Here is a 288,358-nt window from a genome sequence, read left to right on the forward strand (position 1 = left end):
TGTGTGTATATATATATATATATATATATATATAGAGAGAGAGAGAGAGAGAGAGAGAGAGAGTATTGAACCACACACACATATATATATATATATATATATATATATATATATATATATATATATATATATATACTATGACAACTAATGAAGGATGACCAACACAAACTGTACAGCAACAGATGAGCTACTGTCTCTGACTTTACATTTACAAGATGGACCAACAAGGTAGGAGTGTCTAATAGAGTGGACGGTGAGCGGACACAGTGTTTAAAAACTCCAGCAGCACTGCACACTACCACCACACTACCACCACATCAATGTCACTGCAGTGCTCAGAATGATCTACCACCCAAATGGTACCTGCTCTGTGGGGGTCCTGACCGCTGAACAACAGGGAAAGAGAGCTAACAGAGTATGCAGAAACAGATGGACTACAGTCTGTAATTGAAGAACTACAGAGCGCACCCATATGGATTTCTTTAAATGCTGAAGTCTTGTGGGTAAACGTGCAGACAGGCCTCAAAAGACATGCTGCCAGTTTATAAAATTTTGCTCCAACTTTGTGCGCAAGTCAAGGCTGAATCACTGTCGTGGGACTTGAATGAAACTGGTACTTGGACCCAAAACATCCTTATAAATTACAGCAACAATTATCTGTATGAAACGTGTGATGATACTGATAAAACGTTTTCTGGGGTTAGTAGTGAAGTGTCTGTGAGCAGAAACGTCCATGCAAAAGCGTTGAACCATAGTAGGGCTTCAAATTGTCTTGATTGACAAGACGACTGGCCAATGAGAATAGAGGCTAAATGAGGCCCCTCCTTTTTCAGCCAGTAGGAGGAGGGGCTCCGGTCTGTGCGGTTCGGTTGAGAGGAAGTTTTTACCGTTACCAAGCAGCGGAGAAACGCCATGGCGGCTAAACATCAGTGTTTCAGTCAGTAAGTGTGGAGAAAAGTCAAGAAAAACAGCTTTCTGAGGCGACAAGGCGTTGAGTCTGAGTCTGGCCTGAGCGCATCATTGCCAAATACCGTTAAACTCCGCCGAGGTCGTGTTTTTTCTCACTTATCTTAACGTTAAGGGTTAAGTTGACGTTAGCTAGTTAGCTAACCTAATTTGTGGTGCCTCGCTACTCGTTCAAACCTTCAAATCCCTTCTGTCCTAAATAAAAGCTACTTTTATGCCCATATTTTTCCCCGTATGACGGGCATTAAACGATACCGCTATTTATTTGTTCGCCGCTGAGGCTCGGAGACGCCGAAAAATGGGTGAAGTGTTTGACGAGGCTTCCTACTCGAATCGCCCGTTCCACCTTAAACGCTGCAGCATTTACATTCTGGTGCCGTTCTACCCCATCATTTAAGGTGGAGCGGGGCGTTCGAACAAGAAGCTAGTTTACCTTCAGCTTCATGAATATGTGTGTGTCGTTGCAGTTGACCGTTGGTGAGCTAGGTTGCCAGGCTGAAGAAGAAAGAGTGACCACTCTTCCCTCACCGCTCCTCTGAAATGATGTAGCCGAGAAGCTCGTGTTCTTCCCTGAAGAGGACAAACGGAAACCTCCTCTATCATGGCCACGTCTAGGTGACCGTTTTAAATGAATTACACGTTAGGCATGAAATGTCAGTAAAAATAGTTGTAACAGTGCTGAGAATCGGATTTGGTCTTAGCAGGCTGTACAGAGCCTCATCGCTCTCATCCATCAGTAAATCTCTGCCCTCCCAACGATTTGATGGTGATGCAGTGCATAATCAGTATGTATACACAAGAGAGAGTTCCTTAAAGGTAAAAGCAGTGGTTCTGTTTGGACGTTTTATATAGAACCATTTCGTGCTTTGGATCTTCTCAGGGTGAAATGGTTCTTTAGATTCACAGAGAATGTGTTCTATATAGCACTAAACGGGTTCTTCTTTTGTTACAACTTTCACACCTTAACAAAAGCAGAACCCTTGTTTTGGTGCCATATAGAACCATTTTCAAAAAGATTCTCTGTAGAACCACATTCTCCATCAAAGCTGGAGAACCGTTCGACCATACAAAGAACCATTTAAGCTTGAAATGGTTTTATATAGAAAACATGGTGCCGAAGAATCGTTGAAGAGCCATCTATTTCAAGAGTTTAGAAGATAAAAACAATGTGCCTTTTAGGGATTTAAATGCTTAAGAATAGCCACATAGTTGTGCTTTGGTCAAAAGTCAGTACTGATGTATTAAGTATTATTTCAGTGAATTATAATCAGTTCTAACATTACAAAGAACGCGTTTTACACCATTATCATCCGTGCCACCTCTTTTGCAATAGGCTGTGAATTTGTGTATGCATGTTTAACATTATCTGCTCTGTTCAAGTGATCTGCGGGAGAAGCTGCGGAACAAACGGAGGGCCCTGCAAGAGTCTTTAGGAAAAGTGAAGGATGACACTCAGGTATGTAGTACGGCAGTTGGTTGGAGTCACATGGCGATGTTCTCACTGTTTGTAAACGAGTTATTGTTTGTTTGAACGTGTCTTCTATTTTCAGTATTTATCAGCAAGCCAGCACGTGGGTGATTCTGCAGTTGGGATGTAATTTGCCCTTTTAACCTTGTAACATTTTTTAACAGTGAAGCTAATAAAGCATATCCAACCATTCAAGCCATTCATTAACTGTATATTTGTTTTTGTTTTTTGGGGGGGTTTATTTTTTGCTGACAGTTGCTTTGGAGTTAAGGTTTTTAGATCAGAATTAGCAAATCCACAAAACCTGGTCTTCTAGCTACTGCTGGTGGCATGGATATGAAGGACATTCTGATGATTTACTTGAAATGTCTTCTATTTTAATTAATAATTGGCTGTAACAGGTTAACTTTCAAAGGAAATGCATCAGTCAATATCACAATTAGAAACCAGAGAAGTTATTTTTCCTGATGCAAATTTCTGTTGAACTTGGAATATTCCAGATATTTACAGGGGTGAAAGTGTTTGGGTAACCAAGTTCAGTGAATGTTGAGGGACACTAACATGTACACCTTTCATAATCCATAGGAAATGACTCACAGTCTCAGAAAAAAGGGTACAAAACTGTCACTGGGGTGGTACCCTTTAGGGAACATAACTGGACTATAATTCATTGAAATGATATTTTCTAAGTTGTATTGACTCCACACACCTCGTCTCGTCTCCAGGGTATTTTTATGTTCTGTTTTAAAATATTAGGATCTGAAAATGTACAAATACGTGCTTTTCATCTGAGGCAAAGAGCTTCCCGTATTTAAGGTATACAATTGGACCTTAAAATCACTGTTGATTCTTTGACATTTTACATTTACATTGTTTGTACCTTAATGAACAAAGAAAGGTACGGGCACAGTACCGTTATTTCTAACATTGCATGAAAAAAAAAAATGTTTCAAGCATGTAATGTTAATTGGACTCATATTAATGCCAAAAATAATGAGATGTTTGTATTTTAATGGTAATATATTTCAAGGTAAATTGAAGCCATGGCCAAAAATACTGTTTTCTAAGCACTGTAGATAGGTTTTACGTATTTGTTATTGTTATTTATCTGAAACATAAACACAGGATGTTGTGAAGGGCACTTTATTTATGTTTAAAATGGCATTTACTTTTATGTTCCACATAAAAGTTTGTGAAAAGTTTGTGAAACATCACAGGGATGCGAATGGCATCTCAGTCGTGGAATCACCCATATTGTCGATGTAAATCAGTATAGTAAACTACGTGGAATCACCATAATGCAGCGCATACAGCTAACTTAAAGACATTAACAGTCGTTCTGACACGCTCCTCTTCACCTGAATCCACACAATGCACATGTATTACTCTTTAAACATACCAACCTCAATCCACGACAGTTTGGTTTGAATGTGAAATCTGAATAAAAATCATACAGCAGTGATTTGTAAATCCACTTTGAAGGGTAGTAAATTGAAGCTTTTAGGAAAGACGCAGTAATTTTTGCCATTCTTCTTGTGATTTGGACTGGAGGGATGGGCATTGTGTAGTGGTTTTTGGCCTTGCCCTTTATGCACAGATTTCTTTGTCTTCTCTGAATCTTGTATTATGCATTGGAGAGGGTGAAATAGCTAAAAAACCTCACAATTTCTCATTAAGAGACGTTGTCTTTCAATTATTGGAAACCCTACCAACACCTATATGGCATTTTTTGAGCCTCAACTCATCCTTGCTTATAAAAGACTAGCCTTTCCCAGATACAGCTTTAATGCCCATGCATGATTGCATTGCCTGTTTTAGATGTTTTTGAGCATTTATTAACGTTCCTACTCTTAGAGTTAATGATGTGAAAGGCAGTGAAGCTCATAAGCTAAAACATAAAGGTCTTGACTTTGTACTGTATTTGCTTACATAGAGTTCAAAGTGGATCACAAGTCACTGCTTTCCACTTTTCACATACAACTTTTTTAGAATTGAGGTTTGTAATTATCTGTGGTGAACAACTACAGCAGTTAGAGAGCATGACTCAACATGTTCATTGAGGTGCTGGGAAGCATGAACACACTAACCCACACATACATAAGCTGATGAGACGCTGTGTCTGTGTGCTGTGTACTCTGCCTGTTAGGCTTTGGTTCCCTACGACTCCGATGCGACTAAGGAGAGTGATCACACTGCGGTGGAGGTTGGTTCTGCTCTCCTCAGCTTGGGTTCTAACATTGTGGAATGTTAGAATGTCGCTGTGTTCTACAGTGTAGATTCTTTACTCGTTCTTCTGCTGCTTCTACAAACCAGATTCTTTCCTTGTCGCTCGGCTTTAGTCTAGAACGTAGAGACTTCCTTACGGCTCTGTTGTGTTCTTGGACAAATCCCTTCTTCTTGCTTCTCTGCACTGTTCCAGCGCCTACATTACTTTCTTTATATCTTCACTAAAATAGTTTAAGCTTTGTTTGGAGTCATCAAGACCCTCTGCTTCCTCTTTTACATGTACAGCTTCTCCTGTTCCTCTCCCTCATCTGAAATGCCACTGTTAAGATACACATCTCTTTTAAAGCTCGGCATAGCTATTGAGTAAATGACTTTTGAATGAAGTAGCTGTAAACATTGTGCCTACCCATAATCCTTTTTAGTTAGTCATAACATTTCACATTGTTCTGTGAAACTTCACTGTTTATGTACTACTTGATAACTGTTGTCGGAAGAAAACCTCGTATCTCAATTTTTGATGTGTTTCAGTTTTTTGTATAATTTAAAAATGCCTGTTGCCCTTTACGTTGTGTGTAAATTCCATGATGAATAAACAGAAAGAAATTACCAAAAATGAATTGGAAAAAATTCTGGTTCCATTGATTTACATTGAAAGTAAAGTAGGTTTTTTTCCTTCTCCTGTAAAGTTACCATTTTGGAGATACAAGGTTTTCTTCTGACAACAACAATATAGAATATCTGTATTAAAGGACATTAACTGGAACTATTCTTAGTGTGACTGACATAAATACTTGTGTAACAGTAATAATCAGTACTTACAGGCTGGTTATAGCTCATATTAAGAAATTATGTCCTCTGTCTGCAGTACCTTACTAGGGGAATATATGTTAAATCTCTATGTTTTCTCAGTAATGGATGTTTTAGAGAAAGCAAAAAAAGAAAAAAAATTGCAAGGATTGTAATGTTTGGATAGTTCTGTGAATGTCAGTGGTTGGTTTTAAGTTAAGAGGGACCGAAGAGTAAAGTGACAGTGGAGTGGACAAATTAAATACTGATAAATTTGATAGTATATGTTGTGTGGAAGGCTTTTGTGTAATATATATATAATTATTGACTTGTATTAAATGGCTGCCTTGGCTGGAAATTCTGTGACACTGAGCTGTATACAGTACTGTCCTGTATTGTGTGTGTGTGTGTGTGTATGTATGTATGTATATGTGAAAATGTGTATGTTATTCTCACTGCATATTAATATACTGCATCAGGAACTGACTAGCAGAGGAGATGACCCAGGCGAAGCCCTACGACGCTCACTGAAAGCACAGAGAATGAAGAAGAAAAAGAAGGTAAAATCATCCCATTCATTGTTTATTGTAAGATCACATAGCTATTCATTTGCAGTTGTTGTGTATGGCATGTATCAAAACTAACCTCTCCAAAATTAAAGTGCTGAACATCTAAATAGATGCAGTAATTCAGTAGCTATTTGATAGAACATGTTCTTCGGTTTTATTGGTAGTTTTTGGCTGACCACTGACCATTGGCAAATGCAAGAAAAGTGTTGTGAGGTGCCTGAGAGGCTTCTCTTTAACCTAATCCTAACTGTAGTGATGGTAAGCAGCCTTACCTTTTTCAAGTAACCTGAACTTTGCCCCTTGTTTTATAGCTGGTAGAAGAAATGTCCATGGAGATTCCTCCAGAAGAGGAGGTGGTGAAGGCGGAGGTCACAACTGTGCAGGAGCTGCAGTTTGAGCAGGAAGAGCTTTCAGAAGACACCTCTGCAGAGGGAGCCCGCTCAGCCAGATTACAGAGAGGTGAATGAATAGACTAATTTAGCCTAATTGATAGGTACGTGTAGCACAATATTTATTATTGCAGTAGTGGTTCATGAGATAGAAAAAACATTAGAAGTGACAAGAATCCAATGTACCAATACTGGTGGTGTTACAACACACATATTTTGAGGTATCATTGGATTTTTGATTCTTAGGTCAAGATTGAATTCTGAAGAGTGCAACTGAGCTATAAACAATACAAAAACACAAACTGCCTCAACAGCATGTCTCCAGTTTTAGTCCTCCAAGATTAAATATCAGCATTGAAGGGTACATGACCATTTCCCAGTTTCTCTTTATCCCTCAGAAATGAACAGGTTGCTTTTGTTACTGTGCTATTAAAACCGTTATAGATGTAAATGAGTTCTATTCTGATTGGCTGCCCTGTATTTCGCCTCCGTCAAAAAGTAGTCTGAGCTGAAACACTTCTAAGGACTTAAATGTGAATGGGTGGGGCTATACTTGGGGATATGCAAGTGTATTGGGTTTTAATAAATTCATAACAGGTTGTTTTTCAGTTTAGGTTCATATATGGTCAGCGTAGACTGGGGTATGTTTGACTACACGAAACACTTTAATTTTGAAAAAAGCAAGAAACATGTTTTTTCATGATGTGGGTCCTGGACACAAATGGACATCACAAAAGTCCATGTAAATATATGTGCAAAATCTACACTGGGCCTGTCTCTAAGCATTAACTGAGCCCTTGCCAGGGGTCACTAAAACATGAATAAAGCATAAGTTGGCTTATTAATGTAAAAGGTTGTACAAGATGTAATAGAAACAAAATACTGATAATACAAAAGAGGTGGAAAGATTAATAAATGTTTTTTGTTGGAAGGGCTCCACTATAAATATTGAGAAACTGAGAGACTCAGAAGGACATATTGTTGACATTGTTTAAATTTCCATACACTGTTTTGAACATTTAATTGATTATCCACTACTGAATTGAAACGGTTATATCCTTGACTAGTTGTGCATTTACAGTTATGCATTTGGCAGACTTAATCATGTTCCAGAGATCATAGATACAGAGAACTATATGAAACTATAAGAACTATAAAAACGTGCATGTATCTTATTACAACTAAACTAACCTTATGCCTGTCTCCCTCCATCTCTTAGATCTTCCTCCTCTTCCTGTTTTGAGGGCTAATTCCAGTCTGTCAGAGAGCTCAATGAGGCAGCGTGTGACAGAGAAGCTAATAGTGGCCAAGGTAAGCCAATCCCTCAGAATCACACACAGCACAGGATCACCACATGAAACCACACAACATTAAGGTTTTTTTAGTTATTTATTGAGTTATTTACTTTAAAAAAAGTTACATTTCAACTATTTTGTTCAGACAAATGGCTGGAATGGACAAAAAATGTGAAGACGATTGCAAAGCATTTACTTGAGGGCTGTGGTCTTTTTCAAGGGCTTGTTTTGTAACTTGGCAGTAATGCACTGCATTAACCAAAGCGTAAGCCAGCAGCAACAGCAAGTTCAAGTGATGTCAGAATTTAGCAGTACCTGTTTAAAAACTGAGTCAACATGGCTTGCAACAAGTCACTTAGGAACAGCCCAAACTCACAAGTTCATTACAAGCATGAGAGAAAGAAAGACTGTTTGCTTCAGACGCCATGCCTATTGATTATTACTGTTACATGTATGTAATACATAATGTATTTATGTCAGTCACAGTAAGAATACTTCCAGTTAATTACCTTGAATAGCAATCTTCTATATTATGTAGTACATACCCAGTGTGATTTCACAAAACAATGTGAAATGTTATGCCTAACTGAAAAGGATTATGGGTAGGTACAGCAATTACAACTACTTCATTCAAAAGTTGTTAGTTACTCAGTAGCTATGTGTGTATCTTACAAGTGGTATTGGAGATAAGGAAAAAGAACAGGAAAAGCTGTACGCAGAAAAGAGGAAACAGAGAGTCTTGATTATTCCACACAAAGCTTAGCAAACTCTATTCCACTTTTTTACCAAGTGAAATAGTTGCAAAGGAACACCTGATTCCAGATGCAAAACATGCATGAAGTTGAAATAATTTGACCACCGGTACTAAAAAGAATATGCATACATACACACAAACACATATGACAGTGTTTGCACTCTGTCCTGTCAGTCCATAGCTTCAAGAAAGATGAAGCAAGAGGCTTCACAGGAACCACCCAGTCGGCTGCAGAGTCTCAGAGACAGAGAGCTGCTCACCAGATTCGACAGAGAGGTAAGCCCACTCTCTGTTTGTTTTTATAAAAGGAAATAGGCGAGTTGAACTCCTTGGGACCACCGGTTGTTCCAAAATGCACTTCATCATATTCTTTATAACGTTCATATTTCATAAGCTACATTCAAAAGGTGGGTGTCATATGAGAACTGTAACTGTAAAATAAGAGGTACCTTAACCTTTAGAAGTCTAGAGCTGTTATTGTTATTTTTCTGTACAATAGAATAATACATAATTAATTACAGAGTAATAATACAGCATATAATGCTGTATTGTATCGTTGTGCTGTGACCAGCATGTGACTAGAACCTGTTAGCTAGTGATTAGAGCTTTAGATGTTTACACTATAAAGCACAGTTTCAAATATTACATATACTTTTTATTGGTAAATGCTCTCGTAAACTGAAAATAGAAACAAGACCCATGTCATAGAAAACTGAATTTCTCACTTTTCTTAAATTAAAGAGATTTCGTTTGTAAATATAAATTCTTGAATATGCTATTCACTTGTGAGTTCGAACAGTCAGTATATGTGGGGCACAATACAGGACAGCTAATGAGAACAGAGCTCAACTACATATATAACTCTTAAAGAGACAGTGTCAAAACTTTTCATTTCAAAATCTTTTATTTCTCAAGGATAAAGAGGTTGGAATTGGTCGTGTAAACATGAGTACTGACTGTTTTTGGCACATAAAACCACACAAAAGTATAAATAAACCTCTGAGAAAGCAGTAAAATACAAGAATAATGCAGGATATGGGCCCTTTAACATATTAAAACAAGTCATATTTTCAGCCACTCCTTATTTTTGTTTTATTTAAAGGCACCACTGTATTAAATTGGAATTATTATTATAAAATGACATACTTTTGTTGTTACAAAGTAAATGCATCCCCTCTTTGTTAACAGACATTGCATTATCTATACATTTAAGCTGCTTTGCATCTGCTATTTTAAATTATTAATAAGATGCTAAGAGATGCTGTGATTTTGGTTTTGCAGGCTGACCCTGACCTCCATGAGGCAGAACCCTCCTTTGCTGCCAGAGTGAAATTTCAGGATGCAGCCAGACGGGCCATCAGGGATAAGAGGGTCAGTGAGAACTGTGCTTTTGTAATAAAACAACACTCAAAGGTTCTTCAAACGTGATAGCAGACCCAGAAAAATGATGACCCAGAGTTGAGAGATTCATTCCACAGTGTAGTGGCCATTATCATTACAACGTCACATTATAAATGTAGGTGAATGTCAAGCATGAAAAGTGGTTTGGTTTTCAAATGATATTTTCTAGAATCTGTTTTAGATGAGAAATGTTGATACAATAACTGTAGTAAAATATCTTAATAAAATATCACAAAATGCTTAACTTTTTTTATTTTTCTAAGTTTTGTTTTTTTTTTCCCCACAAAAAAACAGGGAGAAACTGGGTTGCCCACTGCGGAGGAAGCTTACAACTTTTTTACCTTTAACTTTGACCCTGAACCCCAAGAAAGGCGAAGCAAGGGTCAAACAAAAACAAGATCTAGAAGGAGAGAGGGGGAGGACCAGGAAGATGAGCTAGACCAGGAGGAAGAGGAGGAAGAAGAAGAAACTGAGATGGAGAGAGAACAGGAAGGAGAGGAGGAGTCCAGAGACAGGGTAAACCTTTAATTTCCTTGTCACTTACTTTTATATACATTGGTTGTATGTTATTGTAAATTATTTATAGAAATGTATTGTGATTTAATTAAATAATATGAGCACTAGAAAATATTGCTTTTTATGGCTGTAACTCAGGATGAAGATGCCCCTCTGGTCAGAGATGAAGAGGAGGATCTATTCATCATTGATCAGTCGGCACAGGACTTCCTGGAAGTGAAGAAGTCGGAGTATATAGGGTATAACAGACGTGTGCTGAGAGAGAGAGAGATTCTCTTCACCCCCAGCATGAGAGCAGGTACAGTATAAAGAGTATATTATTGTTATTTCGATGCAAGTTTCCCTGACAAACACATTGTTATGGGCTGTGATGACAGAACATGTCAAGTTACAAAGTGACGGCATTAGATTGGCAAGAAAGTTAGACCCGAGAAGTGCTACCCTGCATTCGAGTTAATCCTACTGCCCTGTGAGTAACTTGGCCATTCAACTAAACCAGTTACAAAACACGTGCACTACTAAAAAAATCATTTTCAACCACTGACCTGTCAAAATGTTTAAAACCTGATTATTCTCACTCTCAGTGATATGTGTAAAATGCAGAGGCTGTATAAAGCAGGAATGGCTACTGTCACAACTAATTTGCATCGTCTTAAGGAGCTTTTTAAGAGAATATTAATATTTAGTATATCTATAGGCCTATATTGAAAATAATAATATACTTTCTTCAGGAAAATATGAAACTGAATACCCTCATGGAAGTCACTTGCATTTTGCAGGCAACAAGTTCTCCACAAGGGAGCGCCATTAACAGTCAAACAGCTTTTGATGATTCGTTCATAAGAGCAGTGCTTCGCATCAGTGACACTGTGTCTTTGTTTAGCCTTACAGTGCACAAAAATATGTTTGCAGTCCTGATATGAGTAGCTATTTTGGTTTCATTACTTTTATTTTGCATGAGTGTGAATGGTGCTTTTATAATTAAGTTTTTTTTACAGGCTTAAAAGGGTTTAGTTTCTGTTTACACAACAAAAAAAGTCTGAACTTGTGGCACATCCAGTCAGAGGCACACTGTTTTAACAATAATTTATTGTAATCATGATACCCAACACCTTAAATGAACGGTGAGATTTGTGGAATTGTGGAGAGAGCAGCCTGCATGCTGTCGGATTGCTCCATGAGCTTATACACTAATATGATGAAGCGTAGACCACTAATAGCTCTAGATGTAGTGTAATTATTAAGCCTGCTGTTGACTTCTGCCTAAGAAGCGCACAACCTTAAAACCCCTGTGTTTGTTTGCACTTCAGTGCCTGCTTCCAGTAAGCTACCAGAGAATGTGCAGCCCCGTTACCCTGAGGAAGAGGGCCTTTATGTGGGGGAGAGACCACCTGTCACGCTGTCCAATCAAAATATTCTGGAAAACCGCATACTGAAGCAAGATCAGGTAACTGATGCCATTAGATAGTTAATTGTGTTTTCTCGGTAGTTGCATGGCATATGGTCTGAAACTACTTTGTTACAAGAAATAGGAACTCCTGCATCAGAGTAGCACTTTCTTATGGATGTGGAACCACCTACACAACTGCACCATCTTGAACTGTGTTTCAGTGAAAGACGATTCTATTTTAAAGGCAAGATATTAATGCCAGATGTCAACGGTTTTGAGTGGCTGTTATTATTTCAGCATTCAGGTTAATGAAGGTTATCTTGCTTGCTGATGTTCAGTTTTTTCACTGAGTGCAAACTTTGCTTTCCAAATCGTGTCCACTTGAGAGCTTTTCTCTATCAGCAGAGAGTCACTCTGAGGTCAGACTTTCAACGTAAATGAAAAAACAGTGAAACACAAGCTTGTGTTTGATTTGGAGCAGTTAAGCTAGTTTCAATTATTGTGTCTCAGATGGGACTTGGAATAGTTGGCTTGTCAAGTCTTATTTTAATGTGTTTTCTGAAGTGCTTTCCAAGTGTTTCATGTGTTTATAAACATCTTTCATGTGCATACTGAAATGAGATGGCCTTTTCCTCTTTGGTCAGGGCAAGAAGTGGTTTGGGGATGACGGGAGGATCATGGCTTTGCCTGACCCAATCAAAGAATCTTCCTCAAGGCCACCCCTCTACCATTTGGAGGAAGAACTCGACCCAGCATTGCAGACTGTCTACAGAAAGGTATATCAAGCTGCTGCACAGTGCCCATGTGTTGTCATCTTTTCCAGTAACACACTCAGTTCAACTCAGGAGAGATTTTTTAAAGTGGCACTCTGGCAAAAGCAGTTTTGTCCCCTAACCTCACATGTACTCAGATCAGCCAAGACATGCTTGGTGTCCTAAGCTTGTTTGTTGAATGAAGACAAATCAGACTTTATTTTGTCTAGTAGTGCTGTATTAAATGTACAATGATTTTTTTGTTCATTTTAGTAGAAACAGTTTGTAATGCCAAGTCTTGACTTGGTCTGGTCTGATTGGTCAGAAACCAAGTCTATTTGAGATTGCATAAGAACTTGGTTTAAGGTTTAGACACGCAGTTTGCATGATGCTAATTGGTGCACTTTTAACTTCCATTCCTTGTTTCCATGTTTGTGACATGTTTAGTGTCCATTTTTTTCTTTAGTGCTTGCACTGGAGCTACCATGCTAATATACACTATATTGCTGAAAGTATTCGCCTGTCTTTCTTCACACGCATATGAAATTGAGTGAGATCCCATTCTTAATCCATAGGGTTTAATATGATGTCAGCCAACTCTTTGCAGCTATAACAGCTTCAACTCTTCTAGGAAGGCTTTCCACAAGGTTTAGGAGTGTGTTTATGGGAATTTTTGACCGTTCTTCCAGAAGCACATTTATGAGGTCAGACACTGATGTTGGACGAGAAGGCCTGGCTCGCACTTTCCGCTCTAATTCATCCCAAAGGTGTTCTATCGGGTTAAGGTCAGGACTCTGTGCAGGCCAGTCAAGTTGTTCCACACCAAACTCGCTCATCCGTGTCTTTATGGACCTGCCTTGTGCACTGGTGCGTAGTCATGTTGGAACAGGAAGGGACCGTCCGCAAACTGTTCCCACAAAGTTGGGAGTATGAAATTGTCCAAAATCTTTTGGTGCTGAAGCATTAAGAGTTCCTTTCACTGGAACTAAGGGGCAGAGCCCAACTCCTGAAAAACAACCCCACACCATAATCCCCCCTCCACCAAACTTTCCACTTGGCACAATGCAGTCGGACAAGTATCTTTCTCCTGGCAACCGCCAGACCCAGCGTCGTCCATCTGTTTTCCAGATGGAGAAACGTGATTAGTCACTCCAGAGAACACGTGTCCACTAGTCTCACCAGTGGCGCCACTTTACACCACTACATTCAACGCTTTGCGTTGTGCTTGGTGATGTAAGGCTTGGACATGGTCAATATAGTGTAGCTCACATGTAGTGGAGGCCTTTACCTATCAGCATAAATCAACATGCACTTGCCTCAAATTGCCTTGTTCAGTTGTTAATGTCAAACAATTTTGCTTATGTGGTGCCTATCAATATAACATTCTGATATCTTTAAACATGGACAAGGATACTTTGCAAAGGTAAAAAGAGTCCAAATTATAGTTGCTATTATATAGAAGAGGTGGGCGATATAGTGAAATTGCAATATCGTGATCATTTACAAAGTTTTCATGATGCACAATATGTCATGATACTTTTTTTTTATTTATGATAAGTTAGAACAGACAAAGTTGTGCCACATTAAAAAAATACTATCAAAAGTTATGAATCTAATAAGTTATATTAAGAATTTCACAAACTGTGCTGCATTAAATCCTTAAAAGTGTATGGGTAAACCTACTGGGTAGGTTTAACCCAGGATTGGCATTGAGAAACACTCTAATATGTCATAAACTTTGTATTGACATTCACAATTGTTTTTTAATATCAGACAAGCCATCATTTTTTCAATGACCTCAGGTTGATATGCACATTTTGTTCATATAAATGGCATATCTCATTCTTCTCAGGCTTGCTCGATTTTGTGCATGCATGCACACTGTTGCTATGAAGCAAGGACAGCCAATAATATTTGTGGAGATAAGTAGTGCGAGGGCTAAGAGTGGCTCCAGATGTGTGATGTCGTCAGTGGGACAGAGGTTTTGTTAGTTGAGTTCAGAGTAGAAAGTTTGTGCATTTAGACCAAATAATGAAGAAAAAGGTGGTGCATTTTGCAGCAGACGGACAGGTGAAATTATGTGCATTTCAGTGCATGTGTGTTACTGAATACACATCACACTTGGAATTAGAATGACTTCATCACATCCGTGAAATCATGTAGGTCACATGTGGCATTGATAATAAACATAAGTTGTTTTGGTTGAAGAAAAGTTCTTGTGTCTGTATCTCAAAGAAAAGATCTGTCTCCATGTTCAAAGCATCATGGCTCTCAGATCTTCATGAGATATTAGGGGGTTCTGTTTGAAAGCTCTCTAACGATTTATGTACTCTTCAGAGAAAAACCCTCCCAAAAAATCCCTTATCAGGGATTACTTAAATAATTACTCTGTTGGGCTGTAGTATGTGGCATAAATTCAACGTCCTAGACAACAGAGTACAGCTGGTAATTCATGTCAGTAAATTCCATTATTATTTTTTTATTTATAGAACTTGGGGGTGTCATTTGTATGTTTAATATTGATAGACAGCATTGTTGTTTTAGCAGAGGCTTCCCTTATTGCTTATTTTGTTGCATATTGAGCAAAATGTTGGGGTTTTTTTTTTAATGCTTTGATGTAGGCTTGTTGAATTTTGTTTTTTCAGTCAAAATCTTTGGGTTTTTTTAAATTTTAGTGCTTTTATATTTTACATTTTACACTCAAACAGGTTTAGTGTTGTAATAACTGATATGATTGTCAGTTTTCAACTGTCACACTTCCTAAACAAAGTCTTAGACAGTTTAAATATTTTCCCAATAGGTGTGGGGCTGCCCAGAATTCCTTGCAGTTTTGGCTTCTGTTATCTCTTATTTTTCTTCTTTTTAAAATTGTTCAGATTCACCATTTCAATCTACAGTATTACTGTGATATATTTTGACATGGGAGGTGCCTCAGTGTCACAACCGTGCAAGGTTTCATGGTTGTCATTGGGAGGTTTCACAGATACAGATAAAACAATGGGTAGTCAGTGTTACCTTAACATTCATTGCTATAGTTAACAAAAGCACCACATATGTGACTCTGCGGAATCTTATTGTTTTATTTTATTGACCTAGTGATCCATCACCCTGTAATATGCGTGTTTTTTGATTAATCATGCTGAATCACACATCTTGTTCTTTCCCCCTCTGTTTTTGCAGGCGCTGAAGTCGAAGTATGTGAACCGCTATATCGCAGGTGTTGGGGACACTCAGGGAGACTACCAGCTGGATGTGGATGTGTCAGGACTTATATTCTCCCATCATCCCCTGTTCAGCAGAGAGCATGTGTTGGGGGCCCGTTTGGCCCAGCTGTATGACCAGTACCTTAGCAGACAGCACAAAAACCTCACTTGCCTTCTCACTGATAAGGTAATGTAGCCATGATTAGACCCACAAATCACAAGCTGTGGTTGTTCTCCACCAAGCTTACCTGTTTATTTAAATAAGAATCCAATGATCAAATATAAACATCTTACTTTTAACATTTTACTTTCTTTGTGTGTGTGTGTGTGTGTGTGTGTGTGTGTGTGTGTGTGTGTGTGTGTGTGTGTTAATGCAGTTAAACGGTTTGAGAAACACTATTCGTAACATGCTGGAACTGCATAGTGGAGAAGGTATTAGTCATGTGACCCAACACAGAATAGCTGAGTACAAACAGGAAGTGAGGTAAGAGTCTGAGCCACTGACAATTTTGTATATTTTTAGTGATGTGTATTGTGCATGTGACTCTTCACAGGTCGATGCAATACTAATGAAGATTATTGAGCCATAAAACCAAAGTTGATTTAGACTCAGGGATATGATAACCTGCTGTTTATTGACAATTTAGTTGAAAATTCTTGACTAGGTTCAGTCTGTCATGTTCTTGTTTTGACAGACATACACGTCAGCTTCGAGACTCTGAGCAGGAGAAGGACAGAACTCTACTGAAAAGCATCATCAAAGTTTGGAAAGAGCTCAAAGCACTGAGGGAGTTCCAGGGGTTCACAAACACACCCTATAAACTCTACATCAGAAAGTGCGTACTGCTGAAGATAATTCAACTTTCCAACAACTAACCCAGAATTCACCATCAAATATCAATAATCCAACCCAACACTCCAATAAGCATCAATAAATTAACCCAACACACAGAATCAGTGAGCAAACCTAACACCCTCCAACAAAAATAATGAGCCAGTATAGCTGTCGCCAACAAACATCAATGAGCCAACCCAGTATTCTCCAGTAAACATCAGTAAGCCAACGCAGCACTCTCCAACAGTGATACATCAGCCCAAAATTCTCCAACAAATACCAATAAACCAAGCTTATCTTCCAAGAAACATCAATAAATAAACCCAACACCGAAAATCATTGAGCCAACCCGACACCCTCCAGCAAACATTGAGTCAACGCAGCCCTCTCCAAAAACAACTTTAGCCAACTTTAGAACTTTCTAACAAACATTAATAAACCAACCCAGCACAAACAAAAAAATGTTAATCAGTTCCATCCAGTGAGCATCAGTGAATCATCCTAACACTCTCCAACAAACACCAAAACATAAATCCATCACTTCTACAAAAACTGCAACCTTTAATTTGTATAAAAGCAGCCTGTTAACAGATTTTCCAGAATTTTTCCCCTTCTGTATCTGATGTCTCATTTTTCTCAGGGAGGAGGTGCAGCGAGCATTGGATGAGCGGGAGCAGGAGGCAGAGATCCTGGCAGAAGTGGCAGAGCTGAAGGCAGAGAGTGAAGAAGACTATGAGAGGAAGATGAGTGAGTACAGGAGACAGCTGGAAGAGTGGAAATCTTGGAGGAGGAAGCAGGTACCGTGGCTGTTAGATTTTATCACGGCAAAGATTAATCTCTATCAACTAAGACATATGGCTAATACGACTGACTAACAGTAATATCAGTGTGGTATAGTTTGAGTTAAGGTTGTAGTTGAATGAACCCATAAAAGTCTAGTGTTCATGGTGTTTTGCTATACATGAAATTCACCAACATATTTTATATGGAATTAAATAACTACATAAATTATATATAAAATGCTAAAAATAATAATGCATAAAATAATGTTAATAATGAATTTACATTTGATTTACAATCAGTGTTGACATGTTTGAGTCTACTTTTCTAGCTTTTGTTAGTTTTGATTCCAGAAAATGACCAAAACAAGGCAATAATGTTTATTTCTTTTTGAAAAACATGATACTATGCAATAATAATTTTTATGAATGTCAAATCATAAGTAAATAAAAGTTTAAAATCATTAAAAAGCTATTAAAATGTTGGCTGTTTGTGCTATGTTCAGAAAGCTTTAAAGAAAAAGCAAAAGAAGAGAAGACAACAGTCTCAGGATGTAAATGAGGAGGAAGATGAGGGCGAGCAAAGTGAGGAAGAGCTAGGTGAGGAGCCAGTTAAGCCAGAAGCTCCAGAGAAACCTGACATAGCAGGACTGGAGCAGCAGGTACGCGAGAAAGCCTGTAGGATCCGTAGGAAACCTGGAGAACCGGTTCTGGTTCCAGAGCTTACTGCCTCCAGTCCAGTCACGCCTAATGAGCAGTGTCCACGGTGAGTACACACCATTAACGTTCATGACATCCAAACACATCTTAGATACTGTATGACAACAGTCTTCTTCGTGTCTTCCTGTTTTTTAAGAGGTGAATTTGCCCGGAGAGAAGACGCAGCAAAGTGTTCTCTCTTCATTAAAGTTTTGTACAACGACAAAGAAGTTTCCAGAACAGACAGCCGCTCTCTCAATGCGGACTTCAGGGTTCACTTTGGACAGATTTTCAACCTGAAAATAGTGAACTGGCCAGAGAGCATCAAACTGCAGGTAGTGTCCGTCAAAATTTGGTTGTGTTTTGTTTATGTCTGTGAGCGTATATGTTTGATTTTCCGAATGTTTTGCCCTCAGATATACGAGAGCGTGAGCTCCTTCTCTTCTCTGTTAGCCGAGGTGTGTGTGCCAATTCCAGAATCTTCCGTCCTAACAGGCAGCGCTCCTTCTGAAGAGCTGGAGTTCAGCAGTAACCAAAGAGTCACCTTCAACCACGAGGGAGTTGGCAGCGGTAAACCCAGACACTTGCAGATACACTTGCACAAGCACATGTTTACGCTCTAGAAAAACATTTGGTGCCCACCAGAAAGAAAGTGTTCTTGCAAGCCAGACTGGCTATCATCAGAAGCCCTTTTCACAAATGCACTTTTATGCTGGAATTTAGTGTTAATTAAAGGGGTTAGGTGTGTAAATCACCATCAGAATCTCAAAAAAGCTGATGCAATTTACTTAAAGACCTAGTAAAATTCCCATAAAATTACCAGGAGGGTTTGTGTGTGAATTGTAGCTGATACATAACCGGGAAATATAGTGTAATTTATAGTCTAAATTACAGCGACTTTTCTGTGATGCTTTTGTAACTTTTTAGTTGCATTTTAGTTTTTAACACCACAGGAGTTGTGATTCTAGAGAGCGCAAGTAAAAATTTACCCTGCTTGTATGTGTGTACCACTGTGCAAAAGCAATGCAGCATGGCCCACAAAATATGCCGGGGGCGAAATAACAGGGTCATTAGCATCATTAGTCCTGTTTGACTAGATTTAGTCATTATGCAAAATGCTGAATACAAATAATTTTATTCATAATTTTTGATGGCCATTCATGCTGAAGACACACAGTCTTGTTTAACAGGACTCTCCTGGGAATTATGAATGCATGCATCCCAATTAAATACCATTTAAGGGTTGTAAGTGTGAATGACTTAAAGCCCAAATATTACTGGTAAAAGCATTGTGATAGCATCCTGGACTTTGGGTGTAAAAAGGGCTAGAAAGTCTAAAGAGTCTGTGTCAAAAAAGTCTGTGTGAGACAACCCTAGAAATAACCCTGGTGTTACCTCACCTCTTCATGTAAAACTAATTCTGTCTGAAAAGTACTAGATTATAGTAATAGTGTGACAAGCATGACTGTGTATGACAGTGTGTAAAAATGACAGTGCAGATTGCGAATCAGAGTTTAATTGATGAGATTTTGAAGCTGTGGTGACCAATCTTAGTATCTTAGCCCACAGTATACCCCTCGTTATCTCAGCCTAGGCTGAGACTACGGAGTAACTTTTTAATAAATCATTGTTTTGAAACAGTCTGTTGTACCACACATAAGCAAGCAAGTCCGTCAAAGACCCAATTACTCAGGTATTAATTGGTTATCAGCCCCTCTAGTGACAAACAAATAAGCTGTATTGCATTGCTTTCGTCCGTTGCGTTTTAGATGTTCCATTCTCATTTGCGGCTGATGGCAGTAACAGGCAGACCCTGCTGACCTCGGGCAAGCTGTCCTGTTGTGTGTCCTGGGCTGTTGGGGATGATGACGTACCTCTTGCACCTCCCTCCAGCCAGTCTGGTGCTGACATGCACAGGTGAGACTAACAGCATGATCCCACTCTCACTCAGAGGATTTCAGATGATTGCATCTGTTGTTCTGTGGAGTACACCGTTTCTTTTGGCCTTTCATGATTGCCCTTTCACAGAAATTTTCACTTCAACATTGAAACATTCTACATTGAACAGTGAAATAACCATACTTTAACTTGAGTAGCGGTTAAGAGGCTATTCTATCTGCATCCGTGAAGATTACAAATTGCATTTCCAAATGACAGAAATGCAAATGAAACCTACAAACAAAATTTTGTGAGAGAAGAAAAAAGAACCTTTTAAGAACACTTGCCACAAATCTCAATGATGTCTGAATCTTTGCTGTCAGAACATTCCTGTGATGTTCTTCTAATTGCATTATATTCACGAATGCTGTGCTGTGCACCAAAGACATTATGTGGTTTTAAATTATATTTGGGTTTGTTTTGTGTTTTGGCAGTTTCCTTCAGTAAATCATGTATTTATAACGTGCGTGGTGTTGTGCTTTATGGCTAGTGTACTGTACAGGGGCTCTTTGCTCTTTGTGTAATAATAGCTATTGAGCCTGCTTCAGGGTGAGCTGCTTTGAGGGACTCTTGTTTATATTGCCTTTTTTTTCCTTTTCTCTCTGTTTATAGTGGTTTGAGGCAGATGGACGCTATAGCATGTATTGGCGCATCAGGTCTAAACGACATGAAGAGGCTTGGGAAATGGGCAGCTGAGTCTCGTCTTGACCCCAACGACCCCAACAATGCCTCCATAATGCAGCTACTCTCCGTAAGTGAACTCCTACAAATAGAAACTTCACTTTAGCCAAGTCCTTCATAGGCTGTAACGATCAAAGAAAAGTCCAAACATTTTTTTCAGTTCCTTAGATTCTTATGTTTGACATGGTACAGAAAACAAACATCTGGTCCAAACTACAAAAGATCCCATTCCATGTGTTTACACTTCACTATGTAAGATCAGGCACAACACCATATGAAACCAATCAAATTTGACTCCCTCTTTGAAGCTGGAGAGTAACTCGTCTTTCGCTGTTCCTCTCTCGCTCTCTCCTTCTCTCCCTCTGTAGGTGGCAAGTGGAGGGGAGGTGGCCATCCCTGATTATTTCAGACTGGAGCAGCTGCAGGAGGAGTTCAACTTCTTGTCCGATGAGGAGCTGCAGCGTTCTCGTCGTTTCCGCCTGCTCAGGCTGAGGAGCCAGGAGGTTGCAGAATTTCGCCATTTTAAAACCATTCCCGCCACCGAGCGGGAGATATCGGAGAAAGTGTTTGAGGTTAGAATTTCTGTTTGTAGATCACCTTAAATGACTAAAACTCTTTCCAATAACCTGATCATATCAATGTGCATACAATATTGGGTGTTTTAAAATCATCACATCCTTTGTGGCAATTTCTAGGTAATATATATATACATATATATATATATATATATATATATATATATATATATATATATATATAGCTATAAGCGTGCTGCTCTGGAGTCAAGATTGAAGTAATGGCCTTTTTTTTAAACTTTATTTTTAGAATTCTACGTGGATTACAAGAAGGAAATAAAAACGTGTTGTGAAGGCAAAACAGAAAATGTATTATGTTTAGCCTTCTATTATAGAGACATCAAGACATACAGTGTTTACATTATCTCTAGTAATACGCTTTACAGTCCATCCTGCATGTTTGTATTTACATTCCTAGTATGGTACCGTGAATTCCATTTTTCCCTATATTTTGTAAAACGTTCTATTTTTGAAGTACTTTTCAAACAGAATTAGAGGGGGTCAGTCAATTTATATGGACTGTGTTCTCCTGGGTCATGTCTGTAAAAATTGCTGATAGATGTAAAAGTGGATTTTGTCTCTGTATTCCATCAGGATTATGAGCGCAGGCTAAAGGAAGGAGAGCTGGTCGACACAAAAGAACACATAGATGCTCACAGAGCCCTGGTGGCCAAGTATTTGCAGAAGGCGAGTGAATATTTATCTGTCTATTCCCAAACATTTTTTAATATGGTATTTCACTCTACAAAGGAGGTAACTGTTGTTATTTAATTATATTGTTAATTCTTAAAAAAAGTCATGACTGTGCTTAAGACCACTTCAGTTTTTTTATGTCACAAAAAGGGAACAGCAAATACACAACACTGTAGACCACTCACTCCAAACTCTGGTTAATCCATTCAGAGCAGCACTGATAGTTGAGAGCTTGAAATATTGTATGCTGCCCATCAGAAGAGCACTGCTAGTTTTCCCAAATATTTTTAATGCAAATGAGCATGTTTTCAAATCTGTTTGCAGTAACATATTAAAGACTAAGCCAGTTTACTTTGAGTATACAATATAACACACAAACATTTCAAAATATTTATCCTATTGTTGTGATGTGAGTACATCTTAGCACAATTTCAGGTGTTTAAACCAACTTTGGAATGAAAAAAATTAATATGTAACAACTACTAAAGAAGACACTTTGATGAACATTAAGCAGTGTTGCAATATTTGTCCAAAGTATTAGTAAGTAGCTTTTAGTAAGTATTTTTCTTACTAAACTGAAAGGTAAAATTATTGTTAAAGGTTCAAAGGGAAAGGTAATGTGCACAAACATTTAATAGACAGCAAATTATTATTTTCAGATTCATTCAATTGTTTTGAATATTGATATATTGTCAGACTGCTTGCACACTTCTATGGGGTGAAGTTTGACATTACAGAGTTTGAAGTGGATTACAACAGGGAAATAAAAAGGCATTGGTGGGGACAGCAAACCGAGAATAATTTATGTTCAGCGTTCAGTTTTGGTATGATAAAATAAATCTTTTTTTAATCTAATATTTTATAAAACGTATATTCCTAAATCCTATTCGGATGGGATTAGTTTTAAACGAGAAGTAATTTTTACTGCTGTTTCTCAGTGATTTTAGTCCCAGCAGAAATTTTTACTCCGGCACCTTTTACTTTTTCATAACACAAGCAGTTGAAGTAAGCCCAGGTTATATTAATAATCAATTTGACATATCTGTATTATATTATGCGGAAAGAGAGTATCGAGGCACCTGAGTAAGCATTTTGCACCTGTCCAAAAAAAAGCAAGTGTCGCCATTTTTTTCCAGTTTTTTATTTTTCTACATCATTATAGCTCAGCAGCAATTTGCTTGGAATGAAATCTCTTTACATTAATTTACATTCAAAGTAAATAACATTTTTGTCTTGTTCTGTAAAGTTATTATTTTGGAGATGCTTGTTTTTCTTTGGACAGTGACGATTTACTCTGCTAAAATCCAAGCCCCTTATGTCCTGTCTTGCCTTACATGCAGAATATTAAAACATAAAAATAACAGAAAAAAAAGAATTTAATGTGGAGAAGATGACTGTTGGCTCTAGATTTGACAGGTTGAAATAGTAAATCACATTCAACCAAGGCTAAGAGTGTTTCAGCATTACTTTTTACAGTCTTGGAATAGCCCAGGCAATGAATTAACAGAAAAGAAAATATTTGTAGCATGTATTTGATGCAACTGGACTGAGTTAACATTGTTTGACACTCTCTTTCTATTTCAGGTGCGGGAGTCAGTAATTAATCGCTTCCTCATAGCAAAACATCATTATATACTGTCTGATTTGGTTGTAGAAGAGGAGGTCCCAAGCATCGGGTAATTACCAGTACTCTTCCACTCTGCGTCATTATTTAAGTTCTGAAGAGCTTTAAATGAAACTGTTGTAAAATGTAGCTGTCGTCTAAATTTAACACCTTGCCAATTTAAATGACTCATTTTTTCAGTTCATATTTATTTGGTAATTCTCCTCTGTTTTATCCTCCGTTTCCTCTTTGCGTTGTTGTGTATGTAGAGGTCCAGGCCGAGGGTACGTGTGCAGGATTTTTCTGTTCTTTTTGTGCTTTGTTTTGTTAATTTCCGCTTATTTACTTTAATACTAGTTCCACTTATTATGCCTCTTTAGTTCTTCTTTCTGTAAGTATATGTTCCCATCCTCTGTAGTACTGTACAGTGTGTAGTTCTAGAAGTGTCCAGTTTGTCAGTGCAGCTCTGAAATGTGTGTATCTGACCTCTTATAGCATTTCAGCCTTGAACTCCAGCCTTGAAAAAAGAAATGTGATATCAGGCTTATTCGTACTCAATCACTAAGATAGCTATTTCATACATATTAAGAGCCAGTTAAAAATTATGAGCGTCAAGTTGCTTAATATTAATTAGGTTTATTCAAGAAAGCTAAGCAAAATTCAGAGCTATAGTTTCATTGCTTTATAAAACTAACAGTATAATGGCATAAGCATAAAATTGCGAGGTTGCTTTAGGTTAGGGAACTCCAGAAGATCCCACTGAATGCGCTGAAGCATCGTAAATGTAGAAGCCCTAGTAGAACAGAACATGCCGTATGTTTCTAATGTTGCTGAATACGTAGAAAAACTACAGAGTAAAATGTAGCAAATAGCATTATGCTTAGACCATGCTAATTGGTCCCTACTGATGTTGGCCATATAGCGTTTTTGTGTGAAGAAACTTTGAATTTGGATTTGAATAAATAGCTGGACAGATTTGTAGCCGGATGGGTTACTAATAATATCTGTCCCCACATCATGCAGTGACTGTGAGCTCTGGTTTTTACACCCTTAGGGTTTTGGGCCTGAACTTGTTTAAGCTGGCTGAGCCCAAACGGCCTCTGAAGCCTCGGAGGAAAGAGAGGAAGAAGGTCACCGCTCAGAACCTTTCAGATGGAGACATCAAACTCCTACTCAATATCATCAGAGGCTATGACATCCCCATCCGCAAACCTCACACCAGGTACCACAGCTCACGGCTTGCCTGAAGTTTTAATGAATGTTACAAGGCTGTTGTTATCCTTTATATTAGTACATTTCTAAATCGGAGAAAGTGAAGTGAACTTAACGGAACAATAACCGATTACATTCTTTAGAGAAAGAAATAAACCAGGTAGCCTTTTAAAAGATTTAAAAAAAATAATAAAATCACAATGTGGCAGAAATACATGGGTGGGTGTGTCTTACTGGCTCCATTTCTTACTGTCACAGAGCAGCAGGATACAGACAAATGCAAAAGTTTGAAGACTTCCAGTGAAGTTACATTTTGTTGATTTTCTAATTGAAAATAGTTCAGTACAGGGAACAAAATTAAAAGACATTTTCCTGCAAATTGTAAGGCACAATTTGTGCATTGTGCAAGCATTAACCCATTTTCATATATATATATATATATATATATACATCATATATGTCACGTATGTAACTGATCCATGATGTCTCTCCTTCTGCCTCAGCAAATAAGCTTTTTATTTACGAGTACCATTGTTTTCAGCAAACCTGCAGCAGCTGCGAAAAGTGCTCGCTCCTACACTGAGACGTTCACAGCAACTGCATCTTCTCAGACAGCACTGCAGGGCAACGACTGGCCCCTTGGCCAGGTAACTCAACTTTTATTTACCAGCACAGCCCCCTTTTTTCATTGTTAATGAAACAAAAGGGCCAAACTGTTTCAGGGAATGCACACACTAGCAGCTTTCAGATCTCTATTTATGGTCATATAGTCATGGTAGCGGCTTTGTTATACTACTGTACTGTACTGAACTGCTCCTCAGAAAGAGAACTAAATAAAAAACCGCATCAATGAGCACATTCAATACAGAAGACACAAATGGTAAATAAGAGTTAAACCCTAAAAGTCTAATTATTAGTGTCCTTTTTCTATACATTTGATTTATGTTTAGTGGGTTCTGGTGGTGGTTCCGACTGGTTTCCATTAGTTTTTTCATGTTAAACATAACAAAAATTAGAGATGCACTGATATCACTTTTTTCCTTATGATACTGATACTGATAACGGATCCTTTACTATCGGCCAATACCGTGTGCCGATGTCAATAGTAACTCACACCATTGACGTATTGTTAAGTTCTGTCTACTGCTGTGCATGTGCGCATCAGAAATTGCTTTGTGGTGTCAGTCATGGCTGTTGATATCTCCATCACCGATACTGATACTGCGTTGAAGTGCCAGTATCGGTGCCGCTACCAATACCGTATCGGTGTCAGTGCAACACTAACAAAAAGACAGCACTGTAATGTAATGTAAAAATGTAATGTAAGTTACCATAAAACTAGACTGCGCACGCAACAATAACATAATCAAATTAAAATCATATACAGTTGCACTATAGGTACACTTGCAGAGACAAATGTGACATGAACTGAAAATGATCACTTTTGACAGCATTTATTGAAACTTGTATGTCAGCTACAAGTGAAAAAATTGATAGAAAATTATGCTTTGGTTACCACTACTAACTTCTAAATATCTCTGTGTGTTTGTTTTGTGCATGTATTCATGCTTTCAGCCTGTGATCCGGCCCTTTGTGGAGGTGACTTTTCAGCGTACAGTTCTGCAGACTTCCACAGCTGAGGGGCCAAACCCCTGCTGGAATGAAGAGTTGGTGCTGCCGTTCAGGTTTCAGCTCACTAATGAACATTCACACATTTTGGATAACATTTGAGAGGTTCAAGCTCTCTATACCAGTTGACTGCTTTTCACAAGCCATAAAAAACAATCTATTTTGGATCAGTTGCAGTCTGCATTTTGTTTTAATAACATTGAGGAAATATACATTTATATGAAATTGTATTGTTTTAATACCCCATGCACCCCAAGCAGGTGGCTTGGGTTTGACCACTAATTGGTCATTAGCAGCTCATAATCTCATCTTTTTACACACAGAGAGCCAAGGGTGTCCTAGTTAATCTTATAACATTGTTACAGAGAAAAAAAAAACATTTATTAATCAAATTTATACAAGATTTCCATTTCTGTTCCATTAATGGCCATTATAGGGCCAATATAAAGAGGTAGATAGGGGTGTAATTTTTTTTATTATATACTGGGTCAAGCATCAACATCAAGCATTAACCATAAAAGGTAGAGACCAGACCACAGTTTCACCCCAGCAACCAAAATAATTTGACTTGCGAAATGAAGTACTTTATTTCCATTTTCAGCCGAAAACTAAGACGAGGGGAAATTTGCAGTTTTCAGTTTAAAACAAATCGACAGATGACTACATTTCTGTGGAAGTGTACTGTCTATCGTTGAAGTATGTTGTCATGACAATTCCAGTTATGTTTTGGGTTCTGTGATTAGCTTTCATATAAAATATTTACTGAATATTTAAAATCGTTACACATTTATTATTTAATGAATGAACATGAAGCCCCTGTTTTCCGTGGCCCACAGCGCTCCGAACGGAGACTATAGCACCTCCAACCTGCAGGCAGTACGGGATGAAGTCTTTATCAACATCTTTGATGAAGTCCTCCATGAGGTGGTGGAGGTGGGTTATGCACAAACAAATCTTTATTCAGAACCAGATTACATTCTTCAGTTTTTGAAAGATTGAACCATTCTGTCTGTGATATACTTCAATGGCTGTTTACTGTAAGACTAAAGCAGGTCCATTCAGACCTAACTGCTACTGACATGAAGAAATCACACATGAAGTTTATGTAGTAAACCTGTGTATGTTAATACAACATGTGTAAGATATATGTTGGTTAGCCATATGGATTCCATTCTGTGCAGTTTCGTTCACTGCATGTATGCTCTGTGTTTCTCTTTCAGGATGAGAGAGAAAGAGGAAGCACTGTTCATACTCGTATTGAGAGACATTGGCTGGGCTCCATCAAGATTCCATTCAGCACTATATATCTTCAGTCACGGGTATGTTGTAGTAAACCACGTAGTCTGACAGGAAATATTGTAGATTATGAAATATAGAAACTTGTGGAAAATTGTGATTTAGCTTTATTGCTGACCAGTGCTTTCTCAAATAGGGTTCAGACGTCACAGCGACCAAAACAAACTTTCCCAATGTTGCTGCCAATTCAAACCAAATACACAGAAATATTATTATATTATTAGTCAGCTGTGTAGTGAGTTAGGTAATGAGTTACATGTACATTCGATTTACAAAGGCATTGACATTGCATTTTTCAAAAAGTGACTGAATATGGTAAAAATATAAAGATTGTTTATCACAAACAATAACTTTTCAGCAAATGACAAACATAATAAAATCTCTTTTGTTAACAAACACAAAATTATGTTCTTGATTTAAAGTGTAGAATCTCCACTTTTGTCCAAATGTTTCCACCTTTTTTAATAAACTACAAGAGATAAAAAAGCATTTTACGTTTTTTTTTTTCCTTTGATTTTTTTTCTTTGACTTCTGAGGGTTAAATGCAAAATAATTAGAGATTTAAATTTGATTGGGAGATTTAATGAATTGCTCTCTTTTGGTAGATTGATGGGACATTTAAGGTGGCCACACCACCAGTGTTGCTAGGCTACAGTAAGGAGCAGAGTCTTGGAAGTGAAGGTGGGTATGACGCCATCCGGAGCCTGAGCGAGGGCACCTTCCTCACCCTCTTCATCACCATTGAGCCCCAGCTTGTGCCTGGAGACACAATCAGAGAAAAGGTAAAACTCACACGTTCTGTTCATCTTATTTTCCTCTGTTTTTCAGCTTTCCTGCTTTTCTTTCCTCTTTCATGTTATATTCTTTGAGTTTGTGTTTCCAAGTCATTTTGTTAATATAGGCAGGTTTATGGAAGTTCATTTTCTCAGTTCTGTAAGACCTTATTTCACCTTTTCCCCTTCCTCTTTTTTGTGCTTTCTCCTTTTGATAGATGAAGGATGTGAAGGTAACTGATATGAAACCTTTTGTCCTGAGTAGAGCACAAGTATTTTTTGGGGTCCATCTTTATCTTTCTTGCTAAACTCTTAATTTTAAGCCAACAGGTACAAGACTAGCCCTAAATATTTACCTTCTGAGTTATGCACATGAGAAAGTTTTAGTTATTAACATTTCCACTTGAAATCTGTAATTGAATCTAATGTATTGTAATCTTAAATCTGTAATCTTAATATGGAGGAGCATATCTAGTACAACAAACTGTGGTAATGGTAATAATAAAACACATTTTATGTTCTATTAATTATGTCTAATTTGAATCTTTAATAAGAGTAATAAAAATGACCAATGTCCTCTTACTGACGTCTGTGCTTTGATGAAGTTTGACACTCAGGAGGTGGAGCGTCTGCTGCTGGCATGCGAGATTTTTGAGAAGGATGCAAGCCAGCGCTTTCCTGATCGACCCTGTCTTACCACAGTTGTGGATATCAATGGCAAGTCTGTCTTCATCACACGCTTCATAAGACCCCTGGCCCCTCCAAAGGAGCTGCTGGATGCCTTCCCCAACAACCTGCAGGAGGCAACGGTCAGTCCCAGCTAGAATGCCAGTTAGTCTTTCAAATCACTGGTGTGGTATCAAAGACATAGAGGCCTGAAATATTTACTAAAAATTAAACATTAGGTTTGGCTCATAGGCTTCTATGCTGAAGATCAGAACTGAGCACCCCCTGCTCTGAAACACGCTACCAATGGTCTGAATACACACTCAGTGAGCAGGAAATATGAAACCCTTGTTCTGGATAGGAGAGATGAGCAGTTACACTGTGAGTTCTAAAGGCGTTTTTTGTACTGCACAGTTGTATTGTAAATAAGAAAGACATCTCCCACATTCATCCACCAAGGGTCCTATTAAGAAAATGTTTTGACCTGTGTCTTGTCTCCTGGTGCTTTCATTTCTTACCAGTTTTACCAGTTTGCCAGTTTTGAACATCCCAGCAACTCTGGCCTTGATGTACTAAGCTTGATTGACACAACACCCTAAACACACAGTTTAGGCGGTATGCATAGTAAAATGCTAAATGTGGTTCTCTTTCCTCAAGCTAATACATTTGGATCATGTAAAATGTGGGTGGAGATATCAGAGGTGTGGCTGAAAACATTCCATTCAGCTTTCTGCAGTTTGAGCAACTTGTGGTGGCCGGTTTTGTGTAGATTTTCCTTTGTGTCCTTTGACTTTCTTTAACAATGGCAGTGGCTGAAATGAGGCACAAGAATAGAACATATGCAGAAGGAATATTTTCCATCAGAATAATGGTATTTCAACTCCCAGGACCAGGTGTACATATGAGAGAAGACATGACTTAAAATATGCAATGATGCGGCTGCAGTATGTGCATGCAGAGTGTCTTATCTTTACACAGACACTACTTTGCTAGCTGAAGTAAATAGACTGTGGAATGTTTTTGTGGGAAACCATTTATCAACACTGCCATCTCTTCATCACTTAATTTTTCATTTTCTGTTTTGTTTCCGGTTTGCAGGCAGGTTGCACATGTTGCATAGTTAACTGCAGTCTTAGTAAATCGAAGATTAAGGCATACTGTGGGGGCACGCTGTGGGTGCTCGTTGTGGTCGCATCAGTGCACATTCTACACTGTGTCTGTGCTTATATGTACGTCTGCCACTCTGTGAGACCACACTCAAAGCCCCTTCTCAGTAATTTATGTGCATAGCAAGTGTGGAACTGAAGTTCCTGTCTTTAAGCAGGTTTCTTTTGTTGCATGTATGCACTTTTTAAAAAGTATCCAACGCCAACAAAGACTGCAACTGACTGAGCCTGCATCTTTGCTCCTTTTATACAGCAATAGACATTCTGTCTATTCTGTCTATTAAAAGGCCTCTTTTGTTTTGCTTCACTTGTGCTAAGTGTCCCTGCTGAACACTGAGTGTCATATTTGCCTATTCTACTCTGTCTTCATGTAACTCTGGTCTCTTTCCAGGAGCTGGTCGCTCGATACGTATCTCTCATTCCATTTCTGCCAGACAGCGTGTCTTTTGCCGGCATCTGTGACTTGTGGAGCACTTGTGATGTGAGTGCTTTTCAGCAGTTCCAGATGATACCTTCTTTATTTGTTCATTGTTCTCATGCTGGATGAACCTTGCCAAATCTCCAACTGAATAATTTTGTTTCATTTCATTTCCTAGCAATTCCTGACATTGTTAGCTGGAGATGAGGAAGAACATGCGGTGCTGCTCTGCAACTACTTCTTGTCCATGGGCAAAAAGGCATGGCTTATCATAGGAACTGCCATCCCTGAAGTGAGTGACCCTTTGTAATCTAATATGGTTATCCTAGCCAAAAGGTTTGCAGCGTTATGAAGTGTGTTTTGTATTTTCCGTCACTGTATGACAGTGTTGCATAACCATATCCGTTTATTTATTATTTACTTTTTAAATTTTCACTTTTCTAGATAAATCGACCCACAACCCAAAAGGATAAGCGGTTTAGAAAATGTGTATGTATAAAAATCAAAAAGCTGAAGATGTCTTGATGAATGGACACATACAAAATTATTTGCCATAAAAGCTCTTTGCATTATCCTACATTAAACAGTGCCTTCTCCTGTAAAGTTACCATTTTTGGACATGCTTGGTTTTTTTTTTTCTTCAAATAGCAAACGTGTCTTGTTGATCAACTACATTTGGCGTAATTTGGGAAAAATGTATAAATTTTTGATCAACATCATCTTGGGTCCTTATTTAAAAGAGAATAGTATATAAACATTGTTAAAGTTTCAAAATAAACCATTTCAAACATCCGTAGTCCCTATAGTCCATATATGAAAACTAAACTGCAAAAACAACCTGTTTTGATTTTGTTTCTCTGATGTTACAAAAACCAACACATTTGCATATATCTGGGTGTCACATTTTAGGGTGCCACAGCATATGTTCTGACCCAAGAACAGAACCGGTACTTGATTTGGAACCCCAGCACAGGACAGTACTATGGACAGTATGACACATTCTGCCCCTTGCAGACTATTGGATGCCTGGTCAATGCAGACAACGTGAGTAGAGACAACATTCAAGAAATGACACCAGCATCACTTAGAAAATAATGTGACTTTTAGATTAAAACTTCACAAGTCTTCTGGATCTCCAGTGATGATGATGTAACAGCTAATAAACTGCGCTCAATATAGATTTCAAATGGGTGGCTGGTTTATTCCTTTAATAGTTTATCCCCTTAAATTCCTATGTACTGTTATGCAAACCAGCAAAAGTGTCTAGTCAAACTGCAGACATTTAAGGACTTGATTGGTGGAGTTTTTGGGTGCATTCTCTTGCAGGTGTGGTTTAATATCCAGGTTTATGCTGCTCCTATGAGGATGAGTTTTGATGTTACCAAACCAAAGTTCTGGAAGCCATTCTTCTCCAGGTCATTCCCTGATCCTGGCCTCTCCAGTGTGCAGGTGAGTGTGTGGAGCATAGCCAACAGCTCCACCAACCACAGGCCTCTTTCTCAAAGTTACTGATGGAAATTGGTGAAGTTTATGTTTGTGCTCTGTGTGTTTTGAAGCCAGAGGAGCTGGTTTACAGACGAATAGACAAAGCAGCTGCTGCCGAATTACAGGACAGGTGTGTCAACATAGACTTTCCTTTCATGATACCATCTTTCTCTCTCTCACTTGAATTTATGTGCTTTTCCTTTCATTTTGTCTTTAGTCTGTTTCTTTTGTGTTATATTCATTTATTTGTTATCTGCAATTATGTAAATGACAGGATAGAGAAGGTGCTGAGGGAGAAAATCATGGAGTGGCGCCCACGACACCCAACCCGCTGGAACCGCTACTGCACGGCCACATTACGACAGTTTCTGCCAAAACTAGAACTGAGCGGGGGTCGTGAGATGGCTGAGGAACATCGCCTTGAACTGCAAAGCCTGCTGGGAGACTACAGGGTGAGTGTGATAATCACAGCAAGAACTACATAATGGAATTGGCAAAAAAGCCCACACCTACCTTGTTCCTACCCTTATTGACTGTATAGGTCAGGGGTTGGCATTACATAGTTCCAGAGCCCCGTTGCGGCTCCATAGCAGACTTAGATTTTTAGGTAAAGATAAAATAATCTAACTTTACAGTAAAATAAAGCTCTGCTGATCATTATTTTAACAATAAACAGTTTTACACGCTTAAGTTAATGTATTGCTAATTCACGCTTTGACCCTGAAGGTTGCCATGCAGACTGCTGGTCACCATAGCCTAGCTAGCAATAGTCTCGCCTAGCTAGTTGCTGACAAAAGATTTAAGATGAACATTTACAATTAGGAGACAAATGGACTTATTTGCATTTATAAGCACTCACCTGGTTTCCTGATACGTTTAATCTGTTGAACACTAAAAAGTCATGAAGCTGAAGTCTGCTTCTCGTTCGCCAGCTTTTACATTGAATTTTCCCGTTCCGTCTTAAAAGGTGCAGCAGTTACATTCTTTCTCCTCAGGCACCATTTAAGGTGGAACGGGAGATTCAATCAAAAAGCTGGTGAATGAGAAGCTGACTTAAGCCTCATAAAAAAAAACAAATGTTAAGAGACGTTTTCAGGAATACTTTTGAGGAGTATTCATTTGTTCTTGTTTGTTCATTTATGTTAGATTTCTGGGTTTCCTCTGCACCTTCCTTTCTCCGAGATCCGACCAATCATTGAAGCCGTGTATAGCACTGGAGTTCATAATGTGGAGACCCCCAACGTGGAGTTCGCATTGGCTGTGTATGTGTACCCGTACCCCAGTAACGTGCTTTCTGTCTGGGTCTATATTGCCTCGCTGGTCCGCACACGCTAGCTTTCGGTAAGAATTTATGAATGTAGCAATTTTTCTGCAGTGTGTTTATAAATTGATGTTTACCTTACTAGATTCACTTTTAATGTTAATGTATGTATTTATGATGTAGTTTTTTAAACCGTTTATCATGTAATTTTGTACAGAATGTCAAACAAAATTTTTGTCATTTACATTACAATTTTGAGAAGCATCCATGATTACCTTTGCCTTGAAATTGCACATCAAAGCAACATGAGCAGAACAAGTTAAAGATGTTATCTTTTAAATCATTAAATTAAGTAAAACTCTAAATGGTGTTTTGAGCATTTCAGTTGGTGGTTCTTTGGTGAGCTTGAAAACAAATCTTTCCAAAATCAGTAAAAACAAAAAAGTAAAACAGTAACATGGAATATTTTTAATGAGAGGGAAAAGTTACAAACATGCCATCGTTGCATGTTTATTTAGATCATTTGTGTCTTTTATGAAGTGTGTACTTCCTGCCAATATGCTTTACGTGGCAGATTTCAAAGTTCAGCGTTTTCACATGAAATGTGTAAAGCCACAAAACTGTGGCAGTAACACTATTTACCATGTCTATATGGGGTGTGAAGTTTCTGGAGTTTGAAGAAAACAAAAATTGTGCCTTGCCTTTTGTTCCAAATCAAAGCAATTACAAAATAGCCTGGATAACATTTATCAGTTTGACCAAAAAAGATCATTCTTCTAAAAGCTCTAATTCAATACAGAACCATTTCAGACACTGTTGCCAGAACATTGAGAAACAAAGAAACACCCACAGATGAAGTTCTCTGAAAGAAATCATGTTTGCAGAGTATGGAGCTACTAAAAACGAAAATGAGATTTTTTTGTAAAAATGTTTCGTGACCACAATAAAAAAGCCTGCCTGTAATGTGACGAATAGAGAACCCTAAAGACAATGAGACAAAACCATGACACAGAGAACACATTTAAAAAGAAATGAGGTGAAGCGCTGCACAATAATTAGGCATGAGAAAAAGATCCGAAACACAAACAAGGCCAGGTCAGGCCAACCGTGTGTTGCTGTAGAAAAAGTTCATGCTCTGGAGTGGCCCTTCATTAAACCGCTCTGGGAAGCAAACATGTAGAACAGGCCATCCAGAAGTGAAACTGGACCCAAATGAACTCATAAGACATAATTCAACTCTCATTATTGTGCCATGTTGTTGAAGGCAGCCCCTTCTCAGTGCAGTGACCTTACTGAACCATACTCAACAGATGGACCAAGAATTACTGTGGCCAATGAGGAAGAGCGGCAAGGGGTGATCAGCCAGTGCTGAACTGTTACTCTGTATGCAGAAGCACAGAAACCCAGTCATTCATTTTTCATTTTCCCTGTGCACATCTGAGCCGTCCCCGCGACCCTGACGGAGAAGCGGCTTAGAAAATGGATGGATGGATGGATGGACATCTGAGCCGTGTAGCAGACTTGGCTGTTGCCATTTAAATTGTGTTAACTCTTTGCCAGATAGAGGAGATATAGGAATAGCAGAATGCCAAAATATAGTTTCTCAAAATTATGACTTTTTGACTGACTGTTCAGTTACTATCTTGAAATAATGACTTATTTTCTCAAAATAGGCATGTTGACTTTTTAAATAGTAACTTGCTGTGTCAAAATAATGACTTATTAACTTGTAGAAATGATATTTTGATATAGTATCTTGGAACTTTGAGATAGTAGTCATTTCTAGATTTCAGGTGAACATGAACTATATTTCAAGATACTAGCAAAATTTCGAGGAAATAATTCTTTCAAGATATTAAGGCAAATAACAGCATGGTTAGAACGCCTCTCAGCCAGTCAGCTTGCACTGCCGGAACTAACTGTTGAATAACCATGTTTAGACAAGGTAAACAGCATCACCTTATGAATGTGCTAGGACATCAGCCGTCACTGCTGCACTATTCTGTTTAGCAGGAGTGATGAAGCTACTTTTCCTCAGCAATACTTTATACTGTCATATAAATATATATAAAACATTTCTTTGAAACAGATGAATAAAAATGCTTAAATGAAAAATTAAAATGGGTTAAAAAATTCATTGGCAGGTGTCTATATACCATGGTGCACATACAAAGTATAATCTTTGTATGGGGAAGCGCTACAAAAAACCCACAAAAATAGCATAAAGTGGCTTCAGAACACGTCTCTGTTTGGTTTAATTAAAATTAAGTGTGTAGCCTGTTACTGAAATGTTTGCTCTTGCTAATCTTAAGCTATTTAATAAGTAGAAATGGTTACACTACTTGTTTTCCTTTGGAGGGACTCTTACTGTGAAGGGCAGGGTTAGGAAGTGCCAGGCTGTGTACCGTAGCAGATTAGGGAGCGCTAGAGTGGGAAAGCTCATGATTTACGCTGGGGGCTAAACTGAGGGCATTTTCCCTCTTGTATTCTGTTTGCTGTGTCGATTGGTGTTGAAGTTTAGTAGTAGACTTACGTAGTGCAACATCTTCTCAATGCACAGGAGCCACAAAATTCATATTTTGACCCCTTAACAACCGTGTAATTCAGGGGATCCAGCAATATTTATGGAAAATGTGTGAATGTACAATGTACGAATGGCAAAATGTACTGGGATTGGAACCTATTAGTTTAACCCAGGGCTCTATAGCAGCGATTTCTGAAAATCTCTTTTATTTCTGTCATAGAGAAATCCACCTTAGACCTGAAGTTCCCAATATGGTTATGACCTTGACTCGAGAAAGACACCCAGCATTAGTTAAGTCATTTCTTGTTTTCACTGCTCTTTAAAATATCATGACACCTGTAGCCTCAAATGAGCCATAGGTAAAGAAACCACAGTGCCCACAGTAATCTAAAACATGTCGAGTTCGACATCTAAATGTCATTTTTCAGTCTGTCACCAGTCAAACATGTTCCTTCCCTTAATAAGTAGTTCACTCTCACATCTTACATCCTCTTATTGTTTTTGGAGTCACGCTACAAAACACACAATACTAGGAACAAATATTTCATTAAACAAAGAAATAACTTAAGCACTATCAACTTACAAGGGATGATGGAATGTAGAACCGTTCTCTTACCTGTATTAGAACCTTTATGGTGGGCTACCTAAACTAAATAGAGCATGCATTTTTGACCCGTGTCAAACTCAACCACTAAAAGGGACTTATTTTAAAAATGTCAGCAAGTCTATGGACCAGAGACAAATGTGTTTTATTTCATTTTTAATGAACATTTTGCTGTAAACTGAACTGACCATTGTTTATTCACCGTACGCAAAAACTTCAACAGTAAAATACACACACTTGTAGATGACCTTGAAATATTACATGAATACTTGAAATATTCAAAATCCCCAGGATTTTGGTCTTTTGCTTAAACTATTTGCTTAAACGAGACACCTGGCATTCTTTCTTTGCTGCAAGTTCATTAATATACCATTTCCGAGCTGTTGAGCTGATGTTAAGTGTTTATTTTGGCTGAATTGCAGTTAGTTGTTTGGTGATATGACTGCTGTAGAATTCTGCAGAATTGCATAGAACATAGGTGTAACTGCTGTCCTGTAGATTGTTGTTGGGGTAGGAGAGTCAGAGCACATTGTGTTACAGTGCATGCTGGGGACTGTAGTGCAGTGCATTGTGAAACAAGTTAATCTGATAGAAAATTTAGATACTTTTGTAGGCCAGATAGGGTTGTGTCACGGTCCTGATCTGGCCCACGGGCGTGTTTGATACATGAGTGTTAAGTGACCTGATCTCCTGTGGTCTGAAAAGATGCCTACACTTAATGACAATACTCGTATTTACACAGAGTCTGACAGTTGCATAATTACCTCCGTTGTTGTTTCCGTATCAGTACATGGAGCCCTGAGAACACGGAACTGGCGCATTTCGTGGCTGATGGAGGTCCGTGTTGCTTTGCTCACGAAAAAGTTTTTGTACAATCATCTTCAAATGATTTCGGAATTTTACACCAACAAAAACGTAAAATACTGGATTGAGACAGCAGTGGGAAAAAGCGAGCAGTCTGCAGGCATAATCGGCATATTCTAAACTATCAGTGACATAACATTCCCTGAAAGGGTCAATCTGATGGTAAGTGAGTGTCTGTAGAAATATCACAATGTTATAAGGAGCCCAGCCGATAAAAAAGACCGCCACGATGCAGAAGATGAGTCTTATGGTCCTGTGTCTTTTCCTTGCTCTGGAGTTAAGGACAGTCTGAAGAATTCTTATGTAGCAAAAACCTATTACTAAAAAAGCACTTAGAAAAAAAATATTCTGCTCATATGTAACAGCGACGGTGGCTTTCATGCTGTTATACTCACAGAAAAGTTTGTTAGGGTCTTCTGGGTCAGCCATGACTTTACTGAGCAGTACAGCTGGTACTGCTGCAGAAATGCTCACCACCCAAGCAAGCATTGGAGAAACTGCACACTGCTGTCCTCCCTCCCATTCGGAGAGAGGATGGACCACTGCAACATAGCGCTGAATGGTCATCAGCATCAGGAACACGATGCTACTGTAATATCCAGCTGAGAAGACAAAATTGACCCCTTTGCACACAGCATCACCAAAGGTCCAGCCCCAGATGTAGTAAGAGGACCAAAATGGAAGCCCCAGAGTGAACATCAGGTCAGAGACAGCCAAGTTTAGGATGAAGATGTTGGTCAAAGATCTGAAGTTCTCGTAGAGGCCAAGAATGACGAGAACCAGTATGTTACCAGCGAGACTGAGGAAGACCACAATGGAAAAGAATAAAGGGATTGCAATGGATCCAACTTTGACCACAGTTTCTTTGTAACATACTTCATCATATTCCTCACTGTATTCATACAGAGGACCACCTTCTGCATCTGAACTGTTTTCTGGAAAGGAAAGAGAGTAAAGAACAGATCAGTACTCAGCCTCAATCCATGCTGCATCTGTTTCTGCAATGCATTATTTGATAACACATGTTGTTCTGAAAGAAAAAAAAATCATAAATACATTACTAAATTTACAGTGCAATGCTTTGAATGATGACTAGCTAAAAGTCCAGTAAATGAAACGGTAGATACCATTTGAAAAATGGTTTGAAAAATGCCTTTACATACCCATTTTAGATCAGAATGTAAATGAGCCACGGAAAGACTGAGGTGAGCAGCTCTGTTCTGTCACTGTTCTCGTAAATCCCCTCCCCGTTACCTTTATTTCTCATGCTTCTTTTATCTCTCATGTACGGGAACTGAAAGCTGTGAGAGAATTGCACCTTCTTTTGAAATTCTGGCGTACAGGTGGCAGAGCAGACCTATTTTATCTGGGTTGATGTTTTAGTGCTCGTTTGGAGCATTTCATTTTCTCCTGACATAATTCTGTGTACTTCTACCAAGAGGTTTAACTTTGTCTCATCAATCCAGAGAACTGTGTACTGTTTGTGATGTGGGACATGGTTTAGTTCAGATGGAAAGTAGGACTGTCACAATTATTACATAACTGCCTAATCACAATTATTCAGGACAATCCAAATTTTGTAATCATTTTCCACAGTCGTTTCAGTCATGTTATGTTATTCTGAAGTGAGCAAATTGGGAATTGAGTATGGTGGGTAGAATAAAATAAATGTGCAGTGTAAATATTGTGTTTTTGCTTAGGTTTTCACTCTGCTGCCTTGGCGTATTTATGTACAGATGCACTATATTTCCAAAAGTATTCACTCAACTATCCAAATAATTGAATTCAGGTGTTTCAATCAATGGAGGGGGGATTATGGTGTGGTGTTTTTTTTCAGGAGTTGGGCTCGGCCCCTTAGTTCCAGTGAAAGGAACTCTTAAAGCTTCAGCACCAAGAGATTTTGAACAATTTCATGCTCCCAACTTTGTGGGAACAGTTTGGGGACAGCCCCTTCCTGTTCCAACATGACTGCGCACCAGTGCACAGAGCAAGGTCTATAAAGACATGGATGAGCGAGTTTCGTGCAGAAGAACTTGACTGGCCTGCACAGAGTCAAGCCAGGCATTCTCATCCAACATCAATGTCTGACCACACAAATACACTTCTGGAAGAATGGTCAAAAACACACTTCTAAACCTTGAGGAAAGCCTTCTCAGATGTGTTGAAGTTGTTATAGCTGCAAAGGGTGGGCCAACATCATATTAAACCCTATGGATTAAGAATGAGATGTCACTCAATTTCATATGCATGTGAAGGCAGACAGGCGAATACTTTTTACAATGTAATATATTTATGTGAATCAGTTTTAGCTACTAAATAAACATAGGTGACAAGTACGGTGGTTAATAAGCCAGTTAAGCTGCTTGAGACTAGTATTGTAGTTGTTAAATAAATAATTAAATAATTGTTTGCAATTATTAACATGATTAACATCAGCGTGATTGTGATAGCCCTAGGAGTAGGCTTGCAAGGTTACGTGCATTATACTGTATGCCCTGTAGCTACTGCTGTTTTGGGGGGCAGAAGGGCTTGACATTGTGACAATAAGTATTGGTATTGTGATAAATTATGTTACTGTGTGCATGGATGTCATCAGTACTTAAACATTTCTCACTGCATGTTTGATTACAAAGAGAGCATCAGCCACATTTAATTGGATTTTATGCAGCACAGTATGAGATGGTTGAAGAAAACTCGTTGTATTCATTGTTTTATGTAGCACTTTTAAATTTGCCACTATGTCAGAAAAAAATAAATATCATGAAATGTCGTGCATCATGAAAACTTCTCAAAAGTATTGTGATATTACCCTTTCACCATATTGCTCTAGCTGGCAGAGTGTTGAGGGCAGGGGCAAACTGCTTTCCTGCATCGTCCTACTTTCCTGAGTCCTGAGTGCTCAGTGTGAGCTTGTTTTCAGACCACTAATGTGCAGCCACTTTCTCCAGAAACCGTTTATACCCTACAGTTGAAGTAAACTGGAGAAATAAGTATGCTTGAATTCTGCTCTGAAACTTGTGTGTGGAAGGCTGCAGCATGACCTTTTCTGTTCAGCAAACAGCCTAGCGCTGCTATAGAGAATTCTGAAGCCACACAATCTATTTAGACTGATATGAATGTGGAGTACACATTTAAAGAAAATAAAGGTACATCACTACAATTTCAGCACTGTAAGTATCACATTGAAAAACATTATTATTTATTATTGTACAAAAAAAAACGTGGCTTTAGGCTCTGTGGAGCTCTTAAACCTTCGTCACACATTACTATTGTGGTGGCTTCCAATAGCACCCGTTTCAGGAAGGGAGCTCAGTAAGCAGAACTGCACCTGTGCCCTGCCCCCTTTGCCAAAGAGATGTTAAATTATTAGGCTTATTTAATGTTGTTAGTTGTTCTAATGTCACTGTTCATTAGCTAAAGGTGTGTTTATGTTATGTTATTTTGTGTTGGGCATTGGGGTTAGTTAGAGTGGGTTTGCATCTACTATACAGGGAAGAGCTTAGGCTAGTAGTGACCTTTCCTGTTATCCTCAGCCGTGTAATGTGCCTTTTCGGCTCGTGTTAATCAAGAGCTCTTTCACATCTTCTTCTTTGCCAATATGCTACATTCAGGTGTCGGAAGTAAAAGTGCTTGTCGAGTGGCTAGAAGTTGAATGGCACTTCAGTGAACTTACAGGTGAGCGGTGGAGAAGAAAACACCAGTTGATTGAAGAAAGCAGCACAATGGTGGCCGGCAAAGACTATCAAAGATAAAGCACGGCAGCAGCCTGGGGCAGAGAGGACAGGGATGGAAGCATCCAGCTGGGGCATGACTGGGCATGACCAATGCATATTCGACTACCAAGCTATGGTGAAGGTGTCTGGGAACCCTATTTCATGCAAGTGCGAATGGCCGCTTAACACTACGGCTGAACAGGGCTTTAGATGGAGAGCTGCAACAATCACAAATGGCTCACTGTGCTCAGAAACAAAAGCCTGACATTCTCATCCCGGCCGCTTCACACACGGCTGCAAACCGATCCAGCGAAAGCTGAAGTTCACGGCCTGATGTCCCCAATAGGACCACATCATCTGCAAACAGCAGTGATGTGACCTTAAGGTCACCAAACCGGACACCCTCCGTCCCCTGACTGCGCCTAGAAATTCTATCCATAAAATTTATGAATAGAGTCGGTGACAAAGGGCAGCCCTGACGGAGTCCAACTCTCACTCGGAACGAGTCTGACTTACAGACGGCCATGCGAACCAAGCTCCTGCTTTGTTTGCACAGGGCCCGAAAGGCTCGTAGCAAAGAGCCATGTACCCCATACTCCTGAAGCACCTCCCACAGAATACCCCGGGGAACACAGTCGAATGCCTTCTCCAGATCCACAAACCAAATGTGGACTGGTTGGGCAAACTCCCATGAGCCCTCTAGGATCCTGGAGAGGGTGAAGAGTTGGTCCAGTGTTCCACGACCAGGGCGGAACCCGCACTGCTCCTCCTGAATCCGAGGTTCGACTCCAGTACCCCTGCATAGACCTTACCAGGGAGGCTGAGGAGTGTGATTCCCCTGTAGTTGGAACACACCCTCCGGTCCCCCTTTTTTAAAAAGAGGCACCACCACACCACCCCAGTCTACCAATCCAGTGGCACCGCCCCCGATGTCCACGCAATGTTGAAAAGGCATGTCAGCCAAGACAGCCCCACAACATCCAGAGCCTTAAGGAACTCGGGACGGATCTCATCCACCCCTGGAGCCTTGCCACCAAGGAGCTTTTTAACTATCTTAATGACTTCGGCCTCAGCAATGGACAAGCCTATTCCCATGTCCCCAGACTCTGCCTCCTCACTGGAGAACATGTCGGTGGGATTGAGAAGGTTCTCAAAGTATTCCTTCCACCGCCCAATGACGTCTTCAGTCGAGGTCAGCAGCACACCATCTCCACTATATACAGTGCTAGTGGTACACTGCTTTCCCCTTCTGAGTCGCCTGACGGTTTGCCAGAATCTTTTCGGAGCCGACTTAAAATCACTTTCCAAGGTCTCACCGAACTCTTCCCACACCCGGGTTTTTGCCTTGGCGATGACTGAAGCCTCAGATCGCTTGGCCTGTCGATACCTGTCAGCTGCCTCTGGTGTCCCACAGGCCAACCATGCCTGATAGGACTCCTTCTTCTCTGAAACTGGCTTTGGGAGACATAGGTGAGGGTGGGAACGTAGATTGACCGGTAAATCGAGAGCTTTGCCTTGTGGCTCAGCTCTTTCTTTACCACAACAGACCGGTAAAGAGCCCGCATCACTGCTGACCCAGCACCAATCCGCCTGTCAAGGTTTTTCTGCTTGTGTGGTATCTCATTCCCAGTTGTGAAAGGAAAATGAAGGCCTAAGGTTAAAGTTGAGGCATTTTTGTGGCCTTAATTATATAAGAATGTGGTAGCTTTTTGCCTTAATACTTTTTCACTGGCGCAGTAGTAAATATGAGGAATATTTAGCTAGGACTATCATAGATGCATTGATTACCTTTTCTCAGACTTTGGGCTGCTGAAAGAGGTAGTCAGATTGGGGCTCTAATTTTGTAGCTGGGTTGTTTCAGGAAGCAACGTGTAAGCTGGGGATTTACTAGATTAGCCACATATTATGGGTGTGGGAATAATTTGATTCTTAGATGCATCACGATGCAGTTGAATGATTCAGAATCGATTCACAAATGTCAAAAAAGGATTTTCTAAATTTTAATTTATAACCTAATGTTAACAAACACACAGCTGGATGAGCGAGAAATCCGACCAACTCCCTCTGCATTAAAGCCAAGTTAGATCAGGAGTCACAACCCAAATGTTAAGAAGAGCCATTTTGTCCTTTCAACAAAAATCAAACCACCTTGGGAGCCACAACATTTAATGCCCAGTATATCTCAGTGTGTCCTAGTATAGGCTAAAAGATGGTGAACGAAAACACAGACTTACTTTGCTCTACTTTAGCTCAGCAATAGCCGCTTTCCTCTTGTCTCCACCAGAAAACTTTTCCTCAGAAGTAGAGCAGTTTATTGTAAAATGTCTCTCATCGTTCAACTGATTTACAAGGCTGAAGTCGCTTCTTATTCTCCAGCTTTGTATTTGAATTTTTCCGTTCCACCTTAAATTCTGACTGAGTCACCGAACTTGATTTGAAAGAGAAGCGACTTCATCTTCGCAACTTTTTAGTGTTTGATAGTCTCTCGTTGCAGATTTAACATTCCGGGAAACAAACTAAGGTGTTATAAATGTGAATAAGTCTCCAAATGTTCGTCTGAGCTAAATCTCTCTCTGCCTTTTCGTAGCTACCAGCCCGGAGAGACTGTGTTGCTAAGTGACCTGCAGTCTCGTTGAGAAACAGGGCTTTCGCGCTGTGTTGCTCACATCCTGTCTCGCAGATATTTTACTGACACAGTGACCCCTGACTCTCTACAACACGACCAAATCCAGAGTTTTAAAATCACTAAAGAAAACGGACAGGATGGCTGCAACATGTGCTGCATGGACCTCCATTGATTTATTTCTTGCCAGTAACTCTGTCATACCACATATATCACAATCAACAGTTCACCTAATAGTAATCTCTCATCGTGCCCCTATTACTTTTAGGTTTAATGACATGTAGACATGTTAACATCAACATTCTGTTGGAGAAATAAGAAACCTAGGATAAAACTACAAAAAAACAAAAATAAGGGTGGACTAGGTGCACTGAATTTTCAGCTTTATTACTTGGCAACTCAGCTTCACTATTTAGTAAAATGGAGACAAACGGACGATGAGTGTAACCCCTGGCTTGATGTAGAACAGTTATACTGCAAGGAAATATCCATCACAGATTTACCTTTTCTTAGCAAATCCATAAAATATCATGAATGTTTTAAAAGCGTAACAATCTCAACAACATTAAAAGCCTGGTAGAAAATTAATAAATTAGCACATTTTGAGCCACCTAACATATAAACACCCATATGGCACAATCCAGACTTTACCCTTAACAAACGACCCCTTATATACAAGAAGTGGAGAAAGTCTTAAGAAGTCTTAAGAGTCTTAAGTCATAAGAAAGTCTTATGAAAGTCGTACGCTCTCATAGGTACTTTAAATTCAACCATATCAATACCAACTAATAAATGGGAAAAGGATTCAGATATTAGCACTGATATACAAATCTATAAAAATATCTTCATTATGAGTAAAAACACAAACATCCAATTAATTCAATATAGAAATATTCATAGGATCCACATTACACAGCACAAATTGTTTAAAATGGAATCAGCAATTCAAGCATATGTACACAATGTATAACTAATAAAACAGATGACTATTTTCATGCATTTTGCATTTGCTCACCAGTCCAATGTTTTTGGGAAAATATAATTTCAAAATGATCCCTATATTTGAGGAGCAGCATTCCAATACCACCCTCCCTATGCCTCCTAGGAGGTCTTTCAGAAGTAGAATCATCAGTCAAAGATATAGTTTCATTACTTCTAGCGTTAACTATAGCATAAAAACAATACTGCTAAATTGGAAAGACAAAGAAATCTTTCTGTAACACAGTGGACTAATCTATTAACCTACGCTGTGAACAAGCATCAGCTGCAATCCACAAGAAAGATGCGTTTAATCTAAGCTTTTCAAACTTACTAAAACTTTGTAACATGACATGAGTAGTAGTACCCCGATATTGGAAATGCTTCTTTAAAATTTATTATTTGTTTTTATTTTATTTTTGATTTTTTTCTTTCCATTTCTTTCCTTCCTTTAGATTTTTGAGTGTGTCAATATATATATATATATATATATATATATATTAGCAGGTTCGGGTTGGGGGCAGGGGATAGATGAAGAGTACGGAGGGGACAGAATACGGTTGGTGGGGGTCCTTTGGCTCTTCCGCTCTTCTGCACAGCAAAGCAATATTGCCTACTTTTTATTGATGTAACAGACTATTATATATATATGTTATATACAACGTTTTGTATGTGTGTGTTTGTATGTATATGTGTATACATATCTTACCACTGTATTTACTTAGCATACTGCCTGTCTGTCTATTATTATTTTTATTTTTTTTTTTGCTTGTCTCACTTTATTTGTTTGCCTTATGTATTGTCTGTTATTATTATTATTTTTCCTTTGTGGCTTGTCTTGTCGTAACATACCGGTCTGTTTCTTGTACTATAAATCTGTTGCTAAAAAAAAAAAATACTTTTTTATGCTTTAAAAATACCAAGTCATCACACAGTGAGGGAAAATAGAGACCCTGTATAGAAAAAAGCTGCATTGAGATGCATCGATAATCATTTTATAATCATATCACAGCCCTCTGAATTGTAATCAAATCAAATCGTGAGGTGCCAAGAGAATCCCACCCCTACCACATATCCGTAATCATGAGGGGCAATTGAGAGATGCCATCAGACCCTGAAAGCTGTGATAAAAACCTTTTCTGCCCAGTACCCTGAAAAAGGCTCAGGAGAATGGGCTTTACAATTGCCGAGTTCTTCCCTTTGGCATGAAAAATTTCCCTGCTGCTTTCCAGTGTGCTGTGAATATGGTTACTGCTGAACCTACCTAGGTCATCAGGTGGGCCAAGGAATTCTGCAGTTTGCAGTTCATACTGGGCCCCTAGCTTATTTTTTTTAAAAAGTAGTTAGCTTTAACTGGACTAGTTATTTCCAGGCAGCTTTTGATCAGTTGAAACTTTTATTTATTTGAATAAGCCAAACATGTAGAATAGAATATCCAGAAGTGAAACTGGGCCCAAATGAACTCTGGAAAAAAAAAAGAAGACATAATTCAACTCTCATGATTGTGCTGTGCTGTTGTAGGCAGCCCCTTCTCAGTGCAGTGACCTTACTGAAAAACACTCTAACCGAAATTGACCCAGAATTACTGTAGCCAATGTGCAGGAGACAAAGCTTTCATTTCTGACAGTAGTGGAGCATTGTGGTTCTAATAGACGATTAGCCAAAGGAAAGTGTTTCTCTGTACGAAGAAGCACAGAAACCCAGTCATTCGTTATTTTTCACTGTGTATATCTGAGTGTGGCACAAAAAGGTGTGTTAACTACCTACCAGGGAGAGGAGGAACAGCGGTATGCCAAAATATTATCGTTCCAAATTATTACTTTTTTATATTTACTTATTCTTTTTAAAATAATGACTTACTAGCTTATAATATTCAACTTCAGACCACATTGCTTCTTTAAAACAAAGTAATAAAAATGCTAAAATGAAATGGGTTATATGTGTGAGCAAGTGTCCAGACACCATGGTGCACGACCATATTGGTGCAAATATAATCTGTGTATGGCAAACTCTGCAAACCTGGAGTTGGGGGGTGGGGGGCTTGGTAAAATACATGAAAATGAATGTGACCCTTTAAGTATATAAAAAAAGTGTTTGTAGACCAGGAATGAAATGACTAGGTAACAGATGAGAGATCAGTGCAGCTCCTTACAAATAAACAAATACAGTGTCATTTGCGTCATGATTGAGAACTCAAAATCGTTTATTATTTGGCTTTATAGACCAGTGACGTTGTTTCGTCATTCTGTTGTCAGCCTCATGCCCGTATTAGAAACTCTGGGTCTAAGCTGAATTTCTCTATGACAAAAATGAATATGATTTTCCAAATTTACAGCTATTATGTACTTAACAAAAGGCTCCAAACACAATGTGTTTTATCACACAAACATTTTTTCACTGAATGTCACTAGATCTCAATTATGTGGTTGTTAAGGAGTTGAAGTATGAATTCTACTATATATACATAACACTGCTGCGCACTGAATTAACATCATAAAACTGGAAACCTCACCGAAATACCCCACAGAAACCAGCGATCTCTGGCGAGTGTGCAGGTCAAGTTGCTTAGGCAGTTGTAGAGTACATTAGGAGTAGCCGGTGTTGAAGTTTAACCCTTGTGTGGTGTCTGTGAGACCCATTTTTAATGTTTACCAAAAGAAAAAAATGTGATTTATTATTATTTCAACCTCAGATTCCTTTGGCCTTTGCTCATTTTCTTCACGCTGTTCACCCCCTACACATTTATATTGCACATGGTGTTGGGCTGGACCCGCGGGGAATGAAAGTGTAGAGGTGCTGTGTCCCTTCAGTCTGTTCTCCTGCTACATGACCTGCTGTTAGTGGGTATGTGTTTGTTTGCATATGTGTGCGTGAGTGTGTGTGGGTGAACAACCTGGACAGGCTGCTGACTGGCTACAGCTGCTAAAGGAGAACCCTACGCTGACCACTTTTGATCTTTTAAACATCTGGTGTTTTTTACATAAATTGTTATGGCTGTATTGATTTAAAAAAAACAATAATGTGGTGGGTCCTACAGACCTACTGAGTAGCAAACACATCAACACCACACAAGGGTTAATAGTAGACCTATTTTCATGCAAAGTCTTTTCAGTGTGCAGGAGTGTTAGATCACTGTGACTGTGGACGTGGCAGTGTTCATGTTTATTGTCTTAAGAACCCCGAAATTCCGAGGATCCAGTCATATTAATGCAAAAATGTACATAGGGCTAAAATTTGTATCAAAATGTAGATTTTCAACAATCTCTTTCATTTCTGTCATAAAGAAATCCAGCTTTGAACTAAAGTTCGGCATGCTGCCTTCTAGAGAGTGACACACAAATTCAGAACTCTGTTCTAGGCTGCATTCAAAACCACATACCACTGTACTATACATACTATTCAAATGAATGGACTTTTGGTGGAAGACTAATTATTATGGTAGTATGTGGTTTCGGACACAGCGCTTGTGTGCTAGGACCAAATATTTCATTAAACAAACAAAATCATATCAGTTAAGTAAGTTGAGCACCATCATCCTTTGCTCCCATTGGTAGGCCATAGCAGCAGCGTTCAGTTCCAGCTCATCACTTCACTCACATCGCCAGCTCTTATTGCTTATTGACTTATTTATTCATATTCTATCATTGCTATTGAGTACAAGGTGTGATGGCATATAGAACCATGTTCCCCATGGGGTGGGGTACCTAAGCTAAATAAAGTATGCATTCTTGACTCATGTCAGATGATGGCTGTTGTCATGCACTGTGGTTTGATACTTCTCTAATGTTCTAAGTGGTCTGATCTCCTGTGGTCTTAAGTGTCAGAGTCTTAAGAAGATGCCCACAAGAAAAATGAAATGTATGCAGTACGTAAAGCTACAGAATGAAGTTCTCATAAGTCGTTTTGTTATGTAGCATGTTTTAGAGATTATTATAGGATTTATCATTCTATTTTCCCAAGTCAAATATTTATGCACACAGTTATTTATGTACAAAAAGCAACAAAAAGCTGACATTTATCACTCTTTTCAAAGGTTTTCAAACCTTCCAGTTTGATTTGTAGCTGTCCACTTCCCTTAAAATCATCAATACTGCTATAACATGAGCTTGTTGACTTATTGCACTAAAAGTAAAAATATATTTCAGATCATTTCTTTTTTTTATATAAATATATACTTTATTTATAAGGAATCACAGAAAAACACAACCCATGCTAATAGTGACAATACGCAATCAGAAATAGTAACTAGCACCAAAGCATCAAGAACAAAAAAAGGGAAAGAATTTAAAAAATAAAATAAAATAAAAAATAAAATACAGGCTGTCGAGTTCAAGCATTACAAAGACTAAATGACAATAGATCAAACTGGAATATATCCAATTTCAGACTGGCACTGGTATCAGACTAGGACCCTTCCAGACTATTCAAAACCAGTCCCCAAACACTCTGGAAGCGTTTATATGATTTACCGTCATTGCAATGTAACCGATCCATTTGTATAATGAATAACATCTCATTTAACCACCTCTTAAAGCATGGTGCCACTGGGATTTCTAAGATAAAAGTATTTTTTAGCTGCAACCATACCCGTCAAAAGAGCTTGCTTTTGTGCAAATGAAAAAGAAACAGAACTGTCAAAATAACCAAAGGTAGCAAGTTTGTAATCTGGGACAATGTCCACCTTGAATGCTTCAGAGAACCAATGAAAGATATGAACCCAATAGTCATGCAACACAGGGCAGGACCAGATTAAGTGAGACAAGGAACCTTCAGAGATTTGACAACAATCACACAAAGGAGAGACAGAGGAGTAGATTTTGTTCAATCTGGTTTTAGAAAAGTAAAACCTGTGTAATACTTTAAACTGTATGAGTCTATACCTGGAGTTCACTGAGCAACGATGAATACTGGACAAACTTTCCTCCCACATATCGTCAGAAATTGCAGCACCCAACTCATAGGCCCACCCTACCTTTAGGGGGGTAGTATTGTCTGAATGCAATAATGCAACAATATATTTGGACACCAAGTGTCTAGTGAAATGAAATGAACACGAGCGATAATCGTGCGGGGTTTTGCTCCTTCTGGGGGTTTGGGCTGGAGCACACGATGGGCCCGCGAAGTGCGTAGCTCCAAGCAACTTGGGGAGTAGACCGGCGACAAAGTCCGTTGGCTTTCCCTTTTCCTCTCCTTATGGAAACTCAGACTATTTTGATGTTATTACGGCGTGACCGGCCCTCCAAGTCGCTGAGTTTTAACCTGAGGTGTTCGTTCTTCCTCTGGGTCTCCGTCAATGCCGTTTCAAGTAAGCTAATGTGAACCTCGTGTTCTTGAATTTGCTCCTCAGCGGCGTTCATCTTCTCCGTGACTGTCTGTAGCGTGGTTTGCAAAGTTTGTAAGGACAGTTCAAACTTATCAAACCTCTCATTTATTGTCTTCAAGATCTTGTTAGACACTTTTTCCCAGACCAGAGGCAGAGCCTAGTCGCTAATTGCTTGGCTAGCTTCGCGGCTAATGGAGTCCTCCATGCCTGTAGCCAACTGCAGAGATTCTTTCGGTTGTTTCGAAGCTTTTGGTGGCATTTTAGTTCCGAGAAGCAAAAACGTGAGTTTTCAACGTGAGCTAAACAAATACTGATAATTTATTGACAGATGGCACAAAAAAAAGAATTTTAAAGGTTTGGCGCAGAGGTGCTGTGTCCCTAATTATTATGGTAGTATGTGGTTTCGGACACAGCGCTTGTGTGCTAGGACCAAATAATTCATTAAACAAACAAAATCATATCAGTTAAGTAAGTTGAGCACCATCATCCTTTGCTCCCATTGGTAGGCCATAGCAGCAGCGTTCAGTTCCAGCTCATCACTTCACTCACATCGCCAGCTCTTATTGCTTATTGACTGCTTTTTCATATTCTATCATTGCTATTGAGTACAAGGTGTGATGGCATATAGAACCATGTTCCCCATGGGGTGGGGTACCTAAGCTAAATAAAGTATGCATTCTTGACTCATGTCAGATGAAGGCTATTGTCATGCACTGTGGTTTGATACTTCTCTAATGTTCTAAGTGGTCTGATCTCCTGTGGTCTTAAGTGTCAGAGTCCACAAGAAAAATGAAATGTATGCAGTACGTAAAGCTACAGAATGAAGTTCTCATAAGTCGTTTTGTTATGTAGCATGTTTTAGAGATTATTATAGGATTTATCATTCTATTTTCCCAAGTCAAATATTTATGCACACAGTTATTTATGTACAAAAAGCAACAAAAAGCTGACATTTATCACTCTTTTCAAAGGTTTTCAAACCTTCCAGTTTGATTTGTAGCTGTCCATCTCTGTTACTGCTGTATCATGAGCTTGTTGATTTATTGCACTAAAAGTAAAAATATATTTCAGATTATTTCTAACATTTACTCAGACACTCATATATACACAGAGTCTGACAGTGGTTGTCTCCGTATCAGTACATGGAGCCCTGAGAACACGGAACTGGCGCATTTCGTGGCTGATGGAGGTCCGTGTTGCTTTGCCCATGGAAAAGTTTTTGTACAATCATCTTCAAATAATTTTGGAATTTTACACTAACAAAAACGTAAAATACTGGATTGAGACAGCAGTGGGAAAAAGCGAGCAGTCTGCAGGCATAATCGGCATATTCTAAACTATCAGTGACATAACATTCCCTGAAAGGGTCAATCTGATGGTAAGTGAGTGTCTGTAGAAATATCACAATGTTATAAGGAGCCCAGCCGATAAAAAAGACCGCCACGATGCAGAAGATGAGTCTTATGGTCCTGTGTCTTTTCCTTGCTCTGGAGTTAAGGACAGTCTGAAGAATTCTTATGTAGCAAAAACCTATTACTAAAAAAGCACTTAGAAAAAAAATATTCTGCTCATATGTAACAGCGACGGTGGCTTTCATGCTGTTATACTCGCAGTAAAGTTTGTTAGGGTCTTCTGGGTCAGCCATGACTTTACTGAGCAGTACAGCTGGTACTGCTGCAGAAATGCTCACCACCCAAGCAAGGATGGGAACAGCTGCAAACTGCTTTCCTCCCTCCCATTTAGACATAGGATGGACCACTGCTGCATAGCGCTGAATGGTCATCAGCATCAGGAACACGATGCTACTGTAATATCCAGCTGAGAAGACAAAATTGACCCCTTTGCACACAGCATCACCAAAGGTCCAGCCCCAGATGAAGTAAGAGGACCAAAATGGAAGCCCCAGAGTGAACATCAGGTCAGAGACAGCCAAGTTGATGATGAAGATGTTGGTCAAAGATCTGAAGTTCTCGTAGAGGCCAAGAATGACGAGAACCAGTATGTTACCAGCGAGACTGAGGAGGACCACAATGGAAAAGAATAAAGGGACTGCAATGGATCCAACTTTGGCCACAGTTTCTTTGTAACATACTTCATCATATTCCTCACTGTATTCATACAGAGGACCACCTTCTGCATCTGAACTGTTTTCTGGAAAGGAAAGAGAGTGAAGAACAGATCAGGATTCAGCCGTGTCCCAAATCACATCTGTTTCCGCAGTGTATTATTTGATAACACATTAAGAAAGGAATTTATTGCCCTGAAGAAAAGTTCATTAAGTCAATACATTTATACAATACAGTGCTTTGATTGATGATTAGCTGTAAATCCAAAAAAAACAGCAGTGCCCAAGCTGGATGTAAAATTTGAAAAATGCCTTTACGTACCCATTTTCTTGTCCTCAGTTATTGTTAGACTTTATCTCAGACCTCCAAAAGCCTATGTGACTTCCTCTAAATTGAATAATTGAAAAATAAATATGTATTCTTATATATTTAAAAGATAAATGAGATGTAAATAGATACGCAGCTGTTTCTGTCAACAGGACTGAAGTGAACAATTCGGGATAATCCTGTTCTTTCACTTGCTAAGAAACCCCCCGCCCCCCAAAGTCTTTTACAACACTTCTTGACTTACAGGAACTTAAATCAGCGAGATCATCAGTCTTCTTTTTTTCTTTTTTTTTTTTACTTTTGGTCGGGTCATAAAAAGGACAAAAAGGACGGTCTTTTTGTACCCAAGACACATTTTCAAAATCTATTTATTTGTGTAGTATGTATAGTTGCGTAGTTTATTTGCTGAGAAGTGTTCATATTTGCATAAACAAAATGTATAGAATATTAATTAATAATGATATATAATAATTATGTATATATAATTGTGTGTGTGTGTGTGTATATGTATATATATGTATATAATATATATATATAATAGTGATTTTCTGGATGTTAGTGTGTTTCACCATTTCCAGGCCGCTCCTCGAGGAAGCCCAGTATTACAGTATTATATGTAGTTTAAAAGCAGCTCCTGGTTTGACCAATCAGTGCTTCAGTTAATTGAGCTCATGATGTCATTGATGATATTAACGACTCTCTGTGGCGGCTGTGAAGGTGTCAAGGAGAAATATGGACCCAAGAAATTCTTGTTACTTTTTATTGTTTTTATGTTTATTTGAATTATGAGTATATGACTTTATTCTACTGTATATTGTGATTGTAACATTCGGGAGCAATGAGGAGGCGGACGCATATGCGGAGATAAGCAAGACTTGTTTGGGGCAAATCTAGATTTGGGGTCAGAACAGTCCAGGGTCAAGGAGCTAACACGGAGAGATCGGATTACAGACATAATAAACAGAAACACAAAACTACACATCAAACGAAGACCAGCCAGGGACTAGGGAAAACACAGGGCTCAAATACAACAGGGATAACAATGGTCAACAAGACACAGATGGAAAACAAGTGGTTACAATCAGGAGTGGAGTCAAGAAACAAGGGGGCAGGACAGGGAAGAATCAAAGCAAAGAAAGCACATGGAAGACTTAAACCTAAACAAAAGCACGTGGGTGCCTGGGAGGGGCAAATCGTGGCAGTGATTAAACTCACTGCTGAGGTTAATTGTTTAAAAATTTGCTTAGATGCCTAAAACTTTCACACAGTACTGTATATAATGTTTATTTAAAAATAGAAGCATCTTGTTATATGTTTGAGAAAAATTAAACGCAAACGTTGTACTACCAAAACATTTCTTTTGCTGTTTTGCTGGTGGTGCACATGACGATCAAGGTCAAATGCTGCTCTCACTGTAGATTCTTCATGTGTTGGAGCCTAAAACAAATTTTCTAACAGTAGTTTTTGTATTGGGGCCTCTGGTGATTAAAGACAGCCACGTTCACACGTTGCCATTAAAAAAAACCTTTTACTCACCTCATAGCAGTATGAGACAGATGGTGGCATGACACCACGCAAACTTTGGCTTGGTGACAGCTTCATTTTCAAAAATGAATGGATATTAAAGGATTTTTTAGCAGTTTATATTGTTTGTTTAAGGTGGAAAAGTCAGGAACATGCTTTATACTCTTTTGATGTTTATTGTATAGTAGGCCTACTTGGTGAGCCCAATTAAATCCATTTATTTTATGACAGCTGGCAACATTCAAGGTTTTGCTAATTGTTTTACTGACCACTGCGGTGCTCCTTTGTAAAATATGGATTATCTAATGTGCCACGGACCACTCATCACAAACACAAGCCCAAATGGCGTGACTGACTTTAAGCGCAGGTGCAGTTGTGAGCCCAATTTACAATGCTGTTCTTTGCACTACTTGTATCCCTCCAGTAGAACAAAGAAATTTCACCAAATAACTAATACAAATAACTTAATTATTTTATTTGTAACAAATGAGGACAAACAATTCAGGCTACCAATTGCAATACACACAGCTGATGCATTATTACGCACAGAGCATGTCAAGATCAACAGAAAGTCTAACCAAATACATTTTCTAAAGAGGCAGTTCTGGTTTAAAAATCTAATTCGAAGAGCCAATAAAATACTCCATATCACCGCTGTCAGAACAAAACCTTGTATCTCAATGTTTGGAAGAACATGTTGGCTTTTACATTGTGTGTACATTTTGTGATATATGGACCAAAAGAAATGGCTCAAAATGACATGGAAAAATGTCTAGTTCCATTGAAACTTACATTAAAAGTAAAGTAGGTTACCATTTTGGAGATACAAGGTTTGGTCTGACAGCAATGATATACACATATATGACCACACAGGTCAACTGAATTCTGTATTAATGCCACTGTGCTGCATTAAAACTGTTGTGCTATACATAGAATCATCTTTGACTGTGACATTGCTTGAAAACTACAGCCCACTTTTAACCCTACTAAGACAAAGAATTACACCACATGGACAAAAGTATTGGGACACCCATCTTAATAATTGAGTTCAGGTGTTTCAGCCACTCTCATTGCTAACAGGTAGATAAAATTAAGCACATAGTTTTGCAGTCTCAATAGACACTGGAAGTAGTATAGGTCGCACTGTGGAGATCAGACATTAAGAACTTGCAACATTTATGGGCTTAGTGTGAGCTGTCAGCCCTGAGTGTGATATGCTGTGGGTTGGGTTTGAACCCGGGAACCACTCAGCTTTCACATCAATATGCCACATTGAATGGATTAACACATTAAGCACATTTTTAAAGTCATTAAGCCAATAACAAAATCAACGTAGCCCAGGTTGTGGCCTAGACTTGTATATGTATTTTGGGTCATTTTACTTTTCACAGGTGTCTTTAAAGCTTAATCTTGGCAGTCGTTCATGGTACAGCAAGTTCCACTTTATCTGTTAGGCCACCGTTCACAGAAACCTGAGCCGTTTCTTGGCTGCACATCCCAATACTATGACCACAGCAGTTCAAACTGTGGTGGTTTCAACTAACATGGTTCAAACCACTGTGGTCCATCTGAGTTGCGATGGTTTTTAATAGGTCAATAATAGGATGATTGTCGTTGTCATTCTGGAAATGCGCCCCAGATCCAGTCCTCCAGTAGCATGTATAGCACAGAAATTTACACATTTTATATAAATCTACACTTTATATGTAGTCTATTATCTGTTTTATATTAATTTTCCTCACAATTTTCTATAAGCCCATTATGTATATACACATTTATTTATGTACAAAGCATCACAGGTGAGTGCCTGTTGTTAAAGGTGAGTAACTCAGTTAAAATTGTTTTTAACTGAGCTTTTCTTGTAGGTCTTCCTGATCGATTTGAACCAGAAACATAACATCCATCCATCCATTTTCCAAGCCGCTTCTCCGTCAGGGTCGCGGGGGGGTGCTGGAGCCTATCCCAGCAGTCATCGGGCGCAAGGCAGGATACACCCTGGACAGGTCGCCAGTCCATCGCAGGGCAGACAGACAGACACAGACAGTCACTCACACACTCACACACTCACACCTAGGGGCAATTTAGCATATCCAATTGGCCTGACTGCATGTTTTTGGACTGTGGGAGGAAACCGGAGAACCCGGAGGAAACCCCACGCAGACACGGGGAGAACATGCAAACTCCACACAGAGAGGACCCCGGTCACCCGGCCGGGGAATCAAACCCAGGCCCCCCTCGCTGTGAGGTGATAGCGCTACCCACCACGCCACCGTCACCGCCACCCCAGAAACATAACAGACATCTTTTAATAACTATTGAAACATTGCAAAATTAATAAAAAATAGTATGAAATCTTTTGTTCAATGACAGCCCCCCATATATTTACACGGATTCTGAGAGTTGTTCAAGTCCTGTCTCTTTATCAGTACATGGAGCCCTGAGACTGAATTGTTGTAACTCGTGGTCGATGGGGTTCTGTGTTGCTTGGCCTCTGAAAAATTGTCCGTAGAATCATCTTCAAGTGATTCCGGAATTTTACACCAACAAAAACATAAAACACTGGATTGAGACAGCAGTGGGAAAAAGCCAGCAGTTCGCAAACGTAAAGTGCATAGTCAAGATAAGTGGAGACATTACAATCTGTTACAATCTGATGCTCAGTTAAGGTTTGCAGAAATATCACAATGTTATAAGGAGCCCAGCCGACAAAAAACACTGCCACAAGGCAGAAGATGAGCCTTATAGTCCTATGTCTCTTGTTTTTTCTGCATTTTAAGACGGTTTGAAGAATTCTTATGTAGCAAAAATCCATGACCACAAAGGCAACGATGAAGAAAATGTTCTGTAGGTATGTAGCGTTAAATTTGGTTTTAGTGCTGTTAAACACACAATACAACATGCCAGGGTCGCCTGGGTCAGCCATGACTTCAGGGTACAGTACGGCTGGTACTGCTGCTGCAAAGCTCACCAACCAAGCAAGGATGGGAACAACTTCAAACCGCTGTCCTCTCTCCCAGTCAGACAGAGGGTGGACCACTGCTATATAGCGCTGAATGGTCATCAGGACCAGGAACACGATGCTACTGTAATATCCAGCTGAGAAGACAAAATTGACCCCTTTGCATCCAGCATGACCAAAGGTCCAGCCCCAGATGAACTGACAGGCCCAAAATGGAAGTCCAAGAGTGAACATCAGGTCAGAGACAGCCAAGTTGAGGATGAAGATGTTGGTCAAAGATCTGAGGGTCTCGTAGAGGCCAAGAATGACAAGAACCAGTATGTTACCAGCGAGACTGAGGAGGACCACAATGGAAAAGAATAAAGGGACTGCAATGGATCCAACTTTGGCCACAGTTTCTTTGGCACAAAAGCCAGGATCTGTTATATTATCTGGATCATACATATAATCATGTGCCACTGGCTCTTCACTGTCTTCTGGAAAGCAACGATAGAATTGTTAAACATGCCACAAACAGATCACTTCCATTTAGTATTAGGCCACATGTGTTATACGTAAATAAAAAGATCATGATTACGTAATGGGTACATTTACATAGTGCTTTAAATGATAACTGGAGTGAAAATAGGTGGTATATATCAAACTTGACTCAATGTTTAAAAAATAGCTTTACATACCCATGTTTGTCCCCAAAACTGGCTGCTCTTTATTCCAGACCACCAAGTATTTTTTTTCTTTTGAATTGAAAAGAAATGTTTATTCTGAAGGTTTATTACTAGATCAACACATTGGAACAGTATAATAAATGTCAAATGAAGGTTTCAGCAGATTGAGGTGAATTTCACTGAAGTGGGTGAATTTGTATGCTGAAGCTAAAGGTGTCCCCTCCCCTAATCTCCACCCCTTTGATTGTTTTCCCTGTATACACTGCAGGAACCAACCTACAGCATGCTTCATTTCACACAATGCAGATATTGTATAAAACATGATCCAGCGGTCTTTGTACTAACCAAAGACAACAATAGCCTGAATGTTCACAGGTGACCACCTCTTCTGTTGAAAGATGATCAATATAAGGTCACCTTTGTGGCCCCAGTATGACCGCTAAAGTTTCATCAAAACAATGCAAAGCAATTTGTGCTGTTTAAAGGTTTATGAATACATCAGCACATTGGCATTTGCTTTAAGATTTTCTTTGACTGGATGCAGCCTGATCATCTTCAGTGATCAGCATAATAAATGATTAAGTCTTAAACATGTTCCATGATTTCAACTCTGATTTCTGGCTTTTGACATTGGTTTCTGATGTTCATCTATGAATTATCTTTCCAGTAAATATCTTTACAATGAGATTTCAAGATTAAATGAACTAAACATTTGATTGAAGATGGGACGATTCCCCTCTCTGAAAGTGTCAGTTCTATCACCACAGTGCAGTGGAATATGCAGGGTGCGCATATCTTGTGTTTGATTCATTGTCTGATTGTACTTACAACATTAAAAAATCCCTTTTATTGAGTAAAATAAACAAGTCTTGCGTATAATTGATATAAAGCACTTTATTTATTGGTTTGGAAATGATGAGGCCCCAGGACACCCTATACGGACAGTGACCCTCGTACAGCATTGAGCTTTGTGTTGAACTGTACTGACCTACAAAGTCTGGCTTTGTAACGTTCCCAGAACCCTGAAAGATCCCTGCTTACGTAATGAGTAGGAGACTAACGATGCTTATGGGTTTTTCTAGCTCGGCACCATAAAGAACAGTCTCAATTGTACAAACTGTAATCCGCAGCTACAGGTGAGCATGATTCAAGGTTCGAGAGATTGACTGTCATATGCACAGAAGAAACAGGCAGTTACACTGTACAATGAAACTCTTACTTTGCTGTTCCTCCATTCACCAGGTATAATCTCAGTATAATCGTAGAAAATATTAGAATAACACTACTTCTAATTCTCTTCTACTTTGTCAACATCAGACACAGAACAACACGTCATGAGCCAGTGTGCTGTGTGACTGCCCTGCTTCACATGAAAGCTTCATGTGGTTAGAGTGCCTTGGTTCAGTGGAAGCCTACATCCTCATTATGGTCCCTGGGGTCTGAGCGATGAGGCAGTTTGTGGCCTGTACGGTTTGACATGTTGATATTCAGGTGTAAAGGCACAGTCAGCAGACACAGCGGCCTGCTCGCAGCTCGGCCTCCCAGTCAGCTTATCCCTGTGACCGACATGCACCTTAGGCTTCAGCTGTCATATGATGTGGCTTCCCTGCAGCTAAACCCGATGGCGCTGCCTATTGGTTTAGAGCGTTTAGTGGGCGGGGCAAAGGAATAAAAACATTCGGCGCTGACTGTTTTTATCCCTTTGCCCCGCCCACTAAGCGCTCTAAACGCTGAACGCTCTTTGGTTTCTGGTGTTCCCTGAGGGCTGCGTATTTCTTTATTAATGAAAACTGGTTTAAATCCAGGAGAGTAGAAAAAGTGACTGACACACTATAAGAATATAGGCGCTCATAACTAACAACTCGACGTTTTTGCCTGTCAAAATCTCGCCTGGCCGCCTCGCTGTAGACCTTGATTTTGATTGGCTGGCGCCGACGTCACTCAAAGCGCTCAGTCAGACTAGCAAGTTTGTTCACCGATGTAAACTTTAAGGGGGGCCGCTCAGGATCCTTAAAGAAGTATGTTGGACTCTCTTTGTTGTCCTCACTACCGTTTGACACTTTGGACAGGCTGAAGGGCAAAGCGCCGTGATAAAAGATGATATACACTGCAGTTATTTAGGGAATTGCTGAGTTGGCCGTTTACGGCTGGCTCTCCAGCTGCTGACAGACGCTGAGGGCGCAGTCCGGTGTTTCTGAACATGGCTGGACGCTGAACAGAACAAAACAGCTGGTTTCTCGTGTGAAAAACTGAGCAGACAGCTGCTTTTCAGACCAAACAAATGTGAACGATAGCAACTAAGTAGACCGACAAGTCGTATTTATTCCAGAAGAGCAGTAGTGAGAGTTTATATACGGGATAAAAGTGCTTAAAGTCGCGTCCTCGGCCATGAAAAACGCCAAACTCAGGCTGAAAACCTGTGACCTCAGCGCGGTTTTCAGTTCCCATGTCGTGTCCTCGCTGTCTTGTCCGTCCTCGCTGTCTTCTCCGTCCTCACACACCTGAGGATGTGTTTTTGTTTCGTGGTCTAGGGGGAATGGCCGCGAGAGCTCGGCGTTATCCGGTTTCTGGGGTGTTGCGACGGTTCACAGTAATGTCTGCTGTAGTTGACCACCGTCTGCAGTTCATGCCCCAGTTTTGTGTACACGGTTAAATCAGCAGTGCTGAAGTGGAGTTCCTTGGGTTTCTCTCAGTCTCTGCGTAGTTCAGACACGGAGATGTAAACGAATGGTTTACTGTAGAGAAACCAGGCGACTAATATCTGCAGTGTAGGGCATTTTAATTACTGCCCCGAACCACCAATGTACCTGCGTGTTTTCTGAGTTTGTATATGTGGTGTTGATGATAGTAAAACAGTGGTAAATCTAAAAAATTCACTTTTCTTTGGGGACTATTTTGCCTCACAACAGCCTGCATGTACCCCTCCACCATGAATGGGTTTTAAAACGTTTATTTTATATGTCTGAGTCGTTTGATTATGCAGAAATTTTGAAAAAATGGATGGATTTCCCCTTTAACATGCCGTGAGAGTGAATTCAAGCTATGGGGGGAATATTGCCATGCAGCCTGCAGTTAGGCTACAGGAGTCTGTTTCAGATGAGAGATGTGGGGACTGGAACCTAAAGCCACACTAAAGTAAAAGTAGTTACCACAAACAAACTTAAGTAAGAGTAAAGTTCACAAATAGGCTACCAAGTTCTCCAGTCAACTGCAGGGGGACTTTCAGCATCTGTTAGTTGTAAGAATTAAAGTGCTGTTATTCTCTCTTGAGGATCTGGTCAAATAATTCTAAAGCTTGAAAGTGAGAGGTGTGAGTGTGTGTGAATTTTGCACCAGTAACAAATTTAAACCCACAAAAGAAAAGCATGAAAATGTGAAGAATTAAAATTGAATAAAAAAATAAAGACCTCCACAAACCATAAATACAGGCATGAACATAAACCTAGGTTAAATGTGACCTAAGACGACCTCTCTGTGTACCAAATGTTTACTGTGACATGAGAGGGGCTTTCAGAGGGGATTCCTGCCATTACATATAATATTGTACAGCTTTTTTGTGTGAATGATAGTTTAGGGAAAACAACACAGCCGACTTCTCTCCAGCCTTGTTGATCAGAATGGACCGTGCACACCAGACAGATTTTATTACCTTAAGTAGTTCGGTGAAGTGAGTCTAGTGCTGCACAGTAAAGGCTCTCACTGCTCTAACCATCCAGTTCTTGCTTTCACAGACAGTAGGTAGTTGGCTCAGGTGGCTGCTCCAGAGCAGAAAACTGCTGGTCTAGTTTAGTGCCACTTACCTGCACTTACCTCCTGCTCTTGACTAGAGAGACCACCTTTTGTTGTCTGGTACCAATATTTCAGCACTGAAACCTTGAGTATCCGCTAATTCCAATGGCAATCTGAATTCATTACTTCAGAAAATAACACAAGTTGTAAATGAGTCTTTCAACCCATTATGTCTATATCTGAGTTTTAGAAGATAGTGGCCTGCGTGTGGTCTGAGCTGAAGAGATTTTTCAAACTGATCATTTCATGTCAGATAATAGAATTTTTATCACTTATATTGTGTTCAGTATATTGATCATATGTGACTACTGTTAATGTAATAAAACAATAGAAAATCCTCATTTTATTTTAGAGATAACAAATTATGAAAATTCTGGTTCATCCAAGGTTTGCAAAATTTTGTCACTTTAGACCAGTAAGAACCAGCTTTGTGACATAAATGGGTTAACTGGAGCGCTACAAGTAGCACACTCAAACATCATATCTACTCTGTTGTACTAAAGCACTTGAGTTCCCTGTATGATGATCTAATTCTGATGTAATGCTATAATACAATACTTGTCATTCTAACTTTAGGCTGCATGTGGCTACTGTTTTTATTGTTTGACCTACTTATGTGGCACTACAAGCAATTCTGGGATACTCCAGGCTACAGTTGTTATTAAAAGACATAAAAATTGTGCATCTGATATCTGATCAAGCGTTTTCTGCTTTGACTACAAAAGCTTTTGTTAGATTTTGTAGCTGAACTGTATACTGTGCGGAGATGCAGTCCTATTGGTTTTAACACCTTAAAAACACCAAGGAAAGACGACAGACTTCTATTCTTTACTCATATAACTGTGTGACTTACATATTAGTGTCATAGTTACTGAATAATATTTAGCGTAGTAGAAACCTTACGATGAAATGCTGAATGGACATTGAGTATAATGGGTTGGCAAACTCTTAGTATTCAGTTGGCAGCATATGTGTGTGATGAGCTGTTATGCTGTTACGGTGTAAACTCTTGAGTACAGAAGCTCAAAGCTGAAATTCTAAATGATCTCAGTCAATCTAGGTTAAGTGGGAATTCCACCTATTTTTCAAATGTTCTGCGTCATATGTCTCATTAAGATGTAAACAAAGTCATCTGGAGTAATTAGATGTGAAATGATCTGTTCTGATGAAAGTTGCATACCCAGATTTCTTCACAGTGGTGTTAATAGGAACCACAGGTTACAATATCTAGAGCACAAATCACAATCAGTGACTCTCCCATTGTCAATATTACATAAAACTCTGACATGGGTTTTTATATGTAATATTGATAATGGTAGAATAGTGGTAATCATTTCTTTGGGATTTCTTTTGCCTCCAAGTACCCCATTATAAAATGTATTTTAGGTCAAAGAAGGTCTCTGAATGATTGGAAAACAACGTCTTAGGCATCAGGCAGCGTACTTGTGAGCATTTCATGTATGGCAGCTTGTAGAGACGTTGACCTCTTCAGACGTCTGGTTCCTATCACCACCACTGTGAACAATTCTGACTGCGTAAGTATCTCTAGAACAGAGCACCTCACATCAATCCACTCTCAGTGACTTTTTTACATGTTAACTGTTTAATTGTGCAGAAATAAAAAAACTGGTGGATTTTTTCCCCCTCTAATGTACTGGAATGTGTGTGTGCGGTCGTGTGTCTTTTGTCCCTGCTGTCTCTGAATGTGTGTGATTCTCTGACTCAGCAGACTACACATGACCCCCTGACCTGGTTGCCAGGGAGTGAGTGGGACTATGGCGACTGGTGCAGCGGCTGGCGAGGGACAGCTCCAGAGGATTATCAGAGATCTGCATGGTACTGTGTGTGTGTGTGTGTGTATGTGTGTGTGTGTGTGTGAGAGAGAGAGAGAGAGAGACTGCATGTGTGGCTCACGCTCTTGTACACATGGACTTGTGTGCCTGTGCGTGTGATTGTGTATGAATGCATGTAGCACAGAGAGAGAGGGGGGCCTATTGTGTGGACACAGTGGGAGAGTAAAGAGGCTGAGAGAGAGAGATACAGGGAGGGAGAATGTCAGGCAGATTCACCTCCAGCAGCAGCTAGTTTGCTTTGCTTTCATGTTTAGTGGCTTACGCTCAGAGGGGCCCTTGTCCTGGCCGGCTGGGTGAAGAGACACTGTCCTCGTCCTGGGACGGTCAGCAAAGAGGAGTTGGGACATGCAGCCTGAGACAGAGTCACGATTCACAGTTCGGCCTTTGGTGGCTTCTTTCCAGTTCCTGAGATGGATAAGAGGCACGTGTGAGGATCCTTCTGGAGGGAAATCACCGGCGCTAGGGCAGAGGGTCAGGACTACAGCGACTAGCTGAAGTCAAAGAGTGTTTGAGTGCTGTACCTTAGCGTTGTGACAAAGTGGAAAAAATCATGAGCCAGGTGCAGATTAAAACTCCTCACTTGCTATGGAGATTATGTATGGAGGACTGCTTTCTGAAGAGATACTGGTAGATGGTTGGACGTGAAGAAAAACAGTCGTCTTTTGACCATTTTTAACAAGAAAGCTATTTGCTGGAGAGCATGAAAAATGGAATGGTGGATAGGACGAGGAAGAAATGGAAGAAATTGCATTATGTGACAGACGGTGTATATTGCTGTTTTCAATCAGTTTATTATAGAAGGAATCAATAGTTGCAGTCCTACAGAGGGTGAGACGTTAGGCTACGTTTACACAGCAGGTAAAATTGGCCCAAATCCGATTTTTTTCGTCATATGTGACACAGATGTGACATCTGTGTGGCTGTGTGAACAGCAAAAATGAATTGAATCTGACATTTTCAGTTCCGATTTGAGATTTTCATATGTGGTACTGAAATCCGATCCGTATCCGATCTGCAGCGGTGCGTCTCAGTCTGAACAGGCAGATCGTAACTCATGCAACTTTAACGCCAGTCCTACTCCACATTCGTCATAATTTCACACTGCTGAGACTCAGAAACATTTAGTCTGATGTTTCTGTAGCCAAAAATTAGAAGAGACTCATCGCAGCCGCTCCGAGTTTGAAGAGGTTTCAAATGAAGCAGCCGAGTGCGGCTGGAGGAGCCCGAGGCTGCAGCACCAGAGAACAGTTTAAACAATCGGACACGAGGACACGAACCAAAGAAGTGACCGAATAATGTGCCATTTTTATGGTGAACTCAAACACACTGTGGGTGATGAGCCCAGCTGTCAACCACTGGAACTTCATAACCGCTCTTATGATGCTGGCGAAGTCGAAACCGTGAGCGACTAGTGTTCTCTAGTCGTCTTGACTGTCCTGGACGAGCCACGTGAATTATTGCTCTTTTGGGCATGAAGGTCGGTGTAGGAGCTGATCTGTTGAGATTGATGTCACATACAGATCACGTTTAAAAGATAATGTGAATAGCTAAACAAAAAATCTGATTTGGTGAGAAAATCTGATTTGGGCCACTTTTACCTGCTGTGTAAACGTAGCCTTACTGACAGAGACTGGAGGCTGGAACACAGCCATGGAGAAACAACTGGATGCAGAGAGCTGGTGGACTGGCCGTCTGGAAGCAGAAAGGATGAATGTGTCAGATGAATCAAGGGTTAAAGATTTCTCCTCCTGAAGCTCTACAATTGCAATACCTAAAGCATGATATAATTTGTGATGTCATTTCTCACTCAAATATTCCATATTTTAGCATTTTTCATTGTCATTTTGTAATGATTGAGGGGAGAACTATGATAGTGTTATTAAACAACCAGAAAGTTTTAAGAGAGAATGAGGCCTTTGGGAGAAAAGCATAGTAAAAAAAAGCATAGGCTCATATAAGTCTAATTGCAATGTCTGTTTACTGCTGTTTGCTTTAAGCTACAGGTATTCTTGTTCATATTTGTGGGACTACTTTTTTCATATCTCCTTTTTTCTTTCTATACCTGTGCCTTCCATCGGGCCTAACAGATGCTGTCGCAGAGATAACCAAAGAGTACAAAGAGAATGGAGAGCCAATCACAGATGACAGCTCTAACCTACATAAGTTCTCCTACAAACTGGAGTACCTGCTACAGGTTAGGATTCTCTCACTAATACACATGTCAGCTGATAAATAAATCTATCATCTACGATATAGACATAATATCCACTTACAAGTGGTGGAATGTGGTTGGCTGCAGCAGCACTGAGCAGTTTAGTGTGATTTAACCGTCTCAGAGTTTACATGGTGAGCCTTTCACTAGTTGCAGTTGAAAGTTATAAAACATCACTTCTGTGCAGCTTAAGAAAGCAAAAAAAAAATCCACACAGCATGTAACATAAAAAATGTAGCATAAAAAAAGTTTTTTTCAACATTTTTCAACTTTAGTTGTTTGGAACTTACATGAAATAAATTGCTCACCAGTTGCATAATATAAAATAACCTGCAACTCACTCGAAACCTAGCTGCAACAGTTGAAAACATCTCAGTATTAGCTAGCCAGCTTGTGATGTTTAAATGGCTGGCTATGCCACCATTATTTTTCTTTAGCCTGCTCTTAATGTGAGTTACCTAGCTAGATTCACTTCCCCTAACCTTGTGCACTCTGATTTTATAAAGAGCTTATCCAGAGGGCCAAAATTAATTAGGGAAGAAGAAGCTGAGAAGCATTCTTGATGAACTTGGATGGAACTCCTAGGATGGGATAATCGAGGCATCAAGTAGACCATATATACAGATACAGAAAAACATGGAGAGATGCTGTAAATACTAAATTTACACCTTGTGAATGATTTTATCATGAGAACAGTATGATGCATTAAAAAATGAGCTGCTAATTTGGTGTAAATCTAGTAGAGTAAATGGATGTGTTGCTTGTTTTCAAATTCCTTTGTGTAACTTTCAAGTTGCAGGGCAATTATGTTGCAGGCAATTAGTTGCCTGAAAATTTCAATGTAAAACCAGCCTTAGGTTCATGTAGGTATGTTAGGGCCCAGAAAACACTAAACTGTACAGTGCTGACACCCCCTATGACTTTAAGGTTAACTCTGACCTGTTGGCGTGTAAGCCACTTGACTTTTTGAGCTTTTCAGTTGGACAGACAAATTCTTCACACTGCATTCAGTTGATTAAATGAAAGGGGGTAAATTAGAGTTTTGATTAGATTTTTTAACACTTTCAAATGTGATTGAATTAAAGTGCCAAACTGACCATAACCCTAGTAGAAGTTGCTGACATTGATTTTTCATTCAGTTTTTTTTTCCTGTGGGTTTTTGTCATGTTGATAGAGGAACTTGAAGCAATTTACAGTTTATGACTATATAACGCTTGTATTTCATGTTTTTATGTAGTGGTACTAATGCAGTGTTATTTTGCACAGTTTGATCAGAAGGAAAAGTCCACATTTCTGGGGACAAGGAAAGATTACTGGGACTACTTTAATGACTGCCTGGCCAGAATCAAGGGAGCCAATGATGGCATCCGCTTTGTCAAGTCTATTCCTGAGGTAGGACATATTCACTCATTCACACAGCTGAACAGTCCTGTGCTGCTAGATTTTGCCTGGAATTTGTTCCAGGATCTTTCATTTAGGGTTTTCTTCGCAGCATACATTCATTATGACAGCATCGGGTTAGGCCTCTTTAGCAAAGCACCTTAATTGAGATTAGGTACGTAAATATCTGTGTGTTATAGTTTCATGTTTTTTTTTGTTCTCTTTGAAAGGATCCACTGAAATAATCTATTCTTCTTCATATGCTCACAAAGAAAAGGATTTTTGTGAAATATCATGCTGTCGTGTGAATGGCTCTGTTAGGGAAGATGGCATTTAAAATACTAACTGCCGTCTGTGCTGCTCACTGCACTTCTTAGCAAAGGCAGAGCTTTCTCCCTGTTGCTGAAAACTTCTACAGAAATTGTTACGGAACACTAGCTGAGTTCTAGACCAGTGTTCTAGAGTTTTTGTTTCAAGTGAGAACAAAAACATGAGCTCTGCTTTATTTAGTTTATTTCATTTAGGTGCTTCTCAACACATGACATGTTCTGATTTCGTCATCAGTGGTTTTCTGGGACTTATTATAGAGTGGTGTCTGATAATATTCTTCACGTTGCTCCTTTGTATTGTGCTGTGTTGTAGTCACTGTCTGTGTGTGATTGTTTTGTTTGTTTCTTACTTCTACTTCCTCAGTTTATTTATTTATTGGGGATTTTTACCCAGTATTTCTGCACAATTTAGTCATTTCCAACTTCTTTTAATAAACTTCAGATCCTGAGATTTGCATTTTTCCAAACTCTAAATGTTAGAATTTACACTGAATACCAATAGTAGATCTATTTGTGCGAGAAAAGTTCAGTTGGCTAAAATAGCAGATGTTTTATCCTGAGAAGTTCAGTCTAACTTTTTGAAAGGACACTAATGTTTTCTTTCTCCCTTTTGCATTCTCAGCTGAAGACGTCGCTGGGGAAAGGTCGAGCATTTATCCGCTACTCTCTGGTACACCAGCGGCTAGCGGACACTCTTCAGCAATGCCTCATGAACTCGAGGACCACCAGGTAACCATGCTCTCTCACCCTCTCAGAAATCTCTGTGTTCACCTTTGTGTCAACGCTCTGTACCTGGGGAGAGTTCCTCTAAAGAAGGCTCCCTCTGATCGTAGGCTGTCTGTTTTGCTTCAGAAGGTACTGTAAAACTGTGCAAAATGAGCCTCCTTTGTAACATTATATACATTACATTGCAATGCAGTTTCAGACATCACCTTAATTTGGATATAGATGTACTGGCAGTGTTTCAGCTATATTTGTTTTGTAGCAACATCTCAAAATTATAGCCACCACTGTTTCAGAATTTTATGAAATGTCACAAAATCACAATTACAAAACTCTGCAGAGGTCTTTTTCATTTGCAACACAGTTATGAATTTAGGGTTCTACAACATCTGGCCCATAGTAAATATTATGGTGACACCTAAAAGATCAATCCTGCGTAACAGTTCTGGAGCAATTAAATTGAGCTTACATACATGCAGGAAAAATGACTCATGTAGTGGCGTTAACAGTTTTGTGCGTCATCAGCTGCGTGTATTGAGTTGTGTGTGTCTCTGACAGCCCAGGAAGTTCACTTGCTTGTTGTTCATTCCATTGTTCCATGTTCCTGTAAATGAACTGCTCTCTCAAGCCATCACTTTCATTAGTCGAACATGACGCTTTCTCTTCCTTTATTGAGTTGTACTTCTTGAAACTGGGTTCCGTGTTTTGTCAGAGCGGGTACTAGGAGTGGAAGCTGCCCTTTCCTTTGTGTTTGCTGAAGAATAGATGGGTGTGTGTGTGTAAACAAACAAGCATGTGTTTGTGGTACATGTTCTGTAAGACCTGTTCAGTGTGCCTTTCATGTATTTGGTCTTGCGCATTACATTTATTACATTGCGATGTCCAAATTTGGCCCAGGTGCTTTATTTAGGAGCAACACTGTACCCTAGTCTTGATGGACGGTTGATAACTATTTGGTAAACAGCTCCTAGGCAGTCTGCCTTAAAGAATATTGTTTACCTCTTAGAGGTTTCATGTCATTATTCTCAAAATTACAATGACAATATTTAGTTGTATTGTTAATGCTACGCTGTGTAAGTCTTGGGGATTTGGAGACCTCTCTGGTGGAAATTTGTAATTGCAAGCATCATGTGGGAGAATATTTGTAACACTGGTTGTCTTCGGACCCCTTCCCTCAGCAGATGAATCTGAATTGCGAGCACCTTGAAAGAGTTTTCAGAGAGTCAAAACTTGGTCGTCTGTAATTTAATTTAATGTACCCATCATTTCTCTGTTGTTTATCTGCAGTGACTGGTACTATGCTCGGAGTCCCTTCCTAAAGCCTCATCTAAGTGTGGACATTATTAATTATCTCTACGAGCTCAATGAAGTCCAGTTTGATCTGGCATCCCGAGGTCATGACCTTGATTCAGCGTGGCCCACGTTTGCAAGGTAACAATCTAAATTACCTTTTCCAGAAGGAATGTTGGCATGACTTCTCACCCCTTTTCATGTTCCTCATAATGCTCTGTGAACTGTGCCACAGGAGGTCTCTAGGATTGACTAACTCTCCCAGTCACATGTGGAAACCACCCAGCCGCAGCTCCAGCGTTAACAGCCTGGCTAGCTCATATTCACAGGTGATTAGCCTTCCTCCGTCAAACAGGATTCACAGTGCAAACAGATAATCAAATAATCACACTGGAAATATAACAAGAGTAAAGAGGAATAAAAGGTCTAACAAAAGTAAGAGGCAAACATATATTATTAGCTGTTTGTAAATGTATTCCTTCCTATTTTCAAAATGGTTATTTTCATCATGTCATATGCCTTCTTGGATCATGCAAATCCAGCAGATGGCAGTAGTCACCAAAAGCTGATTCCATCAAAGGCTGTCTCATGACTTGTAATGGCTTGTAGATTTCTATGCTCTTTTTTCAGCTTAATCAAGTACTGATGAAAATAGCTTATAACTCTGGTAGAGAGGCCCACACTCAAGTAAAACTGTGTTTACTTCAGTTCAACCATGATTGAAATATAAGTTTATAAAAAATAACTTGAGTAGAAGTGGAAAAGTTCCAGGTTAAAAAAAACTGCCGTACTGCAGTGGAACAAATATCAAGCATAGGAGCTGATGTTTTTTGGGAATGTTTATTTTTTTCATGCACTCTTGATATAATCTAAAATAATAAATCTCCAATATGTGAAATATGACCAATTACAATGCAATACAGATGCTCTTACTAACGTAGCACAGTGAAATTCTATCCAGGATCCCAAGGGAAGTTACCCTGCCAGCTTGGTAGCATCATGTCATGAGGGGAAACACCTAGTTAGTGTGTAGAATTTGTCATAGTTATAAATGGGAGAAAATTGGGATATAAAAAAAGAAACTTGGCACACAAAAAGAAACTTATCTAAATGTTAACAGCTAACTTGTAAAACGTAGATTGTTTCATTTTAAATTGCCGTAAATCTGCTAACATATTACTTGAGTATATGTAACTGAGCAAATTGAAGTAGCTGCTGCCCACCTCTGACATAGATAAAATAAAGTGTTGGTTCTAGCCTTTTGTTTGCATGTGACTCTATCTTATTCTAACCTCACCCTCTCTCCCATCTCTGCTGTTTCTCTGATAGCAAGCTCCCGAGTTACCCTGTAGTCCAGACTTGGGGTCCAGTCTGTTGGCTGACCTTACCGAGCCATTGTCCGACTCTACCAGCAGCGCCGTAGATGAGTTGCGTCTAGAGCTGGATCAGTCAGAACTGAAGCAGCGAGAGCTTGTTGAGCATATCCAGCAGCTTGGTGGAGAGGCAACGGAGCTCCGTGAAGTGGTGACTGAACTCCAGAGGCAGCTGGATATCTCATTAGCGGCACAGGCTAACCACCAGGAGCTTCAGCTGAAACTGCAGGGCCTGAGTGAGAGGGAGCAGAGCCTGGCGCAAGAGCTGGATGTCCTGAGGGGACGTGAGGCCATCAGAGAGGCAGCACATCAGGAACTTCAAGGTAAACTGGTTGTTGCAGAGAGGAAGAATGAGGAGTTGATAGCTAAATTGGATGGGGTGCTTGAGGAAAAAGGGCAAAGGGCAGCCAGCCACTTTGACTCAGCCCAGAAGATCCACGAGCTTCTGGATGGACTGAAGGAAGCAGAGAAAGGGAGAATAGATGCACTAGCTGATGGAGAAGAGAAGAGGAGGCAGGCTGAACGCCTGGCCGAGGAGCTGAGAATGAAAGATCAAGCCCTGAAGGATGGAAAGACGAAAATATTGGCTTTAACAGAGAAGGGTGAAAAACTGAAGAAACAGGCAGAAGACCAACGTAATGATGTGGATAAACTTCAGGGAGCGCTGGCAGTGAGAGAAAAGGAAGCCAGCAACCTCCAGAAACAGCTGCAAGACCTTCAGCGCTCACTAGAGACAATGGAGGAGCAGACCACAGAGGAAAAGAAGAGGTCACTTGAGGAAAGAGAAGAGCTGCAGAAGAAGTTGAGCTTTCTAAAAGAAACTCTGGAAGGGAAGCTCCAAAGCTTAACAGCACAGATCAGGACAAAAGAGACTGAACTTCTCTCCAGTGCCAAGAGGATCAAACACCTGGAGGCTGAAACTGAGCGGCTGAGAGGGGAGAGGCAGAGCCTGAGTGGGAATGTAATAGAACTTGAGTCTAGTGCCAAAGATCAGGCCAAAAAGATTGATGAATACAAGGAGCAGTGCACCCAGCTCATGGAGGTGAACAGCAAGCTTCTACAAACAGTAAAGAGGAATGAGGAGACCAGGAAGGAGCTGGCAGAAAGTAAGGCTGCATTAGAAATTGAGCTGACTGGGCTGAGAGCATCTGACAAGCAGCTCAGAGGACAGCTCAGTGATGCTAAAGTGACGGTAGATGAGCGGGAACAGCGGATGCGAGAGGAGAACCGTGAGCTGGACGAGATGCTTCAAAAAACAAAGTTACAGGCAGAGGAGTCAAAGGGCATAGTCCGCAAGTTAGAGCAGGAGAACAGGGACCTCAGAGAGGAGCATGGCACTGTCAAAGCTGCTCTCACAGCCATGCAGGATGAGCTACGCAACATCAACGGCCAGATTTCCGATCTTGAGAAAAGCCTTGGGGCGTCAAGACGCAACGAAGCAAATCTCTCCTTGCAGCTGAAGGACAGAGACTCTCAACTGGAAGATCGAGAGAGGCTGTGTGAGCAACTCCAGGCAAGAGTGGAAGAGCTCGAAGTCAGGGAGAAAGAACTAGAGGCTGGAAAGGCTGAGGCAGAGCGAGCCTTTGTGAGACAGAAGGAGATGATGGAGAGCCTGGAGGTGCAGAGAAGAGCAGTGGAGAAGGCTCAGAAAGAGACAAGTGCCTGTCAAGCAAAGGAAGCCCAAGAGATGGCCTTAAAAGTTGCTGTATTACAGGAACAGTTGGGGCTGAATGTGGAAGAGGTGTCTAGGCTCCAGGAGGAGTTGGTAGACTTGAAGGCCAAATTGCAAAGTGCCATAGAAGAGAAGTTACAAGTTCAGGCCATACTGGAAGTCAAAGAGGCGTCTTGTGAAGAGCTACAGACCCTGACGGAAGGACTCAAGAAACAAGTTGAGGAGCAGAATCGAGCCCATGTGAGTGAGCTAATGCAGTCGAAGGAACATGTAGTGGAGATATCATCTCAGCTGAACACAGAAAGATCTACGCGGACTAAATTAGAGGCTGACTTAGCCAGAGTCCATAAGGAGGTATCTGAGCTCAAGACACAGAATGAGAAACTGATGCTGGAGAGTGCAGAGTCCAGAGAAGGACTCCACAGAGCCAATACAGAGATGGCGGAGCTGGGAATGACTATCTGCCGGCTGACTGCAGAGCGAGAGGAGGCTCGGGAGCGCTGGTCGGCTGAGGCCATTCGAATCCAGGAGCTGGAGGAGCAGGGCGAACGAGAGACAGACCGGGTGAATGCCAGCATGGCAGCACTGCGACAGGAGAATGCCAGCCTCCAAGAGGAGCTCCAGCAGATGGAGAAGCTTCCAGAGACTGTGTTGGAGCTGAAGGAACTGCTAGACAAAGCTGAGAGTGAGAGGGAGGCAGCACGGGAAGAGACAACAGCCATGAAATTTCAGATGAGCACAGAAAACATGGCACACCAGAGCCAAGTGAAGGTAAGGAGAGCTTTTCTTTCACCATTTGTTTGCTCATTGTGAAATCCCTCATGTTAAAGACATTCCGTCAAGGACATCTTTTGACAAATTGTCAGAGTTAGAAAAGCACATAAAGTACATCACCTCAAAAACTTTTTTGTTTTGTGTTCCTCTGCCCAGAGTTTGAGTGAAGAGCTTGAGAGCTTAAAAGCACAGCTGATGACGGAAAAAGTGAAGACGTCCAGTCTGGAGGCCAAAGTCTCAGAATTAGAGGTCTGTAGATGTTTCACCTACCTTCACCGTGTTTATGTAACAAGAAGACTATGCTGTATCTAAATTCTGTTTGGAGTATTACCAGCATCTTCAGTGTTATAAGGGTTTAAAGACATACTTGCTCTACTAGCAAGGTCTGATCTTAGGACTGTGGTGCTTGCAGGAAAATGGGCTTAGTTTAAAAAGTCTGCTTTTAACAAGTTTGAAATTAATCTAGAGAAATCACTTGGATATTACATCTTTAATGTTTTTTTTTCCTGCTTTAACTCAGATGCTGCCCAAATTCTAATATGTGTCACTAGTCATCTGGCTAGATCATGAGTTGTCCCATATAATATATCGTGAGCTACAAAGCATGTGGATTTGGCCCCAAACCCCATATTTGCATTTGCCATGACAAAGTAATAACTTTTTAAATTACAAACTACCATCTTTAACTTAATTCTTTAAAAACCTACACCCAATCTACCATTTATTATCAAAGTTGATTTGTCATATTGATGTAAATACTTGCATAGTGTAGCAATATTATATGAAATTAAGCTAATATGTATAAAAAGCTAAAAAAGACAAAGTTACAACCTCACAGCTATTTTTCATCTTATGATCCATCACTGGATTGCCAGTTGTAAACTGATTGACTTGGCTGATAAGAAATACAAGAAGCATTTCAAGGTCCATGGCAGGGGGTATGATGAGAAATTAAGGATAATTACGGGATGGCAGGGAATCCTCGAGCCCTCATTAGCAGATGTACCTGATGTAATTTTCTTACTGAATAGTCATGACTTTAATCATTCCTCATTATAATGGTTTCTATGTTTTGAGAGCTTTGTAAAATAAGAAAGAGCACAGTCATTGTACTCAGGGTCAGAGTAGGACACAACTGTTTTAGACAAAGAATGTAAGTTACTCAGACGGAGGTTATACATAATGTTACCTGACCAGAAAACTGTGAGAAATAGTTTGAGGCTAAGCAAGGTGATGTAAGGTCTAGAATAAACAACCGGGTCTAATTTACCTGTGTTTATTAAACGTTTGTTCAAACTTTTAAAATGCAGCATCACACAGTGTTTTTTATAAAAATGTGCATGTTTTCACACTACATTATGTATTAATGGTGGTGGTTGGTTAGTGTAGTGGGTAACACCTCTGCCTTCTACGCTGTAGACTGGGGTTCAATCCCCCACCAGGGCAAACACCCTACACCATACCAATAAGGGTCCTTGGGCAAGACTCCTAACACCGCCTTGGCCTACCTGTGTAAAATGATCAAATTGTAAGTCGCTCTGGATAAGAGCATCAGCAAAATGCCATAAATGTAATGGCCAACCAAATTTGTTTAAAGGAAAACAATATATTTAAATATTAGTGACAGTATTGTCTCAGGAATAATGCCTTGTGATGTCAGCACTCATGAGCACTCAAACCTTTACACCACCTTAAACCACCTTTGGAGTGTCAATATTTGTTTTTAACAGTAGTTTGGAAATGAAAATTGTCAAATCTTTATTTAGGCCTAACCTGCTCTTCATGCCAGAGAAGTCACTTGGTTGAATGTTAAAGCTTAGGTATTAGAAAGCAGTGGCTTATTGTTAACTGAAGCTTTGGAAGTATTTTCTCTTCTGTAAGGTATCTTCAGATTTTGGCTTTTTATACTGTAAGCATGTTCAACATGTTTAGTGAAGTGTAGTCAAAGCGAGGACGTGGAGGAAATGCTGAATGCAGGCTGACCTTGAATTTGAGCTGTTTTTCCAGGGAATGAATTCAGACTTCTCTCATCTGATGGAGGAGAAAGATTCTCACATCACTGAGGTTGAGAGTCTGATACGGCAGGGGGAGAATGAAATACAGGAGCTGCGAGACAGTGTGACAAGGTAATACACACACACACACAGATACACAGTCCTCTACACACACAAATGCATTCACTCTCCCTCTCTTTCCCAAACTCTCCTCAAACATGATCAACTAGAAAGAGACAGAGGGGAAAAACAGAAGCTAGTGTGGTGGGTGGCACTTTTTGCTTACTAACTATGTCAGTGTTAGCTTGGCCCAGCAGGCTTTAGCTTAGAACACCATGGAATAGGTTTAATTTCAGCTGTCTGTGACTCCACACCACAATGTTTACATTTGTATGAGCAAAGCACCAGTTAGTTGAAATGGAACTTGCACGGCACTGTTTGGTAGTGATCCACTTAATTCTGGGGCTACAATTAATATCAACCAAGACAGTGCCAGAGCTGATGATAAAGGTATATAGCAGAGATGAAACCATCCCTTCATTGCTTTGTTCCTTGTACTTTTTCTAATCCTTGTTTATTGCAACCCTTATGAAGAAAACGTGAGTTGCAGTGAGGTGCAGAACGGCACACGACACGCACATATTTATATGAGCAGAGGTTGTGATTACAGCTGATGGTGCGCAGCACTGGCATTGTTTAAAGCCTGATAATTAAATAAACTCACACTACTCAAACTCAGACTCTTCCCTGCTTTACACACACCTCCAGCAGGATGTTCTGATTTGATTATTTTTCGCTATTGAAAATACACAGGGTGAAGTGGCACAATACAGATGTAAATATAGAACCCGTGAGCAAATAACTGTCATGAAGTCATCCCACAGAACGGTTCTGCGGACATATACATTTGATTTTTGTGAATCATTCCTTTAAAGTCAGCTTTGCTTCAGCCAGCTCTTGACTGCAGACTGAGATGGGGTCTAATTAAAGCATTTTCACTCGCAGCAGGACACTGATAATGGATTTCCAAATAAGATATAATAAGAAGTGTTGCAGGCTAATACAGTCCATCTCTTTTCAGCAGTATGAGTCTCCGCTGGGGTCCCTCTGCCTCACGTGTATGTCTGTGTCCCACTAATGCAGTGTCTGCGTACTGATGTATGAAGGTTTTATGAAACGTGATATTTGTCATTCTTCTGTGAGCTGTCTTACATTTTCTGTGGATTATCTGAGTTTCATTCTTTATGCAGTTTTGTTCTTTCTAATTTTCTCTTTCTCTGCATTTACCCCTTTTCTCTCTCTCTCTCTCTCTCTCTCTCTCTCTCTCTCTCTCTCTCACACTCTCTCTCACTCTCTGCCACTCACTGTTGTGATGTTTCTCCCACATTCTCTTTTTATCTTTTTCTTGTTCAATCTCTCTATTTCTGTTTCGCTACAGGGCTGAGGAAGCTCTAGGAGTAGTGCAGAGGGAGCGGGAGGAGCTGAGGGAGAAGATGGACAAGGTTCAGTCTGAGGCTCAGGCCCAGCAGCTCAAAATGACTGCAGAGATCGACGACCTCAGCCTCACCAAGTCCACTCTGGAGGAGCGGCTTATTGAGCTCATCAAGTGCGTTCACACGCCTTCAACTAATGCACTGACAGCCCCACTAGTCATCCCAGACAGCTTCTCAGTTCTGTTTATTTTGCTTCTGTACCTCTTTCTCATCAGTATTCCCTTCAGTCATTCTTCCACATCGAGAATTAACAAACTCCAGTCCTGCATGCAAGTTACTTACCCAGCTTTAACATGTCCATCTCAATTCATGAAAAGCTTAGTAATGAGCTAAGAAGGGCTGTCCAGCACTGAAGCCTGTAAAAAATGTACATGAAGACAGACAAAAGGTTTTCATAAACTCTGATTTTTATGTCTACAGAGGCTACAGGGCTGCTGCAAGCATTTTAGAAGGAGCTGCTGGATAGAGAGTTCTGTTTGATACACAGTGTCACTAATATGAAGCACCCTTGCTTTGCACTTCTCTGGTCAGCTCTACGACCTAGACGTAGACAGTTGGTGTGGTACCTGAACCGCAGCAGTATCAGCTATTCTCTAATCTTATGTTGGACATGTTTAGTACAGTTTTAAATCTTTTAATTCATATCCACATAATTTTGGATCCACAGCCAAATAAGCGTTAATGAGATTCTGCTTGTGTGAGTTCATATCAGTTTTCCTTCTTTTGATGGCATGCGCAAAAGCTTGAGTGGTGATAGCGCTCCCTGATAGAGAGTCTTCAATCTGTCAACAAAAGTTAGTGAGTTAGTTAGTTTTATGCGCAAGTTTATAGTTTGTTTGTTAGTTTTACTTTCGAAAAAAGAGGATATTTGGAAAGAGCAATATTGCTTACACTGAACAATGTTCAGTGATCGCAGCAGAGTGGAATATGGGTGGAATAGGCTGGAGTAGGTGGGATCTATGCAGGCTGGAGGTGCAGGTAGAGGTGAGGGAGAAGGTCGTTGCAATGCTGTAGGAATACTCTGTTAAGAGGCTTCGTGAGAGGCTCCACAGTGGGATCATTATTTGGCTTGATGTTATTCATTGGTGAGTGCCATAAAAAATGTTTTAGTCTGAGACAAAGTTCTGAACGAGTCCCATCATGGGAGGAACAATGAGGGAGATTTTTACACTCTCAGGAAACCACCCTGCAGTGGACCCAGTATGAGCTTTTGATGCTTTATTCAATCACTCAATGGGAAATAAAGAGGACAGTAATATAACCAGAGTGAGAAATTGTTGGATAATGGGGAACAGTACAGAAAATATAAAGAAAAGACAGACTTAAAATTATATGTAATTTTTGTATATGTAATCTTCCTTCTGCTCTTCATTGTCTTTCTCTTACTCCTGCTTTTTGCTAGTCTATCCTGTGCTAGGATGATCACCACGTTATGTCCAGACTTTCAGAGTTTCATTTGTAAATACCTTAGAGAAGTGCAGTGTTCACTTTTGATATGTGTAAACAAACCAAACCTGTCAGAAAGGGATGTGGAACATTTCGCTTTGACAGAAACCCTGAAACTTTATTCACTTGGTGTTGGTATTTATATGGGATGCAGCTTAAACAATACAACACACATACTTAACTTTACATGTTGGTAATAAACACTTCTGAGCACTTGTTTTATATCCGTTAAAGGAATCTGGCTGTGAACTCATTGACAGACCAGCTGGAACAAAACCACTTTCAGGTTAATCTGCCAAATACTGTAAAGTTGAACCTGGTATTGACTCAGTATTATAGCTCTGTTAAGACTACTATTTTTGGCAGATTTACTTGCCAATGTTTAAGCACATTTGATATAATTTGGGGGCTTCTTTGATCTATTGATCTTGCCTTCAGCTCTAAGCACTTACGCTTGTTCTGTTTTTAAATAAGGTTGTAGACAGTTTGCAGACAGTTGTAGACACTATGGCCAAAAGTATGTGGACACCTATGCATGAGGTCCATATGAGCTTGTTGGACATCCAATTCCAAAACCATGGGGATTAATATGGAACTTGAAGGATAGAACAGCTTCCATCATTTTGGGAAGGCTGTCCGCAATATTTTGGAGTGTGGGGATTTGTGCCCGTTGAGACTAAAGAGCTTTCTGAGGTCAGGCTTTGATGTCTTCATGTCTTCGCATGCAGCAATGAATGCTCCATGTGTCCTACTTGTGCTTATTGGGGTTGAGGTCAGGGCTCTGTGCAGGCCACAGTTCCTCCACATCAAAATCATCAAACCATGTCTTTAGTGTGTTCTGTTTCCGAGCCCAAACCCTGAAAAACACATGGCATTGCGCTTTTAGATCTTAGGTTTGTGTTTAGCTGCTCATTTCATGAAGCTCCCAACACACAGCTTTTGCTGATGTTCTCGAGGCAGTTTGGAACTCTGTAGCAAGTGTAGCAACAGAGGATAGGCTTTGTTTGCATAGACCACCGCTTCGTGACTGCACTGTCATTGCTCCAAGAAACTTTCATTGTACAGTAATAGCATTTACATTTACCTGGAGCAGATCTGGCAGGACAGACGTTTCACAAACTGACTTGTGGAAAAGGTGGTGTCCTATGACAGTGCCACATTTAAAGTCACTGAGCTCTTCAGTATCACCCGTTCTACTGCCAGTGTGTTTCTATCAAGATGCACGGCTGTTTGCTTAATTTTATCCACCTGTTAGCAACAGGTGTGATTGAAATACCTGAGCTTAATAATTAGGATGGTTGTGCATATACTTTTGGCCATAAACTGTGTATATATACACACTCTCACCGAGCATTTGTCCATTTTTTTCAGCTCCACTTTCCATACAGGAGCACTTTATTCATTTATCTTCACTTCGATAATCAACAAAACATGTCATTTGACCAGGATCACCCCAACCTTTGCATATGACTGTGTATATTAAGAGAAAATGAATTGTGTTCATTTAGATTTTGTCCTTTTTATTCCTTTTTATTTACTGTCTTCATTTCTATCCATCTTCAAATCTCCTGCAGGGATAAAGATGCTCTGTGGCAGAAGTCGGACGCTCTGGAGTTTGAGCAGAAGCTGAGGGCCGAGGAGCAGTGGTGGCTGCTCGACAAAGAGGCCACACACTGTCTTGGTTGCCAGAGCCAGTTCACTTGGTGGCTCCGCAAGCATCACTGCAGGTGGCCACTCAGAATAAATTCACTGGGCACTGACACCCACACTGTCTGGCTCAGTTCTGTTACTATCGTAACGTTTGAGTCTGTATGTAGCCTTTATTGAAACGATGTACTGCTTCCTGGTCTTTATGAGTCATTCAGAAATCTTAATAAACCCACGAGCAGCCCTTTAAGACTACTTTTTAAATACTTGCCTGTTTGGTGAAGACTTGTCCGACTTTAAGTTACAATTTTTTAGTCTTTTGTACACTGTTTAAAGGTGAAATATTTAGAATAATTGGTTGATAAAACCAGCTGTCTAATATATATTTGTGTGTCAGGTTGTGTGGGCGGATTTTCTGCTACTACTGCAGTAATAATTTTGTAATGACGAAGTACGGGGGGAAGAAAGAGCGCTGCTGCAGGGAGTGTTACACACAGCACAGCGCTGTAGTGGAGAGATTCACCCGTGCTGAACTCAACAGCCCACAAGAACCTCCAGCACCACCAGGGCACTCGCACACGGCCAGCCCACCGCCACCCTATAAACCCACACCCAGAGTAACAGGTACAGTTGCTCCCATTGTAAGCACTGTGCACTTCATTCTCTTCACATTTTTGTCAGTTATCTAACCCATCTTTTTTTAACACAGGAGTTAATTATTAAGTCATTTGTAAGCTTTGTTAGGATGGTAGCGGTAAGGAAGTGTTCAGAAGACATTGGCTGATTTAAACTCGTTATTTTATTGGTCGTGAAAATTTCACTAATGAAAAAAAAATGTGATTGTCTTATTTTTCTGTGGTTTTAGATCTTTGCTAGGGCTTATATGGAATATAAGCACTAAGCGTTCATATTGCCTTGTCTTGTTTTCAGTTTGTTTTAGACTCAACAGTCCATAAAACCTAACACTCCAATGGCCAGTCTTATACTTTATTTTTTGTCATTCTTTTTCTCAGTAATGTATTCTTAAAAGCTACACACCCTTTCAGACTCATAGTATTGACTTCTAACAGTGGAAGGGTGGACGGAAACAGCTGTGGATGGTTTCAGATCTGAAGCAAGAGTGGAGCTTGATTTTCTCCTCTTTTTCTGTTTATAGGATGGTAACAGTTCTTGTGGTCCAGCAGGTCTTGCACAGTTGCAGGTCTTGCAGAGTCCAGTGTTCTTTATATCTGTCATTCCACTCCAGCTTTGTTGTTTTCTATTTTCTTTGCCCTTGTTTTTGCAAGTGGATTATCTTATATCTAATCTCAGATGTACATTGGAAAATTGGGTACATTGTGTTTGGGTACTTGCTTGTGTGAATGGTAGTTTGTCTTTGAAGGGGTGCATAATGTCAGTAACTCCTTTGGGAACAGCTTTTGTTGGGAGAACACAGCTTCATCACAAAAGTTCCATCCTGCAGCAGGAGTGCTGTTTTCATTCTGATAACTCCTCTGGGTAAGAGGCGAGATTGGAAAACAAGTGGTGCATTTCGCGTCCACAATAACAGGTTTCCTTAGGAAATGTCATCACAGCTTCATTTAAAATTCATTTCTCCCATCGTTCTCTGAAGATTTGGAGAGACACTCAGGTTCAGTGTCATTCTGCTCAATGCCTGTCTTTGTCTGCCTTTGAAGAAGGCTTTGCCAGTAAACCCAAGTAAACAGACACAGGTGGATTCATATATGTGCATTTAGCCTTGTTTCCCTTTATAGTACTTTTATTGGCCAATACTCACTGACTTTGAACTATGCTTCAAGACATCAGGGCATTCTGAGATAATGCTGTAGCTTAAATCTGCTTCAACAAGAAACCTATTTCTGTTTTTCATCTGTTAGGTGACATAATTAGATGGTGTGAGAAATTGACTTGAGCTCTTCTGGCAGCTAAATGTCATGCTTACAAATAAATACAAACTCTAAAGTTGATGTAAAATGGCTTGGTGATATTATAAATAAGTTTGCCCTACCAACTATTCATTCATTCATAAAGCCGATATACTTTAGCCAATAACGGGTTACTGATTATAAGCCTGGTTGACTGTCAGCTTCTGGGTTTATTTTTCCCTTTTCCTCTACTTTCCTCCTTTCTCCATCCTTCTTCTTCTTTCCTCTCCTCTCTCTCTCTCTCTATCTCTCCTTTTATTTGTGACACAGTGACTGAAGAGAATGCAAAGCAGGAAGATGGAGCTTTCGACATTATCACTGAGGAGGAGGTGAATGGACTGTATGACAGTGACTCTCTCTCTCAGACCACCGCGGAATCACAGGAGGGGGAGGCTGAGGGCAGACCCACCAGGGACCTGTGAGTTAATGCACCCAGTATACATCACATGACAACAGTGCCAAATTGAATTACTCTATCAGTGGACCCACTGTCTTAAGTATATTTAACTATAACCCAGCTTGCTTTAACAGTGACAACAGTTCACAGTAGGTTTAAATGGATAAATTAATATTGTTGATTTGGCAAATTCAGTCCTGTGTTTTCTCATAGGAGCACCCTCGGTGACATGACTGCTGAGGAGCAGGAGGATCTGCCCCCGACAGTTCAAGACGCTGAAATTAACCTCCTCAAATCCGGAGAAATCACGTGAGAATATGCACAATTCATGCACAGTTCATTAGCCAGGGGACTCGATTTACAAGCCTGTGCTTGAATTCCATTTGCACTTATCAGCCAACGGTCAGTTCAAATCTATGCACTTAGCAGTCTTTATGTCAGATCAGGTCTGAGATGAGAATCTGAAGTTAGTGTAACCTATGAGTGAAAATTAATTAAAATGAAGTGGAGCCTCCTTCTGCACTTTGGGCCAAACTAAAATGTGTATTGAATGTTTGTTGTCAGTTCATCTGTTGATTACTACTACTTCTTATGAGATTTTACATACAACAAGCTTGGCTACAAAATAATAATGCAGAGTTGCGCAGTTTTCTTTTTTTTGTATTACATTACCATGAACAGCTCATACATTCCCATACATACACCTTGTGGGCTGACATTATCTGTAGTTCTACATCACACACTCAAAGTCATACAATCCAAATGGGTAAACAAATACTAAGACAGTTCTGAGATCCATATTTTCGAATAACAACAATCTCTAGCGTAAAATGGTAAAGGTCATTGGTGTTCCAATATCTTTTTGTAGCTCCAGTGTGCTACTGCACATCGACGAGATCTCCAAGTTTGGTGACAGTTCGCGGGAGCTTTTCGTGAAGTCCAGTTGCTACAGTGTCATCTCCATCACCGTTGGCGACCACGGCCCCACTGTCGGCTGGGTCTTCTCCTCCGAGCCAAAGAGCATCGCCTTTAGTGTTGTCTATAGAGAATCAATCAACACGCCTGTGGAGCAGGCCAAGGTGACTCACACTCACACACACACAGACAGCCGACTCCTGTTAGTCATCTCCCAGAAGGGTTCATTCACTAAAAAACATTCACTGTTTGTCTCTATTCTGTTATTAGTGTGTATTTTAAAGAATAAAATCATTGCAAAATGCTAAATTGTCTAATAATTGTCAGTAACTATTAATAGGAATAGTGAATCTACTTTTCAAAAAAAATGCCCCAGCAGTGTGTAATATTAAGCTGCATCTAACAGTGAGGTTGCAGATTGAAACCAACTGTATACCCCTCCCTCACTCCTCATTTTCCAAGTGCGTAGTAGAACGTATGGTGGCTGTCAGGTTTTCTGCTGTTGCCTGTCCTGATTTTGTTTTGCTTCTTCACGTTTTCATTTCTTTGATAACGAGGATTTTCACTCCCTTCACCCTTTTTTATGCTAAATAATAGTATAATCCTTCATATGCCAAAATTTGCCCCAATACAAAAAGGTTAGCTATCCCCAGGAGCAATCTCTTGATTCTTCTGTTCATCTTCATTCTGGTGCTGCAGTGCCACAAAATTCAACACAAAAACACAAAAAGCTTTCTAGAGTCGATGTTTGGTTGTCTGTTCTGCTATTGTAGAAACATGGCGGCGCAAAATGTTAGAAAAGGACCTGCTCTCTAAGGGCTCATTCTAAGCTAGTGAAAACACAAGTTACAAGTTTAAGTATTGAGTGTAAAATATTGCACTGCACTTATATATTGTATTGTAGTGTATTGCACTGTTCTGTGTTCAACTCTTTCTTTTCTCTGGGTATCTACAGTGGCTTTTGCTTCTAGCAGTACCTGAGCTCAGGGCTGTCTTTCTCTCTAAGCTATTGGTAACTAGCAAAGACACTTTCAATAGATAGACAAAGCACTTCATGTAAGTCACTCTGGATAAGAGCATCTGCTAAATGCTGTAAATGTAAATGTAAGCGATTATACCTTAATGGAAACATATTACTATAAATGAATAATTGTACACATTCCATTGTTGTTAATAGATAAGATCCCCTGAATCTTAGATGCTGCACTTTTTAAAGAAGCTTTAAAAAGCATTTCTACTTAGATGCTTTTTGTGAGAATCCAACAGTGTCATTATAAAAATACTGTATTCATTGCTATCATATTGAAACCTGATTTCAGTTTCAGTCCAGCTCATAAATATATACCTTTAGAGAGCCTCGCTGGAGCTTTTATCATTACAGAAGGCAGTGAACGCTGAGTGTTTGTTTTGTGCTTTAGGTTCTGATCCCCCTGACTCGCTGTAACGCACACAAAGAAACCATTCAGGGTCAGCTGAAAGCCAGGAACCCTGGGGTCTACTCACTCATCTTTGACAATTCCTTCTCCAGGTACACTCCCCAAGGACACAAGCATTTTTGGGAAAGCACAAAGGCTATGACTAGTAGATAGACAGAAAGGCAGTCATATGGACTTATGTAGACTGGATCAAATGAAGCACAAAGTTTCCAGTAAATATTAATTTAGTGGTGACTCCTGTTGATGTGCTCCACACATATTACAGCATTTTTGTGATTGTAATCATAATTATTAAACAGATGGTTTTAGATGGTTGTATGTCGGTGTCCCTTTTGTCTTCATTCACTCATTGTAATTGTATCTCTAGGTTTATCTCCAAGAAAGTCAACTTCCACTTGACCACGGAGAAGCCAGTCATCTATGATGGAAGTGACTGCCCATAGACACTGCAGATTTTTTGAACGGGTTTTATGTTGTCATTTATTTTAATCTTTTTTATCCTAAACTGTCCCTATGTGCCAAGTATTTTATGCTTCGGTGGGTTTTATATAGTATCTGTATTTTAGGGCTTCAGATGCATTTTAGCGTTTCAGATGCTTTAAGAACGGGCATATATGTTCTTAGTAATGGCTTTCTGGCTATTACTGAACTACAGGAAAGGCATATTATACAGGCCTATTCTATGCAAGCACATTTTTATATTATCTCAGAAGTAGTTTTATATGCAAAGACACACTACAGAATTCTGAATATGTGTCGCATCAGCACTTTGGCACTGCTGCTAATGCAAGCGCACATTTGTAGCTCTTTTCAAAAGAACCTCTATAAAGTACACTACAACCAAACATTTGAATACATTTTGTCAATCTTTTATACTGCAGCTTCAAATGTAACTATATGCTAAACGAGACGCGATCGTTTCTTCTTTTGACGAGACTCAAAAGCCTGAGTCAAGCAGACATGGCCCCCATTTTTTACCAAAGGTATGAACACTATCACAGTCAGGGATACAGCACAAAGTATAAGTGGGTATAATAGCTAATATCAAGTAGTCAAGTTTCAGCACAACAGAGACCTACCAAGTACCTCATTCATACCTGTTGTGAATTTGATGAGGCATAACTGATGAAAACGCACCAGCGTCAAGTGGCCTTCCAGAACGATATGATTTCACTAAAAATGAGCAGAATGTTCCAAGCCTACACTCAACAGTGCTAATTTACTGAAAACAAGAGAAATGTCTTTCCTCCTACTAATTGTCCTTTAGATAGAGGAGGAAGTAAAAGATACACATGTTGCACTCAAATTCGATGTTTTGTTGACTATAAAACACTGATGTTGTATAATTATCTCTCTCTTTGGGAAATTGTTGACTAATACTGGAATTTTGGCATGGTCCTATTTATGGTTTCATTATTATTCTATATTGATTATAGTTGTATTTAACACTGTTTTCTAGATATTTTGTGTTTGTTGTACTGACTTGCATCAGGTTTGCAGTACTCAGCTCTGTAGCTTTTAGTTTAGGCTGTAACTGTTTTTTCCTTTCCAGTTGTCCATTATAAAAACTACCTGGACACTAACACTCATGCCATTTACTCTGCCTATTCAGGCCTGAATGATCGCTCTTTACGCAGTGATAACGCAAAATGGCTAAATTGAATGCTGCTGATTTTAGACATGTATGTTCATGCAATCAGCAGAACATGCCTCCGTTTTGTTTTTGAATCATGGGCGGACATGATTATGTGCAATTTTTCGCTCAAGCGTTGCACTTTGTTCAGTAAAAAATGAGTTTGAGAAATATTTTTAGACAGAATGCAATAAGACTTTTCTAAGAGACTTGTTTAGGTCGTTTTCTGTGAATTGTTGAGTAAGTCAGAAGTTGCTGATATTGGAGTCTATGCAATCCCACGTGTAGTGACACGTGTTCTTTTGTAAACATGTACATTTTGAATAATGTAATAAAATCTCATATTCTGCCTCTGTTATCTGTCTTTGTGCAAATACAGTCATAAAGTTTGATGTGGGATTGGGAGCATGCATATGTGTGCCTGTATGTGTGCCAAGTATCTAAACATTAAAGGAAAAATCTAGAATACAAGACAGTGTTAGCTGAAGCGTCTGACATCCAGTCATGTCTTCAAGCTATTCTGAACAATACCCACCATAGTTTGTGTATCTGATGTTGAAAAGCATGCATTAGATGGGATTTCTTGTTCAAGTTCAAGTGGACCCTTGCATCCAATCTACAGTATGTTTCCAGACCTACCTACCTCCACATTTTACACAAGAGCTCGGCATTGTGACGAGTCTGCTGGTATGAGTTTCATTCAAAAATGCAGCACAAGGGTCTTCTGTTTGCTGGACCACCCAGCAGCACAGACGATGAGACATGCTGTCTTTTACTGAGTCACTGACCGACCGACTGACTGACTGACACCCATTGTTGAAATGTGATATGCAATCACTGCCCAAGACAAGCAGCATGTGGAGCTTTACGCCAGTAAATGTCACCTTGATACTCTAGCAACACTATTAATTTAGCGCCAACAAATGGATTGTTTTATTCCAGACATTTTAGAGTCATGATTCCACACAATAATCTTGATTCTGAAAACCAAGACATCTAGAAGGAGACCAAAGAAAACTAATTATATTTGATCTTTGTAGGACAATATGAGAGCTAACACAAGCCTAGCTGCATTATCTAATCTAACTAATGGGAGCTGGTTAGGTTATACCTGATTCTCCTCTGTCAACTCCTTCAGGTTTCTATTTGCACTGTTGTTTGACTTTATGCCAATTTGTCATACGTTTTTGTTTCGGAGAAATATTGCACTGTCAAATCATTAGTGGATCAGTTTTTAAACACCTCAGTTTCACTGCCCGACCCTGAATTGTCCACCAATTGACCGCTGATGAAGGACTGGAGGATGACTGCCTCAAACCCTGCAGAAGCAAATTAGCTACTCTCTCTGACTTTACATCTATAAGGTCCAAGGTGCCTAATACACACAGTGAGTGGACACAGTGATTCACTTGTACCAGCATAGCACACACTAACACACCACTGCAGTGTCACTGGATAAAGTTTAATTCCACAGGATGCACTTCATTCCATGTTACAGCTGACCTGCTGTCTGTAATTGAAGGCTCAGTGCAGGGTCTATGCACACCTGCCAATCCATACATAAAACGGCACCACTAGCGTAGCTACCACACTGGAATTTAAATGCACATTTTGCCAGAAGCACAGCAATAGAAATGTTCAAAAGGCGCTGAAATTTCCCTTTAAGGACAGTCAGTGAGGTTTAAACAGCGCCTGATCCAGCTCATCAGGAATTCCTGCACTGCAGAAACGCGCGCGCAGTCACACTCAATTCAAATTTAAAAGCCAACGGAAAACCTGAAGGTCGTTTAACGTTCAAACCGACGGCGCAGGGAGTTCAGCGGGCCTTCAACGCTACAGGTGAGCCATTTCTTACTTTAGTTCTTTCAGACTTAGCCCACGACACATGTTAATAGACTGCATACGTCCTATTTGAGTCATTTTATAATCAGCTCCGGCTCGGTAAATGGGTTAGCAGCACTAACGTCAGCCGAAATCTTGTGACTTTTACTTAGCTAACAGGTTAGCTAGTGAACTTAGCTAACTCTAGCTACCAAGGTCAGCGTGTATAACACTAGCCGGCCATCCTTTTAGTTTTATATATAACGTTATACACTAACTATAACAGTTATTTCATGTTTTAGTTGGGTGGACCAGTATTCGGGGAAGGTTAGGGTATTTGATAATTCTCTAACACATCGTAACAGCTCATTGACTAGCCCATTTGTGAGCTTTATGAGAACGAGAGTTTAATTTGCTTTGGGAGCTCCTATGCAAGTTTTTTAGTTTTTCCTTTTTGTGAGAGGCTGCAATACCAATTCATTTGCAGAAAGAAAAAAGTACTCTTGGAAGTGCAAAGTTTGAAAAAGTGCACAGTTTTGTGTCTTACCTGCTGTGACACACCTGATTGACCTAATGATTTATGTAAATGACTGGACAGATTATACAGTGCATGTAATCTAGCACCCAAAATAATTTTTGGGTTTTTTTTTTGTTACTTTTTGATCTGTTTATCTTCCCACTGCTATCAACGTTACAAAGCAAAGTGATGCCCATCTCAGACCACATAAAGTTGTTAATTAGTCCCTTGCTTATGTGGTTTCTGATGCTTTATGGCTTACTGTTATCTATGAAAGTGAACAGAAGTTCAGAGAATTTAACTTAAAGATGGCTGATACAGCTGTTTTCAGCTGTGTGATTTTGTCCATTTTTGTAGATACCATCCTTACACAATGTCAGAAGAAACCACTGCGCCTTCACCAAGCTAAAGTATATTATTGTATGTATTTTAATATTGATGCTACATCATTTGCTTGCCAAATTACAGTCACCCACTTTCCTTCCCTTTATAAGCAGTTCATTATCACTGATGTTTGAAGAGGCAAACTGTGGAGATGAAAAAATACTGCAACAATCAGTTTCTCCCTATCCGGATTAGGAGCAAATATTTACTTACACAGATCATGTGTATTAAGTGACTTTTTAATTTTGTTTAGTAACTTAATGCACACCAGTTGAATGTGGGGACCAGCACATCTGTGCATCATTTCCATCCCGTATGCTGTGGTTTGGTGTTTCTCTAAAGTGTTGGGTGATCCGAATTGAATTGGTCTGAAAGTGAAGATGCCCACCAGAGCACGGAATGTGATGTATACAGTCTATGCTGCTACACCCTAAAAATAGCTCCTAAATTTAGAAAAAAACATAGCTAATAAATTATATAATGGCTTCTATAAGCCATCTGAGTAAGAGTTGCTAGTCTAGTATCGTTTTCATGTTGCTGTAACTCACTGTGTAAACTGTGCCACAGGAGGACACTCGGAGTGACTAACTCTACCAGTCACAGGAGGAAACAGTCCAGCCACAGATCCAGTATTTACAGCCTTACATTCAGGTAAATTCAGGTGATAAGCCTGCTCTCCTCCTTCAAACAGGCTTCATGGTGTAAAGAGGTAATGAAATGATCACAGTGGAATTGGAAGTCTAAAGAAGAAATAAAAGATCTAACAAAAGTAGAAATAAAGTCATATATATTATTTGCTCTTAATTCAATCATTAATTTCTGTTTTCACATTGGTTATTTTCATCATATCAAATGCTTATTCGGATCATGTGCCAAATCCAGCAGATGGCAGTAGTTACCAAAAGCTGGTTCCAGCGTAAAGGCTGTCTCACTTCATACACTTATGATGATCTTATGATCTTATAATAATCACTTTTTAATGCCTTGAAAGTCCCTAGTGCTAAAAATGAGCAATTTGGCAAATAACAGTGCGGGAAATAAATGAGTTACAGCTACCCAAAGATCTGTGGATGTGCTAAATAGAGATTTTTCATCCGACACAAACAAATATTGGGCCTCATTCACCAATATCTTCACATGTTTTTCCTTAAATTTGTTCTTTACAAAGGCCAAAAGAGAAAAAGGCTATGTCAGATTCATGACGTGCTCTTAAATGTCAGAATTATTTGCACCTTTGTGCTCTTGAGTGTGTAGATTCTGTTCTTACCCACAAATAAGAAAACACTGGTGAAAGTCAGAATCTTGGTGAAAGTGGAGTGGGTTTTAAGAAGAAATTTCTTTCTAAGAACAGTTAGTGAATAAGACCCAATATCTGCCTTTCAGTGGTCATGAGGATGAACATTTTTCTTGTAACTCTCATTTTTAGATTTTCATTTTCATTTCAACTACCTATAACCCAAAAAATAAACATGTAATTCCTAATTACAAGTAAATTGTAAATCAGCTGTGATTGCTTGCACACGCAAAATGCATGAGTGTAACCCCAAACAATTGAGTAAATAGAGCCTATAGTGAACAACAAAGGTTCTGGCCCCAAACTCCAGAGGTGCACACAGTGATTACTGTATTTAGGGTTCATGCTGTCCTCTGTAACTTGCATGCATTTTGATTGTATGCGACTTTGCAATGAATATCAATTACCGCTTGCTAATTGCAAAACTGATTCAGTTGGCTAATAAGTCATATATTAGAATGGAGAGCATCTCCTGGTCCACAGGCTCAGTGCTTGTGTGAAAGGCCAGGCGACAGAGTGCATGACAAGGAATTAGAGGTTAATTATGGGATGGCGGGGAATGATTGAGCCCTCATTAGCAGATGTACCTGATGTAATTTTCTTACTGAATAATTATGACTCTAATTATTCCCCATTATAAATCTTTCTACATTTTGGCAGCTCTGTAAAACAAGAAAGAACACAGTCGTTGTTGTTCTCTTCACAAATAGCAAATAATCTACTGCCTTCTAAATACTGGGTTAGAGTGGGACAAGAGTGCTGTAGACAAGTTAATGAGAAAGTTCAAATATAATGTTTTGTAATAAATATTTTTTGCATTTTGAAGCTAAGCAAAGCCATGTGATGTATAGAGTAATACATTAGGGGTTGATTTCTGTAGTATCTTAGAATGTCAATAACCATTTTAAAAATATAAAAATATACACTGTGCAAAAGTTTGGGGACATGTTTTCAATACAAATGAGCATCTTTTCCCTGTTCATTTGCTTCATTTTTTGTGTTAAAGCTACGCAGGTGTATTCTCGTGTTTCATGGGACACACTGTGTAGTCGGCAGCATTTTGAGGGTGTATCAGGGACTGACTGCTCTAACATGATGCCTTATCAGTGTTTTCGCACCGTTGCACGGATATGCCAATATTAGGTTATGTTTGCTGTATCCCACCAAATGGACCAAGACATTAATGTCATCAAACACCGGTACATGTGTTGGGCCCAAGGTTAGAGCAAAAATATCAACGTTTCTGAGAAGCATTAATGAATGGCTTGAGAAACACAAAGCTAGCAATCAATGCATGGTTAATGTCAAATCATGTTGTGTTAAAACAAATGCTGTTTTTAGTGTGTATTTTAAAGAATAAAATCATTGCAAAATGCTAAATTGTCTAATAATTGTCAGTAACTATTAATAGGAATAGTGAATCTACTTTTCAAAAAAAATGCCCCAGCAGTGTGTAATATTAAGCTGCATCTAACAGTGAGGTTGCAGATTGAAACCAACTGTATACCCCTCCCTCACTCCTCATTTTCCAAGTGCGTAGTAGAACGTATGGTGGCTGTCAGGTTTTCTGCTGTTGCCTGTCCTGATTTTGTTTTGCTTCTTCACGTTTTCATTTCTTTGATAACGAGGATTTTCACTCCCTTCACCCTTTTTTATGCTAAATAATAGTATAATCCTTCATATGCCAAAATTTGCCCCAATACAAAAAGGTTAGCTATCCCCAGGAGCAATCTCTTGATTCTTCTGTTCATCTTCATTCTGGTGCTGCAGTGCCACAAAATTCAACACAAAAACACAAAAAGCTTTCTAGAGTCGATGTTTGGTTGTCTGTTCTGCTATTGTAGAAACATGGCGGCGCAAAATGTTAGAAAAGGACCTGCTCTCTAAGGGCTCATTCTAAGCTAGTGAAAACACAAGTTACAAGTTTAAGTATTGAGTGTAAAATATTGCACTGCACTTATATATTGTATTGTAGTGTATTGCACTGTTCTGTGTTCAACTCTTTCTTTTCTCTGGGTATCTACAGTGGCTTTTGCTTCTAGCAGTACCTGAGCTCAGGGCTGTCTTTCTCTCTAAGCTATTGGTAACTAGCAAAGACACTTTCAATAGATAGACAAAGCACTTCATGTAAGTCACTCTGGATAAGAGCATCTGCTAAATGCTGTAAATGTAAGCGATTATACCTTAATGGAAACATATTACTATAAATGAATAATTGTACACATTCCATTGTTGTTAATAGATAAGATCCTCTGAATCTTAGATGCTTTAAAAAGCATTTCTACTTAGATGCTTTTTGTGAGAATCCAACAGTGTCATTATAAAAATACTGTATTCATAGCTATCATATTGAAACCTGGGCTGCCTCCTTTATGAAGATTCCTAATTTCTGTAATAAAACTTCTTCCCTTATTTGCAAACATTTTTAATAATATATTGCAGGTAATGCATGATTGTCTCGCCTAATGATGTGGCCCAGTAGCGAACAGATTCAGATTAGTTTACCAATGTGTTTTAATAACAACAATTACCAAAAATTGTACTTCTATCCTTGACTGCTTTGCAATTTTCACTGAAAAACTTTGAACTTGAGTGCAAGATCACAGATGTATTCACAGTACAAACAGCATAATACTGTTAAATACTTAATATTAGTAACCCCCAGGGAGTAATATCCTTTGTATCAAGGGGCTGGCAAAGGCAAAGAAGCAATAAACACTTAACATAGAATTGTTGCTCCTTGGAAAAGCTGTCACCTGTTGATGTATTACTAGCATATTGAGCATGGAAGGGACTGTTCAGTGCTCATCTGAAATACTAGCATTCACCAAAGGAAAACAGCAGCTGCACCCTTTAAAGCTTGAGGAAGCAAGGGGGTTAGCATCAATTAAAATCTATGTTGAATGAGTCATTGTCTTGGCAAGGAATAAATACACCATTCTGCAAAGCACCATACCCACTGTAATTTGCCAGGCTATAGCTCTGGGACAGATGACATCACTTGACAAGATGGTAAAAAATTGCTGTGCAATGTGTAACATTTGCACATCTGTTTTCCCCTTAGAATAGCATGTGTGTGGCGAACTGTTATAATACCTGCATTAGATTTATTTGAATCAAATATACTCATTGCATCAACTTTTTCAGTATAAGATGACAGATGGCAAACTATTACAATACTGTATTGCACTCCATGCATTTTCATGCCTCGGTCACTCTCTTTTACCCAAGGCATGATTTGTGAAAGTGTTTTCCCTACACCATCTAGCAGAATACTACATCCTCTGAATTCCCAGGCTTGTCACAACCTCTACAGGCTGTCTTGCAGCAGTGTTGGTGTGAGACATGGCACTGAATACCATTCCCCTATAAACTCTGGTAGTATGCTTGTATATTTAATAAATTGGACCACTTTAGGATGGTTAGAAATTTGTGCTTGAATTTGGAATGTGTATTAATGGCTGTGATGAAAGACTACAAAGACCACTAGTTCAGTGTTTTTAAACTCCAGTCTTGGAACACCCCCTGCACTGAGCGACTCTGCTGCACACACTTTGTTTGGTTCAAGAAGAGATTAATTAGCTTTGATCAGAGCCGGCTCTACCGGTTAAGTGACATGCATGGCTGCTTGGGACCCTGCAGCAACCAGGATGCCCCCTAACAACTTTTTGGTAATTACTGTTTGCCATTATTGTAACTTACATTTATGGCATTTGGCTGACGCTCTTATCCAGAGCGACTTACAATTTGATCATTTTACATAGGTAGGCCAAGGCGGTGTTAGGAGTCTTGCCCAAGGACTCTTATTGGTATAGTGTAGGGTGTTTGCCCAGGTGGGGATTGAACCCCAGTCTACAGTGTAGAAGGCAGAGGTGTTAACCACTACACTATCCCAACCACTTGCCATTATTTTGTTCAGTAACATGCTAGAAAAACAACTGGTTAATCATATGGAAGTGCAGAGAGGCCATGAGCTGTTGCTATAATTTTCATTTATAATTGTGTAATTTACAATTTTGTTTTGTTGAGATCACAAGACAGTTAAGTTGTGATCTCAAGATAACAATCCAGAGAATTATAACTCTAATGGGTCTCTGGACTGGAGAAGATAAGAAAAAGAAGCTAAAAGATAAATATATGTTTTGGTTTCATTTTGTGTTGCAAACATTTTGTTTGGATTTTGGTCAGAAAACTTTTTTTTGCAAAGAATTACAATGTTGTGATTCAAATATACAAAATCCTCATTTTTTTTCTTGTAACATAATTTCACTACTTTTGGTAGTCACTGTTATTAGTTAGCCTCTAATTTTACGGTACGTCAGCTAGCAGGGTAACTGGCTCACTAATGTTCTATAAACAAGGTTAGGTGTTTATTTGAGACTATATAAGTGGTATATGTATAAATGTTGGATTACATTAAGACTGGTCCTTGTTCACACATTAATTCATCAAAGCTTTTTCATATTAAAGATGAATGAAATTAGACTGAAAGTGAACATGCATGCAAGCAAACAATAGCATGAGACCTCACAGGAAAAATAATTCTCGGTGCCCCTTTTTTAACCATTGGTCTGGGGCAGTGCCTAGGCACATTGGGGCTCCCAAAAAATACTTAGGGCCACCAAAACACTAGAGGTGCACTGACAGTGATGGCAAAGAGTTTTTTATTCTTTTTATGAAACACCATGGGATTTTTTTACCCATTTGGACATTAAATATGTATGTCAGGAAAAAACATGTTTGGTCATTTTTCTGCAAGTAGAAAATCATGGACTAGCAAATTCCAGTCAATTGGAAGAAGACACTTTGATGAATGTGATTTATTAAAATAGCTGTTGTATGTAAACACAAGCTTTAAGAGTATTTGGCTTCGATCCAGTTTGATCCCCAGAGATGACAGTACGCAACTGAAGTGCCCTTGAGCAAGGCACCTAACCTCCCATCTGCACTGTGGAAAGGGCTGCCTACCACTCCAGGCAAGTGTGCTCACAGCCCACTAGTGTATATGAGGTGTTTCACCACGCAGATGGGTCAAAATGCAGAGGTAAAATTTCCCTGTTGTGCGACTAAAAAGGGCCACTTAATTTTGGCTTATGTTACTGAAAGCAGGGGCTCTTTAGATTTGTGGCAGGAAGTAAATGTATTGACCATCAACATATGCAGTTAAGTATAGACAACGTGAGGACTGTAGAAAATGTCAGCTGAATTTAAGCTGTTTTTCTGCAGCGAGTGAATTCAGACTTCTCTTATCTGATGGAGGAGAGAAATCTCCCATCATCAAAAAAATTATTGGTCAAAGCATGTTTACTGTCCGGAGTTTGCTGCTTTAGTTTTGCACTGGAGCAACAAGGCTACTGTGGCTAACAAGTAATGGAAGTTATGGAAATCTTTGAATCTTGGATGACAGACTCCTAGCTGTAGTACAAAACTTGACTGATGGACTACTTTCAGGAAATTGTGTAAATTTTATTTAGGGAACATTTCCTGTAAAACTAGCTTTGCTGTAGCCAGCTCTTGACTGCAGACTCAGATGGGGTCTAATTAAAGCAGGATTTTCGCTCGCAGCAGGACACTGATAATGGATTTCCAAATAAGATATAATAAGTGCTGCAAGCTGCATCAATCCGTCTCAGTTCAGCAGTATGATTAAAGGGATTGGATGTTTTATGACAGAAGAAATACACACAAAGTGTCTCCACTGGGGTCCCTCTGCCTCCTTGTGTATGTTTGTGTCCCACTAATGTAGTGTCTGCATTCTGATGTATGAAGGTTTTAAGAAAAACATTTTGTCATTCATATTATGTGAGATGTTTTGCATTTTAATGCACATACACTTACTTCACTATTATACTAGGTTTCCTTCTTGTCCCTTGTCATTAGGTTGTGATAACTTTCTAACACCTCTCCACCTCTCATTTCTTTTTTTCTTCTCCTCCTGTCTCCCTACAGTGCTGACAGTGTTCTAGGAGTAGTGCAGAGGGAGTGGGAGGAGCTGATGGAGAAACTGGACAAGGTTCAGTCTGTACTTCAGGCCCAGCAGCTCAAAATGGCCACAGAGATCGATGACCTCAGCCACACCAAGAGCGCTCTGGAGAAGCAGCTCATCAAGCTCATCAAGTGAGTTCACACACCTTCTGCTAATACACCAACAGCCCCACTAGTCATCCCAGAGAGCTTCTCAGTGTCAAGGACTGTCTTGTCTGTTTATCTTGCTTCTGGAATCAGTATTCCTTTCACTCATTCCTCTACTTTGGGGAGTATCAAACTCCAGTCCTGGGCATAATTTATTTACCCAGTTTTAACACATCCAGTTCATCTCAAAAGTGAAAACAGTAAGCAGTGCAGTGTAGTGGCTTTCCAGGATTGGAGTCTGAAAACTATGTTTACCACCACCATATATTCACCTCTTAAATATAGCCCTCTAACCAACAGCTGCTCTATGGGGAGTTGTCAGTGGGTGCTTTTTTGCCTGTGGTAATCTCAGCAACCGTAACTGAAGTATCATCGAATTAACTTTTGCGGTGTTTAGTGAACAGTTGGTGTCTTACTGTAACAGCATCTGTATCAGTATCAAATGTGGTACAATAAGCTTTTTTCATCATACCTATAAATATGCTGCATGCTGTAATCTGTTTTACAGTGGGTGAATTTTTATTTTATTTTTTTTCCAGAATGATTGTCTACATTCAGCACTAGAGATAATTACGTTGGCTAAATTGACTAAGAACTATTAGGCTTGTTGTCACTTGCATTACTAGATTACTACAACTCTGTGACCTTGTCTCCCAGCTTGTACTATAGACAGCTAAACATGCTTGCATTTTAGCAACATAGCAGCCACAGAGTTTGCTTCACGTATTGCAAATGAAGCATTAATCCACAGTTTACTCAGCTGTGCTCTCAGGCACCTGTGCTTTCAGGACATTCAGTGAATTTCTAAACTAAAGCCCCACCCTGTTTGTTTTTGCCAGAAGAAATGCAGTTATGGCAGTGATGTATACAACAGTGGAGTCGGGATGCTAACGTTGCAGCGCGCTTCCATAAAGGCAAGCACAGGCTATGTACACTGCTCAAAAAAAATAAAGGGAACACTTAAACAACACAATATACCTCCAAGTAAATCAAACTTCTGTGAAATCAAACTGTCCACTTAGGAAGCAACACTGATTGACAATCAATTTCACAGCTGTTGTGCAAATGGAATAGACAACAGGTGGAAATTATTGGCAATTAGCAAGACACACTCAATAAAGTAGTGGTTCTGCAGGTGGGGACCACAGATCACTTCTCAGTACCTTTCTGCTTTCTGGCTTATGTTTTGGTCAATTTTGAATGTTGGTGGTGCTTTCACACTTGTGGTAGCATGAGACGGACTCTACAACCCACACAAGTGGCTCAGGTAGTGCAGCTTATCCAGGATGGCACATCAATGCGAGCTGTGGCAAGAAGGTTTGCTGTGTCTGTCAGCGTAGTGTCCAAAGGCTGGAGGCGCTACCAGGAGACAGGCCAGTACACCAGGAGACGAGAAGGAGGCCGTAGGAGGGCAACAGCCCAGTAGCAGGACCGCTACCTCCACCTTTGTGCAAGGAGGAACAGGAGGAGCGCTGCCAGAGCCCTGCAAAATGACCCCCACCAGGCCACAAATGTGCACAAACGGTTAGAAACCGACTCCATGAGGATGGTATGAGGGCCCAACGTCCACAGATGGGGGGGTTGTGCTCATAGCCCAACACTGTGCAGGACGCTTGGCATTCGCCAGAGAACACCAGGATTGGCAAATTCGCCACTGGCGCCCTGTGGTCTTCACAGATGAAAGCAGGTTCACACTGAGCACATGTGACAGACGTGACAGAGTCTGGAGACGCTGTGGAGAGCGATCTGCTGCCTGCAACATCCTTCAGCATGACCGGCAGTGAGTCAGTAATGGTGTGGGGTGGCATTTCTTTGGAGGGCCGCACAGCCCTCCATGTGCTTGCCAGAGGTAGCCTGACTGCCATTAGGTACCGAGATGACATCCTCAGACCCCTTGTGAGACCATATGCTGGTGCGGTTGGCCCTGGGTTCCTTCTAATGCAGTACAATGCTAGACCTCATGTGGCTGGAGTGTGTCAGCAGTTCCTGCAAGATGAAGGCATTGAAGCCCTTTACTACTTAGTGAAAAACTTTACACTGTGTAAAAAATAAGGAAGTGGTCCATGTTTAAACAGCTGACTAGAAATAATGAACTGCTACATGCTGGCTGAGCATAGTGGATAGTGGACACCCCCGGGCACCCCCTAGTGGTATGCCTTAATAGTGTTTCTGCTGGTATGGGTTCATATCAGCTTTCTCACTTTTCTCCCTCCCACACAAAGCTACTTGAGTGCTAACACCCCCCCCACCCCCCTATGTGCACAGTTCTCAGCCTCATTTGAATATGAGTTAGTGAGCCAGCGTCAGTTAGTTAATTAGCCAACTAGCAAGCTAGTTCCTCAGTTTGCTAGTTAGTTAATTAGCTATTCAGAGTTAGTTTGATAGTAAGAGTAGGAATCTCTGCACTCCCCACAATCCAGTATTGCCCTGGTACTTGAGCCACAATAATGTTCTTTTGTTATATCTAAAGATCTATGATATTTTAAGTATTGCAATGTTGTATTGTGATATATTGCAATATATTAATTTTGACTGCAAATTAATCCTCAAAAAGAAAACTTTGCTTTATCTAATGAAGTTTACACATTCATCTCACTTCAGTCTGTTTATTGAAGAAATACAGAAAAATTATATTATTTGGTAAAAATGAATGTCAGAAACACTGATGTTATTATCCATGTGTTTAATGAGTGCTTACATTTGAACACTGCTCAGTGATAGCTGCACAGTGGTGTAGGTTACAGATACCATCAGCCCGTTAACGTTATAAGCATGTAACTATGATACATAGAATATGCTGGAATAAGTGGGATCCTTGTTGGCTGGAGGTGCACGGAGACTTTTCCAGTGCTGCAGGACAGCTCAGATAAGAGGCTTCATGAGAGACTTCACAGTGTGCTTATTATTCAGCTTAGTGCTTGTGTGCGTTGCTAGCATGCAGTTTGTTAGTAAGTGCTGTGAAAGGTGTTTAGTTTGAGACAAAGCTCAGAATAATCAGTCACATTAGGGGAAGAGGGATCGAGGGAGGTTTTACAGATCAAGCCTCTTGGCTTCGTTCCCAGGGAAATGGCAGCGGAAAACAGTGCAGTTAGAGAAAGTCATGTCCTGTGGTGCTCTGTAATCAGCGTGCGCTGTGTGTGTGGCTGTGTGTATGTGAGTTTTTAGACTCAAGGGATTTTTATGCTCTCGTGAAACCACCCTGCAGTGGACCCAGCATGGGCTTTTGTTGCTTTTTTCCTTCACTCACTCTCAGAAATTGAGAGAAAAAGAGAGGGGAGATAAGAAGGACAGTAAGAAAGAAAATGCTACTGGGACAAATTAGACGCTAAAACATGTAGAATGGGACTGTAAATATAAAGCAAAATGTATTGAGAATAATTAATATGCTTTCCAAATTCTCCCCCTCATATTCTTTAACTTTTTCTCTTTTCTATCTCCGATATATTTTTTGGGAGTAAGCTCTCAAACATGTTTTTGTTTAGTAGTCTGTGCTGTGCAGTACACTCAGGTTTTGGAGTTTGTAACGGTGGGGAGCAAGGAGGCAGACGCATACGCTGAGATAAGCAAATTTTATTGAGGGCAAATCCAGGATCGTGGTCATGACAGTCCAGGTTCAGGTAGCCAATACGAAGAGCAGGAGGGAGAGACATGACAAAGCACACAGAAATCCAAACTATACAAACAGCACATCAGAACAGGCTTACAAACTATTCAAACATCAAACAAAGACCAGCAAAGACAAGGGGCAAACTCAGGGCTTAAATACAACAGGGATGATGAGGGACAGGTGGAAACAATCAGGGGTGGAGTCACGAAACAAGGGGCCGGAATAGATGGAGAAACAAATGCACATGGACGATCAAAAAGTAAACAAAAAAAGCACATGGAGTAGTGGGAGGAGCCAACCGTGACAGAGTTGAGTTTTTATAAGTGCCTTGGAGAACGTAAAGTGGGACATTCGCTGTTGACATGTCTAATTAAAACTTTCAGAAAGAGATGTGGATCTTTTCCTTTTGACAGTGGCAACATTTCAGTATGTGTAAACTACAACTGAAACACAAAACCTTAATGCTCAAACAAATAGAGACTAAAAAAAGGAAATCATATGATCAATTCAAACTCAGCATTATTGCCAGTGTTAAAGTTTTGATTGTTAAGTGTTATTCCGCTGAGCTGTCCCTGCAACCAGTGTTTGTATCTTAACATGCTGCAGCAGGAAGACTATAACATAATTAATAGTACCTTTTATGATGCTTAGTAATGTGGGTAGTAAACTCACAGCTCTAATTAGCTTCTCCTGAAGTACCAAATGCCAGATATAAACTGCATCTAAGCACTTGTTTGAGAACAGTATCTGTTCACACTTGTGTGTCTCTACTGACCAGATAATTTACAGGCAACATATTCATTATAGTCGAACCTCAGATCCAGGAGGAGCAGTGTGGGTTCCGCCCTGGTCGTGGAACACTGGACCAACTCTTCACCCTCTCCAGGATTCTGGAGGGTTCATGGGAGTTTGCCCAACCAGTCCACATGTGCTTTGTGGATCTGGAGAAGGCATTCGACTGTGTTCCCTGGGGTATTCTGTGGGAGGTGCTTCGGGAGTACGGGGTACATGGCCCTTTGCTATGAGCCATTCAAGCCCTGTACAAACAAAGCTGGAGTTTGGTTCGCATAGCCGGCAGTAAGTCAGACTCGTTCCCACTGAGTGTTGGACTCCGTCCGGGCTGCCCTTTGTCACCGATTCTATTCATAGTTTTTATGGATAGAATTTCTAGGCGCAGTCAGGGGATGGAGGGTGTCCGGTTTGGTGACCTCAGGGTCACATCGCTGCTGTTTGCAGATGATGTGGTCCTATTGGGTACATCAGGCCGCGAACTTCAGCTTTCGCTGGATCGGTTTGCAGCCGAGTGTGATTTCGGGCATCTGGTTAGGATGCCTCCTGGATGCCTCCCTCGGGAGGTCTCACAGGCAAGTCCACCTGGGAAGAGACCCCGGGGAAGACCCGGGAAATGCTGGCGTGACTATATCGCCCAGCTGGCCTGGGAGCGCCTCGGAATCCCCCTTGGAGAGCTAGTGGAAGTGGCTGGAGAAAGGGAGGTCTGGGCCTCATTGCTTAGGATCCTGCCCCCGCGAACCGAACCCCGGAGAAGCAGAAGATAATGGATGGATGGATGGATATTCATTATGTAATGTACTTTATTGAGTATTCAAGGGAATTTTGCCATTTTGCTGCTTAAGCTAACTCTGGCCAGTCTGGGAGCAGCACAGCATCATCAGCAGAGCAGCTGGAAGTTAAGTGCCTTTCCCAAAGGGCTGTTGCATAGGCTGCTTTGAGCACTTTGAGATCAACTAATGTGCGCATATAAACTGAAGTTAATTTTAAAGTGAATTAACTACTATGACAAGCAGGCTTGTTGCAAGTGATTGGCTTTTTTTTGTCTTTTTGATGGCTGACAGCAGACTAAACTGAGGTCAGCAGAAACAATGCAGCAGGCACTTTGTTCCGTGCCATGTACAGGGTGGAACTGGAGTGCTTACATTTATTTGTATCGGAAGGTTTGTCTATCTGTATTGTGATATTTACTTTGTTTGTTTTTCCTGGAAGTTATGGGGCAGAAAAAAGACCTTTGTCTTTTTTAATCTGTGTTTAGAAACTTGAAATGCCAACCTTAAGTTTCTTTCTTGTAGGCTTAATGTGGTTTGTGACATTTTATGTACAGTTGTAATTCATTTTTTACATGACCATTTTGCAGCTTCTGTTTATTCTTAGAATTAGAATTAAACTTTTAAGACTGATTTGTGCAAATGAACTCTGTTCTAATTAGCTGACAGTTTTCATATATGGAATGGATGGACTGGGGAGTGAACAATACATTTTCAAATTTCAACAATGTTTACATACAAACTCATATCAAAAGAATCTGAGATATGGTCCCTTTAAAATACAAATTTTACATTCTTCCTTAAAAGTGATGCTATACTTTGACCAAAGTCATCACTGTTCTCGTTTCTCCATCTCACTCCCTTATTCCCTCCTTCTCCTTTATCCAAAGATAACGACACTCCGTAGCAGGAATCGGACGCTGTGGAGTTTGAGCCTAGGCTGAGATTGGTAGAGTCATGGTTGCTGCTTGACAGAGAGGCTTTTCACATGGTGACTCTGCAGTGATGGTCACAGGATAAAAGAGCTACATTTTGGTACTGACATGCTGTCTGGCTCAGTTACTTTTATTGGAACAGTTGGGATTAGCATTTCACCTATATGTAGTCTTCTGCTGTACCATGTGGTGCCTACTTGTTTTTACTGACACATTTAAAAATCTTGATAATCCATATGCAGCCCCTAAAACTACTTTTTAATTAGTTGCATATTCCGTTAATAGATTTGCCTCACTTTAAGTTGCTCTCTTGTGCCTTTTATGCACCTGCTCACATAAAAGTGTAAAACCATTTATTACATTGATATCACCTGTCTGTGTGTGTGTGTGTGTGTGTGTGTGTGTGTGTGTGTGTGTGTGTGTGTGTGTGTGTGTGTGTGTGTGTGTGTGTGTGTGTGTGTGTGTCAGGTTGTACAGGAGGATGGATGTGTAGGAGTGCTGCTGCATGGACATGGAGAAATTCACCTGCGCTGAACTCACCAGCCCACAAGAACCTTCAACTTCACCAAGACAAATACACATGGCCAGCCCTCTGCCTGCCAGCACGCCTGGAGTTACAGTTATACACAACACACCTCTCACAACCAGCCACCATCAAAACAAAATCATAACCCACTATACAGATGTACACGTCTCACAATTAGCCACCACCATATAACCCACACCCAGAATTACAGGTACAGAAGCGATTCTCAGTGTAAGTTCTTGGAAGTTAATGCTCTATCAAGTCTTATTTAATTCATTAGTTAATATTAACCCTTGTGTGGTGTTCATGTTTTTGTTACTCAGTGGTCTGCTGGACCCATGGCATTGTTGTTCTTTTATTTATTTTTTATTCTAAATCAATACAGCAATAACATTTTAATGTAAAAAATACCAGATGTTTAAAATATCACAAGTGGCCAGCGTAGCCAGTCAGCAGCCTGTCCATGTTGTCCACCCTCACATACGCACACCCTAACAGCAGGCCATGTAGGAGAAGAACAGAGTGAAGGGACACAGCACCTCTACACTTTTATTCCCCTCGGGTTCACCCCAGCGCCACATGTGCAATATAAATGTGTAGGGGGTGAACAGTGTGAAGTGTCTGAAAATGTGTTATTTTATATGTTCTTCACAGAAAATGAGCAAAGGCCAAGAATTTGAGTATGTAGACTGGTGTTCAGTTTACCCAGAAGAAAATGAAATTGATAAATAATGCTCTTTGATGGCTCAAGAGAGTTAATGCTGTTAAAACATGCTTAGGAGAAATAGTATTAGACAAAAGGGAGACATGAAATACTTTAAGATCAACCCATTTCACAGTCTGTACTAGGCTGCACACCAATAAAATGAACTCCTCCAAAAATCATGGGTCTCAGTCTACTTTTAAGTGAACCTTGGTTCAGTTTGCTGTTTTTCAGTGGTCTGCACCAAACGAGGGAATTCATCAGAGCATGCTTATCTTTGGCAGCACATCCTTTGGCAGCACGTCAACACTGTAGTGTCCACCAATTTTTTTTTTACATTTTATGAGGTGCTCATGTCATGTCACAACACAGCATGAGCTGTTGTTAGCTAATTGTGGTAAATAAGCTGTGAACCTATGGCACATGGCAATACCAATGTGTTTGATTTTGACACAGAATGTTTTTCTGACCAAGCGCCAGACGACCTGATAGAGGATAGAGGGTAGAATAATACAGTTACATCAGGAATATATGTTCGGCATAGGTATAGATTTTATACAGTGATATGCTAGTTTAAAAAATGTCTTTGCTTTGAAAATGTGACTGTAATATCTCACATGAAATCTGACTCAACAAACACAAGCGTGTTTAATTTTGACTTTTGTTTGCACTTTTAGTTTCTGCAGTGTGAAACTATCCAAATGAGAAAATATACAATGTCACAAAAACATCTGGTGCAGACTTTAGCAAACAAAACCGCTTTAGTCTTGGATAAGAAATGATTGACTTTAGTCAAAGATAAACATGAGTTTTATTGTCTTGGCAGATCTGAGCAGAACATCTGACTTTACTGAGATCTCTATTAAAATTCAAGAGGAGACATATGTTAGATTACAGGGATGTTTTACTTAGAGGGAATATCTGAGCAGAAGGAAACTTAAGCAGAAGTCTTCTTTGTTTTTCCATTTGATCACGTTGTTGACTAGGAGAGGCTATAGAGAACTTAAAGTGATCTCTTTTTGATTTTTCTTCTGATATAGCATGGCCAGACTGATATGTTGTTTGATAATATTGGCTGATGTGTTTCTTACATTCATTTATCTTTATTGGAGAAAGTGCTGTGTAATTTTCATATCCGTCAGGCCCTATTATTTAAATACAGACAGTGACTGCAAATCCATTAACAGAGTCATATGGACACACATTTCAAACAGCCACTGCAAACTCAAATAAAGAGTTACACAAAGGAAAATACACTGATAACTTCCAAGAATCTCTCTTTAGCTCTTTAAATCACTTGACTTGTGTCTGGCTTGAGACTTTTATACCTGTCCAAGTTGAGCCATTCAATAGAACAAAAGCTCCATCATCCAACAGGACCACTGTTTTCATTTGATAACCCCTCTGGGTAAGGGGCGAGATTGGAAAACAAGTGGTGCGTTCACATCCACAATAACAGGTTTCCTTTGGAAATGTCATCACAGCTTCATTTAAAATTCACTTCTCCCTTCAGTTTCAGAAGATTTGGAGAGACACTCAAGTTCAGTGTCATTCTGCTCAATGCTTGTCTTTGCCTGTCAAGATTCTCTGTCAAGAGCCCAAGTAAACAGGCTCAGATAGTTTGGCATGGCTTCACAGCCCTGAATTAAGCCTTATTCCAGACCAAATGCTTTTTTAGAGATGAGTCCCCATAGAGGCATCAGAACATTTTGAGATAATGCTGTAGCTTTAGATTGTTATAATACGAAACACAATTCAGTTTTTTTCCATCACCTGCTATGGCATAATGATATGGTTTCAGTGTGTGAGAAATTACTCGGAGCTCTTCATGCAGCTCCAAGCAGCTGTGTTCACAAATAAATAAATATATCTTAAAGTTGAAGAAAATTGACTTGGTGACTTTAACAAATTTTCATGCTAAGAATTATACATTAATGCAAAAAGCTAGACTACTCTAGGCAATAACAGATAACAGACATAATTTTTGTCTCAGCATGTCTTCCTTTTTCCTTCCTCCCTTTTCACTTTCCTTCCATCTCACTCCCTCATTGTGTGTATGTGATGCAGTGACTGAAGAGAATGCAAAGCAGGACGATGGAGTGCTCACAGCTAAGAGGAGATGAATAGATCATATGACAGTAGCTGTCTCTCTCATACCACTACAGGATCACAGAAGGAGAGGCCTTCCATACACCTGTGAGTTTATGCACACAAAATACTAGGCCTAATTCTAGCGAGGGAATAAGGGAACAAAATGTTAAAAAGACACGTTTTATCTTTACCAGTATAAGTCTAAAGCATAAGAAATGGAAGTACTGCATTTACTTGTAACATCTAATGCAATAATATTCTTCGGGGGCATCGCCATAATGTTTGCTTATTTGAGCTAGACCTGTGTCTTGTCTGAAGTTGTAAGTTCTCTATTATCTTGGTAACACAACTCAGTCACAAACTGTAATACAGAAACACAGTTTAGTTAATCCTTTACAGTCACCAAGCATTATCATATGACCATCATTGATCATATCATTTTTTATAAAAGGGCCATATTAAAACCTTATGAAATCTGCAGGCCAGAGAAAAAACTTTGTATTTAAATTTTAATTAATATTGTGCTATAACCCGAACTGGCCATTGTTTATTTAAAATAAACCTTCAACAGTAAAATATAGTAGTAGACCTTAAAATATTACACGGACACTTGAAATATTAAAATTTTAAATGTCTCCAGGAGCTTGTTTTTTAAACCTACCTATTTACTAACTAGACGCTGTGCAGTGTGAAACAGGCTAATATTAATAGAAAATTAAAACACTTTTGCGGGCCAGATACGATTGTGTGGTGGGCATGATCTCTGTTTGACACGTGGGTTTTAGAATGATGGCTTTGTAAACTTTACTGACAGTGCTGTTGAAAAGTTTGCAATCACTGTTTTCCAGAATATAAAATTTGTTGAAGGTACATATATAAATTGCTATTGGTGGGTCATTCTACAGAAATGTCCATTTTTGTGCCCCTAGCGTTTACAGATATATTAAGCTTCAAAAACATGTTAGGGTGTCACGATCGGCCCCTCCCAGTCCTGTCCATGTGTGCATGTTTACTCAGCGTGTGCGTCCGCGTCATTGCTCCACGATACATGGGGTTGCCAATTATATTCTAAAAGAAACAATAAGTTATTTTAACAATTCCACCTTCTTGAGTCATCAGTGTAGCAATATTGGTTTTTAAATCAGTTATAAAGAATTCCAAGCACCACAAAAAATCCCCACAGTCATGTGTAAAATATGAGGGTCATATTTTGAGGGGGAAAAAAAAATTTTCTGCAATTATAACTACAGTAATCAACACATGACCATGGAATATATATATTAAATGAGATAAAGAAAACAAATGCCAAACAAATATTATAAAATAAATAGTGAAAGTTGTTGTCACATAACAAAAATCTCTTATTTTGAAATAAAAATCACATTGATGACATGACTTGACTTCCTTTTACCTATTTAAAAAGTGGCAGTTCATTCCACCACCTGGGTGCCAGTACAGAGAACATTCTCGACGCTTGTCTTCTGTGCACCTTGAAGGATGGCGGGTCAAGCTGAGCTGTACTTGAAGCTCGAAGTGCTCGTGGTACAGTTCGAGATTTCACCATTGCCATCAAGTAGGTAGGGGATGGTCCATTTTTGGTTTTGTAGGCAAGCATTAGGGTTTTAAATCTGATGCGTGCAGCTACAGGAAGCCAGTGAAGGGAGTGCAGCAGTGGGGTGACGTGGCTAAACTTGGGCAGATTGAAGACGAGTCGTGCTGCCACGTTCTGGATGAGTTGCATATGAAGCTTCATATGAAGCTTTTAGTCGACATCACTGGTATGACCTGCTTTATTCTTACATAATAGTGAAAAAATTGAAAACAATTTGAATAAATGACCTATTTTAGTGGATATTCCATGTGGTTTGACGCTCTGTGGCATCATTTACTAAAATGCATTTTTCATGAAAAATGTCATTGGTGTTGATGTCTCTGGTGTTACCTTATGTGTAACACCATTGAGGATTGGTAACACCAGTGACACCTATCAAGAGATAGAAAAGTGGGCACTTCTGTAGAATGACCCTAGCATGTTATTAGTGACGGAGTTATGAAAAAAAATGTAAAGTTATTAATTACTTCTCAAACTGTAATGGACGCACTTTATATACTATGTCTTGTAATTTCTTTATTCTCTACTTCTTTTACACCATAAAATCCATACAAATCTGTACCATCTGGAACAGAGAGGACACCAGATAGTTCCTCGAAAAACCCTGCGCATCTCCCAGAATACACACACACAGACATGGCAAATCATCCTTAATACATACACAAACACTACACAAAATACACGCCATATGTGCACAAATGATCCAATCTGATTTAGCAACATTTATCCTGTGAGCCTAAACCATGCCTCAGGACTGTGATGGTGCCTTTCCACTGGGAAATTGCACATAATTTTAGAAGCAGGAAAGAAGCGCTGTTAGGGCTGATGGTGGGGGAGATGGTCTCTCTGAGTTCAGTCTCTTCTTGTACTGAGTGGTAATAGCTTAACAGTCGGTTTCTGTCCTTTGTTTCTCCATGGCCTAGATGTCATTTCCCCACACAAACAAACCCTGCTAAGTGTGTTTCCCCTGATTAGGTGCTTCATAGGAATAAGCAGCAATATTTGCATCTGTTGGTTGTTTGCTGAAACATGATGCGTGTTAGTTAACAGCGGTGAAAAGACACAGATTCAGTTGTAATATATCATTAGACAAAATGTAACAGAGTTTGTACAAGCATTACTTCACATTAGGATAAAATGGATTAGCTGATGTTGATTTGGCACATTCAGTCCTGCAGAGGACAGCTCCTGCTTTCTTTTGGCGTGTTTGGGTGTGTGTGTGTGTGTGTGTGTTTGTTTGTGTGTGTGAGCAAGTTTAAATGGCTGCTGAGGAACAAGAGGAGCTACTCCTAATGATTCACGGTGCTGAAAAGAACCTCCACAAATCAGGAGAAATAATATGAGAATATGCACAGCATATGCACAATCCATTATCTGGCAGACTTCAGACTCACATTTCAGACTTAAATTTCTTGGTTCACAAGCCTGTGCTTGAGTTCCATTTGCAGTTATCGTCTGCACTTTGTTAAATTCATTGCACTTGCAGGCTTTATGGCACATCATGCCTGAGAAGAGAATCTGATGCCAGCCTTTGAGTGAAAATGAATAAAAATGCAGTGTTCCAAAAACGTAAAAGGGCTTCTTTGCCACCTTTGAGCTAAACTCTAGATTTCATTGTGGAAGTGAGGCCAGTTCATTTCATTTGAAGTTAGTGTATCCTGAATGGTTGTGAATCTTCCAAGTTTTGATAATCGTAACTCTGTTTATGCCATGATTACCACGGCAGTTAGTAATGTGCTAAGTAAGGTTGGGGATTTTTGCTATACTATTTGTCGTGAATTAAACGTAAACGTTGCATGCAGCCAGCATAAGAGATTATTCGGTTGATTAAACCGAACAAATAAAAATGTTGAGTAGTCTTGATCATTTTTTTTTTTTCATATTTTCTCAACATTTTACCAGGGTCATTTGCAGCACTTTATCAAAATCAAAAAAATGTGTTCACTTCACATTCAAATAATGTCAAGCCATCGAACGAGTGATATATGTTAAACAGTGTTGCTAACAGTGTTTGGAGCTGTAGCCTGAACAGCTACATTAACGTTCCCTTTACAAGCAAGCTACAGACCCAAACAGTGCCACGCATCACAGAGGTTTGATTCTGAAAATTGGGTCTCTGTTGACACAAATTTAGGTGATAATGTTTGAGAGAGCAAAAGTAGAGTGACAGTAAGCCTGTCTGTTCTGTGTTGTTTAGAGCTTAGCTAACATGCCAAACATGCTGCACAACAGAACAGGCTCAGTTGTGATGAAAAAGACACCCATTTAAAGGATAGCGCAGAGCCAAGTTACTATTTTACAGTTAAAGCTGAAAACAAATGTGTTCTGTGGTGTGTGTGCAGAGAATGTGCGGTTCTGATACGTGTAGATCTTTGTCTTTGAGTTTTTTCCTGGATTTCTCATTTTTTCTGTTAGTGCCACCTATCACTTAGCTCCCGCACCACCCGCCAGTGAGCCCCCTTTAATACAAGTGGGTAGAATGTGTTTATTTGTCTGTTCAGTCGTGGAATAGAAATTTACCATTCATAATTTTGAAATATTGTCATTATTTTACAATATTATGCCGCATGCATCATTACATAGTCATCATACTACCTAACCATAATGATGATTTCACAATTATCTATCTAAATCTCTGCTTCATATCACTCTACGTAAAGACTAAATAATCACATTCTTACCATCCACATTTTCGAGAGATTTACATTTGCAGGTATATGTTTGCAACTCTTTTTGCTTCATCTTTTTATCGTCTACACTTGTTTCATTCATTTTGGAATTGAACCGGTCATTTGTCTCGCATGCTAATCTCTTGCACTTGATCTTTTATCTACAACCATCAGATACTGCAGGAATTTGGTTAATATTAAGCTATTTACGCTGTTAGTATTAGCTATATATTTGGCTGTTGTCAGAACAAAACCTCATATCTACGTTTTTGTCAATTTTCAGTTTTTGACATGGTTTGAAAGTACCTGTTGTCTCTTACATTGTGTGTAAATTTTATGATGAATGGACCAAAAGAAATGGCTTGGAAAATGTGTGGTTCCAATGAATTATATTATAAGTAAAGTATGTTTCTTCCTTCTTCTGTAAAGTTATCATTTTGGAGATACAATGTTTTGTTCTGACAACAGAGATATACTGTGTGTGTGTGTGTGTGTGTATATATATATATATATATATGTGTGTGTGTGTGTGTGTGTGTGTGTGTGTGTGTGTGTGTGTGTGTGTGTGTGTGTGTGTGTGTGAGGTGCAGTATCACCAGTCGTTCTCCTGTTGCTCTAACAAAAGAATTTTTCCAAATCATATATGCCTCACTTTAGATACACATATAATAACTGCTTCTGTCTCTAGTGGTGCTGTGGTGAAGGTTCTAACCATGGTAACTGTGTAACTGGTGTTGTTTTAGTAAGTGATGCTATCATCATCCCCCAGTTTGTCAAAAATTCATGTGAGCTATTTTCAAGTCAGACTAAAGCATCTTTTTCATTACCATTGGCGACTGCAACCCCACTGTCGGCTGGGTCTTCTACTCTAGGCCAAGGAGTGTCTCCTTTAGTTTGATATATAGAGAATCAATTAACACGCCTGTGGAGCAGGACAAAGTGACTGGCACTCTCACACACAACTGACTCACACTCTGACTGCTGTTCATCATCTTCCAGAAAGAATGATTCAGTAATAAGCAATTCCACAATTTGGAATATATTTAGAGAGTCTATATATTGTTGCTGTCCAAAAAAAAAACCCAATTATCTCCATTTTTCAAAGCAGCCCCCTTTTTACACCATGTAGAAAATCATGAATGGGCCAATAGAAATACTTGAAAGTGAAGAGCAATTTTTGCCATCTCCTGTAAAGTTGCCATTGTAAATACCAGTTGGTTCCCTTAAATGATAACCAAGTTAGTCAAGAGAAAATAAAATAATAAAATCCCCAGATCGCACATTTGATATGACCCAACCTGTTTGCTGCCATTACAGGACCCCATCTCAGCCACCTAAAAACCACCACTGCCATAATTGACCTACCACTTAAAACAATTAGTACAAGAACCAGGTCATTACAAAAACTGCCCTGTTGGGTGGGAATGCTGTACAGTGCCATGGAGCTTAAGGGGAGGTGGTGTTTAACACTCCTGGACTACTAGCTGCAAATGGCTATGGTGTTGATGGGATTTGAACACAATTTCCTGGTAAACGAGCTAATGCTTAGCCCTTTGCACTACTGTTTACTTCTGTTTACAAGCCTACATGTCAAAAATGTTTACTATACCATGAAAAAAGATTTTAAAATAAGTGACATGCCTGACAGAAAAGTTTAAATCCAGTGAATCTCAGATCAGTTATGTTGTTTAGAACACAAAATTCTTAACAGCCACAAATCACTGTAAATTAAAGCTGAATTAAACTGCAAACTAGGACATGTAGTAGTGGTCCTAATACTGAGGCAGATTGTGTTGAATTGACTAAAATTAGCATTTTAACCTGGCATTTCTCTTTGTTGAAATAATAAATAAAATGTCACAAAATCTAAAACATTTAGGTTGGATTTTTTACAGTGTACTGTATCATATATGGCCAATATCTGAATGTAAACTATACTCTCCTTTTAATCCCTGTTTAAAATATAAATGATTGTCATGTCATTTCAGCACAGGCAGTGTTTGCCAGAAGTGGCCCAGATCTGTTTTGAGACATGTGGGCCATACAACATTTTAATATATGGGCCTCTTTGGCTCACATATAGCTAGCCAGTGCCATATCTTTGCCAGTGGCCCACATCTGCATGCTATCTGGGTCCGATTCAGCGTTCCTGCAGAATTCGGCTCACGGGACAATAGATATAATAGTGCACATCATAAAAATAAATCATGTTACTATTCATAGTTATCATATTGCAACATGATACCACAGTGCTCTGGAAGTCTGATTAACATATATCTGATTGGAACTTAAAGAACCCTCCCTGGTGATTTTCCATTACAGATGGCAGTGAATGCTGGGTGTTCATTCTATGCTTTAGGTTCTGACTTGCTGTTACATAAACAAAGAGATCATTCAACCATTCAGGGTCAAGTGAAAACCAGGAACCCTGGCATCCACTCACTCATTTACAACTCCTTTTGCAGGTATGTTTCCCAAGGACATGGGAATTTTAAGAAAGATTTTATGCTAAAAACACAAAGGGCATGACTACCTGAGAGAAAACGCAAATGCATTAAATGGCAATCAAAATCTGCATTAAGAACAGCCATATATATTCTCTGTAATGGCTGTCTGGGTGTTATTGGACTACATTAATGACATTATTCAAAAACATTTTTCTTTCGTCTTCTTCCTGTTTTCATATATCTCAGAAGTGGTTTTATATTCAAAGGAACACTACAGAATGCTGATTATTTATCAGGCATTGCAAACGCACATTTCAATAGAACCTCTATAAAATACACTTTAACCAAACGTTTGTATACAGTTTGTCAGTCTTTTTAATCTGCATGTAACTGTGCATGTATTTCATATGTGAAATAAAACTGCTTTTTCCTCTGATGAAACTCAAAGGAGTTGAGATGAGATGGCCCTGGCTTTTTTTAGGTATGAACACTATCACAGTCAGAGATACAGCACAAAGGATAATAGATGAAGTCAAGTATGAGAGTTCAGCACAGCAGGGACTTACCAAGTACCTCATTCATAGCTGTCCTGCTGTGAATTTAATCAGGCATAACTGACAAAAACGCATCAGCGTCAAGTGGCCTTCCAGAACGATATTTCACTAAAAATGAGCATAATGTTCCAAGCCTACACTCAACAGTGCTAATTTACTGAAAACAAGCAAAATGTCTTTCCTCCTACTAATTGTCCTTTAGATAGAGGAGGAAGTAAATGAGACACATGTTGCATTCAAATTTGATGTTTTGTTGATTATAAAATACTGAGGTAGTAAATCATTTCTCTGTCTCTGGGAAATTGTTGACTAATACTGGAGTTTACTGGAGTCTAGCATGGTCCTGCTTATACTTTCATTATTATTCTATATTGGATTTCAGTTGTATTTAACACTTTTGTCCTACTTCTTATTTGTTTGTTGCACTGAACTGCATCAAGTTTGGATACTTAGCTCTGTAGCTTTTAGTTTCAACTATAACTATTTTTTTCCTCTGGGTGTCCATTATATAAAAAAAGACACTAGGACACAGAATAACCCATGCCATTTACTCTTTGCCAATTCAGGCCTGAATGATTGCTCTTTACGCAGTGATAACACAAAACAGCTAAATTGAATGCTGCTGCTTTTAGACAAGTATGTTCATGCAATCAGCAGAACATGCCTCTGCTTTGTTTTTGAATCATGGGCGGACATGATTATGTGCAATTCGTCTTATTTTTTGATCAAGCACTGCACTTTGTTCAGTTAAAATCAGTAATGAGAAATATTTTAAGACAGAATGCAGTAAGACTTTTCTGACTTGTTGAATAAGTCAGAGGTTACTAATATAGGAATCTATGCAGTGCCTGTCATGTTCTTTTATAAACATGTACATTTTGAAAAATGTAATGAAATGTCTTATTCTGTCTCTGTTATCTGTCATAAAGTGTGATCTGTGATTGGGAGCATGCATTTGTGCCTGTGTGTGTGGTAAGTATCTAGAAATTGAGTATGTTTAAAAGCACTCATCTTTCATTAAAGCATCCTACATCTAATCATGTCTATGCTACCCACTATAGTTCTTGTTTTTCAGAATCAAATGACCCTGCGTTAGATTGGATCACTCATAATGAGGGTTGAAGTGGATCCTTTCCTAACCGTCTAATCCTGATGTCTATGTTAAGTTTTTCTAAAATTAGACCTACGTGTGTCCATCAACCAGAATGTGGGTGAAAACAGGTACACAGGCCTAATTTTTCTCAACCAACTCCTCTCTTATCTCCTCTCCTCCTGTACTGATCACTTCACCTACTGCTGTTTACTGATTGCTCTGATTTTATTCTTCTTTCAGCGCCTTTTTATGCACTGCACACAGCTTGGGACCGCCTTCAGATCTGCCGTTTAGCTCAGTGCTTCGTGATGGCAGCACTGCAACTGCAAGCCTATCACCAATTTGACTCAGGCTCCTTCTGCCACAGTACTGCCAGTGGTGCAGTCACTTGTACTTATGTATTCCAGTGGGAGGGGGGCAATCAGACCTAAGAATTCCCTCACATCCCTGATTTGATATGGTTTGACTCCCAACCTGGGTCCTGGATAGTTTGGTGAGTTCACTGGTTATACACACCTACTAAACCTGCTCATTAACTGAAGTGTTTCTGAGCAAGGAAATGATCAAACTGCTGCACTAAGGGCTGGTTTGGACACACCTGCTACTATTAGGCTACACACAGAATGAGAAATGCAGATATACTTACTGTTGTGCACTTAGATGGACAGGCTGATTGATTCACTGATGGATTCCAGAAAAGTGTTTGGACATTTGTGCATATTAAAAAATGAATAGTATTAAGAAAACAATGTCAAACCATGTGGCATTTATTTTAACAGACCATTCAAAAAGTATTCCCTTAAAATGCGACTGGTGTGTACATGCTTGCATCCAGAGTGTCTTTTATTAGTTCATGGTCCCATCAATGAACATGCTCTCACTGACACCAGTGTAATAAAAACAACCTTAGACTTCGACACCTCTGTGTTTTACAGGAGCCTTACAATCTCAGAAAAAAGGTATGACACTGTTACTGGGGCAGGACCCCTCTTGTCGCTGTGGTGGTACCCTCAGGGGTGCATCCCGGTACCTTTAGTTAGGGAACATAATTGTACCAGAATCCATTGAAATTATATTTTCGTTGCCCTGTCTCATCTACAGGTTTTTTATTTTAATGTTCTGATTTAAAACATTTGGTTATGAAAAGGTACAAATATCTACTTTTCCACTAGGAAAAACTCATGGAAGGTACACCACTGGACCTTAAAACCACTGTTGTACCTTTGAGGGTACACTTAAATTTTTTGTATCTTGATGAATTAATTATGTACCTGCATAGTACGTTCATTTTTAATAGTGTAGCGCAGTCTGGTAACAATTCTTATCCAGGCTTTCTCCACACAAAGAGCCAACAATAAGTTTGGTGTTGTAATGAAAGTGTTTTTCTCTGAAACAATCAAACATCATTTTATTTAACATTTTATAAAGCAACCTACAAACGTTAACCAAAATTTCTACAAGTGGTATGTCATGGTTGGCTCCTCCCAGTCCTGTCCATGTGCTCATGTTTTGGTTTTGTAACTCCGCCCCTGATTGTATTCACCTGTCCCTCATTGTTACGTGTATTTAAGCCCTGTGTTTGCCCTTTGCGTTGGGCAGTCTTTGTACCTTTGTATCGTGTCTTTGTACCTGGTCTTCGTTTGTGTTGATTCTTGAGATGTCTTACCCTAAGTCTGTACGTGTCGGCTCTCTGACCCTGGAATGTTCTGACTACGACCCTGGATTTGCCCCTAATAAATCTCGCTTATCTCAGCGTGTGCGTCCGCCTCCTCGTTACATGGTAAAAGTGTCTGAATACTTTTTGTGGCTACTCTAGAAAAATAAACAGCTTGATCAAATAATTACTGAATCAATCAGGAGCTAGCTTAAAGCTGATATAGGAAATTAACTTTGGAAAATAAATAAATAGAAAAATAAAAGTTCATCAATTATTTTATTTAATGGTATTTTTTTAACTTTACCCACAAGAACTTGTGTTTTCTAATGAGCATTTTTTCAACACATTCATTAACAGAAAATTACCCACCCCCCCATGCAGAGTTTATTGCTGTAATTTGACATTGTGAGTGATATGTATAGTTTAAAAAAGGAAAATGGAGAACGTCATGTTGAATATACAACCCTATGCTTTGTGCAGGAGGGGCGGAGACACTACTGGCCAATACTAGCGCATGAGGCAGGGCTTGTTCTTCTCTGAGTGCGTGGCGGACTGCATCGGTAGAGCAGTGGTTGAGACAAGCAGCAGCATGAGATCCATCAGCGTGTGGATACTAACATCCTTCACCACAGTGAGTACTGACACTGAAATCCTTCCGCTGCCCTTTTACTTTGTCCTGCATGCTGTTATTCGTTTTTTGCAAGTTATAAACACAGTTGGGGAGTATCTAGTTTAATTTACTCAGTTACAGAGACTTATAATTAGAAGTATAATTTTGATGTTTTTGTACTTTCTAAACATCTTTATCATTTTATCACTGTTAGAACTCTTTTACTAATGAATATGCTAGTGGGGAAATACATCTACTTCTGTTCCACATATCCTTCTTCATTTGTTCAGTATAAATACTGCTTTGCTGTTACCCAGACCTCTGTCACTTTGGAGTTGTATCATTTTTATCAGTTTTAGACTATAAACATGCATTCCAAATAGCACCTAACAAACATCAGATTTTATCCAGCTAGTTCACGTCTGTACGTCTTGTAGATATAAAGTCAGAGACGATAGCTCATCTGTTGCTGTACAGTTTCTGTTGGTCATCCTCTGAGGGCATCCCAAACATTGAAGAACAGGGTAAAGGGGGTAGTGGTTGGTGTAGTGTAGTGGGTAACACCTCTGCCTTCTACACTATAGACTGGGGTTCAATCCCCATCTGGATAAACACCCTACACTATACCAATAAGAGTCCTTGGGCAAGACTCCTAACACTACCTTCACCTTCCTGTGTAAAAATGATCAAATTGTAAGTTGCTCTGTATAAGAGTGTCTGCCAAATGACATAATTGTAATGAATTGGCTGATCAGTGTGTACGGTGCAAAAGTCTTAGACAGCTAAGAAAATTGTTTAAACTGTTTCCTTCACCAGTAAGTGCATTTTTGCCAGTACACATACTATACAACATTAGAATAGATGCAAATAAACATTTTTATTATATTATATATATTATATTATAATTGTAATAAGTTTTCAATGTCTTCAACGCAGTTAGAAGATCATAGATTCCTGCACTCCTGAATGAATTTATGTGAATTTGTTCAATTCCACCAGCAGCACACCTGACTTAATCTTCTATTGCATGAATTATTACTTAAATGAGATAAAATTGTTTGAACATGTTTTTGTTATTTAAATAAATATTGGGAATATTTGAAAAATCTATATTTATTTTTTTTAAGTGGGGCGTTTGGTAAATTGTTGCCATATGGAAACAATGCACAATCATGCCATAGCACTATAAAATCTAATTTCTCTCAAAAAACATCTTTTTATATAAAAAACATACAACCCTATATTCACAAATATTGTAAAATAATACATTTTCAACTGGTATTTGGAATGTATGGTAATAAAACCTAAAATAAGAATTCCTGGTCATGTAGTGTCATAAAGTATTTGTCCTTTCAAAGTAAAAGATTAAGGATTGACTAGCCAGATTAGGTATTAGATGATTACTGTAAATACTGGATTTCCTCAATGAGAAGCTTGGAAATGGATAAGCTAACACTTTCCCACACATATAGTCACAATATTGTGTTTGTTTATTATTTGAATTTATTCAGATATTAGTGTTTTTGAACAATTGCTCACTACCCAGATAAATATCTTTCTTTATCATTCTCTCTGAATACTTTTGCACAGTACTATACATAGAATTTTGATGAAATTATGATTATATTATCAACCGATCTATGCGCATTAGAAAAGCAAAATAAGTCTGCTTAAGACTAATTGAAATGTCTAATTACCACACACTAAAGACACTGTGTGTTAGTATCCAAGCATACCCAACTGGGACAAGCCAATTTGTGGTCTAGCCTGCTAATTAATATCCACTGCATGCATTCATTTGAAGTGGGCAAAGGGTTGCTGAACTAATTGTTTAAACTCAAGCATGGGCATGCCAGCATCTTTTTTTTTTTTTTTTTTTTTGCCTGAGTGAGCTGCCACGCGGTTACTCTATTTTCACCTCCATCTTCTCTGCGTGGTTTTCACTTTCCATTAAGATAATGATAAATAACAACGTGAAAGCTTTATTTCGAATTAATTGGATTAGTTGGATGCATTAGTTGGTCTGGTCAATAAGGTGTGATGAAAAATGACCATGGAGTATGTGGTGGCCCTGGCTCATAAGGCTAGGGAACATTCTTAGACAAGCAGTCCTAAAGACAAAGTAACAGTAACAGCCTGTTCAATTCTAAGCCATACAGAGGTTGGGGATGGTCATGTGTTCAAAAAACCACAAAAACATAATAAGTGGGTCTCAGCAGTGAAAAAAAACATCCAAGAAATATATAAGATGTTGGCCTTTCAAGTTATCATAGCTATTAACAGATTATGTGTGTAAAATTGCATAAATAACAACAGAAAGATGTCCAGGGGCCCAGTGCCACAGGTCCCTCTGTTCTACAGGCTCCAATGTGAGTTCCCCACCTGCAATGCTAGTAGTCACTGTATGCCACTGACTTTATCTGATTAACTATCTGTCTGTCTATCTGTCTAATATGTATACTGTAATTGACACAGTTTTTGTTCTTTTGTCTCTGAAATTGACACAATGACAATGAAGTTAAAGAACGGCAGCTTTAAATTGAGCATATTTACTTTCATATTGGATTAACTATGTGAAGATGACAGCCCTTCTACACAGTTTCAGGGGACAATAAGGAATGGGGCAAATTAACATTATCAGCTAAAAATGTCACATTTTGTGCTTGACGGATCTTTTGTGATTGTTGACTGCCTGAACGTTCTGATCTCAGACCTCAGATGGTGAGTATCTTCCCTGGTGATACTCTGCCAGGCATGTAATGAAGCTATTTTCAGTCCCTATCTTTTTCAGGAGCCTTATTACCTTCAGTTCTCTCTTCAGTAAGTGAAATGTTGGGGTTCAGGCTGGGTGGTTGACTTGGCCAGTCAAGAACATTTCACATTTTGGCCCTCAAAACCTGTTACTTTAGCAGTATCTTTGGGATGATTCTTGTACTGAACGTTGTCCGCTGAGTTTTGAGGCACTTGATTGGTTCTGAACAATTGCTGCTTGTCCCTTCAGAATTCATTCTGCTGTTGCTGCTGCTGCTGGTTGTCACATTGTCAATAAAGACAAGTGATCTAGTTCCACTGGCAGAAACAGATGCCTGTGGCACAGTTTTTCACAGATGAGATGGTGATAGTTGCTCGTTTTCTCCACATTTTCATCACTCTGGTGCAGGTTCATCTCAACTCATCTCTCCTACAGACTTTTAATGGTATTTTTTAGCAACGTGGCGTTTCTGCCCATGTAGTTTGTATCTACTTATAAGGTCATCCTGGTCATTTTTTTTCTGTCTTTGACACATTTGTGCTTCCATCCTGCTCTGTTTCTGAGTCTGTTCCTTTAGTACTGGAGTGTTTGAGTGGTCCTCTTCCCTATGCAAACAGCTGTTTTTGATAGATATGACCGTAATATTAAGGAGTGTGTGTCCAGTGCATTTTGCTTTTGTTTTCTTTTTGTTTTAGTGGCATAGCCAGAATTTCATTTCAGAGGGTGCTGGTTACATATTGAGGGGTCAGGTAGCAGACATTAAGGCCCAGAATCGTTGCCGTAGTAAGAATAATGAACGCCAACTAGTCAATTTCATTATAGCCAAGTCATTAAAACAATTGCCACCAATTACATTAATCTGAGGGGAAAAAACATTTTTTGAAGATTAAACATAACACATATTTGCATACCTCACATTAACTAGCTAATGTTAGCTACTATAACAACTAACTGGATACCACAGTGGGTAAAAGCTAATTAACCAAAGTCCTACCTTTTATAGCAGTAAGCCTCGATGTCTAAGTGTGGGTGATGATAGCGCTGTTCATGCTGCTTTTTTACAGTATTGAACTTTTTTTTTTAATCTGGTCAACTATTACTGCTCATCTAAAATTTTACAGCTTTTAGCTGTTTTGTTAACTTTTGTTAGCATGAACTATTGATGTAGTGACTCATAGCTAGCTAAGATCCAGCTGGCCAATTACTTTTAGTTGCTTTAAATGGTCAGTCTGCAACATTGTATATCATTTTATTGAACATGTTTAGCTTTCTGAGTGTTAAATTGACACTAATGAGCATATAAAAACAGAAATGCAGATACATCTGTGTATCTTAACAAAGTAACAATAAAGCCTGTATCTGTTAGACAGGAATTTTCTAGCCTGGGTGTGTAATCAAATGCTAAGAAATGTATTGCATTTTAAGTAGAGCTTGAGAGAGGGTAATAAAGTTCTGGCCCAGTTTCAGAATATATAACCATCCCTGGGGTAGTGATCATGGCTCGTCTGTTACTTTCTGTCTCCTTAACAGCAAAATGAGTTAGCCTGACAATGTAATCTACCTTATGATGACACCGTGGAGCTTAAAATGATTGCCTCTGTCTACATCTCACACGCATAAACCAGATACATCTGTCCTCAATTACATCATATGTCATATTACCCAGTTTAAACTATTGACCTCTGCAAAGAACTGTTTGGAATGTTAATGTACCAAGCTGTCAGCATAATAAAATGCAGGTGGTACATCACAAAAGCTTCTAGGGCCTAATCATCCATGCCTATTACCTACTGTATGAAGTGCAGTGCATCCAAATGACAAGATGTAACAAAAGGTTCAAAAAGAATGTAGCCTGTAGGAAGCTATAAATTATGAAGAATTTACCAGTCAAAATAGCCCATAAAAACAAGTTATTCATTTTCCAGGAGATATTTCCAAGGAAGTTAGATATAAGAGAATCCACTTGAGTGAAAGTCCAACTAAGTTGTGTCCGAAATTGACCCGGACCGGCCCATCATCACCCAAAGTGCAGAATAAAAGCTGATAGGATAACACTGGTTAAATTACAATGTAGTGGCAATTGTAGTGTTATTAGATCACTGACAAATAAAATAATAAAATAATTATCAGGACTTTTTTATTTTTAACAGATGTTTATTGAGACATCTTAGAAATATACGTTGGTAGATACGATAAGAGAATGTCACAACATAAAAAAAGATTAGCAGGATTTTTTCTGGTCACAGATTTTTTTCTATACATTTGTCTTATAGTTTCTGCCCACTGTTCTATAGAAGGAGGTTCAATCTTATATCAATTTCATGCTTTTTTTGCTGGCTATCAGAAATATCCCTGTTAAATGTTTTATCCATAACGTAGTTATTCATTTCCAAAGTAAACACCTTTACATTCTTTGGGAACTGAATAGCCCAGATCATATACATTTTAACCACATCATATACATTTTCTCCAAAATGTTCCAAAAGATGTGTATATGATTGGCCTCCTTACTCCTACTCATCCTTCAGCATGGTGGTTGTTTCAGTTTTTTTTTTACTGCTAATTTCAGGTGTTATGAAATAGTAAGTCAAATTTTTCCATCTGATTTCTTTCCATATCCTTGAATTAGTGACCATGTGTTGTGTTGTGCATGTTTAATCCCAAAGCTGTATTTCTGTACATAGAACATGTAGATGATTCTATAATGAATGAGGTATGTAGCACTTATAACATCTTCTAACGCCTCATATTTAAAGAATGCTGATAAAATTTTGAGACAGATGGCTTAGTGAGAAATTACTGTAAATAGATAATTACATCATGTTAGTTATAATTTAGCAAAATGATTACCATTAAAAGGTGAATAAGGCATCTAAAAATATCTTTTGATGTCCAGATTATAATATTTTGATGTACATTGTAGTTGTTGTCAAATAAATGAACAAAATGTGTAATGTGTAAAGTAATTATTATGAACATTTAAAGAGTATGTTCTTTTAGTCATTTTTTTTCTTGTAAATTGTTCCCCACTTTGTCTAAAGCTCAAATTACAGGCCTCAGAAACTGCCTGGAAATTTTCATTCCCTGAACATCCATTTGTGGTTGTCTTATTAGGGTTGGCCCTATGAACATATTGCTTTGGCAACCGTACAGAAACTGTTCAATGATATAAAGAATGAGAAATGATGACCTTACACACCATCTGTGAAATGAACCCACAGTGACCCTCTTTCAGGATAGGGATCAGTTAATGGAGCTCTCTCCCCTCATGTAAAAGGAAGTTGAATATCTCCTAAGCTGCAGGTGTGAGCGGACCAGGTGGCTGCATATTGCGCAGATGCATCTCTAAGTTCACCGAAAACCATGAACGTGACTTACTTTATCCAATTTCTCTGCTCTATTTTTCTCTCTGTATCACTGGTTTGCTTGTTCTCCCTCTCTTTTCTCGCTCTCATTTTGCCCCCCTACCCCCCATCCCGTCTTTCAATTCTCCCCCCCATTAGAGCTGAGTGCTGTGATTAGAGAGGTGAGAGGGGGGGAAATAATATCTTTTGTGGGGCTGGTTCACATTTTCAGACAGCTCCGTCTTTTCATCTTCCGTGTTTGAGCATTTTGTTGCATTTCAGCAGCTTGTTCTCACTGGACAGGAGACTTTCAATCTCCCGCTGATGAGAAAGAGATGCAAAAAAACACCCTGGTGCATGCTCAGAAACGTTTTGCAGAATAATGAAAAATGGTCTCCGTGGCATGTTTCATAGAAATGGGTCAAAGAATCAAGAGTTAAGGGAAAGCATTATGCTTTGAGGATACAATTATAAGGAAATGTTCAATACATGAAATAGCAAAGAACTGTGATGAAATCATTTCAGACTAAAACGTTTCAGACATTTTAGTTTCCCACATTTTCTTATAGCTCAATCTTTTTGTAAGTTTTCTGCACCATTATGTTCTTTGTGGAGGTTTGAGTCAAGCCTATAATGAGAGGCCTCTGCTGAAATGTTTGGATGTTGTGTTTATTAATGATATCTTGTTTCTAAAATCTTTTTTAAAAGTTGCCATTCCAGACAGTACATTTCATAGCAATTCTAATACATGTAAAGTTGTGTTTTTAATACAGTAAAAAAAGGAAAAAATGTGATATTAAAGGGGAAATCCAGTTATTTTTTTCACGATGTCTGTGTAATTGATTAAAGATGTAAACAAAGTCATTCAGAGTGGTCTGATGTGGAATACTCTGTTCTAGAGAACCTATAAAGTCAGAATTGTTCACAATGGTATTGATAGTAACCACATGCCTAAAGAGGTCAATGCCTGTAAAAGCTATATCACAGAAAGCTATTACATAAAAAGGTTCTGAATACATAGCCAGTGCTAGAGATACTGTTTTGCCATAGTTTTGAGATAAATCTATGGCCTAAAAAGCAACTTGTATCTATTCATTACAGAGAAGGCAAAAGAAAACTTTTTTCCCAGATATACCATTGTTTTACCACTGTCAGTCTTACCTATAAATATATATTACATACAAAACACAGGAAACACGTGCAGGCTTTGGTGGTTTTGGATAGTAAATAAAATGACTATATTTGTGTTGTAGACATCGTGACCTGGTTCATTATCACTGTAAAGAAATCAGCAGTGTTGGTAGGTTTCTTGAGATCTACCACCCTGCAGAGCTCAGGTGACTCTAATATTCAGATGCATCAGGTGTGTAAGATTAGAATTGGTGCTTAATTCTGCAGAGTGGCAGATCACCAGGACACCCCTGCCAATAAGTGTCAAAGGTCTGTAGCTACTTATGTAAAGCTACTTTGGTGAGTGAAGTGACAGCTTTAACAGCTATGGTATATTTTCATGGTTATTACTATATCAGATGTCAGTATGTTACTAAAGGTGTTGGTCTTCTTGTACTCTTATGCCATTTAGTTATTTATTTTGACTTAAAAATGTAACATTAATCCTTCTTGCACATCAATAACATTGCAATAATTACATACTGGGTTTAGCATGCTGTCTCTGTTTTATGGGCCTCCTAGCCATTGAAAAGGGTTTGTAAAGTTCTGTTTTGATTACTACATGATTTTATAATAACTGCACCAAGATGTTAATGCAGTCTTGCATTGTTTGTTTGAGAGGTTGAAGTGTATTTGTGCCAAAGGCCGTCACTCGTTAGCCATTTTCCCCTCAAACATTTCTAAATCCAATTAACAGAAATCGCCAGCTAAGTGGGTCAGTCGCCTGCACTAATCAACGGAGTCAAATGAAAATGATGGCAGAAGACAGTAGCGATGAGTGCATATGTGCCCTGTGAGACTGTTGTATAGTTCAGAAAGGATTTTCTAGGCAGATGATGCCAATTGGAAAACCAATTACAAGTCACCCAAAAAACTCAGCCCACTTTCATTTTTCTTGAAATGGCATTACAGAAACTTGGTACAAAATTATATTATTAACTTAGTGGTACATTAGCAAAGCACCTGAGTAATAATTAAGTGGGTTATAGATAGAACCCACAAACACATATTGTAACTGCTGGATGTGGAAAAATATGATCAGTTCTGTCAGAAAGTGAGGCTTTGTTTCACATTGCATCACACGAAAGTGCATAAAACTGCACAAACATTTTAAATTGACTTCATGGAAAACAATAATAGACAAAAAAAGCAGGACATGGGCCCTTTAATCATAACCGCCTCAAGAGATAATAGATTGTCATTAAAATGCTGTCAGAAAGATGTGGTTTAGACTCCACTTGATTAGATCCATGCAGAAACTTTTTCATTGTGGAACCACAAGCAAGGGCAAGCAAGCGTCGTATTTGCTGCATAAGGTTTTATCACTTTGTTGATGGAACAGATCCGTGCACTCCAGCAGACTAAATGAGTTGAGTAATAAAAAAATAGGAGTGGCTGCTACAGTAATGCAAAAGTTCTCTCTGCCAGCAGCAGAAGGCCTAGCTAAATGCTGCATATTTTCAGTATGACTCCTAGATGAACCAGTCGTATAACTTTCTTTTTTCTCTCTGTGCTCTTGTCTAACGTCATCTAATTGACCGTTTATCATCTGCCGTCTAAGCAATGTTCCAACTCTAGTGTTAAAAAGAATGTTAATGACAAATAACAAAAGAGCTGTCCATTTCAAACCAAGGCAGTAACAATTCCAGTAAAGCCACACAGAATTAAAACTGTTTATATTGCTCTTTGTGTCTGCCCTGCGATGAATTGACGACCTGTCCAGGATGTATGCTGCCTGTCGCCCAATGACCGCTGGGATAGGTTCCGGCTCCCCCTGTGATCCAGAAGGATAAGCGGATTAGAAAATGTGTGTCTGTGTGTAAATGCTCCTTTATTTTATTAAATGTTTCTGTCTGCCTATTGAAATTTCTAAAGTCTGTGTGAATGAAATTCAGACGTTTGTTTCTAAACATGTTATACCTGTTAGAAAATACTTGTTGAAAATGTGAAAAAACTTGTTTTTTTCAGATGAAGCACTGCTAGGGGCTCCATTTCAGTCCAAGAGATTTTTTGCTGCCAGACTTAGCGAGCTAACAGATGTGCTAATGTTAGTACGAAGCTGAAATTGGCTTCTTATTCGCCAGCTTCTTGACAATGTTCCAGCTCCCCTTTAAATGGTGCAGCAAATACATTCTGTCGAATATGAAGCTGAAGTCCGGAGAGAGGTTGCACCTTTCCTGTGACTGGGTGTTGTTTCTGTGCCTTCAGTGGACAGCATTTCAGAGCAGAGAACACTGCTTATTTTTTCATGATTTTGAAAAAAATTTTATATACTTGGCAATTTTTTTTTTATCATTCCAATTTGGCTTGGTGGTTAAAAACACTTTTCTTTTACAGATGTTTTGCATTGATTTTGACATTCTGCAGACTGCTGGATCCACTAAATATACTGATGGAACCAAATATAGTGGAATCTGATTGGTTCAAACCTGCATAGTATATATGATGTGTTAATTGGTACTGGTGAAGAAGCGTTCTGCCTTGTCCAAGGTTTTTAATTTTCATTCTGTTTAATGTGGTTTGACTTGAAGTGATCTGACTCATATTTAAATTAGGGTTCCCTCTCTAGAAGGAAGTGTCTTATGTCAGATTGACCATGCAGTGGGCTATCATCTAACAATCTTGCACTTAAGAGCGAGCAATTGCTCCTCTGAGAGGTCAACCGACAGAAGTTGTGACACACCTCACTAAATGGATGTCTTACATTTACACTTAGGACATGATGTAAAGGCCTGACCAAAATGCTTGAAATTTGTTTCTGAAACACTATTGGAGCAGGATTCATTTTACCTGTGAAGCTCCTATTATTTCATTTGTGGGATTTGACTGGCATATTAATAATAGATCCCAAAATTTCCACAGTAAGACTAGACATGAGTCAATGTAACGAGATTGTATGTAACACAACACTCAATAACAATAACAACACAGTGCACAGCTGTATGTATTAGCAGGTATTGTTTTGTATATAAGTCATTCCACAATTATTATTATTATTATTATTATTAAAATTATTAGTATCAGACTGTATAAAATAAATACACTGCAGAGTCATACTGGATCACTTTATAAGTATTAGTGTCAGGCTGTGAAAACGTCATTCACTACAGACTCATGCCTGATTAAAAACACAGATTATTTAAACTACAGTCCCTAATTCACCTCCAGTATGAGAGTAAATTGCGAAGAAAAGTTTCTTACTCTAGAAATTCCATATTAAGAAGTAAAGAAAATCCCATCTATGTGTAGGTGCAAACTTTTGACTGGCACTCTACCTTAAAGCTCTTGGCAGCAGACGTGTTTCAGACTTCGAGCTCTTGCATAAGAAAACATTAACGCACACACACCACACCAACAAACCTGTCCATCTAAACTGAAATCCATCTCCATTTCGTGCTTCCCATAATCTGCGTTCATAAAAAGTACAGTAAAAACCCTTGGGTAATTACACCAGCTCTTTGCCAGTGTGTTATCACAGAGGGTTTCTCATCCCTGGAGCTTTAGTGAAAGTGCAGCAGGTTTGTTACAGGAGAGGAAGTTGACCTCGTTTTTCAGCAGCACAAAACACCTTTTACTTGTTCTTCCTTTTCCTTTCATACCAGCTGTGTAGGAAGGATAGTGCATCTGCTGTGCTACTCACATACAGAAGGATGAATCACACGCACATTGATCAGGATGTTCTGTAAGAGTCCCTAATCTTTTTCACTTTTGGGGAGCAAAATCATTTATGAGCAATAACACAATTTAGCAGAATCTGGGTAATTTGAGTGGAGAGTGGATCTCCATGACTGTGTGGATAACTTGTTATTTTACATTCTTTTAAGACAGACTTTTGTGTCTTATAATGTCACTGAGTGTGTTTACATGCACTTAATAGTCTGATAACTGCAGAAAATCAGATTTTGTCAGTAATCTGATCAATGCGTTTACATGCACTTTAGTAATCAGATTGGGAAATGGGAAATTTCCCATTTCCAGAATGGGAAAACTGCAGGTCTACTTGAGTGCAGACTGAGAAATCCATAAGAAATCTGAGTACGAGTTTACATGCACTGATGAATCTGATTATTGAGCTCAAATACAGATCTCTTCATTGGAATTCCTAACCGGATTTCTAACCCTTGTCTGAGAAATTGATGTATGCTGTTTACATGACCGTTTGAATAATCAGGTAACTACAAAAATCTGATTGTGATGGGATTATTGAATGTATGTAAATGCAGTTACTGCTGTAACAAGTTGTGTATCACTGAAGAGGTAATTTTCAATTGGTGCATTCTTCATGAAACATTCTTACAATGTAAAGAGTAGCTGGTATTTTCCAGTGGTGTAAAAAAACAGAGGTTTTGATATGACAGCGATGATGAAAGATGAGAATCAGTTGACATTTGTTCCAAGCAGTTTTTCAGAATGAATGTAGACTCCTTTCTTATCAAGTATCCAGATAACCTGTTGTCAGATGCTGAGGTTTTATCCAAAGCACCGAGGCTTAGTTCTAACTGCTTGAGCCGGTCTCTGTTGGCAAATTTCTGCCAAAATCTGTCAGGTTCCGAGCCTCAATGAGAGAAAAGTCTCTCTCTATTAAGCAGGCAATTATTTTTGACTGACATACTAAATGCAGAATACACAAGAAAAGGCTCAGCATTCTTCTAAATGATTATGAATCGCAAAGCGTTCTGGTTTGAAACTGGGAGAATCTGTTTTATTTACATAAAACTTCAACATGATTCCCAGCTCAGAGGTCCATATTCCAATGACTCGACATACAGCATTCATGAGCTGCCTATGCAGTTTTACTTACATGATGAAGCATCCATAGACTGTGGAACTTTGACTAGCTTTTCAGTGTATAAATCAAGTTTTGTGTCCTTGATGTGAATTTATTTTCACAATCGATGCAATAGCAAAAAAATAAGCACAGACCAATATATCAATTATCCGCTACTATCGGCTGCTATTAGTCACCAGTGGTATGATTGGTATTATCAATAATTCTCTGACAAATAGCGTCATTTTATTTTATAAGCAGTGCATTTTGTTATAGATATGAAAGTGGATAAAATATGCTTCATCAGAATGTATTTATTACTTTCAGTAACTCAGTAACATTATTTTTACAGTGTTAATCCAGAGCTCATGTGAACTGATCATGAAAATCACAATTTCCATATAGTGAAATTTTCATCAGTGGCTGCATTTCATAAAACAATGACTGTATATACAGTCTGTTGTTCCACCATAACCCTCTTGCCCTCATACCTCATGTTTTGACAGCAACTGTAGTTTTTCACTTTGCTGTTGCTTTTATTAGTTTGCTGCTTGTTGATTTATCTAACCAACCGACAAACTTTTCTTGTTGTTAATGCATTATTAACGTGTAACCTTGCCACCACTAAAAATTGTTGTGGCCGATATCTCAGTTGTAAGAACTTTTAGCCCTGTAAGATCGCAACTTTTTTTATGTCGGTCAGGCCCTGCTTGAAAGCGCAATCTACAGTGAGAGACTACTATGAAACAAAAGTTTAAGGTACTGTAAAACATTTAACCAATTTGCCTGGCTCTGATTCTAAAAGTCAGTGTAATGATTGCATTCTATTTTCCAATCAGTGACCGTCAGCCTTTCCACACTTACAGTCGGTGAATTTACAGAAGTAAACAGGACTGTACACACAATTAGCAAAAGTACACCAGTGCTTGTTAACACTGTAGACAGTACTGTGAAAAATCTTAGGCACGTAATTTAAAAACACTCTCTGGTGCTTTTTCTGATTAAATCACCATGTAACATTAAAATAAATGCAAATAAAAATCAAAGAATTTATTGCTTTACCTCCCCCCAGACAGAACACTTGTCTTTCTCAAGGAAAGGTTTGAACATGGTTAAACAAAAATATTGACTCATAAAATCAATACTTTTTACATTGGTCTTTATTCTAGCTTTAATGTTTTCTGAGCACTGTCCAGTTACATGGCTTTGTCAACTGAATTGGCCTGCAGAAAGATATTTGCACAGCAGTGTATAATGTATCTTTGTTGGACAGGACGTTTTCACGTTCTTGTCATGTTGTTCCCTGACATTTTCATCCCTGTCATCACCAACACTTTCAGCTGATATATACTCGACTCATTTGATGTGCTTTAGTGTGTTTTTGCGCACTGTACTTTAGCATTTTTTAGAAATGAGACACACTTGGACGCTTACTGGAAAGCATATGAATGCACGCAGAGGGAGGGTTGTCATTTCACATAAACGAAATGCTTTCTGTGACTGCAACCACTGGCCTTTTATGGTTATACATTATACCAGTGAATTCACAGCATGATCGACACCCTTTCGACTCCCGTAAATGACAGACTGAAATAGTTTTTTTTCTGATTCTGACCGGAGACGCATGAGATTTGAAATACTTCCCTCGCGTTTGTGGGTAATTACAGCAGTACCTGCCGCAGGTGCTGTCTGACATTCTGCGGAAATCAAATCAGTGCCGCCCGAACTGCAGCTCTGAGATGATAAAGAAAGTGTTATTAGAAAAAGAAGCACACGCTGTTATCAGGCTGGGTGATCTACTCCGGCCACACCCCCACTTTAACACGACTCCAATTCTGCCCCTCCACACTGGCCACTTTAATACTTCACAGTCACCTATCAAACACTGTTAGATGGCTGGTATAACCTATTATAATGCTGCAAATGTGGACTACCTAGCATTTGTACTATTCTATGCTGCTGGTACAGTTTACATATAATTTAAACAATTAATCTACTTACGTCCCAGTTCTTTGCATTACTGACATTGCTATTATCGTGTCAAAGCCTTGTTACTCCCTTTTTTCTCACTACCCTTCATATTATGTAAATATTTCCTGACAAACAGATTAACGTGCTGTAAAAAAAAAAGATTTATTATTTTAACTTGAAAAGGGTAATATGACTGCCTTAAAGGTTTGGCTCTAATAGTAAGTTAAGTCTTGCATTCTGTTTATGTCTCGGAAATTCAATACAGGGTTTTGAATGAGGCAGGTTACGTACTTGTTAGTAGTAGTAGAAATGCTCCAAAATAAATTCAATTCTTGTTATTAATGTTAAGTTTTACAGATAACTGAAGCGAAGAAGTGTTTGTTTTTTGTGTTTTTGTGTTTTTAGCCTAGTGTTGGGTGCTTGCTGTATAGCATAGTAGCGTACGATCTTTATTTATTTGCATTATCTGAGGTCTACGTCTTGGTCACTTGTACTGTGTGGTCGAGTAAAGACTGAACCTGTTTTGTATGTGCACTGAAGCTCTAGAGGAATGTTGTTTCTTTCATTTAACTCTTGTTTATGCTTGGAACTAAGGAGCAAAAGATGTATAATTTAATAAAATGATAATATTGGCCAGTACCAAGCATGAACATTTAGTGACACTGTTGAAAAAACACCAGTAAAACTTCTATATTTATAACCTGCTATTATAATTAACAGACAGTCTAATAGAAGAATATGAGAAGGTGTCATTTCCATCCATCCATTTTCTAAGCCACTTCTCCGTCAGGGTGCTGGAGCCTATCCCAGCAGTCTTCGGGCAGAAGGCAGGATACACCCTGGACAGTTCGCCAGTCCAGGGTAGACAGACACAGACAGTCACTCACACCTAGGGGCAATTTAGCACATCCAATTGACCTGACTGCATGTCTTTGGACTATGGGAGGAAACCGGAGAACCTGGAGGAAACCCACGCAGACACGGGGAGAACATGCAAACTCCACACAGAGAGGACCCCGGTCGCCCGGCTGAGGAATCGAACCCAGGCCCTCCTCGCTGTGAGGTGACAGCGCTACCCACCGTGCCACCGTGCCACCCCTAAGGTGTCATTTTGACTATTCAAATTTTTTAGGCTTCTAATTGATTAATGAAGTGATTGGTGTTCTAATACAGGGGTATGGATTTCAAAACTCATGTCAGTATTCATTTTACTTCACTGGGTATTCACATAAAGCATATATGGTTTGGGGGTTATTGTCTTTCATTTTGTTAAAGTTGTTTTAAGTTTTTTTTTAACTAAGCATGCGGCACTAAAATTTGCCTTTGTTCATACATAACCTTTTATAAGTTCAAGTGGGACGACATGCTCATCAGAAGTTGTTACAATAGAATAAAAATTGTATTTGGGTGGCTGTCAATATACCTTGGATAGGAGGCCCAAATATAGTCATAGTATTCAGTTAAGTCCTTAAGAAGACCATGTCGTCATAGTGGTAGGAAAACTGTAACTCGGATACATCAGAATGACCACAAAAAAGATTAAAAGATACGTAGACACTTTAGAGGCAGTCCCCAGAAAACACCATGAGAATACAATTGGTGGACTGGATCCATGAAATTTGACAAAAGCTAACAAAACTGCCAAAGCTCTTAAATAATAAGCTCGTACCTATATATCAAGCTGAAGTCAGCTTCTTATTCGTCAGCTTCTCATTTGAATTTTCCGTTCCACCTCTTTGTATATATGTGTATAGCTATTTGTGTGTATAGCTCTTTAAAATCGCACAAGTTTTTCTGCTCTGTTTTTGTGCGTCCTTCTCGAGGTCCAGTTTTGATTGGTTCAGGAGATTGGCATTGCCGTATAAAGCCAGCTTGTACTGGAGATGTTTTGTTCATGTTTATTTTCTGTAGTTTCATGTCTTGGAGCAAAAACATTAGGACGCTGGTGATGTTGTTCCATCTAATCTCTCTTGGTTGGGTCAGGATTAGATCATTTAGAGAGAGCTTTCTCCATCTCATCATGAAATCAGTGGATGGCATTTGATCTTGCAGCTGTCAAGTGCATGACTGTTCCTTCGAAGAATGGCCCTCATCTCTGAGAGAATGTTCCAGATGTCTTTGATGCTAAGTGCTCACTTTTTAGGTTCAGAGAGGAAAATGCTGGAGCTGTAGAGGAGCCACATGTGTGTGTTAAAAAGGAGTTATTTTCCTGAATGGAGCTGTCTTTTACATCATATCTGTTACAAGGACCATTGAGCTTGCTCACCATCTTGGTCCATTTGAAGGACTGTAGGTGTCTATATCTGTCTTTCGCTATGTGTATGTGTGTCAACTATTTTTTCTTGACTGCCCTCCACTCATCCCCCACTTTTCCGCCAGAGCATGAGGCTAAACTGATAAAAAACACAGCAGGTGTGCCACTCTTCAAAAGTTCAGAAGAATTTTCTTATTGCTCCCCCATCCCAACCCCCCCCCCAAAAAAAAACACGCACCATCAAGCGGTATTTTAGAAAACCACAGTGTGACTGTGATAAAAAGGCCTAGTGGGTGGAACCTCTGCTGGCACAACTCCGTCCAGCTGGCTTCAGGAAAAATTAAAGGAAAAGAGAACACAGGCTGTGTCTGAAAGTATTCTGAGGCTGAAAGGCATCCAGTCATGTCCAGATCGAATGTTTGTATAAAACACTGCCTACTGAGTTTCCTTAGTTTGACCGTTTTTTAAAGGCAAAATATAAGTATCATTTGCTGCCTTATGTATCCCATAATCCTGTGTGTTAGCACAGCTAAACAACTACTGTGTTCTTTAAGTGCTTCATTTTGTTTTGTCATTTTACAACAAGCAGCTCTTTATTATGTATTTATTATGTATTTATGTTCAGCTAATGATTAGGTAGCCTAGCCAATAAACCCAGTACTTTGATTCTGTTTCAAGCATTAGAGCTTCTTTCTGCAAGTGTAATTTATGTACAATATCCCACTTTGGTTATAAAATGTTCAGTATTCTAGTCTTCTTAAAAGACATTGCTTTGGGTAAAAGATGTAACAGTAATAGGTTGTTGGTTAGTGTAGTGGTTAACACCTTTGCCTTCTATGCTGTAGACTGGGGTTCAATCCCCAACCAGGGCAAGCACCCTACACTATACCAAGAAGGGTCCTTGGGCAAGACTCCTAACACCACCTTGGCCTACCTGTGTAAAATGATCAAATTGTAAGTCGCTCTGGATATGAGCGTCAGCCAAATGCCATAAATGTAAATGTAATACAGCTATCAGTGAGCTTTTGGTATCTTGGCCACGCCAGGACGTATCACTGCCTTTAAAGTGCATCTCAAATGCTATTTGGTTGCAGATACCTTCCTCACAAAATTGCCTTCAACAGCACTGACTTATGAGACAGGACAGGCAGCAATGTTTCGAGGCAGTTGCCTTTAGTTTCGGACATAGCCTCAGTTTGAAACAGGCACGCTTGAGCCTGCACATTTAAGCCTGTCATATCTAGCTACAGTTAATTTGGTTTTACTTCTTATGGGACCCACCAAACCTGCCTACTGACATTTTTCTCACTACTGAAATAATACACTTTAATTCATTCATTTAGAAAAGGCAGGTTATTACACCCACATTAGGCGATTGTGTCTTCTTGTAAGCTTCTAAGACATAAATTACTTTTCCTGTTTAAATTTGTTTACAGTGAAAACAAGATAGCCATTAAAAATTATTAATAGGCTGCAAGATAATGTAAAATATAAAATTAACTCCTGCTTAGTCATATTTGTGAAAAACTACAGGGGTAAAACCCACAAAAATATGTTGAAACAATAGTATTTATCAGTATACCGTTGAGCAAAAGTTTGAATACACCTAGTCAAATAACATCTAAAAGAAAATACATAATTGCATCAGATTGAAATGTTATTTTAGTGCAAATTACAATTTGCAAAGTGCAATAACGTTTATAAAGGCCACATTTTCTGTTTTATTTTACAATAATGTTTGGAAAATAAACTGTAATGTATTAAAATGTTCAGAAGTGTGCTCTCGGTGCAAATGACATGTTATTTGACCAGGGGCACCCACACTTTTGCATAAAACTGTATGGATCACGTCAGTTAGACTTTCCATCAGGGGACCTCAAAACTGAACTGTCAAATAATGTTGCATTAGCGGCAAATTTTGCTTCACGTCTTGGAAGAACTTAAGTCTTTATGGGAAAACCTGTTCACTCAATGGCCACCTTGGCAACACCCAACGGCTGTTATACCCAGTCATACAGTACCATGCACCTTCCTCTTTGAGTGGAGAAGAGACCTATACAATTAAAACTGCAAGACAGATTTCAACAACATATTTGAGATAACTGATCAAATCTGACAAAAAAGGTAAATACGTAATTACTGGCACTCAAATACAGAACAAAAAAAAGCTTGTTTGTGATTGTTCTGGACAATGAGGGGAACCTTTTCTGCTTGCAGCTTAAACAGCAAGCTGATTGGCTCATTTTAATGAGGGAAAAGACATTTTTGTAAGAAGACACCATGTTATAACATGTCTGGAGGAACCTAGCTACTGCATGGAATTACCAATGGCTTTATTGGGAGGATATTGGGTAAAAACAGAAGAAACATGATCATGGCAAGAATAGAACTGATACTATATCTACAGTTTAACAAGTAATACAACTCATTAGTTGACCCTGCATCATCTCACATAGAAGGCCCTTATATGCCAGTCAGTGATGAAGTTCAGATCTGTTGGTAAAGAATGGCAAAAGACCAGGCCATTCAAAACACCAGGATCATAAATATGCTACACCCAGCCTAAAAACTCATTATATTCACACTGCCCACTTCCCCACTGTAGCAAGATGGTCACCCTGCTGAACCTGAACGCGGGTCGATTTCTGAGTATTCAGAGCTAATGAACTTTCAGTGGTTTATTCAGCTCACCAGTTTTCTGCAGCACGCTTCGCTTATGAGCATCAATGAAAATAGATAGCTTCCCACCTTCCTGTCACAGCTTTATTAATAGAGCTAGTTGGTCCACTTCTCCACAATGCAGTGGACTATTACAGCACTCTTTCTTTCTCTCTCTCCTTTTTCTCATCCTTAACACTTTCCTTTATAAACAGTTGAGGGGATTTCTGCATATATTTTGAATGGACCACAAATCAACTGCTTTAGCAGAGGATGAGAATGTGCTATGCATGCACACGGCATATTTTCCGTCCATCCTCTCCCTGAATGACTTCATGCACAGCATCAAATGAAAGCTGTACAGAATTTATTTGGGTGGCTTTTTTGATTGTTTTTAGATTCATTTTTAGGTTATATGTTTAAATGCATGCAGCATGAAGATGTGCTTAACCATAGACAGCATCAGTTGAAAGCTGTGTAGAATTCAGAGTGTGTGATGTGTGTTTAAATGTATGCAGTGCTAAATGAAAGCTGTATAGGTTTTTTTGAGCACCATAATATGCATAATAAAGGTCCAGCGTTTCTTCTGAAAGGTATTAATAGAATGTCTGTCCCCTTTTGCTGCAGTAACAGCCTGTACTCTTTTGAGAAGACTTAACATTATGTTGGAACATTTGCTTTGGTGATTTGATTGCATTCAGCCACACTTGGGTGATTAGTTCTGGATCACAAATACCACTCCAACTAATCCTAAAGGTGTTGGATGGAACTCCATCACTAGAGAACACAGTTCCCCTGTTCTGCGGTCCAAAGCTGGAGTGCTTGGCTTTAGACATGGTGACATAGACTTGACCATGTGTTTAAGGTTCTTTATATTGTTTTCATTTGCGGGTATGTCTTCCCCCCTCTCTCTCTCTCTCTCTCTCTCTCTCTCTCTCTCTCTCTCTCTCTCTCTCTCTCTCTCTCTCTCTCTCTCTCTCTCTCTCTCTCTCTCTCTCTCTCTCTCTCTCTCTCTCTCTCTCTCTCTCTCTCTCTCTCTCTCTCTCTCTCTCTCTCTCTGTAGGTTTGGTCGAGTTTGCACCCAGAATGTGAGTATATATTTCAGCTGGAGAGAGAGGAACAGCGGTGTCAGAGAGAAATCGCTGAGCATGCAAACCTCAGCACCCCAGGTAAAACACTATTCAGCTTCAGTTTTAGTTATGAAGACAGACTAGTTAGCACAGTCATACATTTCTGACCTCACAACATTTCTTTGAAATGTTGTACTTTATATTTGTTCAGCAATTATTTGCACATATTAATTGTATTGATTTGTACTATATTGGAGTTCCTAGTATGTGTACTGTCCATCTGTTAACCCCTTTGTAACATTTTGAGCACTAAGAACTAAGTAGAAGGTAATAAATATATGGCTATGTTTGTTAATAGGAATGATTAAAAGGCATTTTAAGACACATTAGCTTGTATCTAATATAGCCAAGGCTATCATCTGCATTCCACAGCCCAAGATAACTGGCACTATAGCAGGTAGCCTCTCTTGCTCCTCAGCCAGCTGTCCTCTGCATCAATGCCACAGCTGGCCTGCTCGCCCCCTTAAGAGCCCCTCTAGTGACCCCCACAGAGACCCTTTCCTGCTTCATTTACTTACTGTTGTATAGAAATTTACTTAAAATCACAGTTTTCCCTGCTGCTGGCTACAATTACAGACTGTAGTCCCCCTGTGTTCTGTGTAGAATGTATTAGCCCCCTTTACCTCATTCACCAAAAATCAGGACCACCACAGGACCTCCACTGCAGTACTGAGAATGATCTACCACCTAAATAATAACCACAAGTTAGATGTACATAATAAAGTAAGCTGATATAATGGTGTAAACAACACACCAAGCATCTTTTGGATTTGAAAGTAGCTGGGCAGTTTTACGTTGGCCAAAAATGAATGCATATTCTTTTAAATATAATCATGATCGATTCAGATTGATTTGAACAAAAATGATGGTGTTGAATCATCACCTTCAGATGAAGGATATATTTGTAAATAAGGATATATTTGTATATTTTATTTGTATAGTTTTTGACATAATTTGAATATACTTGTTGGCCTTTACATTGTATGTAAATTTCATGATGAATGGACCAATGAAACGACCTAATATGACTGGTTCCATTGGCTTACATTGAAAGTAAAGAAGGTTTCTTCCTTCTTCTTAGAAGTTTGGAGATATGAGCTTTCCTTCCGACAACAGCAATTTTCATCGCACTTAGTGATGTAAGGCTTGGATGCAGCTGCTCAGCCTTAGAAACCCTTTCCATGAAGCTCTCTACGCACTGATCTTGGTCACATGATCTTTGGAGGTCTGGAAATTTCACGACTGGATGTTTAACACGTAGCATCCTATCACAGGACCATTCTAGAATTCCCTGAGCTCCTGAGAGCGACCCATTCTTTCACTAATGTTTGAAGGTGCTTGCTTTTATATACTTGTGGCCATGGAAGTGATCGGAACACCTGAATTCAATGATTTGGATGCGTGAGTGAATACTTTTGGAAATATAGTGTATATGGATATATATGGTAAATATATGGATATATTTATTATGAATATATTTTTTCATCCACGGAAGTGTGTGGATAGTCCCTTTCCATAATCTCCTTATAGCAATTAACCAAATTAAATAAATTATTCAATTTTGCTTAATATTAGTATGTGCTGGTTCCACTGAATAATCTGTCAGACTTCACTTTTGTTACATTATTCATTTGATGTCATTATTATGAAACATTCTCTTTCAGTAGCTTTCAGTGGTTTAGGAAAATCACAGTCTTTGGCAGGTTTTCTTGGCACACTAAAATTCACTTTATTTATGTGTGTGATTTGAGTGCATAAACTGGAATGACAGAAGAGCTGCCACCAATCCCTGACCACAGCAGAATGCTAACATTACAGTGTGAGAGCTTTGAATATCCATCATGCTACTGTTTATCTGCTTACACATTCTGTCGGTGCATATGGTTGAATAATTATGTGTGTGTGTGTGTGTGTGTGTGTGTGTGTGTGTGTGTGTGTGTGTGTGTGTCTTTGTGTGCATAGGCTGTCCCCCAGTATGGGACTCTGTAGTGTGCTGGCCAATGGCAGCAGTTGGAGAAACTGTTCACTCCGCCTGTCCCGCTGTCTTCTCTCTCTTTAGCAACAACACAGGTACAGTGACTCCATTACCACATTCAGCAAATACACACCACATACTAGCAGATTATCAAGCATTCTAAGTTACTTAAAACCACATAACAGTGTAACATCAGTTCAGCAGTATAGCCGCTTTCTGCAGGCCCCTAGTGGCCTAACGTGCCACAGCTTTTTTTAAATACTTTTTAAAAATTAAACTCATAATAAATCTAATCCTTTCACTTTCTCCTTCATAGACTCCAAAAAGCTCTTAAAATACCTTTTAAAATATGTATTATTTTCACAAGTTGAAAACTTAGGTTAGGGATAGGGTTTGGGACAGCCACCTCCCAGTAGAGCATGCCCTATAAATGATGATTTTGCATATGTTTAGCTTATTACTATCTCAGTTAATGCCTTGGGTTTAAATAGATCATAACCTGACAAAAATGTTATGATCTACCGTTTAAAATCTAAGGTCTAAATACTTAATTTTTTTTTTTGTATTGTTTTTTTTTCCTACTGACATCTCAAAAACGGTACACAGTCCAAAAAGAGATCAACCACTATACTTCATTGGCAACCAGGTAATCAATAATACTATCTGCCCATTCTGGGCTGTTGTGTATTTTGTTCTCTCAAAGGAACTGTCAAAGAATAAAATCTTTTCACACACCACCTGCATCCAGTTAATCAGTAACCGTGCACCACCCGCAACCATCTAATCAATGCTGTCATGTCCCCACACTGCAGGGTTTCTCTCATTTTCACAGGAAGTAAGAGAACCAACAGAAAATAAAAATAAGCCTTTGAGACATCAGTTTGGTGTCTGCTGGAGAAATTACAAAGGTTTTAAAATTTGTGCCCAGAGGATGCTCCTGAGTATCAGAAACCCACAAAAAGCAGACCAAGGCATGCCCTGAACAGTGACAGGGCTGGACATGTTGTGGAAGAAAGGAGGATGCAACTGAGGGCCACCAGAAATATGTGCATTCATTCCTTTCAAAGCTCTGGCATAGTCACACATGCATGGGGACTGATCTTAGTGTGCAGAACACAGCTCACACACACACACACACTGTATAGCTGTCAGTGGAATAAAGGGAGAAAATGGGGCAGCCCTCTCATTTTTTCAGCTTTTGTGATTTTGTCGTCTTTCTTATCAAGACAACAGCTGCATGCCTTTGTCGGTGCATTTGACTAATTAGCCTATTCAGTAGTGCTTTGCACAGTTCAGTAACTCAGTAGCGCTTTGTAAGGTATACATTGTCTCAAAGTTGCTTTAAAGAAATCTAGGTCCAACCTCCTAATGAGCAAGCGAAGGCCAAGTATACCCCCTAAGCCTACATGCATTGACAGGAAAAGCAGCTTTTATAAAACAATTTAGCCAGTTAATTTAGCCCCACATGGAACCAATCGCTAAGCCACTTCAAGCCACACACATAAATCAAACAGCAAATAAAACTTTTACATGTACACCAGTGGTCCAATAGTAGTCTGACTGTTCACTTAGCATAGTGTATATGGTTTGGTCCAGTTTCTTAGACAAACTAAGAGCACAGTTAATCATCAAAGTGAAGCTACACATGTAACCCATCAGCACATTCCCACTAATCATCTTTAAACCAGTGGCTGATTGGCCAATGTAGCTGATCTGCTCTGATGTGTTAAGTGTCTGAAGTTTGCCTCTGGCTGTAATAAGAGGTTAACTTTAAATGGAACAACTCATTGAAACGACGTACATGTAATTTTGGATGGTTTGCATTGTTCTTTTCACACATTGTGAAAAGCAGAAGGCATTTTCAGATTCTGGGAAAAAACACAAACATGTGAGGCTTTGTTTCAGCAGAAACTGTGTGCATCCTTAAAAAGGTAAGTTTGAAGTACAGACTTTCAGATTCAGATTGTCTGCTGCTTTGTTTCTGATAGGTAGCCGATTTCACAGGTGTAGAATGATGTCTGGTCTTCAGTGAATCCAGAGTTGAAGACCTCTGCTATAGACAAACCATTTTTGGTTCCGTAATAAACCTTTTCCTGAACAGTTATTTGAAGAACCATGTTTTTAAATGAGTACAAAAGTGAAGGAGCTTTTAAAGTGTAAGAACGTCTACATAATGTCAATGGTTTGTAGTAATTAAAGGTTTTTGCTATAGCCAGAAGTCCAAAAGAAGCATTCATGAGCCTTTATTTTTATATCATTGTCCCTCGCTGAGAAAATATTCATCAATAAACAAATGCACCTGCAATCAGTGGCCTTTCATCCTCTCGTTGCGTCACACAATTACTCAGTGATGAGGAGATGAAGCGGTTCCAGATGCGAGCTCAGCAAGCATGTTTTAGTTAAAAAACAATCATAGTGTTGTCTATGTTGATTCAATTGGAGATTAAAGCACCAATAGAAAAGCTTCTGCTTTCAATAAGATCATTCAGGTGAATGAAGGGAATGGCAGCTGATTACTGCTGCTTATTGGCCTCTCTTTATCTACTCTCAGCTCATTTGCCTCTTTGTTTGCCCATTGCAGAAACATTATTCTTTAGAGAAAACTGCTTGCTCTTATGAAAATTAGCATAGCCCAGTTCCATTTCCACAAACATTATAACATCTCTCACTTATCATGTCCAAATGGGAATAACCATGCTGTGGGAGTCTTCTGATCTTGTTCTGATCTTTACCCACCTGTTGTAGATCTGCCTACAGTGCTTTTTTGCCCAATTTTGAGTTATTTTCCTTGCATGACTATGTAATAAAATGGTATCCAGTGGTTGTAATGTGGGGAACTGACTGTTCTTTAAAAAGACTTAAATAATCTTAAATCAATTTTAAAAATTTAAGGTCATGAAATGTTTCAAATGTTTTATTTATTACTCTTAGAGGTATTACATTCTAAGTTGATGCCTAAAGACTGAGTTGAAAAGAGTCATCATGTATCATGTTTATGTATTGGCATCAGCAGATACGGTACTGTCCAAAAATCAGACCACCTTTCATTCATTTCTTCAGTCAAAATATCCATTAAGTGCAAGTTACTCATCCTTCAGTGTCAGGAAAAAAGCAAATTTAGCAGGAACTTACATAGACACCCCAACATACTGTATTTTAATAAATATTTATTTTATTGTACAATTGTATAATTTTATTTATTTCATTAGACTTGCTTTGAGTTTTTCAAAGAAACCTGCAGGGATATTTTTCCACACCTCCAAAGTTCAGTCATGGAAGTTGCATTTTCTGCTTCTCATGATCCAAGTAATCTCAGTCACATTCAGTGATGTTGAGGTGTGGACTCTGGGGTGGTCAGTCCATTATTCTAAGATCACCAGTAGCTTGTTTGTTTGATTTTGATGTATGAAGAAGAGTGAGCTCCAAGCTACATGCCATGCATATAGTGTATCTCAAAGCATGTATCAATATTTGATTTTCAACCAGTCTCATTGTATAAAATATGACGATATTAATACATCCCATATTTGAGTTCGTTTCCATAGATGTGCAATGGAAATGGTATTTTTCTTTTGATGAGGTATTTAAAAATATATTAAAACGTACTTGAGTTTGATTTGAAAAATCATACAAATAGCATTGTCTACTAAAAACAGGAGGCCCAGGAGTGACCACTGGGGGCAATAAAAGCCTCTAGACATTTTCCAAATCAATTTTGAAGAGCATGAATTCCAAACCTAAGTTACAGTATATTGCAGTACCAATTGCCCAACCAAAAAGGATCAAATGAAAAAAGCACATACTAGAGTTTGACTAGAGAGTTTTTGACTGAATTTTAGTACAGACCAAACCAATAAGAGCTTATATGAATCATGTATTTGAAGAAGATTTGCTCATTTTTAGTGTTAATATGTACAGCATCCTTCACTGATCAAGGACCTGTTTAGCATTAACTTTTTACATGTGTTCATGTTAGGATGTGAGCAATGAAGTCTGATTTAAGATCAGTATTCATGTATGCATAACCATTTTTCTTAAACTTTAACATATGACTCATGGTCCTGCAGGTAAAGTGAGTCGTAACTGTACCAGTGCAGGCTGGTCACACCCTTTTCCCCCATACCACGAGGCCTGCAGCGTGGAGGATGACATCCCAGAGGTTGGTGCAGCAAACAATACGTTCTCATCCCCAGTTCCCTCAGTCAGGATCTGTTTTATTGTGTATGTCCATCATATTTGGAAACTTTAAAGGTGCCCATACATAAAAAACTATATTTTATGTGAAAGCTTCTGTTCCCCTAAGACTAATATGCAGCCTTAAAGGACTAATGTGGTATGTAAACAAAAAATTTATTGTTTTGTCTCCAGTCCATACTGTTCATATATGGAGACTAAGCTGCTAAAACCACCTGTTTTGAATAAAATACTCTTGTGATTTAATGAAAATCAAAACACTTACATATATCTACCTATTAAGCCTGCAGTATTTTAGCCCCGTCCACTCATGGTGAAGGCACAAGAAGTGTTTCAATCCAGACTGCTTTTTGAGTGAGGCAGACAGTCAGAAAAGAGATGTGTGTATATATGTATGTATGGTTGAAAAATTATGTGGACATGAATAATTTTTGGTATATAAAACCACACAAAAGGCGTTTTTGACCTCAAAGGAAAAAAAAAAACAAGAAAAGTGTTGGATATATTTGATATGAGTTTGATGTACTAGATGTACACAGTCCACATTTATTATCTGCTTTCAGTTCAGCTTGGTTGTGATGTCACACATCCTGTTCAGCCTACAGCAGCTTAAGCCATCAGTTCAAGTTGACATGAGGAGGTATCTGTTTATTCCAAAGGATAAAGACAGGTTGGAAAATGGTCATGTATAATTGAGTATTTTTTCATTCATAAAATGATACCAATGATGTAAGTAAACTTCAAGGGAACTATTAAAATACAAGAAAATGTAGAATATGGGCCCTTTAAATGAGGCATACGCCTTAAGTAACAGCATTTGTATTCACATCTGTCGTTGTTTTTAATACGTTTTTGAGTGTGTGTATAAATCATTCTTTCTAGACAGATCAATGCCATAGTGGGATTTGTAATTAAAAACAGAATCACACTGGTGAGGTTTGGTAACTGAAGCATGACTGTAAACCATATGGGACTTTGGGAGGTTTAAAAAACAATGAGCTACAGAGGATCCGATTTAAAAAGATCTCATAATGATCATCAAATGGATTTTAGACATAATTTCAGTGTGACCTCGAAGATCATCAGTAAATCTCTTTTGTTTGCTCAGTAGCATGTTGGCTGTGCTATTATCATCATCTGTCTGAGTCAGATAGCAGCTAATTACCCACAGCTGTAATGGGAATTTGGGCTTGTTAGTTCAGACCTATGCTTTGAGTTTGACATGATCTTTTAGTTTATGTTCACCTTGTGCTTTGAATACTTAGCATGTTGCCAATTCCTGTTTTTCAGTCTCTTGTGCTTAATGTCATAATAAACAGATATGGGATAGAAAAGCACAGAATTGTTCATTCATTCTTTCCATCAGTCACTTGATAATTCATTCAGTTAATTCAGCCATTAATTAGAGTGACACAGTGGAGTCGAGTTAATTGGAAAGGGAAATTGTTTTGACATCATCATCATCATCATCATGACCAGATAGGGTGACCGTAGCAGTATGGAAAGCAGGGAATCCCAGGCAACCCTGTCCCCTGCAACTGCCTTCAACTCATTCCGGGGGACCCTGAGCCACTCCCAGGCCAATACGGAGAGATAATCCCTCCAGTGGGTCCTAAGGCAACCTCAGGGCCTCATCCCAGTCAGGCATGCCTGGTAAAGCTCCAATGGGAGGCAGCCAGGAGGCATCCTAATCAGATTAGCACAACTGGCTCCTCTCAATGCGGAGGAGTAGTGGCTCTACTTTGAGCTCCTCACCGGATGACTGAGCTCCTCACCCTGTCAAGTAGACCTCACCAACCTGTGAAGAAAGGATACCACTTGTATCCGCGATCTTATTCTTTTGGTTATTACCCAAAGCTCGTGACCATATGTGAGGGTTGGGATGTAGACTGACCAGTAAACAGAGAGCTTTGCATTATGGCTCAGCTCCCTCTTCACCATTATGGTCTGGTACAGTGGCCGCATTACTGCTGCCGCCTCTCCAAGCCTGCGGCCAATCTCACGTTCCCTCTTCCCATCACTCGTAAACAAGACCCTGAGATACTTAAACTCCTCCACCTGGCGCAGGTCCTTTGCCCTTACCTGGAGGGGACATGCCATCCTGTTCCAGGCTAGGACCATGGACATGGATTTGGAGGTGCTGATCCATCAAACCGCTTTATACTTAGCTCCAGTGATAACTTATACGGTGTAGATTAAAATGTTACAAACTAGACACAAAAACGGTGTGATGTGAAGAGAGTCGAGTAATCCAGGTCCAAAAAGTAAAAGCCCTCCCCAGGATTTTGTTCCAACTGCCTGATCACCTTTGCTGCTGGTTTGAGAGAAGTTAAGCAGTTGGAAGAAAATTCTAATTTGTGTTGCCTTTTCCTTCCCTTGAACCTGTGTACTCCAAATATCTGTGTTAATATTTTAAACAGCTTTAATTCATCTTTCAACGCCAATGTTTTGTCTCCAGTGGTGTTCCAGGTTGTGTTATTGCTAATCTCATAAATGAGTTCTTTTTTTAAAATATAAAATATAGACCAAACTGAGAAAAATGACTAAATAGCTAACTGTCCATGTTTTATTTCAATCCAACGTGCTATAGTACAAAACCAACAGGTGCACTGTACTGTAATTGCTTTTCTGTCACTCACCCATTCACTGGTTCACTTATTCATTCTCTGACTGTAAGAATGCTTTGATTTGTGTGTAACTGGTAGTCGTCTTTGCCCTAGGAGTCATATTTTGCTACAGTAAGATTGATCTACTCTGTCGGCTACGGAGCCTCCCTCTTCTCCCTCACTGTTGCCGTGGTGATCCTGGTCTTCTTCAGGTACTTGTGCCTTCTGCTCCAACAATAATCTTGGTGAACTGCGCTGCAAATGTTCTCTTATTATAGTTGTAACCCATTCAAAATAGTCTCTGATTCATCGAAGAACAGTCTTACGTCTTCAGTCTGCTCATTTTCCTTTGATGTGGCACCTTTTATCTTTTTTATATTATTTGCTTTTAAATATATTAGCTTTTCTGACCTGTGTGCTAAATGGAGACTCAATCATTGCAAATGCAGCAGAGGGCCACTGCTAACTGTGTTTGAAAGCAGCCGAACTGTCGTTTGGGTGCTTCTTTCTGTTTTGGTCCCCCGCAGACATCGAGGCAAATCTGATAACACATGGTCGACTGAAAAGAGCAAATTAATTACCAGCATTCCACCATTCGCAGCCAGACTCCTCTGAGATAGACAGAGCCATTACAAGATGTGATTGCCATTTAACTGACAAAGAAGAAACAGACGGTGGCCTTTTCCTGGCTAGCATATCAGACAAAAGTATTGCGGCGCAACATTTGCACATACGAGTGAGGTTTGTTTCTACAGGGCAAACAAGCTTATTTAAACATGGTTAATTGCTCTAAATGTAGTTGATTTTATTTATTGTTTGTTTATTTTATTATCTGTCGGTTTACTCTTGGGCTTCTGAGTTTGAAGCATAGATTTTCTATGCTGAGGAAGTGGAGTGGATGTTTGCCCATCCTGCATATACTCAATAAAATGGAGATTTAGCTTTGTGCAGGATAAAACTTCATTTGCTGTTCATTTAGTCTCTGCTCACCTTTGCTGAACCTGTATTACCTTTCTATATGTCTGTCTTTGCATTTGTGTACCTCCCTGTATTCCTCTTCCAGTTCCTCCCTCTCTCTATTACACACACACACACATACACAGGTTGGCTTTTATACAGTGTCAGGACTTTGGGGTCATATTTCCCATATGTATTAAGTATTTGCAAGTGCCTAAATGAAATAATGAAGTGTCTATATTATACATATCGTCAATGTCAGCACAAAGAAAATACATTTTAATTGGCCACAGATCAGCAACGAGATTCGGTAAAAAAAGAGCGTCCCAGAGCGGCTGAGTCTTTCAGAAGTAAAGAGACTTCACAACTTTGTGAAAGACTGCACAGAAAAATAGTGCAACAAATCAAGAATAATGTGTTTTACATAAAATAGCAAAGAACTCGGGTATTTCATCATCTAGAGAATAATGTTGTTAAAATATTCAGAGAATCTGGAGAAGTCTGTATGCATTGAAGGCTGAAAACCGATATTGGCTGGCTGTGATCTTCGGGTCTTCAGGTGGCACTGCATTAAAAACAGACATGATTCTCTAGTGGAAATCACTTCATGGGCACAAGAACACTGCTGAAAAACACTGTCTGGGAAAACAGACAAGTTTATTGCTGTATCCACAAATGCAAGTTAAAACTTTATGATGAGAAGAAGAAATCATAAATAAACAGGATCCAGAAATGCCCCTGCCTTCTCTGGGCCTGAGCTCATATAAGATGGACTGAGGCAAAGTGGAAAAGTGTCCTGTGGTCCAACAAATCAAAATTTGAAATTCTTTTTGGAAATTATGGATGCGGCGACCTCTGGGCTAAAGAAGACTGGGACCATCCGGCTCGTTATCAGAGCACAGTTCAAAAGCCAGTATTTATGATGATATGAGGGTGCATTACTGCACATGTCATGTGTGATTTGCACATTTGCAACATATGCTGCCATCCAGATGACATGTTCTTCGGGGAAGGCCTTGCTTATTTCATCAGAGCGGTGCCAAACCATATTCTGCTCGTATTGTGAAAGAATGGCTCTGAAATAGAAGAGTCCAGGTGCTGAACTGGCCTGCCTGCAGTCCAGACTTGTCACCCATTAGAAACATTTGGTGCATGAGAACACATATTGCAATAACTATGATGGTCATTTTTACATGTCAGTTTGTCTTTTATACTTTTCCAAACCTGTCCTTATAGAAGCTAATCAGTGCTGCATTAAATTAAACTATGTGTGCTGCTGATGAGATTTACCTAATCAGGGCTCAGTTTCCCAAAAGCATCTTAGCACAAACATTCTTAAAGGTTCTCAAATAGTAGAGCAAGCAGCACACTGCACAGTCTCTCCCAGTTAAGATCATTTTAACAGTAGGATTTTGGGAAACTGGGTCCAGTGAAGTGGCAGTCCGTGAGAAATCTCTACTGTATTTATATTCATTTTTACTTATTCTAAAGCTATACAGAGTTTTTACAGGCAAAAACACACATAATGCTATATATAAATAAATGATATTAATGTAAATCTGTATGTAATGAGACTTTTGTAGGTCAAAACCTAGTCCTAATCTTAATTACAGTAACCAAAATAACTGTTCTCTATGTTTTATAAAAAAAAAAATGAAAGAAAACGTCAAACTCATGACTTTTTTCTCCTGAAAATGTACAAAAAGTTATTGTTGCTGTGTGTATACAGGAGGCTGCACTGTGCCCGAAACTACATCCACATTCAGTTGTTCATCAGCTTCATCCTCAAAGCTGCATCTGTGTTCATAAAGGACGCTACACTGTTTGCTGGTGAAGACACTGACCACTGCACTCTCTCTACGGTGAGCATGTGCCCACAGATTGAGCGATTTTATCAAGATTATTATGGTTGTCACATTATAATCATGAACACATTACATATGATCGCCTGTTCAGCCTACAGCAACATAGCTCTGACCCATTTGCACTGAAGTAATTAAGAGTGTTGTTACTGCAGACAGTCTGTAACAGAGATTAGTGTGGAAATGTGAGTAAATTATTACATTGTACTGTTCCTGGCTGAAGCAAATGGATCATTGCAATTTGTTCAAGTATCCAAACATCCTAAAAGTGTTACGGGACGGCAGGGAGGCGGACCCAAGTGCAGAGATGAAAACCCGTGAGAAAGGGTGTTAAACAAATTTTTGGAGGTAATGGGATGTGAATGTCACGTTGGGGATGAGGCAACCTAAAGCCAGGCTCAAACCGCTGATGTACTGATCAGTGGAGTTACTGCTACACCACTAAGAAAGCAAAGGACAAGAAAGGAAATGCTGAAAGTAACATGCTCAAACAAAGGCTGAGCTAGAAATGTGAAATAAAAGATAATAGAAAACAAAAGACACTTCCACTGTAATTATGAAGGGAAGGCAGACCTTATGCTTCACTTTGGCTTAGAGCAGTTTGTAGCATAAGCCTTCTTGTGTCTTTTTGTTGTTGTTTTTTTTCTCTCTTTTATTATTTTGGGGTAATTACTTTTTTTTGTTTTTTTTTTCCAGCCCCCTTTTTATTTTCATTTTTTTATTTTATTTTTTCCCAACCTGGGCTGCATACTGTACCGGTCACCCCTCTACAAAGGTGTGACCAAGGGCTACTGTTTGCCACACACCTTAAGTAGAGGAGTCCACAGGTTTGTCACAATGGGTCTAATTAGCCTGAGGGCTTCTGGGAATTGGAGTTTCCTAAAGTTGTGGCACTTTGCAGCCATCGCCCTCTGTTGGCGCAGGCTGGACTCTTACAAAAAGATTGGCTGAAGTTTATTTGAATGACATTCCTGAATTTCAGTACACACTATTATTGTGTTGCACACTGTTATTGGAATGCTTTTTGAATTTATATTGAACTGAATGAGGCACAGAGCCAGTCACAACAGTGATCATTTACATATGTCCATCTTTAAGGCAGAGTAACAAAAACACAAAACTCAAAATTGTATGTTGGCTTCAGAGGACATAATAAAATGTAGGAAAAAATGTAGGAAATGGGCTCCTTAACATGAACTTTAAAGAAACACGAACAGCTCACTTTGACGTCTCCATTCTTATGACAAATTACAGTGTCAGCTTCAAGCTCAGGAATGTTGCTGTGAGCTGGATTTGAATGAAATGTCTTTGAGTCTGGTAGCTCAGTCTCGAGTCTGTGTTAAAAAGGCAGCTCATTAAGAGCTGTGTGTGTTTCCATGCTCTCTGCCACTTTAACCTCATTTCTCCTCTTCCCTAGTGCTAATATTCTGTTTTCATTCATCAACCATAGCAACACTCTTGCAAACGCATACATAATCCCCCTCCAAACCCCCCCCCAGGCACCCTTATTCATACCATTTGTCTTTCAGTAACTAGTACTTTTTTCTTATTTTCTGTTGTATTTTACTATACAAGACAACATTAGTACACATTCAATTTGCATCATCATTTAAATGTAACTAAGTTTAATTACAGTTACATAAAGCATGATACAGTCGATATTTACTTGTCAGATTACATGTTTTATTGATTTTCTAGGTGAAAATAGGTTTAACACATCCTCTATAGGGAACACACTTTAATATGGCAGTTTTGCACCAATTTTAGTCTCTATTTGCGGAGGTTAACTTACTGGAAAAAGTTATAAAATCATAAAATATAAAACCTGCCACAACTTTTGCACAGGCCATATTTTATGCTTTTTCCCATATGTTAAATTCAGCAATTCAGGTAATTGTGCATATGCGTAAGTGTGTTCTCAGTAGAGGATGTGCCTCTTAGAAAATCAACAAAACATATCATTTGACCAGAGCTGCCCAAAATACACAGTTCTTGCAAAAGTCTTAGGCTGAGAACACTGAAAGAAAACACTGAGTCCTGCTGCTGCATCTGTATGAAAATGCCATAATAATTATGTTCCCATTGTGCTAAAGAGCCTGTTACCTCTTCAATGGAGCACAGTTTACTGTTAAATAGGCAGCATTTTTAAGACTTTCAAATGCCAGTTTGGCTCATTGAAGAGCAACAAGATTTATATTACACCTTTGGTTAATAGAAAGCTCTACAGATGTGCTACTATGTCTTTAGTACCCCCAGAAAATGTGAGCTTCGAGTTTATATAACAAAATGCTAAAAAAATATAAAACGGTCTATTTGAGTGTGAAGAAATCAAAACTGCCCATCAAAATTCATGATTGTTGCACCCCTACTTGTGATTTGATGTGTGATTGAACAAATCCATGCAATGGCTGAAGTGCAGGAACCAAACCTTCATCTAAACCATGTTCATCTAAGTGTATTCTTCTAGCCATCATGTTAATGTATTAAAAAACCTACCTTGATTTTTTCCATGTGAATTTTTCATGCTCTGAATCGGTAAGCATGATCAATTAATCAATTGCCAGTATGAATTATTTTTAACTACTATGAATTATTCATAAACAACATTGTTCAGTAACTACAATTAATTATTCAGTAACCTCAATGAATTATTCATAGCCAATATGAATTGTTCAGTAACTACAATAAATTATTCAGTAACCACTATGAATTATTCAGTAGCCACTATAATTTATTCAGTATCTACTTTGAATTATTTAGTAACTGCTATGAATTATTCAGTAACCACTCTTAATTATTCACTAGCCACTATGAATTATTTAGTACGTACTATAAATATGCAAGTTATGTAGTTACAAGAGTGAGATGTTAAACCCTGTAAGTTCTTGTAGTTTATGGCTTCTTTTCTTTCTCTTTCTTTCTTTCTTTCTTTCCTTCCTCTTTCTGCAGGCTGCCTGTAAGGCGTCTGTGGTGTTTTGTCACTACTGTGTGATGAGTAATTTCTCGTGGCTGTTGGTGGAGGCAGTATATCTGAACTCTCTGTTGCTCTCTGCCTTCCCTCGCAGCCGTCGCTGTCTCTGGGGCTTTGCTCTGCTGGGCTGGGGTGAGCGCACACTAACGCTGTCTCTGCTGGGACACTATCAGCTCCACTTCAATAACCTCTTCATCTCTTCAGTCCACCTCGCTCTGTTCCTGTTTCTTTCTCTCTCTCTTCCTTATCAAGAAATACATGTCTGTGTTTGTGTACTTGTCAAATGAGATAACCCCGCACATGACAAGAAAGGATGTGAAAGAAGGAAAACAAAACATAGCACAGCACATAAAAGAGCACTCGTGCCCCTTTCCATGGGTGTATGTTTGGTTTGATTAATCATAGTGGTAACCATTGAGGCTGGATTTAAAAAATACAAAACTGTATTAATCTGTATGAAACAAAGTTTAGCCTTGTTGTCATTAGGCTTCCACATGCGTTAGGCTACAATTGTAGTACATACACATTTGTATTCCTGTATTTCCAATGAAACACTTAAACATTTAAAAAAAAAAAAGCCAAATGACAAAATGTTGTTTTTCATCATCGTGGGGGGATTTTGTCCCCACAAAAAGCTATAAATAATGCTTTCAATCTACTCAGCTGATATCAGTGACTCTCACCCTCTTTCACATCTTTCCTTACAGAGTGCTCACTCCTGCACGTTAAGATACTGAAATACAGACAGACACTGTTGGTCATTTTCACTTTCTCTCTCTCTCTCTCTCTCTCTCTCTCTCTCTCTCTCTCTCTCTCTCTCTCTCTCTCAAAGTCCACCCTTACTTTTATAGTTATGTTGTGTTATAGTCTGATAGCTCTTAGCTTGCTGTATAAAGAGAAAAGAAGACACTAAAAACATAACTGAGACAACTGATTCTGAAATTAATTCTCAAAGCACTTCTTAAATCAGTTCACATTCTGCCCACATTTCTTTCAGACAGCAAATTATGTTACTTGTAAATATAGTATGATACTTACAACCTTGTTTCCAAAAAGGTGGGAATGCTGAGCAAACTGTAAATGAAAACAGAATGCAATCATGTCCAAATCATTTCAACCCCTATATTTAATTGAAATAGTGCAAAGACAGTATACAAATTTTGAAACTTGGAAATGTTATTGTCTTTTTGAAAAATATATGCCCATTTTGAACCAGATGCCAGCAACACATAAATAAAAATTGGGATGAGGCAATAAAAGACTGGAAAAGTTGCATAATGCTGAAAAAAAAACAAACACCTGGTGGTTAAGTGGCAACAGGTCAGTAAAATGACTGGGTATAAAAAAAAACATCCCAGAGAGGCTTTCAGAAGTAAAGATGGGACACTGCAAATAAAAAACAGACACGATTCTGTAGTGGAAATCACTGCTCAGAAACACTTCTGAAAAACACTGTCTGTGGACATAAGTTTGTTGCTGCATCCACAAATGCAAGTAAAACTCTAAAATACAAAGAAGAAACCATTTACAAACAGGATCCAGAAACACCACCACCTTCTCTGGGCCCGAGGCCATTTAAAATGGACTGGAGAGAAGAGTCCTGTGGTCTAACAAATTAAAAATTAGCTTTTTTTTGGAAATCATGGACATGGTGTCATGGTATCCTCCGGGCTAAAGACCACCCAGCCTGTTCTCGGCACACAGTTTAAAAGCCAGTATTCATGATGGTATACGGATGCATTAGTGCACATGGCATGGGTGATTTGCACATCTGTCAAGGCACCATTAATGCTGAATGATGTATACAGTTTTGGCAACATATGCTGCCATCCAGATGACGTCTTTTTCAGGGAAGGTCTGCTTATTTCAGCAAGACAATGCCAAAACACATTCTGCACATACTACAACAGCATTGCTCTGTAATTAAAGAGTCTGGGTGCTAAGCTGGCCTGCCTGCAGTCCAGACCTGTCACTCATTGAAAAAATTTGGCACCTTATAAATGGAAAAATATGAGAAGGGAGACCCCGAACTGTTGAGCAGCTGAAATCCTATGTGAAGCAAGAATGAGAAAACATTTTACTTTCAAAACTACAGCAGTTGGTCTCCTCAGTTAATAAATGCTTATAGAGTGTTGTTAAAAGAAGTGATGCAACATCGTGGTAAACCTGCCCCTCCCCCAACTTTTTTGGAATGTGTTGCTGGTGTTAAATTCAAATTGGGCATATATTTTTCAAAAACAATAACATTTCTCTGCTTCAATGTGTGTTATATGTTGTCTTTGATCTATTTTCAATTAAATATAGGGTTTACACAATTGCATTCATTTTTATTTACATTTTGCTCAGCGTTCTAACTTGTAGTCTCTTCACTTCAATCAGCATGCCCTGACAAAGCTGATTTTTATTTAGACTTCATTATTTCCTCATGTGCTTAAATTACAGATTTTGGACTATAAAAAAATATTTCCATTAGGTATCATTTGGTATCTGTGGCATGTGTCTGCCCGAGGGGCCGAGTATCATATTCAAGGAACCTTTCTCTTAATGAAGCTGAATGAAACTTGGTTTTAGAATTTATTTCCTCCTGTTCTGGAGGGTGCATCTAAGGATTTGTGTTAAATGAAGAAGCTACACAAAAATTTCCTCACTGCTCTCTGTCCTGCAGGAGTACCGCTGGTGTGTATCATCCTCTGGATTGGCTCACGTGTGTATTTTGAGGACACGGAGTAAGTACCATTCTCAGTCTATACTGTTAAAAATGGACATGTCCATCATAGTATGTAAGTAGAGCGGAGCGTCTACTGAAGCATTCTATGTCATTCTTACAATATGTTTATATTTTATAATCTTCTAGCCATATCTAGTTAAGAAACATAAGAGGCTTCAATGCTGATTTTTTGCTCAGATTCGTTTTTTCTAATATGATGCTTCAAATTCATGTACGTAAAGACTCAGATGTGAACGAACCTGCGTCCTGAAATGACCTGCATGCATGATCTTAATAACATCATGTTAATGTGTGTAACTAACCAGCAGAACAAGCCTTTATCGCAAGGCTCGTTCCCGTCAAAATTTGACTAGAACAACTAGGTCAGATGCTTTGATGTTGCATCGTTTACTGTTTTCCATCACATGATTTCAGGTTAGGCACTGCTGCCATGATAACACTGAACAATGGTACAGAAAAGAATTTCTGTAGAATTTCGATCTGAGTTTTAAAGTATAACACTGGACAAACTAGTCAGGCATTCACAGATAAAAAGAAATGAGGTGGCTTTAATCACAAAGTTTTGGCAGAAACACGATATAAAAATAGGCCAAGGTCAAAACTGGGAAAGCAAATACACAATACATGCGGCTGAGCAAAAGAGACGTCAGAAGCAGCTCCAAGACAAAAAGCTGAACAGCGAACTCAAAAATCAGCAAGCAAAACCAGAAGGGATAAGCCAAAGAACAAGTGAGAATAACAAAGCAAGTCGAAAACACGGGAAAGACAAACAAGTGAAAAAACACTGTATATGCTCTGAAGACTGAGGCAGGGATCCATAATGAAAACAGAAATTGGTTACAGATGTGAACGGTCAGTATGATGATGTGGCACAATGGAGTGGCTTGTGATTGGTAGATGTTGTTGGTGTAGGTGTCGTGATCTCCCATGAACTTGTGATCTCCCATGAACCATGAACTCGTGATCTCCCATGAACACTGCCGGCTATTGAAATGAAGCGAGGAGTGCTTACAAGGCATGTCGTCGAAGGGAAGTGAGACATAAAGAAGAACTTTGAAGAACTTCCAGATGATTTAAATGTTCTAGAAAGAACACGTCAGTTGGTACAGAATGTTTAGTTAATGCGAAGTTTCTTTAAACATTTAAAATGTCACACGTCTCTCACCAGCAGAAGTGATTTTTCTATGGCATCCCTCAAACAACTCTTTGTGGCACCTATATTTTTAATGATGTATTCTTAATGTATTTTTCAGATGCTGGGACATTAATGAAGATTCTCCTTATTGGTGGATCATCAAGGGACCAATTGTCGTGTCCATAGGGGTAAACTAGACACACACACACACACACACACACACACACACACACACACACACACACACACAGCTGTATTATACAGGTTTTGTACTATTTCCTATTTGAACAGATCAACTTCCTGCTGTTCATGAACATCATAAGGATTCTGGTCCAGAAGCTGAACCCGCGGCTCATCCAGTTCAACAACTCTGCACAGTACAGGTATTAAGCTTCCACACATTCAGCTCACTGAAATGATAACTGTGATTCAAATCTGTGCAGGATTTCTGGGGCTGGCTGCTCTTTGCATATATTTCCACTCATTCTATAAACTAAATAAATCCCCTGAGCCGAGATATCAGACGAACCCACCAGGGCTGGATTACATCTGGTTTTCTTTCGACATTTCAGGGATGTAGCCACAGAAGCAGAAGCCACAATCTGATAGCTGTTGAAAAACTCTAGCGTCATGACTAAGTGCTCTTTCCCTTTCTCTCAGCCTCATTTTTACCTGTAGACCCTGAATACACTCTAGGATACAGACATTCTTCTTTGGACTTGTCTGGCAATGTACAGTATAGAGAAAAGATCATTATGATTGATTGCTGTTAAATACTTTGAAAGCTGCATGTCAAACACTAACCTGCTTGAATGATCCTGATTTCATATTCCTGAAAATTTGTTTTGGAAGACTTTGTCAGTGTCATATAAAACATATCAGAAGGAAATGTGTTTGTGTCTAAAGGTCACAAGCAGTTAGGAAAAGCTGAGGGTTTTCTCCAAATAAAACCAGCCTGAACTCATAAAGCGGTGGGGCAAATGCCAGCTAACCCTGTTTATTCTAGCAGCCATGAAGTAAATGAATAAATACATATAAAAACCTCAAAAATGAAATTGCTGTTTTCTAAAGGGAGCAACCCCATAGCAGGTACTATCATTTTAGCCTGCTAGATGTTTTTTTAATGTTGTGACATCTATGAAATGCTTCTCTATCTACAGCTCGGTCAGTGCTACGTATACCAGCTGTGCAGCTTTATTAAAGTGCAGCTTCATCTTGCTGCATGTCTGTCGGCATCCTCTGTTCTATCTCTGAATCTGGAGGAACTGCGGTGACTCATATATTGATGAAGGGCTTGGATCGGAGTGGGTTCTTTGAGCACCGGACACCTGTTGCTTCGTTCTGTTCTAGTAGACAATATCAGTGAGACAAATTGAGTCAAAAATGTCACTGGCATGAATCAGTGAACATGACTTGACATGGGCTTTTACGGTTTGTCAGATAGTAGATGCACCCATTTTAGGTGCTTAGATATGTGCCTATGAAGAAAACGGAGTTCTGGTATTGAATTTGAGGAGATTGGTGTATTTAATTTTCATTCTTTGTTGGGACTGAATGTGCCAACATACTGAGAGGAAAACGAGAATTTTTGTGTTGCCTGGATATTTTGTGTATGTGTGTGTAGTGTGAATGTATATATGTCCCGCTTTTGTTGTTTGATGGTGTTATTTTTAGAAGAGCTCGAAAAGGAAGGCCCTGCCCTTATCGTGTTCATACATATGCTGATTAGATGCCGGCTGTGTAAAGGGCAGCTGGATATCAGAGCAGTGAGACACATCCATGAGGTTTGCTGACATATGGTCACACAATAAAAGAAACATTCATAGCTTTTAATGTATATTATTGTAACAAGATATTTTTCCAGTTATTCCTTTTTGACCATTTCTACAGATCCATTCATCATGAAATGTTCACAAGGTCACAAGAAGCTGGCGTTTATAAAATCATGGCGGGGGCAGAAACCCAACAAAAATGGACCTGGTTTATTTGCCACTGGCACCAAAATGCCCATGTACACATAATTGCAGATCACTGTTTTAGGAACACAGACTCAGCTTGACTTTGCCTAACAAAAGCACAAACAGTACCTCCCCTAAAATCCAGCCAGCAAATGGTGTGACAAAACAAAGCCAACACAACCCCAATAAATGTCACACGACAAGAGATGCTCATTTTGAAAAGCTGCCCTTTCAAATTGTACCCACGCATTGCAAAAGCACCTGGCACTAATCTGCTTTGCTGTCCTTCGAGCTCAAGTGCAATTTCACTGAATTATACATTCATGTTATAAGAAGAGCATCTAAACACATCCATATTTTGAAGCTGATGGGTTTGTGACTTTCTGTACGAGTTGTATTGTTCAGATATCTATGAATTAGCGATGGTGAGATCCTATTTCTCTCCATTTCTCATTCACTTCATTATGCCTGTCCTTTTCAGACGCCTGACCAAGTCCACTCTTCTCCTAATCCCCCTGTTCGGGACCCATTACGTGGTGTTCAACTTCCTGCCGGATTACTCCAACCTCAGCCTGCGTCTCTGTATAGAGCTCTGCCTCGGCTCTTTCCAGGTAAATCTAGCCCCTTCCTTTGCGTTGGCCCTTATGGACAACACACTGGACAGATGGGGACACTGTCCTGGGCACAGACCTCACCTTTAGAGGTGTAGAATTATTGCATTAATGTACATGACATAATTATTTTCATGTAATTGATCATAACTAATTGTATATACAGTCAGCTCATTATGAGGTTTGTGCTCCCTTGTGAGAAATTTCAATGTCAGCTATCAACGCAGGAATGCTGCTGGATTGGAATGAAATGTCTTTCAGTGTAGTAGCTCAGTCTGAAGTCTGCTAAAAAGGCAGCTCATTATGAGCTATATGTGTTTCTCTGCTGTCTGTCACTTTAACCTCAATTAACTCCTTCACATTTTTAATCATCAACCATATCAACACTCAAATGAATGCATACTATTCTTTTCCCTTTAAACCTTATTACTGTAGATTTGTTCTACATTGTTTTTGTGTATTATAAGGCTGTTGAAAAGCAATTAACATCACATGAACAGCTTTTTTTAAATATGCCTACAAAATAAATAATAAAAAATTAAAATAAAAAAATTAAAATAAGATATTTATATCAATAATCTATGTTTAAAAGTTGCTTATGGTGATGCAGGTTTGTTGTGACGGTAGCCACCACTGCTTCACATTTCAAACAACACTCTCAGTCTGGAATGCCACTGTTCTGGTATTAAGGCTCATGGTAAGACTCTTAACCCAATATGTTGACTATGTGTCAGAGTTGAAAAAGGCAAACATGGATGTTTTTTCCCAAAACACGACTGTAAACACAACAGTAACTTTTCATTAAATTTAAATTATGGCCAGTTTTTGACGTCTAGTGGTCCGTCTCTACTATTGCATCCATGTACTAGAAAATAGATGGTCATATACATACTCATACACATGCCGATCTCAAGCATGTACTCGTCAGTGTTTGTAGAAGCGCTTTTTTTTATTAGTTCAGTGATTGGAGTCCTACAGTTCAGCACATAATTATTAAAGCTTGAGCGTATCTGGTGCGCTCAGTTTATTGCCACTTTCTCTGAAGGAATAGATTGTGCATCTCTGAATTCCACTGCTTTCTCCCTCTCTCATTTTCTCCCTAAGCATAGTAACAACCTAGCCTACAAATCTGTTCCTTTTCTGAGCAGTTGAAAGGTGAAAAGGACAGATAACGACTAAAATTGGACAATTATAGTGATTTGCTGTGATTTGAATCCATCGCCAAAAGAGTTAAAAAAAAAGCTTTACACACTCCATATAACAGATCAGGTTCCAGTTTCTAGGTACAACATCATGTACGGGTCCAGTTCACTAGTACTGAGTCACTAAAACCCACAGGGTAGTATGCAATGTTCACATTATAGAAACTGAATTTTAAGCTTGATTCTGTTTGACCAGTTTGTGGGAAACAAAAGCACAACAGCTTTTACTCCCCTGGTGGTCACTTTGGCAGGCATCCTGGTATAAGTATCCGCTGAGATCGAGTCAGTGAGGTTCTGTACTCTCAAAGTTGGAACTGAAATAAGTTTGTGTCTCTTGTGGAATTGTGGGTGATTAATCATATACTAATTGAGGTGCACCTTCAGTAAACCCTCACTGCACATTTTGCAGCAGCCTTTGCCACAAGCCAGCCATCTTACTGAAAATCAACAGGTTGCTCATTCAGAGTCACACCTGCCCCGTGCAAGCACGGTCAACTGCTGGATTATCACTTGTGTTTGGAGTTTCGCTCTGCCATACACACCCACTCTTGTGATTGTGAGATGACTTCTTGAATTCTTTCAATCTTAGATTCTAGTAGGGCAAGCAAAGCTCTGAGGAGATTAGTGCGGCCTAAGAAAGCCTGGAATGCACATATACCCACATGAGTGTGCATACATTAACCAACAGAGGGTTCTGTGGTATGGGTGTGCAGATCCAGCTAAGAGATGAACAGAGAGAGAGAGGGCAATCTTTAGACCAGCTGTCTGGGCTTAGCTGTAGGCAACTCTGCTTGACAAGTGAAATGGTTTCACTGTTCAACTGGCTACTTGTTCATACACTGGAAGAAAGTCACCTCTTTCAATTTTTATGGATTACTCTCCATATTTCAAGAGCTTAATGGCTTTTCTATCCTGTGTTTATGTAGAAAATGTGTTCTTGCTGTGATAGAAAATATAAAACTTCCCAAACAACTTCCCAGTTGTTTTTAACAAGGCAAATCTGTGCTTTTGATTCTCATTCAGGGTTAGAAGACATTAGAACAGGGGTCTCAAAAGCTAAATCCCTGGGGGCCACTAGCCAAGTAGTCTTCTCTAAATGAGGCCAGTTGAAAAAATGCACAGAAAAATGTCCCATAATTTTATTACCCCAGGGTGTCAGTAATGTTCATGACCAGTTTGCATGAAATAAGGAATCTAAATGACAGAAATGGAACTAGCTACTAAACGTATGCGATGCCTTCACTCTAGAAAAGAGTAGAAAACTTGTCAAAACATTTAATTCAGCTGTTATTCTTTTTACCCAAACTGTCTTTCTTGCTCTCTTAAGTTACCACACTGTGTTATTAGCACTACCATAACCTTGGGTATTGACACAGCACATTATTAAACTTTTTTGTACAATTGAGGCAGGACAGTAAAACACAGAAAACACAAGTAAATGCTTCTTCGAGAAGAAACTCCTTTTCCACAGGATATGATTTCTTACCTGTCGATTCGCACAAGATGACCTGGGGTTATTTCTACTGCTTGTTTTATAGAACGTAAAAGGTGTCAGGATCTTTACTGATGTGTGAGCATGTAGTCCATACAAATGATGTGGAGGATTCGGCCAGGCAAAAAAATCCCTGAGAAACAGCAGTAAAAACTTAAAAAATGTCTGAAAGGGGATTAGAAATTCTTCTGTCAGCACAAACCACAATGTTTACCACTGCTCCTATTAATAATAGTAATAGATTATTATCAGTATTTAAATTAGTGTTCAGTTAAATCAGGTGACGTTACATTATAAAGGATGAGACCACTGGTAGGAAAATAAATGGGAAAGCTGGTAATGCTCAACATGGTGTCTGTTAACAGGAAAAATCCCATCCTTCAATAAAATGAGCCAGTTGAATTATTGGTTAAGCCACAAGCAGGTGTGTAATGTGCAAATGGTACAAACTAATTATGCTGTTATTGTTAGATTTTACCAGTGATTGCAAAGAAGCTTTTGAAACGAGGCTTAGTGAGGGGTTTATAGTCTGGTCTTGTATGGCTATCAAATTGCTGTCGGAAGAAAACCTCGTATCTCCATTTTTGTCATTTTTAAGTTTTTTGTAAATTTCATGTTGAATGGACCAAAAAAACAGCCCAAAATTACTTAGAAAACAGTCTGGTTCTATTGACTTACATTAAAAGTAAAGGATTTTGCAGATAAAGCATTTGGGAGATGAGAGGTTTTCCTCCGACAACAGATACAAAAATTAAAAAATAACATTTGTGGGCCAGATTTAAAGAGAAGTTGCAGTTTGAGTTCCAAGCTATGAGGGAAAGTAGCTTGAAGGGGAAATGTTTACATTTGTATGTGAATGATGAATGCACTTTATACCCAATCTGTGTAATACATCATGCAAACATACAACATTCACTGCCTAATTTCAAGTTGTTTTTTCTCACACAGAGTTTTCTCTATCTCTTTGTTTCAGGGGCTCATTGTGGCGATTCTCTACTGTTTCCTTAACCAGGAGGTGAGTAGTGCTTCTAACATGACAAAAATGCTCTTAGAAAAGAACGATGTTAGTCCTCCATTACAGACCTGTAAAATAATTCAAGCACAGTACATAAGCTACAGTACTGATGCATTAATTAACCTATATACAGTATACCAGTTCACCTCAACGCATGCTGTCTCTGTAAACAACACACACCTTGAACAACGTTATGCAAGACTGCAGCACTAACAACATGTGTAAGCTTACCACGTTCTTCCTAAGTAAATTCACAATTACCTCTGGGGCAGCCAGGGTACTGCATCAGCAGATTATTTAAATTTATTTTAAATTAGATTTCTCTAATGAAACCAGGCCTGTGTTTGATGACTGAATTAAATCAAGTGCTTTATATTACAACCCCAAAGGTTTAAAGAACAGCCATTGAGGACTCTTGTAACAATTAATGAATGATAGCACTACATGAATATTTTTCTGTAATAACAACCTGGCTTAAAAACACATGGTTATAGAGACATTACACAAGGGAACAGCGCAGTAACAAACTATGAATGACTTATACTTTCAGATCTGAGTGTTGAGCGATGGTGAATAATGCATAATTGAAGATGTTCCTCAGTCAGGGCCTGGAGCTGCCTCCTATATGGTAGTGATGCTATGTTGATGATTTTACAGTGGTCTTTAGGCACTTGTAAATATCGGTTACTGTGGTATGAAAGGCAGTGATAATAAGTGTTTCCAATTTGAATCATTCCAATATAACCATTCACAATTATTGTCTCGTCATAGTGGAAGCTTACTGCTACAGTCTTCCTGCAAACCACAGGGCAACTTGTTTACATGGAACAGTAAACAGTACTGGTGATCATTCTTATTTAAATTGCAGAAAGAAATGTGATGTATCTATATAAGACTTGTGGTGAAGTGACTTCCATGTGTATTATTACGTTTTAAAGGGAAACTCCAAAATTGGAGTTGAAAAACTACAACGGGTTTAGGATGGATTTTTGGGAGTGGGCTGTTTAAAATGTTTTGTGTTTTTGTTTTTTCGTTTTTTAACTGTCTTCAAATCATCATTACAAAGGAGAGAACTGATTACAAACAACAGAAATGACTCATCATACGAGGAGCACAACAAACTAAGAGCTAAAGGTAGCAAGGTAGCTTGGCCTTTGAGATACCAGTTTGGCTTCTTTTCTCCAGCTGAAACAGTAAACTTTTGTGAACTCGTACTCCGGTTCTCAGTGCGTGGATGCGCGAGAACAGACAGTGGATATTAGATGGCAGCAAAACACTTTTGGAGTGGTGCTGAAACCAAACACAAACTAAAGGATTTAAATATTCTTCATCTTCTAGATGATGTATGTTCATATTTTGAGGTACGTTTTTAAAAACACAGCCACATTAAGTTTTACTTTACATCACGTCTTCTATGAGTTTATTGACTGCTTGCAAAGTAGAAATCTGATTACTTCCTGAGTCATTCAGACCTGGAGTTTCCTATTATCTGATTACTCAAGTGCATGTAAACTTGATCAGATCACTGACAAAATCCAATTTTCTGCAGTTATCGGACTGTTAGGTGCATGTAAACACACTCAATGACTTGTGGTGACTGTCATGATATAAAATTGACATACTGTCCAGTCACCTGGCGGCCGTGTGTGTGTGTGTGTTTCAGGTCCAGAATGAAGTGCGGATGAGGTGGATGCGCTGGCAGGAGGGCAGTTATGGAGTGGTTCCTGCAGGAGCCAAAGGCAGTCAAATGGACACACCGTTCTAACACCTTCATGTCCACAAGTTCAGACTCTGTGATCCAAACACTATTGATTCTGCTGTTCAGTCAGCTGTTTTCTACCTGAACTACATCCAACAAACTTTGCTTTCCAGTAAAGCAACAACTCTGTAATTGTTTTCTAGAATGTTCTCCTCAGTTTTTAAGTTCTTCATCTGGACATTTCAAACACAGCCTTGAAACTGTATACTGTCTTGAGTCAGGTGATCCAGAGACAGTGAGACAGTGCTGACCACTTTATTATCTGTATGAGTTAACAGCAGGAAGAGAAATTTCATTTTCTGTTGAAATATCTGCATTTTTTAACAAATAGCATTTTATTTTAAGATTATGAAATATGAAATTTTGTATCTGATCATTTAGTTGATTTATTTTTGTGTTTAGGCAAATGTGATTTAACACCATTGACCTATGGAACTATAAGCATAAGTTGCAAATACTTCTAAATATTTCCATTTGCAGCTCTGCTTAAATGGCACCGTTTTGCTTAAAGTGAGACCCATTATCATTTGCTTGTGTTGTAATTTGTTTCTACACCATATGCCCTAAAACATATTTTAAACAGATGCTTTATTTGAATACGCAGTTAAGTAAATGAATACTAAGATCATTTTGGTTCTCCAAGCGCTTGAGTTGATCGACACAAAACGTCATGCTGGGATAAACTGGTATTTTATACGTCTGTAGTTCAGTAACAGAATTTATCATCAGTATATTTTTGTAGACCTGTCCAGGGTGTGTCCTGCCTTCTGCCCGATGACAGCTGGGATGGGCTCCAGCACCCCAAACCACCACCCAACACCCCCACCCCCTCATCCCCCACCCCCAACCCCTGAGGGAGAAGCGGCTTTTAGAAAATGTGTGTGTGTGTGTGTGTGCGTGTGTGTGTGTATTTTTGTAGCATCCATCCTCCTCTGATCAGCTGTCAACCCCCCTGTGCTAAAGTTTATCTTGCTACTGGTACTAATTGCAGAAAGGCTTCATACAATTCAGGCAAACTTAACAAGCCAGTGGAAGGATATGCTTTTACCTTTCACCAACCCAACACATCCTCCTTATCATACGTGGTTTCATTCAGTAGTGGTGAACAGTGACTCTTAGTGCTAGTTGCTTCAGTTTGGGCCATAAATGTCAATATTCAGTCAAAGACACCTCTGCAGTGTTAGAGCTAACATCTGTACATGTACATCTGAAGCTTGTAAAAGACCTTGTATGTTGCACTTTTACAGAGCGCTGACACAGAGACACTTCAATCTCTAACATCTGACTGAAACACTGAAATGACTACTGCTCACATTCACAGTCAGGGACATGTCAAGGACTTGCAGTAGGTCAAGAGTTTTTCACACAAATTGCTCACACCAGTTGTAAATCAAAACGTGATGAGCTGATTCCGTTGTCAATTCCTAACTGTGTTGGTGGTTAATCCCACATGTTAGGCCTTCAGTTCAGCTCCTAACCAATGGGAAGAGTTCGATTATACTCTGATTGGACCATTTTCGCTGGGTGTTTCATGAATTTAACCCTTTTGTTTCAAACTAAAACTATAAACTAAATAAAGCTGAAGTTAGACATGCATTTTTTTCACAGAAATTAATGGGCCTTTTCTGAAGGCCTAGAGGGCCCTAGGGCTTCCCCACTGTCATTCAGGGTCACACTGATCCAACTCCAGAGCTATTCCAAACACAGTGGCCATTATGACGGAGAGAGAGAAAATGCGTGTGTGCAGGACATCCACTACATAAAAAATCACTCATTAGAAAGCAAACCCAAGCCCAACACTGGATGTGGAAAATCAGCCCAAGCCTGGTGTACTGAAATTCATTGATGCTGTCAAAAGCTGATACGTTAGGCTTTAAGTCTGTGTAGCGGTGCAGCTAAACATGCTGTGTTTAGACTGAAGAGAAATATGTTATTCTGTTGAAAGAATTCAGCTGGCTGACATGGAACCAAAAAAGAACCACTTGATTAATTTTCTAGGCACTGTGTGCATTCTGAATGGCGGCTGTTGAGAATTATTTTAGGCTGAAAATTGCTGTAAAATTACTCTGTCAGTCATCTATACAACAGGGCTGCACAACAAAGTCAGTATCAGTAAGGAAGCAGACAGAGGAGTGTATTTATATGATGTATATGATTTTATGATTTTATATAAATAAGTACATGATTATAAGATTTTCTTATATTTAGCAAACTGCCTCTAAGGGAAATTTTTAGCCACTGTGAGTTTGTAACGCCTGGGAGTGTGGAAGCGGACGCATACGCTGAGATAAGCGACTTTTATTGAGGGCAAATCCAGGTTCATGGTCATGACAGTCCAGGTTCTTAAAGCCAACACGGATCGAATTAGGGACAGACATGTCGAAATACACTCACGAAACACAAACCCAATACTTCCAACAGAACATACATACAATCAAACAAAGACCTGCAACCACACAGGGGAAAACACAGGGTTTACATACATGCGGGTAAACAAGGGACAGGTGGAAACACAGGTGGAGACAATCAGGGGTGGAGTCATGAAACAAGAGGGCAGGACTGAAAACCAAAACAAATAAGCACATGGACAGGACTGGGAGGGGCCAATCATGACAGAGTTAAATCACAATCCAGCCTGTTTAACATTCAGTGAGGGGTGGTCTTTCCTGCTCAGTGGATGGTGTTGGCTTGTCGATGTAATATTGAGGACAGAGAGAGATTCTCAAACTTAAAGCAGCAATTTACACTCAGTCGTGTTCATGGTAACATTAGGTGAGTAAAATAATATACTTCTCATTTGACATTTGAGCTTGTAAACAGACGTACTAAATCCTGACTTGAATACTGGGTTGTTAGGCTACATGCTGAGGGATAACTACAGTGCCACTGACCTAACATTTGTACAGTGCCAACTTTTTTAGCATCAGCCTTTAATATTTCCTGTTTTACGTGTGAGAGGTTGACTCTTGCATCAGCTTTTGACAGCATCAGCTATTTTCATTACACCAGCCTGAAGTCTGATATTCTGGGTTGGGTCAGATAGCAGACCCCTACTCTGAGCTTCCTCAGCATTCTTGCTCAGTGATAAGTAGGGGTCGTGAAAGGTGGTAAAGATACATTATTGGTTTTATTATATTATGTTTCCCTGCCCGCTGGTGCTCAGTGATGGAGTCTAGATGTTTTAAGGGGTGACAAAAAAGCCATTCCATTTTGAATGACAAGTACAGGAAAAGCAGAACCATTTTAAATGTATAAATGATGGATTGTGCTTAAGATGAACAAATTTTGATTTCAGGCTCATATGAACGTAAAAATAACAGCATAATGGAGCAGGCTTTAGAAGTCAGTGCTGATAGTGATATTGAGGCAGAGAGTGGAATTCTTTCGTGATATGCACAGAAAGTGGCACACAGTAGAAGTCAGTGTTGACTCTGCCTCATAGGATGCAGCATGCAGCAGCCTTTAGGGAGCACGTTATTACTTTGAGGCAGATTGCTGAAGGCTTTAGGGAACACTGTTATTGCACTGAGACTGAACGCTGCAGGATTGGGAAGGGGGTGTGGTGATGATGAATCTGCTGTTGTCTCAACTTGTGTTGAACATGTGATGTTGCCCTGACTCCCTTATTCCTTTTCTTCATTCCTTTACCAACATTCATACACACTCTTTGCGTGAGCAGGCAATGAATTTGCATGCAGACATTTGTCGTGCCCTTACTGTCTGCATACACTGCCTTTGCTTTTTTTACTGTGCTTAAAGGTATACGCTTACGTAGGGTCTTTTTTCATCTGTTGACGTTTTCTGGGTAGCTTGTTTAGTCTTATCAAAGACTTTATAAAGGAATTTACAAAGACGTTAATGTGAAGAACTGTTTGTGATAACTTTAGGTGTGTAAATACTTTGCCCTTCATTATGCGACTTTTCTGAATGTATTGTCGTTCTGGGTGTATGGGAGAGAGAGAGAAAATTGTATTTCAATATGATGAACCAATGCCTTACATAAAACTTTGTAAAAAAGGAATTGTTTTTTTCTCTTCAGTGATATAGACATACTCCAGTAATAATACTGTTATTATCGAGATGTATAGGCTCGAGATGTCACTGAGTACAAGTACTAAGAATACATATTCAAAGTTACTGTAAAAAATAAAGTACAGTTGCTTTTTACATTTTAGGTGAATATCAATCACTATTAAATTAATCATCAATATCTGTTTATTAACTATTTTAAAATCATTGCATGGCATGTACTGAACATACTCATTAGATGGACTGTACAGAGAAGCTGGACAAACAGCTTTTTTGTAAATATTAAGTCCTGCTAAAGTCTGAGTAGACTGATAAATCAATGTGATCAGTTATTAATCTCAGTGTTACTGAGCTCTGCTAAAGCCTGAGTAGACTGATCAATCAATGTGATGATCAGTTATTAATCTCAGTGTTACTGAGCTCTGCTAAAGCCTGAGTAGACTGATAAATCAATGTGATCAGTTATTAATCTCAGTGTTACTGAGCTCTGCTAAAGCCTGAGTAGACTGATCAATCAATGTGATGATCAGTTATTAATCTCAGTGTTACTGAGCTCTGCTAAAGCCTGAGTAGACTGATAAATCAATGTGATCAGTTATTAATCTCAGTGTTACTGAGCTCTGCTAAAGCCTGAGTAGACTGATAAATCAATGTGATGATCAGTTATTAATCTCAGTGTTACTGAGCTCTGCTAAACCCTGAGTAGACTGATAAATCAATGTAATGATCAGTTATTAATCTCAGTGTTACTGAGCTCTGCTAAAGCCTGAGTAGACTGATAAATCAATGTAATGATCAGTTATTAATCTCAGTGTTACTGAGCTCTGCTACAGCCTGAGTAGACTGATAAACCAATGTGATGATCAGTTATTAATCTCAGTGTTACTGAGCTCTGCTAAAGCCTGAGTAGACTGATAAATCAATGTGATGATCAGTTATTAATCTCAGTGTTACTGAGCTCTGCTAAAGCCTGAGTAGACTGATAAATCAATGTAATGATCAGTTATTAATCTCAGTGTTACTGAGCTCTGCTACAGCCTGAGTAGACTGATAAACCAATGTGATGATCAGTTATTAATCTCAGTGTTACTGAGCTCTGCTAAAGCCTGAGCAGACTGATAAATCAATGTGATGATCAGTTATTAATCTCAGTGTTACTGAGCTCTGCTAAAGCCTGAGTAGACTGATAAACCAATGTGATGATCAGTTATTAATCTCAGTGTTACTGAGCTCTGCTAAAGCCTGAGCAGACTGATAAATCAATGTGATGATCAGTTATTAATCTCAGTGTTACTGAGCTCTGCTACAGCCTGAGTAGACTGATAAACCAATGTGATGATCAGTTATTAATCTCAGTGTTACTGAGCTCTGCTAAAGCCTGAGTAGACTGATAAATCAATGTGATGATCAGTTATTAATCTCAGTGTTACTGAGCTCTGCTAAAGCCTGAGTAGACTGATAAATCAATGTGATGATCAGTTATTAATCAGCCACAAGAGTGAGCAGCTACGAATGTGGGTTCCAGAAAGTGCAGAACATTTACTTTTAGGAAGGGAATTTCCACAGATTTTTTGAAATGTAATGTAAAATACTTTTTTAGAGAAACTTACTTCACCAGACCTGTTCACAGTGGGGCCTGAATCAGCTGTGAAACTGGCACATGCGTGTCTCTATGTCGATAGCCAACACTGACCTGTCATATGAAGGCTTAATGTGGCCTTCCCATAGTGGGGTGTTAAGGGGCCCCACACATGCCCCTATTTCCACTAAATAATGGGGCCCCTTAGCATCCCATGCTGGCAGAACCCTAACAGCAGTTTCCCAGCTGACTGGAGCCCAATTTACAGCCAAAAGTGGCTCCAAGCTGGAACCACATGGACTTGTTTGCACGGGTTAATGTAACCATTGCAACCCCTGGTTCCTTTCACCACCACCACTGTAAAGAAATCAGTCATTACGTTTCTCTGAAATGCACAATTTCACATCAAATCACCCCGAGAAAGTTTATCCGCATGTCAATAACAGAGCCGTGAAGAAAATTTGAAAAATCAGTGGTTAGAAATCAATTTAAAGACTAAGCGTCAGTCACGCACCGCCCTCTAGTGGCAGCTAAACGTGACACACACACAGTATGAAAAAGTAACAGTTTAAAATAAAAACGTGTTATTAAAAATATCACATGTCGTCTCGTATTATGAAGAAAATGCTGCGTGTGGAAAAAGGGCTTGGGTGATGAGGCTTTACCCCCCATTCGCCGATATGCCCTGTCTGAGCGCCAGCCCGTCCAGAGAGCTTGTGAGTGAATCTTGATCGAGTTGTGTAGTGAGTTGTGAACCTTGTTCGGGCCGTGTAGTGAGCCGAGTGTAAGGTTTCACTCCTGAGCTGTGTTGAGGGGCGGCGCACCGGCCTCCTCCAGTATCGACCACTTGTTTTCTCCTCCCGAAGCCTGAAGAAGTGAGGAAAACTTGAGAAAACATGGCGGAGAGCGGAGTGCCTGTGTGACCGCTCTTACAGCGACTTTACCTCAGAGACCTCCGAGAGTCGCTCGGCCTTCCAGCCTCCGGATATGTTGAACACCCGAGGACTCTTCGCCGAGATACTTTAAAGGTAAAAGCCCTTTATTTTGGTGTATATACAGCGACACTGTATGGATCCAGTGCCCGGCGCTGACACGCAAAGTTTAAAGGCGTTTCTTATTCGAATTTTTCCGTTCCACCTTAAATGCTGCCGCATTTACATTGTGGCGCCTCTGAGACGCCAGAATGTAACAGCCGCAGCATTTAAGGTGGAACGGAAAAATTCGAACAAGAAGCAAACTCCAGCCTGGTGCAAACAGCTCCCAGTTCATCTCACGTAGTCCACGTGTTTTCAGATGTTTGTTTGGTTTATGGAGTGGTCGAGTTGAATCAGAGAACCAGCCTAACCGAGGAATCCAACCTGGACCTCCGTCAGATGCTCCAGTAGCCTAACGTCCCTCGAGCTTGTGAACACGAAGGAACATTTTCCTGCTTTGTAATGCATGTTAACCTAGAACTCCCAGGAGTTTTATTTCTGGAAATCCACTAACCTGCCCAGTAACGTTGGTGTTCCTGCCCCAACACACCTGGTCCAGCTCCTCAGTAGGCCATTCAGGAGCTGAACCAGGTGTTTTGAGGCAGGGAGTTCATTCTTATGACTCAAACTTTTATTGTGTAGGCCTGTAACTCATTCTTTACCTCAGTCAGAGTTATTTTACACACATATCCCAGTTTTAGATCATATTTGAGTCAGCATTAATAATGTAAAACTAAGTTTGCATTAAAGTGACACTTGGGCTAAAGCAAAGAATTGAACTATTGTTGAACATGCATGCATGTTTCATCCTACAGCAGTCTCTGAAGTCAGATTTTCCAGTTTAAAAGCTGGAAAATCCCCCTTCTGATGACGTATCTTGAAGGTGGGAGGAGCTTATGAGCAGCACAGCAACTATTTTGGAATGGGTTTTGTTAATGAATGCAGAGCGAAGGCTAGTTGTTAACACTACTGCTGGGAAGCTGCTCCCTTGCAGCTGTATGACTGTAGAAACTGCATTCAAAGCACTGTTACAAAGGAGAGAGCATATGACATATGACTCCTCATAGGAGGATGACGAGCTAATGTACGCAACTTGGCTATCTGGACACCTTACTTCAGTTTGGCTTCAATATGAAAAATATCACATGTGTCACTAATACTGAGCACAGTGTATATGTAAATCACCAACTAAGCTGTTTTTCACATGCCTGTTGATGCTGTCTGTATATACACGTTTATAAAATGTGACATTTGTTTCTGCCGGGTTACAAATGCAGCAAAATAAATAAAATGCAGACGCTTTGATGGAGTAGCCCAGTGTCAGCTAAGCCTTCTGCTAAGAAAATGTTGACAAGGCAAAAGTTCGAACGCTTCTGGTCAAATTCAGCATGATGTACATCGTCGCTGTCCAATGAAAAATCTACACTCAGCTCAGCGTCTGTCCTTTACATTGTGTGAACGTTTCATGATGATTGGACCAATAGAAAGTAAACTTACATTGAAAGTAAAGCGGGTTTTTGCCCTCTCCTGTAAAGTTACTGTTTTGGACATACTTGTTTTTCATTGGACAGTGAAGATATATAAATTAAATGTACAAGACATTTTCTGCAATGTAGATCAGGTTGAGTGGGACAGTAATGGGTGCAAAAGGATTTAATTAAGACTCAGATTCATGGATGTTGCTGCAAGCAGTTGTAATATATGTAAATTGGGGCATGCGGTCAGTTAGTCCACTGAGGTGAATCCCAATCCTGCAAAGTTTCCTGATTTCTTCTGTGTGTTAAGACCTTCATGAGGTGCCTTTAAATGAGGAAAGTGCTAAGCTGTGCAGGGGAACTCCAGGACCAGGAGTACATTGGCCTACTTCATGGAAAGTACCTACCTGGTGTGGTTCTGGTGGAGAAAGTGGACAGAGCAGCCTCTGTGCTGCTAATGGCTTGAGGGAGCGGCTAGTGTATCGGTCTCATAAGGCCCCTCTAGATGTGCTCGAGAAGGACTGTACTGGCAGCATATTAAACTGGACCGATTCATAAAGGCTTTGCTGTTGCACAGGTGCTGTAAACCTGCACTTTCAGCGGTGGAGGAGATTTCAGATTACAGGCTTAGAAATTGAGATATTATGGTTCAGCATTCTTTCCTAAGCTTTTCATAATGCTTGAATAGGGTGTTTCTAGACAGAGTGTGCTTGCTGAAAATGAGATTAGTGTGGCTTTTGTTAATCACTAAAGTAGGACTGGAGCTCCAGTTCTATTATTGATCAAGTTATCTACTGGTTATCGTGACGATTGATTGACTAATCAGATTAATTGAGCAATAGTAGACAGTAGCAAACCCTGATTATTTGAGCTGGGCCTTCAGTTTGAGACACAAATGTTAAGACATGACACAAAAATACCTCTATAGTCATGCTAGTTTTGGTTAGCTCCCCTATGGGTTTCTAGTTGTATGTTAGCACTAAGCTCACGGTGATTCACATGAACATTTTTTGACTGTTTCTGATTGAACGCAGGCTGTTGACACACTTGTTTGAAGCTTTTACCTTAAAGTCCTAAAAGGTCCGAAAACGAACTGAAGGCTGGTGGGGTCACAGCGTGCGTTTACAGCTGGAGATGCATTTAGGACCTCCAGAAGGCTTAGAGTAACTTCTTTCTCATAAAATTGGTTCCACGTGTTAGAACTCAGAAGACGATTAATTGATTCCGCTGTCAGTTCCTGATTTTTGTGTTTAATGATGTGTTAGTGGTGATGCATCAGGCCTTCAGTTCAGCTCCTGGAGTCCTAATCAATGGGACAGCTCGATTGGCTGTGTGTGATAGCTACCCCAGAGAAAAAGTCCTGATTGGGCAGTTTTCTGTTGAGTATTTTAAGATTTTAATCCTGTTGTTTCCACCCAAATCTCAACAGTGAAATAAGAGCAACGCTGCAGTGCTATAGTTTCAGTTTAAAGACAGAAAGGATTGGCCTAGAGCACCTCGAGGGTGATCAATGATCAACTCATCATTGAGATTTCACATTTTAATAGCTTGGTTAGATCCTGTGGTCTTTTTTAGCACATGCAATATATGAATTTTAACGTTGCTGCCACCGAAACATGTTTGTATTGGGGAAAAAGCTCAGAGTAAGCGCATTGTTGGCCGACGTGTAACTGAGATAAGATTCAGTGCTATTTGAGTCTTGTTTTCCTTTGAAAGCTGATGATTAGGTTGATTTCCTCATACTTCCCATGCTTTTGCCTGCTGATCGCTCACAGTAGCGCGCAGAGACGTCCAGTTTCATGATCTGTAAGCAGGTGAAGGTTAATGAGTGCTGTGCTTCGTTCCTTAAGTGTGTGAAATAGTAGCTACTCTCGTGTGTGTGTGTGGTTTTTTCTTCCCCCCTCTCTGATAGACGCACACACACTCGCACTCATCTCATGTTTCCCTGATGCTTTTCCTCCATCGCTTCCAGTCTGTCATACGGGCTCTCTTTGGAAAAAAGACGTTACCTTCTCTTTGCTTGGTTTCTGTTTCTTTCCATTCATAGACTTGACTCTTACTATGCATCTCAATGGATACGAGCATGAAAGACGAGGAGCAGGCTTTTTATGTCCGTTCCAGGTAGGAGGTTTGTTATTTTAAAAGAGTAATGATCAGTAATAACAGCTTTTTAATTACGAAATGCTTTTTATTTTATTTATATAATCTTAAAGGGCTTTGCCAAGAAAAACACCGCACTCGTATTGAGCCGCAGTACACAGGCATGTGCTGACTTTAACAAATATGTTTTAATACACCTTTCAAACTTCCATTCCTAATATTCCCAGGAATGCTCTTCCTTTTAGTTTAGGAGCTGTGCAAGAATCTGGTCTTCCACCAACTGAGCTGTAAGAGATCCTAGGAGTTTCTAGTAAACCTACCCCAGCTGAGTGAGGTCTGGACCGCCTTATGGCCCAGATCAGTAAGATATGCTACAGCTGGACCGCTTTAAATGTCATAAACAAGACTTGAAGTCAGTGTGGAACCTTCTAGGAAGACCAGCATATCTACATTCTTTACCTGTAAAGATCACAGGCTGCTGCACTCTGAACTATTTGGAGAGACAGTAGTAATAGGAGAAAAGGCTGCTGTGACTTCTCTCTCTCTCTCTCTCTCTTTTGTTCGCTCTCCTTCTGAGAGAGGTATTTTATCACACCTGGCCTAGTTTATCTACCATAACAGAAAAACCAGCTCTTTAGATCCTCACTCTGATAGGAATGTCATGGCAATCCTGTCTGGTATGTGTCCGTATTAGTATCATTTTTTCTTTCACAGCCTCTGAATCTGTCCTTCTTTGAGCTTGTTTCTGAACGAACGGTGACCCATTAGGATAAATCACAAATAAAAAACTCCACCTCAGATCAAATTTGTTGCCTCACAACACTCATTTGGAGCGCAGTTGCCTCGAGGCACACCTGGTTTTCAGCGGAGAGACCCCGTGTGTGAAATGTTATACATTTCCGTTGGAGAGGCCGGTGAGCTAGAGCTCTTTCAGCCAGGTCTGTTTGTAGGGCTCTACCGTTTGAATGTTTAATGGCTGTATTTAAACTTTAATGCTCGGGAGCTTTTGGTGTTGGCCCTCTTTTGTCTCCTCTCTTGACTCCACTCCTTCAGCCTAAAGATGAACCTTCTAGAAGGTCACCTGTCAAAAAAGGCCGGGAGCCCAATAGACATTATATGAACAGGCTGCCCACGGGGCTGTGAATAAGACACAACAAGCTTTTGTTACTTGGCTCTAAGAGAGTTATACAGCTGTAAGTTTGGGCACCACTGGTTGAATTATGTTTTGTTGATCTTCTTAGTCTAAGGAAATCAACAAAACCATCATTTGACCATGGGCACCCAAACCTTTGCATACAACTGTTTATAGATGACCTCTGCTCTGATTAGCTGTCCTGTATTGTACATCATTAAAAACAGTCCAGAATGAATTAATGGGCAGGGCTTCACTGTTGTAGGCCGAAAAGGCAAATTTATATAAAAACGTAGTTTTTCGTGACATCACAAACAGCGAATTCAAAATGTTTGCAGCTTCATAACCGTATTTGGACTGAATGGACTGGAGAGTGAATGGTGTGTTTTGAAACTTTACACATTGTCCATTTAAAGAAGTAAAAACGAGTCTGTTCTGTTGTGACACAGTTAAATGTCCATGTTTCTGTATTATGTCGTTACATTACACATTTGTATTTATGGAGTATCTGAACTCTGTGAACCATAGACGTTTCCAGACGCTGGGCATCTTCCCTGGAGAGGCTCTGCCAGGCCTGTAATAAAGATACTTTCAGTTCCTAGTTGTTTTTGGGGACTTCTGTTTTCTATTCAGGGAGTGAAATGCTGCTCAGTGAAGTTCATGTTAACTGATTAACTTGGCCAGTCCAGAATGTCTCACACTGTGGCACTGAAACTCAAATCCTGCTTTAGTAGTAGCCCATACAGATCAATGGGCCTCATTCACCAACCCATTTATGCAGGTTTCACCAGTGTTTTCTTGTTTGGGATTTGCACAAAGGTGAGAACGGTTCTGCTCTTTAAAAACACTTCACGAATCTGATTTCTTTTCCTTGGACCTTTCTCAAGAACACTTTTAAGAAAATATGTATTATGTTGGTGCAAAAGCTCTGACCTTTTGTGGCCCTTTGAGGAATTTGGTTGGATAAAAGAAGTTAAGATGCTTCTGTTCACAGTTCATCCTTCTGTAGTCAGAACATCAGTAAAGATGACCAACTATGGCACCATGTGTCCCAGATGAGGTGGCTTGCTTTGGTCTTGTTTTGGTTCCATTTCTCTACACGTTCCTCATTCCACTATTCATTTACCTGTTCATCTCTCCATACAAGTGTGTTCCAGAGCTCTCAGGCTTTTTTATGTACTTTAGAATAATCTGTAACCTGGCCTTTATTCTCTTGAAGTTTTTCAGTGATTTACATCTGCTGATAACCTCCTTGAGGTCGTCCTGGTGGTTTCTTCTCTTTATGGTGGTCTTTCACACATCTGTGCATTCTTCATGTGTTCAGTATTTTTCGTCCTGGCTAAAGGCCAGTTACGGTGTGCTGTGGGGTGCCATGCCTTTTGCTTTTGCTAGATGCATTGCTTCTTAATAATGTGCTATACAGTTGAGGCCATGCTGGTAAAATGAAAGGTTCCTTAGTGGTTCTTGGCTTGGATGTATAGTTCTTAGAGATTCTGATTGGTATAGAAAGTTTACATTATGTGGAGGCTTTTTAAACCTTAAATAGTTTTTTTTTTCAAAGAACTATCATTGAAAGGTTCTTTAGGGAAGGAAGAGTGGGTTCATCTACGGTTTAGCTCCAATGAACTCTTCTTGGTTTCATTTGGCACCTTTATTTGTCAAAGTGCGCTTGTAGAATGGAGGGTATTTGACTCGTGTGTCCATAAAGTAGTGACTCAGTGCCGTGACTAACTAGCCACTTATCCAGTTACTTCTGTGTTTGCCTCCTTTGTAGAAAACGGGCTGTAATTCCTACATGATTCAAAATGAATAACCTCTGAGTGAACTTGACAGTCTGTGGTTCAGCTTCACGCTGTTAAATTGCAAATCCAATGTGCAGAACCAAAGGAACGTACACATTGCCCTGTATAGAGTATTGTAGGCTGCTGTTAGCCAGATTGTGTTGCATACAAAGAAAAAAACGCTGATCAGCACTTCAAGAACAAATCCAGAACTATCTGGGTGGAGTGCAGCCACACATGCAGTAAAAACAGTGGTGCATATTTGAGTGTAATTCAGTTGGAGTGAACATCACTGGAACAAACTCATCAGTAAGTTTTCCTGTGAGCGTTTGTGTGGTGTGGTGATAGTCAGTGGAGCAACTGCTCAGGATAATCCTGGAGCTGCAAGTCCTGCACAGCGACTAAAAGTAAAATTGGAGCATATGAGGGCCGGCCATCGCTGAGGTCACTTTGGGCAAAGCGCAGGATTTACTGTGGGCAAGTGGATTTTCCCAGCTTGGCCTTAGATGCCTGGCAACTCCTCCGATGAAGTCTTGTTCTCCATGACACAATTGTTGGGCAGGCAAGCCTAATGGCATCCAGGAACAGTAGAGGCGTTGAGTTTTGCAGTCCTTTCCTAGCCCAGCTTTTTAATGTCTCAGTTCTTTGTAGTAAACTGTGACCACTGGTAGAAAAGAGCTGACTGGATATTTGCCCAATTTCCTGTTCTTTAATGTTTGAGTAAGTACTTTAAAAATGCTTAAAAACAGCACCACTGTGTCTTTTCCTTGTTAACAAACCTAAGAAAAGCTAAATATTGTGGTATGTACTTTATATCATGAAGATGCCTACAAGTATCTCAGTATTGCATCTTTGCATTGTTGCCTATCGTTACCGCAGTTTGGTCTTCAGCATGTCCCACATTCAGATGAGGCTCAGGAGTTTGGAGCTCTGACAGTATCTACCATTCTTCTGGAGAACTGTCTTCTGTCATGAGCTCATGATTCATACTTGCAAGAAATGCCGTCTTTCCCAGTGTTTGTTGCTGTAACTTGCATAGCTGCAAGGAAAAAGTGAAAATGAAATGACGCTCTGACAGTGGCATGTAATGCTGTAGGTCTGTGTTGAGGATTACGAAATCCATCCATTTATCAACTCTAAACCTGTGGTTGGATTGTCTTGACTCTCTTGGCCTTTATGACTTTTACTCCCAGTCAGAAGCTTATAATTACAGTGCTTGAATGTTACATAATAGCCCAGCACACAGATTTTATAATAGTATAAATTAATTTCTGAACAGGAAAATTAATTTTACCATCCCGAAAATATCAGATGGTGCAACCACACATAAAAAAAACATTTTAAAGTTATTTACGACTGCTCAAAACTTGGACACCTGTACAACCTGTGTCTGTACTCAAGATTATACATATATATTCAAAAAGAATGTGTTATTATAAGAATAATGCATGGTCATGGTCACCATGAAGGTCTCTTGGGGTCTTCATCATAATGCAGTACCTTAACTGCACTTTCTTAAAAGCGTGTTGGGTTAAATGTCCTTTGCTGTCAGTTGTGCCATGTGACATTTGAGGAAATCACCATTTCAATATTTTCAGGTTTTTCAATGAGTTGATTACGTTAAAAGCTGTACTGGTTTGTGCTACATATTTTTAAGGGTTCAGACATAGAATCATATCAAAATATTTGATTGAGAATTTTATAAGTTTTATGAGCTTGATTAATCTGCATATTTGGTCGGACGGTCGCACCACCTGACGCTTTTAGAACTTGAAAGGCATAAATGCATGTATTGAGTTTTATTTTGATGCATGGACTGTGTATTCATATAAGGGAGGAGATCCGATAGAATTATATTATTCAATTATTTAATGGGAAAATAATGGGGATGCTCAAAATACACGTCACATCATCGATCCATGTGTTTGCTGTGTATCATTCAAGCATATCTCTTTGGCGCTTGTTGTCAAAAGCCTATTCCCATAAGAGATCTATATAATCTTTGTGCACGTTTGCTGGTAATTAGAATTGACGGCTCGCAGCAGGTGTTCGGAACAGATGCAGGCACCCTGTTCCGCTCTGACTGTTTAAGCCAGGCTTACCATTGGCCTTCTGTTTAGTGTATGCAGCCTCAGGTTCCCCTCAACACGAACGTCAATACAACCTAGTCTCCTCGAGTGGTGCCATGGAGGACAGGAAGCGCTGTCACTAAGCCAGGGCCAGGTGTTTTGACAGGTCTGTGGGAGCCTCTCAATAGGAGTCTGCCCTGCGCTTGGTGGAGTTTGGTCACGGTCCTGTAATGGGCAGTAGGAGCTGGGTCACTAGGCTTGTCCCAGGGAGAACGGAGAGGCACATGCATCGACACAGGGGAGAGAGGGTGATCAGAAAGATCGAGATGTCCCTGTTCAGGAAGTGTTACAAAAAGAAGAAGAAGAACAAGAGGTAGGGTACGACGTAATGTCGAGGAACTGTGTCCGAATGAAAGGCTCTGGTAGCTTTTTAGGGATTAATAAGCGTTGTGTGGTTTTCTCTCTGGAGGTGTGAATGTTATGGTATTGATGATATTGTATCGTATGCTGGTGGTTTTTGTGTGATGTGTTCGTTGTTTGCAGGTCTTACATTTCGTGCCAGTATGTGAGCGCAAGAGCCAACTGCAATCAAAAAATCTAATTTAAACAAGTTCCTCCTTACAGTGGATGTTGCCGAGCTAGAAGTGCTTAGCGTTCAGTAAAGCAGACGCCCGTGATGTAGATACATTAGCCTCGAAGCTCCAGTGTTGGCCTGTCATGGTCAATTATCTGCCATGTTAATAACTGCGATCTTGTCTGTTTTCTTGTCTGAATTGTCTGTTTAGCTTATTGTATGTATCTATTAAAGAACAACCCCAAAGTGGCCAAATTGACTGATGAGCTGTTAATGCTTAGTAGCTGCCAACTGCTGATGACAGACACAGCTTGAGCTCAAATAAACAAGCGCTGCTCACCACTGCCCTTTAAAAGTGTTTTAATAGTTAGAACCCTTGATGTGTCTCGGTACCTGTGTGTTCTGGCAGGGATGCGGGAAGAGGTGGTGCTGAGAGCACGGCAGCACCCCTTGTTTCAGGGGTGTTTTAAAAAATCTGACCGTGAAACGAATTTGAACATAGTAAAGACCTTTATCTGCGTGTTTTAGGACGGGGTTTGTTTTTCTGTTTTATTTAAGTATATTAAAAGTCTCCAGTAGCTGTGGACTGTTTACGTTAATATGTTTTTATTTAAGAGAGCTGAATTGCGTCCCTCTTCCTTTGCTGACTGCATGGGGGGCATGTCGCTGAAACACACACAGGTTGAGGTGCAAAGAGGGAAAGTGTGTACACAGCTGTAAACCATTTCTGAGCCCAAACGTGGCCTTTTTTATTTTTATGTTTAAAAACGTAATGATGCCCTGTGCTTTGGATAAACTACTCTTTTTTTTCTTGTGTATCAATGTTGTATCACCCATTTGGGGTGCTTTCAGGTGTGTGACTGTGGGCGTGATACGATCCGTTACTCCACCACACATCAACAATCATGTTGGATATCACTCAATTTATTTGCATAAGAGAAATGAGGGTGTTCATTTGAAGAGAATGAGGGTGTGCAGTAGTTTGATGTGTCAGGTATGTGAATATCTGACCAAGCTGTGGCCCATCACAACATGGTATGTTTGATATAAACACAAAAAATTCAAATAAAAAAGGCAAATCGTTTGGCATGACGTCGTCGTTCACGTCACAGATTAAAAATTAAAATTTCAGCAGCCCCAACTTAAAACACCTTCCTGCATCTCCGCTTTCTTTTATTTACATTTGTTTGCCTCAACCCGACTTAAACATGTCCAGTTCACATTCAGTTTGTGACATAAACATGGAAGTGTGAAGACAAACAAGTGATATAACACTCAAATAACCGCAATCAGCTCAAATAATTTAGATCAGGTTATTGTGTAATAATTGTGACAGACCTAATCCAGTATAAAACTCAAGAGGTCTTGGCTGATCGACTACATCTTTACAGTTCTTTTCATTCATAAATCCCACACAGTTCACAGGTTCATGTACAGTCATAGGCAAGTTTACAGGTTTTGTTGATTTGCTACATGAAGCGAAGTGAAACACACACACACACTTATTGAACACACTTGACTTTTGTACCAGCCCCTTTTTAACCCCAAGTAACTTGACCAGGGGTGCTCAAACTTTTGCACACGACTGTATATATGATACATACGTCTTCTAAAGCTTTGGAAGACTGTCCTGACCTGTGTGTTGTACCACAGCTAGTCTGGGAGATAAAAAGTAATGACGTCTGACTTGCGTGAGTAGATGTGTGTGTAGATAACTTTCCTCTCTGAAGACTTTGTACAATGCTAAGCTCTCTCAACAGACCCCACCCTGTCCCGCCCGGCCTCGATAGGCTTAGCTGTTAGATTTGCATAATTTTAGTAGGAGAACCCGTGAGCTGAGTTCTGTTTAGGAAAGCTTTGTCTGGACGCTCCCCATACTTTGTGTGCGTGCTTGCATGTGAGACAGGCTCTGAGGCGAGGAAGTACGTGAGATAAGGAGATGCCTTCTGAAAAAGAAAGGGAAAGTCTGTGGTAAATAAAGCCAGTTTTCCGCCTGACTCCGGATATGCAGCATGGCCCTGTTTGCATTCTTTCAACAGTTTGAAGCAGTTTTGGACACTTTCCAAGCATTTTGTTTTGTCCCCCCACCCCCTGCTGTGATTGGAAGTCCATTCACTCAAATTCTCAGAAAGAACAGAGTTCTGACAAGTCATTCAGTCAATCACTGTTACAATGACCATAAAGGTGCCATCAAGGTGCTGCTTGACAGATGCGAGCAGGTTCACGCATGCGATACAGGCCTAAAGATCCAACAAACAAATACGTTTTTGGAGTTTAGTTCTGTTGTATTCATCCTGGAAAGAACAAGTAGAGCTGGACGATATGGAAAAAATATATCACATTACTCCAAGAGCTTTTCATGATGCACAATATGACGGTATTTATGTTTTTTTCTAATGTCTTATAAGTTGGACCAGATAAAAAGGGAACAGAAGTGAAAAGAAAAAAAAATCAATACAATGATTTGTATTAAACATTCCAGTTATACAGCATTGATTGTGCTCTCTTTGGTGAAATATGCAGCTGTTTAGTGTTTTAAGTGCAGACAGTATCACCAATATACACAAGAAGCATATTATAATGTGATCACTATAAAGATACTTACTGTGTCAGAAAAATGAATTATTTCATTTCAATAAAATGTCATTATTTTGAGATAAGTAAGCATTTTGAAAATACTTTGAAAAATAAGCCTTTATTTTGAGGTAATAAGTCAAAATTGCCATACTGCTACCAGAAAAAAGTACAAAAACATTGGAAATTGCCACCACCAAACCACCCCCCCCCCTCATTTAGCAGGAAAGGGCTTTCATGTATTCTGTATATTTTCGCGTGACACATGCAAATCACGTAATACCAAATTTCCGGTTCCCGTGCACTGCGTTATATGTACACGCAGCAAGGTTTGCACCACCTAGTGACTGTGCATGATGACATGCATGACATTTCTTAAATGCTTGCTGGGTTAAGACAGTGATTAATAAATAAATGAGTTGAAATGTGTGTAAGGTTGTGTGTACATGTGTACACATGAATGAGTTGTTCTCCTGTTTGTGACTATATACGTCATATGTACGTATGTACATATAAGTGTACCTTGAGTGTTCTCTTAGGCCCCGCCTTCTAAATGATGTGCCGTCTGGTGATCGTGTTGTTCTCAAAGTTCTCAAAAAAAATCTGTTATACAATGTAATGAAAGCTTATCGATTGCTGATAATTAGACTAATTTTATTTTGTTTATCTTGGCAGCATTAATTATAACTCATTGGTAAAGTTGAGTTTCATTCAATCTGCATTCGGTTCTGTTTGGTTTCAGGTGAGGTTTGGTTTTTAATCTTGGTACTGGGTACAGTCAGAGCAGACTTTTGGCCTTATTCGAGTTTCTAAAGCTCTGCCTCACTCCCTCTGAATCTCTCTGCTGCCCCCTGCAGGATGGAGGCCTCTTGTCTGGAGCTGGCTCTGGAGGGCGAGCGCCTGTGTAAAGTGGGTGATTACCGGGCTGGCGTCTCCTTCTTCGAGTCGGCCATCCAGGTGGGCACGGAGGACCTGCAGATCCTCAGTGCCATCTACAGTCAGCTGGGCAATGCCTACTTCCACTTACAGGACTACACTAAGGCGCTGGAGTTCCACCGCCATGACCTCACTCTCACCAGGTGTGTTTGAAGAACGTTCTATAGCTGCTGTTCACTGCACTCTGACTTTCTGTGGTTTAAAGGATGCCAATTTATCAGCAAGAGAAGGAGCCTGTGCTTCTTCTACCTAATCCAGAATCCTACATGGTGTTCTGTGTATTTGATTAATGTGAGCTTTTATTATGTATCAGGTCAAAGTTGTTAGAGAATTGATTTGATGTAAAATGAATCTTTTCAAAAATTAGCTCAGTGATCACAAATGGACATAAGTCGCATAGGTAAAAACATTAGTGGCAGCCATCCTGAAATCTGAGTGTAAATGCACATTATGGCTGGATCTTTGCAAAAAGCTCTGTTGAATTTTTATAGAGGTGTATAGATTTCTGTCTGTCTACTTTAGAAGACTAGAAACTAACCCCTCCCTGTGGAGGCCGTGGCTAATCCTCACTGTGAGCTGGACCTGTGCTTTAAAATTGTGCTGTAGTACAGACACAAAGACACAGAATGAAAAGATGTAGATGTGAATTCTGTGGCTGATATACACAACTTGGCTATCAAAAACACAAAACGTGAAAAAACGTCAACTTCAACCTCAAGAAATGTCAGATTGCTGCTAAAATTCACAGATGAAGTTACCATAGGAAAATGGGAAGAACCATCTTCTATGTCTCCTACGTAAACACGTAAGATATCTGTGTTACATTGACATTGTATTAGTTTATGCCCCGGTCTCCTTTAGTGCAGTGAAAAACTAAAGCGACTTTGTTATGAAACATGCCTTTGCTGATGCACTGTGATTGGGTTGAGGGGGAAAAAATGTGTAAATTAGATTTTTCACTATAATTATATATATATATATATATATATATATATATATATATATATATATATATATATATATATATATATATATAATACTTTTGTTTTTTTTGTTTTGTTTTTACATATATATTTTTTCTCAGGACTATTGGGGATCAACTGGGAGAAGCCAAAGCTAGTGGCAACCTTGGAAACACACTGAAGGTTCTGGGTCGATATGACGAGGCAGCAGCTTGTTGTCAGAGACACCTGGACATTTCTAGAATGCTTCATGACAAGGTGAATGCTGGTCTTGCTTTTTAGGCAAACAAAATTACACATCCTGTCTGTACAGCAGTGGTTTCCTCCTTGGTCCACAGGGACCCCCTTTTTCGCTCCAGCCCCACTTGCAGCATATAAGGGAAGAAGGAAAAACGTGGACCATCGTGGGAGCCATGAGGTCCAAGCTGGGGACCACTGCTCTTCAGGGAACAAACTTAAATAATTAATGCAGAATTTCTATTTATTTGCTGAGTTTTAACATATTGGAAAAAATAAAGCATAATATAGTGACCGTGAACCTAGTGCACTTTTGCATAGGCCACGTTTTATGTCTAGTTTTTGTTTCATTATGGTAAATTCAGCAAATAAACAGATTGTGAATTAAAGTGTGCAGGAGTGTGTTCTCTGTAGAGGATGTGGTGGCTTATGTACACTTACAAAATCAACAAAGCATGTCATTTTACCAGGTGTGCCCAGGCATTTGCATGTGCTGGTACTAGCAAATGTTGTGCAGTCGTTGTTCAGTTTAAATCCATTTTAAACATTCTAAGACCATGATTGAGGACTATTTTAGTAGTCCATAAACTTAGTTCAAGTGCTAGGCGTTGATCCATTTTAGATGTGTAATCAGTAGTGGCTGTTTTCCTCTGGAATTAACTGTGTGTGTGTGTGTGTGTGTGTGTGTGTGTGTGTTTGTGGTATGGTAGGTGGGGCAGGCACGAGCGCTGTATAATTATGGGAATGTGTACCACGCCAAGGGGAAGAACATATGCTGGAGTGGTATTGACCCGGGAGACTTCCCTGAGGAGGCACGCATTGCTCTAAAGAAAGCTACGGAGTACTATGAGTAAGTGTGTGGAGGAGTGTGTGCTTTGTTTCTTTGTGAGAACTTGCCAGCTTTCATTCACAGGGAAACGAAGCAAGCATATAGGGTCTTTATACAAGGATTTGCTGAGCAGAACAAAAACGTGTTATTAACTGGGGGGGAAACCCTCTCCAGACGTGTTCTGCAGGATCTGTCTGTGCATGGTTCATGATTCAGCGAGTCAAATAGTGTGGGTGTAACCGTTCGCTGAGCCACTGAATCAGTTTGTATTCTAGTAGTAATCGCTCTTGAACTACCTGCAAATATGTACGGAACTGAGTAAAAGTCAGAGACATCCCTTCATTCATAAAATTTCCAGTCAGAACAGCCACTGAGGACAAGTTAATCGCCTCTCAGCCAAAATGATTTAACAGACAATTACACTGAAGCTTCAACAATTAAATATAATATCAGTTTTTCAATATTTAGCATGTCCACTCTTTTCCTTTATGATGGCTCCTGTTCTTTTCACGTGACTTGCTTTCAGTTTTTCACAGAAACCTGCTGGGATGTTTTTCCACACCTCCACAATTCAGTCTTAGAAGTTGGTTGCACTTCATGCCTCTCGTGATCTGCGTGATCTCAAACGCATTCAGTGCTGTTGAGGTCTGGACTCTGTTCTGATCACCAGCAGCTTCTTTGTTTTTCTTCTTTTTTATGTCTGCTTTTCTCAGTAAGAGCTTCTTGACGGCTACACATCCTTTCAGACTCATAGCGCTGAGTCGTCTTCTCGCAGTGGAAGGATGGACAGAAACACCTGTGGATGTTTTCAGATCTGAAGCAGCTTGATTTTCTCCTCTCTCTCAAAGATGAAAGCTTTAAGTGCCGTTTATCTGATGGGGACAGTTTTGGTGTCTACCAGGTCTTGCATGGGTACAGGTTATTATCCAAATTACTGATACTGCATTACCAAAGTTTGTTACAGAAACAAACTTCTAAACTGAATTGAAGGGTCTGTAAATCAAAGCCATGCTTGGATACAACTTACTTGTTCACTGAAGCTGCTGAATTATAATTCAGTCTCTGTGTGCAAACCATAGATTCACTCTACTAAATACTCATGAGCAATATGTAATTGTATTTTCCATCTGTATGAATTTTCTTGTGTTTAAAGAGCAAATCTGTCCATTGTGAAAGAGTTGGGGGACAGAGCGGCGCAGGGAAGAACATATGGAAACCTTGGCAACACGCAATACCTGCTCGGGAACTTTCAGAATGCTGTACTTGCCCATGAACAGGTAAAACATCTCTCAAAGTGAACGGGTATCATCTGCAGTAAATACATGAGTTTTAGAGGCTGTTTCAGTAGCATTGCGGTCTTATAATTATTCAAACAGAAGAAGGAAGAGTACAGAAGAGTAAAAATGTAATGTAATGTATGATGCATGTGTTTTGGTTTGCATTTGTAGCGTCTCCTCATCGCTAAGGAGTTCGGAGACCGGGCTGCCGAGAGACGAGCCTACTGCAACCTGGGGAACGCCTACATCTTCCTGGGCCAGTTTGAGGTGGCCGCTGAGCACTACAAGCAAGTTTGATGCTTTTCTGTTTTCCATACATTTAGCAGAATTTAGCATAAAGGTCAAATGGAAAGTCAAAAGGGAAAATCTGCTTTTTCACACTACTTTGAGTTTCAGGTCTGTGTGGATCAGTTTCAAAGAAATTTTAGTTCAACAGATTTAGAGGATGTGGTTCATCTTGGGGTCTTTTCTATCTTTTGGTCAGGGTATTAAGGCTTTCTGGGGCCCTACCACATCGCTAATCTGTGCTCTTGTTTTAACACTGACATACGTAAAATATATACTGAGTTCTCATGTTTTTGTTTTTTCTTCATTATTAAGTTTTCTTTAATGAAACCTGCGTTTGTATTTTCCTTGTTTGTCCTTGTCTAGAGGTGAGTTAGGCTTAGTAATGTGAACATAGTTAACTGACAGTAGCTGTCTTTGTCAAAAGTCATCTAAAGAGCTTGCCATGTATTCATAGATGACCTAAAAAGCCAAATCTCAATCGATGCTGGCGTATTTGTTGTTTTTTGTGGTATTCTATTTGCAGTCTTGGTCATGGCACCCCCTGGTGGTCGGGGCCCTGCACTGCAGCCCCTAAAGCACATTCAGTTAAAACACAGCCTGTTTGGTGGTGGTGATAAATCAGTTTTGACATGGGGGTTATGTGTGTTGGGGTTTTTGTGCAGACGGACGCTGCAGTTGGCCCGGCAGCTGAGGGACCGGGCAGTGGAAGCCCAGGCCTGTTACAGCCTGGGCAACACATACACACTGCTGCAGGACTACGAGAGAGCCATTGACTACCACCTCAAACACCTCATTATTGCTCAGGACTTAAAGGACAGGTACAAACCTCATTGTAGAGGTGCACATTTTGGCAAATTCTTTTGAGCCGTTACTGATCATCATTGGGCAGACAATTAATCATTAAGTCCAAAATCAAGGATGCAAGCCATCAGAATATCAGGTATGAAAAAGATAGTTTTGGTTCTGAAATCATTGAGTGGCAGAACCATGTTCAAAACCACTTTATAATACTTGATATAAACACATGCACATCATCTGAATTCTGTATTAGTGCATTGGCACATTGAGTGTTCCTTCTATGGAGCGAGGAATGTGGTGCTGATAGGTGGGGCCAGAAGTCAGCACATGAATAAAGTAAATGGCCTGAAGTGGTACTAAACATCCCCTGCATAAAAACCCAGTTTTATTTAAATAGAGGGGCTGAAACTGTATGTCCATGATTACTTGACTGACCAAATATAAAAAAGTTGAAGTGACCAGAATATGGAATGATGGGCTACTGGAAGATCTGCATTCCAAATGTAAATTAAGTTCTATTTAACGCTCATTAATTTTTTGCTCAGTGTCACTTGGTAGCTCTCAATTTTACTTTCATACAGTTTACCAGTGGTTAATGAGTTCAAGTGCATTTTGGGGTCACTGTACCATTTGTTTAAATCTACTTTTCATCACTTTTTCTTCCTTTCATAATCATTAAACTATTGCTAAAAACGCAATTGAATCTTTTGTCCCAGATCAGGTTTGAGTGCCTACATCACAACACGGGGTTGCAGTTTGGGATACAGCAAGTAGTGCTTAGGTCAGAAAAATGGCAAGACCTAAAGACCTTTTGTATTTAAAGTCTGTACTAATGAGGTTATTGCAGACTAGCTAAAAAAATGATGGGCAGTGTAAACATCAGCGTGCTGTTGTGGAATAATGATGTTCTCCACACAACAAGCTCTCAGGACCAAAAATAAGTCAAGGCATGACCACAAAACACCCGTTATCACTTCCTCAGACTCCTCAGTGAAAAACACAAGCCCTGACCACCAACCAAAACACACACACAGTTATTCTGTGCTTTCTGTCGTAATGTTTTGATGTGAGGAGGATTGTGATGGTTGTCTTTCAGGCTACGAAGGCCACAGGTATTTATTTCAGTATGTTGTGCATCACTGTTCTGACTTCATTTAGTGACTCTCTTCTGTGGTCTCTTTCCTCTCCATCTGTGTGTGTGTAGGATAGGAGAAGGCAGAGCTTGCTGGAGTTTAGGGAACGCCCACACTGCTCTGGGAAACCATGAACAGGCCTTACAGTTCGCTCAGAGACATCTGGAGATTTCCAAAGAGGTGTGTGTGTGTGTGTCTTTTGACCATTTAAGTGATAAGATCCCTGGAATGAGATTTCATCTCCAGCAGGAAATGCTTTGTTTAGAGTCTGGCTGAGAGCTACTCAGTGCTTTCTTACATCGCACCCATTACCAGTTTATCTGCCTCTGTATTATGAAGTGACTATCAAGCTGTGGTTACGCTGGACTGTGGCCTCACCATACAAGGATAGGCAACCCTGGTGTGCCATGGTTTTAGAGGGAACATGTAACCTGATGAATCATTAAAGTTAGCTAACTTTTTTTCTTTTTTTTTGCAAATGTGAGTGTCATTGTTGACTGAGGAGCAAGTTCGCCATTTATTTTATATATAAAATCTTCTCATTAGAAAGTGTTGTGTTTATATTTTTGTCTAGTATAGTAAACTGCTTCTTTACCCTGCTAAAAACCGCAGGAGAATAATTTCAAATCATTTCTGTCTGTCTGTCAGATCGGGGACCGCAGTGGAGAGCTGACAGCCAGGATGAACATGTCAGACCTGCAGCTGGTGTTGGGTCTGAAACAGAACAACACCACAAACAGCAACAGTGCCGACTGCACGGATGACAATAACAGCAGTTCACCAGGTAACTCTCCTCCATTCACAGCCTCGTCTGTCCACCCATTCATTCATTCATTCATTCGATCAACGGTATATCCCTCATTCCTGTTTCTTTTTTCTTTTTTTTTTTTTACCTTTCTCCTTTTTTTCCTGAATCATCTCTTCACCTGAATAAAAATCTCTATTTCTGAAATGTAAGTTGTTCCTCCAAAGTTGTCCCCTCACATTTGTGTATTCAGTATATATATATATTTTTTAAAAAGTCGTTCTAAATAACATTCCAAGAATCATTCCAAAATAATTCAGTCAAATTGTATTGTTTGCAGGATTTCCAGAAAAGTTAAACAATTTATAAAATCCTAATTGTGTCTTTGTGAGGCCAGAAATTTACAGCCCTACCATCTACTAATTCTTTCGAACATCCTGGAATCCTTCCATTCACGCATCTGTTCCAGCAAGCTAGTTGTTAGTTTTTTCTGTTTTTAATCCAGCTTTCTTCCCAGTTTTAGTCATTTCCTTTCCCGTCTGCTAGTTAGGTCTACCTCTTTTACACATTGCTACAACAAGACATCAACATGTATTAGAATTACACTGAATGATTGAGGGAAGTTTTCTTTTAGGTTCTAGCAAAGAGCTAATGGATCAAATCAGAGTGTTGGGAACATTGGAATGTTTTCCTGGTCAGGTCTCAGAACTAACTAGCTGAAAAGGGTTTTTTGTGCTAGACAAGTATTTGATTAAAACAAGGCTGCTACTCGCAGCACCTGACACTGCTTTACAGGAGGTTAACTGACATCTGTGTGGTTCTGGCTTTACAGGTACAAAACTCCGATCAGGCCGCAGGCACAGCATGGAGAACATGGAGCTCATGAAATTAAGTCGTGACAAGAGTCCTGTGAGTCCACACAACATACACATTACATGTGCACATAACTACACCAGTCCAAAGACGATCATTATCTAAATCAGATCATTTCTTTTGCCAGTAATGTGTGTCATGCTGTTCCGCTCCTTAATTCCGTATGAGCAGCGACTTTTGAACAGATACTTGAGAACATCAGTTTGCAGGACAGTTAGAAGAGTTAAGTAGTGAGTCATTTTGTGTGATGACATTATGGAGAGAAGAAAGGAGACTGAGGAACACAAAGAGAATCGACAAACAAAAAAGAAGATCAAGCCGTCTTCTGCCTTGTGAGATTGGTTTCATTTTTTTAAATCAGATTTCCCTTTTTCATGAAATCGGATGCCTTTTCAATTCTTCGGTGTTCAAAATACTATTTAGAAACTGCTAAAAACCAAACATTAAGAAATGCATATAATACACATCAGTAATTATCAATACAGCATTGAATGATGAGGAGAAATATACAGTGATTTTTGGCCATATTGTTTAGTCCTGCATTACAAAGTGATAGAAACACATGGAAACACAATCAGTAACCGTTATTTTCCACTCTTTGCTTAACAGGGGCCAGCCAGGGAGGAGGACACTTCCCCTAAGCAGGCCAAAACTTCCCCTATAGCCAAGACATCCTCCAAACTGTTCTTCATCAGTCGCTTTAAGGGGAAGAAACAAAAGGCCAATGGAACCAGCCCCACTAAAACGAGCCCGACCAACAGCACCAGTCCACGTACACCTGACCTGGATCCAAAGGTGCTCATTCACTCGTCCTTCCATTCACCTATTATTGTTCACATATTATTTTTTACATAGTGTAAAAAAAATCGAACAGTTCTCCTTCCTGCCATTTGTTTTATTATTTAGTAAAGAAGTCTTCAACAAAGCACTATTTATAGTTTTGTCAAATGCTGTTAGAAAGTTTGACTTCCAGACCTTTTGCCTCTTCCTTGGCTCTAGCACACTCCGGACACTCTGGGCGACGAGGGCTTTTTTGATCTCCTTAGCCGCTTCCAGGGCAACCGCATGGATGACCAAAGGTGCTCGTTGGAGGGCGGCTTAAGTCGCACCCCCACACCCTCCTCTCCTTGTGAAACCCCGCCTGTAGCCAGCAGGAAATGTGAGTTAGCCTGACCCTGTGACCTTGGTGACCTTTGTGTTACATGAATACCTGTAGGGCAGATTGTCTAAAAGGTAGATAAAGCCTGGGTTATAAGGGATTTTCAGTGGAGAGTAAGTGTTGAGTGCAAGTCTGTCCAGGACTTGGCTTAACTGTGACCGCTAAAGCACCTCTTAATGTTCTTGCTGCTGTGTGTTGCTGAATTTCTTATATATCCGTTGTTTCAACTGGATTCAATGGATACATTTGTGGGTGTTTTTGTATTACAATTTCTAAAATAAAATCAAAAAGCCATGTTCAGAACTGGTGTATACATCCATCCATTCATCCATCCATTTTCTAAGCCGCTTCTCCGTCGGGGTCGCGGGACTGGTGTATACATATATTTGAAAAACGTTTTTTATTGCTAGTATAAGAAAATTAGAAGTCCAGTTTGGAAATGAAAAGTATTCGCTCTTGTAATACGACTGATAAAGACTACAGTCTGTTTAATGCCTTTTATACTTTCACTCTTAGCTATTTCCACATCCGAAGGGGAGGCCTCCGAACAGCCTGGTCATTTCCTAGATCTGCTGGCTAGCTCGCAAGGCAAGCGGCTGAACGAGCAGCGGGCCAGCGTGGGCAGCCTGCCAGGCCTCCGGCTGGACCAGAGCAACAGCCAGGCCGTCCTCAGCCAGCTTATAGCCAGTGCTGACAGCAAGGAGCCAGACGATGACTTCTTCGACATGCTCATCAAGTGCCAGGTCAGCAGGAGTGGCTTTCAAATGTTCACAATTTTCCCTTTAGCGCAAATGTAATCCTATACTATTGTAGCTAAGGAGTAATGGGAACTTGTACCCCACCAATTAGCATCATGCGTACTGCATATGTAAATGTGTAAATGTAAATGCCTCAAGTCACACTGAGTTGTTGAGTAATCTCAGCACAGTGACACTGTATGACATCTTGCTGTCTATAAAAATGCCCAGCATATACATTTGTATGGAAAGCTTTGAGCAACGCAAACTAAACTAGGGAACAAACTAGGAAAAATGTGGCGTTTTATCTGCAGTTTTCAGTGCATTTATTAAAATACTGGAAAAATATGAAGAACCCTAAGCTTTTTTGTCTGTTTGTTAAACAGTAATTGTGCATTAAAATGTGGGGAATTTTCTGCAGCGGAAATTATTTTCACGTATTTTCATCTTTCGCCTAGAACTGTAAGCCAATAAATTTGTCCCAAATTTGATTTGCATTGAACTGTTCATTCACAATAAATCTTCTTGTAGGGCTCCCGGCTGGATGACCAGAGGTGTCCCCCTCCCCCGCCTCCGACGCGAGGCCCCACTGTACCAGACGAAGATTTCTTCAGCCTCATCCTCCGCTCACAGGCCAAACGCATGGACGAGCAGCGCGTCATACTGCCCTCTGACCCCAGCCCCACGCAGCTCAATCCAGACTGAGGCCGCACATGAGAGGAAGCACCTGAACAGAGAAGGAGGGCTCCAGCACCCAGAGGGGCTCATGAATTTCCTCAGTTCCTCAATGACAGTAAAGAAGGCCTTGCTCCAGTGAAAAATCAGAGCAACCCAATCTAGCAGTGGTGTCTGTTTTTCACTACATGAAGGACTAAAAAGTTTAAGGACATTAAATTCCTAAAACCTGATGGGTCACTACAGCCACTGCCGCCACAGCAGTCCAGTACTTTAGCTGCGCTGAAAGTTTAAAATAAATTGCATGATATAAGCAGGAGCTAACCAGCAGTGGGATGTTCTAGGATCTTTTTTAGGATCCCTCTTATTTGCTGTATGGAGGAGTGGTGGGGAGTGTAGAGGGGCTTCAGACTAAATGATCACCTGGCCGCCATCTCGTCCTCAGGGTTCAATCATACACTGACTTGTATCTCTTTTCATATCGTTTATATTCCGCTTGCTATCCTGAGGGGTTCCTGGATGTTACAAACTGTTGTCAAACGAAAAGGACAATACACTAATTAAGGAAAAAAGATTTTCATGAACGGTTTTTATGTAATCAGGGATACTCCGTCCCCATATTTCTTTTTTGACTTGCTAAATGCATTGTTTCATACGTATGTTTACAAAATTTTAAATGATATTCTTGAAGATTTTTTAATGAATCCTAGAAAAAAAGGCTTGAAAACGTTTTTCAACATTTGAATTTGTTGTTACACATAAAGATCCATTGGTAATGTACAGTTCCTTGTCTATTTTTACATGGTATTTTAAGCTCGGAGAATAAAACAAGTTTAATTGAGGGCCCCGATTTTCTCAGATTGTTTTCTCTCTCTTCATATTTTGCAAGCTTCCCTTACAGAACAGTCACATATTGCTGCTGTCGGAAGAAAACCTCATATCTCCGACATGGTAACTTTACAGGAGAAGGAAAAAACAATGTATTTGATGTTTGATGTAAGGCAGTAGGGAGGTTAATTTGGGCTGTTGGTAACTTTCCTTAACTGTATGAATGTAGTAAATGTTTACCTGTAGTGTAATTAATGGAATTAGTGAGTACCTTTGGAATAATGTACTCTCCTATCTGGATGTCCTTTGTGGCCTTTCTAGGGAGGCTGAGTGGAGCAATGTTACCAATCCTCTGGATCTCGTGAATAACTGCATCAGTGTAGGGCAAATCATCCCTGTCCGCTGTGCTGGGCTGCCGTGATTGACCGATCACCTTGTCGATCTCAGCCTGAACCTTTTCTGTTGGTATCATAGGTAAAAGGCAAAGCAGAGGGAACATTATTATTAAGCAGGATATGCACCGATCAGCCATAACATTTAAAACTGTTTTCCACTCGAGTGAGTGTAGAAACAAGGAGATGGTTTTAGTGGCATGGCTGATCGCTGTATGTATGTAGCTGATCAGCAAAGACGTTTTGTGTCTGAAGTGTGTCTTCACGTTTACACTGCAGCTATGATGAAGCTGTGATCTGAAATAGACTTCCCTCTGCAGTTTCTGGTGTTGCCATCATGTTTACGGATGCATGATGAAATCATAATTATAGCCACATCGGCAGACAATTGCTTTAGAAATTGATTCATTCAGAAATTGATAGGAAATGAAATGGACTCGGACTGACGTTTGGATTGAAACATATTCCAAACTGATAGTCGATTGTGTTTTTATTGCACTTTGGATGAGCAAAACTTTTACGCGGGGTGGGGTGCTGGAGCCTATCCCAGCAGTCTCCGGGCGAAAGGCAGGATACACCCTGGACAGGTCGCCAGTCCATCGCAGGGCTGTAGCGCTTCAGTTGGATTTAATTCAAAAACTGCCTTTTTATAAAACACAATTACTGTTTATTTGCTGAATTTAACATACTGAAAAAAATGAACATAAAATATGACCTGTGCATTTAAAAGTTTTATTTATTTTTTGCCAATATGTGATACTCAGCAAATAAATAGAAATTGTATGCTAGAATTAGCAGAAGAAATGCTGTATTTAAGTTGTGTTAAAGTATTTTCACTTAGAAAATCAACAAAACGAAATCTGAGCAAGCATGGTGAAACTACTTATGAAAGTATGTAAAAAAATATCAGATATCTGCCCAGAACTGTCATATTGATGCACCCCTAATGCTGCTACCTATTCAATTGAAAAATATGTTGCATAGCTTAAAACAGTAGGAACAGCCTCAATTTTGAGGAGATTGTAGAGACTAAAGAAGTACATTTCAGACACTAAACATGTCTTGGCTGAATGAGTGTATTTGAGGCCAAACTATTCCTTTAAGGAAAGACACAATCAATTTCATTGGTAAATTTAAAAAGTAAATATGGTGTCTGCTTTGCACCTCCAGGTACTTGGCCATGTAGAGGAAGCCCCAGCGCAGGGTGGTGGAGGTAGTTTCAGATCCAGCAACAAACAGATCCACAGCGCACATGACCAGATTTTCTTCATGGAACTCTGCTGCCACATCAGCTTTGTTCTGGGCATGAAAAGGCACACAGGGGAAGAGCACCAGCTGCACTCAATAAGCTGTGAAGCCAAAATCAATGAAAAAACATTATCAAAAGCCACAGCAGGTCCTGGTAGGCACGTCGGTGGGTGAACGATTTGCTACAAAACTTCACACCAACCTTCTCGATCTCAGTCGGGTAGCAGTCAATGTAATCTCTGGGCTCATTAGCATCGGTCTTTTTTGTGCTGCTCAATCTCTGTCCTCACAAAGTTCTTCACTGCCTCCCAGTTCTTCAGCATCTCCTGGTGAGGCCCTGGCAGCAGCTTCATCACCACAGAAAAAGAGTTATGCAGCTGAACGAAACAGGGAAAGAATGAAACAGAGACGAAACACTGACTATTGATTATCACTTTGGAAATTCTCATATTGAATGAACAATATATAGACGGGTCAGATATTATCGAGTAAATGTTTAGGGCTATCAATCAAAGTTTGGAGAGGAGGAGCATGGCTGAAACCCCTCCTTCTTCCAATCTAACACACCCTAAATTTACATCCTCATCTTCTGGTCCCATGACGAAGGGCCATCCCATCTCCTGGGCTTTTAGCCCCCCCCCAATCAGTCTTCCCTCATACTACCGCTATGCTACCACTATGCCCTCATCCTACCACTAAATTTACACTAGTAATCACGTAATCTAAAGTTCATTGTGATGATAAAACAATACATGAAATAATGTAAAACAATTTTATATTGCAATCAAGAGGTTTAAAATATGCATTGTCATCATGCAAATTGCTAACAACTCACTTGAACTGAAGAAGGTGAATGTCAGTTGATGATTTAGTAATTAAATGAATGATCAAATTGAGTTAAGTAGTCATGACGGTTTGGCTGTCTTTTCAGAAATAAGTCTTGTCAGTGTGGTATTCAGACTGGAGTATTCAGTTTCCGTATGCAGGTTCTAGATATTTGTGTGCACTTTATTATATGAATGGAAACCTGAACCCAGATGGAAGCTTCGAACTCCATTGCTTCTTCAAACAGCTGCATCATCTTTCTAAACCTCTGGTCCGAGCACTCGAAGCGATGGCCGAACACCAGAGAGCAGATGATATTGGCCACACCATAGTTTGTGATCAAATGAGGATTGAAGGGCTTTCCTGTAGAAAGAAAACACAGTCCATGATCAGTTGCCCTTAAACACTGGCGTGACAACCAGGCCTGCGTTCATGATACCCCCAGCGCTTCTTTGATGCCCTGTACTGACCTTCATCACTTTCACTTCTAATTGTATTTGTCATGCAGTTTTCCAGCTCACCACTGTTCACTGCACATACTACTGCTCATAAGAGTGCTAGATGATTAACTGAACCCGGTATATTTTGGCAGGCAAACACACAACAGGACCATGAAACTAACATCATAAACCTAGGACATAAATCTCCAGATTGCAGTGGCATTCCCAAACTTTTGGATGTTCTTAGCTAAAACCTTCATCAAATACTCTCCCCCCTGTCTTGTCTAATGTACAGTGAGGTATGTGTTCTAAATCCCAACATATTACCAACATTTGCTGCCTAGTTGAGTTGTCTGTGTGAGGTTTCTGCTCCATGAAATTAACCAAACACAACTTTCATTCAGTCTAACACTGTGAATCCAAAAGTGGCTCATTTGGTCACAATTATATATTACGTTAGAAGTCCCTTAATAAAGTGTCTGTTAATGCTAGAAGTTGAAAGGGTGAACATTGATGAATATAAACCACCTTTTGAGAAGAAAAAACAAATTTAATCACTTCAGGGATTAATAACAGTTTGTTTGCTTTTCTAAGTACAAAAAGTGGCACCTCAAAACCTCCTTGTTTCTCTCTGTCAGGCAGCAGGTAACCTAACCAATGCATGCTGGATGAAGACGATCAGCGAATAGTTAACTTGTGATATAACCTGTGTTACACAATACTGGCAAAGATATTAGACTGAATGGTAGGAAGAGCATCACAGAATGTTGGCGCAAAAAGTAGGGCACAGCGATTTGGGTCAGGAAGTGTTTCTAAATTTCTAAAGCTTTTTTCTAATTCAAGTAGAAAAGGGGAAAAATAGTATTCAATGTGAACGGCACTTTTGATTTTTACACTGATACAACTACATCTACATTCCAGCTCAATAGTGCTGGATCACTTGTCATGTTCATAATGGCTATTTTATTTATTAATAACTCATTTGGTGTAGATTGAAATATACTGTAATTATCTGTTTATAATAAGTTGTCTGCCAGCTATTTGATCACCAGCTTTCATATATGAACCATTTTATTATAACTTCACTGTGGATGTTAATTTTGGTGTAACTTAATTTTTTCATTCTGGATATTAATGTCATTAAGACTTCATGCTGGATTTGAATGTTCTTCTTCATGGAATCATGTTTATCAACATACACCACATAACCAAAAGTATTCACTCATCCATCCAAATCATTGAATTCAGGTGTTCCAATCACTTCCATGGCCACAGGTGTATAAAGCCGAGCCCCCAGGCCTGCAGACTGCTTCTACAGACATTAGTGAAAGAATGGGTCGCTCTCAGGAGCTCAGTGAGTTCCAGCGTGGTACCGTGATGGGATGCCACCAGTGCAACAAGACCAGTCGTGAAATTTCCTCACTACTAAATATTCCACAATCAACTGTCAGTGGGATTATAACAAAGTGGAAGCGATTGGGAACGACAGCAGAGACAGAGCGGGGTCAGCGGATGCTGAGGAGCATAGTGCACAAATGTTGCCAACTTTCTGCAGAGTCAATCATTACAGACCTCCAAACTTCATGTGGCCTTCAGATCAGCTCAAGAACAGCGTAGAGAGCTTCATGGAATGGGTTTGCATGGCCGAGCAGCTGCATCCAAGCCTTACCTCACCAAGCGCAATTCAAAGCGTCGAATGCAGTGGTGTAAAGCACCGCCACTGGACTAGAGCAGTGGAGACGAGTTCTCTGGAGTGACTAATCTCGCTTCTCCATCTGGCAATCTGGTGGACAAGTCTGGATTTGGTGGTTGCCAGGAGACGGTACTTGTCTGACTGCATTGTGCCAAGTGTAAAGTTGTTTTTCAGGAGTTGGGCTCGGCCCCTTAGTTCCAGTGAAAGGAACTCTTAATGCTTCAGCACCAAGAGGTTTTGGACAATTTCATGCTCCCAACTTTGTGGGAACAGTTTGGGGACGGCCCCTTCCTGTTCCAACATGACTGTGCACCAGTGTGTCATGATTGGCCCCTCCCAGTCCTGTCCATGTGTTTGTGTTTGTGTTTTGGTTTTGTAACTCCTCCCATGATTGTTTGCACCTGTCCCTCGTTTTCCCTGTTATTTAAGCCCTGTGTTTGCCCCTTGCGTTTGCCGGTCTTTGTATTGGTCTATGTTTGTTTGCTTGAGTCTGTTTATAGTTTGTTTGTCATGTCTGACCCACGATCTGTCCGTATTGGCTCAAAGGGATAAGACATAAGATGTTTTATGAAATAAATGACATTGTACTGACATAATAAGAATAAACGTTCAACACATTTACAGCACTAAACATATTTAAACACTATACATAATTGCATCAATCATCTTATCCATGCCATGGAGCGAAGAGGGGGTGGTTTCCAGGCATATTTAACCTGATATCAGTACAATGATCTTAAGAATGCTGACATAAATAGTCATGTACAGTGTTTTAAATAAATTTAGTGCTGTAAATATGTTCAATGTTTATTCATATTATGTCAGTACAATGTCATTTATTTCATAAAACATCTTATGTCAGGTTGCGAGAACCGACATCAGCACTTAATAAATGTTCCAAGTAGTGCTTCATAAACACATTATTCAGTTCTTATGAATGCATCATGAAGTTCTTATGTAGGTAGGCTTCAAATAAAGTGTTACCTAAGTATGTTTCTTAGGTAGTTCATAAGGTTATTCATGCATCCCATCATGTAGCAAAAGAAGAAAACATACATACATAAATCTAAAGATGTGACCGAAAAAACAGCACTGCACCACTTATGTATTGATTTAAATGATATACAAGCATTTTCTCTGCTCTCACATACCTGATTGACTAAGTTCAAGCACAGAAATCACCTACGCTTTCAGTCATTCAGGACAGAAATATGAGAATTTATGGAACACAGATGTAGTCTTGGCTTATTCAGCCACACACACATTTACAAAACACACAATCCAGGTTACCAAAATATTTATTTTTCATCTTTTACAAAATTACACAATATTAACATATTCATCACAACTGAAAAGGTTTACCGAAGAATATAAAAGAGAGCATGACAAAGTCAGACTGTAGAGTTAAGGCACAAGGAAAAGATTAATGTATTAACCATAATAACCAATGTGTCCAGGAGAACGAGCAGGCACTTCTACAACATACAGCATAACTGTGCAATGTTTGTTTACGACACCTTTAGAGGGCGGCGGTGAGTAATGTTTGTTTACGACACCTTTAGAGGGCGGCGGTGAGTAATGTTTGTTTATGACACTTTCAGAGGGCGGCGGTGAGTAATGTTTGTTTACGACACGTTTAGAGGGCGGCGGTGAGTAATGTTTGTTTACGACACCTTTAGAGGGCGGCAGTGAGTAATGTTTGTTTACGACACCTTTAGAGGGCGGTGGTGAGTAATGTTTGTTTATGACACTTTTAGAGGGCGGCGGTGAGTAATGTTTGTTTACGACATGTTTAGAGGGCGGCGGTGAGTAATGTTTGTTTACGACATGTTTAGAGGGCGGCGGTGAGTAATGTTTGTTTACGACGTTTAGAGGGCGGCGGTGAGTAATGTTTGTTTACGACATGTTTAGAGAGCGGTGGTGAGTAATGTTTGTTTACGACATGTTTAGAGGGCGGCGGTGAGTAATGTTTGTTTACGACACGTTTAGAGGGCGGCGGTGAGTAATGTTTGTTTACGACACCTTTAGAGGGCGGCGGTGAGTAATGTTTGTTTACGACATGTTTAGAGGGCGGTGGTGAGTAATGTTTGTTTACGACACGTTTAGAGGGCGGTGGTGAGTAATGTTTGTTTACGACATGTTTAGAGGGCGGCGGTGAGTAATGTTTGTTTACGACATGTTTAGAGGGCGGCGGTGAGTAATGTTTGTTTACGACGTTTAGAGGGCGGCGGTGAGTAATGTTTGTTTACGACATGTTTAGAGAGCGGTGGTGAGTAATGTTTGTTTACGACATGTTTAGAGGGCGGCGGTGAGTAATGTTTGTTTACGACACGTTTAGAGGGCGGCGGTGAGTAATGTTTGTTTACGACACCTTTAGAGGGCGGCGGTGAGTAATGTTTGTTTACGACACGTTTAGAGGGCGGTGGTGAGTAATGTTTGTTTACGACACGTTTAGAGGGCGGTGGTGAGTAATGTTTGTTTACGACACCTTTAGAGGGCGACGGTGAGTAATGTTTGTTTACGACATGTTTAGAGGGCGGCGGTGAGTAATGTTTGTTTACGACATGTTTAGAGGGCGGCGGTGAGTAATGTTTGTTTACGACGTTTAGAGGACGGCGGTGAGTAATGTTTGTTTACGACATGTTTAGAGGGCGGCGGTGAGTAATGTTTGTTTACGACATGTTTAGAGGGCGGCGGTGAGTAATGTTTGTTTACGACATGTTTAGAGGGCGGCGGTGAGTAATGTTTGTTTACGACATGTTTAGAGGGCGGCGGTGAGTAATGTTTGTTTACGACGTTTAGAGGGCGGCGGTGAGTAATGTTTGTTTACGACATGTTTAGAGGGCGACGGTGAGTAATGTTTGTTTACGACATGTTTAGAGGGCGGCGGTGAGTAATGTTTGTTTACGACATGTTTAGAGGGCGGCGGTGAGTAATGTTTGTTTACGACATGTTTAGAGGGCGGCGGTGAGTAATGTTTGTTTACGACATGTTTAGAGGGCGGCGGTGAGTAATGTTTGTTTACGACATGTTTAGAGGGCGGCGGTGAGTAATGTTTGTTTACGACGTTTAGAGGGCGGCGGTGAGTAATGTTTGTTTACGACACCTTTAGAGGGCGGTGGTGAGTAATGTTTGTTTACGACACCTTTAGAGGGCGGTGGTGAGTAATGTTTGTTTACGACACCTTTAGAGGGCGGCGGTGAGTAATGTTTATTTACGACATGTTTAGAGGGCGGCGGTGAGTAATGTTTGTTTACGACACTTTTAGAGGGCGGCGGTGAGTAATGTTTGTTTACGACACCTTTAGAGGGCGACGGTGAGTAATGTTTGTTTACGACACCTTTAGAGGGCGACGGTGAGTAATGTTTGTTTACGACACCTTTAGAGGGCGACGGTGAGTAATGTTTGTTTACGACACCTTTAGAGGGCGGCGGTGAGTAATGTTTGTTTACGACACCTTTAGAGGGCGGCGGTGAGTAATGTTTGTTTACGACACCTTTAGAGGGCGGCGGTGAGTAATGTTTGTTTACGACACCTTTAGAGGGCGGCGGTGAATAATGTTTGTTTACGACACCTTTAGAGGGCGACGGTGAGTAATGTTTGTTTACAACACCTTTAGAGGGCGGCGGTGAGTAATGTTTGTTTACGACACCTTTAGAGGGCGACGGTGAGTAATGTTTGTTTACGACACCTTTAGAGGGCGGCGGTGAGTAATGTTTGTTTACAACATGTTTAGAGGGCGGCGGTGAGTAATGTTTGTTTACGACACCTTTAGAGGGCGGTGGTGAGTAATGTTTGTTTACGACACTTTCAGAGGGCGGCGGTGAGTAATGTTTGTTTACGACACCATTAGAGGGCGGCGGTGAGTAATGTTTGTTTACGACACCTTTAGAGGGCGGCGGTGAGTAATGTTTGTTTACGACATGTTTAGAGGGCGGCGGTGAGTAATGTTTGTGTACGACACCTTTAGAGGGCGGCGGTAATGTTTGTTTACAACATGTTTAGAGGGCGGCGGTGAGTAATGTTTGTTTATTACACCTTTAGAAGGCGACGGTGAGTAATGTTTGTTTACGACATGTTTAGAGGGCGGCGGTGAGTAATGTTTGTTTATGACACCTTTAGAGGGCGGCGGTGAGTAATGTTTGTTTATTACACCTTTAGAGGGCGGCGGTGAATTTTCATGATTCTGACAGGCCTACTACTATATATATATATATATTTTAAAAAGTACAGAATTTTTAAAGCATTTACAGTGTATCTTTTCTTCATTGGCAATGTTCATGCTCAAGTGCGACAGTCCTGAGTGAGGCAAAAGGAGTGCAAACTGAATTGACAAAGACACACTTATTTGTACAACAGGCTTAAAGAACATGAATGGATTACTGAGGTGGTCTTAGCAGCACAGTGTAAGAGAGAAAACTTAGCACGATTCAAACATTCTCTATACTGCAAAGGCAGAATGTGACGTATACATGTGTATCAAGACAGAATGTGTTTGTGTGTCTATGTAAACTTCTTGATGAAACGCAGTTTCAAGTACGCAATACTCAGGAATATGATTATCATGCAGGCCAGGGCAACTTGGTTCTGCCACATGCCCCATGTAGAGTAGTCAATGCCCTGCTCAGTCAGGAAATCCTCACCTGTTGAACAACTGCAAACAATATAAATACTAAGGTCAGCTTTTTAAAGTCAAAGAGTCCATACGTGCTAACTCGCTTTAATCCCGCTCCCACATTACACAAAATCATATATTAGTTTCATGGTAGTTACTGAATTGTTCTAAAAGAAAGTCTGTTGAAAAATCTAATTTACATAATTGTCTAGTTAATCTGCTGCTTTACTTTTGAATTGAAGCTACGAGGCTAATAGAATTCTACAAAACTAGAAGTCAACAGTCACCCAAATCTTTTTTGTAAATACATACGCAAAACGTCTTTTCACCCACCCAAACCACACTCTTCTTAAAGGTCACACAGATTTGTTGATGTGGTTTGGAACACAGTATGGCCTAGTGTGAACTATAAAAATGAACAAAACTTCACTGTGTAGCCGCATGATGTACACGCGGATGTACCTACCAGAATGCACAGTGCTGACAATAAAGTTTGGTGGAGGAGGGATAATGATCTAGGGCTGTTTTTCAGGATTTGATTTTCCCCTTAGTTCTAGTGAGGGATAAGACACTAAGCAAACAAAAACATTTTAGACAATTACATGGTTCCAACTTTGTGGCTACAGTTTGGGGAAGGCCCTTTTCCTGCTCAAGCCTGACTGTGTCCCTGTGCCTAAAGCGAGGTCCATAAAGACAAGATTTGATGAGTTTGGTGTGGAGGAAATTTTTGCTAGAAAAATGAAGGCTGTTACAGTGGAGGAGGGGAGGCCAACTAATAAATGCTAATGGATTTGGAACAAGCTTACATACGTAGGTGTGATGATCAGGTGTCCACATACTTTTGGCCATATAGTGCATACACACAGTTGTATGTAAGAGTTTAAACATCCCCAGTCAAATGACATATTTGGATGATTTTCTAAATGAAAATAAGTCAACACATCCTCAACAAGGAACAAATTTAAATATGGCATTCTCTGCATATTTAAGTGCACAATTTCTATTTGAGTTTAACAAATTAAAAAAAAAAAAAAAAAAAAAACATATTGTAAAATAAAATAAAATAGAATATAAAAACATTATTTTTCCCAATATGTTACTTTTGACAAATAAACTGTAATATTAGTAATAATTGCACATTAAAATGTGTAGAGGATGTGTTAATACATTTTCACTTAGAAAAACTTGTAATTTGACCAGCGTTGCCTAAATGTTTTGTATACAACTGTATCTATACACACCCACACCCACACCCACACCCGCACCCGCACCCACACCCACACGCACACATTATTATTATTATTATTACATGCTGGAAGTAACATACATAAACATCTAAAAACAAACACAATACTTACATACTAATTTGTCCAGCTGTAGTGTTAAAATTGGTTTGATTGTTCGTAACAGTGTTACAGAACCTCTGCCCAACAAACTCGTTCACCTGGAGAGCCTGAATACATCATTATCAAAATCATTAGCTCATCATCATCATCATCGTCATCATCATCCTAAACATATTTATTATGTGCATAAATAAGCACAGATCAAGTCCCCAGCAACCAATAAAAATACAATGAATGACTGACCAAAGCAAACTAACATAGTAGGTAACAAAGAGCAAAACAAGTCTTATAGATCATCAGAAGAGCTGACTGCTAACTTACCGTCAAGCCATAACGAGGGATGCTCAGATACTTTAACCAGTTCAGCCAGTCAGCAATGCTGGGCAAATTTACTAGCAAGCCAGAGAAAATCTACACACAGACAAACACAGACAGACATGCATATAAACAAACACAAAGTAATAATTGATCTCGGTTTATTTGTGTGCAGATAACAATTTACTTTAACTTTGCTATAAAACATTGACATAACCCTGCCATTAACTGGTCATGGCAGATTTCATATGCTGTAATGAGATGTCAGATTATACACAGTAATATAACAGTGTCAGGTCACTCTTACCCATAATTGTAATGACATTTGACATAATGATGGATGTCATGGTGGCTAACTAGAGTACATTATACATGACATAAGATGTTATGACATCAAACAAACAGCAATAGTAACATGGAACTGTTCTTTTACTGAAGAAAATATGTCACAACAATTTAAGACACCATATGACATCTGCTATTACATGTTTATGGCATGGTTGCATCAATGTCAAATACAGGGTTACAAAATTCTTTAAAAATACCTCAAAACTTGTTTTACTTTAATGACAATGAGAAAAAAGACTTAAGGCTTGAAAGGTTTTGTAAGGGCATTGATTCATAACGGTGGTACAAATGTTAGTTATGCGACTGGCTTTATCATTTTTGAATATCTTAAATATTGAATTGACCACATTTTATATTGAATTGTCATTGCGGCACTAATGTGTGTAATGTTCTGTTTAGAGAGTGGAACAGCAACAAATAATGAGGATGAGACAAAAAGAGATAAAGTGTGTGTGTGTGTGTTCTCACCATCATGAACACAAAGCTGATGGTCATGAAGATGTTGGCGATGGCCACCACATTCTGGTCAGCAGAGATGGCCATTGTCATGGATGTTGCCGTGTAGGCAGTCATGGCAACAGAAAGCATGAAGAAGAAAAATGCTCCTGCATTTGCTTTGTACCCTGGAATGGGGAAAAAGTTGTGGGCATGTATAAGAACCCAGTTTAAACAAGTAAATTGCAAACATCAATCTCATAAAATGGTTTGCAATTTATTAACCTACAACATTCATGTTTCAGAGAAAGAGCAAACATACTTATGTTTATATATACTTATGACAATAACTACAGATGGGCTTTTAACTTTTCTATCTGAGTATGCACATTTTTAACAAACACTAAATTAGTCTCAATTAAAGATCTCAATGAACAAATACTTTCTCATTCTTAAAAAAAAAAGAAGTTAAAATTAATGTTTCAAATACATCCAATGCACTTTTTAATGTACAATTAATTTCACAATTAACATTTTATATTTCAATATATTTTTTCCAATATGTATCAGCAAATGAGTGGAAATTATGTACTGAAATTTGCAGAAAATGCCTTGAGGATGTGTTAACTTACTTTCACAAAACATGAACTGGAGATTTTTCCAACTTTTGCATATGACTGTATCTTTGAATAATCACACCCATCCCTAACACTAACGTGTGTGTATGTGAATGGGTTAGTATCTACTTTGTGGGTGTGTGTGTTACCTATCATCCAGTAGGCCACACAGCTGAAGATGATCGCAGGGAAGGTGCGCAGTGTGAGAATGTCAGAGAGAATCTTGCTCAGGAAATACACAGACACTCTGTAGTAGCCACTAACATATTCGTGCCTGTAGAGAGATACAGCACTTTTATCATATTGTTACAACACCAATTTATTCAGATGTGCTTTAACCACATTAGTAACTTTTTCATAAGTGTGTATTTCCTCTCTACTCACAGGAAGAGTTTGCGTTCCGTGATGAAAAGTTCAGCCGAGGACAGAGAGCTGAAACACTGATTAGTAATGATGAAGAACAGAGAACCCATCCTGAAATTAGAGGCTGTGGTTTACATATGTTTATGTATACAAGAGATGCATTCCAAAATGTGTAAAGAAGCTGGAAAAAAGTAATAGTTGATGTATAACAGGCCATTTTTATTTCTCTAATAAAGGGGCTTTAATCATAATGAGTTTTGGAATGACAGCCCTTTCTTTCTATCATTCCTTCTTTCTTAGTGTCTTTCTTTCTTGCTTTGTTTCGTGTCAATTCAAGTATGTAATATTGTATTTTACTTTAATCTTGCATTTTAAACAATTTAAGTTTCTTTGGGCTGCTGAAAAGTGCTGATAACTTATTATTATTATTATTATTACAAATGGCACAAATGCACCTGCTGTGTTTTTCTCACCTGTTTTGAATCCCTTCCGAGGTGTTTGGCACATTGAAAAAGATAGCACCAACAATAAGAGCGAGGAAAAGTGTGACTCCTATCTGGGAAGAGAATTCATACATGAATCATTACATCCAAATTGCAAAAGTTCACCACATTCTAACACCACAACACAACACCATATCAGAACACACTGCCATCATCAGTGCTGTAGATACATATTTCATTGAAATTGAATTCGATTTTCCTTTTTCTTACAGTATAAATCCCACAGCGTCCATCTACTTCTCATACATAATCATTGCTGTCTCTCAGAATAGGAAGCACAAACATCCATACATACATACATAATCAGCCTCAATGATTTAATGATACACTCAACAGCCACTTTATTAGGTACACTAGTTGCTAGTAAAAGGCTGGACCCCCTTTTGCCTTCAGAACTGTCTTAATTCTTCATGGCAGACTTTCAACAAGGTGTTGGAAACATTCCTGAGAGATTTTGGTTGGTTATTTGAGTTCCTGTTGCCTTTCTATTATCTGGAACCAGTCTGCCCGTTCTCTGACCTCTCACATCAAGGCATTTTCGTCCATACAACTGGCCGCTCACTGGATATTTCCTCTTTTTCAGACCGTTCTCTGTAAACCCTAGAGATGGTTGTGTGTGAAAATCCCAGTAGATCAGCAGTTTCTGAAATACTCAGACCAGCCCGTCTGGCACCAACAACCACGCCACGTTCAAAGTCCCTTAAATCCCCTTTCTTCCCTGTTCTGATGCTCGGTCTGCACTTCAGCCAGTTGTCTTGACCACCTCTACACGCCTAAATGCATTGAGCTGCGGCCGTGTGATTGGCTGATTAGCTATTTGTGTTAACAAGCAACTGAACAGGTGTACCTAATAAAGTAGCCGGTGAGTGTATATTACCTACCAATCTATCCAGATGTGCAAGAGAAGGTTTATATAAAAAACATTTTGAATAATCTAATGGAGTGCATACATGGAATATTTGGGATGCTGAAAAACCTTGTGTGTCCAAAACAATAACTTTACAGGGGAAGGAAGAAACATCATTATTTTGTTATAGAAGTTAATGTAACAACAATTTTTCCAAGTAATTTTGCACCATTTCTATTGGTCCGGTCATCATTTAATTTTGACACAAAGTAAAGGCGTAGATTCCAAATTACACAACAAAGCAAAAATTGCCAAAAATGGAGAAAATATTTTTTTTTGTGACAGTGATAATGTATAATTTGTTATAGCACACATAATGCTGTTATGCTCTGTCAGTCGATCTATCTATCTTATGACCTCTAGTGGGCACTGTTGATTAATAGCATCTCTGAAATGCATTTTTTGTGACTCAGTACTTTCTCATAGATGGTGCATCTTCACAATAACAATTTAATGACCACAAATCAGATTACACTGGGTAAAAAAAGTTCAATGGCTTGAATTCTGTCAGTGAACATTTATGAAAATATATTTTTGTAGAACTCAGAAATTCTCTAGTCAAAGGGAATTTATTCAATAAATAAATTTCAGGCTCTAAATTTGTATAATTTATTGTCATGTACGGTTAGCTGAAAACCTTAGGGAAAGCAATCGGAACTATTTTCACTGTGTTGCTTTAGTTTTTGAAAGTTTGTGAAAAATTTATAAAAACAGCTTTGGTATTATCTTTATCAGCTAATATCTTGACACTTTAGCTACAAATTGGGAGTCTTATCTCCAATGAAAAAAGTCTAATTCCAGTTCATATCCTTATAAAAATTAAAGGAAGTGTTTAAATGTGTTTTGAAGGGCAGCTGACTTATTCACGGTATTTTTGAAATGGAACACCAAATGCAGTAGATAGAGATTTGAGAAACACTGGCAAATAACTTTTTGACATGGAATATTTAAGGGTGAGAAGGGTGAGAAGTTCGGTCATCCGGGAGGGACTCGGAGTAGAGCCGCTGCTTCTTTACGTCGAGAGGAGCCAGTTGAGGTGGTTCAGGCATCTGTTTAGGATGCCTCCTGGATGCCTCCCTCGTGAGTCCACCAGGGAGGAGACCCCGAGGAAGACCCAGGACACGCTGGCGCGACTATATCGCCCAGCTGGCCTGGGAGCGCCTCGGAATCCCCCCCGGAGAGCTAGTGGAAGTGGCTGGGGAAAGGGAGGTCTGGGCCTCATTGCTTAGGATGCTGCCCCCGCGACCCGAACCCCGGAGAAGCGGAAGATGATGGATGGATGGAATATTTAACTGTATCAGTGTATTACGTATATATCTCTGCCTCACATTAGGTCTGTAACTCACCTGAGCGAAGGAGGTCTGTGGGTTAAGCATTAGGTTACGGAAGGTTCTTTTCAGCACCCATTTGAACTGGTGATTGAAGGAAGTCTTGTAGGTGATGGTGCGAGTTTTGGGCTTCTCACTGTAGTTCCTGCCCTGCATGATCTTCTCCAGCTCTTCTTTGGTCTCTCTGTAGTACGACCATGTTTTATACTCTTCCACCAGTCTCTGCTCAATGTTCTGGCGAGATGATGTGCACTGCTCTACATTTAGCTCTATAGGATGTACACGAAAAACAAAAATGATCGTACCTAAGATGTGTGCATGTATGTTTAACTATATGTATGTGAATCTCTGACTTTTCAATGGTTCAATTTGATCACGATTCTTTAGGAAATTAGTAAAAGCAACAAGAAATCTCAAATACACTGAATACATGTGACTGGAGGAACTATTAACACAGAAGGGGATTACATACAATAAAAACAATAAAAAGTTTTTTTTAGATTTTGTCATTTGAAAATAGCCAAAACATTTGTGAAACTTACATGAATATACAGTAATATGGATATTATTGTAATTTCAGTTGCATTTGTACACCCCTCATGACTATGCGTGCATGTGTGTGTGTGTGAGTGAGAGAGAGAGAGAGAGAGACCTTCTTTCTCTTCAAGTCTGTTTTGAATGACTGTAGAAAAGTCTCCATTGATGACATCTAGGAAGAAGTCAGCAGGGTTGTTGTGAGGTTCACAGATGAATCCTGCAAAACAGAGTTATAATCAGATGATTTAGCAATGCTTTAAATATATGCAAATGATGTGTGCTTCTTATCTGTAAAGTTAAAAGTTAAAAGATGAAAAAGGTGATGTTAAACTCCTGATATGATTCTGATTGTGACTCTACACTGTTTGTAAGTTGGTAACGATTCATTATTTACAAGTTGATCACAAACACTACTTTTCTTTCCTGACTGTGGCCAAATGAACTTGACATTATTGACAACCACTTTTTTTAAACGCATCCTGTTTCTGCTGACTATAGGAAAACAAGGGTTTTCAATATTCATTACTAAAATGTCTAGATATAAATTTGAAAAGAATAGCAGCTGGTGTATAATGTAAAAACATTTTAAATTCACTAATAAAGGTGATTTAATCATAATACAGCATTGACGGTTCTTACATGTACTCAGTGCTTTCATAGATCATGACAATTCATATACAGAATACACACTAATGAACTGTTTTAGACCATTTTTCATGAAACAATTTCAGGAGCTCCTTAAAATGAGAGATTTTGAAGTACTTGAACTCACCTATTTCACTGAAGTACTCCAGTGCGCTCTGCGCAGGTCCGTGGTAGACCTGTCTACCACCAGCCAGAAGAGTCAGGCTGTCGAACAGTCGATATATAGAGTAACGTGGCTGGTGGATGGACAGGATGATGGTCCGACCGTGAATCGACATCCTGCAGCAGAAGGCATTTTATTGATTAGCTATGAATGCACCGCATGCACTGGGGGAAGAGTGAACTTGTGCTTTTATTCTCACACATGCACTTGTTTGTTTATACCATTTTTAGTGTAAATTTAGGAATCACTGCTTTCATTACTATAGTGCAAGTTTGTTGCAGATGTATGTACATACCTCTTCAGCAGTGACAGTACAGAATTAGCTGTGCTGGCGTCCAGTCCTGTTGTGGGTTCATCCAGAAAGAGAACAGAAGGATCGATGATGAGTTCCATTCCGATATTGGTCCTCTTCCTCTCACCTCCTGAAATCCCTCGTATTAGTTGCGTGCCCACCTACACACAAACAGAGCCCCAGGGAATCAAAAACCTACCCTATAACCAAGGGTGTCCAAATACTTTGGAAAGAGGACCACATTGGACCATATTAAAATACAAGTGCCAGTCACTTGTCGACAAAATATTATACAGTGACCTCTGAAAGTATTGGAATGTCAAAGCTAGTTCTTTTGTTTTTGTTATACACTGAAGACAAAAGATGCAAAGGAGACAAAAGATCAGAATTTCAGCTTTTATAATATCTGATATTTATGTACTTACAAACCACACAATGTTTACGTGAGCAAAAGTATAGGAACAGATAGTGGTAAAGTAAATTAAAGTAAAAAAACACTATTTGGTTGTATATTCCTTGCTTGAAACAGCTGCATCAAGCACAAACAAAAACACTGTTCTTGCCATGCCAATGCTTTCAGAGGAGCCTGTGCATAAATAATTCAAAACACTTTACCTCTACATATTGCCTTTAACAAAACGTCTTACAGCATAATATCTGATTTACATTTACTTATTTCAGAAATCTACTTCTTATATCAGAGCAAACACTCCATTGTTAGCATCTAAGCATGTGTCCCTTGCCCATGAGCTGGCCATTTTAGCCCAAAAGTAATTCCCCTTTTTGTGTTTTCCTTTTAGCTGACTGACACTGGAAGACAGAGAGTGACCTACCCGTGAGTCAGCTACTTTAGTCAGTCCCAGCTCTTCAATCAGTTGCTGCACTTTTTTCTCTTTCTCCTTCTGACTGACTGACATTGGAAGCCTCAACGCTGCAGAGAAACGCAAGTTCTCCCTCACTGTTAGCGTTCCCATGACAACGTCATCCTGCATGATGCAGAGAACAGCACATAAAAAATACATACAGATGATTTAAAAAGGTGTAACACACAGAAATCACAGAAATATAGAAAAAAGATAAAAGATCATTCTAAAACAAACAATCTCTGACTCCACCTCAAGCCTTAACATAAATAAGCCTTTACATATGTAGTTTAATAACAAATATAGTTACATAAGATTTGTGGTTTAATATGTATGAGGATGAATGACCGGCACTGCTTTAGCGTGTTCATGTTCCTGCCACATTAATATTAATCCAGACTAATAATTCCATTAGTCATAGTGGTTATGACCTTACATAGTTTAGTACGAGGAACGCTTGTTTAGGCTAAATGAAACCTGTAGTTGCAGGAGACACTTCCCTTTAACACATTTTATGACTGACGATGAGGAGACACTTCCCCTTTCCAATATTTTAAAGCGCTGGAAAATCAGCAATCAGCATTCTTTTACATAGAATGTGTAAGACATGACTGTGCTTTCTTAATCCTTCACAGAATGGCTGTGTGCGCAAGTAAATGTGAAAAAGGAGGCAAGATGCTGAATAGATGTGACACAATCAGTAGGCACACAGGACAGTGGGGGTGTGTCTATATGTGTAAATGTATCGCAATTTAAATAGACGTCTGAACTTTTGAGCGTGTATATTTGTATATATGAATGTGTAACATATTCAAAATAAATTTAAAATACATGGTACACGGGAAAATGTGACAAGACACATGGAAAAACTCTCCTGTAGTAATTTGTACTTAATTCACACTGTTCCTCAGTGTTACTGGTTAGCAGTTTTCCTAATGTAATTCTTAATATCACTTTATTTTAAGAGTTCACTGAAGATGCTTTTGTAGATGCTTATCTTGTTTAAATTTTGACTAAATATATATTAAAAGCAACAAAAAAGCAGAATATGTATTAAAAGCAATGGAGTCAGATTCTATTAAATCTGAGGCCCATTTTTATGTCTAACCGTAACCTTAATCTCAACCCACAATATAAACCTAATTCTAACCCTGCTGATAAGGTGCACATCAACTAAATCATCTGTAGATAATCTGACACCATTTTTTTCAACACCTGCTTCAATTCTGCTGCTGCCACAATCCCATGAACCCACTCTACCTGGACCCTGTTATACTATAACTAGTATATTCAGTGAAAATGTGACAGAACTTAAATCCTACTCTCTCAAATAATTAAACATCATTTTGTTGCTGTCCAAAGACAAATATGTATCTCCAAAATAGTATGTTTAAACGAGAAACCTCTTAACTTGTAATGTGAGTTAATGTAAGGAATAAAGAATAATAAAATGTTATCATGTGTTTTAAATGCACTCCTAAGTATGCTTTCAGCTAACCTAATAGCAACATCTACAACTGTTATATTCCATTTCTTTTAATACTCCTGCTGCAGAGATCAGCCACAGTTTACTTAAAATAACAGTCTGAGTTAATGCTAACAAAATGCTTGTGCCATTTGTTTCAGCTAAATCTGAAATGCAGTTACCTGCATTCAGAAACTGACCGAAGTGACAATCTAGAAATGTGAGGGTCTTCAAGCATTAAACAACCACCAATTAGCCAAGTATTAGCGTTTTAGAGACAGCACAAATATATTAATAAAACAAGCAAAATATGAAACAAGTCTTATCACCATGCTACTATAATAAGTGATGATTACTTCTGATTTCTGTTTAGAATCATGATAGCCCTGATCCAGAGAGGCATCTACAGCCGTGTGGTTTTAGGGGTGTGTGTGTGTGTGTGTGTGTGTGTGTGTGTGTGTGTATACCTGTACTACATATCCAGACAGGCATTTGAAGTCGGGGGGTTGTGGTGCTCCATCTATCAGCACTTCTCCAGACAATCCTTTGGGGTCTTTTCTTGCCGCCAGAATGTCCAGAAACCTTCATTCAATTACAAGCTCTATACCATGACAAAGCTATAATATCACCATATCGGCATGACAAAACTATTGTATACACATACTGCAATCACAATAAAACCAACTACTATGTCTAAACAATGCATAACCACACATGAAACATCTCAATACTAATAAACACTGAAAAATACAGTACTTACAAACATTACTAAGACAGGTACACAAACACTTACGATGATTTTCCACTCCCAGTTGCTCCTAATATGGCATTCATTCCAGGCCTCATAATCCCACTAGATGAAGAAATGGGGAAAACAATATTCAGAATTGTTCTTAAGCATCACTGTCAGATTTATTCAATCATTCTCCTACACTGCAGACCAATTATGTGTTCGTAAACAAAGCACAGAACTCCTAAGCAAGACCAGCAATTCAGCACTTCTGTTTTAGAAGACTTTAATGGTATATATATATATATATATATATATATATATATATATATATATGCATGCATATGTTATACCTATAAATCTAAAAAGGTCTAGATACAGTTATGATTGAGTCACAATTTCTGCTGATAAAGAAACATTGTAATATAAACATAAAATGTAATATGTAATATGTAAAGAGAAACTTGACATCTATTTGCTTGGTGTTACAAATGCTGTAAAATGAATAAAACATAGATATTTTAGCCCAGTAGCCCAGCATTGTTGAAATGTCCCGCTCTTCCAGAGTTGTGAACACATCATCAAATATCGGGTTTGAAACATATACTGAATTATCTGCTGATACTGATATGACTGACATTATTAGGCATCCCTAACTTTAACCACTGTTAAACTCTGATGAAGTTTCTTTAGGATATTTCACAAAACATTTCGTAAAATGGTGTTGGTCAACTTGTGTTCATTGTTGGGATCATAAACTCAGAAGTGTACAAAAGCACTTTGACTGCAAACCTTCAGACGTCTTCAAACAAACAGCTCAAATGAAACAGCAATCAGTAACTTTTTAAAAGTCACAGAACTTTGACATTTTGTTTCCTGGCACATTTTTAAGTATGACACAAGGGTCCAAATACCTTTGGGGCCACTGTATGTATTTCAGTTACACTGTCAATGACTACATCCTGACAAAGCTTTATCATGGTTTCTGTCATAGCTTTTGCACAAGGTAATTTATTTCAAGATAAAACTGTCCCATAGTCCCCCCAACAGTCCACTCTCTTCACCAAAGTCATGGTTACACAAACTTGCTTACTTGCACATTATTGCCAGGTCATGATACTGCTTAATGATTTCTCATGAAGAGCAGAGAACTTCCCAAAACACCTCCATCCACACACAAATTGTCAAAACTGCCTGACTGAGTCAGGTGAAACAAACATATTTCAGCAGAGCAATACACCATGAACATGTTAGTGTCAGACTGATCCCAGTTGAACTCTCACACACATCTGTTTCTCTCACACGCACAAGTTAATCATTTATGTCCTTTTGGTCGATAAACTTGCAGAGGATCCCTCTGTGTCCCAAACAAAGTCCCAATGTCTTTCATGATCTCCTTCCCTTTAATTATTTTTACTAAAAGTCATTCGAAAAAGAGATATAGTTACTATAACTGTCAGAAAAGGGAGGGATGCAGAGGGGCTGTAGCAAAAATTGAAGTATTCAGTGTAATGTAACTGCTATAAAACAAATACGTCCTATTTTATGCACTGTTTAACTGTTTATGTTAGTGTTGCATTTTCATTACAGCGAGTGGAATCGCTTCCCTTGCCAGCTGTTGGCTATTACTAAAACCTTCAGCAGTCTAAAAAAATAATGTCCTACGTTTTGAATACATTAGTTTTTAATCATTACATATCTGAGCCTCTGTGTGTTTGTTTACTAAATCTACATGTGTTTCTCAACTATTAACTATTCTTAACTATTGCTGTAACACAACTCATTAAGGTACCATATATAAAAAATCTGATTGGTCGTCACTCAGCTTATTTGTATAAAGTTCATCTGAAATAAGAGAAAGCCGACTGTGTGCCAGCAGTTTGATGTGCATGCAATACATATATATATATATATATATATATATATATATATATATATATATATATATATATATATATATATACATATACATATACATATACATATATATATATATATATATATATATATATATATATATATATATATATACACACATACACACACACACACACATATATATATGAAAATGATGAGCTAATCTTCTTGCTGATAAAAGTGGTTAAACGAGACTGATTAGTTGATTGATTTGTGAAGCAATCTAAGATCATATCTTGGTGAACGTGGTCAATGGCTCAAAACTATCTAAAGCTAAATACAGAATAAAGAAATTTTGCTTTTCTAATATTAGCATTTGCGTTGTAAACCTTGTGCCATTTTTGTTTTGTTTGCCATCTCTTATCTAACGCTGAGAGGTGAAGAGTCAAGGCCATGACACATTTTTATTGGCTCAAACTGTCTAAATCACATATCCTGACGTGCGCTTTGGAAATGTTTTTTAAACTTTTACTCTCACCAAGTTATTACGCCAAACCCTTTTTATATTGATGTTTTACAGCTCCCACTGTCTCTTTCATACACAGATCACATGAGAACTTCAGCTTCCATTGTTCTAGCCTCTCTTTCATCTCAGACAGCGACGGATGTGTATGTGTGTGTATGGAACAGCAGGAATGGTGTGCAAGTACAGGTGTGCGTGCTTGTGTCCGTTCCTTCTGCTTGTTTGAATGAACAAAGTGTGTATAGAACTGAATACATGTGTGTGTCTCTACACTGGAATAAACGTCCATGTGGAAAACGTCCCAGTATGTGCGTGTTTTTTCCTTTGCGTTTAATTGTGTAATGGTGTTTGATTTGGTTTATGTAACCCCCCCCCACCTTTCTCTCTTTCTCTCTCTCTGTACTTCTGTTGGGGGCTGCTCTCCTTCTAATCATTGTAGACCTGCACACTTCCTTCCCTTCATTCACTCACATCCTTTTCCACAGGGCCTCCCTCATTAAAAGCCACTGACTGCAGAGCAGACCAAAAACTTTCTTTTTTTGCCTATGCACACGTCCACATTTTCACACACCTGGGCTAGGCCTACTAGGGCTGGACAGTATTGTTATGTACTACTGGCCTTTTGCAGCTCTGATACCACTGTAGGCTGCAAAACGCAAATATCCAATCCTAGGCCTGCGCAGACGACAAAGTCGTCTTATCCAGGTAACCATGTAGAAAATAACTGCAACTGATGGTTGAACTATGCCAAAACGTGTGCTGACATTTCTATTTTTATTAATTCAATTATAATAATAGCAACACTTGATCGCCTGAAATTTTGAGGCGGTCACAGAATCAGATGCTGGAGCAAGCTTAATCTTTGCGAAATAAAAGGACAAAACAAAAAGGACAGTTTAGTAGAAGTTGTGGTTCGAGAGTGCTGTCGCCTTAAATTTGACCACAAAAATGAAATTAATCCAGTAAAAAAGGAATCAGATTTAGAAAACGTATCACCTGAAGCTGCTTAGCTTGATCTAATGTCTTCTTCTCTGAAGGCATGTCGCCTGAGGCAGTTTGAAGTGCCTCATTTCGCCTGATGTACAAGAGCTGAGACACATTTTTCTCATGGATTTTTCCTGAGACCTGAAGCACTTTAGTCTGATGTCTGAAGTCAACAGATGCCCTAACATGTACACAATATCATACAGATGGATTTCTATACAGCCAGGGTATCTTCCTGCAGCACCACTGAACCAGCGCAGCTCAACAGCTGCGTTTCTACAACAAGCTCATCTGTTAGGTATAATAAATGTATTAATGTAGGATATCAATTCACCCAATGTGTTCGATTTTGTTCAAGCGTACATGTGTGGAAATACTAGTGTCTTGCTATGCTTTGCACGAAGTAAATCAATAAATGAACAAACAATGAGTAAATGAGTTTTTTCCCCATCACTGAGAGCTGTTACCATGGTAACTTGGTTAACCGAAACCAGGCAAAGGCCAAACCATTCCCTTGGCCTCCATAATTTTAAAACACATTCAGATTTTATAATCTCATTTGCTGAACCTTATCGGAAGCTGTGAATGAAATACTTGCTATAGATACATGACTGCCACCACACAGAAGTTTAGTATTAATAAACTAAAGTGCTATTTATGCATTTATTGCTTGGTGAGGCCACAAACCGCCTACTTTTACAGGAATTACCGCAAACTGTTTTTGTGTAACCTATAGGGACAGAAGACATTTAAAATGAGCCTCCATCAAAAACACGCCCACAGGAAATAAAGTGGCACGCAGCAGCAAATATGCAGGGACACCTTGCTTAAAATAATCTAAATGATAACGATCAACTGTTGAATAATTTGTAAGATGCTGTGAACCTCACGTTTTTCAGTGCAATGACTACCTTTCTCCAAAAGACTCATCATGACGAGCAGTGTGAGTAACTGTTTCCCATTGGAAAGATTAAAACTGATGAGATGGACATGCAGGTAGCCAATCAGAATGTGACTGATATTAGATGGATTGTACCATGTAAGTCTGAGACCAGGGCTGAATCACAAATGGCTCCTTCCTCCCTATATAGTGCACAGCACAGGTCAGAAAACTGTTGCTTCTACACCCAAATAGCACACTAAATGTCAGATAGGGGGTCAAGTACCATTTAGCTGAACATATACGACTTTCTACTATATATAATGCACTGCGTGGGAGTACAGTTTGTTATTTCATGACCTGCACAACACAGGAAGCAGGGAGCTATCTGAGATTCAGCCTGTTAACTATGTTGTTTGATGAAAGAACTGTTTATTATGACTATTATTCATAATAAATGTAATGATATATTGAATATTGGTGTATCTAAATATATTGTATTTTTGTTGCCAATTTATAAGACCATTAATTTTCTTATTGCAATAAAAACTAAACTCCTTAGTCATGATTACACACATTGCTGACTCATGTTGAGGCCGATTGCTCACATTAATGCTTACTGCTAAGTCATTATACTGTGGGCTGAGAGACAAGTCACAGTTTCACATCTGTGTTTCTGTGTAGAGAAACACTGCAAAAACAGAAGTTGATTATTCTGATGATGCTACTCATTTAAAAATACAAATGAAATATAACACAAGCCATTTCGTAATTGCAGTATGTGATAACAGAACTGCAGTAATAGATATCTGTCCATTTCATACAGGCCTACCTTATACAATGACCATAACATCAATTACTCTCAGATGCAGTCTTTTACATACACAGTGCCAAACCCTTGTTTTGACACAGATAAAGTTTGGTCTGCATTATTTTGATTAAAATAATTTGTTTTCTCATGTAAATGTGATCATGATTCATCAGAATGCCTACAGAAAGGTTTGGTCAGGATTTTCAGAGAAAACACAAAACAAATCCTGCAGTTAGTTAAAAGGCTTATGTAAGTATCACCAAGGCCAATATTGAGATAACAATTAATAAATGATCTATGACTAGATCTTGCTTCCAACACCCTCCTCTCGGCTGTCACATAAAACAAGGGAAAACTGGCATCAGCACAGCACAAACTTGACTTCCACCAACACCGTGAAAGGTTCATGTTAAGTTGTGACATGGAAACGAAGCTGTGGTCTGCATTATGTGACGAATTGCCTCACGTAACAAACTTTAAGTTGACTGCCTTGGCTATCAATTACAGAGCCGTGCGTACTTGAAGATGCACCTAGTGTAAGGTTTCATGTGACATAAATCTATAAGCAGGTCCCCTTTCAGCCTCTTCCACCACTGTGATGACAAAGAGGCAATACAATCTGGACTTCTCTACTATATTATTACACTTGCCACAAGCCCAGAAACTAAGCACGTTATTCAGTTAATCATATTAAGACTTTTTATTGTTTGTTATCCACTAAAATGATTTAATTACTGCTACGAAATTATTATGTGAGTTATGTAGTGAAGTGTGGGTCTATAGTGGGCTCCTTCACTGAAAAAAAAAGTGCACTGAAATTACTGAGTACATTACTACCATGTGAATAAAACACACATCAACACAATGTTGTCTTTCAATTTGCTTACTTGTTGCAATAACTGATGTAATACATTTTTTTCACAAGAAAATTGTAGATGTTTGAGTCGAGCAAATTCAATGCATTAGTTATGTAGTGTAGCGTTTAAAGGCTTAATAAGCAATGCACACAATTTTAGACATACGGGGCTATTTAGTAACACTGTAGGACTAATCCGAGATGAACGGGACTCACTTGATGTCAATGAGGATGTCTTTGTGGGTGACCTTCCTTTTACACAGCCAGCCGCTCTTCATTTCCACGGCATAGTGGATCTTATGGAAGCTAACGGTGGCCCCATGGCGAGAGGATGAGGAGGAGAAAGAGGAGGCGCTCAGTTCAAGCTTTCCGTTCCCGGAACTCCCCACATTGGGGAGGTGAATGCTCTGTTCCGACATCCTGCAAATCCATGGAAAAACAAACGCTTGAAAACACGGCTAACTGCTCCAGAATTAAACATTCCTGCACAGCAGCAAATTTGTGTTCCCACAAGATTGTGGAATTGTGTTTCCAAGATTTTATGCGTGATCAATCCTCCTCAGCACCTCCACACTTCACCAAAATAACCTGCTCTTACCAAAACTGTGAAATTATACAGAAAATTTCCATTCAACATTCTACTCACTTTCAATGTGACAAAGAAGCAAATAAAAGCAAAGCAGCATGAGGCTCCTTATAGTTCCCTATAGAAGTGCAGTGGACCTTGGTACATCCAGCACGTATGAGCATAGAGCCTGAGGTATTGTTGGTGCTGTTGTTTTTTGGGAACACTTTAGACTTTTAAGGAAGCTTAAAAGTGAGGCCTGTGAGCAACAATGATTCAAACAAACCAAAAAAAGAAAAGAAAACATTTATCTCCCCAGAACATTGACTTATTTCTTATTTCTTGGCCTTCTGAGATATATTTCAGATATATTTCCTCAGTTCTAGGAATGTAAGTAACATCTGATGATGTCTTTTACCAAGGATTGTAAATGATCATGTATTTTTGTGAGGAAACCTATCACATTACTGTTTGCTGCCTTGCCGTTGCTCTAACCTCTCACTTTCGAGCTTTAGCGTTTCATTTTAGATCAAAAGATTTCAAAAAGAGGAAAAACAAGCCTAACCAAAAAGTTCCACTGCAGTTCGGGGTCTAAGGATCATTTTTGTTTTCCAAATTTTTTGCATAATTCAATCATTAAGATATGTAAGTAAACAAAGTCGTTCAGAGTGGTCTGATGAAGAACTACAGAGACTGAGCCATCACAGTTTTCTGTGGTGGTGATGGAAACCAGACATCTGAAGCGTTTACTGGCTCTCGTCTCCCTCATATAAAGGCACATGTAGGCATTATCACAAGAAATTTTGACACTTACAATCCTGTGTGGTTTGAAATATTTTAAAAAATATATTGTCCTAAAACTCCATTCATGCAGGGCGTTGTGAGGCAAACTGGTGCCCACAGAAAACCTTTTTTCCACTATTTGACCCTTATCAACATTACATATAAAACACATGTGGGTTCACTGGTGGCTCTGGATGGCAAGTAAAATGTCTATACTGGCGTTTTAGACATCTCGACCCCTGGTTCCTCTTAATAGCTCTGTAACGAAACCTGGAAAGCTTCTTTACAGTGAACCATTTTACAACAACTTTGTTTACATCTCAGCGTTTTACGCCGATATTGAGATAAAAATCTGTGGAATTTCCCTTTTAGCATTTCAAAGGTTTGTGGAACAGATTTTTTGTCACTCGTTGTGTTTTTTTCTTTTATTTTTAGCTCGTTTCATTTCTATTTTGGTCACTATTTCATCAGCGTAAAACACAGTTAGCCCCTAGCCCTGTTTTTCGTTCCTCGCCACCAACCGTCACCGGTCCGCTCTCCCATTTCAAACTCTATAGGTTAGCACTGCAGGCTAACACCCCCACAACCACTGCCTGAAAGCAGCTAGAGCTTATTTAGATTTAAAAAGCTTCACAGACGATCAAAAACAGCTGGGACGCAGTCCACTTAGCTTAAAAGAGGCTATACACCGTCTCTCTCTCTCTGTCTCCCTCTCTCTCAGGGCGAAAACCTGAATGACGATTATTGGTAACGTTACTCGCCGCTCGTGATATTAACATTTTTTAAACGAAACATTTTCGTTTTTTTTTTACAAGAAATAAACTGTTCTAGGTCAATTCCTGCAGAAGTACACTGATACTGCCCTTACACTTACGCTGCAGATGTGTGTGCTGCGGCTCCCTCGTCTCCTTCCCTCAGATGAACGCTGTGTGAAGTCTGCGAGAGATGCTCAGTCCTGTTTTCCCACCCGTTTTCTGGCAAGCAGCGAGTCTGAACTATCGGCCAATCACAGCGCAGCGGAGGCGGGGCTTTCCTGAATACGGGTGGGGAATGACATAAGTAACCCACCTCAGTTAGGCTGCTGCACTAGGCAAAAGTGCAGGCACGTGGCCCTCGTAGGACTAATGTGCGTGGCTGTTATACTATAACTCAACACTCACCGAGCTCTTTTACTCTTTTACATTTACTGCCCACTTTAGTGTCCAGAGACAGCATCTCATCTGTTGCTGGTACAGTTTGTGTTGGCTATCCTCTTGTCTGCCAGTGGTCACAGGAGGCTGTCGGCTGGATGTTTTTTGGTTGGTGGACTATTCTCAGTCCAGCAGTGACAGTGAGGTGTTTAAAAACTCCAGCAGCACTGCTGTGTCTGATCCACTTGTACCAGCACAACGCATACTAACACTAACACCACCACCATGTCAATGTGACTGCAGGCCTGAGAATGATCCATCCATCCATCTTCTAAGCCGCTAAGGGTGCCGGAGCCTATCCTGCAGTCATCAGGCAGAAGGCAGGATACACCCTGGACAGGTCACCAGTCCATCGCAGGGCAGACAGACAGTCACTCACACCCAGGGGCAATATAGCATGTCTTTGGACTGAGGGAGGAAACCAGAGAACCCACACAGACATGGGGAGAACATGCAAACTCCACACAGAGAGGACCCTGGTCACCCAGCCGGGGAATAGAAACCAGGCCCTGCTCACTGTGAAGCGACAGCACTACCCACCGTGCTGCCCTGAGAATGATCCACTAGCCAAATAATACCTGCTCTGTGGTGGTCCTGTGGAGCGTCCTGACCATTGAAGAAATGGATGAAAGGGGGCTAACAAAGTCTGCAGAGAAACAGACGAACTGAGTGTAGAAACAGGGTTTTAATGTTATGGCTGATCAATGTAAGCCATGAGTATTGTCAAGTTCAGCTACAGAATCCTATATAACTTGTTACAAAATACACTCTTATGAAACAGGAGTTAATAGCAGGCAATCAAGATGATATCTCTGTTTTATTGTTCTTCCCTGACAGGTCATGCAGTGGCCCTTACACAACGTCCCGCTACACTGAGCTCTGCAATCCACACGGACTCTACTCCCATAAACCTTATCAGCTTTATTTCAGTACACCCTCATACACTCCAGGTGAGCAGTGAGCAGCCAGAGAAAGGCACGTGTGGGTAAGTATGTCGGTGAAGAAAGATACAAAAGATAACCAGCATTTTCTATGCACAGGTTGGGGGCTACACAAAGCAGGATTTCACAGCGTGCGGGACAACTTCAAGGAGAATTCCACCAATTTTTCAAAATGTCTGCATAGTTCAGTCATAAATATGTTAACAAAATCATTCACAGTGGTTTGGTGTGAAATGTTCCATTTCACAGGAACTCATAGAGTCAGAACTGTTCACAGTGGTGGTGAAAGGAACCAGACGTGCACCTCTAAAAGCTCCCTCACTGGGTTATTTTGTGAAATGGTTATAAATATGCTGCTTTTTGCCTAAAAAATGATTTTATAATTATTTGAGATATAATGTTGTCCGAAGCCATTTTGTTTTATTCTGGTGGAGGGGTACATGCAGGATGTTGTAAAGAAAAACCGTCCCCAAAGAAAACTTTTTTTTTTCTGATTTACCACTATTATACCACAACCAACATTATTTATAACCACTGGTGGTCTTGGATCGTAAATAAAATGGCTATATTTATATAGCCCTTTTATATACTGTGCATAAATATATAGACTATATGAGTTTGGTCACATCTCAGCCATTGAAGTATGTACGAATATTGAAAAATCTGTGTATAAAGTGATACATTTGAAGTGATCATGTGACAAAAATCTAATTGTGCCATTTTCTCTTTACCCCAAATGTAGACGATCAAGCCACAAATGCCATGAAGGAAAAATGTGACATAACTGAGAAAACGTGTAGGTTCACTGGATGTTTTGGATAGTAAATAATGTGAGCCTAATGAAACACTGTGAATGACTCCCCTTTATAGGTATATAGGTGTAAGATTGGGGGGGGGGGGGGGGGGGTGCAGAATAAAAAAAACTAAGTTTCTTACAAGCAAATAAATTAAGAAAGTACATGATTTGTTTGGATATTAGAGTGAGGAACTGCAAGTGCAGAAAGGGTCATTTAGCCAGTTTATGCAGTTTCCATAAGTCTCTGGGTACAGAGTAAATGTAACTGTACACATAACATGTTCAGCTACACAATCTTACATGACTTGTTACAAAATATGCCCTTATGAAACAGGAGTTAATAGTAGGCAATTAAGATGATATCTCTGCTTTATTGTTCTCCCCTGGCAGGTCATGGCTCCAAGTTCAGGTTTGTGTTTTGTGTTTATTTGTAGACTGAAGGCTGCAGACAACTAATAAACTACCTAGCCAATTAGCAGTCATGCATCTGTATGTCTGCCCTGTGATGGACTGGCAGCCTCTCCGGGGTGTTTCCTGCTTTTTGCCCAAGTGACCACTGGGACAGGGTCCAGCACCTCTGTGACCCAGGAGGATAAGTGGCACAGATAATGTGTGTGAGCATATTTGATATCCCTCTGGAGCTGCCCATGTGGAATATGTTCCAAATGTATTTATCAATTTTTTGCATGTATGAAAATGGTCAAAAACATATTTGTTAAATAAATTTATTTGTATTTTTTATATTTTTTCAATTGTATGTAGTTTCAAAGTTTACAGATATAACCAAATGGTACTGACTTCTGTCTTTTGCTTTGTACTTTGCATTAACCTTGCACATATGCAGTAAGATGCATATATGAACGTGTTTCTAATAAGCTAAATATCAATTTCTTTAAGATCTTGCCGCATAAGTATTTGCAGCATATAAACAAAGAACGAACTCTGCCAATATGATGGAATGATTCCATGATGCAGCGCAAGGTGATGGTCATGGTGGCTGTGATGGGCTGGTCTAGGACTGAATTAGGTTCAGCTCTGAGGAGGGCTGTAGTTTTAAATGCATGCTTTTGGAAGAGTCTTGTTCAACATGCATGCAGTCCCAGCAAAATTTGTCTGGCCTACATGTGGGCCACATCCTTGGATTTGTTCTGGCCCAGTATATGACTGTGTCCTCGGCCCAGATCTGGCCCACACATTGTAAAGTAAGTAGAAGTTATGAATGTGGCCCATATTGCTTGTCCACAGCATTTATGTCTACATCAGCCCACAAACATAGACATAAGGCAAATCCATATGAAGCTGACTGGTATACGGCCCTATTTTAGCTTACATATCTAGTGTCTACCCATTAGTCAATCAGTAATCACATGAGAAAGCCAGATTCAGCCCTGCTGTCTGGAATGCCATATCTGGTGAGATTAGGTTATGAGTTTTGCATGTTTTGTTGAATCACCTAACTATATAATCATGTCAAAACTACCATAAAACAATGTCTCAGGCAAATTCATTCCATGTCATGCAGATAACCAGTAGAGGCAGTAAACACTTCAGATGCCTGGTTTCTTATGTCCACCTATGTAAAGAAGTCAGAAATGGTATATTCTTCCACAATGCAGCATTTCACCTCAAACCATTCCCTTTGACTTTGTTTAAACATTAATAACGTGTGACGCAGATTTTTTTTTTTTTTGGTGGAATTCATTCCCTCATTCCCAAAACAAACATCAGGATCAAAAGTATCTGCCCACCCCTACTTTTTATACCATTCAAAAACGTGTCTAGTTGGATCACATAGTGAATTGGGCTTATAAATCATTCTATTCAAGCTTTTAGGTGCATGTAGACACTTTAACAGTATCATAAAACCATATTTTGACATAACAAGGTTCTCAGCAGCCTCTCACACACTCACTCTTTCTTGCCCTTTATCTCTCTCTCACATACACAAACACATGCACACACAGCCCTCAGTGTGATCAGGAAGCTCCTCCTCCTTGTGCAAATAGACATTCAGAGAAACGAAACTGAAATCCTGCTCTTCTGCCATGTCCCTTTAACCCTCTCTCACTGCGCTGAGTAAAATGGCATCGTCCAGTGCACTCAACCTTTCCAACTGCTCTCTCTGTCTTCACCGACTGACGGACGTGGTCACTATTCCCTGTGGACACGTGTACTGCAAACGCTGCACTGAAGGCTTCGTCAGTGAGTATGAAAACACAGGCAAGTACAGATGCACACAGTGTGGGCAAAGTTTCACCCAAAGACCTGGACAGGATGAACAAGTGGATGAAGTTGTGCATATACTGATGAAGACTGGTCTCCAGGCTGACCACTCCATACCTAGCAATGCTGGACCTGAGGACGTGGCCTGTGACTTCTGCACTGGTCCAAAACACAAAGCCATAAAGTCCTGCCTGGTGTGTCTGGCCTCCTACTGTGATGATCACCTCAAACTGCACAACGATCTCAATGCAAGAACTCCTCACACACTTGTAGACGCCACCGGGCAGCTGCAGGGAATGACCTGCCCCCTACATGATAAGGTCCTGGAGGTTTACTGCCGTACTGACAAGCAATGCCTCTGCTGCCTGTGCATGCTGGACAATCACAAGGGTCATGACACGATCTCAGCTGCAGCGGGGCGGGCAGAGAAAGAGGTGGGCAGTCTTGCAGGCAATCTAATGATGAAAGATAGTGATGATTATAAACAGCCTGGTTAAGTTGTATATGCACTGTAAACATACTGTACTTGTTTTCCAGGGGTTAAAGCAATTCAGCCCCAATATAGTCCATCAATGTTGCTTCTTTAGTTTCGCACTGGATCTCTGAGGCTAACGTAGTTTACAAATCAGTAGCTATACAAGATTACTTAAAGGGGCACTAGCTGAAATTAAAAAAGTAAACATCAATACATGTGTGCTAAAAATGCTTCTCACCTCTTACAGCAGCCTTGTAGCCGTTTCTAAAGAGATTTTCCAGTTAAATACTGGGAAAACCTCCTTTCAATGACGTATCTTGAAGGTGGGAGGAAGTTGTGAAAAACTATAAGCACTTTAGGGTGGATACACGAGGCTGTTTGAATTATGTAGAAGGAAGCCAGTGCTCCAGCTGGAAAGCCGAATTTGCCTCTACATCAGTGCTTTAGCTAGTCAGGATTACTTTATCACCACCAAAGAAATTCCCAGCAGTTGTGTGACGTGCTGCATGTTGGGTTTACTGATGAAAAATTATATGAAAACAATACAAATTCATAAATTTCATCATACCAACGAGGCTGAGGAACGCAGTGCTGCAAAACTGAATGTTATGTAATACAAATCACATACATAATAAAAATAAAATCTGGGAAAAACGGATAAGAAGTCTGGCAGGAAGGGTACTAGACGAAACCTGTTACTTAACGGTAAAAGTATGTTTTCCCAGTAATGGCAAAAATCTGCAAAGTTATGAGAAATACCGTGTTTTTCTGTAATTCAATAGTTTAACTAGTTACTCGGACATCATAACATTAACAACCATTAAAATAAAGGCTCATGCCTGAGAAATTAAGACAACTGCTTGTTTTTGTGAATTTACATTCTATCTTGACAGTGTAACTTGTATGTGTTAAACTGCCCCAACGGTCATAATATTAACTTTTAAGAAATGTATATGATGATGAATTTAGTAATAGCTCATGAAAGTGGACGATAGAACCCTCAAAAAGTTTTACATGTGAAAACTACTGGGTGGAAAAACAAGTTATCAAAATAACTCATGGCTCAACATGAAAACAGATACTTCACTGTTCGCTGGTCAGGCCATAATCATATGATTATAAGAACAAAGTAGCAAGTTTCTTAATTTGCCACAGAATCGTTGTCATTTCAGTAATTAAAACGTCCTTCATTTGCCTTCAGGAGGAGACGAAGAAGTCCAAGCAGAGGATTACAGGGAGACAGAAGCAGCTAAAGGAGCTGGGAGCAGCTAAAACCACCCTGAGGGTAGGTGATGTGTCCATACACTGTCCTTTTTCGGCTGTCAGTGGACGTCGGAAAACTATACCACACCTTTCTTAAACATTGAGAACATCTTCAATATCAGTGAGGAGCAAACTTGAAGCCCCTAGTTGTAGAGACCCTGGTTAGGACTGCCTCCACATTAAAGCGCCTCTAATCTGATATTGCATGTGTACTTAAAGGGCCCATATGGAAAATCGAATTTTGCTTATGTAAGTGTTTGATGTACTATGGTTCATATTGTTGCTGTAAAAAAAAAATCTCCACTTTTAAATATGTTTATACAACATTTGAATACATTTTGTGATCATGGACCAACAGAAATGCCTCAATTTCTAGGAATAAAATCTCACTACATTAACTTAGAATAAAAGTTTTTTTTCCCCCATTCTCCTTTAAAGTTACAATTTTGGAGATTTGGACAGCGATGATATTCATATACAACATATCATACAGTCTCCCAGACCATAAATGGAAACTAACAGCACATTTTGTATTCAGCATGGCTGTGATGTCACAGCCATGAACACCTATGGCAGTTTAGCCTGTCTTTTTCGCAATGAAGTGGAGTGTTGGTACTGCTCTTAAACAGGACATGGCACTGGCCACGGAGGAGGAGAGCGAGCGGCTCTTCAAGGAGCTGATCCAGTGTATAAAGAGCAGCCACTCTGAGATGAAGGCGCTGATCCGAGCTCAGGAGAGGGCTGAACTGGAGCGGGTCGAGGACTTTCTGATCCGGACAGAGCGGGAGATAGGTGAGCTGAAGAGGAGCGATGCCGAGTTGGAGCAGCTTTCGCACACTCAGAACCACATCCACTTCCTGCAGGTAATACCACTGCACTGTGACTGAAGCGAAAATGGCTTGTAGTGTTGCTTGGATTTGATCAAGTTTCATTAAGTCAGTAAACTATTGTGCAAAACGCTTGGGTAGGAGTCGGTCTCAATGTGTGTGAGGAGGGAATTCATTCCATTTTTACATGTACTGCACCCCACACTTCACTCAACAAGTGAGCACTTTTAGGTATGAAGTTCAGGAGAGAGGAAATGCAGTCAATGCGAAAAAGAAACACAAGTAACACATGACTAACAGTTATAGCTACTAGGCCATGTGTCAGGCCTTTGAATGGCTTGAAGTTGCTTGCACACTGAAGAGGACATATGCTTGCCCAGATTAAGGGACATCTAATAGATACAGCGGCATTCCTTCAAATAAACAGAAGAAAGGCAAGACCACACCCCAAAACCAATTTGACATAAGAAAATCGCTGTTGTCAGAAGAAAACCTCGTATCTCCGAAACTTACTTTACAGGAAAAGGGAAAAAACTACTTTTTTCCTGAATCATTTTGGGCCGTTCCTTTTAGTCCATCCATCACAAATTTTACACACCATGTAAAGGTCAACAGGCACTTTCAAATTGTCAAAAACTGGAAAACGACAACAATGGAGACACAAGGTTTTCTTCTGACAACTGTGAAATACAATGCTGCTTATTACTGCAGTGAGAATCAAAGACTGCCTTCTAATCCTGACCAGTTAGAGCTAGTTCATCAACATCAACTATGCTCCACAAAATGCCCAATTTATCTAAATTATCTTGTTATTTTTCCATTTTTCCGGTTTGCCGGAACCTCTCTGCAGACAGCCCAGTCTCTCTACCTCCTTCCTGGATCTGCAGATGTCCCAGACCTGGCAGTTAACCCTCAGTTCTCTTTTGGGGAAGTGGTCAAGTCCATTACTGAGCTCAAAGTCCAGATAGAAGACATCTGGCACAGAGAAATCAAAACAATCTCAACAGGAGGTAAAGCACATTAAAGGAAAACTGAAAAGTATGACATTCATAATTGCATTTTCATTACTACATACTCATTTAATGTATATAATAATATACTCATTTAAATTTCTAGTGAAAAAAGACAAGATCGTAGTTCCTTCAGAACCAAAGACGAGAGAGGACTTCCTACAGTGTAAGTAGGCCCTCCTTTCCTAACATGCACATTATTTGGGTATTCACATCTAAAAATGTGTATATAGTCTGAGATAAAGCTTCACAATACAATCTCTATCTTTATGAAGGAATAATTTGGCTTAAAATAAAATTTACAGTTTTCTCCTTCTACCAAATGTGGGGGGGGGGGGGGGGGGGCAGTCGTGGGCTGGAGGTTATGGAACTGGCCCTGTGACCAGAAGGTTGCTGGTTCAATCCCCAGAGCCGATAGCACATGACTGAGGTGTCCTTGAGCAAGACACCTAACCCCCAATTGCTCCCCAGACGCCATGGATAGGGCTGCTCACCGCTCCGGGCAAGTGTGCTCACTGCCCCCTAGTGTGTATTCACTAGTGTATATGTGGTGTTTCACTTCATGGATGGGTTAAATGCGGAGGTGGAATTTTCCCGTTAGTGGGATTAAAAAGTATCACTTAGTCGATTTGCTTCTTTAGCTTAGCATTAGCATTGAAGCTACAAGACTAATGTAGCTAACAAGCAATGGATGCTTTAATTGCTAATTCGCATCATTTGAACTACACATCTAAATCTTCACACACGAATGTAAAACCCTGCTGAATTGTTAAGCAATCCCAACTAGACTTGCTCATACCGCAAAAACTAAGTCGTCTATGAAAGAGAATAAAATTCAGGCTTCACAACAGTTGATGCTACTGATTCTAGGAGTAAATTTGAAACATAAATAAATAGCTTTACAAGCCATTCAAGTGCACGCACACATATCTGAGAAATGACGAAGTATGACCGTTCGCAAGTTTCAGGTGAACAAAATCAGGGATTCTGGAAATGAGGGAAATGGTTTAGCCACTGTTAAAGTGGCAAGCTTTCATGTCTAATAACAAGCAGGTTTTAGCAACGTTAGCTGCCCCTTCAGATGAGCTAATGCTAAAGCTAACACTAGAGCTAGTCAAAGCATTGGTAAATACCGAGGAGAACTTGTGTTTAACACAAGGTCTTTTACCAAACTTTACTAAAATAATACAGAGAACAGCAGGTGTAGGAGCGCATTTATCTGACTAGTTGTTACCAATATGAAACTATTTTTTAGCAGGAAAGTTTACTTACATGCTTAAAAATGGTGGTTCCTCAAGAGGTCTTATGTAAAGAAAATGGTTCAATATAGAACCATGAACACTCAAAGAACCCTTTACACGAGTTCTCTGCATTATGAAAAGGTTCTTCAGATGGATGAAGAATGTGTTCTATATGGTTCTATATAGCACCACACACCATCTACAGCATATGCACCATCAATCTGAAGAACCCTTTTACAATGCAAATCATACATTCCTTCTTTCCAGCATTTCTTAGTCTAGATTCTCACTAATGTACTGCTGCCGTCGTTCTCACTGCAGGTTTGCTCTGAGAAGTTTAGGCAGATATTTTCCTTTTGACAGAGCAAGTAGCATTTAGAGACTATGGTGGCTGTCTGACGGGCTGGTCAGTCATAACTTAATAATAAATGGTCAATTTACCCATTTTTTCTTCCCCCATTTAGATTTGGTTCCGCTGTCACTGGACTGCAACACCGCCCACAAGAACCTTAGGCTATCTGAGGAGAACCGAGCTGTGTCCTGTGATCTTGAACCTCAACCTTACCCGGACAGTCCCAAGCGCTTCGACTGGTGGGCTCAGGTCCTATCCCGGGAAGCCCTGTCTGGACGCTGCTACTGGGAAGCGCAGTGGACGGGCCTGTACGGAGCGGATATCGCCGTTTCATATGGAGACATCAGCAGGAAGGGAGAGGGAGATGACTGTGGCTTTGGGTATAACAAACAGTGCTGGAGTTTAGACTGCTCCATATCCAGATACGCTTTTGCACACAACAATGAGGAGACGGAAATCTCGGTGCCTACATCCCACAGGATAGGAGTGTATCTGGACCACAGGGCAGGGCTGCTGTCTTTCTATAGTGTCTCAGAAGACAGCATGACTCTCCTCCACAGAGTGGAGACCAGGTTCACTCAGCCTGTCTATGCAGGGTTTGGGCTGTACAGGGGATCTACAGCAAAGATATGCCAGCCAGGCAAAGAAGCACAAAAGCAAACAGATGCTCAAAAAACAAAGAGGGTCACATATGTAAAGAATGGGGAGCATAAAAGAAGAATGTGCAGCATAAGATATGAGGCAAGACAGAAAAGAAAATGAATGTGGTAGAAGGTACATGAATGTAGCCCAAAGCCTAGACGTGCCTGCTCTAGATTTCAACAATTAAGACAATTTCAAAAAGGCCAATATAATGTTTTTAAATAGGAGTTTAATATATTATGTAAGTATTAAAGAGACATTCTGGCCTAAATCTAGCATTTGACATGATATTTGTTAAGTTATATTGTGTTTTGCAGCACTGCATCCCTTAGCCTCATCAGTTTGCCAGAAGACATACGTTGTTGTCTATCAGTATTCTCTCTGCAATACTCAGCAGGCACAGTGATAAACAAGTAACATTCACCATCAGGCTTCCTTTGGCTTTAGACAATGGGAAAAAAAACAAAACATTTTAACCCGCCCTCATGTATCTGCCTAAAAGCAGCTGCAGTTCGTCAGGAGCTCTCCCACCTTCAAGATGCATCATTAGAAGCTTTCCTTATCTTAAAACCCCAAAATCTCACTCTAGAGACTCGGGCAGAACAGCTGCAGAATAATAATGTGTTTGTATCTGTTGAGTCGACATGCTAACCTGATGAACCAATGGTTAAAACATTTATTTTTGCTCCTTTAAATAAAAAATAAAAATAAAAACAAACAAAACACAGTTCACTCCCAGTCCACAAAGCCCATATAAGGAAACTAAGCCGCACAAACAGGCCACTTTGAATTCCTCATGGTTGTGACGTCACAACCATAAACGTTTTTTTGGGGCCGTCCATTCAGCCCTCAGCTGATGTGACTTTAGTACATAAAACCACAAGAAAAATGTAGAACGCAAGTCCTTTAAATAGCGTAAGAGAAACAAAAGCTAAGCTGGGCTCATTTTAGTACAGAATAGTAGGTTCTAAATGTGACAAATGGATGAATTACTTGGGTGGTCCCCAATACTGCTCCACTCAGAAGAAAAACGTGTTGATTTCCTGTTCACACCTTCCTAGAAAATAGACATTTCACTGTTTTTCTTTCTTTTTCTATATTGTGCTCCAACCAAGACCCGCCAAGAGTATACAACTAAACAACACCAGAACACCTTACTTTAGTCTCTGTATGAGGTTTTAACCAGTCGTTTACCCATTTTCTGGGTGTTGATTTTGTATAGTAATGACCACGGCTGTTATCGGCTGTCTCGGTGGAGGGGTGGGGAAGGGGACGTGGAATTCGTACCATGGTGAAGAACTCAGCAACAGCTGCAGGAGAGCACGGTACAGCAGGCCCAACACCCTTTTCTTTTTAAAAGCTGAAAACTAGATATGGTCACAAAATCATGAGCATGTGCCAGCCAAGCATTCCATTACCCAGCATGTTTAATAAAAAATTCAGTTTAAAAGTATATTTGGGCACCAGTTTACCACTAAGATAATGCTACTTATGTTTGCAGCCAGAAGGTATTTTAATGTTATTATATAGCGCCAAAATAATGTGCCTTATATACATTGTACAACAGTTCTTTAGCTTAAACACAGACATTCAAGTAAAAATTTCAACTTAAAGACTGTCAATACTATTAAAGCCTGTTCACTCTACACTCTTAAAAAAAGATGGTTCTTCAGTAAATAAATAGGTTATATAGAGAACCAGGGACACTCAAAAGAAGCATCATGAAATGGCTCTTTAGAGTGACAGAGAATGATGCTCTAGATGGGTCTATATAGGACCTATTTGAAAAGGGTTCTACATAGCACCCAAAAGGATTCTAATATAGTTTCGATGTCAAACGTGGAACAATAACACAACCACTTTTGGTGCTTTTTCAAATAAAGTTCTATATAGAACCATCTACAGCAAATCTCCATCAATCTGAAGAACCTTCTACAATGCAAAGAACCCTTTAATCCTGCAATGGTTTCTTTGAGTGTTCATGGTTCTATATAGAACCAGTTTCTTTACTAAAGAACCCATGAACCAAAAAGAGTCTGCGGACTCAGTCACTTACAGAAACATGGCCTGGGGGCTCTTTCTGATGCCACTCATTTAGGACACTGCGGGGAAAGAAGCCTTGTACAAGGTTGCACAGATAGATTAACACAACTCGTGAAAATGCTGGTTAGAGGGGCTAAATGGCACCTTAATCACGGAATTACTCTACAAATTTTTTCACCCATTTGAAATCAGAATTTAATATATTCAATAAATTTAATGCAAAACAAGGGTCTGAAACCATGTGTCTGAAGCTACATGCTGAGAAGAAATGTGGAAAAGGATGAGGAGTACCCCATTATTCATCCCTTCCCATTGAATCCCCACTTGAACCACTGTTCTGCATTGTGTGTTTTCCTCCAAGATGCACAAACTGACGCAAGAACGAAAATTCTAAACTAAACTAAAATTAGCAGCATGCTGGGCGTGGAGAGGGGACCCTTCCTGTCTACATTACACTGTACTGCAAAGTGAATGAAAGTCCTGTATTTATTGTTTTATATATAAATATTTGTTTTTACAATAATTGAAACAAACAGGCATCATCCTAGCAAATTCACATCCAATCATTCTGTAATCTCATTACTCACACACATTAAGCCCACTTTGGGACTAAAAAGAAAGTTTCCCAACAGAGAAGTGTTTGCGTATATATTTAATTACTTACAACAGACAATGCAATGCAATCCTAAACCAGGCTTAACCCAAGGACAAAGTGCCCTCCAGTGGTCTTCCTTATGCAAGGTCTGCGTGAATGAGAAAGGAAGCCAAGCACATGTTTACAGAAGCAGCAAAGCCAAAGGAACTGTACAGTAATCGCAAGGCAGGGAGTCATACATGTTCACTAGGCAGAGTCTACAGGATAGGTCTACAGCTTTGTGAGCTATCACTGCCATGGAAAAAAAAAGAAAACAAAAATGAAGATGCAAGAACTTTGTGCTGAAAGTTACACTTCCTTGAAGCACTCAAAATTAGGATCAAACAGCAACCTGTCCTTTCCAAATCCCAAACATGATCTTCAATAACTTCAATAACACAATCATCTACAAAACGTACATGTTATCATCTTTAAACAGTACAATCGCTCAGAAGAGCATAGCGCCACTAAGAATTTTCTTAGTGGCGAGAAAGAAACTTCTTTTTTCCTTTCTTTTTTTAAAACTCCATTTAGTGTCTCTTTCGATGGAGACTATCCCATGTGTGACAGAGTACAGCCAGGAGGCACTCCAAATTTTAAAGTGCAAACGATTAGGTGCAACGGGACAAGAGACAACAGAGAATGAAGGAACGAGAGGGGAAAAAAAAACAACAACAAAAAAAAAAAAAAAAAAAGCATGCGAGAGAAGAGCAGTGAAGATTAGGAGGAGAAAGATGGAAATTCTCAACTTCTTTTCAACCCAATGTCTGTCCACTGGTAGTGTACGGTCAAAAAATAAGAAAATAACTGCACACTCGAATGACTAAATTGGGCAGTTGCTAAATCCGGTCAGTTAAGGTTTATGCTAAAACAACACTTCTATGAATTATTCAATCAAAAGTTTTTGTAAAATGTGTATATTTGTTCCTTCAGAGTTGGGGCTAGTTTTCCAGAGGGATGAATATGTGGTAATTCGTTACCAGTGTAAAGGCTGAGGCTGACTGCCACAGAATCAGGCTGCAGGAAACCTACAATGACTGGAATTACTTTTACTGTGTTGCTCCAGTGGTCAAAAGTTTGATATAACTTTCCAAGAAATCCCTTTATGTCTCTCTCATCCCAAACCCCAGAAGGATGAAGTTTGCAGTTTGGAATTTGTACTATATGGCCACTCACAGAATTTAGCAACTTAACAATGGGTTCTCTTGTTTTAAGCCAATGGGTTTTCTAGGTACAGCTAAACATTCGGAATTTGAAGTCGGTGGAAATTGATGCTACAACACTACGATCTAGTAGATAGATACCAGGTTAAAAACACTGGAGCACTGTTTAAAGACAGAGGAGAACACAGGAATAAGCAAAAGAAAAATAAAAGGGGAAAAGAGGAGCAATGAGCAAATGAAAGTGCAGGGAAACACTTGGTGGGAGAAGGAAAGAGGGAATGATCACTCTCCAGAGCGACAGCAGGCTCTGAAGCCACACTGCAGATTCTGACATCCACTAGCCGTCTCAGCGTGGGGACCTGTAGAGAAAGAGGGATAAAAACAGAGAGGTAGAGGAAAAAGACAGAAGTTAGACATCCACATCAATGCCTGGAACAGAATAACTAATAAATAATTTAAAATTCTTTTAAATACACACTGACCGGCCACTTCATTACATACTTCGTTTCTACGCTCATTGTCCATTTAATCAGATCCACTTACTACATAGGTTCTCTTTGTAGTTCTACAGTTACAGACTGTAGTCCATCTGGTTCTCTGAATACTTTGTAAGTCTCCATTTACTCTGTTCTTCAGTGGTCAGGACTCCCATAGGACAGAACAGGCATTATTTGGGTGGGGGGATCAGACACAGCAGCGCTGGTCAAGTTTTAAAACACATCAGTGTCACTGCTGGACTGAGAATAGTCCACCAACCAAAAATAACCTACCAACAAATGTCCTGTGACCACAAGGAAGGAGAGTAACAGAGTGGGCAGTGAGTGAACACAGTGTTGAAAAACTCCAGCAGCCCTGCTGTGACTGCTCCACTTGTACCAGCACAACATACATTAACACACCACCACCACCACGTCAGTGTTACAGCAGTGCTGAGAATGATCCACCACCCAAATAACACTTGCTCTACGGTGGTCCTGTAGGGTTCCTGACCATTGAAGAACAGGGTAAAAGGGGGCTAACAAAGCATGCAAAGAAATGGATGGACTACACTTTGTAGCGTGGAGCTGATCAAATGGACAGTGTGTGCAGATCCTAGGAGGCCTTTCATAATGAAGTAGCAGGTCAGTGTATTTCTTTGATGCGACAAATTTAAAATCAGATGATTCCCTGGATGATGACATAAAACTCTCACTATTTTTTCTATTTAATAGGGAATTCCACAGATTATTCTAAACTTCTGCACAGTTAAATCATTAAGCTGTCACTCAGAGAGGTTTGCTGTGAAATGCTCTGTTCTAGAGAAACTAGAAAGAGACAGAATTGCTCACAGTGGTAGTGATGGGTATCAGATGCCTGAAAGGTTAACGTCTCTAAAAGCTATCACACAGGAAACTTTTACATGAATTGTGATGCATTCGCTGCCTGATGTCAGACACTGTTTAACAATAGTTTTGACAAGGTTTTGGTCTAAAGGGTATTTTTAAAATCTATTCAGAGATTATATGCAAGAGTGTTCCCAGGCAAATAGCACAGCAAAGTAAATGTACCACTATTTAATAATTATCAAAACTATGCACAAATACTAAATAAATAAAATGGCATTGTAAACATATCAACCCCTGGACTCATATCACCAAGGAAATCTGAGACGAATAATAAAAAAACAACTTGGAATATTCCACTTTAATGTTTTACTTTTAATGGCTAACAGAGGCCACTGTGTAAACAAAGAAGGCAGCTTGTCTAGTTGCGCAGTTCAGTTGTCATTATAAAGGTATTCATCCACTGGACAAAGTGGAAGTGAAGTAGTGCTTTAGAAATGCTGAAATGTCAGCCTGCCTGGTTCTAGAGAGTTTCTTTATACTTACCTTGAGGTACTGTACACCCATCAGCATCTCGCACACAAGGCCAGTGTTGCATGAGAGCTGGGTTAAGCACTAATTACACCATTTATTCATCAAACAGAAAATACATTTCTACACAAAGTTATATTTCTACAACAGAAACTCTTATAAACTACCTAAAAAATTCACAAAAAAAATTCTAGAGCTAAATGTTTCAATTAAGCACGTAAAATATTAATCATTAACCAACAAATAAACCATCGCTGTTGTACTGTTTCCAATCAATGTTCCACCGTTTCCAGTAAATAAACAGCTCCTATTTGAATGGGCAGGTTTATCATTCAAGTTGAGTAACGCTTTAAATTAAGCACACAGGCAATAGTTGCAACAAATGTACCATATCAAAGGAAATATCTGCAAGCACTAAAACAGACAACTACGAACGTCCAGAGTTACTGAGATACACTGACCCAAGGTTGCCCCAGGTATGGCATTGATGTTCGTTTTGACTTGGGCTAGTAGAATATAGAGCTGCTAGTAAGCCATGATTAAACAGTTCAGTCATTTCTGAAATCTTTAAGCTTTTAATCATTTAAAAATGAACAAGACATTTACTGAAATGAACTTGGATCTCCAAAAACATACACTGGACGTTAATAGACAAAATTTATTCTATTTAAGTAATTTTGGATCATTTCTGTTTGTCCATTCATTATGAACCTTCCATACAATTGGAAGGGCAGCTGATGGTTTCAAAATTTGTGGTATGCCTGGCTCCACCTCTCAGCATTGCTGTCTAGAGCCGACAGCACATGACTGAGGTGTCCTTGAGCAAGACACCCAACCCCCAACTAGGTGCTGCGGATTGGGCTGCCCACCGCTCTGGGCAAGTGTGCTCACTGCCCCCTAGTGTGTGTGCTCATTAGAGAGTGTATGTGGTGTTTCAGTTCACGAATGGGTTAAATGCAGAGGTGAAATTTCCCCATTGTGGGACTAATAAGGGTCACTTAAACTATAGTTTATTAGCACTGAATGGCGAGTGCAGATAAAGTAAATGGCCTTGAATGTGGCTCAGCCAAACAGATTCCAAAACCTGAACTATCTGCATAAGAACCAGAGTTGTGGCATTCATTTTACGCTTGTTGGTTAACGATTAATCACAGACTACTGATGGCTGATAGACAGACAAAAAGAGTAGTTATACAGATATATCTATATAGACAGACAGATAGAGAGATACACAGATATAATCATTCATTCATCACATTGCTCTTAAGTGGTTCATACTGAATGCAGTAATTGTGCCATGCTTATCAAAACCAGAGAACACAGTGTGCCACTTTCTACAGGTGTAATTACAGTAGCAGACCTGCCCATTATTACATACAGACTAATGTGTTTTAGCACATCAGTCCTGAAGGAAAACTGGAAAGCTCCAAACAAGACGCGTGTGTGTAAACGTATCTTTAAGTGCAGGGCAGTGTGTTAGACTGGCTAACAAGTTACAGTTACGTAGCAGTTGTGTGTGTGCGTTACCGTTGATGTTATCGCAGTAGTAGAAGTGTTCGTCGTTGAGTGAGGGGCAGACAGACACCAGCTCCCGCAGTCCCACCTCAGTGATGAACAGACAGCCTGAGAGATTCAGATGCTCCAGCAGGGGGAGCCCTCCTCCCTGAGACAGACACCTGCCACAAACACAGTCATAAAGAAATAAGTGACAGGACACAATTTAATGCTTGCACACATACATAGTTTTTTTTTTTCATTATTTTTTAACACCCACCACACCACATAAAAAAGGCACTGAGAAAGGCAGAATTCCACAAACAACCAGCAGGGGGTGCCAATCAGCCAACCACAACTAAGCAATACAGATGCTGATCTGGGCATCAAAATACATTCGTTCTTATAACCAGAGCGAGACTGTGCTTGTTACTTTAAATAAAAGTAGCTTTTAAGAAATAATTACATTGGCAGAACAACGCACTATGCAGCATATGGCTGTACAGCAAGGTTTAGGAGTTCACGACAAACCTGCTTGGCCTGTAAGCCGTAAATACATTGGCACAAGTATTAAATACATCATTTTATTTAATCTAAAAATGGTCCAATTAGAAAATAGCCAATTGATGTTCTAATCTGAGGTCTGTGTCAATCATGCAGTGTAATGTCATTTTACCACAGAATGTGTTATGAATGATTAACAGTGTGTCATTAGCTTGGGAATATACAGCCAACAGTCAATATTTATTTCTTCCAATCATTTTAAATGCTTCCAAGTTTGGTGTCAAGACTCTTGAGGTAGGAAAAACACATATCAGCTTGACTGGGTCCACAGATAATATACGTAAATACTTCTACGAGTGCCTCCACTAAATTTCACTGATTTTTTTTTTTTTTTTTTTTTAGACATTCTTCTTAATTCAATCAGTGAAATGTAAACAAAGTCACTGACACTAGTGAAACAGACTCCGATTGCTTTATAGTGGTCATGACAGGAGCAAGGAGTCACGATGTCTACAACAAATATAGCCATTTTATTTACTATCCAAAATGACCAGTGATCCTAAATGTAACTTCTTACATTAAATAAATGACAAATTATATATAAGTTTTTATATATAATGTTGATAACAATAAAATACTGGTCAATTTGAAAAAATAGTATCCAAAGAAAACGTTGTCAGAACATTACACCAAAGTCGTATCTCAGAACTATAGTAAAACAATGTCTGTGACAAGCATTTCACATAATAATTTTTCGTGAAGGAGCTTATAGAGGCATTAAACTCTGTCTGGCTCCTATCACCAATGTGAACAAGAGATTTGGCAAGTTTCTCTAGAATGGAGCAATTCACATCAAACCATTCTGAATGAACTCCTTCGTTTACAACCCCAATTCCAATGAAGTTGGGACGTTGTGTAAAACATAAATAAACACAGAATACGATGATTTGCAAATCTTTTTCAACCTATATTCAATTGAATTCACTACAAAGACAAGATATTTAATGTTCAAACGGATAAACTTTGTTTTTTGCAAATATTCACTCATTTTGAATTTGATGTCTGAGACACGTCCCAAAGAAGTTGGGACAAGGGCAACAAAAGACTGGGAAAGTTGAGGAATGCTCAAAAAACACCTGTTTGGAACATTCCATAGGTGAACAGGTTAATTGGAAACAGGTGAGTGTCATGACTGGGTATAAAGGGAGCATCCCTGAAAGGCTCAGTCATTCACAAGCAAGGACGGGGTGAGGTTCACCACTTTGTGAACAACTGCGTGAGCAAATAGTCCAACAGTTTAAGAGCAACGTTTCTGAATGTGACATTGCAAGGAATTTAGGGATTTCATCATCTACAGTCCATAATATCATCAAAAGATTCAGAGAATCTGGAGAAATCTCTGCAAGTAAGCAGCAAGGCAGAAAACCAACATTGGATGCCCGTGACCTTCGATCCCTCAGGCGGCACTACATTAAAAACCAATATCATTCTGTAACGGATATTCCCACATGGGCTCAGGAACACTTCAGAAAACCACTGTCAGTGAACACAGTTTGTCGCTCCATCTACAAGTGCAAGTTAAAACTCAAACGCCGCCGGCTTCTCTGGGCCTGAGCTCATCTGAGATGGACTGACGCAAAGTGGAAAAGTGTCCTGTGGTCTGACGAGTCCACATTTCAACTTGTTTTTGGAAATCATGGACGTCGTGTCCTCCGGGCCAAAGAGGAAAAGGACTGTCCAGATTGTTATCAGCACAAAGTTCAAAAGCCAGCATCTCTGATGGTGTGGGGGGTGTTAGTGCCCATGGCATGGGTAACTCGCACATCTGTGAAGGCACCATTAATGCTGAAAGGTACATACAGGTTTTGGAGCAACATCTGCTGCCATCCAAGCAGCGTCTTTTTCAGGGACGTCCTGCTTATTTCAGCAAGACGACGCCAAGCCACATTCTGCACGTGTTACAACAGCGTGGCTTCGTAGTAAAAGAGTGCTGGTACTAGACTGGCCTGCCTGCAGTCCAGACCCGTCTCCCATTGAAAATGTGTTGCGCATTATGAAGCACAAAATATGACAACGGATTATTGAGTGTTGATAAACGGAAAGGTGATGTAACAGAGTGCTAAACATGCCCTGGTCACAAACTTCTTTGGAACGTGTTGCAGGTATCAAAATCAAAATGAGTGAATATTTGCAAAAAACAAAGTTTATCCATTTGAACATTAAATATCTTGTCTTTGCAGTGTATTCAACTGAATACAGGTTGAAAAGGATTTGCCAATCATCGTATTCTGTTTTTATTTATGTTTTACACAACGTCCCAACTTCATTGGAATTGGGGTTGTACATCCTAAAATAATTATGCAGAATTTAAAAAAATCCCCTTCAAGAAAACTTGAGAACCTGTCCTTCTGCACAGGATCTAATGAAATATTTACCAACATGACCATTCACATGGGATTAATGTAACCTTGGCCTGCATTAACGAGGCTTCTTGGAAGTGTTCCAGTTAATAAAGTCAATAAGGGAGGAATCTGATGAGAGATCAGCACTCCTAATCTGAGAAGGTTTGTGAATCCAGGCCCTGGGGTTATTTCTGTAGTTCACTTTATATCAGAAAAAAGCCAGCAAAACCTTCACTGACGCAGGAGTGTGCAGTCTTTAAAACGGATTTGGACAGAACTAAAATCACTGCAGAACAGCGATAATAATAAAAACATTCTCTTATCTCTCCATATAAAGTAATCCTGTCAAAATAATGCTTAAGATCATGTAAATGTATATTAAAGACAATATTTAACCCACTGATTTGTTAATTTAACATTAATTAATACATTGTTTAAGGACAGCAGACACCCCGCTATATTTCAATTGTTAAATACATTTTTCTGTTTATGCATAGCCTTCACAATTAAATGGTGTAAAGCAACTACGGAAAAAGGCCAGGAATCTTTATCTTTTGCAATTCTCTAGAAGACTGTAATTAGCTATGCCCAACTTGCTGATTAAAACTGTATGTGTGAGCATGTGTGTAATTCAGTACCTCAGACCAAGATCTGTGACCTGATAGCATCCTGACAGGCTGAGGAACCTGAGAGCTCGACAGGCTCCTGACTGATTAGTCCTCGAGTCGCCTTCAGAAAGGCATTTAGTCCGAAATCCATCGCTGCCCCCTGTGGCCTGGGGCTCACACTGCGCTCCACTCACTGTCCTGATCGCAGTGTCTGAACTGCAGCATGTAGAATGACCACATTGCAGAGAGCCATAAAGATGCTGCCAGTAGGAGGAACCTGCATCAGCACCAGTCCTGTAGCTCCGCCTCCTGCTTCTCCTGCAGCAGCAAGACCCACCTCCTGCCTGCAGCTCTAAAATGCCACCACGCCCCTCATCCTGCGCAGTCACACCTCCACGTTTGCTCCTATCAACTGCATCCTCGATGTCAGCCAGCTCAGCTGGATCCAAAACCCAAACGGGGCTGCAGGCCATGCCCTGCCCACCAGGCCTCCGCTTAAAGATCAGAGCCTGCCGGGTGCGTTCCATTGCATAAGCAGAGTGCTCGTCCAGAAGTCTGATGGGAGAGGATGGGCCCTTCAGAAGTTTGGCTCTGCGTTCAGGGCTGTTCTTGGGTAGAGTCAGGTCACCTAATCCCAGGGACAGTCTCTTCAGAGTGTGATCAGTGATCTTTTCGCAGCCCGATAGGTCCAAATGTTCAAGTGAGCGACATGCTTCCAGCTGTGCCCAACTATGCAAACAAACACAGGAAAATCTCAATCAGTGACATTACTAATTTTTGTTCCATTAAACATAAGCATAGTTTCTTTTCTTGTTTTTTTTTTTTTTTGTTTCATTGGGCTAAAGATGATGTTTTTACACAATCGTCTTTTATTCTGTTTGTTGCTAAGATCCACCATATTCCTATGTTTAATGTTACTACACAGTTGTGTAATATGTAAAGGATTTCTGAATTTTGACATTTCTGAATTTGACAACTGCATTCAGAACAGCCAGGCTTAGACCGGTGACAACATCTGTTTACTGACTAGCAGTAACTTGACAACCAGGCAAAGGCTGAAGGTAAAACTCACCTGTCAAAAGCTGAATCTGTGATATCAGTTTGTGTGAGGTCCAGGTGTGTAAGGTTTGGGCACAGACTGAGGATCTGACGCACCTGGGAAAAAATTAAAAAGACATGAAATCAAACACAATTTGTTTCACCAGGTTTACACATTATTGCCTGTGTATAAACACAAATATTCTGATTTCACCTGGCTGACGTGGCTCTCACGAAATAATTTTACATTATTATTCAAATAAAGCCATTCTGCCGCTTTGACAGTTCCATTTGAAATCATTTATGAAGTGGAAGGTAGTTTTTCTCCTCACCATTTTGCTGGACACAGCAGCGCTGTAAGCCAGGCTAACGGTGCGTACTGAGGGCCCCACGGCCGGGAGAAGGTTCTGGATCATTCCATTCAATAACTTCTTCTCTCTGCGCACTGTACTAATGGCCAGAGAGTCCTCACATGCTTCTTCTGCACAGAAAAGACAAATCTGAATAAAGCAGCTGTTTAGATATTTGAGTCTTTTTTTTTTGTACTGAAGCCTTTCCATAATGACTTACTGAAAGAATACAGTGCTTGCGTTGCTGTGATGGCACTACAAATCTGTACAGTCAGTCAGGTGTTACCTGATTCATCAACATCCGCATCCTCGTCCCACTCCTGATAGGCTCGCCCTTCCTCTTCCAGGTTCCGAACCCACTCCTCATCTGGATCCTGGTCCAGCTCCCCAGGGCCACCACAGTAATAATCACCTAGGAAACACATTCAGTTAGTCTCACAGACAAGGATGCATTCAGTAGGCCAGTGTTTCCCAGTCCTGGTTGTGGAGCACCCGTGCCCTGAATATTTGGGTGTTTTCTCTGCTCTAACACACCTGAACCAAACCACCAGCTCATTAAAAGGCCTGTCTTCAGTTGACATGGTTCCATCCAAGCAAGGAAAATACTAATTACTGAAAAACTATATCCAGTTGTTGCATAGATTTCTATTAATTGTTTTCTGCTTTTTCCTGATGCTGAAATATGAGTAACTTGAGTACGTAAAAGGTGGAGTCTGACTTCTGCACAGTACTTTATATAATATTAATGACCTATCCACATTTTGCCCACATATGCACTCATTTGTAGCAACAGCAAGCTTTGGAGAGGTTTACAAAAATTCCTTTTAACCTAATGGTACATGAGAAAGCGTAGTATATTTGGACAAAACACTGGATCAGTATAAGTACTAGTGTACACACACACACACACAGACAGACAGAGAGAGAGAGAGAGAGAGAGAGAGAGAGAGAGAGAGAGAGAGAGAGAGAGAGAGAGAGAGAGAGAGAGAGAGAGAGAGAGAGAGATCACCTTGTCTATTATTATTATTAACATTGAGTTGCCAGTTTAAAATGATATGGTGCTAAGATGTAGCTAACAAAAACAAGACAGAATAAAGACAGAATTTACCACTACACCAATGCTAACTCAATTACCCAAAAATACCCAACACCACACCACAACCTATACTAACAAGTGTGACTTTTCAAACCCATACAAAATAAATAACATTCAAAAGGAATTAAACTCAAATCCAGCTGCCACAACTCTCACTAGGTTGACTGATGTTTGCCAATAATGAATGAAACGGTTAATAGAACATATGGATAGCTTGACTACACTGACCAAAAAAGGAAGCTGAACCTGCAACAGTACTCAGCTTGATGTTTTTCTCACAGACCTAGGGGAAGCATTCTTCTGGTCTGACAATTCCACACAGGCGACACTGATACAGACGTTGCAAGCTGGTCTCTTACCTCTGGCCCAGCGGACTGGGTACAGGTGTCTCCAGAGTAAACCCGTTTTAACTACCTGTGCCCAGGTACTGCACACCTGGCTGCAGCGGCACAGGTCCTCCGGTCCCAGGAACTGGAAAAGCCGCACCAAGACTTCCTCCGGCAGGGCCGAGATGTGTGTGTACGTGCGATTCTCCCGCTCTGCTAGACAAGAATAACACAACAACATACACATTATTACACACCAGATGCACTTATGAGGCAAAAATATCTGCAGCGCACATCGTGATCTTCACCGCGTGGGCCTGGCTGACTGGTGGTAGTTTGGGTAAGACTGGACTTTACAGAGGAAGGACATTTCAAAACTGTCAGCATAATATATTAGACAGTACTAAATAGGAAATAACTGCTTTTACACTTTATTTTTCCCCCAAGTCCACACCTGTATGCATTTTAGGGCACAATTTACTTGCTGAATCTAACATACTGAAAAGGTTTATGAAACATTTCATATTTTTTGTGTAAATGTATTCTGAGCAGGGGTGGTTTAAACTTTTGCACATAACCGTACATGAAAAATACTGGATATGGGCCTCGGCCCACTGTTTCTACATAGGCGTAACCCTAACTACAGATGTGGTCTTGTGGTTTCAGTGTTCAGTTGATTTCTTTTGAAGATTATGCTGCACAAGCTTTAAATTCCTGCTCCTTTTGTGCTCTTCTACTACATTTACATTTTTATCAAGCCTGTGTGGGGACAACATTAAATATTTAGACTGCGGCACTGTAACTCTTCATATTGGCCTGTCAACTTCCAAAACATACGCAGCTTCATAAATCACAGACACACACAGACAAAAAAAGAACATCTTGCAACCAGGACAAAAGAGCCTGCTTGAGTTCAGTTCAGCAGGGGTTTCGCACCATTTTAGGGGTGTCAGACTAACAAAACAGCATAGTGACATGGAGCTGATTGGATGCAAGCCTATTATGTCATTATCTCAGATTCAGATTCAGATTCCTTTATTGATCCCAGGGGGAAATCTCATGTTTTTTCTTTCCATATTCTTGATTCTTTTAACAGCCAATAATATCCAGAACTAAATATTATGATGCATATTGCTTATCAACAACATGTAATGCAACCCCTAATTTCTCCTATTCTTAATCTGGTAACCTTAAAGCAGCTCTCACCATCCTCGGTCTTCTCATGATCAGAGTATTTGAAGGCCTTGTGCAGCTCCTCAGCCTGGCTCCAGAGATTTAATCCCTTCAGCACCTCCTCAGCCTTGTCCCATTGCTGGCTGCAGTGCTGCGCTATCACCTGCCTCTTAATGGCCTTCAGCTCCTCATAGGAGAAGTATTCCATCAGCATGGGCTGGAACACCTAAGACAGGTTGCACAGGACAGGTGTGAGGGGGTGAAGCAGGAACGGTGGATAGATCTACATGTATTATTTATTTTGATATCTGCATGCTGATGTAATGCTGCTAGCAGACAAAATACATCAAACTGGCTGTGTAATCATGGTATGAATGTGGGTTTTCTTGTAGTGAATGCAGCACAACTGACTCTAGGTATGGTTAGTTAAGTAGTTCATGAGTAGAACAAGGTGTGGGTGACAGACATGGGGCACAAATGCTGTGACACTAGGAACAACTGATAGCTTGTAAGAATCTGGTCATTATGAATGTAACATAACATGCTATCATGATCATAGCAGAATGTTTAGGTGAAATATCTGCATTTTATTCATTTTGTTGCTTTTGTAAATAGGGATGCAAGGAAATTTCACACACCAAAAATAGTCAGAAACAGCATTTTAGGCCCCAAATTTGGAGCCAAGTACAAAATACATTAAAAAAAAATAAATGAATGGAACTAAATAATTTAATGACCAATTCTGTTGTTAAAGGCATTGGATTTTGTGGCACATACAGTACACACTACAATCGTTTCAATTTAGTTGATGTAAACTCTTATTTAGTGTTTCAGCCCATTTGAATTGATTTACTGTATTGCGATCATCTGTTGTCTGAAGTACTTGAGTTTCCCCATTTCCTCTTGAGTCACACACATTTTGCTGAAGTACAGATCATAATATTTTTCCATCACACAACTCTAACTGAAGCACTACATCAAGTACATACTATATCCGTGTTCTGTAGTACCATGTTCATCACATGAACGCTCATTCATGCTGTGATCGTATGCCTTAGCTCTTGGTTTTCTATGGCAACTGGCAATAGACCCCAAACAACAGCACTCTTCATTTATTGTTATGTAGTTGGAGTCAGTGTAATCCTTTCCTAGTTGAGTGTGATACGGGCTTCTTAGCGTCTTACCTCCTCTTCCTCCTTCATGTGAGGGAGGAAGTCCTGTGTGAAGGCCTCTAGCCGCTCCTTCAGCTGCCGTGCATAGTTGAGCTGCTCACACTCACTCTGGGGAGGTTAAAGAGCTAAACATCAGCACACATAGAACATCACCCGCCACGCGAGTGCAACAGTACATGCATATATACACGAACAGAAGCGCAGTGAGGTGAAAAATATTTATATTTACTCATGTTCTACATTTTTTGTGATGATCTGAACCCATTTAGTGTGACAAATGTGCAAAAATAGAAGAAATCAGGAAGGAGGGCAAGTTTTTCCACAGCACTGTAGATTGGCATCTAGTTTTAAGCAGCGTTCCATCTAAGATTATGCTCTCCCACAACACCACCACAGGTGATCATCACAGCTCAGTCTCTGTGTACTACGCTGATGATAAATGCCCCTTAACAACAGTTTCCTGTGACGTCTCACTGGAGCCCATGCTTCAAGTCACTGCTTCAAGCGCTGTAACTACAAGCTGATCTCTGGAAGGCCAGTTGAGTCATAGCCAGTTGATACTTTAAAAACTGCAATTACAAAAACTCTGACCATATAAATACAATTTGCTGATGAATATTTCACCAAAAATAAATAAATAAACAAACAAATACAACAAATGTAAAAATGTACTTGCCATAAATAAGGGAAAAACGACTGGAGGTTCTATCTAGACAAAAGTCTCACAGGGCTAGAAGTAACCATGTGATGAGAACATCTGAGGACAACCATGACAAATGGTTCAGCTAAATGTGGGTAGGAACACAAGCGCATGAACGCAATGTGAGTTAACATAGCTAAAAAAAAATCCCCATAATAATTCAAATTGGCATGTATTTGTGGGCCACATGCATAGAACAAATCACATGCAGTAAAAATAAACATTTCCTCTTGCAACAGGAAAATTGGCTCTATTAGCTAACCGCATTTCCGGGAAATAACAGCAGCATGTGACTAGTGAGCTGATAAGTTCGAACGGTCAAAAAAGAACAAGCAGTAGCAGATTTAAAAGAAATGCCATCTAAAACTATAAAAACAAATCATTTCGCACACAGTGCTGCACCAAGTTATCTTAAACAAGCATAATTACGGCGTCTTATAACAAATCATGCAGTTGTTCAGTATTCTTTAAGTACTAATAATGTCCACAATCTTCTCAGCAAACCATGGCCAGACACATTGTGATGCAGTTTATGGTGGTACTGATGGTCATATTGCCAGGCTCTTTACAGATCTATGTAAAATTATCTTACCATTTAGAAACAACAGGTCATAAAATTTCCCCATTTTACAGCACTGTGCATTTCTACACAAGACCCCACATATCATATTTCAAACCCTTTACATAAAACAAGCACAATACAACCAGACGAACACTCTGAAACGAATGTGCTTTGGCAGGACCGAAGTCAAGGGTGGCACTCGAAGGGTGCGTCACATTCCTGTTTTCCAGAGAGACCGGCCACACATGACTGCAGGCTTTTATCCAGCAATTTCATATAAACTAAGGTGTTTTCATCTACCAAATCAAAGAACACAGAACACGAAAGGAACACAAGAGGAAAACTCCTTTTAGAAACACACGTCACGGATTTATATCAGCTACTGGCTTCCCTCCACAGCGACAAAACACCCTGAGTCATCCCAGCACAGCAAAGCACCAGTCCCCACCCGGTGCAGTGTGGGCAATAACAACACTACCATGGACTTGGATAAGGAGTGGAAGTGCAAGGCCTGATCTAGGACCAGAACCCTCCGACACTATCTGCACTAATCTTAGCTACAGCTGAATCCAGATCTGTTATGAAAGCTACTCCTGGTTGCATTCTCTGGCTGAAAAGGCTGCGCAGTGCAACAGACTGTGAGCTAACACAACACCCTCGCTCGCTGCCATTTTGGGATCGACAAACAAAACTGCACTGTTCCATGCTTTCGCCACAGGTTACTTTCCCCAAATCTGCCCACTATAAGCTAATTTCTGATAAGCTGGATGTGTCCATCTAGCACTATTCTTCACTAAGCACTAAATCTAAATAAACAGACTAAAAAATAAGCAAAAATAAGATTTATTTACATCAGCTTCCTCGTTCCATCCTGTTACTGGCAGGACTCGGAACAGAATGTCCTAATTTCTTTTGGCCTCACTGAGTGGAAAATTACTCAACTGGCATTGAGAAAGACACTTTAACTGTTGACTGTTTCTCAATTCTGGAGATTTTTCTCTTATCTAACAGCATCTGCAAAGCTGTGCAGTAGCAATAGGGAATGTTTAGAGTTAAAAAACCACAATACGAAGTGGCTAAAACAACACCAGGACTAGTAGCGAGTTCATGAACCAAAACAGATTCCGTGCCTATACTGCACGCATTGTGGGTGCAACCCTACAGCATCATTGCTGTAGCACCACTAGGATTGGTTTGCTGCTTGAAGTGACTCCTCACTGGGTCTGATGCAACTAATGCCTCAGCAATGTAACAACCATCTGACGTGACCATGAGCACTAATATCCAAAGCTACCTGGAGTAGCCGTTCCAGCACCTATTATTATAGCAGTGACATACCTGCAATGGGTTTGGACAGCTACTATACACAGATGTCATTGTGTTCCCGCAGAAAAACAAGGTCGATCCTTCCACACACGAGAAGCCAGTGCCACTCCTCTTACGTACAGTCCAGACACTCCTGTTTAGCCAATTCAGTTTCATTCTTACTTTGACAAGTGCCAATAGAATGGGATGCTCTGGAGCAGCCACCCATGAGCCCAACGTCACCATGCCCAACGCAAAGCATCGGCTAGATGGTTATAAAGCACCCCAGCAATGGGCTGTGGAGCAGAGGAACAGAGTTCTTTGGAGCAATAGAGCTCCATCCAATACCTTTGGGGTGAGCTGGAGTTGAGCTGTTGATCCAGAATCGATCATTCAACATGAGTACTTTAAGGACTTGATTACATTTAGCCACAAGAGCATTAACGCGCCAGGTAATGTTCCAGTGTCTAGTGCAAGGCCTTTCTAGAAGAGTAGAGGCTCGCACAACATCAACGTGGGGACAAACTCCCTTTGGACATATAGTATCAGTATGAAAGATCCTTCATTTCTAAACACGGAAACCCACCTTGACATTCCTGAGCCCTTTTTCAAAGAGCGAGAGCATCTCGGAGAGCTTGTTGTCGGAGTGCACGTTGTAGATGGTGCGGCTGCGCTGCTGCAGCAGCTCGATTATGTATTCATTTTCGATCTGCTCGTGTATCTTGAACACCTTGAAGGTGGCACAGAGCGTCTGCAGGAACGCGCGGAAATCATTGTTGTTGGAGAAGTTCGTCTTCGACAGCTGCAGACAGAGAGACGAAAAGAGGAAACGTCTTTATTCAAAGCAGCACAGTTCAGCATAGAAACGGTGCGTGTTGGAGATACAGACCTGACTTTCTCACAACCTCTAAACTACCTGTTAACCATAAACGTGTACTACACGACTAGCTGATATGACACTTTCGGTATAGTGGTATGAATGTGCTTGGCCTTTTTGCTCTGGTCACCTTCATACGACATTGCCACAAAATACGGCTCAGTACCAGAAACCATCACATCTTCTAGCGACACAAAACTTTCAACTGCAATGTTAAAACGAATTACTAATACACAGACAACCTGAGAATGCTCAATATGATGCTCAAATTTGCTTCTTTAATTCTATTATACTGCCACTTCTCTCAGAGGAGCTTTATAAAATTATTTCTGTCATTGTTTCCAGCTGTGCAGCTGATGTGCTGCTGTTCTCAACATTTTCTACAACACTCTTTCAGGCATAAACAGCTTGGCAGGGTGAGCAGCAGTAATACTTGATCCCATTTACGTAACCTTCATCCTCAACCTACCTACGCTCAGCTTTACACACGCAGCAGACAGTGAAGCATAGCGATTTTTTTAAATGTAGGGTTAGATAAATATACAAACACAAGCGCCAACTTAGCTAAAACCATCTCCCTGCAGACACTGTAACGCTAACCAGATAGTGAGGTAACCACGGTCGGTGTGGCTGCAGCACGTAACGCACGTAGTAGCTCAATTAGCCAGCAGCTAACGGAGAACGCTACCTGAGAGAGCTAACTTTGCTAGCTAAGGGGTGTGACCGTTTAATGACCACACGGTGAACACGCAGTGAAAGGCTTGGTTTACCTCTCAGAAACATAGAAAACAGTCGAATGGCATCACAACCTGAGCTAAAGGACCAAATACGGCTAACTGAGGTTAGCTAGGTTACAGTCTGCAGCTCGCTAGCCGACCTAGCTCATTAACCTCAGCAGGCTTAGCGAGCGCTAACCGACTCGTCCAGCATGACGAGACGTTTTACTCGAGGAACATTTGAGCGATTTTACGTACTGATTTTAGCGACTCAAATCGTACTAATATCATTTTACACACTGGCGACGTCAGTAAACATTAACTAGACTCGAACGGAACTCAGTCGCAACACTAAACTACAAGCAGGCTAGCGCTAACGGTAGCTACTCGCAAAGCTCATTAAATGCCCCATTAACCCGTTTCCGCTTTAGTTATGGCAGGTCAGCTGTCTGTTATATAGTCTTTGAGACTAACAACGCTGCAAACCTGCTGTGAACCGTATAAACAACGTTACATACAAACGCTGGACAACAACAACAAACCGGGGTAACGCTAGCACAGTCTGCTAGCTAACGCTAACGCTTAGGAGCTTAACTAGCACTGCCAGGTATTGTTGACGTTAACCAGCCCGCTTGAAGAATCGGGGAAACCAGGTTTTAGAAGCAGTCGGATCAGTGCTGTACCTTGTCGCAGTAGAGGCCGACGAGCTGCTTCATCCGCCAGTGCGGCCCGGTGAACACGTCCACCTCATCGGGGAACGGCGCCATCCCGCTCCATGGACTCCGCGCAGAGTGGAGGACGGAGCTTCAGCGCAGCCCCGTCAGGTCAGATCAGCTCAGCTCAGAGCGGCTGGGTGGGCGGAGACCACCACAGAGACACACAGGGACAGAGACACACACTTCTGTTCACAGTCTTCACTTTCCCCTCACTCTTACTGCTCCGATCCCATCCTACAGTTTAATACAGTAGTAAACACGTCCACTTCTCTAAATCTCGGGTTAAAGCTGAAATTAAATTCCACAGATCCTCGAAATTTCTGCACATCGTTCAGTGTTTTTATGCGACATGCTGAGTTCTAGAGAAACAGACTTTCACAGCGGTGATGGTGGTGATGATGATGATGATGATCTCCGTATGCTGAAGAGCTCCGCTTCTGCTCCTACTCTTAAACACCCGTCAGTCCCTGACTGGCATCTGGCAGCTCCGCCGTCTGGAAACGGGCCGCGCTGGCATGTGCCGCTCAGCGATGGCACCTGCCACCTGTCACGCCGCCCGGTTAGTGGCAGTCGCCAGTGGCACCTGCCACACAGAAACCAGTACAGGCGCGGACCAACACGTACAGGTGTTCTGTCAGTGTGCCCCACTCATCCAGCGGCCCCGCTGAGCATGCGCATGTCATTACTATAGCGTGGTAACGTGATGTTTCAAACGTTGTGTTGTGTTTTTAACGTTAAATCAGTGCATATTCCGACTAGTGTTATTACCCACTCCCTGATAAAGTGATGTGGACGATCACAATACCCTAGTCAAATTATTTTAAAGCTGCCACCGTTTAATGTCACTCATCAGGTGATTTCGGCTACGAAATGATCCCATCGATAGATTTGATAGAGGGGCATTTTCTAACAGGATCATTTAGGCCACCAGAATATTCTCCCTGCAGCTTTTTGTGTACAGCGCTACTTAAAACATGCGGTACATTCCGCGCATGCGCCGAATGGTTTTGTTTTTCTTAGCGACCTTTAGGCTAATCAATATTTCAGTCGATTTGTGTGGGTTCAGGTAAATGTGTGATATATCTACGCTGGGTAAACTGTATAAATTTAAGCTTTAGGCTAAAATACTTTGGTGTGAACGCGTCTAAAGATTTACAGGGCGAACTCCAGCTGGTGTGGCCTGGGTAAGCTGGCTGTGTAGACAGCTCAGTTATCTGACCCCTAACACGGGGAATCAGTGAGCCCTTACCTTAACCAGGCTAGGCACAATGTGAAGCTTCAGGATTAAAAAAACTTTACTTTTTGAAAGTCTCGCTGCTGTAAAAACCCATAGAAACCATAACGTGTTTCTGCTGGTTTTGTAATGTGTTTTGGCTTATCGTTGCTGTTGGAAGAAGACCTTGTATCTCCATTTTGTCAATTTTCAGTTTTTGACATAGTTTGAAAGAATCTGTTACTCTTTACATTCTTTGTAAATTTTATGATGAATGGCCTTAAAGAAATGACCCAAAATGACATGGGAAAAATTCTGGTGCCATTGACTTACATTGAAAGTGAAGTAAGTTTTTTCCTTCTCCTGTAAAGTTACTGTTTCGGAGATACGAGGTTTTCTTCTGACAGCAGCGTTGTATACCAGTAGTTGATTCATATATTGCACCCCCCCCCCACCCCACCTTACTGTCTTTTCAGTAACTTTTAGTTACACTGTACCACCTTTACATTGAGAATACAGGGGGAGCAACTTTAACGAGAGCCTAAGAAATGTGGTTTCCCTTTGTGTATTACAGCTGGAGTGGATTTAATGTACAGTAATCAGCAAGATCATTTCACTCAGTAACTTTTATTTTTTATTTTGTATTTATTTTATAATTCCCCGTTTTAGTGGAGGGGGGAAAGCATTTAAATAAAAGCCAGTTTAATGCGCTCATTTTATTTTCCCTCCCTTTCCAAAACAAATGTACATTACTACATCAAATTGTACACAATATGCGGTGATAGCAGGGCACGACCTGCAGGGGTCGCTGCTGCTGCTCTAACCGTAGACTGTATATAGAGGTTACGGCACTAAGGCAGCGCTGCCTCTGCTGCGCTAACAGCTCGGCCAATCAAATCAGACCTCGTAAGTTGTGAGCCAATCATATCAGACCTGGGGAGGACTTTATTCAGAGTCTGTAACAGCTGGAATAGCGAGGAGCTAACGTTAGCTCCGGGATCGGCAGCGTTCAGGGGCCTTCATCACTGTTTACCTCCTCCTGTGAAGGTCTGCTCTTTGCGCATCTGGGGCGGTTGTGGAGCTGATCTGTTCAGACTGATCTCGCATACAGATCACATTTAAAACATAGTGTGAACAGCCAAATAAAAAAATCGGATTTGGTGCGAAACGCTTTAATACAATAATCATATTAACTGAAAATGTAAGTGTAACAGTGATGTGAGGTAACGTGCAGAGGACTTTAAGAAAGGCATTATTAGAGAATCATCAGTTTTTTCCTTTTTTGCTTCCTGTTACAGTGGTTTCTCATTTTGTTTGTTATATAATATCCCATCAACAGTGCTGAATCGCTGCATGTTGTGTTGATGTGTAAATCTTCACATCAAATTTAAAAAGTAACTGCACAGTTTAATGAAAAGAATCTGGGGGATGATCTGCCAGAGTGTACAGCTCTACTGCGAACTGGCCTGAGCCCCAGATCTTCACACACCCAACCAACGCATCTACCCGTCTGCACCACTATTGAGTGGAAAGAAAAGTGTTTATCTGCTTGTAAATTTCCACCAGATGCATGATGGGAAATAATCTCAAAAATATAGTTGCAGTTTTGCAAACAGTGACACTGCAAGATTCCTAGTCTTTGTAAAATCGTGGTCTGGGACTAAAAACCGTGACACTGTCTTTATATGTGAGAGGATTTCAGACTTCGAGGTCTTCTAGTGTTTGGTTAGTATAAGACTCAACTGATCTACAGTCTGTATTTAAATAAGATATTGTAGTGTCCCGCTACTGACTAGCGGCCATGCAGAGCGGCCATGGGCGAAGACTCTCGGGAGGCGCTGGCTCTGATAGGAGAGACTTTAACGTTTAACGTAAATCGGTTGTTGACATGAGTTAAGGTGGGTGATGTGTGTTGTATTCACTCACCCATCCAAATCATTCCGTGGCCACAGGTGTATAAAGCCGAGCCCCCAGGCCTGCAGACTGCTTCTACAGACATTAGTGAAAGAATGGGTCGCTCTCAGGAGCTCAGTGAGTTCCAGTGTGGTACCGTGATCGGACGCCACCTGCGCAACAAGTCCAGTCGTGAAATTTGTTCACCACTAAATATTCCACAGTCAAATGTCAGTGGTATTATAACAAAATGGAAGCGATTGGGAACGACAGCAACTCAGCCACGAAGTGGTAGGCCAGGCAGAATGACGGTGAATGAAGGCAGTGCGGGGTCAGCGGATGCTGAGGCACATAGTGCGCAGAGGTCACCAACTTTCTGCAGAATCAATCACTACAGACCTTCAAACTTCATGTGGCCTTCAGATTAGCTCATGAACAGTGTAGAGAGCTTCATGGAGTGGGTTTCCATGGCCGAGCAGCCGCATCCAAGCCTTACGTCACCAAGTGCAATGCAAAGCGTCGAATGCAGTGGTGTAAAGCGTCGCCACTGGACAAGTCTGGGTTTGGTGGTTGCCAGGAGAACGGTACTTGTCTGACTGCGTTGTGCCAAGTGTAAAGTTTGGTGGGGGGGGGGATTATGGTGTGGGGTTGTTTTTCAGAAGTTGGGCCCTTAGTTCCAGTGAAAGGAACTCTTAATGCTTCAGCAGACCAAGAGATTTTGGACAATTTCATGCTCCTAACTTTGTGGGAACAGTTTGGGGACGTCCCCTTCCTGTTCCAAAATGACTGCACACCAGTGCACAAAGCAGGTCCATAAAGACATGGATGAGCGAGTTTGGTGTGGAAGAACTTGACTGGCCTGCACAGAGTCCTGACCTCAACCTGACAGACCACCTTTGGGATGAATTAGAGCGGAGACTGCAAGCCAGGCCTTCTCGTCCAACATCAGTGTCTAACCTTACAAATGCGCTTCTGGAAGAGCGGTCAAAAATTCCCATAAACACACTCCTAAACCTTGTGGAAAGCCTTCCCTGCTTCCCTGTTTGAAGCTGTTATAGCTGCAAAGGGTGGGCCCACATCATATTAAACCCTATGGATTAATAATGGGATGTCACTCAAGTTCATATGCGTGTGGACGAGCGAATACTTTTAGAAATATAGTGTATATTTAAGCAGCATAGTGATTGAAAACTTTAATTGGACATTGAAATCCATTAATTAACATTAATTGGACAGTTACTTCAACAATTTTGTTTCAAATTCCTTTGAAATGATGTGAAATGGTTGCTGTCAAGACTTATAGAGACTTTTGTGAATAATCACATTCAAGCACTAAGAATTCACAGAGAAATTAACTGTAGAAATGTTTTACCACAAAACCTGTCACTAAGTTGCCTGACAAGACGCTGCCACTGCCACTGGTTAAAATCTTTTTTTTTGTGTGTCTAGTACTCAGATATGGGAACTGTACCCCACACTAAACTGACCAGAAACCGCCACAGACACTGGCCGTAATGTCGCATCATGGATGCTGGCTTTTGAACAAGTCAGATGGTCCCTTTCCTCTCCTTAGAGGATGCAGTGTTTCCCAGGTTAACTGGTTTCACCAGCTGGAACAGAACAGCTGTGATTTTTGTAATATTCATAATTGAAAAAGAAACCAGATTATTTCAGCCGTCTGGTTACAAGTGCAAACCTGTTTCGTTTCTCAACAACTTGCGAACAGCAAACATTAGCTGGCTCGGTACGTCAATGACGGATCACACCACCTTACTGCCATCACTCCTACCACATCCATGTCAGAGCATTTCACAGTATTTCACAGCAGTGTGCTTTTTTCCTTGTTTGATCTACGATAACATCGATTTGCCGTGCTGTGCGAGTGACAGAGCAGTGCTTCAAGTTAGCCAGCTGCTAACACAGCATCCTTAGTTTATTTTCATTTAAATCAGCACTGTAACTAATACGAACCCACTAATGCACTAATACTAAAATATGACTGAGCACTGACACGGCGCTGTAGTTGTGAGGGTTGTGATTGTGATTTAACGCTGCCAAAGCTTGTTTGGATGTATGGAAAGAGGTGAGTTCACTGAAGGTCAGTACAGCTACACCACTGATCTCATCACTCACACTTGGTTACAGGAGAACAGATCACCGATCAATCCACTCAAACAGGGAATGTACAACCCCTGGCAAAAATGATGGAATCACCACTCCTGGAGGAAGATCTTTCAGTTGTTTAATTTTGTAGAAAGAAGTTAATCACAGAGAAATGCCACAAAACTTTTTTTTTCAAAATTCCAATCATCTGGCATTAAGAAAACAATAAAAAAAGAAATAAATGTAATTGTTGTAGTCGGTCACAATTGTGTTTTTAGATCAAGTAGAGGAAAGACATGGAATCACTAAATTGAGGAAAATATTAAGGAATCGCTCTGTAATTTGCAGTTCTATAACAAACACCTGCGTCAGATTAAATCTGCTAATTAGTCTTTAGTTAAAAAAGAGTGCGCACACCTTGGAGAGCTGTTACACAAAGTGGATTGACATGAATCTTGGCTCCAACACGAGAGACGTCAGTAGAAACAAAGGAGAGAATTATAAAACTTCAAGATGGTAAATCATCACGGAATGTTGCAAAAGATGTTGGTTGTTCCCAGTCAGCTGTGTCCTGGGAACCTGGACCAAGTACAAACAAGATGGGAAGGTTGTAAACGGGAAACATACAGGTAGACCAGGGAAAACGTAAACGCGTCAAGATAGAAAACTTAAAGCAAAATGTCCTGAAAACAGAAAATGCACAACAAAACAAATGAGAAACGAGTGGGCGGAAACGGGAGTCAATGTCTGTGACCAAACTGTAAGAAATCGTCTAAAAGAAATGGGATTTACATCCAGAAAAGCCAAACGAAAGCCATCATTAACACCTAAACCGAAATGAACAAGGTTACAGTGGACTGAAGTAAACCAATCCTGGACTGTGGATGACTGGATGAAAGTAATCTTCAGTGATGAATCGTGAATCTGCATTGGGCGAGCTGATGATGCTGGAACTTTTGTTTGGTGCCGGTCCAATGAAAGATGACTGCCTGAAGAAAACCTGTACATTTCATCACAGTCATTGATGATCTGCGGCTGCATGTCAGGTAAAGGCATGGGGAGACGACAGTCATTACATCTTCAATAAATGCCAAAGTCTACACTGAAATTTTGGACACTTTTCTTATTCCATCAGCTGAAAGGATGTTTGGTGGTGATGACTTCATTTTTCAAGATGATAATGCATCTTGCTGCAGGGCAAAGGACGTGAAAACTTTCCTTCAAGAAAGACATATAATGTCAATGGCATGGCCTGCAAATAGTCCAGATCTCAATCCAGTTGAAAATCTGGTGGGAATTGAAGAAAATGGTCAATGACAAGGCTCCAACCTGCAAAGCTGATCTGGCAACAGTTGGAGACGGATTGAAGAACACTTTGTCATTAGTTAAGTCCAGGCAATTGAAGCTGTTATAAAAGCCAGAGGTGGTGCAACAAAGTACTAATGGTGCTGTGTTTCTCTCATGATTCCACAATATTTTCCTCAGAATTTAGTGATTCCATTTTTCTTTCCTCTACTTGATCTAAAAACACAATTGCGACTGACTACAACAATTATATTTCTTTTTTAATAGTTTTCTTAATGCCAAAAGGTTGGAATTTTGAAAAAAAAAGTTTTGTGGCACGTCTCTGTGATTAACTTTTGAAAGATCTTCCTCCAAGAGTGGTGATTCCATGATTTTTGCCAGAGGTTGCCTCCCACTCTAATCATGTTGAAAAACTCAGATGTGCGCCCTCTTGTGGCGATAGCAGACTAGTGTCGCTTTTCTTGCAGTAGAAAATGCCACCAGACCCGTCACTATAATGTGGAAGTGTAAGAATAGTCTATTACATTGAACATTTCTAATATCTCTATTAAGAAAAGCTAATGCAAGTTAGTGTGATGTTCTACTAGGTGTGTTTTTTTTTAGCATTACAGAACTTTGCCAGTCTTTTACAGCCCTGGTCTCAACTTGTTTTTAACATGTTGCTGACATCAAAAGTAAAAATAAACATATATTTTCCAAAACACAGTAAAATTTCTCAGAATTTACATTTGATATGCTGTCTTTGTACTATTTTCAGCTAAATATAGGCTTCAGATGATTTGCACATCATTGGATCGTTTTTATTTGCATCAGCATCCCAACTGTTTTCGGAAATGGGGTTGTACCTTCCTAATGTACCAACCCACAAAAAGGGAATGTTTTTGCAGCTTCTGGCCACAGACAATTACTCTCTCCTCATCCTTTCTGATTGATTCTTTTTTGTTAGTGTCCTTGTCACAAGTGGTACCATAAGGAAGGACCTGCAGACCCATTCAGGGTGCACAGGTAGTCCAGCTCCTCTAGGATGGCTCATCCACACACGTCATCACAAGAAGGTTTGCTGAGTTCCCAGCACTGTCTCAGCGGCATGGAGGATATACCAGGACAAAGGCTGATGCATGAGGAGAGTTAGACGGCTCTGTAGCAGGACATCATCAACCCAGCAGCAGGACCGGGACCTCACAGCACAGCACAATTGGCATTCTCCAGAGAACACCAGAATTGGCAGGTCCACCATTACTACCCCGTTCTCTTCACTGAAGAGAGCAGGTTGACACTGAACATGTGACAGATGTCAGAATCTAGACACACCATAGTGAACATTATGCTGCCTGCAACATCATTCAGCATGACCAGATCGGTGGTGGGACAGTGATGGTCTGGGAAGGCAAATCCTAGGGTCACACAACCCAATGGTACCCTGCCTGCTGTTAGGTACCAGGACCAGAGCTGTTGTCAGATGCTACGCTGATGCAGTGGGTCCTCCTGGTGCAGGACAATGCCTGGCCTCAGGTGGCTATAGAGCGTGTATGCAGCTCCTGGACTACAGAGGCATAGATACAATTGACTGGTCTTCCCGTTCCACAGACCGGAATCCAACTGAGAGCCTCTGGGATGCTTTGCATCAGTGCCTTCAATGCCATCAATTAGCACCACAGAGTGTCCTTTACATAACCTTCATGTTTTGACAGTTCCAGAGTTTTCAGTTTCAGACAAGTTTGTCAAACTGGCAGTTATTTATTCTATTTTACCAGCCCTAATAGTGCATATAGCTTATACATATAGTCAAGAGAATCTTAACTCTCATTAGGATAACCAATGGATTTTTTTAACTATACCAAGAGCAATCTGTAATTAACTATTTATTTTTGGATTTCAAACAAAATTTACAGAATTTTTGGATTTACAGACAAAAAGAATTTATTGACAGACAAACAAGTATGATTATGCGGCAGACAGGTAATGAGACAAAGAATGCACAGAGGGAAAAAAACACTAATAACAAAGATATATTAGTTATCTATCCTTTAGAACCTTCACCTACATTCCACCAAGAGTTCACACACCCTGGTTTATATACTCATCGAACCCAAAGAAACAACAGAGGGTCATTAAAAAATAAAAGAAAACAAGATGTTTTTGTGCTGTGTGACAGTAAACTACTCACTCCCAGCAGCAGACTTCCCCAAAGCAGGAGTACTTAACTTTAACATGTTAATTTATAGAAAGTTTAGGCCAATTTATTTTCAATCATTTCTTTTGGTCCATTCATCATGAAATGTAAAAAGCAGCTGATGTTTCAAAAGCGTGTAAAAAAAGAAGTGCTTTCTTCACAATGCTTTCTCTCTGGGACTGCACGGGACTTCCTGGGCTGTGTCTGAGCTCGTGTCTATGCTGCTCCAGATTCCTCACCTTTCTTCTAGCTTAAAATCAGGATCAAACGGAATCACAACGCCTCTGATAAAGCAGGACAGTTTAAACACACAGTCAGATCACTCCTATGTATAAAAAGGTAAAATTAACCATTTCTTTCCATCGGCAAAGAGGAACGTTTTACTGTAGACATTGTGCAATTTGGCACCAAGCCAAAGTCCACTAAATAGAACATCCTACATCCAACTATTTTTAAATGGGGAAAAAAAAAGCTTTCTTAAAAGATATATCCTCTTAATTCATTTCAACAGATAGACACGTCATAAAGATATCATATAATATGATACTAGAGCCTGTCATAATGTAGTGGCTTCTAAAACCCACTCGGTTGATTCTTCTCTGGTCCGTTCTTTTTCGCTCTCCGTCTCCAGTGCAGGGATGAGTCCACACCAGAAACAATGACTCCGGGTTTTAGCTGTCATCCTGCAACATCTCTTCAATCTCACGGTCCCAGTTGTCATCACGGTTTTCTGCTTCTGCCACGACCTCGTACTCCTGCAGCTCCCGCTGCAGCTCCCTCTCCCACTCTGACGTTTCTTCTGATGGGGTGGAAAATAAACAGTAATTTTGCATTAAAATGTTTAGAAGTTCTCTGACGAGGCACCCAAATTTACATACAGAGTGCTTAGATTACATTTGCTTTACAATGTAAATAGCACGTGCATCACAGGAACTGTAAAATGAGCTAAAATATAAAAAAGTCAAAATTACATTTCACTAAAAATAAAAGTAACTAAACTAAAAAAACTAAAAATAAAAGTACTAAGGTTAGTTAAAAACAGTATTAAATAAGTTGAAATGGAAGATTATACTGCATGGCTAAATCATTTCATACCTGCCTCAGTCTTGTTGAATAAGTAATCTCATAGATTTGCTTATCTGGTTTCTAAAGCTATATGACATACTGTTATCTATAAAAATGGACAAAAAATATCGCATTGTAAAAATAGTAAAAGCAGCCATGTTAAACACTGAAATTTGTGTATACTTTTTTCTTTTTTACTTTTTTCAACCAAACAGGTCTTGGCTGATTACATTCGGAATAAAAGGATAATTGTGTAAATCAGACCTTTTGTTGAATTGTTTTGCTTTAAGGCTCTTCTTAAGAGCGTCAGTCGCCCTCAGATTTTCAGCTAATTATTATTTCTACTGTGTCTGGTTAAAAGAAACTTAACCGAACTTAAACTTAACCCGGTATAAAGAACTATTTAGACAAGATTAGTTTGACATGAGGAGTTAGCATAATGTCATTTTTACCACTGTTTCTCTGTGATTTTAGTCCAATCTGAACGCACCATGTCACAAATTTTTACTCACTGCACACTGCTGCATCACTAAATATTCTAAAGGTATAATATATATAATACATAAAGGTATTAATTAATTAATTAAAACACTTTATACAGCGGTGTTCATTTTTGACTATACATTTCTAAGCTAATTACAATACTAATGACACTGTATTAACTCAAGACAGAAAAGCGGATGGTGAAAGTAACTGAAATAATAGTTAAACTAAATGATTTGAAATGCTCTCTACTTTTCTTTCAGTGAAGGCAGTACATAAATCCAGTAGCCACTCCCTTCTCTGTCATTTCTACTGAGATTTTTTATTCCTTCCCAATCGCTCATTACAGTCGTCCTGTAATGTGAAACTAATCCTGTGTAAATCTAACAGTGTCCTAGTGGTACTTTAGAGATAATTTAACTGGTGTAAAAGAAGCCGGTGTCAAACCTGTTTCTACGGATGTACCAAACTCACCATCCTGAGGGGAGGCCTCATCTTTCTTGTCCAGAACCAGCTGCTCCATCTCCTTCCGCAAGTCTTCGTGATTGATGTTACACGAATCAAAAGCGTCACTCACGAACTCTGAAACTCCAGGGCTGGTAGAGATCTCCTCCTCCTCATGCTGTGTAGAATGAATATGAGAAATATCTGCTGTAGTTTTATTTATTGGTTAAATTGATATTAATAATGTAAATATATAGTGTCAGCGTGTACCTCATTAGATTTGGGTTTGGCATTGATGGTTGTAGGAGGTGTTTTTGGTCTGATGGTTTCTGTGGAATAAAATAGGTAAGATTTATCCAAATTCACTTCAGGTGAAGGAATCACACTTTCAGTAGTGTATTATACATAAAGTTGAGGTTGTGGTAAAGGCCCCTTAAAATTCCATCAGGATTGAGCTGTTAAATGAATTGCTTATAAATAAAATGCTTGATGCCAGAGAGTAAAATGATGAAAAAGACGGAAATGCATGGAACTGGAATATGAAATATATAATGACTTTTATGAATCAGGCCAACAGCTTTTGTCCAAGTTTTGCCATCATACTATAGACTGGACACCAAATGACACTTGCAACGACCGGGACCGCAGAATTCTCATACTGTGACAAGTGAGTATCCAGTATGTATTTTGACTACAGATTAGTTGCGCATATATATATATATATATATATATATATATATATATATATATATATATATAAAAAACGAGAAATGGGCTATTGTAGTAGACCATTACGTAAGGTGTTTTATGCACTCTATGTAACACTTTATGTGCTATAGCTAAACGTTATTGCAGCAATTTTAATAAACAAAAAGTACCATTTAGCTATTGTTTGAATAACTGTATACAATAATGCACATTTTCTTAAAAGTAAAAACTTAAAAACCCTAAAAAAAAATCGAATTAAGGGCAAAAAAATTAGACAAAATTAAAATGGATAAATTTTATATATATATATATATATATATATATATATATATATATATATATATATATATATATATATATATATATATATATATATATATATATTTTTTTTTTTACAAATCACTATTTGTAGATCACTTGGTACCCTACATCCGAATAGATTGTACGACTATATAACTCAGCCTACTTATCACCTGGTAGTACGTTTCAAGTTCCGTAACCCCACCCCTTTGTTAATCCCTGGGTTAACTTGTGTCTTGAAAAGACGTTTGTGGTGATGTTGTGGACTCACTTGACTTGCTTCTGACTGACCTTTACACAGCAGTATTCTCTAAAACCAGGCAAAGACATTCACGAGAATACTGCTAGCCCCCTCTGTTAGCCAAAACAAGCACAGCACGAGACGTCTGCCCATTTACCCTGTCTTCCTTATGACTGTGTGGTCTGTTTTTAATTCACAATTAAAAACGGGGACAGGCCACCTAGGACACCAGGCCACCTGGATCTATGATGTATTCATGACATGCTTAGTGGGTAGTGTAGTTAGAGATCACTGATAAATGAAACAGCAAAAATAATATCAAATTCCGTCAAACCGGCAAGGCTGAGGGATACAAGGCAGAAGAACGCAAAACATGACAAATAACATTAAATGTTAGTTTTAGGCTGAACGTTCTTTTAACAAATGGTGATCATAAGCTGCCATTATTTTTAAGCTACATTAGCCTCCATGCTCCAGCACAAAAGTAAAGAAGCAAACTTCAGACACCAAGAATGTATAAGCACTTCAAGCCTCAAAACATACAATATTTTAAATATATTACAGTGTAATAACGCTGCGGTCTTATTTCCAAGTTCCCTTACTCTAGTGAAACTCAGCAAAATAGAGGCAGAACCTGGAATGCTCTCGGTCTGTGGAGCGGCTCCGTTCTTCTCCTCGTCTCTCCTCTCGGCAGCCTGCTGCTGCGCTGCCAGCGCCGTGAGCTGAGCGGACTGCTTGATGAGGGACACGCGGTAGAAATAGTTCCTCCAGAACACCTCCTCCTTCACACTGCAACAGAGCCACAGACAGAAAGGCTTCAGAAACACAGACACAAATGCAACTGTGTTTCGATGACCATTCAATACTGTTTGTAGTCTGGAATTTTAAACAAGGGTCTGTCCTCTGAGGTAACCTAGCCAGCTTGTGAATTTGGTGTAATAACAAAGTTGAAATCATTTTAGAATAGAAAGGAAAGTGGATGCATGGTTTCCTTGACACATTAAAGCTAAAAAGTGAAGTGGTTTACTTATTAAACACTGCTGTGTAATATTCACAGGCCACACCGTCATTCAGAGTGCCACTCAGTAGAGGAAGCGCAGGGGCCATATGGCTTTTATTGTTTTGCAGTATAATAAAAGAAGAAAACTTTTGTTGCACTGACAAAACTCTGGTTATGTTTCTATTCGCTCTCTGGTTCTAATTCACTGTGTAGCGAGTCAGTACATAGTGAACATGGCCAAGTCTCTACCAGGAGATAGTTTGGGACACCGACGACTCAAATATGTGGGACATGGATGTGGAGACAGTACGCAGTACTTACAGTTTCAGAAACTTTTCTTGTGACACTTTCAGTCAATATTTAAAGCGCTTGTGACTGAATATTTCTGAAGGGGCCCCATTTAGCCTGTTAGCTGTTAGAATGTCAACAGTTCAGCCTGAACGGGTAAAACCGGCATTTAAAGCTCCAACACAAAAATTCAGTCTTCTAGTTATGCAACATGAAATCAGATACAGTGTTCCACTGAAAATGGAGGCAACCTAATGAGTCATGCATTATTAAGCTACAAATTTCTGTACAGATGTAGCAGCAGCATTTATATACAGCGCGAGTGCACTTTCTGCCTCATGTTACTTACATCATAACGAACACAGATAGGCCTAAAAAATAAATCTTGGAATGATGTTATTAATTCTCAACTGTCCCTGCTCACTTTCCCCTCTTAAAACAGCTGGAACCTCACACACAAAGCTTAGCCCTGTTCTCAACATCTTTCAAAAGAGCCGTGAGAGCGGAGCAGGCACAAGCCGTCTCTCATTCCCATTCTCACTCACTGTTTTGGGACCAGGTCAAAGCGCATCCTGTTGAGCAGCTCATCTTCCTGCAGCATGACTTGGGCAATGGGATACATCTGCTCAACGTCAAAGTGGAACTGCACACCAGCAGGAGGGTCACGAAGGAAATTCCTTTTGTCCTACCGGAAAAGAAAAAAAAAAAAAGACTTTATTATGAAAAAATGACTTCATAATGGTAATACTGTTTCACACTGTGTTTCACTACTTCAAGATAAAAGTTTATGTTTGTTGCTATAAACACCAATGGAGATAAGAAAGAAGCCTTACAGCTGATAAAGCTAATATCTGTTGCTGAATGGTCTCCTCCTCACTGTATCCAACCCAGGGAGGCACTGCTGTATCTACAGATTCAGCAGAATGACGTTAACAAAAGTACTAAGATTCTGAGAGAACATGCAGTTCTGATACATGATACTGGAAAAGAAATTACTAATTTAATATCATTTTATCCTAAAGAGGGATGGCACTATATATAAGCAAAATCAGATTCTGCTTAGTGCCCCAAAAAACAGCCCTAATTCTGAGTTACCCAGTGTCTGGGTATGTTCTCACCTGACTTCTTAGCATTTTTCTCTTGCACAAATTTTTCCTGTTCTTTCTGAAAATCTCCTAGAATGGTCTGAGGAAAAGAAATGGGATAAAGAGTACAGAAATAAGTTCCATTTTAAACACATAATTCACACAACAACTCAATTTAACAATTAAATATAAATACAGGAGACAATAACAGAAAGGAAGAGCGCACGTGGACAGGCACGTGGACAGGCACGTGGACAGGCACGTGGACAGGCACGTGGACAGGCACGTGGACAGGCACGTGGACAGGCACGTGGACAGGCACGTGGACAGGCACGTGGACAGGCACGTGGACAAATCGTTGCATATCCTACTGTTGTATAGTGACTAGTATGTTATCTTGTGTTGATCAGGTTAGCTGCTAACATATTAGTGGCTAGAGCATATTAGTGGCTACACTGGGACACTAGAAAGAACTGTTGTTTCAAATATTATACTGTTATAAGGCTGAAGGCTCTAATAAACTACAAAAGGAAATATTAACTTTGTAACCCAAGTCATATTTTCTACCACTCCTTATTTTTACTATAAATAATATTCACTGAAAAATCAATCGAATTATGGTATCAAACTGAGACGTCAAAGAAATTTGTGTGCGTCCGTTTTACAATCAGATCTGATAGCATGCAGTGCTAATGAATAAGGTCCACTGTGGCTCAATCTGATATAAAACATGTACTGGAATTATATTAGATAATAAAAACAAAAAGTGAAAGGAATACTTGTTTTCCCTCAGTGTAGACAGACCGAGAGGGAAAGAGGCAGATAGGGATTGAGCAAGACAGAGAGATAAAGAGAAAGTAAGTCTAAGAGAGAGAGAGAGAGAGAGAGAGAGAGACAGAGAGACAGAGAGACAGAGATCACCTTGTCAATAATGCCATCTATGTTGCCCTCCTCAACGCTCTTCTTTATATTGTTTGCAGTCTCTGCCACAGACTCAGATATTTTCTTGGTGGCGCTGCTCGCAAAGTTGTAAATGTATCCTTAGGGCAGAAAGAATAATGCAGGGCATCCGGTTCAGCTTATAACCGTCTATTATCAATCCACAACAATTTGCTTAGTAAGACTACAGAAGCTGAATCAGGTTTAATGCTAATGAAAACAGTTTGCCACATGGGCAGTGGCTTATAGTTAAAGGGGGACTTCACAGGTTTTTCTAAATTTCTGCACCATTAAATGGTTAACACACCAACAAAGCCAGAGCGGTTTGCGTTCTAGAGAAACTTACAAAGTCGTCCTCCCCTAAAAGCTTCCCTCACAGAAAGTTCTCACACTAAATGGTTATGAATACCCAGTCTGAATGTCTGAAATGGTGTTTTATGGTACTTGTGTGACAACGTTTTGGTCTAAAACGTATTTTAACCAATGAATTTCAAGCCACTCACGGTGGAGGGATACATGAACGGTGTTCAAGGCTAAACAGTCCCCAAAGAAAACTTCTTTTAAGACTTGAGAAGATGCATGTGGGTTCACTGGTGGTTTTGGAGAGTAAATAAAATGGCTATGTTTGTGTTGTAGACATGACGACCCCTGGTTCCCATCAACATCACTGTAAAGCAATCTGAGTCAGCAAGTTTCTCTACAAACGAACCTTTTCACACCAAACCACTCTGAACCACTTTGTTCATATCTAAACCACGAAATAAGGAGAAATTTTGAAAAAAAAATTCGGCGGAACTCCCCTTCGACGTTAAAAATCATTCAGTAGAGTATGAGCAGTTAGCCAGCGCTGCTACTCCTCAACAACAGCAACAGCAACAGCAACAACGACGGCGACGGCTGTCGTTAATCTAGCAACAACCCGGCTTCAGCGACTCTAACGCAATAACGACGTTTCACTGTGTTTTGGAAACACGGCGCTCAGGAACTGGAGCCCAAAGTGTCGACAAGCTTCCTATTCGGATTTTCCCGTTCCACCTTAAACAGCGCAGCAGGTACGCTCTCGAGCCAGGCCTGAACCGTCACTGCGGCGTCATTTAAGGTGGAACGGGAAAACCCGAACACGTAGTTAGCGAATAAGCGACTCGAGCTCAGTAACGTTACACTGAGTGAGTGTATGCGAAAGGCAGGGGTCTGTCTCACCGCTCAGGCCCTTGGCCTGCTGGAGAAGCGGGGGGTTTTCAGCGTCGCTGTTTTCTGCTTTGTTTACTTCACTGTCCGCTTCCTCCTCCTTCCTCCTCTCCGCTGCCTCTGAGGCTTCGGCTTCGGCTTCGGCTTCGGCTTCGGCTTCGGCTCCCCCTGTTTTGGCTCCGGGGGGAGACTCAATGCCAAGCCACGATCCCCAGCCTTTAAACATTTTCGCGTGTGTGAGTCTGTCCCTTTTCCGGGCCGCTCCGGGACTCAGTGAGCGAGTTCAGTCTGTCCGAAGCGCAGTGTTTATCTGCGTTACTCCATTACTCCTCCTTCAACGTCAGCACCTGCTTCCTCGTTGGGTTTCCGAAGCGGCCAGTCGGAGCAGCGCCCTCTGCTGGGCGGGGAAGGGACGAGCGACCAAAACGGCTCTGCTGCAAAAACACTTGAATAAAAAAGTTAATGACATTGCGTTCCCTCGCAAACGTTTTGCGTTACGATACAACGGTTGGCATTCGTCTGCAAAAGCTGAGCATTTCTTCAGCTCAGATATGAAGCAGCTCATTGGATTTTAGCTGATCTTGGATTAAAATATAAAGACTTAGTGTCGCTTCTCAAAATTAAGCGTGGTTAAGCAGTTAGTGACCGAGTGTCTTCGTACAGTGAAAGCTACGTTCACAGAGACTGCTGAGAATAAGTGCTGAATAAACTCAGCACAGACTGGCAAAACTCCGAAAACATCCATCCATCCATTTTCTAAGCCGCTTCTCCGCCAGGGTCGTGGAGAACTCCGAAAACAGCTTTTAAAATTAGCTACACTATATTTCCAAAAGTATTCGCTCGTCCACACGCATATGAACTTTAGTGACATCCCATTTTTAATCCATTGGGTTTAATATGATGTTGGCCCACCCTTTGCAGCTATAACAGCTTCAACTCTTCTGGCAAAGCTTTCCACAAGAGTTAGGAGTGTGTTTATGGGAATTTTGGACCGTTATTCCAGAAGCGCATTTGTGAGGTCAGACACTGATGAAGGCCTGGCTCACAGTCTCCACTCTAATTCATCCCAAAGGTGTTCTGTCAGGTTGAGGTCAGGACTCTGCAGGCCAGTCAAGTTCTTCCACACCAAACCCGCTCATCCGTGTCTTTGTGGACCTGCTTTGTGCACTGGTGCGCAGTCATGTTGGAACAGGAAGGGGACGTCCCAAAACTGTTCCCACAAAGTTGGGAGCATGAAATTGTCCAAAATCTCTTGTTGCTGAAGCGTTAAGTGTTCCTTTCACTGGAACTAAGGGGCCATAATCCCCCCTCCACCAAACTTTTACACTTGGCACAATGCAGTCAGACAAGTACCGTTCTCCTGGGAACCGCCAAACCCAGACTCGTCCGTTGGATTTCCAGATGGGGAAATGTCACTCCAGAGAACACGTCTCCACTGCTCTAGAGTCCAGTTGCGGCGCTTTACACCACTGCATTCGACGCTTTGCATTGCGCTTGGTGATGTAAGGCTTGGATGCAGCTGCTCGGCCATGGAAACCCATTCCATGAAGCTCTCTACGCTGTTCTTGAGCTAATCTGAAGGCCACATCAGATTTGGAGGTCTGTAGTGATTGGGAATGGGGGAGTAGCTAAGTAGGGCGCTACTTTTTGTAGTTAGTTACAAATATTAGTAGCTAGTAGCTGTGGCTGCTACAGTTTTATGAAATGTAGCTGTAGCGGCAACAAATTTTTGTGTAGCTACAGCGAAAATTTTCACTACAGTTTCTCTACAGGCTTCATACAATCCGCACAAAACGAGCCACAGCACGCGGCCGTTCATCGGCCTGGAGGCGACTGTGCAATAATGAATGAGCTGAGACCGCTCGAGCAGACGGGCACGCGCTGATCACCCCTTACTAGCAGGCTTAACTCAGGGGTCACAACTGAAATGTTAAGAAGAGCCGTTTTGTCCTTTCAGCAATAATGAAACCACCACGGGAGGCCCGACATCTTCTGTCCGTTTTACCGTCTTGGCTGTAAGTCTGTCTCAGCGTGAGCTCACAGTAAAAGCTAAAGTATAAACCCAGACTCAGACTCACTTTGCTCTGCTTTAACCTTCTGGAAGAGTAGCTAAATTGTAGCCAGCTACACATTTTGGGAAAGTAGCTACAAAGTAGCTGGCCCAACCCTGGTAGCGATTGACTCAGAAAGTTGGTGACCTCTGCACACTATGCGCCTCGGCATCCGTTGACCCCGCTCTGTCATGGCCTACCACTTCGTGGCCGAGTTGCTGTCGTTCCCAATCGCTTCCACTTTGTTATAATACCACTGACTGTGGAATATTTAGTAGTAAGGAAATTTCACAACAGGACTTGTTGCACAGGTGGCGTCCGATCACGGTACCACGCTGGAATTCACTGAGCTCCTGAGAACGACCCATTCTTTCACTAATGTCTGTAGAAGCAGTCTGCAGGCCTAGGGGCTTGGTTTTATACACCTGTGGCCATGGAAGTGATTGGAACACCTGAATTCAATGATTTGGATGGGTGACTGAGTGAATACTTCTTAAAATATAGTGTTAAAAAAAGCTCTAATGTAGGCACTGTCATTGGGTACCTCTGCCCTACATTTGCTTGCTGTCTGACGAGCATGTATTTTGCAAGGTAATGTAAAATATTTGCAAAGGAATGCACTTTTTTGCGAGGGAATGCAATGTCATTATTTCTTTTAACCAGGCCCCTTAGGGGCTCCGTTTAAATGGCCCATATCAAGGAAATAAAATTCTTCAAGAAAGCAAAGTTTATTTATATAGGACTTTTTACAACAGTTGTTGTCACAAAGAAAATCCACAAAGAAAAGAAAATCCAGGTCCAAGCCTCCATGTGCAAGCCAGGGGAGACAGTGGCAAGAAAAAACTCCCTAAAGAGGAAGAAACCTTGAGAGGAACCAAGACTCAGAAGGGGAACCCATCCTCCTCTGGTCGACACCGGACAGCAGACATTGTTAGTATAAAGTATTACAGTACAAAGCAGGAAAAACAGGCAGGCTGTGGTTAATTTGATTAGTTTATGATTAGCAGCAGCGGCAGCATCTGAGGGTGAGGACTGCACAGCGTTGTACAGCAAGGAGCTCAATGGTGGTCAAGCCAGTCCAGAAGGCTGGAGAGCAGTGGCACCTGATCAAGGCAGAAGAGGCAACACCATCAGACGCACAGGATGGGCAGCTATTCCACTCGGCAGAGAAAGTAAAGAAAAAGACAGAGTCAGTTCTGTAAAGAGTGGCTGACCACAGATTACAGTATAACAGAGCAGCAGAGACTCTGGCAGGTCTAGATCTGACAGGGAAGACTAATCACCAAAGGCTCGACTAAACAAGTTCGTTTTTAGCCTAGATTTAAAAACTGAGGCTGTGTCTGAGTCCTGGACATTAACAGGAAGATCATTCCAGAGCTGGGGGGCTTTGTATGAGAAAGTTCTCCCCCCTGATGTAGCTTTATTAATTCTAGGTACCAGTAGTGAGCAGCACCTTGTGATCTAAGTAGGCGTGATGGTTCATAGTAGGAGAGAAGTTCACTCAGGTACTGAGGGGCGAGTCCGTTTAGAGCTTTATAGCTCAGTAACAGAATTTTATAATCAATGTGAAATTTAACTGGTAACCAGTGCAGGGCTGATAAAACTGGGCTGATATGGTCAAACTTTCTGGTTCTTGTGAGACTCTGGCTGCAGCGTTCTGGACTAACTGAAGCTTGTTGAGGCTTTTGCTGGGACATCCAGACAGCAGGGCATTACAGTAATCTAGCCTTGAAGTAACAAATACATGAACTAGCTGTTCCGCGTCCTGTAGAGATAATGCATTTCGTAATTTAGCAGTATTGTGGAGATGCAGGAAGGCTGTTCTAGTGATATTAGTTATACGTGCGTCGAAGGACAGATCAGCGTCTATCACGACACCAAGACTTTTAACAGATGAGCTTGACGCAACTGAGAAATTGTTAAGTTTAAGTTAGACAGTTTGTTTCTAGCTGCTCTTGGACCAAGAAGCAGGACCTCTGTTTTATCAGAGTTAAGTAGGAGAAAGTTACTCCATCCAGTCTTTTATTTCTATACACAGTCCTCAATCTTGCTAAGTTGAATTTTATCATCTGGTTTCCTTGATATATATATATATATATATATGCTGAGTATTAGCATCGGCATAGTAGTGGAAATTTATGCCGTGTTTACTGATAATGGTGCCCAGTGGTAGCATATATATTTTGAATAATATAGGTCCTAAAACAGAGCCTTGTGGAACACCGTACAGATGATTCACCGTTTATATTAACAAACTGATAGCCATCAGTGAGGTAGGACCTGAGCCAGGAAAGAGCCATTCCTGTTACCCCTACAAGATTTTCTAGTGTATCTAGTAAGATAGCGTGGTCTATTGTGTCAAATGCCGTACTAAGATTGAGGAGGACTAGCAAAGACACATTTCCCTTTGTGAGAGGATTATAAAAGATCATTTACAATTTTTACTAGTGCTGTCTCTGTACTATGATGTGGCCTAAAACCAGACCGACATTTTCACTTTTTTGAAAAATAAGAAATTGATTTAGTATCGAGTACACAGAACGTACTGAGAATGGAACATTTTTGTTTGCTTCATAATGTAATAGTGGCGATTGTCTGCTGATTTTTTAACCATTAAATGATTATCCAGAATAAGGTAGTTTTAGAGGAATAACCCTCTCTGACTGGCTTTACTGACCAGGCAGCGGTGTGGCTGCAGGTTTTCATTTCATTACAAGTGGGAGTTTGTTGTTTATTCAACTGGACTCAGTCAAACACTTCATTATGTGGGCTTCTGCTGTGCTGGACTGTAAACCTGCAACCCTGCTAAAAATGGACTCTGCTGCTCTACATGACATCAGTGATGTGCTGGCTACAGACTCTGCTATGGAAGCCCATTACCATCAGGTAGAGGAGATAAAATATCCTGTTATTTTTCCCCCTTCTTTAATTCTCTGTTTGAATTAATATTTTGAATTAATAATTTTCTCAAAATATTGAATTTGAGTTAAAAAAATGAATTTTTTTTATAGATTTTGAATTATTAACACAAAATTCTGACCTACCATGTTGAAATAAAGACTTTTAACATTTCAAGAAAGTCATTATTTCAGGATAATGTCATTTCAACATAATAGCTCACAGTTTTGAGAAATTAAGTTATTATTACAAGATACTAAGTGAGTATATTGACATAGCAAGTCAAAAATGAAAGAAAATAAATCGTTATTTCGAGATACTAAATCAAAATTTTGACAACCTAATGGCAGAAACAGTGAAGGTGATGTTTTTCCACCTAAACCTGTTGGGAATGGGAAGCAGTTGGCTTGAATTGTTAAGGGCTGGAAAAATAATTGGTAGACAGCAAAATTGGCTGACATACTAAAACAAATACTTCCTAAAAGGGTTCTTTGAATGACACCATAGAAGAACCACTTTGGGTTCTCCGAAGAACCATGCCTGAAGTAGACATATGAATGTGAAGAACCTTTTGAATGTTTAAAGAAACGTCATCCAGCATATAATTCTAGTAATATAATGCAGGAGGGGCCTGGGTTTTCTGGCTAGGTGACCAGGCCCGGGTTTTCTGGCGACCAGGGTCCTTTCTATGTGGAGTTTATATGTTCTTCCCTGTGTGTGTTTCCTCCCACAGCCCAAAGACATGCAGTCAGGCCAGTTGAAGGTGTTAAATTGCCCCTGTAAGTGTGTTTGTAGATGTATGTATTTGTCTGTCTGCCCTGCAATCGACTGGCGACCTGTCCAGGGTGTATCTTGCCTTCTGCCCAGTGACAGCAGGGATAGGCTCCAGCTCCCTCCATGACCCAGAAGGATAAGCGGGTTAGGTGATGTGATTGCGAGTGAGCTCTGGTGTTTTATTTATTACATCTGAGGTAAGACTACAGAAACATTCCAGCCTTGGTTGGACAGAATTCTATTCTGTATTTACAAATACAGTCAGAATGACTGGTGAGCTGATGCACATGTTCAGAGTTTATAAATGTCGTGTTTATGATGGTGAAATAGTGGTAAATCTGAGAAAAAAAAATATATAAAACCTTTATAACCGTGATGTCGCTTTTACAGGTATTAAACTCTTCAGGTGTCTGGTTCCCATCACCACCAATATGAACAAATCTGACCCAGTAAGTTTCTCCAGAATGGAGCATTTTGCACCGAATCACTGAATCTTATCAGTGTAATGATGCAAAAATTTTCAAAGATTGGTGGATTTCCCCTTTAATAAGTCGATGCATTAACTGAACTGTCTGTTCTACATGGCACTGCTGCGACTCCATGGGTTTCTCTTGGTCAGTAACCAGGCCTAAAGTTGATTTAGTCTTTTCTGGAGAGACGAGTCTACGTTTCACACCAGTTCTACAGTACATACAACTCTGCTGATTTGTTTTTGTGCCTTTGCAGGCCTTTAAACAGGAACGGAAGCATCAGGGATCTGCATATGTCAATAATATGTTAGGATGGTGTAAAAGCATGAAGTGTACTTGAGGGAGAGAATGAATCTGAAGTAAATTTCCCAGGAGGGCCCTGAGTAGGTGGGCTGAGGTAGTTATGAAGTGATTAATGGCACTTATTAACCTCACGACCACGAGAGGCAGACAGTAAGAGTGAGGATTCATCAAAATGAGCTAAAACACTCTGCAGAGGTAATGTGAATTTTATGCACTGTGCCCCTGAGGGAGGAGGTGGTTTTCCTTCCTTTTTCATTTCCACAGGCCTAATAAAGGTCTGTGAGGTGGTACTGATTTGAACGAGGATGTGGGTGGCTGCTTGTGGCCAATGAGAGAGAAATACATCAGGCTCGATCAGGCTCTTTGGAGCAAAGTGTCTCTGCTCACCCCCATCTCCACCCTAAATGAGCTCCCATTTTATGCTCTGCTGGAAGGAAAGAACCAGCGACTGATTAGTCATAGGAGGAGTCATTAAAGCAGCAAACCACAAGAGGGCTCCAAAGAGCAGTTTTTCCACAGCAGGCAATTTGAGGCTGTGTCCAAAACCACGTGCTAACACTAGTATTAGCGGTGAACTATCTTGAATTTAGTATGTTAGGATGTGGTTTGGTTTGCCACCCACTGATAATAATAACAAAAAAATGGCTCCTTGTTCATAATAAGGCCTGTTATTTTTATAATTAGCATGCATGCTAATGTGTGGCTACCTTTCACAAAAATAACCGAAAAGGTGTCATTTCTGACTGAAATCATCCTTTTTTTTCTTTTATTTGCTTTCAAGATAAGCAATAATATGAACATATGACAGAAAATCAGCTTTAATTTCCCAAGAGAATGACTTTTGCCCATGTCTCAAACCACAACAGGGCAGATTTGTCTTGCTAGAAAAACTAGCATAGACCAGCATGGCTAGTGACCAGTAAAATCAGGACATGTTGTGTTTTGAATGCTGGTATCCTGGTCAACAAGCATGACCATACAGGGTGACCAGATAAACCGGCTTTATCCCAGTCTGGACCAGCATGGAATTGTTATGCTAGTCATTAGCAAGAGGATAGTGGGTCACTGCTGCTTAGCAAATCATTTTAATAAACCTTTTCCAGAAAATCAATTTATAGATTTTTCTCCGTTATTTGCAATATTTGCCAAGTATTATGTAAAATAAAGTGGCTAGAGGTGACAAACACTCATTATTCTTAAAAGAGAGTAGACGTGTTTACTAAAAGTGTGCCGAAAGTGGCCCATGTAATAATAAACTATTAGCCCGTCCTAGAACAGGGAGGGCCTGCTTTACTTTGGGAGTGGAAAAAAACTATATCACATTGAGATGAGTGCAGAGATCAAAGTAAAGCATGCACTGTGCTGTACATAGTTGGTGAGAAAACGCATATGAAGCCCAATTAGCAAATGAAAATCCTCTCAGAAATTCACAGGACGTGCTGGATGTGCTGCGTATGAGTGGGCTGATTCAACAGGCCGGCTTTGCTTCACTTTGATGATGCTCTGCTGGAAGCTTGATGGTAAATGTAACGGCGAGAATGCTTTTAAACTGAGCTCAAGATTAATATGCATGCAGCAATGTGCTCATAGAGTAAGCACAGAAAAAGAGACTGCACATAAAAGTCTTTTCAGATTTGCTCCATATTTGAACGTCTCTCTGCTTTCATTATCTAACATTTTATATCCAGGCATGTTGTTTCATATTACCATCCATTTGTGATGTATTTCCAATAATGTTGTGGCCTTTGTCTACCTTATAGGCCCACCATGTGTGCACAATACAATTGATGACTGCATCTGTTGTCCTGTACAGTTTGTTAGCTGCTCCTACCATATTCATCATTGGTCAGTTTTTGACCACAGGGCCACTGCTGAGCAGATATTATTTAGCCGAGGTGATAATTTTCAACACAGCAGTGACACTCATATGGTGGTGCGTGTGGCATTTTTCAGTATTTAGTGTGTCAGTTTTTCACTGAAATCTGCAGGGATGTTTTTCCACGCCTCCAAAGTTCGGTCTTAGAAGTTGGTTGCTTTCTGCTTCTCACAATCCAAGTAATCCCAAACATATTCAGTGATGCTGAGGTCTGGACTCTGGGAAGGTCAGTCCATTGTTCAGAGAACACCAGCAGCCTCGTTTGCAAATGTTCTTCTTTTTTGTTTGTTTCCTTTTCTCAGCAAGGGCTACACATCCTTTCATACTCACAGTGTTGAGTTGTCCTCTCTCAGTGGAAGGATGGACAAAACACCTGTGGATTTTTTCAAATCTGAAGCAACAGTGGGGCTTGATTTTCTCCTCTCTCTCAAAGATGAAAGCTTTAAGTGCTGTTTATCTGATGAGCACAGGATTGCTGGACTACCAGGTCTTGCAGGTGGTTGCTAGGAGTCTCATTTTCTCTGTCTTTTAAGAATTTGAATGAAAATTCAAATTTTGTTAACTCCTTTTTTGAAATAATGAAGGCTAGTCTTGATTTTCTCCCCCTGAAGATGAAAAGCACAAACCCAAGCCACTTATAAATGTCTGTAAACAAATTTTATTCCATTTTGAGCAACAAACACTGCAGTACTGGCTTCACTTTGAACAACACATAACATGTTCCTCCATGGTGAGACGGGCGGGTGAAGGTGCTACAAAGTGAAGGAGGGATCCATTTGAGCAGACAGGCTACCTCTAATGAGAGTAGAGCAAAAATCACAGCATCACAGTTTTACTGTATATTGGTGACCGATGGCATTGAGTATATATGAACTGTTGTTCTTTTTTTTGTTATAAATATTAAAAACTAAACCCTAAAGTAAACATTGGTTATCCACATCTAAATGTAATAAATTAGGCTATGTGCAATACTATATTTAATCCGAGGAGTTCAGAACAGTATTAGCGTCAGTGGACTATCGCTTTCAGTAGTTTAACACAGTGGATCATCATAGAGAGTGGTCAGGGCAGTGAAGTCCATGCTTCTGTTGTGCTTTCTCCTCCAGCCATCAGTTCCAGCCAGCCCAGGAGAGCAAGCTGAACCGAGTACTGCTGCCGATCGTCCTACATGAATGTAAACTGAGGCGAAACCTAACAAAATAGAAGAACTCTTTGGTTTAGTGAATGAATCCCTTTTTCCTCCTCTAGATCTTTGACCAATCAAGAAGAGCCTACAAGGTTTGGTGCTCTTCTTGTTGCGTTAGCTTTTTTCCAGGATGCTAGTTTTAAAGCAGACTTTTTGTATCTTTCTTCTGTTAAGTAAATGAGTGGCCTTTCCTTTCCTTTCCTTTCCTTTCCAACAACACACCTTTGACCAACGTTCATGTCTATGGTGATGTCTGGTATGTAGGCAACATCAAGCCTTTTAGTAAATAATGAGCATGGGAGTTCACAAAGCAGGACCTTTCCAGTTAGCCAGGAAACTTTAAGGAATACCCCATTTAAATCTGCTGTAACTGTACCCTACACACTCTTAAAAAAGAGTTTTTTAAGGGTTCTTTAGTAAAGATGATGATTATTATAGAGAACCATGAACACTCAAAGAACGCTTTGCATGCGTAAATGGTGAGTAGCGCGTACATTTTTTGCATGGTGAAACGGTTCTTCAGATCGATGGACATCATTAGCCATCATTCACCAACTGTTCTTCAGAGGAAACAACTTAAAACCCACTTACACAGTTTTCATGAATATTCTAACATTTACCATTGGGTTCTTATTTGGGATTTGTTCTTAGGTGACACTCAGAAGCACAAAAGTGTGAACTATTTTTTTCTTAGGACATTTCTCAAGATATTGGTGAATGAGGTCCAGCGTGTTTTCCATGGCTCTATATAGAACCTTTCTGAAAATGGTTCTACATAGCACCAAAATTGGCTCTGCCATTGTTATGATGTCAAGCTGCTGAATTCAGTCAGTAAATGTTTCTTTGAAACACATTTTAGACAGTCCACCTTCCGGAGATGGAACTAGTTTTCCAGAGGGAAGAACATGTGGTAATACGTTACATATATTGATGGGGTTGCATTTGGCTCTTTATTTGCCAGTTTTCCATTCCACCTTAAATGGTACCAGAGATGCACTCTGGCGCAATGGAACTGCTGCACTATTTAAGGTGGAACGGGAAATTAGAAAAAGAAGCTGGCACATAAGAAGCCAACTATAGCCCCGTCTGTGATGTGGTGGGAGTGGAGCTTTCACTCATCATGGTGAATGCTAGAATAAGTAGAGAAAGTGGAAATAACCGGAAGTGCTTTTTTCTGTGTTGCTTTAGTGTTTGACAGTTGGATAAAACTTCATAAGAAGTAAGTTAGCTTAGAAATTCTCAAAAGATCTGACGATAGGCATGTATGCCAAATGTTTATTGATAGATTTCAGCAACTGCCCTGTAGTTTCTTTCTACTGTCTTTCCTTTTCTACGTCCAGACAAATGCACTGAAATGATTGTCTGTTTTAATTGATGTTACAATACAGATACAAAGGATGGAAATTAGGCTGAAAAAGTGCTGGAGTATTCCTTTAAGTTTAAAGAGATGCTGTCTAATAAGAAGGTCCATGATCTCTCCTCCTATTTGTCAGTTTTCACTTATCCGGCTAAGTGGGAAATCCTGCTTTTGTGGAACAGTGACATTATAAAAAAGATGACTGACAATTACTGTTGTTGTTGTTGTTGTTATTATTACTGATGAATACAGAGGCGTGCGTAAACATGAAGATACTGACCTGGCATTTTAAGGCTGAGTTATCATGAATGGTGATGAAGTCATTTCCCAATGAATCTGTACAGTGCTACATTGTGCATGTTGTTTTAAGCACACAGATACAGAACAAAAAAATAAGTATGAGTGATGAACTGTTAAAACATGGACACACAAAGGTGTGTATGTGTGCTACATCTTCAAGCGGACAGAGAGACAGTGAGTGCGTGTGTGCGTGCGTGTGTGTTTGTAGGATGGTGCGTTCTTCTCAGCTGTTTAGGTGAGTCCGATCTCCTCCAGAACACTGCGAGGGGTCTCTGCTTCCTGAGGAGAGTGAAAGGAACAGCAGGTCTAATCATCATCTATCACAGGCTGCACATCATGGCTGTGTCCCAGTTCATCAATGTGCACTTCACACTACAGGTACAATACCGGCCAAGGACATGGAAGCAAAGAGTGTTTATTTTGTTGTTGTTTAAAAATATATATCTGGAAAACAAAGGGAAAATAGTTTCCAGTGAAGTGAATGTCAAATAAAAAAAGAAACAAAAAAAACAAACAAAAAAAAAACAAAACGAAAATACTGTGTTGCAGTTCAGGAAAAGAACACTTACCATTTGGATTCTCTGTAATCATTTAAGATAAACCTGAATTAATCACAGTCTGAGCATCTAAATCTGGATTAATCACAATCTGAGTAACTAAACCTGGATTCATCACAGTCTGAGCATCTAAATGTGGATTAATCACAGTCTGAGTAACTAAACCTGGATTAATCACAGCCTGAATAACTAAACGTGGATTAATCACAGCCTGAGTAACTAAACCTGGATTAATCACAGTCTGAATAACTAAACATGGATTAATCACAGTCTGTGCATCTAAATGTGGATTAATCACAGTCTGAGTAACTAAACCTGGATTAATCACAGCCTGAGTAACTAAACGTGGATTAATCACAGCCTGAGTAACTAAACCTGGATTAATCACAGTCTGAATAACTAAACATGGATTAATCACAGTCTGAGGAACTAAACCTGGATTAATCACAGTCTGAGCATCTAAACGTGGATTAATCACAGTCTGAGTAACTAAACCTGGATCAATCACAGTCTGAGCATCTAAATGTGGATTAATCACAGTCTGAGTAACTAAACCTGGATTAATCACAGCCTGAATAACTAAACGTGGATTAATCACAGCCTGAATAACTAAACCTGGATTAATCACAGTCTGAATAACTAAATGTGGATTAATCACAGTCTGAGTAACTAAACATGGATTAATCACAGTCTGAATAACTAAACGTGTATTAATCACAGCCTAAATAACTAAACATGGATTAATCACAGCCTGAGTAATTAAACGTGGATTAATCAGTCTGAGTATCTAAACCTGGATTAATCACTGTCTGAGCATCTAAATCTGAATTAATCACAGTCTGAGTAACTAAACCTGGATTAATCACTGTCTGAGTAACTAAACCTGGATTAATCACAGCCTGAATAACTAAACCTGGATTAATCACAGTCTGAGCATCTAAACGTTGATTAATCACAGTCTGAGTAACTAAATCTAGATTAATCACAGTCTGAGCATCTAAATGTGGATTAATCACAGACTGAGTAACTAAACCTAGATTAATCACAGCCTGAATAACTAAACGTGGATTAATCACAGCCTGAGTAACTAAACCTGGATTAATCACAGTCTGAGTAACTAAACCTGGATTAATCACAGTCTGAGCATCTAAACGTGGATTAATCACAGTCTGAGTAACTAAACCTGGATTAATCACAGCCTGAATAACTAAACGTGGATTAATCACAGCCTGAGTAACTAAACCTGGATTAATCACAGTCTGAGTAACTAAACCTGGATTAATCACAGTCTGAGCATCTAAATGTGGATTAATCACAGTCTGAGTAACTAAACCTGGATTAATCACAGCCTGAATAACTAAATGTGGATTAATCACAGCCTGAGTAACTAAACCTGGATTAATCACAGCCTGAATAACTAAACGTGGATTAATCACAGCCTGAATAACTAAACGTAGAGTAATCACAGTCTGAATAACTAAACGTGGATTAATTACAGCCTGAGTATCTAAACCTGGATTAGTCACAGCCTGAATAACTAAACGTGGATTAATCACAGCCTGAGTATCTAAACCTGGATTAATCACAGCCTGAATAACTAAACGTGAATTAATTACAGCCTGAGTATCTAAACCTGGATTAATCACAGTCTGAATAACTAAACGTGGATTAATCACAGTCTGAATAACTAAACGTGGATTAATCACAGTCTGAATAACTAAACGTGGATTAATCACAGTCTGAATAACTAAACGTGGATTAATCACAGCCTGAATAACTAAACGTGGATTAATCACAGTCTGAATAACTAAACATGGATTAACCACAGCCTAAATAACTAAACATGGATTAATCACAGCCTGAATAATTAAATGTGGATTAATCAGTCTGAGTAACTAAACATGGATTAATCACAGTCTGAATAATTAAACGTGGATTAATCAGTCTGAGTAACTAAACATGGATTAATCACATTAAACCTAACACCCCTGATTGATGAAGCTTTCAGGAGCTTCTGAATATGAGATCAACGTGGCTCTGATTTCATCAATGACACTGCAGGAGGATCAGCAGAAGCTAAACTCACACTGTTGATACAGACACTTGCTTTTTTCATCATGTTTACTTTTACAGAGTTAGTGTTGCTTCCACACTTTTGGCCTGCAGTGTATGCACTACACATATATGGAGAAGGTGACATTGGTGTTTCACACCATCCAGTTATGACTCATTCACTCAGACATCCCATAATTCTTCAGGATACAATTTTATGAGGCCTACTCCCACTTCCAAATTTTCCAATTTGGAAAAATGCCCAACTGAGGCTGCATCAGAGTTGAGATAGTGGACTGAGAAAGCAAATAAACTAGATTCTCTCCTTGCTCAGTGTGTACTTTAAAACTGAGGGGATCCTGTATGAGCACATGAAGAAACTACTCAGTAGTTTGGAACAGCTGTTCAAAAGTTTAGAATCAATGTTTTAATAGTATAAAACCAGGAAATTGTGAATAAAAACCTGTATGCTAGTCATGTTCACAGATTCCAAGTGATTAACGGGAGTTACTAAGTTGTAAAATAGGTGCGTTTAGAATGACAATATTTATAATCATATTTTTATTAAAACAAAAAAGTCATTTAATTGCAGAAACTGTGTTTCAGTAGTGACAATTTAACGTTACACACTTCTTTTCAGACATCTGGGACACATTCACTTCAAAAACAATGGGCTCATTTTGTGGCCATGAGGGACGGCCATGGAGTCTCCTGCTCTAAAATGCAAGGGTGTGGCTAAAATAAGGCTCTTTGTGTTTTGGTATTGACAAGAAAACACGGGGCAGCATTTTTTGGATATAGTCGTTTTTATTTAAAAATTTAACTGATGATAAATCTAAGTCATTCAGCTTCATTTTAAAAGAAAAAAATTCAATAATCTTTTTTATTTTTTTAGGACACTGAAAAAGAAACAGGCAAAAAGTCAGTATTTTTTTAAATGAATTATTTAATTAATAATTAGTGGTTAAGGTTTGGGACAGACACCCTCCCAATAGAAAGCACCATATAAATGATTTTGTTTATATTAAACTTACTACTATCTCAATTAATGCCAGATCACAGCACCATCACTGCAAATAACAAAGACCTGAAAAGTTTTTTTACTGCTGAACTGCAGTTTTGAACTAATTCTGCAGAACGGTCCATATATACTCATCTTGTATCTACAGTCAGCTCCACTTATCATATAGGTGCACTGTGTAGTTCTACAGTTAGACTGTAGTCCTTCTGTTTCTCTACATACTTTATTAGCCCCCTTTTACCCTGTTCTTCAGTGGTCAGGACCTCCACAAAGCAGATTTTGTTTGAGTGGTGGTGGTGTGTTAGTGTGTGTTGTGCTGGTGGGAGTGGATCAGACACAGCAGTGCTGCTGGAGTTTTGAAACACTGTATACACTCATTGACCACTCTAATAGTCACTCCTACATTGTTGGTCCACCTTGTAGATGTAGCTCATCTGCTGCTGCACAGTTTGTGTTGGTCATCCTCTAGTCCTTCATCAGTGGCCACAGGACGCTGCCCACAGGACGCTGGTCAGTGGACTATTGGTCAGTGGACTATTCTCAGTCCAGCAGTGACACTGAAGTGTTTAAAAACTCCAGCAACACTGCTGTGTCTGAACCACCACGTCAGTGTCACTGCAGGGCTGAGAATGATCCACCACCCAAATGATACCTGCTGTGTGAGGGTCCTGTGGGGGTCCCAACCATTACAGAATAAGGTGAATGGAGGCTAACAAAGTATGCAGAGAAACAGATGGACTACAGTCTTCTAAGCCGCTTCTCCCTCAGGCTCACGGAAAATATTTAATACACCATCCCAAAATAATTAATTGTGTATTAAATCTACAAAGTTATTATTGTACAAAAGAAAAAAAATATTACGATTCCAAGCTATGATTTAAACTTTTGAACAGCAGTGTACATGAACTGGGCAATTTGAGTCCACAAACAAAGGCTATTACGAGGGAAGTACTCACTACTGCTGGAACACAGGCCGTGGTACACGTTATAAAGGCATTCCTGTGTAACCTTAAAATAAAAGGGAATTCCAAGATTTTTCAAAACGTCTGTAGAATTCAATCATTGAAAACAAAGACATTCAGAGTGATCTGTGTGAAATTGTGCACTGTGGAGAAACATGCTGACTCACTTTCTTTATAGTGGTGGTGATAGGAACCAGGAGTCCCAGTGTCTACAATGCAAATACAGCTATTTTATTTACGTCCCTCCTTAGTTTTTATATGTAATGTTGATGATGGTAGTGATGCATCTGAAATAGTGTATTTTGCCTCGCAGCAAGCTGCAGGTGCCATTTCTACACCAATAGTTTTGTAATGTGTTTTGGGCCAATAGATTATTTGTAAAACTATTATAAAACAATGTCTCAGGCATCAGACAACATATTCAGAACTATTTCAAGTTATGTTTTTCTGTGAGGGAGCTTTTAGAGGCGTTAAAAGCTTCAGACATCTGGTTCCCATTGCCACCACTGTGAACACACACACACACACACACACACACACACACACACATCTAAGCTGGTTCTCCCTCAGGTTCGCGGTGGGTGCTGGAGCCTATCCCAGCTGTCATCAGGCAGAACGCAGGATACACCCTGGACAGGTCACCAGTCCACCAGTCCACAGACAGACATACACATTCACTCACACACTCACACCCAGGGGTAATTTACCATGTCCAATCAGCCTGACTGCATGTCTTTGGACTGTGGAAGGAAACCGGAGAAACCGGAGGAAACCCACGCAGACACGGGGAGAACATGCAAACTCCACACAGAGAGGACACAGACCGCCTGGCCAGGGAATCGAACCCAGGCTCTTCTTGCTGTGAGGCCACTGTGAACAATTGGGACTCAATTCTGTAAGTTTCACTATAGTGACAAATTCCATATCAAACCACTCTAAATGAGTTTGTTTACAACTTGGAAAGTTTGCTGAAAGCTTGGTGTACCCTTTAAAAAGAATACTCCAATCTTTTTCATCTGCTACAGAATAGAAAACACAATAGAAGCCAATGGGGAGATGCTCCTTTTACTAAATACAGGAAAATTACTGTTGCATGTTATAAATGCAGCAGATAGAAATTAGGTTGAAAAATACTGGAGTATTCCATTAATTTGAAAAACAAAAAACGGAACATGACCATTTTCCCCAGGCACTTGGTTCATCCATCTACCTGCCACTTGAGTCATTTTACTGACAAAGGACAAAAAGATTAGAGTTCCTGATTTGAAAGACTGCTAAAAAACTACTTGTACGTAACTCAGGAATAAGGTAGTGGAGAGTGAGAAGACATTCAGAGGTTGACACAATCGGACACACACACAAGAAATCTGGGAGTATTTTTGACCAGTGCGTAAACAAGACACAGAAGAACTGAAGTGAGTGGGTCTTTCTTGAGATGTGATTAAACAGAACGTTCTCAATTTCGTTTGAATGATCCAAAAATAAGCGATGTGTGGGCATGCCACATGACTCAGGGACGGGTGACTCAGGGATGGCGCTCATGAGTGGCGGACAGGAGTGAAATGTGAAATTACTACAAATGCACACAGTTGCACACGGATGGGCGATTAAAAGCTGTGGGAGTTACATAAAACGTGGGAGGGTGACACAGAAAACAATTCGCACTTACTTTGGCGTCCTACACAATACGTCAAGCACAAAGTAAAGAGAGAAGTGAGGGATGAGAAGAGATGTCTCACTCCAAAGCCTGCTGCTCTCTAGCCACACTAAGCCAATCTGAAGTCTAGAATGCTCAGTTCTGCCCAAGAATCAGAACCAATCAGAAACGACCAATCCAGGCTCCGCCCACTAATACGATCTTTCGTATTGAACGCTGACCGAAATCACGGCCCACTGTAACAGTGTGGTTCATTTCAATTTTACCTTAATGTTAGATCAGTCAGGTTAATGTTAGCATGATAGCAAATTTGTTTTAATTACCTACAACATGCTCCTCCTTGGAGACGAGCACTTAAAAATAGAAATCCATGAACATCACTACTTTAGGTTGTATGGGAGTCTGTAAAGCCTATCCAACCTTGCAACAGTCATGTACCAAGAAAGTATTTGTGGTAGGCGTATGGATCAGTCAGGTTTTCTTGGCCAAGTAGCATATCACGTACAACAACTTCGTCTTGGCAGGAGATCACAAGGGCCCATATCATGAAAAAGTACTTTCTTTGCTTTTTTTGATATAAAAAAGTTTGGTCTAGTATGCGGAAGTTTTAAAAAGTCAGTCAGTCCATGCAATTCATGAACGAAAACTAAACTGCAAAACAATTTAGCCTACAGCAGTATAGCACATCAATACATGTTGAAGTGAGAAGTGGTAAGAACTGCTGTTACTGTGGACAATCCATGAAAATGGCAGCCAGTAAAAACAGTGGATATTTACATATATTGGTCTAGAGGAATAAACATAGCCTTAAAACATAAAGCTGGAAAACGGACATACAGAAATGAATTTTGACTAAATAAAACTACACAAATATTATACATGGACTTCAGATAGAAACAAGAAAAATATGGGCCCTTTAATACAAATACATTGCAGAGTAAATAAATAGATTAGAAGAGCAGCAAAATCTTAAAGACTAGCAGTTGTGCACAGTAAAGGGCAAGCATTCAATTGGAGAATCCAGTTGAGAACGGGGTCGGGATCAACTCAGTCTGGGTGGGAGCACAGGCAGTTGGCTGCTCTTCATCCAGTGCAGTCAGCTATGGGGCGAAGGAGCCCATTTCCACATATTGATTCTCTCCACAGAGGCTTAGACTCTCACTCAGCCAGGTTTTTAACGTTTGGCACCAAGCGTGTGCATCTCTCACCGATAATGCTGAATCATTTATGACCACTGGGCCCTGCAGCTCCCCACTGCATTAAAAACAAACCCATTAAAGGGGCGCCAGAGCCTTGAGAGGCCTATAGCAATATGTGTCTGTGGACACATTCATTGACATGTACATTCTGAGACAGCAGTACTTCTGACACTCTTAAAGGAAGAATTCAGAGAAAAATGATATGCACACAATTTTCCCCCTAACCTAAATATAATCAGTCAGCCAAGATGTACCTGAAGGTTGCTTCTCTAGACTTGCTCAGGAGCTATGAGGCTTAAGTATGCACACAATTCAGCCTTCAAAATGGCTTCTATAGCTCTAGTTTAGCAATGCGACACACTTTGGTCCATTTCTATAGAGCCATACAGCATCAGAAAGCACACAGGCGCTGACTATAGCTTCTATTCCTTGCTACATCAACCTCACGGCTTCAGTGCAAAGCTAAAGAAGTAAACACATCTTGGCTGTCATCAATTTGGAGACATGTCATATAGTGTATTAGTAATTTTAGAAATAAACAATTGAATGTTACTAACATTAACCAATAAAAGTAAATATGTATGCTTCAGTGGTGACTGGTTGCCACTTCTTCTACTGTTTTGAAGCAGCTAGCTGACGTGGAACGCTGCACTGTGCTTTAACGGCTTTCTCCCACTCTTCTTGTGTGGGAAAAACGTCCTCTCGGAGAAATATCACGTGCCATCCTACAGTTGCAAGAATCAACCCCAAGTCCCCTGTTTATATGACAGGATGTTTTCAGTTCAATTGGGTCACTTTATTTTTCTTCTTTAATGAAACAGAATAAGAAACATGATTTTTGACAAAATGATTAAGACTAATCACATTCTTACTCTTACTAATCAACTCTAATTGATTTTGTAACGTGAACAAAGTTTTGATGGTCAAATAAAAATCTACTTGCTGCGATTTGACAGTCTTCATTCAGAAAGTGTACAAAGACACTAGAATCTAGCTAGAAGTCTTTCTACTGTGTGAGACATAGTTCCATGTGTACTTTGTGGCTGTGGGTGCTGGGCAACAGATACATTTAATCAATGTTATTATCTTGCAGTTCTGTTACATTGTATTTCATCATGTGCGCTATTATAATGGCAAATGTTTGCCTTTATTTTACTGATTGGAGCCCATGTGCAAAATGAACGACTGAGAAATGTGTCAGTAAATAGTGAGTACAGGCTAAAGTGCCTAAAGTGATTTATTACTATAAAGACTACAGAACACCAGCAGTGCAGATCAGTAAGAGCTGAGTAACATTGTGTGTGTGCAGTGTTGCAGTATCTAACTCAGTTATGCTGCTGTGAAACACCAATAACTGTGATGAGAGTGAAGTGCTTCAGTGCTGCCTTCAGTCAGCAGCTTTCTCCATACAATCATCTGAGCGGTGGTTCAGCCTGTACTGGCATAAATCCTAGCAGTAATATTTTGCTCAGTGGATGAACAACAGGCTTCGGTCAAATATATAATGAACACCTACCAATGTTTAGAAGTCAGAGACCACCCTATATTTATTTAATTTACAGTCAAAACAGCCTTTACAACACCAAGTATTCATTTTTCCGAGGTCAGAAAAAAGCAGGAAACACATATTTAACGGAAAATTATACAATGGTCTCCAACATGGCATGGCATGATATCAAATCTAAAAAATTGAACTTTTCCATCCTCACAAACTTAAAACCGACAACAAAAGCTATTTACAAAGAAATCAGTGACACTATGTTCGCCTTCAAAAAGATGCTCGACATTCACATAAGCAAATATCCAAACCCACTTCAGCTGCCTGGAGTTTCCAGAAGTTCCAAGCTTCCAAGTTCAAAAATGATTAGAGGATACAGAGAAAAT

At 39.8% G+C, this 288,358-nt stretch overlaps 11 protein-coding genes, 1 long non-coding RNA gene and 1 pseudogene across 34 annotated transcripts in view; 6 read left to right on the top strand and 7 right to left on the bottom strand.

Moving 5' to 3' along the window:
• The first annotated feature begins 724 nt into the window (after positions 1–724).
• cc2d2a (coiled-coil and C2 domain containing 2A) lies at positions 725–55,912 on the top strand. 6 transcript variants are annotated; one of them, XM_037541634.1, is made up of 41 exons: positions 725–941; positions 1,434–1,581; positions 2,347–2,422; positions 4,581–4,637; positions 5,926–6,006; positions 6,327–6,474; positions 7,624–7,715; positions 8,628–8,729; positions 9,735–9,824; positions 10,149–10,370; positions 10,509–10,668; positions 11,681–11,817; positions 12,405–12,536; positions 15,693–15,902; positions 16,093–16,199; positions 16,411–16,551; positions 17,191–17,347; positions 17,836–18,095; positions 18,186–18,363; positions 18,445–18,598; positions 19,798–19,945; positions 20,579–20,717; positions 21,016–21,219; positions 21,817–21,909; positions 23,500–23,591; positions 24,573–24,740; positions 25,272–25,377; positions 26,306–26,415; positions 27,196–27,292; positions 27,580–27,678; positions 28,261–28,437; positions 28,647–28,661; positions 29,034–29,237; positions 30,652–30,741; positions 30,857–30,970; positions 31,588–31,722; positions 32,005–32,127; positions 32,235–32,293; positions 32,438–32,615; positions 33,310–33,504; positions 55,836–55,912. In XM_037541634.1, exons 2-40 carry the CDS (start codon positions 1,568–1,570, stop codon positions 33,496–33,498), a joined length of 5,058 nt encoding a protein of 1,685 aa, XP_037397531.1. In that variant the 5' UTR covers positions 725–941; positions 1,434–1,567; the 3' UTR covers positions 33,499–33,504; positions 55,836–55,912. The 6 variants fall into 6 exon arrangements, with proteins under 6 accessions (XP_037397531.1, XP_037397532.1, XP_037397529.1 ...); XM_037541635.1 differs by lacking the exon at positions 55,836–55,912 and having other exon boundaries at positions 28,647–28,656; positions 29,029–29,237; positions 33,310–33,794; XM_037541632.1 differs by lacking the exon at positions 55,836–55,912 and having other exon boundaries at positions 725–1,048; positions 33,310–33,498.
• On the bottom strand, positions 36,682–38,901 carry LOC108435533 (chemokine XC receptor 1-like). The gene is made up of 2 exons (XM_017711437.2): positions 38,580–38,901; positions 36,682–38,351 (listed from the first exon to the last, which is right to left on the bottom strand). The coding sequence occupies exons 1-2, from the start codon at positions 38,581–38,583 to the stop codon at positions 37,336–37,338; spliced, it is 1,020 nt and encodes a 339-aa protein (XP_017566926.2). The 5' UTR covers positions 38,584–38,901; the 3' UTR covers positions 36,682–37,335.
• Positions 48,930–57,746, bottom strand: LOC108435564 (chemokine XC receptor 1-like). 3 transcript variants are annotated; one of them, XM_017711490.2, is made up of 3 exons: positions 57,607–57,746; positions 57,275–57,402; positions 48,930–52,079 (listed from the first exon to the last, which is right to left on the bottom strand). In XM_017711490.2, exons 1-3 carry the CDS (start codon positions 57,608–57,610, stop codon positions 51,189–51,191), a joined length of 1,023 nt encoding a protein of 340 aa, XP_017566979.1. In that variant the 5' UTR covers positions 57,611–57,746; the 3' UTR covers positions 48,930–51,188. The 3 variants fall into 3 exon arrangements, with proteins under 3 accessions (XP_017566979.1, XP_017566978.1, XP_017566980.1); XM_017711489.2 differs by having other exon boundaries at positions 57,275–57,405; XM_017711491.2 differs by lacking the exons at positions 57,275–57,402; positions 57,607–57,746 and adding an exon at positions 52,441–52,595 and having other exon boundaries at positions 48,930–52,204.
• A 1,794-nt stretch (positions 57,747–59,540) lies between these two features.
• fyco1a (FYVE and coiled-coil domain autophagy adaptor 1a) lies at positions 59,541–86,233 on the top strand. 3 transcript variants are annotated; one of them, XM_017711473.2, is made up of 18 exons: positions 59,541–59,612; positions 63,113–63,219; positions 65,324–65,430; positions 66,715–66,840; positions 67,780–67,886; positions 69,168–69,311; positions 69,406–69,499; positions 70,500–72,986; positions 73,146–73,238; positions 74,997–75,115; positions 76,422–76,589; positions 79,497–79,649; positions 79,967–80,193; positions 81,765–81,912; positions 82,105–82,200; positions 82,760–82,970; positions 84,225–84,334; positions 84,610–86,233. In XM_017711473.2, exons 2-18 carry the CDS (start codon positions 63,159–63,161, stop codon positions 84,683–84,685), a joined length of 4,527 nt encoding a protein of 1,508 aa, XP_017566962.2. In that variant the 5' UTR covers positions 59,541–59,612; positions 63,113–63,158; the 3' UTR covers positions 84,686–86,233. The 3 variants fall into 3 exon arrangements, with proteins under 3 accessions (XP_017566962.2, XP_017566961.2, XP_017566963.2); XM_017711472.2 differs by having other exon boundaries at positions 59,542–59,612; positions 63,110–63,219; XM_017711474.2 differs by lacking the exon at positions 59,541–59,612 and adding an exon at positions 62,789–62,918.
• An 854-nt stretch (positions 86,234–87,087) lies between these two features.
• On the top strand, positions 87,088–102,985 carry LOC108435566. Its single transcript, XR_001858454.2, has 4 exons — positions 87,088–87,714; positions 89,165–89,248; positions 95,841–96,008; positions 102,593–102,985. It is a non-coding gene; the product is annotated as an uncharacterized LOC108435566 (long non-coding RNA).
• A 13,072-nt stretch (positions 102,986–116,057) lies between these two features.
• ghrhrl (growth hormone releasing hormone receptor, like) lies at positions 116,058–163,226 on the top strand. The gene is made up of 13 exons (XM_017711488.2): positions 116,058–116,107; positions 136,067–136,172; positions 138,096–138,203; positions 142,176–142,267; positions 145,023–145,120; positions 147,595–147,727; positions 150,677–150,830; positions 153,364–153,424; positions 154,680–154,749; positions 154,853–154,944; positions 157,001–157,130; positions 160,798–160,839; positions 162,503–163,226. Exons 1-13 carry the CDS (start codon positions 116,066–116,068, stop codon positions 162,602–162,604), a joined length of 1,230 nt encoding a protein of 409 aa, XP_017566977.1. The 5' UTR covers positions 116,058–116,065; the 3' UTR covers positions 162,605–163,226.
• A 5,621-nt stretch (positions 163,227–168,847) lies between these two features.
• gpsm2l (G protein signaling modulator 2, like) lies at positions 168,848–192,384 on the top strand. Of its 4 annotated transcripts, none has more exons than XM_017711478.2 (14): positions 168,848–169,234; positions 181,743–181,964; positions 182,906–183,041; positions 183,731–183,870; positions 185,003–185,126; positions 185,298–185,413; positions 186,077–186,232; positions 187,417–187,525; positions 187,994–188,129; positions 188,923–188,999; positions 189,573–189,758; positions 189,963–190,122; positions 190,639–190,865; positions 191,391–192,384. In XM_017711478.2, exons 2-14 carry the CDS (start codon positions 181,744–181,746, stop codon positions 191,562–191,564), a joined length of 1,962 nt encoding a protein of 653 aa, XP_017566967.2. In that variant the 5' UTR covers positions 168,848–169,234; position 181,743; the 3' UTR covers positions 191,565–192,384. The 4 variants fall into 4 exon arrangements, with proteins under 4 accessions (XP_017566967.2, XP_037397536.1, XP_017566965.2 ...); XM_037541639.1 differs by lacking the exon at positions 168,848–169,234 and adding an exon at positions 172,632–172,776; XM_017711476.2 differs by lacking the exon at positions 168,848–169,234 and adding an exon at positions 177,839–178,110.
• Positions 192,385–192,449: 65 nt separating this feature from the next.
• LOC108435534 lies at positions 192,450–196,220 on the bottom strand (annotated as a pseudogene).
• A 4,786-nt stretch (positions 196,221–201,006) lies between these two features.
• Positions 201,007–220,697, bottom strand: abcg2a (ATP-binding cassette, sub-family G (WHITE), member 2a). 2 transcript variants are annotated; one of them, XM_017711484.2, is made up of 16 exons: positions 220,566–220,697; positions 218,560–218,763; positions 212,496–212,555; positions 212,170–212,284; positions 210,208–210,360; positions 209,378–209,535; positions 209,047–209,198; positions 208,390–208,491; positions 207,756–208,006; positions 205,473–205,555; positions 205,021–205,110; positions 204,786–204,910; positions 204,053–204,207; positions 203,243–203,332; positions 202,934–203,028; positions 201,007–201,614 (listed from the first exon to the last, which is right to left on the bottom strand). In XM_017711484.2, exons 2-16 carry the CDS (start codon positions 218,760–218,762, stop codon positions 201,464–201,466), a joined length of 1,983 nt encoding a protein of 660 aa, XP_017566973.1. In that variant the 5' UTR covers position 218,763; positions 220,566–220,697; the 3' UTR covers positions 201,007–201,463. The 2 variants fall into 2 exon arrangements, with proteins under 2 accessions (XP_017566973.1, XP_017566975.1); XM_017711486.2 differs by having other exon boundaries at positions 220,560–220,623.
• Positions 220,698–224,657: 3,960 nt separating this feature from the next.
• LOC108435562 (tripartite motif-containing protein 16-like) lies at positions 224,658–232,294 on the top strand. Its single transcript, XM_017711487.2, has 6 exons — positions 224,658–225,275; positions 226,518–226,601; positions 227,209–227,442; positions 228,257–228,416; positions 228,523–228,582; positions 230,122–232,294. Exons 1-6 carry the CDS (start codon positions 224,700–224,702, stop codon positions 230,769–230,771), a joined length of 1,764 nt encoding a protein of 587 aa, XP_017566976.1. The 5' UTR covers positions 224,658–224,699; the 3' UTR covers positions 230,772–232,294.
• A 1,036-nt stretch (positions 232,295–233,330) lies between these two features.
• fbxl5 (F-box and leucine-rich repeat protein 5) lies at positions 233,331–251,950 on the bottom strand. 4 transcript variants are annotated; one of them, XM_017711482.2, is made up of 11 exons: positions 251,351–251,946; positions 249,661–249,876; positions 246,520–246,615; positions 245,369–245,561; positions 244,196–244,378; positions 243,027–243,152; positions 242,723–242,871; positions 242,425–242,507; positions 241,383–242,081; positions 237,872–238,020; positions 233,331–234,850 (listed from the first exon to the last, which is right to left on the bottom strand). In XM_017711482.2, the coding sequence occupies exons 1-11, from the start codon at positions 251,432–251,434 to the stop codon at positions 234,774–234,776; spliced, it is 2,055 nt and encodes a 684-aa protein (XP_017566971.2). In that variant the 5' UTR covers positions 251,435–251,946; the 3' UTR covers positions 233,331–234,773. The 4 variants fall into 4 exon arrangements, with proteins under 4 accessions (XP_017566971.2, XP_017566972.2, XP_017566969.2 ...); XM_017711483.2 differs by having other exon boundaries at positions 244,196–244,375; positions 251,351–251,945; XM_017711480.2 differs by having other exon boundaries at positions 233,331–238,020; positions 251,351–251,950.
• Positions 251,951–259,791: 7,841 nt separating this feature from the next.
• syap1 (synapse associated protein 1) lies at positions 259,792–268,176 on the bottom strand. Its single transcript, XM_017711493.2, has 9 exons — positions 267,824–268,176; positions 266,606–266,724; positions 265,718–265,784; positions 265,433–265,506; positions 265,145–265,284; positions 263,946–264,100; positions 262,333–262,391; positions 262,093–262,240; positions 259,792–260,869 (listed from the first exon to the last, which is right to left on the bottom strand). Exons 1-9 carry the CDS (start codon positions 268,035–268,037, stop codon positions 260,742–260,744), a joined length of 1,104 nt encoding a protein of 367 aa, XP_017566982.1. The 5' UTR covers positions 268,038–268,176; the 3' UTR covers positions 259,792–260,741.
• An 8,642-nt stretch (positions 268,177–276,818) lies between these two features.
• Positions 276,819–288,358, bottom strand: part of LOC108435569 (AP-1 complex subunit sigma-2) — a 49,540-nt gene continuing 38,000 nt past the window's right edge. For 3 of the 7 annotated variants that reach the window (XM_017711502.2, XM_017711494.2, XM_017711495.2), the window contains one exon: positions 287,249–288,358. This exon is cut by the window's right edge and continues 1,568 nt beyond it. Coding sequence is in view for 2 of the 7 variants with exons in the window: in XM_017711496.2 (XP_017566985.1) it covers positions 279,258–279,305; positions 285,288–285,296 (57 nt within the window). In the remaining 5 variants the exon portion in view is untranslated. Of the gene's footprint in view, positions 279,306–285,287; positions 285,297–287,248 lie in introns of those variants that run through there. The other 4 variants (XM_017711496.2, XM_017711500.2, XM_017711498.2 and 1 more) reach the window with 2 other exon arrangements.

The sequence above is a fragment of the Pygocentrus nattereri genome, chromosome 9 (assembly GCF_015220715.1).
Source record: "Pygocentrus nattereri isolate fPygNat1 chromosome 9, fPygNat1.pri, whole genome shotgun sequence".
NCBI classification, from domain to species: domain Eukaryota; kingdom Metazoa; phylum Chordata; class Actinopteri; order Characiformes; family Serrasalmidae; genus Pygocentrus; species Pygocentrus nattereri.

What these genes read in the sequence shown, in the direction of transcription:
- fbxl5 (XM_017711480.2), bottom strand. Translation starts at nt 251,434, where the DNA reads ATGGCGCCGTTCCCCGATGAGGTGGACGTGTTCACCGGGCCGCACTGG. An exon ending in CCCAGTCCGCTGGGCCAGAG is followed by an intron (nt 243,153 to 244,195) that starts GTAAGAGACCAG and finishes TGTGTTTCCTAG; the next exon opens with GTGATTATTACTGTGGTGGC. An exon ending in CTGCTGTGTCCAGCAAAATG is followed by an intron (nt 242,508 to 242,722) that starts GTGAGGAGAAAA and finishes ATTTTTTCCCAG; the next exon opens with GTGCGTCAGATCCTCAGTCT.
- gpsm2l (XM_017711476.2), top strand. Translation starts at nt 177,968, where the DNA reads ATGGGCAGTAGGAGCTGGGTCACTAGGCTTGTCCCAGGGAGAACGGAG. An exon ending in GCTCAGGACTTAAAGGACAG is followed by an intron (nt 186,233 to 187,416) that starts GTACAAACCTCA and finishes GTGTGTGTGTAG; the next exon opens with GATAGGAGAAGGCAGAGCTT. An exon ending in CAATAACAGCAGTTCACCAG is followed by an intron (nt 188,130 to 188,922) that starts GTAACTCTCCTC and finishes CTGGCTTTACAG; the next exon opens with GTACAAAACTCCGATCAGGC.
- LOC108435564 (XM_017711489.2), bottom strand. An exon ending in CTTTATTCTTTTCCATTGTG is followed by an intron (nt 52,080 to 57,274) that starts GTCCTCCTCAGT and finishes TTTTCCATTGTG; the next exon opens with GTCCTCCTCAGTCTCGCTGG.
- cc2d2a (XM_037541634.1), top strand. An exon ending in GAATGAAGAAGAAAAAGAAG is followed by an intron (nt 6,007 to 6,326) that starts GTAAAATCATCC and finishes CTTGTTTTATAG; the next exon opens with CTGGTAGAAGAAATGTCCAT. An exon ending in GCATACTGAAGCAAGATCAG is followed by an intron (nt 11,818 to 12,404) that starts GTAACTGATGCC and finishes CTCTTTGGTCAG; the next exon opens with GGCAAGAAGTGGTTTGGGGA.
- abcg2a (XM_017711484.2), bottom strand. Translation starts at nt 218,762, where the DNA reads ATGTCGGAACAGAGCATTCACCTCCCCAATGTGGGGAGTTCCGGGAAC. An exon ending in GACATCCTCATTGACATCAA is followed by an intron (nt 212,556 to 218,559) that starts GTGAGTCCCGTT and finishes TTCTTCATCTAG; the next exon opens with TGGGATTATGAGGCCTGGAA. An exon ending in CACAGACCTCCTTCGCTCAG is followed by an intron (nt 205,556 to 207,755) that starts GTGAGTTACAGA and finishes TTCTCTTCCCAG; the next exon opens with ATAGGAGTCACACTTTTCCT.
- LOC108435562 (XM_017711487.2), top strand. Translation starts at nt 224,700, where the DNA reads ATGGCATCGTCCAGTGCACTCAACCTTTCCAACTGCTCTCTCTGTCTT. An exon ending in CGGGGCGGGCAGAGAAAGAG is followed by an intron (nt 225,276 to 226,517) that starts GTGGGCAGTCTT and finishes ATTTGCCTTCAG; the next exon opens with GAGGAGACGAAGAAGTCCAA. An exon ending in ACCACATCCACTTCCTGCAG is followed by an intron (nt 227,443 to 228,256) that starts GTAATACCACTG and finishes ACCTCTCTGCAG; the next exon opens with ACAGCCCAGTCTCTCTACCT.
- ghrhrl (XM_017711488.2), top strand. Translation starts at nt 116,066, where the DNA reads ATGAGATCCATCAGCGTGTGGATACTAACATCCTTCACCACA. An exon ending in GTGTATTTTGAGGACACGGA is followed by an intron (nt 153,425 to 154,679) that starts GTAAGTACCATT and finishes TGTATTTTTCAG; the next exon opens with ATGCTGGGACATTAATGAAG. An exon ending in ACTGTTTCCTTAACCAGGAG is followed by an intron (nt 160,840 to 162,502) that starts GTGAGTAGTGCT and finishes TGTGTGTTTCAG; the next exon opens with GTCCAGAATGAAGTGCGGAT.
- fyco1a (XM_017711473.2), top strand. Translation starts at nt 63,159, where the DNA reads ATGGCGACTGGTGCAGCGGCTGGCGAGGGACAGCTCCAGAGGATTATC. An exon ending in GCGTGGCCCACGTTTGCAAG is followed by an intron (nt 69,312 to 69,405) that starts GTAACAATCTAA and finishes ACTGTGCCACAG; the next exon opens with GAGGTCTCTAGGATTGACTA. An exon ending in GGCAGACCCACCAGGGACCT is followed by an intron (nt 81,913 to 82,104) that starts GTGAGTTAATGC and finishes GTTTTCTCATAG; the next exon opens with GAGCACCCTCGGTGACATGA.
- syap1 (XM_017711493.2), bottom strand. Translation starts at nt 268,037, where the DNA reads ATGTTTAAAGGCTGGGGATCGTGGCTTGGCATTGAGTCTCCCCCCGGA. An exon ending in GCAGGCCAAGGGCCTGAGCG is followed by an intron (nt 266,725 to 267,823) that starts GTGAGACAGACC and finishes TTCTGCCCTAAG; the next exon opens with GATACATTTACAACTTTGCG. An exon ending in CCAAACCCAAATCTAATGAG is followed by an intron (nt 262,241 to 262,332) that starts GTACACGCTGAC and finishes CATTCTACACAG; the next exon opens with CATGAGGAGGAGGAGATCTC.